The sequence below is a fragment of the Ahaetulla prasina genome, chromosome 13 (genome assembly GCF_028640845.1).
Source record: "Ahaetulla prasina isolate Xishuangbanna chromosome 13, ASM2864084v1, whole genome shotgun sequence".
Lineage (NCBI taxonomy): Eukaryota > Metazoa > Chordata > Lepidosauria > Squamata > Colubridae > Ahaetulla > Ahaetulla prasina.
Genome location: NC_080551.1, coordinates 23322335 through 23609021, shown reverse-complemented (window position 1 = coordinate 23609021; position 286687 = coordinate 23322335). Strand labels below are relative to the sequence as shown.

The 286687-nt window shown below is 43.8% G+C and overlaps 6 protein-coding genes and 1 long non-coding RNA gene across 25 annotated transcripts; 4 read left to right on the top strand and 3 right to left on the bottom strand.

Annotated features, from left to right (window-relative positions):
- Positions 1 to 23880: 23880 nt before the first annotated feature.
- On the bottom strand, positions 23881 to 76927 carry HMG20A (high mobility group 20A). Of its 13 annotated transcripts, none has more exons than XM_058156107.1 (11): positions 76802 to 76912; positions 68540 to 68679; positions 47689 to 47776; positions 46022 to 46172; positions 45038 to 45247; positions 39725 to 39896; positions 37640 to 37671; positions 32523 to 32598; positions 30276 to 30491; positions 29039 to 29182; positions 23881 to 24391 (listed from the first exon to the last, which is right to left on the bottom strand). In XM_058156107.1, exons 2-10 carry the CDS (start codon positions 68553 to 68555, stop codon positions 29046 to 29048), a joined length of 1098 nt encoding a protein of 365 aa, XP_058012090.1. In that variant the 5' UTR covers positions 68556 to 68679; positions 76802 to 76912; the 3' UTR covers positions 23881 to 24391; positions 29039 to 29045. The 13 variants fall into 13 exon arrangements, with proteins under 13 accessions (XP_058012090.1, XP_058012087.1, XP_058012085.1 ...); XM_058156104.1 differs by having other exon boundaries at positions 23881 to 24056; positions 45038 to 45250; positions 76802 to 76909; XM_058156102.1 differs by having other exon boundaries at positions 45038 to 45250; positions 76802 to 76908.
- Positions 76928 to 77489: 562 nt separating this feature from the next.
- On the top strand, positions 77490 to 104149 carry PEAK1 (pseudopodium enriched atypical kinase 1). Of its 3 annotated transcripts, XM_058156822.1 has the most exons (7): positions 77490 to 77649; positions 83113 to 83244; positions 89995 to 93211; positions 97294 to 97410; positions 98341 to 98531; positions 99993 to 100723; positions 101267 to 104149. In XM_058156822.1, exons 3-7 carry the CDS (start codon positions 90084 to 90086, stop codon positions 102395 to 102397), a joined length of 5298 nt encoding a protein of 1765 aa, XP_058012805.1. In that variant the 5' UTR covers positions 77490 to 77649; positions 83113 to 83244; positions 89995 to 90083; the 3' UTR covers positions 102398 to 104149. The 3 variants fall into 3 exon arrangements, with proteins under 3 accessions (XP_058012805.1, XP_058012807.1, XP_058012806.1); XM_058156824.1 differs by lacking the exon at positions 97294 to 97410; XM_058156823.1 differs by lacking the exon at positions 83113 to 83244 and having other exon boundaries at positions 77494 to 77649.
- An 11204-nt stretch (positions 104150 to 115353) lies between these two features.
- Positions 115354 to 131171, top strand: TSPAN3 (tetraspanin 3). Its single transcript, XM_058156829.1, has 7 exons — positions 115354 to 115511; positions 123727 to 123918; positions 125213 to 125287; positions 126378 to 126479; positions 127778 to 127930; positions 128908 to 128991; positions 130240 to 131171. The coding sequence occupies exons 1-7, from the start codon at positions 115449 to 115451 to the stop codon at positions 130330 to 130332; spliced, it is 762 nt and encodes a 253-aa protein (XP_058012812.1). The 5' UTR covers positions 115354 to 115448; the 3' UTR covers positions 130333 to 131171.
- Positions 131172 to 132217: 1046 nt separating this feature from the next.
- On the bottom strand, positions 132218 to 157654 carry PSTPIP1 (proline-serine-threonine phosphatase interacting protein 1). Of its 3 annotated transcripts, none has more exons than XM_058156825.1 (15): positions 157185 to 157598; positions 151281 to 151381; positions 149290 to 149364; positions 142121 to 142155; positions 141388 to 141494; positions 140219 to 140281; positions 140033 to 140131; positions 139665 to 139710; positions 139269 to 139348; positions 137643 to 137741; positions 137417 to 137513; positions 136900 to 136990; positions 136151 to 136221; positions 135494 to 135594; positions 132218 to 134772 (listed from the first exon to the last, which is right to left on the bottom strand). In XM_058156825.1, the coding sequence occupies exons 1-15, from the start codon at positions 157215 to 157217 to the stop codon at positions 134641 to 134643; spliced, it is 1230 nt and encodes a 409-aa protein (XP_058012808.1). In that variant the 5' UTR covers positions 157218 to 157598; the 3' UTR covers positions 132218 to 134640. The 3 variants fall into 3 exon arrangements, with proteins under 3 accessions (XP_058012808.1, XP_058012810.1, XP_058012811.1); XM_058156827.1 differs by lacking the exon at positions 157185 to 157598 and adding an exon at positions 151915 to 152718; XM_058156828.1 differs by lacking the exons at positions 136151 to 136221; positions 136900 to 136990 and having other exon boundaries at positions 137282 to 137513; positions 157185 to 157654.
- LOC131184926 (uncharacterized) lies at positions 157543 to 159116 on the top strand. Its single transcript, XR_009152057.1, has 2 exons — positions 157543 to 157681; positions 159012 to 159116. It is a non-coding gene; the product is annotated as an uncharacterized LOC131184926 (long non-coding RNA).
- A 3021-nt stretch (positions 159117 to 162137) lies between these two features.
- Positions 162138 to 173516, bottom strand: RCN2 (reticulocalbin 2). Its single transcript, XM_058156830.1, has 7 exons — positions 173341 to 173516; positions 172270 to 172375; positions 170019 to 170215; positions 167821 to 167991; positions 166742 to 166838; positions 164528 to 164670; positions 162138 to 162796 (listed from the first exon to the last, which is right to left on the bottom strand). The coding sequence occupies exons 1-7, from the start codon at positions 173455 to 173457 to the stop codon at positions 162644 to 162646; spliced, it is 984 nt and encodes a 327-aa protein (XP_058012813.1). The 5' UTR covers positions 173458 to 173516; the 3' UTR covers positions 162138 to 162643.
- Positions 173517 to 175112: 1596 nt separating this feature from the next.
- Positions 175113 to 284493, top strand: SCAPER (S-phase cyclin A associated protein in the ER). Of its 3 annotated transcripts, none has more exons than XM_058156370.1 (33): positions 175113 to 175267; positions 182407 to 182482; positions 185039 to 185156; positions 185498 to 185568; positions 187250 to 187444; positions 194943 to 195043; positions 195752 to 195868; positions 196243 to 196403; positions 199968 to 200230; positions 201469 to 201681; positions 202860 to 203030; positions 204591 to 204666; positions 204834 to 204951; positions 206080 to 206191; positions 206375 to 206515; positions 208350 to 208505; positions 209010 to 209152; positions 210115 to 210196; positions 210506 to 210658; positions 212006 to 212113; positions 214805 to 214941; positions 221265 to 221330; positions 225405 to 225516; positions 236292 to 236407; positions 244830 to 244953; positions 256830 to 257059; positions 258553 to 258708; positions 262553 to 262790; positions 267615 to 267764; positions 279027 to 279218; positions 281156 to 281207; positions 281523 to 281677; positions 282875 to 284493. In XM_058156370.1, exons 1-32 carry the CDS (start codon positions 175212 to 175214, stop codon positions 281627 to 281629), a joined length of 4311 nt encoding a protein of 1436 aa, XP_058012353.1. In that variant the 5' UTR covers positions 175113 to 175211; the 3' UTR covers positions 281630 to 281677; positions 282875 to 284493. The 3 variants fall into 3 exon arrangements, with proteins under 3 accessions (XP_058012353.1, XP_058012352.1, XP_058012354.1); XM_058156371.1 differs by lacking the exon at positions 282875 to 284493 and adding an exon at positions 178432 to 178491 and having other exon boundaries at positions 175178 to 175267; positions 281523 to 282805; XM_058156369.1 differs by lacking the exon at positions 282875 to 284493 and having other exon boundaries at positions 281523 to 282805.
- Positions 284494 to 286687: the final 2194 nt, after the last annotated feature.

Here is a 286687-nt window from a genome sequence, read left to right as displayed (position 1 = left end):
TTGGTGGTTTTTTTGCAATCGTTTCATTACCCAGCTAGGTCATATGATCAATGCTAGAAGGGGAATGGAGTCTGTGGAAAGGTGGTGGAAGAGGAGGAGGACGGCGACGACGACTTTGGGGTCCTTGGTGCTCTCTGAGCTTGATGGGTTTTTTGTAATCGTTTCATTACCCAGCTAGGTCATATGATCAATGCTAGAAGGGGAATGGAGTTTGTGGGGAGAGGAGGAGGTGGAGGAGGAGAAAGAGGAGGAGGGGGACTTGGGTCCGTAGGGCACTCTGAGGTTTGCTTTCTGTTTATATACCGTAGCTGCCCACAACCTTCCAGTACTGAGGATGTTCCCAAGTTGGATCGTGAGATGTCTACAAAAAACCAACCAAGCTCAGGGACCAACAGGGACGCCATAGTTCAACCTTGAGCTGCACGCATTCTCTTCTACTGGTACGGCAGAACAGACAGCAGTCACAGAATTGGAGAAGGTTCCGTTTGTATCTAGAATTATTGTAGGCAACAAAGATGAAAAGCAATGGTGTCCCTAGGAAGGAAGGCTAAAGGATGAAAATGAGCCAAACTTGGTGAAGCGAACCAGTTTCATCCGAGGGGAAGAAAACTGATAAGACTTTTTCTAAAAGACTGGAAACACCATGTAGACTTTTTTGATGAAAGAACAATAGATCAATTTTCTTTTCAAGCCAAGGGCACCTTTGGTTTTGGAGCGATAAGGGTTTGTTTGTTTTTTTGGTTTTTTTGGCGGGGGGAGGGGGGTATTCCTGCTCCGACAGTGAGCTAAAGTAGGCAGAGCCAAGGCAAAACCTAATTTCGTTTGAATGAAACATTGATTTAAATTTAATGTGCCTCATTAAATGCTGTTAATGTGGCCCCTCTTGGGTTCTTAATCATTTCTCTTTCAGTTCAACGGTGTAACTTGGTGACAACCTAGGACGGGGTTCTCCAACCTTGGTCCCTTTAAGACTTGTGGACTTCAACTCCCAGAGTTCCTCAGCCAGCAAAGCTGGCTGAGGGACTCTGGGAGTTGAAGTCCACAAGTCTTAAAGGGACCAAGGTTGGAGAACCCTGACCTAGGAAACTAACCGGAGGCATAGGGAGGCAAATTCAATCATGTAGGGTTACACAAGGCACCCCAACTTCAGTTTATGGCAGTGTTTCTCATCCTTGGCAAGTTGGAAGATGGGTGGACTTCAGCTCCCAGAATTCCCAAGCCAGCATGTTGCAACCAACATGGACATCAGTTAATCTGATTGGTTAAAGTTGTATAACAGCTAAGATAAGCATAAGATTAGACTCGCTGGCTTGTGCTTCGGTGTATCAGAGGAACCTAGCCATTGTCCTGACACGTAGATCATCGTGTTAAGCCAGCATTTTGGCAAAACCTGGGTTTAGCAGGTTATGTAACCACAGGTATTATATTTTGATTAACCTGCCTAGGTTTAGCTCAGTGTTTCTTAACCTAGGCTGGCTGGGGAATTCTGGGAGTTGAAGTCCACCCATCTTCAAGAATGGGAAACACTGGGTTTGTGGATTTCTGGAGAAAGAAAGGAAAGGAAAGGAAAGGAAAGGAAAGGAAAGGAAAGGAAAGGAAAGGAAAGAAGGAAGGAAGGAAGGAAGGAAGGAAGGAAGGAAGGAAGGAAGAAGAAGAAGAAGAAGAAAGAAAGAAGAGGCAGGGAGGAGGGAGGAAGGAAGGAAGGAAGGAAGGAAGGAAGGAAGGAAGGAAGGAGGGCGGGAAGGAAGGAAGGAAGGAAGGTAGGAAGGAAGGAAACGGGAAGGAAGGATTGATGGAAGGGAGGGAGGGAAGGAGAGATAGACAAAGAAAAAGAAAGAAAGAAAGAAAGAAAGAAAGAAAGAAAGAAAGAAAGAAAGAAAGAAAGAAAGAAAGAAAGAAAGAAAGAATACAATTTAGTATGCTCTGTGGTGAAAAATTGGCTTTTCACCCGGCATCCAGAAATCTCTGCTCAGCACTTCAAGCTCCTGTCGGCGGAGCCCTTGCCAAAGTGCCTGCACTTTAGCAAATTGGAAGAAAATTGGTTTTGATTTCACCAACTTATGAGCCTCTGAAAACGACATATTTAGCATGCACCAGAGTTAACGGCTGTTGTGCAGCCTCGCCACTCCATTAGCATATTCGTTTTCCATTTCATTAACGAAGTGTGGCAAACCGTGTTGTTGTTGTTTTTTCCTCCTCCTGTTAATTATTTCAGCTATGGACATTATTATTTTCCCTTTTGGAAAAACCGGCATTTTCCAGGGATTCATCATCCTGATAGCCATGGAATGGCCACCGGCGGGGTTTTGACTTTCTATTGTCTGCCCAAAGCATCGTGTTCAATCCTAAGTGGAAACATCCGATTGGAACAATTTTCCCAGAAGCAACGGATACGATCTTCCAGATGGAGAATGAATAACTCGGTGGCGTCTTTCCTCCATGGCCAATTTCACAAAAAGACCCGCTGACGGCTAGCATTGCACAGGGGACAAAATTCTTACTGTGGAGATGTGGCGAGACGTGTTTTAGAAAAAGCGGTACGGGAAGACTCCGAGGGATGGCTGCAGTTGAGCTCAAAAATTCTCTTGTTAAGCGAGACCCTTGTGAAGTGAGGTTTGCGCCATTTTACGACCTCTCTTGCCGCCGTTGGTAGGTGAATCCCCGCAGTCCTTAAATTAGCAACGCGGGTCGTTAAGTGAATCTAGCTTCCCCGTTAACTCCGCTGGTCAGAAGGTCACAAAACGGGATCATGTCGCGCCGGGACACTGGAACCGTCATAAATATGAACCGGTTGCCGAAGGTCTGAAATCTAAGCGTGTGACCATGAGAATGAAATTTATGTATTGGCTTGTTTAGAAAATTTATATTGCTCCCTGCTCTCTCACAAGGGACTCAAGGTGGCTTACAGAAAATAAAAACACAATATAAAAGAAATAAAAATAATAAAATAATAACCTCTCACCCACCCCCCATCCCGGCAATAACACACATTCATAACAGCCATTTACTGGGCTCCATCCCCACTCTGGGTTCCCCAGAAGCACGTCTTCAGGGCCTTCCAAAAGAATGGGGGCCAGAGGGATGACGTTCCAGAGGGAGGGAGCCCCCATGGAGAAGACCCTTCTTCTGGGTCCCGCCAGCTGTATCTCCTTAGGAAACGGGACCCACAACATTCCTTGCCTCCTCGCTCTAGTGAGTCAGGTGGATGTGATCGGCAAGAGACAGTCCCTCAGTGTTGTGGCCCACTGGCAGCCAGCAGAGCTGGCAGCAGAGTCGGACAATGAGGGGGTTGGGGAGGAACTTGGGCCAGTCCTGGGGGCTGGGGAAAACTCGGACAAGGGCTCTGCATCGGAGGCAGAGAGGGAGTTAGACAGCAGCGAGGCAGAGGAATAGCTGGAGCCTGTTCCCAATCTGCGCATGCGCAGAGCTGCCAGAAGACAGGAACAACTCAGAAAGCAGGGTCTACTCACGAGTAAGGTCCCACCTTGGAGATGATTGGCCCCTCCCATAGGACATAAAACAGGAGCGAACAGGAAGTGGGCTTTTGCAGGAAGCGATTAGCTCATCTCGTTTCAAGATTGGAAAATTCTATTCGTGACTCTAATAGACTCAGTGCCAAGTTTCTCTGCATTTGGAAATTGGTTCTCTGGCAGCATTCCAAAACAGGGGTCTCCAACCTTGGCAACTTTAAGACTAGTGGACTAGTGGAGTAGTGGACTTCAACTCCCAGAAGGTCTTAAAGTTGCCAAGGTTTGAGGCTCCTGCTCTGAAAGTCTGTTTGCCAAGGCCTTGTGGACTGTGAATGAACGGAATTCACAGTTGTGTTAATAAAAGAGGTTTTACCGGGATTAAGACTTTGCTTCATGCTTTCTAAGGAAGTCTAGGTCCAAACACTCAGATAACTGCAGTTATAATGGATGTAGGAGTGAAAAACAGTCATAAATCACATTCCTCAGTGCCGTCGTAATGTCAAATGGTCACTAAATAAAAAGCTGCAAGTCAAGGAACGCCTGCAGCTGTATGTTCTGAATCAGCCAGGGGGAAATTCTGACGTTTCCTTGAATGAGAAAGATCGGAGGACGTTCACGATTAGTTAATTCGCCGAGCAACTTCCTTTGTCCTGGGGCTGCTTATCAATCATGAATCTGCCCTTTGCTTATTATTTTGCCTGCCCTTTCGGGTCACCCCGAGACTCGGCAAGGAATACAGATTTCCAATTTCAGAGATCTGTTTATTAAACATCACCTCTGCCAACCTGGCACGGAGGATGAGACTCAGCCAGGCCTCTTCAGCGGCCGTAGCAAATCTGCCAGGAGATCTTGCGCCCCAAGGCTGGCACATCTTCTTAGAAACCCTGGACCCTGGAAAGGCCGAGTTGCACCCAAGGAGAAGGAGCATCCCCAATTCTTCTTTCCCGGAGCAGAAAACCGAAGTGTCTTGATTTGGGCGGTTTGAGTTTGGGGTTTTTCTTTTGGGGGATAAACCAGGGGTGAGCTTCAAAACTTTTAGCAAGGGGTTCTCTGCCCGGTTGCTTGGTGGGCGTGGCCATGGTGGACGTGGCCTAGTCGGCCTCCGCACCACAGTGGGGGTGGGTGCCCTCCCCGGGCTCCAGAGGCTTTTCTCGAGCCTCCGGGAGGGCAAAAACGGCCTCCCCAGGCTCTGGAGGCCTTCCCGAACTTCCAGTAGGCCTGCTTTTCACCTTCACTGAACCTCTGCGCACGCCCTGCACTTATGTGCAGCCAAAACGGGCCGTGTGGTGACTCCTGGGAGGGGCGGGGCAGAGTGGGCGGGGCCAGCCAAGAGTGGGATTTGGGGGTTCTCTGAACTGCACAAAATCTTAGCTAGAGGTTCTCCTGAACCCCTGCGAACCCCCAGTTGCCCACCCCTGGGGTAAGCTGATCGTGATGTCTCTTAATGGGGCGGCCTTGGGTTCAACAGGTGCTTAGAACCTGAATCTCAGACACGATACGACTCCAACCTCTCGTTGTGCATAAATAAATCCGAAAAGAAGGGCTAATTCCGAAGCTGCCCGAAGAGAGCAGAAAGGAAGGGGAAGAAGAGAGAAGTTAACACTTGGGATGGCTTATCTTTTTTTTCATCCACTTTTGGTATCCTAATTAAACCAGTTCCAGTTTGTCTGGCTTCCCATTCCAGGATCAATATTTTCCATTCATTTAAAAGCCTAACAAGGTTAGAGAGGTGAGCAAAGTAAATAATTAACTAAATTGCAGTTTTGGGAAGGGAAAAAAAAATCCAAGGAGTTGTTTTAATCTCTGGGGTAATTACCTATGTTGTTGACATCAATCACAGATGCAGCAATTATTTAAAGTATTTTCAGGAGAAGTTTAAAACACACACACACACACACACATACCACAAGTCGTTGAAGTGCCTTTTGCCAATCAGGCTACAAATATTTAGCATTGTGTAGCAATCTCAGATGAGAAAGCTGGCATTTTGTTTTTGTTTTTTTCTTCCCTGCATCTTGTCCGTCTTTTTATACAACACTGCACTAAAAAAAAACCTACCCAAAAATTACAGAAGGCCTGAACATTTTCTGGCTCACGAATGGGCGGGGAGGAGGGGGGGGGGACGCACGGTTCAGATCACAAACATTGTGTGAAGTCACGGTTTGTTGAATCAACCACAACGGCTGATTTACAAAACACACTTACCTCAAAATTAAACGGTATTACAACTTAGCATATGGTACGAATCAAGCTGCTGCGATGGTAAACATACAGCTTTGAGGAGCTAGGAAAGGCTAGCTGTTTCGGTTTCTTCACACAAGGGTGACTAAAATAAGCCATCCTTTAATGCAATGTCTGAATTCAACCCCAGTGGTGGTAGGAAGAGTTTGAAATGAGCAAAGATATTCACTCGTATGGTTGATTCCTTGACTTCACGGCTATCCGTTGTCGTTCAGACAAGTGTCACTTCTAGCAAAGGGTTCAGAAAGCTTGAAGACAGGATTTGAGGGGTGGGATTCATTCTTTTAATATGTGCTCAAGACCTTCATAAGAACAGAACAGAATTGAACATAGAATCGTAAGGCTGGGAGGGACTTTGGAGGTCTTCTGGTCCAACTCTTGTACTACTAACTAGAGCATACAAAACATTTGCTAGACCAGTTCTTGAATACAGCTCATCTGCATATCGGACATAATTACAATCGAGAGAGTCCAGAGATATTTCACAAGACGAGTCCTCCACTCCTCTGCTCTCAATAAAATACCTTATGCCACCAGATTCCATATTTTGGGCTTAGACAACTTAGAACTATGCCGACTTCAGTCTGACCTAAGCATAGTACATAAAATTATCTACCACAATGTCCTACTACTTCAGCTTCAACCACAACAATACACGAGCACACAATAGATACAAACTCAAGGTAAACCGCTCCAAACTTGATTGCAGAAAATACGACTTCAGCAACAAAGCTGGTCAATGCCTGGAACGCACTACCTGACTCTGTGGTTTCATCCCAAAACCCCCAAAAATTTGAGCTTAAACTGTCTATGGTTGACCTCACTCCATTCCTAAGAGGTCTGTAAGGGGCGTGCATAAGTGCACCTGGGTGCCTACCATCCCTGTCCTAATATTCCTTTTACTTACTCTTTTCATGTATCCAAATTATGTTTATACTTTTATCTGTTATCTTATATATGATTGACAAAAATTAATAAATAATAAATAAATATAAATAAACTCTCTGCTTTAGTGATAGGGCCGTGGATAGCTCAGGCTGTTAGGAGCCTGTTATTAGAACACAATAGCCTGCAATTACTGCAGGTTCAAGCCCGGCCCAAGGTTGACTCAGCCTTCCATCTTTATAAGGTAGGTAAAATGAGGACCCAGATTGTTGGGGGCAATAAAAGTTGACTTTGTAAATATACAAATAGAATGAGACTATTGCCTTATACACTATAAGCCGCCCTGAGTCTTTGGAAAAGGGCGGGATATAAATGTAAATAAAATAAATAAATAAATAAATAAATAGTGCAGGAGCCTTGTACCGTGCCCTGACAGTACATGGCTCCTGCACAATCAGTGGTGAAATCTAAATGTTTTAATTACCAGTTCTATGGGCGTGGCTTGGTGGGCGTGGTGTGGCTTGGTGGGCGTGGCAGGGGAAGGATACTGTAAAATCTCCATTCCCTCCCCACTCCAAGGGAAGCATACTGCAAAATCCCCATTCCCTCCCCACTCCTGAGGGAAGGATATTGCAAAATCCCCATTCCCTCCCCACTCCTGGGGGAAGGATATTGCAAAATCTCCATTCCCACCCCACTCCTGGGGGAAGGATATTGCAAAATCTCCATTCCCACCCCACTCTGGGGCCAGCCAGAGGTGATATTTGCCAGTTCTCCGAACTACTCAAAATTTCCACTACCGGTTCTCCGAACTGCTCAAAATTTCCTCTACCGGTTCTTCAGAACCTATCAGAACCTGCTGGATTTCACCCCTGCACACAACACAATGCAACACAACATGACCCCTCCCAATCGCACCCAACTCAATCTAATCAAAGGTCAACCCAACCCAATGTCTAAACCAATCCCATAATGGAGGCCATGGGTGCCTTAAACAATTTCAAATCAAAAAACAGCTGACCTCGAGATGAAGCAAATTCATGGTATTCAATTCTTCTTCTTGAGAATAACTCAAAGAAGCTTTTTATAGAACTGAAGAAGCTTCTTGGATGAGAGGCGAAACCTCTTCAAGGATAAAACAAAGCTCCGTTGCCTTTTGAAAAAGCATTTTGGGAACAATCATGACCTGGATGACTGAGAATCTGCATAGACGTTTCATAGAACATCATCCAAAGCTGGAGCTTCTTGCTCAAGAGAAGCTCATTTTATTTATCTCTTTATTTCCTGGATATTTATCACGATAAGAGTTCTTGCCGATAGACAGCCAGTGGTGACATTCTCAGACAATTCCTTTTGCAGGAACTTTCCTGCTGACAGCTCTTGTTCTCTCTTGCAGTTGATCGTGTTATGCTTCTAATAATATTTAATGGGAACCAAATGTTGACTAGCTGGCTTGCAATTTCTCGCCTTGGCTCAATATCTTTATTAAAAATGTAATAAATCATCATTATATTAGCTCCTTTCTACCCAGTCTGGAGTTTTATTGGCAGTTCAGAAACACTGCAGATTTCCTATCAGTTTTAAGGAATTCAACTTCTTCAGAAACCAAATGCTAACCAAGAATTGAGAAGAAGCTGTGGATAGTTACACTCTCCTGACAACTTTCTCACGGCTGCCAGGAGAACACGCTGGGAATGTGATGTCGTCACTTTCGTTTAATTGACTCAATTTCTTTTTCCACCAGCAATTGATAGAGAAATGTTTCTTTTCATAGATCGAAGAAGGTAGAAGGGGAAAGTACGTCTACACTAAAACCCATTTATTTTCTCCATTGCAATTTATTTATTTATCTATTTCCTCAAAGGGATTTTTGAGATCTTTACGCCGGCGTGCGAAGCGCTGGAAAATGGTTCTGTAGCGTTTCATTCACACAATACAATAATCCCACCGTAAGTCTGCGTAATAGCAACAGGAGCAATCTGTGTTTCCTCTCTGCCTTAGGAACAGCTCAGCTATGCTGCTTCAGAAGGAGGGCTCTTCTGTCCACCAGACCCACTGCAACCCTCTGAAAAGGATTCTCCAACCCCCCATCTGGCTCTAGGCAAGGTGTCAGTTCCAGCAAGTATTCAGAAAGCTGGAAGGCAGAATTTGGGGAAGGGGGTGGGATTTATTATTTTAGTAATTGCTCAAGACCATTGTAAGAACAGAACTGAATGCAATGCAACATAACGCAAGGCAAGGCCTTGCCTTGATTGATTGAGCTTGATTGATTGATTGCCTTGATTGATTGAACTTGATTGCAGAAAATATGACTTCTGCAACAGAGTTGTTAATGCTTGGAACTCATTACCTGACTCCATAGTCTCTACAAAAAATCCCAAAATCTTCAACCAAAAACTGTCTACTATTGACCTCACCCCATTCCTAAGAGGTCTGTAAGGGGCGTGCATAAGAGCACAAAAGTGCCTACCGTTCCTGTCCTATTGTTCTCTTTATTATATCTAATTAATATAGCTATGCATATCCTTTACTTATATATATATGTGTGTATGTGTGTGTGTGTGCGTGTGTGTGTATATATATATATATATATATATATATATATATATATATATATATATATATATATATATATATATAGGTCTTTGGTTGTTCGGTTTTCTCCGTAAAATTGGAAGTGTCTTGGCGGCGTTTGAAGTCTCATTCGTCATCTTCAGGCTTCAGCTTCGTGCTTCTGGGAGCAATGTGTGATTGCAGCTGTTTCTTCCTTTTAACTGCTAGTGGGGTTTGAACTGATTGGGTGGGAGCTTGGCTGTGCTCTGATTGGATGGGGTTTTTGTGCTCTGATTGGCTGGGGTGTGTCCTGTGTTGGTGGGGGCTTGGTTGTGCTCAGTCTAGTCTGTGCTGCAGGGGGATTTGAGCTGGTGAGCTGCATAGCTGTTGTTTGGCTTTGTGGTCGTGCTACATCTTCATAGTGGGTGTCAGTCTGCTGCATGTATGGATTGGAGGGGTTTGAAATGGCTAATGTTGCAGCTGCGGTCTGGCTTCTGGTCCTTGGTCGTGCTTCATGATCAGTGTGGGTTTGGGTCTGCTTTCTGGGTGGATGTGGTGGTGACATCCTGTGTGGACCTTGTGAGTGTGGGTCTGGTGTCATTCCTCGTGTTAGGGACTCGTTTGTCAATAAGGGCGGTTTCCAAATGGCTGGTAGGCGGAGGTGTCATCTCGCTTGTTCATGCTGTGTGGGCGTTTTTCTATCTCAATGGCTTCTCTGATTATTCTGTTGTTAAAGTGTTCAGTTTTGGCGATAGTTCTGGTCTTTTTAAAGTCAATATCATGTCCTGTGACTTTAAAGTGTTGGACCAGGGAAGAAGTTGGTTCCTCTTTTTTGAATGAGTTCTTGTGTTCTTCAATGCGTGCACTTATTCTTCTGTTGGTTTGTCCAATGTATGTGGTGGGGCAGGCGGTGCATGGGATTTCATATATCCTTGATTTTCTAACTCAATTTTGTCTTTGGGGTTTCTTAGGATGGTGGATATTTTTCTGTTTGTGCAGAATGCTGTCTTGATGTTGTGTTTGTGGAGGATCTTGCTGATTCTGTCTGTGGTGCCTTTTATATATGGGAGGAGGGCTGTGCCGTTTTCTTGTTCTCTGTCTTGGATTTTAGTGGGGGGTTCTTTTTGGATTAGCTTGGTAATCTTATTTGTTTGGAATCCATTGGATGTTAGTACGTTAGTGAGAGTGTCTAGTTCTGTTTATAGGTGTTGTTCATCAGCTAAGCATTTTGTTCTGGAGATGAGTGTCTTGGCTACGGAGTTGATCTGTGCTGGGTGGTGGTGTGAGAGTGCGTGCAGATAGCGGTTTGTGTGTGTTTTCTTCTGGTAGATGGTGTGTCCTAGGGAGCCATTGGGTTTTCTGTAGACTAAGACATCCAGGAAGGGAAGTTGGTTATTAACTTCTGTTTCCATGGTGAACTGTATTTTGGGGTGTAGGCTATTGAGGTGTGTGAGGAAGTTGTCAAGTTTTTCTTTCCCGTGTGGCCAGATTATGAAGGTGTCATCTACATATCTGAGCCAGAGTTTGGGTTTGTGATCAGATTTTTCTAGAGCTTGGGTTTCAAAGTGTTCCATGTAGAGATTGGCAATGACAGGTGAGAGGGGTGATCCCATGGGTGCTCCTTCTACTTGTTTGTATTTTTGTCCATTATAGATGAAGTATGTGTTGGAGAAAACCCGAACAACCAAAGACCTATATATATATATATATATATATTTCATGATATGTTTTTCTTTTTTTTACTATGACAATGTTTATATATACTGTTGTGACAAATTAAATAAAATACAACATAACCCAACCATACCTAGCCCAACCCAACCATACCCAACACAACACAACCCATCCCATCGCAACGCAACAAAACCACACCCAACTCAACCCAAGAAAACTTAACCCAATCCAACCCAACTCAACCAATCCAATCCAATCCTGTAATGGAGGCCTTATCGCAAGGCAAAACCTCCATGAATATTTTGGTCTGCAGTCAACTGAGGTCAGATCTAATGGTCACATCAATAGCAGAAGAAGCTGCGCGTTATTCTTCCTTCCTAAATTTGTATTCCGTCCTTGATCAGACAAAGCCACAAAGCTTTGAATCGGAATAACACCGCTAACCAAGCCTCTCCGGATTGCCCCCCTCCCCCCATTAATTGTGCAGAATTCTGGCCCATAAAATGCTCCCTCCAAAACAAGAGCAGTTTATGCAATTCTCTCGCCTGACCTCTCGATTCCTTGTAACCCAGACCTCAGATGCAAAACAGGAGGGCTGAGCTGCATAATTCATTCCAGGGGTTAAGTTCCGTAAAGCCTCTCAAAGAGGGATTTTAGATTTTGGGCACTTCATTTTTTTTAAAAAACAGAAAGAAAAGAAAAGAAATAAGCAATAGTCTTTTTTTTTTTAAAGCAGCGTCTACAGTATAATGGCTGTGATATTAAATATTTAAACTTCCATGAACATTAAAAGTTATTCGGTCGCCGTGAGCACCACAGACCAAGCCAAGGCTGCAAACAGCTGGAGCTGTCAGGAGGTCAGGATGTCCGAACAAGATTTGAAACCCAGGGACAGACTCGGTTTGCAGAGAAAACGATTTTATTTTATTATTTAATTTATTTGTCAAGAACGTATTAGGTAATAAGTATAAGCATGGATTGGATCAGGGGTGAAATCTAAATTTCTTTCCTACCGATTCTGTGGGTGTGGCTTGGGGGAGGTCATGCGACTGGGTGGGCGTAGCTATGTAACCATGTGACTGGGGGGATCAAAAGACAGAAACTCACTAACAATGTCCTGCTGGAGCAGGGTTGGACTAGATGATCTCCAGGTCCCTTCCAGCCCTGGATTATTCTCTGAAGCTGCGTCTAGTGCCAGGTTTGTAGTCCTTCCTTCCTCTCCTCTTTCCTCCCTCTCTCCTTCCCTCCCTCCCTCTCTCTCTCTCTCAAATGAACCCCCACCCCCACCCCCATTTTTTGCCTAGCAGGCTTCAGCTTTTTTACCTTTTAAAAAATGCTTTTAAAAGTAAAACAAAAAACAAAAAAAAAGCCTCTGACGATCAGGCACCTCAGCTGGGATTGTCAGAGCCTTGTTTTAACCCTTTAAAAGCGTTTTTAAATGCTTTTAAAGGCTGAAGAGGTTGTTAAAAAAATGCTTTTAAAAGTTTTTTTTTTAAAAAAAAGGCTCTGACAATTGCGTGGCTTAGCTGGGCATGGGGGGAGGGGCAGGGATTTTTGCTACCGGTTCTCCGAACCACCCGCCGCCATTGCTACCGGATTGGCCGATCCGGTCCGAACTGGGAGCATTTCACCCGGGATTGGATACATAAAATAGATACAAATAGAAGAAACATTAGGACAGGGACGGTAGGAATGCTGGTGGGCTTATGCACACCCCTTACAGACCTCTTAGGAATGGGGTGAGGTCAACCAACAGTAGCCAGTCTAAGGTTAAAATTTTGGGGGGTTTGGGGATGAGACCACAGAGTCTGGTAGTGCATTCCAGGCACTGACCACTCTGTTGCTGAAGACGTATTTTCTGCAATCGAGTTTGGTGCGGTTTACCTTGAGTTTGTATCTATTGTGTGCTTGTGTATTGTTGTGGTTGAAGCTGAAGTAGTCATTGACAGGTAGGACATTGTAGCAGATGATTTTATGAGCTGTTCTTAGGTCTAGACCGAAGGCGGCGCAGTTCTAAATTTTCTAAGCCCAGAATTTCAAGTCTGGCGGCAGAAGGTATTTTGTTGCTTGCAAAGGAGGAGTGGAGGACTCTTCTTGTGAAATATTACTGGATGCGTTCAATTGTATTAATGTCTGTTAGTTAGTTAATGTGTTAGTTCCCCACCCCATCCCTCCGCACACCCCCTTCCCCCAACCCACAATCTCTGGGCTGTGCAAAATGCCCACAATCTCACTTGGATACCAGAAATATTTTAAGCATCTTTTTTCATTGGCGTATTTGGCTCCACCCAAACTGACCTTTTTCTAAAACATCCAGAAAAGAAGCAACTTGGGTTTTAAGGCAAGGATCAAACAGCTGGATATAACGAGACCCAAATGAAACCTAATTGGGGGCGTGGTCTCCCGCTCGGGCAGTTTGTCAAACTTGATTTTAGAGTTTGCTTATTTATACACCTAATTAGCACTGACGACCAGAAAATCTCTCGACAGTTTGCAACCGTTTGTTTCACTTTTAAAGCCATTCCCGCCTTCCTGGAACATCTGGAAACCGAAGATACGCAGTTGAAATATTTTGCTTTCTCACACATTTTCCCCTCTGGCGGTTGCAAAAAAATTGTTGAAAGAGGGAAGGAGGGAGATCCTCCATCACAAACAATTCCCTTTTCGCAGAGCCATTTTTTAATATAAAACTCCACCGATTCCATCACACGGCTACAGGATTGTAAAGCAGAGCTTCGGAATTAATGACAAATATAATACGGAACGCATTTATGCAGGGAGACCTTACACTTACAGCTAATCCATAAAGCAATTACAGAAAGGCACTAAAAAAAAACAACGGCTTAACTCTTTCGGGAGCTGCTGTCTGGCAGAAGCAATGGGGCTGTTGATCCCGTGTTTGAAGAATGCCCTGTCTAGGTTCTCATTTTATACGGAGCTAGGATTTAACTGTGGGGGTTGTGGGGGCCTAGCAGTTAAGATACTGGGCTTGTTTATTTTATTTATTTAGTTAGTTAGTTTGTCATAACAGTATATATAAGCATTGACATGTAACAACTATATAATATATAAGCATATATATGAGCATAAGTATGTAATAACTATATTAATTAGATATAATGAAAGGGAATAATAGAATGGGGTGAGGTCAATGGTAGACAGTTTTTGGTTAAAGCTTTTGGGATTTTGAGAAGAGACCACAGAGTCAGGCAGTGTGTTTCAAGTGTTAATAACTCTGTAACAGAAGTCATATTTTCTGCAATCAAGATTTTTTGTTGTTGTTGACCAAAAGGTTGGCAGTTCGAGACCCAAGCACCATGTGATGGGGTGAGTTCCCACTCCTGCCAACCTAGCAGTTTGAAAGCATGCAAATGCAAGTAGATAAATAGGTACCACTTTGAATAGAATAGAAAATAGAGTTTTTTTATTGGCCAAGTGTGATTAGACACACAAGGAATTTGTCTTGGTGCATCTGCTCTCAGCATACATAAAAGAAAAGTTACTTTCATCAACAATTCTAAGGTACAACATTTAACGATAGTCATAGGGTACAAATAAGCAATCAAGACACAATATCAATATAAATCATAAGGATACAAGCAACAAAGTTACAGTCATACAGTCATAAGTGGGAGGAGATGGGTGATGGGAACTATGAGAAGATTAATAGTAGTGCAGATTTAGAAAGTAGTTTGACAGTGTTGAGGGAATTATTTGTTTAGCAGAGTGATGGCGTTCTGGAAAAAACGGTTCTTGTCACGCCCACAGAACCGATAGGGAAAATTTTTAGATTTCACCCCTGCACCAGACCCTAAGGAAATGGAGTCTCTGTTGAGCCTTCCTGACCCCCTGGAATGTGTTATTTTTCCAGATGAGATCTTGGCTAAGGTGGATTCCCAGGAATTTGAAAGAGGAGACCCTCCCCACACAGCCTTCCTCCCCCACTTGATGTGGAGTGGGGCAGGTTCCTCTCTCTGCTTCCGGAAGCTTAGCACCATCTCCTTTGTGGGGGTGAAGCGGACCCAAGGGCAACCTCTTTTAAGGATAACTAAATGGGGATACACTCGGAGGTGGCATTCAGCCGGTTCAGACCAGTTCACCTGAACCGGTAGCAGAAACTGCGGGTGGTCCTTGTTGTGACCTAGGCCCAAGTAGGTAGTAAGAAACTCAGTCCATGAAAAAAAAATGTATTCAAACAGCTGAGAATTACTTCATTCCCAGCATCGTTCAACTCAAATTAAAACAAATTCCTCCCAACACAAATTCCTCAGTCCTATCGCAAACCTTGCTCCAATTAGGCAAACTGCCAAAGGCCTTTCTTGGCAAACATTCAGAAGTCACAAAAATAAATACAAGACATAGACAAAGCAGAAGACGAAGCTACCAACCTTGTTTCTGGCAAAGAGCCCAAATGCCGTTGCTGGTCTGTTTTAAGCCTTATGGGAGGGGCCAATCATCTCTTGGCCCTACTCCCGAGTTGTCCTCTTTGCTTGAGCTGGTCTTGCCTTCTGGCAGCTCTTCTCATGCGTGCATCAGGAACAGGCTCCTCCTGTTCCTCTGCCTCACTACTATCAGTCTCTGGAGGCTCTGGAGTCCGCACATCACTCCCCAATGGCCCTGGCCTCACCTCAGCCTCATCGCTGTCCGACTTCGTTGCCAGCTCTGTAGGCTGCTGGCGGACCACAACAGGCCTGCCCACAGGCCCCGACTCTATGCCATCCTATTTAGGCACGTTTTTGAGGCCAGGCGCATGTGCAGAAGGCGCACGCACCAGCAAAGCACATGCGCAAAAGGGCGGGCACATGCATGGACGGAGCACATGCAAGCGAAGCGAGCAGTCACTTTTGTGAACCGGTAGGGAAAATAAGTGAATGCCACCCCTGGCACTCACTCACTCGGCAGGGTTTCCGTGGAGAAGGCACCGCCGTATAATTCACATCTCAAATTGAAATAACAATGTCTCTGCTTACCCCGTGTTTGGAGGTTAATAAATTGCACTTTGTGGTTGATGAGATGCTGACTTAGGCGGCCGCTGCTCACGAAAAGTCATCCATCATGGCTTCATTTGCTGGAGAAACGGAAACCGGGGTGTCTTTTATTTTTTTTACTGGTGGATTAAACGTATGAGGGGCTGAGGAACAAGGAACACAAGGAACATTTTCCCATCTCTCAAATACAGGTAGTCCTCGATTTACAACAGTCCATTTAGTGACCATTTCCAAGTCACAACGGCACTGGAAAAAACAACTGTTTTGCACACCATTGCAGCAATCCTTGTGGTTATGGTGATCAAAATTCAGATGCTTAGCAACTGACTCGTACTTTTGCAGTCTCCCGGGGTCATGTGATCCCCTTTTGCGATCTCCTGACAAGCCAGATTCACTCAACCACTGGCTTACCAACTTGTCAGCTGTGTTAAATCAGCAACGGCGTTTTTGGTGGTGCGCAAATCAAATTAACAACGTGGGCAAAAAAGATTGTGAAAGTGAGGGGAGGGGCAAAGCTCCTCAACCAGTGGTCGTATTCAGCCAGCTTGGACCGGTTTAGGCGAACCGGTAAGTGGCGGCTTGTGGGTGGGGTGGGTCTGCCCTGCCCACATGCCCCACCCACATGCCCCGATGCTATGCCTATTTAGCCACATTTTTTAAGCCGTGCACATGCGTGGAAGCCACATGCGCGAACGAAGTGCATTTTCAGTGCGCGGCGAACCAGTAGTAAAATTATGTGAAGGCCACCCCTTCCCTCAACCACTGTCTCGCTTAGCCACAGAAATTTTGGACCCAGTTGTGACCGTTAAGTCGAGGACCACCTGTACACAGATCCATGCAATCTTCCTTTCTGCGTATCGTCCCGTCCTTCAGAAGCGATTTAAGCGATGACTTCAAAGCAAGGATAGCGTTCTCTTCCAATTGCCTCCAGAGGTTTGCAAACCTCCATAATGCAGTAGGCTGAGATGGAGGTGACCTCCAGAGGAGAATCATATTTTTACAACCTTTATCGAGAGGGGTTGTTTTTAACATTTTGAGGCATTTACGTCAGCGGTCCTTCTGACCACTAAACCATGCAGTGTGATTGCACACCCATCTGATTTGCGCACCACCAAAAAACGCCGCTGCTGTTTTAATAGGGCAATATGTCCTGCCGCTTTTTGCCAGAGAACCAGCTTTGCTGAGGCAGAGGAGGAACTAATAAACTTTATATTTCCAAAGCTGGATAAGGCGATTTCCTTGATCCTTGAAAGCTAGAGGAAGCTGAACTATTGTAATAGCGCCTCCTTATTAACCAAAGCGTTTAATTGAACGAATCCATTAAGGCGGCGGACACTTAAAACATTATTGGAAGAAAATGCTTTGGGGGGTCTCAGGAGAGCTTAAGACCACCCTGCTAGTCAATAAAACTCCTTTCTTCTTTCAAGCTGCAGCAGAAGACTGGAAGACCGGTTGCTGTTGCTATTGAAGAATTGCGGTAACTTCACAGAGTGGCCTATGGCAGGGGTCTCCAACCTTGGCAACTTGTGGACTTCAACTCCCAGAATCCCAGAAGCTTTGCTGGCTGAGGAATTCTGGGAGTTGAAGTCCACAAGTCTTAAAGTTGCCAAGGTTGGAGGCCCCTGGCCTATGGAACTTCCTACCCCTTATCTACATGTCTTCCACCCAGAGCCAAAGTAGTGAAAAGCTTAAGGGGAATAGGACGAGATGATCACACAGGTAGTCTGTTGTGGTCTATCGGCCGCCGGCCCCTCCAGCAGCCAAATCAGAGAAGGAGGCGGCAATTTGAGAGATCCAAGAGGGAAGAGGGAATGGAGCTGTCAGAGAGAGAGGCGGAGCGTCAGCCCTCCGTCAGCCCTCAGATGGAGAGTCAACAGCCCACAGGTCTGGAAGTGGCTGATGAGGAAGAGGAGGAACAGCTGGGTCCAGTGCCTGACACGCGGATGCTCAGAAGGCAGAGGAGAGGAGAGCAGTGGAAATCTATGGGCCAGTCCTTGGGACAGAAGAACTACTGCTTGACTTGATTGACAGGTAGATTATAAGGCGAGTGAGGGTCTGAGGGAAGTCACAGGTCCCTTGGCCTCCAGAGCTGCTCCTGACATGAGTGACGTCAAGGTGGTCACACATCCCCGCCCCCCTCCCGCCTCCCCCCACACACACACCAGGTCGAACACAACCATGATGCGGCCTTCAATGAAATTGAGTTTGATATCCCTGTTGTAGAGGATGCAGAAAGAGAAATCCCATCAAAATCACCTTGAACTCTTAGAGGAAACGCAGGATATAAACGTAACCCACAAGATACAGATGAGCAATGATGGCAAAACTCCATTCACTCCCTTCTCCAGAATCATGCAAAGAGACCCGGCTGTTTCCACTAGGAAGGCCAAGTTTGTTTTCGCCACATGCACAGATTGGACCGGACACCCTCGGCCTCAGGAAATGTGTAAAGAATTGTCAAGTTATTTATTATCTTCCCCTTTTATCTGTGGACTTCTTTTCCCATTTCCTGCACGACAAAAGAGCCTAGTTTAAACACTGTCCGTCTCTGACTTCGTCAGGATTGCAGCCTCATCTAGAAATGGGTCTCCCAGCAAGCAGCATCGCTTCGGGGAAGTTTGGGGTGTTTAAAGGCCATTCCATTTTTCCCTTCCTTTTTATTCATTTGAGAGAAGAATTTAAGAGACATCTTTTCCCCACCCACCCCCTCTGGTTTTGCCTTTGTACCGTCTTCTTAAAGGGCCCGTCTTCTTACGCTGAGCTCCTTCAGTTAGCAAGCAGGAGACGCCAATGCAAACCTTGGTACAAAACATCCCTTTCATGTAGTCAAATCCAGCACTTAAAAAAAAGAAGACGATTGCAATGTAATGTAAAATTACTGATAAGGCAGACAGGAGGAAAAACACGACATGCTTGGAGGAATCCATTGACCTCCGATCAAGTTGCTGAAAGAGACCGATTTAACATTCTGACTATTTTTTTTAAGTTCAGGTAAGAGACGGTGCCAGTATTGCAGCCGAGCCGGAACTTCAACCATCTTCAGAGTCACCAACAAAAGCTGGACTCACCCAGGGGTGGGATTCAAATAATTTAACAACCGGTTCTCTGCCCTAATGACCGGCTGGGGGGGGCGTGGCTGGGGGGACGTGAAAGGCAGCACTCGGCCTCCTGCACCCTCTTGGGAGCAAAAACAGGCCGTGGGGGGGACACATTGCCCCTCCGCGCCCCATTTTTTGCCTAGTAGGCCTCCCTGCACTTACCTAGGAGCCAGCCAGTAATTTAACTACCGGTTCGCTCGAACCAGCTGAATCCCACCACTGGACTCACCTAACACGCTAAGGCAGGGGTCTGCAAACTTGGCTCTTTTAAGACTTGTGGACTTCAACTCCCAGAGTTCCTCAGCCAGAGTTAAAGTCCACAAGTCTTAAAAGAGCCAAGTTTGCAGACCCCTGCGCTAAGGCATCGTTCATTAATTTGTTAGAGTTATTTATATCCTACCTCTTGGAATAATAAGTCTCAGCCTCCAATCAATAAAAACAATTGTAGCTACATCCATCCAAAATATTAATTAGTAACCGAGGCATTTATAGTGTCCATTCTACCAGACCAGGAATGCCAACGGATTTGCAGTTTATCCTGTGCCTGGACCTTAAATGTGACTTTTATTCATTCACAAGCAACCTATCATTCATTCATATTAAAGCTTTCCAGAACCAGGGGAACATGAATATGTGTTTGGCTTTTCAAATCTGAGCTCTGGGTCAAAACTCAAGTTTTCTGGCTGAATTGAGTTCTACCACCAAATTCTGAGATCATTCTGAGATCTAACAAGGAGATTTTTTTTCCTTGTTCGTGCTTGGTGCTGTATTCTTTTGATCTGTTTTTCTAATCTGGGTTTGCTTAGATACGTTCTCTAAAAAGTTTTTTTTTTAAAAAAATTAAAAGGTTCAGTTACAGTGCTATTTTTCCCACTCCAAGATTACTCCGAATTTGAAGTACATACCCAAGACAGGCCACTAGATGGCAGTCCTTCTCCCCCATAAAATGTCAGATCCACCAGGGTTGTGTTTCAACATCTGGAAACAAGAGAGTCACCCTCCGTCAAATCCTTTGCATTGCGCAGAGGGTAAAGGGTTGGTTCCACTCCCTCCCATCTAGTAAGCATTTGGGGAATGTATGGAATTCACCCAGATATATATATATATATAGAGAGAGAGAGAGACATACACGAAATAAACGCACTGCGCATCTCGTACAATAGCAAACAAGCCGGATTAACCGCGTGAGCAGTTTCCAGCCTGCAAACAGATTAGGAATGCGGAGATCAGCCACGACAATGCTTAAAAATAAAATAGAGTAAAGTAATATTTAAAGGGGTTAGAGCTTCGTTTTCAACTTTGTGGTCTTTATAATTCGTGTGGACTTCAACTCCCAGAACTCCCAGAATTCCCCAGCCAGCGGTGTTCTCTTGAGGGATGCGCTCCAGAGGCGGGCATGCCCAAATGGTATATCCTGCTCTGGAACTTACCTACAGGTAGTCCTCGATTTACGACCGCAACAGAGCTCAACATTTCTGATGTTAAAAGTGAGACATTTGTTGTGTGAATTTGGCTCTATTTTATGAGCTCTCTTGCCACCGTCGTTAAGCTAGTAACCTGGCCGTTAAGTGAATCGGGCTTCCCAGTTGACTTTGCTTGTCAGAAGGTCGCAAAAGGGGATCATGTGACCCCGGGACACGGCAACCATCGTAAGTATGAACCAGATGCCAAGCGCCTAACTTTTGATCCCATGATCTTGGGTCATAACTGTGAAAAATGGTCATAAGTCTCCTCTTTCAGTGCTGTTGTAACTTGAAACGGTCACTAAATGAACTGTCCTAAGTCGAGGACTACCTGTACTGTCAACCAGCCAATTGCTGGGTCTTATCCCAAAGGAGAAGGTGGCTCAGGGGCTAGGACATTGAGCTTGTCGACTGAAGAGTCGGCAGCTCAGCGGTTCGAATCCCTAGTGCTGCCGTGTAACAGGGTGAGCTCCCGTTACTTGTCCCAGCTTCTGCCAACCTAGCAGTTTCGAAAGCACGTAAAAATGGAAGTAGAAAAAAATAGGGACCACCTTTGGTGGGAAGGTAACGGTGTTCCGTGCGCCTTTGGCGTTGAATCAGGCCGGCCACATGACCACGGAGACGTCTTCGGACAGCGCTGGCTCTTCAGCTTTGAAACGGAGATGAGCACCGCCCCCTAGAGTCAGGAACGACAAGCACGTACGTGCGAGGGGAACCTTTACCTTTATCCCAAAGGAACGACGGCTTTTCTCATTTTTTTTGCCCAAATGGGTGCGATTCCTTCACGATTTTCCCTGCTTCTGGAATCACAACTGCTGGTGTCAGCCCTGGAGGCCCATCTTTTGCGTTGGATCTTCAGGGCTGCCACACTTAGTGCTGTGGGAAACCGGGAGGGGGGATTGCATGGAGTTGCAGGGATATCTAGCCATAACAACGTTCTTTTCTCTGAGAGTCAAGGACATCCTGCCCTGCACCTGGAGTGGCATGACTGGAAGGTCTCTCCAGTTGGGACGGTGCATTGATTGGACCATGGGATGGACACGTGGGTGCAGGGAGAAGGGACTTGGACTTTCTTTTGGGTGGGGAAAACCTGAAAGCTTTCAGATTTGGGTTTTCCCAGATGTGCCAGTATGATATCTCTCATAAAATGGAACTTTCAGGAACTTCTAGTCTTGGAGTTTTCTTTCATTGGGAGTGTTACTTGAAACCCTGACAGCTGGAGAGAGATGCTTTTCTAAAAAAAAATAGGAGCAGAATAAAATATAATATCCCTGGACTGAACTCCCATTATTTTTAGTCCTCCATTTAGTCCTTCCAATCACAGTTGGGATTGGAATTAGATGAAATGGATGAGATGCAGTCTATGGCTACAATTTCCTGCAGATACAACTGTTATCCTATGAGCAGCTACAAAGATCCTGTCTTCCTGCGTTGTTGGGAACGTCTACGGAGATTCTCCATCATCCAGGTCTTAACTGTCTCAAAGGTGCTTTTCCAAAAAGCAACTGGACTTTTTTTTTCTCCCTTGAAAATGTTTTGGTTTTCATCCGCTAAAGGAAGCTTCTTGAAAAAGAAAATAAGTCCTGTTGCCTTTTGGGGGGGGGGGGAAAGGATCTTTGGGGCTTCGTTGGGAATCCATCATTCTCAAAAATCTGGCTGTTGGGTTAAGAAAATCGACCAACTCTTTCCCCCTTCCAGGGAGACCCACCTAAATTGCAAACGGGAACTAGTTGGCTGAAGAGGCTGTGACCTTGGGTGCGTTTTGACGCTGACCAATATCAAGCAAGGACTTGGCCCAGCAGCTGTGAGGCAAGGAGGACAAGTCTGGGAGATGTTTTCATGTCCAGCTTTCTGCTCTTCCTCATGAGGTCAACGCCGCTCACCATCTGCTGCTTGATGTCAAGGAGGTTAATCATGTTGGCCGAACCGGAAACGGGCCTCCTGCCCTTTGGGGTGAAAGCTTCAGGGCTGGCTTAGGGGTGCAGCTGGTTTTCTGCACCAACTTTGGGGAAAGGAAAAAGATGCTGGAAGGAGGAAGTGTCATTCTGCTTGTCGTTTGTCCAACTGGACGGTCCAACTCCAACCGGCTTTGAATCCCTGGCAGCTCTCCAAAGTCACAATTCAAATTCCCTAAAATCACTTTGAGGGTCCAAATTAGAAAGCTTTGCAAAGCGGAGTTTTATTAATAATGTGCAAATGAACTACAGCTGGCCCTCAATTTACGTTTGCCCCCCATTTTATCACCTTTCTTGCCTTGGTTGTTAAATAAATCTTAACAATCTTAATTAAGTGAATCTTAATCTTAATGCAGCTGGGAAGTTGCTAAGTCACTGGTTCAGTGAATCTGGCTTGTCAGTGTTGTGGTCCATCAGCAGCCTGCGGAGCTGGCAGCAGAGTTGGACAGTGAGGAGACTGGGGAGGTAATGGGTCAGTCCTGGAGTCAGGGGAAGGCCCGGACGAGGGCTCTGCGTCAGAGGCAGAGATGGGGCCAGGGCCATCTGGGAGCGATGCGCGGACTCCGGAGCCTCCAGAGGCGGACAGCAGAGAGGCAGAGGAACAGGAGGAGCCTGCAAAGAGCTGCCAGAAGGCAAGAGTAGCTGAAGCAAAAAGGACGACTTGGGAGTAAGGCCAGGAGATGATTGGCCCCTCCCATAAGGCTTAAAAGAGCAGCAAAGCAAAAGCAAAAGACAGACATTTATAAGGCCGAAGGACTTTTTCTGAAGGACTTTGTTTTGGAAGTAATTTGGACTAAGCTGAGAATGAAGTAATTCTCAGCTGTTCTAATAAAATATGTTTGTTTAGGACTGATTGTATCCGGTCTAGGTCACAAGTCAGGTGGTTGCAAACTGGGATCACATGACCCCGGGATACTGTCAACCATCGTAAATATGAAATGTGAAACATCTGAATTTTGATCAGGTGATCACGGGGATGCGGCAACGGTCGTAACTGTGAGAAAGTCAACTTTTTTTCAGGGCCGTTGTGAACTTTTGGATGGCCACTAAACGAATGGTTGTAAGTCGAAGACTATCTGTATTGGTCTGCCTAGCCCGGGAGGGATTTGCAGGCTGGCAGTAGACTTTCTACAAATCAAGAAGGAATTTCTCCTAGCGCTGATTGCCTGAATCTCGTGAGAAACGGGGAAACCTGAAATTACTTCTGGCCAAATATTTGTAAGAGGCCGTGCAAAGCCAGAGAACTCAGATTCCCCAACAACAAACAAGCAGAAGAATCGCATCTAGGCTTCCTCGAGGGAAGTCTCGCCATCTTGAGTACGGTTGGCCTTGAAAACTCATGATTATTGCTTTTAAAATCCACAAGGCACGTTGCTTCTCAAGCTGGCAGAACCCAATTCAAAAAGAGGAACAAGGAAATGATTGTATTGCGATTCGGAGCATCCGGGTGCCGATTAGTACTGAAAACAGACAGCAGGTTCCAAGTGGCAAAGCGATGCTGGTTAAAATTCCCACTCATTAAAATGCAATTAAAATTAAGGTCAGAACAAATCTGGTGTTAATCGTGTTTAATGAAGGCAATGTTAGGAAAGCACATCCGTTCTCTTTTTAAAAACACTTCTGGAGAAACCGCGGCGTTTTCTTAAAATCAAGTGTCATTAAGAGCCAGCAAGTGACTCTGGTTACGTTTGGTCTCCATGCTGCCAAAGATGGATCTTCTTTCTTCAGCCTGCAGATTAGGGAAATCCCGTGTGAATTATTGCCATAAAGAACATTTTAGCGTATCTGGATATATTCTGAATTGAAACCCAGAGAAGCCAAATTTGTAAACTAGAAGGGAAGGTTTACATTTTCAGACTGAGATTAAATTAAAGGGCCTTTGGGTTGTTGTTTTTTTTAAAAAAAATGTGCATTGTTTTTGGTTTTGTGGTGGGGATGGGGGTCAAGTGACTGTCTTCTTTATTTGGAAATAGATCACGAGTTCGAGTCCCGCCTTAGGCATGAAAGCCAGGACTGGGTGACTTTGGGCCAGTCCCTCTCTCTTCTCTCAGTCCAATCCAGAGTCTGTTGTGGGGAAAATAGGAGGAAGGAAGGAGTATTAAGTATGTTTGCCACTTTGAGTTACTCATAAAGTAATAAAAAATGGGATTAACATCTATGTAAAAATCTATAAATAAAAAACAACCAATTGGAAATGGGGATTTGAAATAAGTGTCGATAGCTGTTATCACTCAGAAGAAGCGAACTGAAACAGAACAATGCAATTTGTTAAGAGGCTTCTCCAATCTGGAGCCCTTTATATGTTTTGGAATTTAATTCTCAGCTTTTTCTCTTCAGCCTGGGAAATCTGAAAGCTTCTGTTCTAGAAAATCCAGAAGGCATCAGGCTGGCGTGGATAAAAGCAGGCTCAGTAAGTCACGAGCGCAAGGCAGAATCTCCACACAGCATAATCCCTTGGTTTACCTGTATATTATCCCTGGCTGTACCTGAGCAGCTTTCACTGCTGCAAAACTGCTTAACAGTTATAAAAGAAAAAAGTGAACTTTTCAGCTACCATGTTTCCCCCAAAATAAGACCGGGTCTTATATTAATTTTTGCTCCAAAAGATGCATTATTGCTTATTTCCCAGTTAGGTCTTATTTTGGGAGGGTGGGGAATACAGTACTAAACACATCTATCTGCTGACGATCTTAACTGGAGCTTATTTTTGAGGTAGGGTTTATATTACGAGCATCCTGAAAAATCATCCTAGGCCTTATTTTCTGGTTTGGACTTATTTTCGGGGAAACGGGGTATTCGGGAAATCAGCACCAAAGAAATGGACATCCCCTTTTTCACATCATTTATTTCTGAAGCATCATCACATTTTACCAGAAAAGGGGAAGAAATGTAACACACACACACACACACACACACATACGAGAGACCCTTTGCGTGTTTTCTGGTTTTCAGAGAGAAAGAGAGAGATTGGAGTAAGACTCCTGCATACACCAAACTAAGAAGCATGCTACAAAACAAAAATAAGTTGGACTACAATGGACGTGAAGATCTTGTGTTTTTAATGTCAGAAGACGGCTGGTCGGTCTTCTTCTCTCCAAGTTGGTCGGTCTTCTTCTCACCAAGGGAAGCCCAGGGATTTTTGTGTTGGGCAAGACAAGACTGACATGAAATTAAGGAGTAAAGAGGCAGCGAAATGCTCTCCTTTGGAGCGTTTGAAGAAGAACCACTTCGGAGGTGGATTAGCTTTTGTTGCAACTAAATGTTGACTCAAATGAGAACGGAGTGTAGCCACTGCGTTTGTTCAATGCAGTTTAGTCCATGGCTAGTGGATAAATGATAAGGAATGGAGGGCTGGGCAGAAAAACTGGGCCGTTATCTTACCGCGACTTCTCAAAAACATAGTCCTCAAGCTTTAAGGAAAGAACTGGAGCTTATCTCCAAATTTTTGCCTTTTTTTTTCTTGGCTTAGCTTCACACCATGGGTTTTGTTCCAGGCTTCTTTTCTCCCTTTTAAAAGAAAAAAAAAATCCTAGAAACTGCAGATAAAACAGAAGAGGAGGAGAAAGGTGGATTAGAAGATGAGCTGGGGTTTTGTGGAAGTATCTTTGAAGAGTTAAGCCCAACTCAACTCAGTTCCATGGAGAGATTGTGCCTTGAGAGATAAGTTGGCCCGAGCAGATATGAATTGTTAACCCGCGTGACCTGCTTTGAAATCAGCTGCACCATCTCCCAGATCAGAGGTGTCCAACCCTGACAACTTTAACAATTACTACCACAGTAACAATTACTACGAAAAAACAATGGCTACCAACCTGCCTTCCATTGAGGACCTGTATACTGCACGAATCAAGAAGAGGGCCGTGAAAATATTTACACACCCCTCACATCCTGGACATAAACTGTTTCAACTCCTACCCTCAAAACGATGCTAGAGCACTGCACACCAGAACAACTAGACACAAGGACAGTTTTTTCCCAAATGCCATCACTCTGCTAAACAACTAATTCCCACAACTCTGTAAAACTATTCACTAAGTCTGCATTACTATTACTATTAATTGTCTCCATCGTTCCCATCACCCATCTCCTCCCACTTATGACTGTAACTTTGTTGCTTGTATCCTTATGATTTATATTGATTGTTTCCCAGTATGATTCAATTGCTTATTTGTACCCTATGACTATCATTAGGTGTTGTGCCTTATGATTCTTAACGAATATATCTTTTCTTTTTATGTACACTGACAGCATATGCACCAAAGACAAATTCCTTGTGTGTCCAATCACACTTGGCCAATAAAGAATTCTAATCTAATCTAACTTTAAGAGTTGTGGACTTCAATTCCCAACTTTTAAGACTTGTGGACTTCAACTCCCAGAATGTCCATGCTGGCTGGGGAATTCTGGGAGCTAAAATCCACAACTCTTCAAAGTCGGCAGTTGAAGTCCACAACTCTTCAAAGCTGTCAAGGTGGGACGCCCCCTGCTCTCCCTACACATTCTCCTCCTTCCCTTTTACTATCACCTCCCACTGAAGGAAGCTGCTGAGATGAGGCCACCCGGCGTCTTTGTGAGTCCCACCCAGCACTCTTAACGGTCTTGTTTGGGTTGTTTTTAGGTAGTGAGAACATGTCATCAATGGGAGCAAAAAAACTAAATAAATAAGGAAGCAAGAGAAGAGTTTGCTTGGGGACTTTTTTGTGGTTGTCATTTCTAGAAGTAGTTGAAACCTTCTTTTTTTATTTTTCCCAAGAAGGACGTCGCGCTTGCCTTTGGATGCCCCAAGGAATGTTCTTAACTCTCCCAGGATTCCTCATCAGAAATGAAATGGGGACTAGGAGCCTTTGGTGCCTCGGTTGAAAAGGAGAAACCAGGAAGGAAAACATCTGGCCTCCAGCCTCGGCTGCCCTTCCAGAGCCCGTCTAAATGGAACTGCCAGGTTCTGTCACGGCACGAATCCCCCGAGTTTGCCTTGGCAGCTTCTGGGCAGAATAGCCACCGCTGCCACCATCCCCGAAAGAGAGGCTTTGTCAAAAGAAGAGGGCTGATCAGCTGTGGAAAAATCCCAGGCTCGCATCCACAAGCTGCTTCCCTTCAACGAAGGGCGGTAGAAGTGCGGCTGATGCCTCCCTGCGGGACGGAGCAGGCTTGGCTTAGAACTGTTGTCTGTTCCATCTGGCTGCTCGCTGGAAGGACGACGGGCTTTCCGCCGATGCCAAGGGAGAGTGGCGAGTGTGCAATTAACAGCACTTGGCAGCGATTATCGAAGGTCGGACACAGAAAGGTTGGGCTCCTCTGGCTTCTCCAGCGCAGATGGACCTCAACTGAAAGGGCATTTGGTGTTTTTGTTTTTTTCTTTTTTTCCGACTCGCAATTCACAATTGAGAAGACAGGAATTGAGCCTTATAGATTGACAGGGAAGTGGGAGAAGGGAAGGGAGGGGAGGGGGAGACAAGTGGAAAGGGAAAAGGGAAGGGAAGGGAAGGGAAGGGAAAGAGAGGAGAGGAGAGGACAGGAGAGGGGAGGGGAGGGGAGGGGAGGAAAAGGAAAGGAAAGGAAAGGAAAGGAAAGGAAAGGAAAGGAAAGGAAAGGAAAGGAAAGGAAAGGAAAGGAAAGGAAAGGGGGAGAGAAAGAAGGGAAGGAAAGGAAAGGAAAGGGGGAGAAAAAGAAGGGAAGGAAAGGAAACAAAAGGAAACGAAAGGAAAGGAAAGGGGAGAGAAAGAAGGGAAGGAAAGGAAAGGAAGGGAAGGAAGGGAAGGAAAGGAAAGGAAAGGAAAGGAAAGGAAAGGAAAGGGGAGAGAAAGAAGGAAGGAAAGGAAAGGAAGGGGAGAGAAGGAAGGAAAGGAAAGGAAAGGAAAGGAAAGGAAAGGAAAGGGAAGGAAAGGGGGAGAGAAAGAAGGGAAGGAAAGGAAAGGAAAGGGGGAGAGAAAGAAGGGAAGGAAAGGAAAGGAAAGGAAAGGAAAGGAAAGGAAAGGAAAGGAAAGGAAAGGAAAGGGGGAGAGAAAGAAGGGAAGGAAAGGAAAGGAAAGGGGGAGAGAAAGAAGGGAAGGAAAGGAAAGGAAAGGAAAGGAAAGGAAAGGAAAGGAAAGGAAAGGAAAGGAAAGGAAAGGAAAGGAAAGGGGTGAGGCAAGAAGGAAGGAAAGGAAAGGAAAGGGGAGAGAGAAGGAAGGAAAGGAAAGGAAAGGAAAGGAAAGGAAAGGAAAGGAAAGGAAAGGGGAGAGAAAGAAGGAAGGAAAGGAAAGGAAAGGGGAGAGAAAGAAGGAAAGGAAAGGAAAGGGGAGAGAAGAAGGAAGGAAAGGAAAGGAAAGGGGGAGAGAAAGAAGGGAAGGAAAGGAAAGGAAAGGAAAGGAAAGGAAAGGAAAGGAAAGGAAAGGAAAGGGGGAGAGAAAGAAGGGAAGGAAAGGAAAGGAAAGGAAAGGGGGAGAGAAAGAAGGGAAGGAAAGGAAAGGAAAGGGGGAGAGAAAGAAGGGAAGGAAAGGGAAGGAAAGGAAACAAAGCAACTAGGCTGGTGCTTTTGGTTGTTTTGAAGAATGTACATTCTTTGAAATATAGAAAGACAAAAACATTACTGAAAGGAAAGCACCGTGGGAGGATTGGTTGTCTGTGAACAAGAGTGCTAAGAGTTTGGGGTAGCTGCACAGGGTTTTGTACGGTCTGGGGCAAGAGTTCAATTGAATTTCCAGAGGTCCTGATCACGTACTAGAAACTCACCAAGCGATTAACGTTCAAGATGGTTTACCACCTCCCGGACTGTCGCTATAAGGGCCTCATTCTCCTGTGGATTGGCCAGGATAAGGCTGTGCAGCCGATTCATGTAGGAATCAATTGTGTCTAAGGTGGGGATCTCCCCGCTCCCTGGAAAACAGAAACAGAAGACCAGCCACTTGGCAACTGCCTTCCCAAGGAATGGAGGCTATCCGCAGGGTAGAGAAGCAGCAGAATGGGGCTCTTGTCGCGCAACCGCAATCCAACCCACACAAACCTGGATGCTCTAATCTTGGTTTTTTAGGCGACGTTCAACGCAACCAAACAGGATGGTAAGCGAGCGGGCTACAAAGGGAAAAATCGGCCTCAAGCGTGACCCGTGTTCCCAACGCTTCCTCGGAGCCCGACAGATTTCTAGAGCAGGAGCCTTGACAACTTTTAAGACGTGGGGACTTTTAAAACTCTCAGAATTCCCCAGCCAGCCATGGGAGTTGAAGTCCACAAGTCTTAAAAGTGACCAAGGTCGGACAGCCCTGGATGTAGAGGCAATCTCGGAAATGAAACGGCTGAGAGGGCTTCCTGCTTGCCACTTGATTTGCCTTTCTGGGGAAAAGGGTGCTCAGTTTTAGGGCAACTGCCTTGCGAGAGAGCCTACGGGAGCCTTATGGATTGCCAAGGACAAAGCCGGGGAGGGGAGGTGGCTTCATTCCGGCTGTTTAAAACTTGAATGTAGGCATGGAAGAAGAAACCTACCAGAGGCTCACTTTGTTCCAAAGCTGACCTTTTAGACATTTAGGACCCATCGTGCGTTGGGTGATAGCATCTAAGCTTCACCTGGCAGCACCATTCGGGGGGGGGGGGGAGAGAAAGAGGACGCGTCACCTGGAGAACTATTTCTAAACATTCTCAAAGGGTGGCTCCAAATTTGAAACATCAGAGATCGAAACCAAGCGTGAAAAGAAAGATGGTGGACGTAACCCCGCGAAGGAGGAGGTACTTCTACCAAAGGCCGATGTAAGAGCCGTGGTGGCGCAGTGGTTAGAATGCAGTACTGCAGGCTAATTCTGCCGACTGCCAGCAGTTCGATTCTCATGGCTCAAGACTGACTCAGCCTTCCGTCCGTCTGCGGTCGGTAAAATGAAGACCCAGATTGTTGGGGGCAAATATGCTGACTCTGTAAACCGCTTACAGAGGGCTGTAAAGCACTGTGAAGCGGTATATAAGTCTAAGGGCTATTGTTCACCTGGTAAGGGGACCCCGGCAAAGCTACTGGCTAGAGCTTGCCGTAAGGTTTCCAAGTGCTGTTGCAACACCGTGTTGCGACTGCGCTCGTGGATCACATCCACCTCCAGCTTCTCCACCGCTGTCCTCATGCTCTCCACGTGCTTCTGGAGGGCCGCGTTCCTCTCCTCAAACTCCATGTTGGACTTGCGAAGCTGGCGCAGCTCGGCTTCTCGTGCTGAGAACAAGAGAGAAGAGTGTGAGAACCACGTTATCTAAAATTCAGACGATTTGGCCTGAGTGGAGAAAGATTTGAGCCCATGGATCATTTCCCTCTTTTCTCATATTTTAATCGCCCAAGGACCCATCGGGTTGGTTGCATGCTTTTGAACAGAAGGTAATTTCTGCCTAATGTATTCTGCAGAGCGAGCGAGAAGTCCCAACAGTTTCAAATGAAGTAAGTACAGCAACTTCTTCTTAAACCAGGTTTCCCAACCTTGGCAACTTTTAAGGCGGGTGAACTTCAATTCCCAGAATTCCCTGGCCAACCAGTTGAAAAGTCCACTCATTTTAAAGTTGTCAACATTGGGGAACCCGGTCTTAAATTCTTCTAGCCATCAGGAACATTAACCGAGTTGCCTAGTTGCAACGATATCATCTAGAACAGGGGTGGGGAATGATGGGCCCTTTATGACTTGTGGGCTTCAACTTCCTGGCTCAGGAATTCTGGGAGCTGAAGTCCACAAGTCATAAACCGGACACCTTTCCCCACCCCTGATCTACAAGCTTTATATCAAATTCTTCCAAGAAGTTCTCTTTAAAGTCTTTAAAAGATAGAAGACGACAACTTGGTGTTTGTGGTCTGATGAGTCATTTTTGAAATTCTATTTAGGATAAAATTACTTTTAAATTAATTTTAGCAAGCAATCAAGAATTTATTATAAAAAATGTTCAGAGATGGTCCTATATGCCCTTAGCATTTCATTAGATTAAATGAAGTTGTGTGTTTTTTTCTTCTAAGCTGTGTTGGAGGAGTTCTAATCAAATAGTTACGTATTATCAACTCTGATCAAAGGGTTTCTAAGGAAACTGGAGGGGAGGGAATCACACAGTAGATTAATGCTGGTTTAATTTTGCTGCCCATCTTTTCTGGCAAAACAGCAAACATTAAGATAAAGGTAAAGGTTCCCCTCGCACATATGTGATAGTCGTTTCTTACTCTAGGGGGCGGTACTCATCTCCATTTCAAAGCCGAAGAGCCAGCGCTGTCCAAAGGCGTCTCTGTGATCATGTGGCCGGCATGACTCTACACCAAAGGTGCACGGAACGCTGTTATCTTCCCACCAAAGGTGGTCCCTATTTTTCTACTTGCATTTTTTACATGCTTTCGAACTGCTAGGTTGACAGAAGCTGGGACAAGTCATGGGAGCTCACCCCATTACGAGGCACTAGGGATTCGAACCGCTGAACTGCTGAGCTTTTGATCGACAAGCTCAGCATCTTAGCCACTGAGACACCGCATCCCATATGACAAACATTAAAGATACGCAATTCAGGACACCCTTATTTTATTCTGTCATTATTTCCACAAAGGAATTGCATGACTTCTGTAGATGCCTTATGTGAAATAAGTGAATAAATTCCACAAAGGAGCTTTTCCTGCAGTGAAGTGAAGAAAATCTGTGTTACCTGGATTTAAGAGTGTATTTTCCTAGGCCTGCACAACTATTGGGTGAGCTCAGAAATTGGCACAGCTCTTCTAGAGACACTATGAGGGTGCCAGGTGTGGTTCCAATTGTTGCAAGGCTTCTGACAAATGCATTATCTTAATTCAGCTGTTATTAGCTGCAAGATTTGTCTTCCTTTTTAAAAATGAAGTAAACTTATAGGTTTTAAACTGGGGGTGCCCAACCTTGGCAACTTTAAGACTTGTGGACTTTAATTCCCAGAATTCCCCAGGCTGGGGAATTGTGGGAATTAAAGTCCAGAAGTCTTAAAGTTGCCAAGGTTGGATACCCCCAGTTTAAACATTCATATGATCTTGACACAAATGCAGTATTTCCTGGGCAGCTAACCTGTCTTACTTCCACAGAACTGCAAAACCCAAACAAAATACACACACACACACACACCTGGGAAGCCCTACGGAATGCAATGGCAGTCCTGAATGGATATCGGTAGCATTGGTCCATCGCACGCCAAAACTTTTGAGAACAGGCAAAATGTGAAAGGAGAAAGAGAGTGAGAGTTTTTATTTCGTTCTGCTCACCTTTACTGTGGTTTAAAAACTCCTCGGTAAATATGGGAATATCGAACACTGACCTCTCCTTTGTATCCGGTTCCTTCTGCAATCAGACAAAGTTGTGTCTTGAAAATTCACAATATGAAACAACTTGGAAGGCCGTTAATCCCTTTCAGGCATTAATCAAAGGAAGGACCTTATGATAATTTACAGATTAATTGAGTTGGAAGGGACCATGTAGGTCATCTAGTCCAACCCCCCGGCCAAGCAGGAGACCCTACACCATTTCTGACAAATGGCTGTCCAATCTCTTCTTGAGAGCCTCCAGGGATGAAGCTCCACAACTTCCGAAGGCAACTTCTGTTCCACTGGTTGATTGTTCTCATTGTCAGAAAATTATTTCTTATTTCCAGGTTGAATCTCTCCTTGATCAGTTTCCATCCATTATTCCTTGTCTGGCCTTCAGGAGCCTTGGAAAATAGCTTGACACACACCCTTCTCTGGGGCAGCCCCTCAAATATTGGAAGATGATATCTTATCTCCCCTGGTCTTTCTCTTCACTAAACCAGCCATGCCCAGCTCCTGCAGCCATTCATTGTATATTTTACCTCCAGTCCCCTAATCATTTTGGTTGCTCTTCTCTGCACTTTTTCTAGAGTCCCAACATCTTTTTTAATAAGGAAACAAGTAGGGATCTCGGGCCTGTTCCACATGTTATGCCATCAGCATCGTTTTGCTCGCCATGTACATTTATACATCCGAACTAGACTGTGCCGTTTCTCTGTGTCATAAATATATGTGGGTATATGGGCATATGCATATCTTTTTATTTATGTTTTCATGTTTATGTAGTGTGTATTGGAGTGGCGACCCTTTGAGAGCTGTATGCAACGTAATTTCATTTTAATCTACGCCGATTAGTGTATATTCAAAGTGACAATAAATTCATTCTAAGTCTTAAGTCTTCCTTCTAACACGCAGGCACCAAACGCAGTCACCTGCAAAGAAAATCCTTCCCGCAAACTCTTCAGTTAGGTAGCCCACCTGTGAAGACACAAACAGCCCCCCCCCCACCAGGGGAGTTCCTATTCAAACAAACGCACCCAACACACAGATTGGAGGACGGTGGCCTAACGTTGAAAGGACTGAACAAGACTGAAAGGACAGCGTTCCTAGCTAAATCAGGGAGAAGGTTATAGACTGGATTGCAAGCCAAAATGTGCACAGGGTTCAGGAAAATAGCTTGACAAAACCCCACATATTTCTGTTTTTCCAATTCTCGGCTCTTCAGTCAGGAATCTTGGCTTTCAGAGCTGGCCCTGGCAATTCCTCTGTTACCTTTGCTGTAACAACCGCAGTCAAAACAGTTGTGCAAGAACGAAAGAGATTGGCAAGAAGTAGGGTTTCTAAACAGCTAAAAGCATCCCGGCTGCCAGCGAGGTCTATCAAGCAGGGGCTGAGTCTTTTGTTTGGTTAGGACTGTAACCTTTTTTCCTTTTTTTAAGACTGAACACCTCAGGTTTTGAACGAAGCGTCAAATGTAACTTGGAGCCAAGCTAAGGGCTTAAGACCCTACAAGGGAATTTTGGCAGTTCAATCTCGGCGCTTCGCACTCGAGGCGGCTCTTCACAAGTTTGGTGAAGCACCTGGCAGGTCTTTAAGAGGGAGACAACCTTCCATGCAACACTTGACAGCTCTTGTAGAGGAGGAGGAGGAGGAGGAGGAGGAGGGGGGGGACTGTGGGGTCCTTGTGGTCTCTGAGCTAGGTTGTTTTCTTGCAGTTGTTTACCCAGCTAGGTAATATCATCAGTGCTAGAAGGGAATGGAGTTGGAGGAGGAGGAGGAAGAGGAGGAGGAAGAGGAGAAGAAGAAGAAGAGGAAGAGGAAGAGAAGAAGAGGAGGAGGAGGAGGAGAAGAAAGAGAAGAAGGAGGAGGAGGAGGAAGAAGAAGAAGAGGAAGACGAGGAGGAAGAAGAAGAAGAAGAAGAAGAAGAAGAAGAAGAAGAAGAAGAAGAGAAGGGGGTGGGAGGAGGAGGAAGAAGAAGACGAGGAGGAGGAGGAGAAGAGGAGGAGGAGGAGAAGAAAGAGGAGAAAGAGAAGGAGGAGGAGGATGAAGAAGAAGAAGAGTAAGAGGAAGAGGAGGAGGAGGTGGAGGAGGAGGAGGAGGAGGAGGAGGAAGAAGAAGGAGGAGGAGAAGGAGAAGGAGAAGGAGAAGGAGAAGGAGGAGAAGGAGAAGAGAAGGAGAAGAAGAAGAAGAAGAAGAAGAAGAAGAAGAAGAAGAAGAAGAAGAAGAAGAAGAAGAAGAAGAAGAAGAAGAAGAAGAAGAAGAAGAAGAAGAAGAAGAAGAAGAAGAAGAAGAAGAAACAACAACATCTCCCTTTCCTGGGTCCTTGGGAATAGGTGGACAAAAATGCTAAATCTAACCTAGACATCTGGTTGACTGTGCAATGAATCATAATAATTAAATTTTAATATCAATACATATAAAACTGGATGCCATCTCCAAAGGGTATGTGAGAGCCCTCAGATATTGGGAACGCGGCTCTCGCTTCACCCCCGGCCCTTCTCTTCCTTCAGTGAGCCATACCCTACCCAATTCCTGGGATGGAGTGGAAGAACGTTGGGGTAGGGCTCATTTTGCAGTGGCTCACAACAACAATGGCTCAGCATCAAACCAAGGAATGAAACGAATGACTTAGTCCTCTAAACGCCATTCTCCCTCCCGTTCCTATTTAAGGAACCATCTCAGAAGCAGCGTCACAATAAAAATTCATTATAAAAGAACATATCAGGGACCGAAGGGGCAGGAGGGGAATGTTTGCCTAAGGCAACAACACGGTTTAAAACCAGCTTTCATTAGACCTCCAAAGGAAAGCGGCATTAAAAGCGGTGAAGAGGCCGAACTCTTTAAGAATTGATGAAAGGGGAGGGGGGTGTGAGCCCCAAGGACAAAATATTGCTTCTCCTAGGAGGTTTCCACATATGCAGCCTCCCCATTACAAGCAATTAAGTCCCAGAGATCAGGCAAAAACTTCCAGCTTTAATGGAAGCAGATTAATGAAAACCGTCAGCCCCTTTCCATTAGCGAGTACATTTCGCCAACATGTGAAGAATCTCCCAGGGGGAGGGGAGAGGGGGGGAAGGGGGTTTCTCCTACAATTTAAACCACTCGTGGGAATAACATCAACAGAGATCTCATTACCCTTTTATTGCAAAGGATCTTCCATTTGTTCGGGCTTAATGTCGGGGTGTCATGAAGACGAGAAACTCCAATGATGACGTCTGCTTTCCTGGTCCTTAAAAGAGGCGATTCGGGGACATGTCAACTGACTTGGCGGTGTGAGAAGAACTGCGTTGTGTTCCTAGGACAGGCCTCCATTCTGAGATTGCGGGAATTTACCCGAATCCTTGATAGAGGAGAATGTTTTTGTGGCTCAGGGTTGAAATTAGAGGTCCTTGATGCTCTCTGAGCATGGTGGTTTTCTTGCAGTTGTTTCATTACCCAGCTGGGTAATATCATCAGTGCTAGAAGGGGAATGGAGTTTGTGGGGAGAGGGGGAGGGGGAGGAGGAGAAGGACTATGGGGTCCTTGTGTGCTCTTAGCTCAGTTGTCTTCTTGCAGATATTTCATTACCAAATTAGGTTACTACAGCACTGATGATGTTATCTAGTTTGATAATGAAAGGTCCACAAGAAAACAACCAAGCTCACTAAGGACCTCTCAACCTGGACAGTATCAGTAGAGCTTTAAGAAAGCTCTTTTAAGAAAGAAAATAATGAGAAACGAAAATATTTTCTTTAGTTAAGTGTATTTTGATATGTTGGCGATGGAAACAGACCAATTTGCTTTTGGAGAATGGCTGTTAAGCCGTTAATGAATTCTAGCTAGATACAAGAACCACATCAACACTTGGTGTAATCGTTTAATATACTCGTTTGAAAAAAAAATTCTTTCCAAAAAATGGAATTAACAGAATGGAGAAGGCCAAACATGATTCTTAAATCTTAGGAATAATTGTTGAGTGCGTTGCCTAGAACCCTGTTTTTTCATTTTGCTTCGTGAAAATTATTATCTGGCCCAACAGCTGCAATGCTCCTGGGTTGATTTAGGACTCTTATGAGTGAAGCACTCCCAAATCAGGAATGTAAACCAGATTCTGTTTTAAATAGTTCTTCACGTGCCTCTAAGGGGCACCCAGCACTTTCAAGGCTGATCAAAAGGATTATAGTAATGGACCAGAAAATGCAACGCCAGTGTAAGATGGTGAACAGTAAGAAGCTTTTAAACACTTGGGCCAGGAGTTTGAAGATGATGGGCCCACCACTAAAAAGACCTTCTCTTTTGTGCTTGCTAGGCCACAGAATAAGATTTATAGTCAGTCAAGCATCAAGTGCTGGAAAATCAGAAACCCAGGCAGTTCAAATATATATGAGGGTTTATTGCAAGTTTAAGCTGTCTACAAGAATCCGAATTCCAACAATGAGGTTCTCGGTTTTTTTTTAAGGTTTGAGATTAGATTTTGCAGAATCTTAAGCAACTGGTCTAACAGATCTACCAGCGGACAGAATTGAGGTTATTGTAACTTTGGTCTATGGGATGATATTTCATTCTATTTTCAGCAGGCTGCTTGTTAAATATAGGGGGCCTCAAAGCCCTTCAATTAATTCCAGTAACACTGTCAACCCTGAAGTTGGCCCGACTGAGGCCATTTTGAGACTTCAGTGCTGACACACTGGAGCTGAGCGATAGGGAGGGAAGAATAGAGATAGTTGGGGTATTATAGTCAAAACAAAATACTTTCTCTTGGGAACCAAGGACATTCCTGCAGGTGTTCGGAAGGAGGGGAGAGATGTCACCTAGCAACTGGATTGTATCCTGATTGGGCCATGTGACGGGTTCTTTTGGAAAAGTGAAAAAAGTTTATTTTTAATTAGGTGAGAACCACAGGAATGTTCAGTCAGTTTTCACCAGCCTATGCCAATATGACATATCCAATAAACTTATTCTTTGAGGAATCTATCTGCCTTGGAGTTTTGTTTGCTATGGGTGTGTTACTTGGAACCCTGACAAATACTTAATGAGAAACGAATCAGCTCCAGATGTTATCATAAAAAATAATATCATATAAAATAATAATAATTTACCTGATGGTCGTGAGTAGCTGGGCGTGTTCCTTCTGAAACAGACAGACGAGGAGTAAATTTACAATGTGTTTACAATGATTGCAGCATCTAAAAGATCACAAGATCGCCATTTGAGACTTTCCTGGCTTCTTCTGACACGCAAAGTCAATGGGGGAAGTCGGAGTCACTAAACAACAGCACGATCTGCTTAACAACTGCAGTGATTCGTTTAACATCCATGTCAAAAAAGGGTCATAAAATCAGGGGTGACTTGCTTAACCACGCTACTCTCTGAAGTTCTGATCCCAATCCCAGTTTAAGTTAAGGAGGAGCTGTAATTGTTGCATGTATGCATGTGTAAAGGTAAAGGTTCCCCTCGCACACACGTGCTAGTCGTTCCCGACTCTAGGGGGCGGTGCTCATCTCCGTTTCAAAGCCGAAGAGCCAGCGCTGTCCGAAGACGTCTCCGTGGTCATGTGGCCGGCATGATTAAACGCCAAAGGCACACGGAATGCTGTTCCCTTCCCACCAAAGGTGATCCCTATTTTTCTACTTGCATTTTTTTATGTGCTTTTGAACTGCTAGGTTGGCAGAAGCTGGGACAAGGAACGGGAGCTCATCCTGTTATGCAGCACTAGGGATTCAAACCGCTGAACTGCTGACCTTTCGATCGACAAGCTCAGCATCTTAGCCACTACGTCCCTAATGTGTAGATTACATGTGTTTAATGTGTAGATTAATGTGCATGTGTAGATGTAGGTAAATGAAAGAATACAAGCAGAATGGACTCTCTGCAACTCTGATTGAAATACCATGCAAAAGGAAACCCAACTGCTTCTGCAGTCAAGGAAGGGGACACAATTCACCCAGACACCTAGGAAGCCTCCTGTCACCCAGCTTATCCTCTTAGTAGGTCAGCAAGTTACCGTATTTTTCGGAGTATAAGTCACACCTTTTCCCCCCCAAAAAAGAGGGTGAAATCTGGGTGCGTCTTATACTCTGAATGTAGCCCCGCCCAGCTTCTCAAATGGAGGTTTCAGAGGCTGAAAAAACCATCAGAAACAGAGCTTCAGAAAAAAAGCCCCAAACAGAGCTTCATGGAGCTTAGAAAAAAAGTCCCAAACGGAGCTTCAGAAAAAAAGCCCCCAAATAGAGCTTCAGAAAAGAAGCCCCCAAACAGAGCTTCAGAGGCTTTTTTTTCTGAAGTTCTGTTTTGGAGGCTTTCAGAGGCAGAAAAAAGTTTTTTCTGAAACAGAGTTTCAGAGGCAGGAAAAAAAAGCCAAAAAAAGCAAGGCTCAGAGCTCACAACCAAGGAACCTGTTGCTAAAATTTATCTCTGGGAACAGCTGATTGGGGGTATTCCGGGAGGCCGATCCACCTGCCAATCAGCTTTTTTCTTATTTTCCTCCCCAAAAACTAAGGTGTGTCTTTTACTCCAGTGCGTCTTAGACGCTGAAAAATACGGTATATCTTTTAGGAACTGCAACTGCAACCCAGAAACCTTCTGGCCTTCAATGCCCTTGCTCAGAAAGCACAGATCTTCTAAGGAGGTGCAGAGAAGTGAAACATTTGGGGTTTATTGTGTGCACGGTCCTGATAACCTGGACGGTTATCGTGGGCGATGTAATGTACAAAAAAAGAACATCTACAGACATTAGAGGAGCAGTTCCCGACTTACAACAGTTCACTGAAGGACCATTCAATGTTATAACGGCACTGAAAAAAGGGACTTACGACTGTTTTTCACACTTAATGACTGCGGCAGCATCCCTGTGGTCATGTGATCAAACCTCAGCTGCTTGGCAACTGACTCGTATTTACGACCATTGCAGCATCCTGGGGTCACTGGATCCCCTTTTGCACCCTCTACTCTACAAGCAGACTCCATGGGGAAGCCGAATTCACTGAACAACTGGGTTACTAAAGTGACAACGGCAGTGATTCCCTCGACACCGGTGACAAGAAAGGTCGTAAAATGGAACAACACCCAATGACTGTCTCGCTTAGCAACAACAACAGAAATTGCTGGGCTCTGTTGCGGTTGTAAGTCAAAGCCCACCTGTGCTACTATAAAACGAGCCCGCGTGTTATACCTAGAGATCATACCTTGCCGATGAGTTTTGCCTTTCTGTCTGTCCTGGGTTTTCCTGCTAAAAACTTTGTAAGCCTCCGTCTTCTGGTACTGCTCCAACTCCTTCATGTAGCGCTCCTTATCTCTGTCGGCTTCGTCAAGGTAGCGCTGCAACGACAGAACAATCACTCCTTTGTTCTTGGCCAACTGGGTGAGGAAGCCAGAGAGTTGAAATTCAGCCGCCGTCTCTGGTTCACCCAAGAATGTAAAGCGGAGCTGAATACCAAGAGCTGGCAGGGTTAAAAAGCAGCCGAGGTGCCTCTTGGGAGCGTCCGTACGTTAATGTCGAACTAGAATTTGGCATTTTGTTCATAGTTGGGTCAGTCGTGACCGTCTCAGCTTCAGGACGTGGGCTGCGCCTAACATTTCTCCGCATGCATAAAGCAATCCTACAAATTTTCCGGTGAATGTCCATGAGTAACTCAAGAGTAGATCCATCTGGGTATGGAGCGTCTGCATCTCTGGCTTTACTATGGGTTTCAATTACAGAAATCTTGGGAAAGGAGGAGAGGGAGGGAGATATAGAGGATGGATGGACAGAGTGGGATGGAGGGATGGATAGGGAAGAGGAAGATATAGGTCAGTGATGGTGAACCTTTTTGGTGTCAAGTGCCCGAAGTGCGTGTGCGCTCAAATGCACGTGTGCCTGTCCAAACCCCCAAAGTGCAATCCGAGCACATGTGCCCCCCCCCGCAGCCCATTTTGGCTTCCATGTTGGTGCAGGTTTCCAAGGCCAAAACGGGGCACAGTGACATGTAGAATGCAATGCGAGGGCCCCCCACACATGCACCCCTCCCTCTGCACATGCGTGGCAGAGACCGAAGGGAGGCGCTCGCGCACGCATGGTGGAGCTTGGCTGGGGCAACAGCTGGCGTGCCCACAAAGAGGGCCCTGCGTGCCACCTGTGGCATGGGTACCATAGGATCGCCATCACGGATATAGGTGATGGATGGAGGTGGGGGAGGGAGGGAGAGGAAGAGAGCTATGATGGATGAATGGTGAGAGAAAGGGAGGGAGATATAGGTGATGGATGGACAGAGTGGGATGGAGGGATGGATAGGGAAGAGGAAGATATAGGTCAGTGATGGTGAACCTTTTGGTGTCAAGTGCCCGAAGTGCGTGCGCTCAAATGCACGTGTGCCTGTCCAAACCCCAAAGTGCAATCCGAGCACATGTGCCCCCGCAGCCCATTTTGGCTTCCATGTTGGTGCAGGTTTCAAGGCCAAAACGGGCACAGTGACATGTAGAATGCAATGCGAGGCCCCCACATGCACCTCCTCTGCACATGCGTGGCAGAGACCGAAGGAGGCGCCGCGCACGCATGGTGGAGCTTGGCTGGGGCAACAGCTGGCGTGCCCACAAAGAGGGCCCTGCGTGCCACCTGTGGCATGGGTACCATAGGATCGCCATCACGGATATAGGTGATGGATGGAGGTGGGGAGGAGGAGAGGAAGAGAGCTATGATGGATGAATGGTGAGAGAAAGGAGGAGATATAGAGGATGGATGGACAGAGTGGGATGGAGGGATGGATAGGGAAGAGGAAGATATAGGTCAGTGATGGTGAACCTTTTGGTGTCAAGTGCCCGAAGTGCGTGTGCGCTCAAATGCACGTGTGCCTGTCCAAACCCCCAAAGTGCAATCCGAGCACATGTGCCCCCCCCCGCAGCCCATTTTGGCTTCCATGTTGGTGCAGGTTTCCAAGGCCAAAACGGGGCACAGTGACATGTAGAATGCAATGCGAGGGCCCCCCACACATGCACCCCTCCCTCTGCACATGCGTGGCAGAGACCGAAGGGAGGCGCTCGCGCACGCATGGTGGAGCTTGGCTGGGGCAACAGCTGGCGTGCCCACAAAGAGGGCCCTGCGTGCCACCTGTGGCATGGGTACCATAGGATCGCCATCACGGATATAGGTGATGGATGGAGGTGGGGGAGGGAGGGAGAGGAAGAGAGCTATGATGGATGAATGGTGAGAGAAAGGGAGGGAGATATAGGTGATGGATGGATAGGATAGGATAGGATAGGATAGGATAGGATAGGATAGGATAGGATAGGATAGGATAGGATAGGATAGGATAGGATAGGATAGGTCGTGTCCCACTCCTCCACTGACGGCCGGGTCAGGGAAATCCGAATCAGGCTTGCCTCTGCAGCTCTGCCCAAAATCCTAGCAAAGTCCTCAGAGCAGGCAGGAGACCAGTAAGTGACTTCAGCAAGATAAGTTCGACTTTTGCCTGACTCAGAGACTGCCAGAAAGCAGATCCTTTATATAGGCCATGGGGTGTGGCTCCATGACTCAGCACTCATTAAGGCCTGCCCCTCCCTTCCTTCTGTTGCCTCCGCCTATCCAGCCTTCTGATGTGAGGGTCACTCCAATCAGCAGCTGTTGGGAATAAACCCTCCTCAGGCTCACATGCTGTGGAGGAGGGGGAGGGGTCTAGCTGCTCCGTTTGCCTGGGCATGGAGCCAGGGCTGGGGCCGGGAGATGCTCCTCCTTCTGCAGTTTGTGTGGGCATGGAGCCAGGACTTGGGCCGGGAGGCATACATTCCTCAGTGTTCGGGAGCAGGTAAGAAGGCCCCGGCTGCTCTGAGAGCGGGCAAGACACAACAGGATAGGATAGGATAGGATAGGATAGGATAGGATAGGATAGATATAAAAAAGGTATTGATATAAATGGAGAACAGAAGACGCTTATCGCAGGTTTAATTGCACATCTGTCCTCCCACCTCTGGATGGGATGGATCAAGCATAAAAGTTTAGCTTTCCGATCAGCGATGTGTTTGAATCTGGTTCTAAAGAAATCATATCAAAGTTTGCCTGGAGCTGCCTGTCACTTTTCCTTAATGTATGGAGCTGGGCTGCAAAACTCTTCAAAGGGAGCTGTTAGCGGGCAAAGAACTTCAAAAAGAGACTTGAGCGTGCAGAGAGAGGATTAAAAGCCCCTCTCCCCTCCCCTTCCTCTTTCACTTGGTTTCCTGTTGCCCTCTGAGCCTCCCTGGATTAGAAACTGGTGAGGGATGAGGAAAATACGAGCAATGACAGCAGACTGTGTGCGTCAATGACCAGGCAAGGCTGTCCTTGATGCATGGAGGGAACTTTTTAGCGGAGGCAGCTGCGCCGCACCGAAAGTCCCCTATGATCCCCTGCATTTCTCGTCAACGTATTGCTACGGCGCGGCCTGAATATTAAATCGCTGCCAAAGTGTACTGAAAGGAGGCAAAACGGCAACAGGCATCCAGCACAGGTAGTCCTCAACTTGCAACAGTTCACTTAGTGACCGTCCGAAGTTACGACAACACGGGGGAGGGGACTCAGGATGTTTTTTCACACTTATGACCGTTGCAGCATCCCCACGGTCATGTGATTTGCATTCAGGTGCTTGACTGCTGACTCACACTTACGACGGTCTCAGCGGATCCCCCTTTTGTGACCTTCTGACCCGCAAAGTCTACAGGGAAGCCACATTCGCATCACAACCGTGCTACTGATTTGGGAACCGCAGCGATTTGCTTAAGAAACAGGGCGAGAAAAATCGTACAATGGGGCAAAAATTCGCTCAACCGATTTCTCACTCGGCGACATGTATGCTTGGGCTCAATCATGGTCGTAAATTGAGGACTACCTATATAAAGGGAAAAGCGAGGTATCAAGGTCCTCTGGCTCGTGAAAATCAAGGACCAGAGGGGGGCCTCGGTGCTCGCTGAACTTGGCTGTTATTTTGGGAGTTGTCATTTGTGGTGTGATATGCTTTGCATTTATCCTGCGGCTTCTCTTTGGTCCTTCTGTCAACCAGATTGATTTATTTCCTGAGTCTGCAAGGCACTCAGGAAGGCAAATTGCTAACAGGACATTGTCTCTCCCATAGACACAACAGAAAGGCCTTGGGAGGTCAAGGCCTTACTTCTGAGGAGACCCATTCGGGACCCCCCAGTGCCAGCAACGCTGCTGGAACCTGCTCGAAGGCGTAAGGCCGCAGCCAGCTTCAAACGGGCAACATTCATGAAATAAAGCACCTTAGCCTGTCGGCCAACCTCCTTTGGGTTTCACCCTTTGGACCAAAAGAAGAACAAGGCAAGGCTGCCCATTATACGCTGGATGTTTTCTCTACATCGCGAGCAGCCATTCTAAAAGGGGAGATGAATTACCCCTTTGTCCCCGCGTTTTCAATCCGCATCCTGTTCAATCTGTTCTTTCGGCTGTATCTGTTGGGCCCGAGATGACAGCTGCACTGAAGAATGGAAGGCGGCATCGTTCCATCAGCCTGGCCTTGCCATTTCCCACCCACCCACCCCCAACTCCCTGTGCACCAAGACACGTTCCTACCTGTCACACTCCGTAGCTGCCTCCTGAAGGCTAACGGGCTGCGTTAGATTACGGCAAAAACTACAGGTCCAAGAGGAAGGCGTCTTTTAGAAAACCTCCTACCCTAGAAGCCGGTATTTGTAGCTGGGGTTTCAACTGTGGGGTCCTTGGTGCTCTCTGAGCTTGGTGGTTTTCCTGCAGGCGTTTCATTACCCAGCTAGGTAACCTCATCAGTGGTAGAAGGGAGAGGGGTATGCTCTGTGTTTATATTCAGGGGCTTGCCCTGTCAGTGTGGCTGGGAATGGTTGGCTGTTGTGTACTATGGGAACTTGATGCTCTCTGAGCTTGGCTGTTTCCTTGCAGAGGCTTCATTACCCAATTAGGTAACTGCATCAGTGTTGGAAGGGAATGGAGTTTGTGGAGAGGAGGAGGAGGAGGAGGAGGGGGAGGAAGAAGAGGAGGAAGAGGACTGTGGGGTCTTTGATACTCTCTGACCTTGGTTGTTTTCTTGCAGACGTTCCATTACCCACCTAGGTAACTTCATCAGTGCTAGAAGGGAATGGAATTTGGGGAGGGAGGAGGAGGGAGGAGGAGGAGGACTACTGTGGGGTCCTTGATGCTCTCTGAGCTTGGCTGTTTTCTTGCAGACGTTCCATTACCCAACTAGGTAACTTCATCAGTACTAGGATGGAATGGAGTTTATGGAGAGGAGGAGGAGGAGGAGAACAACTGTGGGGTCCTTGATGCTCTCTGAGCTTGGTGGTTGCAAGTGAGGATGCAATCAAATGCCATAAAAAAAGGGCTCTCCAACCTTGGGCCCTTTAAAGACTTGTGGACTTCAACTCCCAGAATTCCCCAGCTGGCTGGGGAAACTCAGCCGGCTGGGGAATTCTGGGGGTCGAAGTCCACCAATCTTAAAGGGGCCAAGCTTGGCGAGCCCGGCCATAAAACATTCCCTAAGATGGACAGGCAAATACAGCGGTACCCGTTTCTCCTCCGGAGGGAGTTTGCTCCATTCGTTGCCCAACATCCGGGTGATTTCTGGAAACGGGACTTCGGGTCTCTTGGCGCGAAGCTGCTCCCGCCGCTCGTTCATAAACCTCACATAGCCCGTCAGGGGGGATTTGGGGGCATTGCTGTCCCTTAAAGGCTTCTTCCTCTTCCGCCCTTTAGACCAGTTTCCTCTCTTGGCTCTCTGCTGTTAAGAGGAGACAATGCAAAACCGATCGCTTGGTTGGTTGGTTTGCTTGTTTGTTTGTTTGTTTGTTTAAAAAAAGACATTATCATCTCCCATGTTTCGATAAACTGCAGGTAGTCCTCGACTTACGACCGCCAACAGAGCCCCAAATTTCCATCGCTAAGAAAAGACAGCTGTCAGGTGAGTTTCGCCCTATTTTACGACCTTCTGTGCCGCCGTGGTTAAGTGAACCGCTGCAGTTGTCGAGTTAGTAACCCGGTCATTAAGTGAATCTGGCTTCCCCGTTGACTTTGCCTGTCAAGGGTCATAAAAGGGGGGGGGGTCACGTGACCTGGGGATGCTGCAACCGTCATAAATACAAGACAGTTGCCAAGCATCTGAATTTCGATCACGGGACCCGGGGGGGGGGGAGGGGAATGCTAAGTTTGCAAAAACGGCCCTAAGTCCCTTTTGTCAGTGCCGTTGTAATTTTAAATGGTCACTAAACGGACCGTTGTAAGTCGAGGACTAGCTGCACAGAAGGCTTTCATTCCCCTGTGTCGAAAGAGGGCTTCCGTTCCAGCCCAATCCTCCGAACCTGCTGGGGGATGGAGGGGGGATTATATTGGTGGCCGACACCCCGTTACGCAACTCCTTGCAAGGGGCAGGATTGCTATAATTAAAATATAAATAATCGATTCCCCCTCTCTCCCCTCCCTTTAAGAAGAAAAGATGAATGGAGAGAACAGGCAGGTGGAGGAGGAAATCTTTTATAGATGCGTTTCCGCTCACCTCCTCCTCCGTCCTCAGCTCGCTATTTTCAGCCGCATTGAATGACTCGTTGCGCAACAATTGGCTTTGCAAGACGTCTTCGGCAAAATCTGGATGGTTGGCAGACTGGGAGGCGCTGCCACCGCAGCACGATCCTTCTGAATGATTTACCCTGAAAGAAAGGAAGAAACAGAAAAAGAGAGAGAGAGATTCAGATAATAATTGGGGATACTCCCACACTCGTTGCCCGCAAAACACAAGCTACTTAGGCGCAAATTTATCCCATCTGCTTGGCCTCCAAAATGCCATAACTAAGAATATGACGGGCATTGCAAAGGGCAGCTGATAAGGGCCCCTGAATTCTAAAAAGTTGCCCTTGCTTGTTGCAAAGGATAAGAAGGATTCCTGACCTCAACAGGGCTGCATTATCTGGGAGGGGGGGGGAGGGCGAGGAATGAATTTTGTTTGTAAGAAGAGCAGAAGCTCCTTGTCTCCTCCGTGTTGCAAAGGGCTGAAAGCTTCACAGGAGGACCGAAGGCACAAAAAATAATGTTTTATTATTCAGTAGGTTTCAGGCGACATTTCCAGCTCGGCTTGTGATGCTAACTTTGATCTATACTGCTCTCATTTTTTGCTTTCATTTATTGTCACACCACTGCTGGCTGGCTGTTGCACTGGGGAAGTGGGGGGGGGAGTAAGGATGTTTCTTTTAAAAACAAAACAACCTTGGAGTGATAGGAAACACCACAGTGTGTTCCACAGCGTTCGTTTGGAGCCCGTCGTAATAAATCGCTGGGCGCAGCACATTTGTCTGTCTGAAAACAGCTCACAGGGAAAAAACCGTATAGCACTGCAGCTGCCATGGCTTGGATGTTCTCTCCCTTTTTTTCTCCCCCTCAGGTCAGAGTTAGAAAAAGGTAGGTGACAAACACGCCAAGCAAATCCTTTTTTTTAATTCCTTCCCCACAAACCCAGAAAGAGGCCTGAGCCAAAACGAACCATTCAGAGAGAATAGCCAAACTCAGTTAATGTAATTCAGAATAACAGAGTTGGAAGGAACCTTGGAGATCTTCTAGTCCCACCCCCTGCTCAAGCAGGAGGCCCTATACCGTATCAGACAAAGGGCTGTCCAGCCTCTTCTTAAAAGCCTCCAGTGCTGGAGCAACTACAATTTCTGGAGGCAAATCGTTCCACTGGTTAATTGTTCTGTCAGGAGATTCCTCCTTAGTTCTAGGTGGCTCCTCTCCTTGATGAGTTTCCACCATTGCTTCTTGTCCTGTCCTCAGGTGCTTTGGAGAATAGCTTGACTCCCTCTTCTTTGTGGCAGCCCCTGAGATATTGGAACACTGCTATCCTGTCTCCTCTAGTCCTTCTTTTCATTAAACTAGACATACCCAATTCCAGCAAGCGTTTTTCATATGCTTTAGCCTCCAGCCCCCTAAATCATCTTTATTGCTCTTCTCTGCACTCTTTCAAATCCCACTATAGTTGAAATGCTTATTTTACTGCACATGAAAAACGTAAAGGCGGTGAGAACTGGAAGACATTTCTTATTTCGCATGCGATCTGCTCATCAAGTTGGGAAAAGAGACAAGAGGGGGAGAGAGAGAAAGAGAGAAAGAAAACGGTTTATGGTATAAACCATGTTAGGTATGCATCAGTCTAAAGTTAGATAATAAGTTGCTCACCCCGATGGAACATCAGTGTTCTCCTTTGAGCCATCGTCTTCTTGAATATGTGAAGGAGGAGAGGAGCTGCTCATTGGATTCTCCATTACTGTTACAAAAGGAGAAGGAGAGGCAATTTTCATATTAGCGTCTCTGGAGATTCTCCATCATCCAGGCCACGGTTGTTCCAAATGTGCTTTTCCAAAAGGCAGTTGGATTTCCTTGAAAATGTTTCCCTTCGCTTCCAAGAAGCTTCTTCAGTTTTGACCCCTCACATCCTGACATAAACTGTTTCAACTCCTACCCTCAAAACGACACTATAGAGAACTGCACACCAGAAATAGACACAAGAACAGTTTTTTCCCGAAGGCCATCACTCTGCTAAACAAATAATTCCCTCAACACTGTCAAACTATTTACTAAGTCTGCACTACTATTAATCTTCTCATCGTCCCCATCACCCATCTCCTCCCACTTATGACTGTAACTTTGTTGCTTGTATCCTTACGATTTATATTGATATTGTTTCCCGATTGCTTATTTGTACCCTAGGACTATTGTTAAGTGTTGTACCTTATGATTCTTGATGAACGTATCTTCTATTCTATTCTATTCTATTCTATTCTATTCTATTCTATTCTATTCTATTCTATTCCTCTGGAAAAGCACCTTTGGAATTTTCCTATCTGTATTTCTACCCACAGAACATGTTTGTAGAGTCAGGGGGAGACTTATATCCTGGTTGTAAGTGTTCACTCCTAATTTCAATGTCATTTACTTCTGGGAATGTTTAAGCTCAGGACTACAGTCATAGGCTGCACAACCTCGGCCACATTTCAATTTGAGTTAAATAGCATTTCCGAACAAGCTCTACGGAAACAATCACCAGTAGTGCAACATGAATGATGTGTATTAAGAGACTGCTTGAGTGCAAGCAACTGTTAACCTTGAACTGCCTATAGCTGCCTTAGTTAAACCTGCAGAAAAACACAAAATATGGAATATGGAATACTCTTAAAATACGGAAACAAGCATTGGCTAGTAGTAATTTTTGATTAAACGTTCTTACCAGTAGTTCTCAACCTTCTATTCACAATAGACTCCCTTTAAATACTGTTTTTGGCCATGGATGCCCAAGACTTAACTCAAGATTTAAACCATATCAGTTTTCACGGACTCCCTGCAATGCCATTATGCCCCCTCCCCCCCCTCCCCAGGGGTCTACGGACTACCAGTTGAGAACCACTGTCCTATACTAAGCGCAGGGCACAAATGCCCGAGTTTGGGGTCATGGCTGCATTCCAATGATCAGCTGGCAGTTTTCAGGAAATGAGTCAAAGTTTGTTATGGCAACCAGAGTACTTCCCAATATTACATGTAACTTGTGAGGATTGGGGGAAAAAATGGAGCTTTCTCAATTTCTATCCACTGATACCAATTTTCCCAAGTTAAATAGTACTCCGAGTCTTCCTTATTATTTAATTCTAAAGGAAGTTTGTCCATTTCTGCACATTTGAAAATTTTCCGAATTATTACCCAGTCTGTTGGTATAGTGGACATTTTCCAGGCTTGTGCAAAATAAGGAATGTATAGAATAAAATAAGATACAAAATGTGTTTAAATATGTTGATTAAGTAGGAATACTTGGGAACAGATGTACAAAGTTAAGAATTATGTACCATCAGAATGATGTTGAATTGTATAATCGTTACGGAATGTATTTTTGTTATAGATGTATTTTAACTTGTGTTTTAGGATTTTAAATGTTAATAAAGGTTTTTAAAAATGGAGCTATAAACACGTCTGAACACCCATGAGGCACCAATCCACATCAGTTAAGCCAGGAGGAAAATGGAGGTGACAACCAACCATCATCACCATTACAGTATAATATAGCTTGGCTGAACGCTTTGTTTCCCTGCTCCGCAGAGCTATCATTGCTGTTCTTCTAGAACAGGGGTCTCCAACCTTGGCCACTTTAACACTTGTGGACTTCAACTCCCAGAATCCCTCAAAAGCTGGCTGAGGAATTCTGGGAGTTGAAGTCCACAAGTCTTAAAGTGGCCAAGGTTGGAGACCCATTCTAGAAGACTCCTTGTTTGCTTTAAATAATATTTTTAAGGATGGTTTCAGAAATGTTGCTATCCCGAAACTGCAACATGCACGATTGTAATAAATAAGGTCCAGATTGATGCATAGGCTGTCAATCTTATCCTCCCTGGGTTGGATTTTACATTGCAAATTCCGCAGCCGTGGAGAGGGAAGGGGGGGGGGCTTGCTATTCTGTCTTGACGCCCACCCATGCTTTGATGCTTCGATAAGAATAATGAATGTGACACGAAAGCCAGAGCTTTTTATAGGGAACAATTAAATTCTATTTTATGGCAGTCAACTGAATAGCAGAGGGGGAAAAAGAGAAAGGAAAGGGCAATCAATGAAATAGAATATTCTATTTCAAAACAAATTTCCGTCAGTATGATTCTGAATGAATTCACCCGATGAATACAATGTAGGTAGTCCAAGAGTTACGACCACAATTGAACCCCAAAATCTATGTTGCTAAGTAAAGCACTGCGACCGTCATCAAGAGGAACCAGTTGCCAAGCATCCGAATGCAAGTCACGTGACCATGGGGTGGTACTGCAACGGTCATAAGTGTGAAAAACGGTCCTAGGTCATTTTTTTCAGTGCCGCTGTAACTTCAAATGGTCACTAAATGGTCACTTAACTGTTGTTAAGTGTGGTGGCACAGTGGTTAGAATGCAGCAGTGCGGGCTAATTCTGCTGACTGCCAGCAGTTTGATCCTGACCGGCTCAAAGTGGACTCAGCCTTCCATCCTTCCAAGGTGGGTAAAATGAGGACCCAGATTGTTGGGGGCAAGAGGCCGACTCTGTAAACTGCTTAGACAGGGCTGGAAAGCCCTGTGAAGTGGTATGTAAGTCTAAGTGCAATTGCTATTTTTGCTGCCCCAAATCCACCCATAGTCCCATATTTTAGAGCAGGGGTCTCCAACCTTGGCAACTTTTAAGACTTGTGGACTTCAATTCCTAGAGTTCCTCAGCCAGCAAAGCTGCTGAGCCCCCCAAAGCTGGCTGAGGAATTCTGGGAGTTGAAGTCCACAAGTCTTAAAGTTGCCAAGGTTGGAGACCCCTGTTTTAGAGTACTGTAATTGCCACGCTTATATATAATCATGTATATATGCATCCGAGCTACCCTCAAATGTCAATCCTCTGGATAGCATGAAACACGTTACAGGTGTAGAAAGGTTAACAAAAAATAATAATAATAATAATAATTGTGCAATGCGTAGCAATCGATAGCGAAAACAAAACAAAAACAAATGTCAATTTTACATCTGTGCAAAAGTAGTAGATGGAATTTGTCAGACATTTATTTGACCGCTTCCTATTTCTGTTCTGTTCAGAGTCTCGTGAAAATGACCTCTTCACGAGCCCGAATGAAAAGGGAGCAGGGTTGCTTTCAAGCATATTCTGAGCCAGGTGGGTTGAGGGCAAATGCTCTTTTAGAACAGAATAGAATTTTATTGGCCAAGTGTGATTGGACACACAAGGAATTTGTCTTGGTGCATATGCTCTCAGTGTACATAAAAGAAAAGATACGTTCATCAAGGTACAACATTTACAACACAATTGATGATCAATATATCAATATAAATCATAAGGATTGCCAGCAACAAAGTTATAGTCATACAGTCATAAGTAGAAAGAGATTGATGATGGGAACTATGAAACGATTAATAGTAGTGCAGATTCAGTAAATAGTCTGACAGTGTTGAGGGAATTATTTGTTTAGCAGAGTGATGGCCTTCGGGAAAAAACTGTTCTTGTGTCTAGTTGTTCTGATGTGCAGTGCTCTATAGCGTCGTTAGCCTGTGCTACTAAATGGCACTGGAGGCACAGCAGAGGCTCGAGTGGGGGGATAAAGGCATCGTTTTAGGGCAGGGGTCTCCAACCTTGGCAACTTAAAGACCTGTGGACTTCAACTCCCAGAATTCCTCAGCCAACAAAGCTTACAGTTGCCAAGGTTGGAGATCCCTGTTTTAGGGGTCCCCGTTCAATACAGATAGTCCTCGACATACAACCACAATCAATCCCTCAAGATTTCTGTTGCTAAGGGAAGCATTTGTCCAGTGAATTTTGCCCCATTTTACAACCTTCCTTGCCACAGCTGTTAAGTGAATCACTGCAGGGGTTAAATCAGTGACACGATTGTTAAGCGAATCGGGTTTTCCCCCCCCCCCGTTGTCTTCGCTGGTCAAAAGGTCACAAAAGGGGATCGCCTGAACTGTCGTAAATATGAACCGGTTGTCAAACGTCTGAATTCTGATCGTGTGTGATCATGGGGGGGAGGGGAGGGAAGGGTGCCACAACGGTCTTAAATGTGAAAATTGGTCCTGTGTCACTTTTTTCAATGCCGCCATAACTCCGAACGGTCACTAAACGAACTGTTGTAAGTCAAGGACCACCTGTATGTCCTTTTAAGGAAGCACTGACATAAAGAACTTACTTTACTTTTTATTTTTATTTTACTTTTTATTTTCACTTACGTGAAAGCCTACCCTGACTAGATGGCCCAGTGGCTAAGACGCTGAGCTCGTCGATCAGAAAGGTCGGCAGTTCAGCAGTTCGAATCACCAAAGGGGTTGGACTAGATGACCTCCAAGGTCTCTTCCCACTCTGTTACTGTTACCTAAAGCTGGGGTGGGGGGTTGCAGGAGAAAGAGAGACCACAATCCAGCAGGAAAGAGGGCCATCCCAGCCAAATTTTTATTTACTGTCCAAAGAAGGGAGTTGTGAGGCATTAAAACCAACAACAACAACAACAACAACAACAACAACAACAACATCTGCCTGGGATGCAAGGAAGCAATTTGGGCCTTTCCACCGCCACCTCCAAGAGAAGCAACCTCAAAGCTTCTAAGCTAGTTTCAGGCTTGGTTCCTGAGTGTCAGAAGGATGGAAAACAAGCATAATAGGGTCCTTATGGTTTTGTTTTGTTTCCTTGTTTTGTTTTCCGATTTTATGAATGCCGCTTTGAAAGAAATTTGGCAAAGGGTTCTTTTCTTTTTCCTTTTTTTTTCCCCCTTTCCTGAATACAATGCTAGGTTTGCAAATGAGCAGGACAGCCGAGTGCATTGATAGCTAAGTTGTCAAAATATACCAGCACTTTAGCTTTTAAAGTCAAATCTTCTAGTTTACACTATTTACATCTCCCGGCTGGTTTTAAGTCAGGCTGTTTTCTTACAGTCAGATTTATCGGTCTTTATTGAAGACGATGTCATTGTCTTGAGCCGTTCAGATCAATTACAGGTAGTTACAGAGGCACAGAATCAAGGTCATGTGAAGTATTAGTACTGCTTTATTAAAAAAAAAACCTAGTAAGACCACACCTGGAATGCTGCAATCAATTTTGGTCACCATACTGCAAAAAAAAGGACGTTGAGAAAAAAAGGACTTGGAAAACAAATTCAGAGAAGAGCAACTAAAACGATTAAAGGCCTGGAGATTAAACCATATGAAGAATGGCTGCAGGATCTGGGTTTTGCTAGTCCCATGATGGCGAATCTATGGCATGCGTGTCAGAGGTGGTACGCAGAGCCCTCTCTGTGGGCACGCGCGCCAGCCAGCTGGTCTTTGGGCTTCCGGTGCGCGCACATGCGCATGCATTCACACGCACATTCCGGTTTGGGCACTTGGTGCCAAAAAGGTTCGCCTTCACTGGGCTAGTTTAAAGAAAAGAATTAGGGGTGACATGATAGCAGAAGGTAGACCAGTGCCTGCCAAAAAAGGCACTTGGTAGACCGGTGCCTCTCAGTAAAACGCAATTGGTAGACTGGGGCCTCTATTTTTAGAGAAGGTGCCTCCCAAGTTTTGTATACTTTATTATTTTTATTATTTATTATTATTGACCATGCCCATTCAGTCACCTGACCACCAAGCCACAACCACCAATTAAGCCCACAGAACCGGTAGGGAAAATTTTTAGATTTCACCCCTGGGTCAACTTATTTTCCAAAGCACCTGCAGGCAGGACAAGAAACAATGGTTGGAAACTAACCAAAGAGAGAAGCAACCTGGAATTAAGGAGAAACTGCCTAACAGTGAGGACAATTAACCAGTGGAACACCTTGCCACCAGAAGTTTTGGGCACTCCACCACTGGAGGTTTTTAAGAAGAGACTAGACAGTCATTTATCTAAAATGGTACAGGTTCTCCTGCCTGAGCAGGTGGCTGGACTAGAAGACCTCTAAGGTCCCGTTCTGTCCTGTCCTGTCCTGTCCTCTACCCTGTATCCTCTATCCTTGACTTACAAAACCAGTCCCTGGTGCCAGAAAGATTAGGGACCAGTTATATAACAGGCATTCTCATTGAAGAGTGTATTTTTATTTATTTATTTATTTATAATTACATTTCTATACTGCACCATCTCCCGAAGGACTCAGGGCGGTGTACAGCCAATATTAAAATACACATAACACTATGATATAAATATAATAAATAAACACTATTTAAAAACAATTTAAAAACAAATATTTAGTGGCTGAATTACTAAAACGGTCGAAGACCGATTAAAAACCCATTAAAATTTCGCTAAAATACATTCTTAGGCTAGTCCTGCTCGGTGAAATAATAAAGTCTTTAGTTCACGTTTGAAGGCCCGGAGGTCGGGGAGTTGGCGTAACCCCGGAGGTAACTCGTTCCATAGGGCTGGTGCCGCCACAGAGAAGGCCCTCCCCCTTAAATACCTCAGGGCATATTTAGACTTTCTACCCTCAATAAAAAGGCATATATCCCTCACCCAGAATTCATACAGCCTTAGGAGCTAACGGGCATGTTGCCTTTTCCGTCCTATTCTATAGACCATATTCTACTATCCTATAGGTTATATATTCCATAGGCTGCTCTTCTTTTCCCCCCCCCCTTGGCCTTCAGGCTTCCTAAGCATCAATTTAAGGGTCAACCTGGCTTTCAGTCCAGCGTGGGAAGCAGCTGGACCCCAGGGTTACCACCGGGCAAAAGAGGCCGTTATAAACACAGGAAGTTGGAAGAATGCAAACTCCTTTCTTGCTTTAAAGGTTTGTTTTATTTAATCCATATGCCTGGACACTCAACATCGAGGTCAAATATTTCTGAACGGGGAGAAGTTATTCAACTCTTCCAGCAGGCAGGATAAGGGAGGGGAGGGGAGAGCTGGTTCCCACTGGAACAAACTGGGGGAAGGATTTTTTTTTTAAAGTGTGCATAGGATGTGCTGGGTCAGAGGTTGCTTTGCTGGCTTCAAAACTATTCCTGTCTTTACTGGGCCTCGCAGCTGTTCTCCCAAAACACGGGCTAGGTAGGTGGTGGTTTTAAAGACAGTCCGAGGCCTCTAAAACAATTCACAGAAACTCAAAAAGATGTTTATTCCTGCATCAATTCATTATCTCAGTTCCCCCCCACCCCCCCGTGCCTGGTGATGAGTTCCCCCTCTTAAATTTTGAGCCCTCTGGTGTCAAGTGGGCAAGTGATGGGACTGGTTTTAGCCAGATATTTCCTTCCGGTATATTTCGCCAGGATGAGAACAATCCTGGCCAGGATGTCAAAAGGAAATAGCCCCTTTGCCCTTCCTCACTAGAGTATGCTAGGAGACTGCCAGTCGAAAAGCAGTTCAACATTCCCTGAAAGTGTCAAGTCAGCAAAAAGTGGATGGTTTTTTTTGTTTACCTTAAAGACCCAGTATATTATAATCCATTTATTTCACTGTTATGGTCAGCGCTGATTAAATAACTGTTACGCTTGAAGTTCGGAACTTAGGTGCTATACAGCAGGGGTCTCCAAACTTGGTCCCTTTAAGACTTGTGGACTTCAACTCCCAGAGTTCCAGAGCTTTGCTGGCTGAGGGACTCTGGGAGTTGAAGTCCACCAGGCTTAAAGTTGCCAAGGTTGGAGACCCCTGCTCTAAATCATTTCTCATTTTAGAGAGTGGATTGTCCTTTAGTTGCAGGTAAATAGTGAAAAAATGCAATCATCTTTGATTACCTGGGTTCTGATCTTATTAACAGAGAGGAGGAGATGGCAGGAGCCACTTCTCTCTGCTCAAGACCTGACAGAGCTCAAAAATCCTGCTGGGGGGTGGAAAAAAAACATGAGAGAAGCTAAGACTGAATGGAGATAAACAGAGCTACCAATTGGGATCATGGCAAGAAATGACAAATGTTAAGAAGGAAGCAGAAATGCTTTAAAATGATAGCACTATAATTTGTAAAGGGATTATTAATAGGCGGAAACTGCCATGTCTTAAATTGTAGCTTACATAAGACTATACTAGGAACGTGTAACAGGTTCCATCAATCCACCTATAAATATTAAATCAGGCAATCCACAGCTACAGGCAAACAATGACATTCACTCCCAGACCCTCGGCCTATTATCTTTCCTCTTCTACGAAATCTTAGCCTTTGGCGGTTTCTAATCCAGGAGCTGAATTAAAAAGATCAGAATCCATGGCAATAATGAAAACCACCAGCTGTAATATGACAGAAATGGCCCGCAGAGCTGCTCCAGGTCCCAGAATAGATGCCACATTTCAGCACTTTTTAAAAATGCTGAACACCCTCTTGTTTTCTCAAAAGGTGTCCCCCCCCCCCAAAAAAAGTGTCCAAAATGTTTGAAAGACGCTCCGTATTAAAGAAAAGAATACCAAATGCAATTCAGATTTCTAACCAGGGAGGGAAGGGGTTAAAACGACATCACTCCAATTCACAGGTTGTCCTCTCTAAGGCAAAATGGCTGTATTTCAATTACATCTCAATGTTGGGATATCTCAAGAAAATAATACTAGATTAAAGAGCCCCTAGGTTAAAGAACTAGATTATAGGGACGTGGTGGCTCAGTGTCTAAGATGCTGAGCTTGTCAATCGAAAGATCGGAAGTTCAGGGTTCGAATCCCTAGTGCCACATAACGCATTACTTATCCCAGCTTCTGCCAACCTAGCAGTTCGAAAGCACGTTAAAAAAAAAATGCAAGTAGAAAAATAGGGACCACATTTGGTGGGAAGGTAACAGCATTCCATGCGCCTTTGGCGTTGAGTCATGCCGGCCAAATGACCACGGAGACGTCTTTGGACAGCGCTGGTTCTTCAGCTTTGAAACGGAGATGAGCACCGCCCCCTAGAGTCGGGAAGGACATATGCGCGAGGGGAACTTTTACCTTTACCTTTAAAGAGCCCCAGGGCAGTTTGGGTGCAGGCTGCAGAGAGATTGATCGAACTGGGGGGGTGGGGGTGGGACCCTGAATAATGGAATTACTAAAAAAAATAATTCAGCAGTGGGACACATCATTCTGCCTCTGTTTTTATCGGCAAAAGAGCAAGGACAACTAGGTTTGAATGGCTGAGAGAAGGGAGGCATATAAATTTAATAAACAAACAGTGCATGACATGGACTTTGAAGGCAACATTACCTAAGGCTAGAATTGTCATATTTTTTCTTAGTTTCTTCAGCTTCCACTAATGATCTGCCAGCCTTTTTAGAATCAGGACACCCGTGGAAGGTCTATTTTTATCTCCTGGCAAATATTTTCGAGTTGGAGAATAGAGAGCATCTTAAACCTTGTGAGTTGCCAGCGTTTAATGCTATTTGTGGTCTGTGGACATTATGCTTTACTGGAAAGGGATAACCCTGTACTCGCCCTTTTGGTTCCCCACCAAAAGTGCAAACAAAAGGATGTATTAAACAGAGTGTGCGTTTCAAACTCAGGACAATAAAAACACATTGGCACAAAAAGCCTGGCTGGTTGGATTATTTTCAATCCCTTTATCAGCCGAGTCCACCCCACAAAAAAAATGTCTTCACTTTTTCTGTGTAATGAACTATAGTAACAGGAGGAGAGGCACCTTCTTGGAAGAGGCTAAGATTGTAGGTTTATGTTGTTGAAGATGTAATCATGCACTGATGGATATGTGTTGATGGATGGATATATATCAGAGGTGGGTTTCAGCAGATTCTGACCAGTTCTGGAGAACCGGTAGTGGAAATTTTGAGTAGTTCGGAGAACCGGTAAATACCTCCTCTGACTGGCCCCACCCCCATCTATTCTCTGCCTCCCGAGTTCCAGCTGATGGGAAGGAAATGGGGATTTTGCAATAACCTTCCCCTGGAGTGGAGAGGGAATGGAGATTTTACAGTATCCTTCCCCTGCCACGCCCACCAAGCCACACCCTCAGAACCGGTAGTAAAAAAATTTGAAACCCACCACTGATATATATAGACAGAGGTGGCGCAGTGATTAGAGTACAGCACTGCAGGCTCCTTTCTGGGCTGGCCAGTCCCCAATATCCTAAGCAGCTTGCCCATTCTTTCTCCCACAGGAGTGCCATTGAGAGGAGGGGTTTTCACACCGCAGGCCAACCTAGCCCATTTCCAAATCCCATCTTGTCTTTTGCCAAGCTTCTCTCCACATTTCAATTTTGTTTTGTTGAGTTTTCCGAGAAGCAAACTGATGGACCAATGGACAGTCTCTTCCTTACGTGATTTTTTTTTGCCAAGATTCCAGGGCCAGAAGGAATAAACAATTATACTCAAGATGGATTAAGAATACAAAAATAGAAATCTGCCTGGAGGATTTATTTGATTTTACAAAGACGGGGGTGTTCCCAGTGGTCCCCCACTAAGATGTTAATAAGCCCCCAAACAGGACTCAATAGAAGCTTCATGTGTGATTTGAAACAGGAATTGGTTTGGTTTCGGCTTTGTACCCTTGGTAAAACCGGACATGATAGATTATAAACCATGGCTTAGCCGTATGAGATCATTATGATCTAATTAATGAATTATGACTTATGGCAACGCGGAGTCTTTCTTCAAAAGGGGTTCAGAGTTGCTTTAATTTTTGATGTACATGTGTCACATTTAAATAAAGCCTTAGAAGAGCTGACTGCAGACATCTAATTACGCTCAGTAAAACGTCTAAGGAAAAACTCTTGCCTTTTTTTTTTTTAATGCTGATCAAAAACATTGTTGTTGATTTTTATATTCCTTCAAAGAGCCCGAAATTCTTCTGTGAAGGCAGAAATATGCCCCACTGATTTGCTTGGGCTGCTTGCCATAAATGTTGTTCAGAATTCAAAAGCATTTCCTGTAACCTACTTTCCTCAACGGTTGGGCACTCCTCCCATCCACAAGGACAATCGCCCCCTCCCCTCCCTTTTCCCACCTATACACGTTGCCACCTTCCAACAAAAAACACAGCTCTGCAACTAGGCATGTTATAAATACCATGGGTAGTTCTTGACTTACGATCCATAACGGGGTCTGGAATTTCTGTCCTACGTCACGGCGGTTTTACGTTGAGGCATCCCACAGGCCCAATTGAATGGCTTTTAAAGTGGCAGTCCTTAAGTGAACGCTGCAGTTGTTAAATGAATGCTGTGGTCATTAAGTGAATCAATGTATTCCTGTGGTTGTTCGGGGGGGGAGGAATGGTGGTCACCTGACCACAGGGGGCTGCAACTGGTTGCAAAAGCGAGTTCGGTTGCCAAACATGCAAAATGCAGTCAAATGACCATGGGGGTGGGTGAAGTCATCAGAACTCCAGAATCAGGTCGTAAATAGCTTCTGGAGGGTCCATCGTAATTTCAAATGGTCTGTAAGTGATCGGTTATATGTTGAGGACTACCTGTATTATGCCAGGAATTTGCATCTATCTTTAGATAAAGGATCCCCTCGCACATATGTGCTAGTTGTTTCTGACTCTAGGGGGCTGTGCTCATCTCTGTTTCAAAGCCAAAGAGCCAGCACTGTCCGAAGATGTCTCCGTGGTCCTGTGGCTGGCATGACTCAACGCCAAAGGCTCACAGAACGCTGTGACCTTCCCACCAAAGGTGGTCCCTATTTTTCTACTTGTATTTTTTTTACATGCTTTCGAACTGCTAGGTTGGCAGAAGCTGGGACAAGTAATGGGAGCTCACCCCGTTATGTGGCACTAGGGATTCAAACTGCTGAACAGTTGGGACATAAATCTTTCAGATAGAATTCCCTTATTTAACTCCCTATTATTTTTTTGTTTCCCATCCATCCTTTTCTCCAATACCCATTCTTAACATCTTCAAAAAAGAACCATCTATCTCCCATTCTGAATCCATCATTTTATCCTTTTATCCTTCACTAATTCTTCCAAACTTGCATCATCTTGTATATAGGTAGCCCTTGACGTACAACAGTTCACTCAGTGACCATTCGAAGTTACAACGGCAATGAAAAAAGGGACTTAGGGACCATTTTTCACAGTTATGACCCTTGCGGTTTCCCCGCGGTCATGTGATTTGCATTCGGATGCTTGGCAACTGACTCACATTTATGACGACGCAGTGCCCCGGGGTCACGAGATTCCCTTTTGCGACCTTCTGACAAGCAAAGTCAATGAGGAAGCCAGATTCACTTAACAACCGTGTGACTAATTTAACAACTGTAGTGATTCACTTAACAAATCTGGCAAAAAAAAAAAAAGTTGTAAAAGTTGTGGAAAATTCACTTAACACATTTCTCGCTTAGCAACATAAATCTGGGGCTCAACTGCGGTCATAAGTTGAGGGCTATCTGTATTTATAAATATTTCTTCCCTTTGTACTGAATGGGATGCGTCCAGTCTAATGAAGGGCAGGAGGCAGATCTCTGGGGGCGGCAGGCCCAGTGATGCCAGCGAGGCTCACTGAAATGAGCCACATATCAACTCTGTATTAGCAATAATCGTCTGGCTCCCCTTCTGCCTGTACACACACATCGCTTTCTCTGAACAGGCTGCCCAATCCTGCTCAGCGGCATTCTTGCCAGAGGCCAGGGAAGCATGGCTGGGCTCCGGGCTTGTGAGTGAGGAAGCATGCCAAAAGGAGAGGCTTCAAAGCCCTTCGACTGTGAAGGTTGGCTTGGCTACTGACACCAGTCTATCATCCGATCTGCTTCTCAGTTTTGGATTTGCTGGGGAGAATTGGTGCCCAGGCTGACAACTCAGTTCATGGTCCCGAAATAGCTGACTGAGATAGACGGCTATACAGGATGGATGGATGGATGGATGGATGGATGGATGATAGATAGATAGATAGATAGATAGATAGATAGATAGATAGATAGATAGATAGATAGATAGATAGATAGATAGATAGACGGAGAGGAAGGAAGGAAGGAAGGAAGGAAGGAAGAATGGATGGATAGACAGACAGACAGACAGACAGACAGACAGACAGACAGACAGACAGACAGATAGATATGGATGGATAAGGAGGGAGGGAAAGAGAGAGAGAGAGAGAGGAGAGAAGGAGGAAAGAAGGATGGATGGATGGATGATAGATAGATAGACAGACAGACAGACGGATGGAGAGGAAGGAAGGAAGGAAGGAAGGAAGGAAGGAAGGAAGGAAGGAAGGAAGGAAGGAAGGAAGGACGGACAGACAGACAGACAGACAGACAGACAGACAGACAATGATAGATTTGCATTTTAATACTTTGATGGCTTAGCCATCCAAATCAAATTGTTGGTCAACACTTTTATACTCAGACTTCCTTTTTCCTGGCTGTTGAATCGTGCTGACCTATCTGACTCATAAACTGACACAGCCATCGCTGACCTGCCTCCAGAAGTTGTGTGTGCTCCAACACTGCAGGCATTTAAGAAGAGCTTGGACAACCCTTTGTCTGAAATGACCTAGGGTTTCCTGCTTGAGTATGGGGTTGGACTGGAAGACCTCCAAGGTCCCTTCCAACTCTGTTCTTCCGAAAAGCGAGCAAGTCAGTCTACCTCATGCAGCTGTAACGCAGGCCAGCTTGATTGCGTTGTCATGGTTTTTTGCAACCTTTTATTTTTAACCATCCTTTGAAGTCCTGCCTTCAAAATCCAGTTTCTAAGGAGCTCCACATGCTGGTACATCTGACAGGATTCTCTCCCAGAAAACGTGTGGAGATGCGGCTTTTTGCATTTTTGCCAGGAATGAATGTCGGAAAACCAACACCCAGAATATTCTGGTTTAAGGCTGCACTGTATGGGGAGGGAGGGAGGGAGGGAGGGAGAGGAGTGTGCAGAACACTAATAGTGCCTATGTTCACAACTAGGGCAACCACCGCAAACAACGATTTATTTGGCTGGGAGAAAGCAAGGGAACAGGAAGCTGCAGAAAGGCACAAAAGAATCCGATTATATTAAACAAAAGCTGGGCAGATGGAAATGTCTACCTTTCCACTGAATGAAAGCATTTGACGGTTCTTTCTCTTTTTTTTTCCTCCCCCAGTTAAATGGGCCAGCAAACTCAAACAATATGAAATTGGAACATTTCACTGGTTAATTACCGCACCGAAGGCGAGAGAAGAGTGACCTAACATTTAAGCTTAATTATATCCAAGTTAAATCGACTCGTGTATGAAGCTGACAACTTTGCAACGAAGCCATTGGGGTGACACAGGCTACCAAACAATGGGATAGGAATTGGTCAAGAAATCAATTTGCTACATTGTCCAAAATGATGGGGGCGTGGGGGTGTGGGAAGAAAGGCAAACTGTTGGTCTTTGTATTCCAAATATTCTGAAGGCAACTAAAATTGTTACTTCTGAGCGTGCATGTGGAAGAATTTAAAAGGTTTGCTTCTGGAAATGCCCAACCACTATCCCTTCTGGGTATTAACTGATCCTGAACTGTCCCTTTGGCTCAAATTTGAGAAGGAACGCACTGAGTCATGCAGTGGTAAGAAACAGGAAGCAGGCAGTGCGGGTCACCAAAAGGATCGTTCCTTTTGTCACAACTAATGAAGAAAAGATCTCGCCACATGAAACGCGTAATGGCAGAAGAATTACCGATTCACCAGCAGAGACTGGCACAGAACTAGGAAGAGCAAGGAGTCCTGCATTGAATCAAAGGGCTTTTTGCTATAGGCTAGGGATGGAGAACCTTTTTGGCACCGAGAACCGAAAAGGGATCGCACGGGTCTGGGCCGCAACCCAGAAGAGGAACTGCCCAGGGCACATGCACGCCCGCAAAAATGAACTTCCGGTTTCAGCTACTGAACTTCCGGTTTCAGCCAGGTACTCTTCCGGGTTTCTGGCGCGCACGCGCAGGCAACGATCAGCTGGCCGGCGCACATGCTCACGCAGGAAAACGGAAGACCAGCTCTTCTAGTTTCCGGCACAGCTGCGTGCAACAAGGCCAGCTGACTGTCGGGCGCGCATGCGCACCAGAAACACAGAAAAGGAACAGGCGATGCTGAGCGTGCCAGGCGACATGGCTCTGCGTGCCACTTCAGACACATGTGCCATAGGTTCATCATCACCGCTCTAGGCTGTTGGACCCCAAAGGGGGAATTTAACCTAAACGTGTATTTTCAAGAATTACTGCATTATGAATACCCAGCCAAGAGTACAGGCGGTCCTCCAATTACGGCCACTATTGAGCCCCAACATTTCTGCTGTTAAGTGAAACATTTGTTAAGTGAGGGGGGGATTGCCCCATTTTATGACTTTTCCGGCCACAGTGGTTAAGTGAACTACTGCAGCTGTTAAATTACACGCAGTTGTTAGGTGAATCTGGCTTCCCTATTGACTTTGCTTGACGGAAAGTCCCAAAAAGGGGGATCACATGGCACAGCAAAGGTCATGAACATGAACCAGTTGCCAAGCATCTGAATTTTGATCACGTGGCCGTGGGGAGGCTACAAAGGTTGTTATTTGAAACATGATCATAAGACACATTTTTTTCAGTGCCGTTGTAACTTTGAACGGTCACTAAATGAACTGTTGGAAGTCGAGGGTAACCTTCATTGCAAGCACCATTATCACCACAAACTGCTCCGATCTCTGAAGTGCTACTGGTAAGTAGCCCAAAATGGGTATTATTGAGATTCACAGGGGAGGTGGGCAAGATATGAAGATCGCCCTACTGAATAGAGCATGATCCTGCACTTGGCAGGATCCGTAGGGTGATAGATAGATAGATAGATAGATAGATAGATAGATAGATAGATAGATAGATAGATAGATAGATAGATAGATAGATAGATAGATAGAAGATAGATTAGATAGATAGATAGATAGACAGACAGACAGACAGACAGACAGATAGATAGATAGAAAGAAAGAAGATAAATAGACAGAGATAGATGATAGATGATGGATGGATGGATATAGACATATAGACATATATCTGAGACTCAGGAGGGGAAGGAATGTCAAATCTCGCCCTTCCACTCATTTTTTCCTCCCAGCTTCATTTTATTCTTCCCAGCCATGGGAACTCCCTTGCTTATCATCTACGTCTAGATCCTTTGCGTGAAGTTAAAAACAAAAAGAGACATCTCCATGAGAAAAATCAGCCAATGACACAACAAAGTCAACCTCAACATTCCAGCCATAGTATTTATTTTTCCATGAAGGAGAGATGGTTCTTTCAGCTATTCCTCTTCCCTGATGTTTTGTCTGCTGAAACAATCCTTCTCAGGGGTTTGCTCCCTGTTTAACATTCCCTGGGAGAAAATCTACTGTCTTTCCAGGTCTAGTCACCATAATGTCAAGTTCCTAGTTTAGGAGATTCAAACAGAAACTCACAATGTCAAGGGTTTAGACCAGCTGTTCCCTATGTGGGGCCCACGCCCCACACGGCGAGGGGGGATTTGATTTTTAATGGGGGCAATTGGAACCTGGTTTAAACCAAGTTTAAGGCCTTTTAAGTTTGTGAGTACGAGTTCACTTTTTGAATAGTAAGAATTATATGTCACGGGGGGGAGGGGAACACTAGGATTTTAGAGATACTTAGGTGGGGCATGGCCCCAAAAAAGGTTGGGAACCACTGGTTTAGACACCATCACTGGGAACATATGTCATTTCTACCCAGAAATTCCTAACCTTGAAAATATGATTATGTTTAAGTTAAGACGCAACATACGGTTTATCTGTCGTTTGGCAAGCGTTTTCATGGAAGTCAGGCAATCACATAAACACTTGAAGGATAAACACTGAACATAAATCAATCCTCCAAAATGAGCCCTCTTCTGCTGTAGCTCAACGTACGACCACAATGGAGCCAACAATTTCTGTGGCTAAGTGAGAAATGTGTTAAGTGAATTTTGGCCCATTTTATGACCTCTCTTGCCACAGTTGTTAAGTGAATCACTGCAGTTGTTAAATTAGTAACCCGGTTGTTAAGTGAATCTGGTTTCCCCGTTGACTTGGCTTGTCATAAGGCTGCAAAACCAGGGGTGAAATGCTCCTGGTTCTGACCGGATCTGGCGATCCGGTAGCGATCGTGGCTGGTGGTTCAGCAATACAGTAGTGATGGCGGAGCAAAGCTCTGCCCATCTACCCGGGTGTCATTACTTTCTGGTTTTAACCAGGAAGTCATGTGTTTTTCACCTTCTAAGGTGCACGCTTGAGCGAAGCTCGCAGGAGGACAGGGCATGTGCACTTCCGAAGCAGTAAGGAAAGTAAGTAGATTTCACCCCTGCCGCAAACGGGAATCACGGGACACTGCAACCATCATAAATGTGAGTCAGTTGCCAAGCATCCATATATAAATTGCGTGACCATGGGGATGCTGCAACGGTTATAAATGTGAAAAACGATCATAAATCACCATTTTCAATGCCATTGTAACCTCAAACAGTCACGAAACGAATTTTTGTTAAGTCCAGGACTACCTGCAGTGTCATTGCAACATCTTCTACAAAAAAATTTGGATGATGCTTTACAAACCTTCTGTGTAGGCTTTGATATATAGACTGTCCCTAATGCACAATATAATATATGCCATGTAACACTGAAAACCAGTGGAGAGAGGAAGTTCAGAGTTTAGCATACTCAGACTCTGGTCTCTTATGGAGGCATGTCACAAGGTTGTGGCAGGACAGACCAACGTGTGCTTAGAACTCCTGAGCAGAAAGTGAGATCTGAATAAATAAATATTGTATAAATCAAGGCCTGTGGGAAAAAAGAATGCTTTTTCATACCTGTGCCCTTTTTATCTTGGATTATACATCATGTTCAAGGATAGACATTCATAAAGAGATTTGGGGTGGTGGGGGAGACAAAAGCACGGTTAACATGGAATTTGGATGAAACAGGAAAACTTAACAATCTTTGGGTCCGTGACTCACCAAAGTCAATGTGAGCTCAAGTGGTTCTGCCTCCCACCATCTCTTGATCGTCACACTCCACATTCTGGCAAGATTAAAATCTGTTCTCTCCATTCATAAACAGAGCTTCTCGCATCTGAGTCACCCGAATTAAGAACTTCAAAAGGTTATTTCGTATACAATTCAGTTTGCGTTTCTTTTCGACGTTTCAGCAAAACTTTCAGGAAACAATCGTTTAGAACGGAGGTCTTCAAACTTGGCAGCTTTAAGACTTGTGGACTTCAACTCCCAGAGCTACGCTGGCTGGAGAATTCTGGGAGTTGAAGTCCACAAGTCTTAAAGCTGCCAAGTTTGGGGACCCCTGGTTTAGAATGTCAATCTTGTTTTCTCCGATAAATTGGAGACCCAAAGTTCCAAATGAAGCAAAGAGTTGCCAAGGTTCAAAGAACTCTTTAAACTTGAAAGGTAGAGCAAGGCAAAGTACAGGCAGTCCTCGGGTTAGGGCTCTAATTAAGACCGGAATTTCCGTCACTAAGCAAAACATCATGTGACTGTGTCACTTAGCAACAGCAGTTCTGGTTGTGTTGATTAGGAAAGGAAGTAAAGTACTGCCTGTAAAATACAGGTAATCCTTGACGTACTGCAGTTTGTTTAGTGACCAAAGTTAGAATGGCACTGAAAAAAGTGACTTATGACCGTTTTTCACACTTACGACCCTGTAGCATCCCCTTGGTCACGTGCTCAAAATTCAGATGCTTGGGAACTGACTCACATTTATGACGGTTGCAGGGTCCCGGAGTAATGTGATCCCCTTTGGCGACTTTCTTACAAGCAAAGTCAATGGAAAAACCTGATTCACTTAACAACCATGCTTCAACTGTAGTGATTCACTGGGAAGAAAGGTCGTAAAATTAGCAATGTTTCACTTAGCAACAAAAATGTTGGGCTCAAGTGTGATCGTAAGTTGAGGACTGCCTGTATACATCCAGGAAGGCTAACAGATCTGCCAGATTTCCTTCCTGCCTGCCTGCCTTCCTTCCTTCCTTCCTTCCTCCCTTCCCTTCCCTTCCCTTCCCTCCCTTCCCTTCCCTTCCCTGCACACACTGACCAGGTTCAGACATCACTCAAAGCTACTATGCAGTTTATCAACGTGAGACAGTGCTGGGTAAAACACCACTTGATGGTTATTATGTAGTTTGGTAGGGGCTTAACATAAGTGTACTCTCAATTATGTGGTTTGTAATCCATGCTGGATGGTTTAGCATGATGCAGGAATCCAGCCAATTGTGGTTTATTCAACAATTCAATAATTCATGGCTTAGTCTGGTGTTTATATGCAGACACTGTATTTAAACAAGCTCGGAATACTGGAAAGACAATGTTCCATTTATTCCTTATGTAATCAAGTCACTAAAAAAAATATAAAGCGTAGTCGCAAAATTATTAAGGTGAAACACAAGAAACCACAGGAATAAATGTTTTGAGTATTTGGGGAAGTGAGATAGTGAAGTATGCAACTGAGACTGAAGTGTTAAAGAGAATTCCCATTATTAGCACCCGTTCTGAAAGTTCAAAAGTAATAACTAAAACAGAGCTTACAATCTCTGAAAAAAAGAACACATTTCACAAGTTTTTATATAGTTCTAACAACAAATATCACCAGTCGGTTTCAGGACAGTTCCTTTTCAGACTGCAGCCAGACATCCATATGGTCAAGTGATCATCCATAACCCATAAAATAGTAAGAATTCCGAATAAACTTCTTGTTGCTATGCTGTAGCAGGTTTACAGTTTCCCAGAGTGGATGGATTACCAGACCATGGTTATGCATTGCTTGTAAATTAGCATTAAACAGCTATGCTTTTTTAAAACGGAAGTATGTCCGTCTGCAAACATAACTCATTTCCAAAATTACTGGAGAAAGACACATGATGGGATTTATTATTACAATATTCTATTGAATATCATCATATAGTAACATATATTACTCCTCCTCAATTATTCCTCAGCTCATTCTCACTCTCTCTTTCTCCTATTGACCTACAGAGACTATCAAACTTGCAATGAACAGTAATCCTCGAATATCTGTGTCTAGTTACTAGAGAATGGAATTTCCAGCTTCTTTGTGCTATATTAATCTTAATATTGCTAAAAATATCAAATATACTATAACATGCACACTAAAGCAATGTTTAAGCATTTGCAGTTTTGCACTTCTGCCACATTCTCTTTTTTTATAATATTTTATATTTATTCTTTATTTGCATATCAATACCCACAATGCTCTTCAGACTCACAGTAGTGTGTTTAAGCCCTGGGAACAAGCTGAAAGACGTTCATGTACTCAGTTACTCTCTGTATGCTTTGAAACCTTCATAAACATTTCCTCATAGAGTTCACTCAGTAATTGCTTCTCTGGAATAAGCCCTTAGAACAGAAATTCAGAAACTTAACAAGGGGTTATGAGAACCTGTTACATAAGCTCTGAGCAAAAAGGAATCTAATGCAGAACTTTAAAAACGCTCAGTGGCAAATTAAATAAGTGAAATTTAAATTCAGAAAGTCCCCTCTGCATCAAAGGTAAGTGCGGTAATATTTCCAAAATGTACTTTTGCACATAAAGAAGAACTTTTGAAGTATAAAAGGATTTTTGAAAAGAAAACCAGACTTCACCGACAAAGTTACCTGAAATAATTAAGACACATTTTGAACTACCTATTATTTTTATTTCTAAGCTTAGCCTGTGCACCAAACACTGCAAATCTCACCTTGACAGGTCTTCATCTCACAATTTTCTTTCTCGGAAAGAAGAGCAGACAGCAGTCTTTTCCTCAACGGTTGCCAAGGATTAACGGACAGGCATTAGCCCTTTGCAAATTAATTTCCAGTCACTGCTATTACATAAATTCTATGAAAAAACAAATCTTACATGTCATAGCATTAAAGCATCTCCCAGTAAAAGTAGACCTTGCTAAGGACTCTAATGTACATGTGGCCATTCACACATTTTCAGAAGTCGAAGGAATCGTCGTAATTTTTCACACACGTGAATTCTCCGTTTGTCCAGAATTTTTTAAGCAGAACGCACACTGGAATAGTTGGAAATATTATGCATACTTTTATTGCCTGCGTATATCATTATCATCATAAATAATTATAGTTGATTATTTGCATTTAGAAGGTTAGCAATGAGCTCATCTCAGAGAATGCCAGAAAGTTCCAGTCCAACACCCTTATGACACAGATTCCATTTCCTGCTTTTTCTTCAGAACAATGTTCTGAGATGGGATTGCATATCTGCCTCCACCCAAGCAGGTTTAAAATATCCCATCAAATCAGCTCACCATCTGCACCTTTCTCCTGAATAGCCTTGCAGGTAGTCCTCGACTTACAACAGTTCATTTAGTGACTAAAATGGCATTGAAAAAAGTTATTTATGAGCATTTTTCACACTTACGACTGTTGCAGCATCCCCTCAGTCACATGACTTACATTTGGACACCTGACAACTGGCTCACATTTACGGCAGCTGCAGTGTCCGGGGGTCAGGTGATCCCCTTTTCCGACCTGCTGACAAGCAAAGTCAATGGAGAATCCAGATTCACTTAACAACCGGGTTATTAATTCGAGAACTGCAGTGATTCACTTAATAACCGTGGTGAGAAAAGTTGTAAAATAGGGCAAAACTCCCTTAACAAATTTCTCACTTAGCAACGTAGATTTTGGGCTGAGTTGCGATCGTAGGTTGAGGACTAACTGTATCAGCTTTTTGCTTAAAGGGGCTCGATTCTGCTTGCATTATATTCTTTTAATCACCATATTTTTAATTCCATCACCACGTGAATAAAGAATAAACATTCGCCATATCAATGACCAAACAGACAGGCCCACTCAATGTTGGGGAAAAACAATGACAATCCCCCTCTCTCAAATGACTAATATATTTCAAAGTGGTAGTTGCAGAAATCAAAACTTTCTTATTTTTATCCATTGGCAGCAAAAGTGAAAAACTCCAGAGAAGTTACAGTTACAGCGAGATCCGTTTTCTTAACATGGGTTAGTTTTGACAACAACACATTTGCTTGTAAATAAAACACTGAATAATCACGTTACAATCCCAGATTCTTCTAAACGCTTACACATAAGAAGACCCTCTTTTCTAAAACTGGAAATTTTAACTGTTCAGCTCAGCTGAGTTTTTCTGGTAGGAGGAAAACCAGTTTATTGAAGGGAGGAAGAACGGCAGGAAATAGGATTCCACTCGTTTTGCCAGAACTTTTAAAAGACTTCCCAGGTGGCAGCGTTGTTCCAAATTGTACCAAGGTAGCTGCCAGAGGATGCTGACTAATAAGATGCTAAATAATGGAAAATGAGTAAAAACAAGCTGTAGGGCATTTTGAAGTTTCCAAGGTTGAGACTCAATGTTGTACTACAACAAGGCCATAGGCGGAACAGAATAAGGGGAATCTATGCCTCTAGACTCGAGTATTCAATAGCATGTACAAGTTCACATACCAGTAGCCCTGGACTTACAACTATTCATTTAGTGGCCATTCAAAGTTACAATGGCACTGAAAAAATGACTCACCATCCAACCACCGCAGCATCTCCATGGTCATGAGATCAAAATGTGTGCATTTGACAATTGTTTGTATATTGGAAGAGGGTTGCAGCTGGGTTGGGTCACCTGCATCCTTCCCAGCCTGCTTCCGACAAGCAAAGTCAATGAGAGAAGCCAAATTCGCTTAATGACCACATAATTCACTTAACGACTTCAATGATCCATGATCACTACTATGGAAAAAATGGTCGTAAAACTGGGCACGGCTCATTTAACAACCACCTCACGTTAATCACACAAATTCTGATTCCAATTTTGGTCATAGGTTGAGGATTGCCTGACTTGGGCTAAATCAAGCTTGATTTATTTAGTAAATAATCTAAACAGCTGCCTTGAATTCACCTAACTTACTCAGCAAAAACCAAGTCCACAATATTTATTATACACAGTGTGATGTGTGGAACATGTCAAAGGAATGCCAAGGTGCTTTCGCTCTAGGGAAACTCAATTATTTTTGCCAGTGTTAACTTATGTCAGAGTTGCTGGCTACATTATGCGGAATATGTCTTTGCTCAACAGTCTAACTCGGATTAATATTTACATAAGAAGTTCTAAAGTACTGTAAAGAATTCCTCAAATCGCTAAACAGATAATCAGCCTTCTGTTTGCAGAACCATGTTATTAAAATAATTCCTCCTGTGAAATTAAAATAAATTCATAGGAGGATTCTCATAATACAATATTAATCCCCGATTTGCTTTATGCAGGCCTGAAGCTTTCTCGTAAAACATTATGCATTTCAAGATCACCACTGTAGCCCAAAGTATAAATAGAAATCTTTTAAGACAGAAAAGGAAGATTTCCCACTGTTCTCATTATTTGTCCCTATATTACTGTACTCAAAGAAATAATAAAATTGACCATACCAATAACGCTAACTTTTATGAATGCTAAATGTACCTCAAATGCATGCTATATGAATCAAAACACTGATATACTAATCTAAAGAGCTGAATGCCAAAGGAATATCTGATGACAGCTCGTACTGGGACACCCAGATTTTGCTTCTTAGTCCCAGATGTTGGACGGTTCTGTGCAGGTTCCAAATTTGCCAGATTAGTGCTATTACGTAAATAAGATGATGCTTGAAAAGCAAATATAGTTTTGTACAGAGTGCACAGTTGATATACTGAAGGTCTTTGCCCCAGCGTCTTCAGAGAGAAAAGGGTAAAAATCTATATAAAACTCTGGAGAGCTAATGCCAAGTGACACAGAAAATTACATTTACAAAACTTAACTTTCTATAAGATACAAATGGCCTGGACCACACCGCCAGAGCAGCTACTTATTGTGTTATGTTTAGATGGCAAAACGCAGAGATTAACAAGAGATGGATCGGGCAGATCTGAGGGAGATTTGCAAGGATTTGCAAATCAACACAGATAAGGGCACATTACTGGGTCCGCAGGCTGCTGAACTGATGATGGAAGTTGAATAACTAGGAAGTGAGTTTGTTCACGTAGGACTGAGTTCAGCTCGGCCACGGTGCATAAAACAAACGCTTGTGCACAGAATTAGTAAAAGAGAAGTGTGTATGTGCCCTTGGTTCTAGTAGGTGGCACTCAGGAGTCTACTCAAAAGCAAGGTAGACCTTGGGAGCCTAAAACTTACCCACTTTTGACATGACTTACAACATTCCAGGGATAGAAAGTCAGCTAGAAAAAGTACGAAAATCAGCGTGGCAAGCATCTAATTTATTATCTTACAATATGCTGAAGATTAAATGCTACCATAAAAGGCATTTTATGCACATTGATGGTGGTTACTCTTGTCGTAATGCAAAACAGCCAGGGATTCAATGAGTAATAATGCCATATGCTCTGAAACAGGACAGAGGCTTTGCAGCTAGGTTACTTATTATTTTTATTTAAAATATACATGTCTCCTTCATGTAAAATCATATTAATCCGCTATTGAACTATGTATTCCTATGCATATTTCCTCCAAAGTAAGTCACATTACATTCAATAGTTTTACTCTCAAGCATTGGGTCATAGCCAAAAGCAGCATTTCCCTTCAAATTGTGTAAAGAACAAACCACTTGCAATGAAGATACTTGTCTAATGAGAAAATTTTAACATATGAGAGAATTTGGCCTTTCCAATATTTTCACAGAATTGCAAATTGGGCTCATGACACTGCAAGGAGCAAAAAAAAAATGCCATGTCTATCATTCTGGAAGGTTCTCCCTAAGTTATGGACTCTCCCATTCCTTAAAGATTGACCAAATCCAAGAGCTCTCAGGAGCGAGAGTACAAGCAGCTGCATATACTTGTTTTTCCATCAGACCATCTGGCAAAGAAATCACTCAGATAATGCAAAAAGTATGTTTAAGTGCTTTACCTTAGAAAAAACTACTGGCCGACAACAGAAGTCCTTTCCCAAGAATTCCTTTTCTAAGATTGGTAATAAAAATGAGAGAAGACTGCTTATTCAGCCTACAAAAACATGGTTTTTCTCTTGTTTGCTTCGTAAATCACAGCACTGAAGTGAACAGTAATGTCCAAATAGCTTACAATCATAAACATATGAACTGGTAAATTAAGTCCTGATCAGTATTATTAGAATTATAAATTGTAAGATACATTTCTCCTGTTCCTATTATTTCCTATTCAATGTTTAAGAATTTGCTTTATATAAAGCACTATACACATCTTTTAATCAATCATTAATATATTGCAAGCCACTTGGATGAAATGAATTCCAATTGTGTTCAACAAACAACTTACAACAAGCACAAATGCAAATATATTACATAACAGAATTCTGGAAAAAGTATTCGATAAGTGGCAAATGGCATGCAGAGAGCCACGCATTTAAGAAATACAGGTAGTCCTCAACATATGGCCCCGTGGTGAAATCTTCCTCGGATTGCCACCAGTTCACTGCATGTGCATGCACAATACACACCAAATGGACGCTGCATACGCACATGCACAGTGCACATCAAACGCACGCTTCGCATAGAAAAAAGTTTAACGAAGTAAATAGAACAGTGGGGGGGGGAGAAACAGCTGGGCTGCACGATTTAGATTGCTAGAAAGCAGGATTTTCTGCTTTCTAGCAAATATAAATCGCGCAGCACAGCTGATCGTTGGAAATACTGGTTCGGATGAACCGGTAGCTTTTTTTTATTACCAGTTCGCCCGAAACCGGTAGCTTTTATCATTACAGGTTTTCCCGAACCGGTGTGAACCGGTAGCATTTCACCCCTGATATGACCACAACTGAGCCAAAATTTAGGTCGCTAAAAGAATTTGTTAAGTGAATTTTGCCTCATGCCTTCCTGCCAGTTGCTAAGTAAATAATTGCAGTTTTTAAGTTACTAACATGTTTGTTAAATGAATCTGGCTTCCCCCTTGACTTTACTTGTCAGAAGGTTGGAAAGGGGGGTTCACATGACACTGCAACCGTCGTAAATATGAACCATTCTCCAAACATCCAAATTTTGATCAGGCGACCATGGGAATGCTGCAATGGTCATGTTAAAAAACAATGTCACTTTTTTCAGTGCTATGGTTAACTTTGAACAGTCACTAAATGAACTATTATAAATTGAGGACCACCTGTATTACAGGTAATATTGGGACGCTGATTAACAGACAATACAGATAGCAGTTTCACTCTCTAGAATTCTCCTCTCTAGAGCATACACAAATCAGCCAAACCATCTCTATAAAATGAGCAATACAGCTCAGCATCATATGTTTCCATTTCCCCCGTGCCCATTCCAAATAAATAATCTTCCAAAAAGCAGAGAGAAGCTACTTTAAGACATGCTCCTGTGTTGTCTGCAAGGATGTTCATATTTATAATGCAGGATGCTGCATCAGTCATTAAAAAGAATAGAAATGAGATGCCACATGACATGATTATTTTAAAAGTATCTGAACGTTATCTTTCTACTGTACCTTAGAGGAACATGGAATGCCTGCAAAGGACATTCTAACTTAACTAGGCCAAAACACAAATATCCAAACACGGAAGGCAACCTCAGGAAAACTCTACCCACAATTAAGGCAACAACAGTTTCACTCTACGGATTCATTAAATAGAAACACTGTGATTTAAAGCTGGGGAAACAGAGGTGATGGAACTTCATATTTCTTATTGTTTCTTGTTAATTTCACTGGTTAATGTCTTATATAATAACAAACATTTCATACATAATAATAAGACCAATTCCTCTTTCAAGGCAGGGCACCCACCCCCCCTTGATAGCTTTGTTACCAGGGCAGAGTGGCAACCACAGGATAGCATGCAACCCACAGCCTGTTTCCTGCGGCCTTCAGAAGCCTTTTTATTTTGTCATCTTCATACCTTCTCCAGTCACATCGAATTGTTAACTAGGGCATACAAAACCTTTGCCAGACCAATTCTCGAATACAGCTCATCTGCCTGGAATCCACACTGTATATTGGACATGAATACAATTGGTATTTCATGAGAAGAGTACTCCACTCCTCTGCTCACAATAGAATCTCTTAAGCCAGCCATCAGGCTTGAAATTTTGGGCTTGGACAACCTAGAACTACGCAACCTACAGTTTGACACAGTGGTAGGTTGTTTCCGGTTCGGTTCTTGCGAACTGGTAGTAACAGTGGCGGGGGCTCTACCCACCTGCCCAGATGTCACCATGAACAATCTGCGCATGCATAGAAGCTTCTGCACGCGAGCGCTTCCATTGCGAACCAGTAGCAGAGGTAAGTAGAACCCACCCCTGGTCTGACCTGAGCGTAGTACACAAAATTGTCTGCTACAATGTCCTACCTGTCAATGACTACTTCAGCTTCAACCGCAATAATACACAGGCAAACGATCGATACAAACTCAAGGTAAACCGCTCCAAATTCGATTGCAGAAAATATGACTTCAGCAACAGAGTGGTCAATGCCTGGAATGCACTACCTGACTCTGCTATTACATCCTCAAACCCCCAAAACTTTAACCTTAAAGTAGACCTCACCCCATTCCTAAGAGGTCTGTAACCAGGCATGCATAAGGGCACCAATGTGCCTACCATCCCTGTCCTACTGTCCCCATTTATTCATACTCATTTCCTGTGTTCATATCCATGTTAATACTTATACCTATTTTCTTGTACATCTTTGACAAACTAAAAAAATAAATACTTCCCTAACCTGTATCTTCTCTATCCCCCTTCCTTCTCTATCCATCCATCCAACCAACCGCCTCTACATATCTACTTAATCATTATATCTATCAATCCACCTACTTCCTAATCTTCTGTATCTTCTCTATCCACCTTTCTTTCTATCTATCTATCTATCTATCTATCTATCTATCTATCTATCTATCTATCTATCTATCTATCTCTCATCTCTCTCATCTATCTTCTGTCTCATATCTCTCTCTGTCATCTATCTTCTCTCTCTCTCATCTATCTTCTCTCTCTCTCATCTATCTATCTACCGTGTTTCCCCGAAAACAAGACCCTGACTTTTTCTTTTTGAACCCTGAAACAAGTGCTTGGCCTTATTTTAGAGGAGGTCTTATTATTTGGGGGGCGCGTGGAGCAAGGAGTCTTGCCATCTTACCTGATTTCCACCTCTGTCTCCCTAAACCCTAACCAGAGGAAATGGTGGGGACCGGCTGCGCATGCATTTAAATATTTTTTGGGAGGGCTTATTTTTGGGAGGGCTTATTTTAGTGCATGCGTTCAAAAGCCCGATTGGGCTTATTATCCAGGGAGGTCTTATTTTCAGGGAAACAGGGTATCTATCTACCTACTTACCTATCTATCTATATCTTATCTGTCTGTCTGTCTGTCTGTCTGTCTGTTTATCTCTATCATCTCTATCAGATTTATGTAGATTCCCCTCCCCCATCTCATGAAAGTGACTCTTTATTCCTTTCCTGGGCTTGTTCTAAACATAAAAACAGAGGAAGGGATATGAAAGGCACGGAACGAAACCAAGAGAAAAGGAAAATAAAGGAGAGGGGAATTCATAACAGGCACCCAGTTGCATTTTACATTATTACTTCAACCAAGGGAGAGCTTTGGCAGCACGTGGGGGGAGAGAGGGCATCCCACCTTATGATTCTGTATCCCCCCCCACTTCTGTATCCCCATTCAGGAGCAGCCTGGATGGAGAAGGGACGACCAGGCCCCTCATTCATTGGGGGAGGGGGGTGGTAAGAGAGAGAGAGAAACCAGAAAATAAATGATGGTACAAAAGGAAGCAGCGGGGTCGGGGGGGGGGGGCCGGCGGAAAGGCAACCCCCCCCCCGCATGGCTGTGCTTTGTTCAGAAGGCGGGAAACGGGGGGGAGGGGGCTAGTCTCCCCTTCGCCACTCAGGGGGAAGGAGCCCCCCCCTAGACAGGCCCCATTCCCCTCTCCTCGGGTGGAGGGGGGCCACACTGCTTCTCCCCCTCCCGGAAACTGACCTGTTGCAGAAGGGCGGGACGGGGAGGGGGCTCCCCTAGAGACTTCTGCCCCCTTCACCCCCACTCAGACACCTTCATCCTCTTTCTCTCTCTCTCTCTTTCTGCTCCCCACCCCCTCAGACATTCGGCCCTCTCACCGTCCCTTCTATCCCTCCGCCTCTCATCCCTTATTGTTTCCAGAGGGGGAGAAATAACCCAGCTCGCCCCGGCTTGACGGAACACGAGGTCCGAGAGGGTTATTATAAAACCAAAACCAAAACAAAAATAAAGGAATGCTGGCCCCAAGAATTATTTTCGGGATTATTTTTTCCGGGCCGAGGCGGAAGGATGCCTCGCGCGGACGCGCCAAGCCCCGCGGAGCATGCTGGGGGTCGTAGTTCTCCGGTTGGCGTGGTTGGATGCTTTTTTTTTTTTTCCCCTTTCTTTTCCTCCGCGCTTACCCGACTCCGAAGCAGGCAGGAGCTGATTGGATGGGAGGGGAAGGCCGCGCCCCTCTGCTCGTCTGGCGAATGAGAGAGATTGGGGACGCGTGCGCCGCTCGCCTTCACGCTCCCCCCCCCCCGGCTCTGTCTGCCTCCCTAAATCCCGCCCACCTCCATCCCACCCACCCTCCTCCGGGCGCGAGCTGAGGCGGTTGGCGGCGCGCGCAGCCGGCGCGAGTGGGCGTGGCCGCGCTCGAGCGCTGCCTCCTTGGCAGGCCGCCGGTTCTTCGCCCGCCAGCGAGCGAGCGAGGCAGCTAGCCAGCCAGCCAGCCAGCGGCCGCCGAGTCCCTCCGGCGGGGAAGGAACGGCGGCGGAGCGCTCGGCGCCCCGCGGAGAGCCGCCCTCCGCCTCCCCGGACCCGTGCAGGTCAGCCTGGGTGCTTTTCCCCTCACTTTCCGAAAAGTTTTACCTCAGGCGGGAGGGGAAAAACAGGCCCGTGAGGCGAGAGGAGCGGCGGGGAAGCCGCTTTGTTTCGCTCCGGGACGGATGGACCGGGATGGGGGGGGGGGAGGTTGTCGGACGGACGAAGGAAAGACGCCCCCCCTTTTTTTTTCTTTTTTTTTTGCCCCGCTCGGACCTTCCCACTCCCCGCCGGTGGTGTCTCCGTAGGCGGCTTGAGGGGAAAAGGGGGCAGCAAGCGCGACTTCCTGGCGGAGGGGAGGGGGCCAGGGGTGGGGGGGGGAAAGAAGCAGTTCCCCCCCCCATTGCCTTTTGGCACTTCTCCCCACAGACCTCTCCCCCCCCACACACACACACCCCGCTGGGGGCCTGAACTACTTCTACCCATCCCGTTTCTTTTGATGGAAAGTTTGGGTCTGGATGGGGGGGGGGGTGCAGAGATATGGTCGAAATGCGGTTCTTTTTCTTACTGTTTCCTTCTCTTTTAAAAAAATAAATAAATAAAAATTAGACGGGGGGTCGTGGTTAGGACGTGAGAAAAATCCCCCCTTCCCCGGCCAGGACCCTTTTTTGCAGAAGCGAACTTTTTAGGGCTGCTCCCTCCCCCCCCCCACCTCAGCCAAACTTCCCCACTCCGAAATATGAGGGGGAACCCGACTTTGCTTTCTTAAGGTCTCCCACCCCTGGGGTAAAAAGGGGTGTGTGTGTGTGTGTGTGTGTGTGTGTGTGTGTGTGTGTGTGTGTGTGTGTGTTTTTATTATTATTATTATTATTATTATTATTATGGTGTCTGGCTGTTGAGGGGGATGAAAGGGGAAAGAGGGTGAAAAATCGTGTCTCCTGTTTTATTCTTGAATGTAATTTGCCCTGTTTAAAAAAAAAAAAGCTGTGCAACTTTTTAAAACTTATCTTCTCTATAATTTTTATATCTGTATTTATTACTGTTAGGTTATAAGGTCCTTGGGTTGAATGGGTTTCATCCTCCTGCTATGAAGTTCTGGGACTGCCTCTTAATTGTTCTTTAAGAAGGTTTTTTTTGGGGGGGGGGAATCTGCTTTTGGCAGCAAAGGTTCTTCAGAGGATGCCTTGATTTCCCAGGGATGGAAGCTATTATGGTACCGATAAAGGAGATATATTTGTAGCTCAGAGTTGAACTGTGGGATCCTTGGTTCTCTCTGAACTTGGTAGTTTCCTTTGCAGATGTTTCTTTATCCAAACTAGGTAACATCATCAGCGTTAGTAAGGAAAAGAGTTTGCTCTCAGTTTAACACTGACAGGGCAAGCAACTAGAATATAAACTGAGAGCAAACCCTTCTCCCGTCTAGCACTGATAATATTACCTAGTTTGGGTAAAGAAACATCTCCAAACAACCAAGTTCAGAGAGCACCAAACACTCCTCAGCTGTTATGGTTCTGGAAACTGCAGCATACCCAAGGGACCAAAAAGGAAGCCAAGATTGTTTTAGAGCAGCAAGGATTTGGTGTGTTTTTTTACATTTTACTATTTTACAAGCAAGTTAGAGCTAGCCTTTGGAGAAACATTAGCTTCCTCTTGGATTTATCTGTATAATTTTTATTTGTATCCCACCTTTATTTGCTTTTACAAATAATTCAAGGCAGTGAACATATCCAACATATGTTCATTCTATTTCCCCACAAGAACAACCCTGTGGGGTGGAGTGGAGTGGGCTGAGAAACTGACTGGCCCAAGGTCACCCAACTGGCTTTCATGGCTAAAGTGGGATTAGAAGTCACGGGTCCTATTTTCTAGCCCACACCTTAACCACTACATCAATCTGGAATCTGGTGGAGATCTTATTTAGTTATGTATTTAATATACAGCAAACAACTATTTTTCTTAGTCCCCCTTTCAGTAAGATAACATCGATCTGATACAATTAATGAATATGCATTTTTGCCGATGTTTAAAGTGCTTCAAAGTTATGTAAATATTAAATATTTAATTTAATAGTGAATTAGAAGTCTATAATTCATAAGAGTTATATAAGAGATTCAAATATGAGTGCAAAATTTAGAATTTTTCTCCTCCAGAGATGATGTTTTTTAAGACCTTCCTTCCCCTAGTAGTTCCCATTATGCTTCCTAGGATCAAATCAGAGTACTCTTTATATTATTATTGAATATATGCATATAGCAATTGTGCTTTGTTTTTTAAGGCTTTCTTAATTACTTATAGAAAGCAGACTGGTTCTCACATGTTAAGAATGCGCTTTTTCTGCTTGTTTTGAATTATAGTGAAATGCATTGCATTATAAGAGCATAGGAGTCATAATTGATAGACAATGAGAACTAAAGAAACAAGCTTTTTATACAAGCCTTTATATCTGCATAACTCATTTTCATAGTTTTGACCATAGGAATTTTCAGAAAGTAATAGATGTTTCTATTGGCTTAAGGAAGCAAATGTTTTCCAAAACAAGCATAATTTAAATGCTCCACAAAGCTAAAGCAATTGTATTGAGCTAATTTTTATTTTGAAAATCTGACATCCCTTTCTTAAGTTATATGACAAATTACATTACATTTGACAGACTTAGAATAGTTCAGTATTAAATTTTGCACCAATAGATTGTTTCTGCTGAAAATATTAATTAAATAACTTTAAAACAGAAAACTACTAATGACTTAAACAGACAAAATAGTCCTGGTAAAAGTTTGATCCTCTTTTCAGTTCTCAAATATGTTAGAAAAGAGTGATCCACAAAGTTGTATTTTCTGTAATAATTTTCCATTCATTTTATGGTGAGTTTATTAGAGAAGTATCCAAATATGCTGTTTTCTCAAATTATTTATTAACTACTATAATTATTTTATTTTGAATCAGATAATTTACTGCTGACTTAGAATGATACTTTTTAAAAAAATATTAGGAGCTATACTTTAATTATATTTTGTTATTAAGATTTTCTCATATTAGTATTTTTATATATTGAGTACAGTACTATAAGTTTCTTGGTGTGTAACTTTTAAGAAAGCTTAAGTTCAGTGTAGGTTTAATTTAACTAGGTTAGCTTTATTTCAAAATTAATATGTAGAGGACTGAATTATACATCTTTATTCCAGTATCTAATGTAAAGTTAAAGGTACCTTTAGTAACCTAGAGTATAACCTGAATGCTGTTTTGAAAACTGAGTAATTCAGCACAAATAACTTTCTTTTCATGTTACTATTTAAAAATTACATTTTTAAGCATGCTTAACTCTTGGTATAATATAACCAGTTAAGCACAAAAAACAATTTATAGCCACTTTATTTCAATGGTGCATATTCTTGAGTTTCTTTAATTGAAATTAGTGCATCTTAAGCACATAATCCACTGTACTATACCAATGCATTTATACTTTCATAAAGATACATCATTTGCTTGCAGAATTAGGACAAAAGTATTAGATATGTTAAAAGCAGAGTATGCTACATTTTATCTAAAGTACAGTACTACCAAATAGTACTACCAAATAGAGAGAAAGCAATACGGTAGTTGCTTCTCTTCACAATCTTGGTTGGAAATGATGGCATAATAGAGCCCCCTTCTTGTGTCTTTAACATAAAATGTTAGTAAAAATTTCTCTTTAAAACTGTCAGGATAGGTTATTTGAAACAAAGCATTGTAATTACTTTTCCATGAATGTGTCTATATTTATAAATAATGTTCAAAATTTTAAGTACTGTTGCCCAATGTTCTATGCCGGTATTTGCAAAGAATTTCTAAGGTATCTCTGCTCAAAGAAATAAATAGGATACACTATAACAAGAAATGTTTTTCTGTAGCTTTTAAAGCATCCATTCTTACCATTAAACACTGTTAGTAACAGTTGCCATGCAAATGTTCTGTTGGAGCATTGCAGATTTAAGGTGAAAATACTGAATGGTTAGATGCAGTCTTCATCCTTAAGAGATGTGTGGTAAGTTAATGCCCCATCCTTTGTCACTAAAGCAATGTTTATGTAATGTGAGAAATAATTCAATGATTTCTTATCTCTACTCAGCTTTTAAAAAGGATACTTGCATGACATTCAGTATGCTGCAGTTCATGATGTAATGCTAAAGCTGTGGAATATTTATATGTAAACATTGTTTCTTGCATTCTGATAGGATTGCATTTTTCTTTACATTTTGTAAGAGAGACTAATTTGTTGGCCTTTACCATGAAAATAATACACAATGTCACTATGGAATAGAGAAAGTAATATACTGATACGTTCTTAATGATAACAGCATAAGATTTTTGTCACAATAGCTTCAATATTTGCTTATTATATATTAAAAGGGTAAGACTAAATGTTAATATGACTTCCCTGACTCAAATGTTTTAACCAGCTCAGAAATGCACAATTAATGCACAGGAGTAAAATGCTAAAATTCTAATAAGGGAAGAATGTATGGGAACTAAGAAGCACTTCCATTCAAAATGTTTTTTTTTTCAGTGCTGTATTTCCTGTAGACAGATTTTTATCCAGTCATTTCTAAATGCAAACTGAAATACAAGCTTATCATGCTGGCTTTTCATAAGGCCTGGGCCTACAAGCACTGAGTATATGTAGAGACCCACTTTGTAGTTAATTTGGCCATTATAATGGGTGCTTTATTCTTGGCTGCAATGGTTTTTAATGTTCATATTTTAAATCTTTACTTTTCAAAATTTTGTCTGCTGCCCATAGTGATTTGGTAAGACGGACAGCAATATTAAACATTTTTGCATTATGTATACTAGATACATCAGCCAAAGTTGAAAAAGCGAATGTGTAATAAATGTAAAATAATATTCTTTCAATAAAGACTACTTAGAGAATATTGCATTATAATTCACTTCAAGGTGTCATTGATAGTTGCTTTTTTTTTCATTTCAAGTGAACTAGCAAAAATTAATTGGAAATAACCTATTAAAATTTAAGAAATAGAGCTAGTACAGTCTCTTATAAGTCATAAAATCACAATGCTGCTACATTTTGGAGTATTCCAATTTCAAAATAGGATAGGTTATTAATGCAACAATTTGGCCTGACTTATTGGTGACTATATATACAAATGTTCCACATCCAAACTGTTCCCAATGACAGCCTGTGGCGCTTCTAGAGATATTTCAGTGATATCCTTGCTGCTCTTTCATCAGTTTTTTCCATTGTCATCTCCTTCTGTTCCCCTGAGCTAAGCTAAGCATAGTCATTGTTTTTAGACCATTATCATTCACACCTAAAACAAGTGAATGTCTTATTGATAGTCATGTTCTGAAAATTGCCTACCCCAAATGCCATTAAAATGTCATTTTAGACAGTTTGAAATTTTCTTCCAAAGTGAACTTAAAAGATTCAGTACTTAAGAATATATTATTTAACATTGAATAAGAAAATTACAGTTAATCATAATACATCTGTTTATTAATCAAATTTATTTATTGTTTTGTCTGCACAGGGGAGGAAAAGATCTTGGTAATCTATAAATAAGAAAGGCAAATGCTACAAAGGATTCATGATGATCCCTTAAATACAGAGGCCAACTAAAAACCAGTGCTAATATATGCACGCTTTTGTGCCACATATTCAGGTATAGTTAAGACTATTGTATATTTATTTGTCTAGAATGTCACTGTTCTATTGCATAATTTTAATCTTTGGCTCAAAATAGGGAAGCAATTCTGTATAATAACCACTGAATTTCCAGATATGTCGTTTATAAATATATTTAAAGCCTACTGGAAGCTTTTAGAGGGAAGTAGACTTCCCATCATGGTATTGCATGTAAATGCCAAAATATTGTTTTGTTGGAGAACCAGGTTTAGAGTTCCAGAGAGATGGATCAGGATTGCAGCTTCATTGAAAATCAGAATGGAGTAGTTTCAGTCCTACTTGCTTCATGCCAAAGAAATGAAAGCCTAATTCAGATTACTGCATTTATTATCTGGGTTGTCCAATAGAAAATCATAATGAATGGAAAGAGAAAAGGAACTGTAAAGATAGAAAATCCCTGGTGCTTCCTATAGTACTTACGTTACTGTTATGAGGCTGACACCCTTCTGTGCTTAGTGTTATTTTGCACCATTCATTAAACTGGGGATACAAATATTGCTACAAAATAGTATTAAAATGATGACACTGTATAAAAGAGTAGTCATGCTTACAGTGTTTTTTTTTCCCGGATCCTACACAGTGTTTCATTATTTTAAATAAATTATTCATGGGCAGCTAAATGCTCCTTCATAAACACAAACTTAACGTTAATGGAATAGAAAGTCCCACAGCATTTTATCCATTTCCAATAGAGCTAAGGCTAATGAGTCTCCTACTTCTTATAAGAAGTACTGATTTGTATGGTTGTTGTCGGAGTTGCTTAGTGGAAAGCTTCTGTTTTTGTCTTTTACTTGATATGGTTGCCCTTAGCGTTAGTACAGGTAGTCCTCACTTATCTAATGCAGTTGGGACTGGCTATGTGATGTGGTCATTAAGTTAAAACCATGTGACTTTCCAGCTGTGGTCATTATACGAATCACCGTGGGTCATGAAGCATATAATTTCATATAAAATTATATGAAATGCAATCAATATTTTACCTATGTTTTAGTAACTTTAAAACAAGCAGGATAAATTGTAGACAACTCTGGTAACAACTATATAATGCTTGTAAAAACGTTGTTGGATCATTTAATCCTATAAAGCTTTTAGAAAATATATGTTGAAGGGATGTAGCTTTTGCTGGCTGACATATTTGGATTTTGCCCAGACTAGGTACATTCTATTAAAACAAAGGAAATGATTTCAGACAATTCTCTTGGCTGAGCAAGGCTACTGTAAAAATAGTTGCTAGCTGTCATTTAAGTGCTAGATGATACTGCATGGGAAGACTTCCTCCTAGCATGGGAAGGGTCAGGAGTACCATTTGGGCAGCACTTTCTCAGATGATTAAAAACTCTACAATTTGGACAGGAAATGGTAAAAAGCCAATATTTTTTTTCTTCTTGAGAACTACTGTAGGGTATTGTATGGAAATACTTTGGTTTAGATGCATTTCACTAGGTGGGTTCTATGCTTGCAATAACATTTTTTCCATTTGACTCATAGGGAGAAGCTAAACTTCTAAATCTATATTTGGTAATATATACTTTTATCAGAATGGATAAAAGGATAAAAATTTTAAGAGTGTTGAATTTTGTCTATCATCAGATCCAGCTGTACTTAAATCCTTAGTAAGTAGGAAATAGAAAGACGTGCAAAGTAGGCTAGAGGAGAAAGAATTTCTCTATAGGCTGAAATTTGGTCTAGCTATTTTAAATATGAACGTTACATCACAGTATAATTTTTTTTAAAGTACATTGTTTTTTAAGATTACTGTTCTTAATTTGACAGTGCTGGAATGAGTGCACATACATAATTTACACATTCACTTTTATAAATCTTTTGTGCAAAGACGCTCCCAACCTCCCAACAAACTTTGATTGCATTATTTTATTTATATATTGATGAATTATAATAAATATTAAGATATACTTCAGAAATGTTTAAAATAGCATTAAGTATAGGAACACGTAACAGATAGTCTCCACTTACCAACTGCCTCCTCCAGTAACTGTTCAAAGTTACAACAGTGCTGAAAAGTTTTACAACAAATGCCCACATTTACACTCTTCACAATGCCCCTCAGTCACATGATTGCCATTGCAGTCAATATGCATTGTCCTGTGCTTGACCTGTTGTTCTTTTTTCTCCCCTGGCAGAGCAGAGAAATGGAGAGGAAGGGATTACAAGAGAGCAAGCAAGCACACCACAGGGAATACACCAGGCTGATGGCACTGGCATATTGCTTTCGTATTTCCCCACTGGGTGCCTGCTTACTCTCTTGTAATCCCTTCCTCTCCAATAAATGTAAATACAAATATTAATTCCCTCCTTGCTGATTATCCCAGCATGTGTGTGCATTCCAAAGGCAGAGTGTGGATGATTTCCCACTTAGCAATTGCTTTGCTTAATGACAGAACTGCAGTTTCCAAGTGTCACTAAATTGAGGACTACCTGTGTTAAAAAAAAGATGATGAACTATAGGAGTGCCTGAGAATGGTTCAGCATTATGAGAACAAGTGCAGTCTTCCAGTCTGGCTCCATCCTTCCCTGGCCCTTTCAGTCTATTTCCCTTTAAGTAGAATGTAAGCATTTAGATATGATTGACAACTAAATGCAATTTGACCGAAGAATAATAGCAGTTAAGAAATGTCTTAAGCCAATTATATCATATGATTAATATTTTTCCTGGGTTTTCTGACTGTTCAGAAAATCAGCAACAAAAATATCAACAAGTATGTGTGTTACAGCAAGTATTTGTTAGGCCTTGCATCTGCTAACTAGTGCACAGTTCTAGTTTTCCTTCATATCTATCCTCTGTCACTGAGACTTTTTTAACTTTCACTTTTAAGGCTCTGGAGTTTGCTCTCCAGTTAATTCATCTTCTGTTGATTTAATTCAGTTTCCAATAAAAAGGAAAAGATATTCTAGAGCTGACAAAAACACAGTATCCATTTCCAACTCTTCAGTAAACAATATAAAAAGTATAAATGGAAACAGTAAAAATTATGCTAACATAATTTGTATCTAGTTACTATAGCAACTAGACAGACAGGGAGCAACCCACAATATGTAGTCTATAATATAAATTAGGATTTATATTGACTCCTTTTTTAAATTATGAAATGTTTAATAGCACATTAAACATAGGTTAGGCATAAGTGGGTTCTAGGAGGAGAAAGTAAGGGAATTAAAATAACTGACGAAGCAAAGTTGCTGAAGTTTTGGAAGATATAGTAGGATCAGTGATCACAAGCAGAGGAATATCATAACTTTGGTGATCACAATTAGGATAATATCATAAAAGGAAAGAAGAATTGGATGAGGCAACGTAGAATGATTTAAACAGAACAATATTAAGCTGAATTTTAAACCTTAAATTCTACGACATGCAGCATGCTAGTTGCTATTAGAAACTGCCTTGTCCATCACCATTATTTCATATAGAGCAAATATTCTCTTGGGGAAAGCAATGAGAGCAATTGTGATATTTATAGAAATGTTGGTTTCTGGCTATGACTTTTGGAGTGTGACTGTGGCTTTCATGTCCTCAGCGTTCTGATGAGATTTTATTCCAGATTGAAATACCTTTTTCTAGCAGCAATATATAAAAATTGGGATGTATTGGACCCTGGAGCAAGGCAGAAATTTAAGATTCCCCTTATAAAATTATGAGAGATGTTGTCAGAAAAGTAATTGAAGATGATTCTGAATATGTATTTAATAGCCATCATAATAAACCTTAGATATGACTCCAGAAGAGCATGATGAGACTGCTAATCTATATAAGAAAAAAGCTTCCCAAACAAGGCAAATATACAAATGTACTAGAACAAAATAGCTGTGCAAACATGTTGGCCCATTGAGAGCTTTTGGAATGTTTAGCAACCATAGATTGCAAGACAAATTGCATTAAGATATGCTGTATGTATTTTAAATAGACTGATGTATGCCTTTCTAACTGAAATCAAATGTGTTTTCCTTTATATAATGAAATGTTCACATTGAACCAGGACTTCTATAATAACTTTGTACATGTAGCATTAGTTCTTGTCTCTTCCAATCTCTCACACATCTTTTCTGTTTCTGCCTGTGGGTAGCATCCTTTTATTGACTTCGTTCTAAAATGCATTTAAACGTTTTGTGATTTAACTTTATTTAATCAGAAGAAAAATAGCATTAATATCAATCCACAGTGGATAGAGTGAAAGTAATTGATTTCCAGATTCTTTTTAAACTGCATCTTAAACTAAACCTCTCTCAACTCCACCCAGTGAATCACATCTGCATATATGGGTAACTGGAATAATACTTTTATTATGCTGATGAAATGGGGTGTAGTTTATGAAATGTAATACTGAATTAAATGTGTTTTTAATAATCACAAAAGATTTTCTTTTTGTGAGCATGGAGTATATGCTAGTATAAGCTAAACTTGCATTAAAGTATACTTACGTGTTAAAAATAATCTGAATGTGTTAGAAAATATCTGACATCTATTCAGGCTACTATACAAGACCAAGGAGAAGGCAAAGTTCATATAAAATGGCTTATCCAGAATGTAGTATAGATGGTCCTCATGAGTGACTGCCTCGTTTAGTGGACATTCACATTTACAAAGATGATGAAAAAAACAATTATGCCCATCTTCGCATTTATAACCTTTGCAGGTTAAAAGCTGAACTAAGGTCATAAGTACAGTTGCAATTGGTTTTCATACAGCTCTGGGTAACACCACTGTTGCAAAAGCTTCATGTATTGCTAAGTAAGTCCATCATGTGGAGCTGAAATTAGAAATTAAGAAAAGATGTTTAAAGATATTTATTACACTGTGCCCTTTTTTTATTTGCATGTACTTATGCTATTTTTTCTAAAATGCAAGGTTTTTTCCTAGAGTCCAAATCTTAACTGATCATTCTGTAATTTTGCTCTGATAATGAACCATAGCTCTTTTTTTTTCTTCACTAGAAATGCTGATGAAAGGCCGGGTTCTTGTAAGAGCCTTTTATTACTCTGAATAGTGATTAGCTAGCTGTACCGAGAGCTGTCAGGGATGAAGTTTAATGCCTGCAGAGCATTCTGGAACATGCCAGTACTAGGAAACTCCTCCTAAACAGTGGAAGAAAAAAAGTATTCATTTTCTTCAGTTAAATAAAAACAAAATTTAGATACATATTGGCCTGAAATATCTATTGATAGAAATTGATGAGATGACTTTACACTGTTAGATGACTTCAGCACACACTTGTCTATATTGCTCACTAAATCAAGTGTTCCTTTAAAGGCAGGCTTTTGCAGCAGAGTGCATTAAAAACACATGTCTAATAGGTGCATTCACTTTAATAGGCTCATTCATTGAGCTAGCCTGATTAATTAGTGCATGTCACCATCTGGTATTTACTGAGACCATTCATTTTTAGAATACTGAAATTGCAGGGAATATTGCACACCAATTAAGTTCCTTTTAACTGGATTATGTTAGTATACAGTATTAGTGTAGGAGGTTTTCTTTGTGCTGCAGCCAGCACGCCTCTGAAGGAACCTGTCAGCCTGAAATTTAGAACAGAGAACTAGTCCTTTAAAATGCATAGTGGATAGAAGGAGGCACCGTGTATATTGCCTCTTGGACAAATGGACAATTCCAAGAGAACCAAACATAAGAAATTGTATAGAAACATACTGCCAAGCCTTTTTTCCTAGGTTTTCCTTGATGATATGATTATCAAAAGAGTAGCCTGATATGCTTTGCTTTGGCTTCATCTGTAACATAAAACAAGTCTCAGCCAGCCTTTCCCTGCACATTTGTTGTAATGCGATGCGTTACAGGTGTGATGGGCCGCATTGAAAATAACTTTGGGGAACATTGCAGTGAGACACTATAAAAGATCAAAGGGAAGTATTAAAAATAAGGGTAGCTTTATTTTGTTCTTGCATAACCTTTAGGTTATATAATCAGGTTTCAGAGTAATATTGCACCTGCCATACTACTCTCCGGACCTGCGTTTCAGGTGCTTGGTAATTGGCAATTCCATTTACAACTATTGCAGCAGCCTGCTGCCACATGATTGCATTTTGCAGATTTTTTGCTATTTTCCAGCAAAAAGCACCCATTGGATAAGCTTATGACCGCACAATTCACTTACCGTAACAACCACATATTTGCTTAATGACTTGTTAAGCAATGAGTTGCTTAACAAACATCAAAAACAGTTATAGAATTGAGTCCGGTCACATGATGACTCAACTTTTAATCAAAATTCCGGACTCAGTTGGATTGTAACTCAAGAACTACCTGTATCACTCTTTAAGCAAAGGCAGAAATTCATTAAGCAAAATTTTTAAAGATTATAAAATGCCCTGCAATGAAATATTATGCAAAACTCTTCTGGTTATGTTACAGCTCCACCTGGTGTTCAGTAAAAAAAATGCTTGCCTATCTTCTGTAATTAACTTGACATGTAGCATTTACACAAACTTATAGATCATTATTCCTATTGACTATGTATTAACGAGATGAAAATTCACTCTTGTACTTTTACTGTATTTGAAAACATAACTCACTACCTATTAAAACATTTAGCTGTTTTATCTCACAACATCATTATGGAATAGATTAAGCTTAAACTTAGTTCCTATTTTGTCAGTAAAAAGATCAACTAATGAAGTTGAGAAGATCAGCTCCTTGAGTGGCAGTTTGTACATTCACTTCTCACTGATTTTTAATATTTCTCTTTTATTTTCCTAGGATGAACCAGATTTGATTATGCAAGCAAGACAGCATTAAATAATAAGGAATGATCTTACCACGCACTGAACAATCTTTAACCTCAAAAAATGTCTGCTTGCAATGCCTTCACTGAACATGTGTGGAAACCTGGTGAATGTAAAAATTGCTTCAAGCCAAAAAACTTGCATCAGCCGCCTCCAGGCCCTGAAAAAGCTCCAGTCTCAAATTCAAATATAAAAACCAATGCAATTCACAGCAACCAGCATAATAAGAATACAGGAAATTTTCGGCCACCTGTGGCAAAGAAACCCACCATTGCTGTGAAACCCACCATGGTGACAATAGATGGACAGGGTATGTGTGGTGAAATCGACTCACAAGATCTTTGTGAGAACAAACCAGCTCTTGTAGGTTGGAATCAAAATATAACTGTTTTGAAGAAAAAGCCACTGAATAATAACAACAATAATGAAGAAGAGGAAGAAGAAGAGGTTGAAAATTACAGCCATATTCATAGGTCTTTTGGAAATAATGATGATACAGATAAAGCTCCAAGCAACAATAATGGTCTCACTGATGTATTGAAGGAAATTGCCGGTTTAGATCATTCAACTTTCCTAACAAGAAATGAAATTAATTCAAGAGAGGTATTCTTGGGACGAATAAACACTTGTTATAAGAAGTCATTAGAAAGAAAGATCCCTTCAAGTTGCCTGATGGGTGGAACAAAGTCACAAAATAAGCATGTTGTATTGAGTGGAACTACTGCTGTAATAAGCAGTGAAGGTGGCCGTTTCTGCTACCCTGAATTCTCCAGCGAAGATGAAAGTGAGGATGACCTGTTTTTTGGCAGCATCCATGATGATCATGAGAGCTGGGATGAAAGTGACGAAGAGTTGCTAGCAATGGAAATTCGCATGAGGGGACAGCCACGTTTTGCTAACTTTAGAGCAAACACGCTGTCACCTGTTCGATTTTTTGTTGACAAAAAATGGAATACAGTGCCTTTAAGGCATAAGTCTCTTCAGAGATTTTGTGCGGTAGACTACGATGACAGCTATGATGAAATTTTGAATGGCTACGGAGATGACCCTGTAATTCTTTTTGGACCAGAAGGCGTGCAGAGCATGGTTTCATCCGATTCTATGTCCCCTGATTCTTCTCTGACTGAAGAATCTCATTCCGGAACGGCCAGCAGTTCTTCCCAAAAGCTTTGCAATGGTAGAGTGTCTCCCAACAGTCCTAAAGGTAGCAGATTAATGGAAGGAGGAGGTGATAACAGGTTTTCTGATGACCAGCAAGTTAAAGTTTCAATTAAAAACACTGAAAACGCTACTCAGATTGTAGAGACCCACAAAGCTGTGCTTGCCGTTAGGCTAGAAGAAAAAGATAGCAAGACTGCTATCCCCAGTGATAAGCAAGAATGGAAAAGTTCTTTAAATATGCCAGTTCAGACAACAACTATAAATCTGATCCCCATGGAAGAACAAGCAAAGCCTTACAGAGTAGTAAATATGGAGCAACCAGTGTGCAAACCTTATACAATAGTGGATGTATCAGCAGCCATGACACATGAAAGTATAGAGAATCGGGCAAAAAAACTGGATACCAGATACATTTGGTCTAACCCAAATTCACCAGATGCCCTCAGTGCAAATGCTATGTCTCATTCTGTGTCATGTGGACAAGTAACTCCTAATCTTAAAAAATCCAACACTGCCAGATACCAGGAAGTTTGGACTTCCAGTACAAGTCCGCGACAAAAAATCCCCAAAGTGGAATTAACTGCCAATGTTCCAGGGCCTTCTGTTCCTGTAAGGAGAAATATCCATAAATCTGCTCCCACTTCGCCTACATCAACACACATTTCTACAAAAACAATCCCGGTCAAGTCTCCTAACTTGTCCGAAATAAAATTCAACAGCTATAATAATGCTGGCATGCCCCCCTTCCCAATAATTATTCATGATGAGCCAACATATGCTAGATGTTCCAAGAATGCCATCAAAGTTCCTATTGTAATAAATCCCAATGCATATGACAACTTGGCCATCTATAAAAGTTTTTTAGGCACTAATGGAGATCTTTCCTTTAAAAATAAAACCACTAGTATCATCAGCCATACGTACGAAGAAATAGAAACAGGAAGCACCGTATCTGAAAATATACCTAATAGGTCTGCAGAATTACCCCAAGCAAAAGGTTCAGGCAATAACACCGAGAGGAGACTGGGCTCTGTAGCTCAGAAGGTTCAGGAATTCAATAGCTGCCTTGGAAAAGGTCAGACTTCACCCAAAATGTCTTGCCGTGGCTCCCCAACAAAAATACAAAGAACTTTTCAGGATTCTTTGGCTGAAGTAGATGATAATCAGGAAATATCTAATGACAGTCGAGAAAATGCCTGTGCAGTACTGTCACAGATCGTAGCATCAATCCAACCTCCACAATCTCCTCCAGAAGCCCCTCAGGCTGGCCCTAAGTCTTGCAGCGTTGAAGAACTCTACTCTCTGCCTCCTGATGCAGACCCAGACAAGAGCACCCCAGTGCGACCAAAATCACTTTTTTCAATGCAACCTCATCCTAATGCTGAGGGAATCAAAGCCACAGATGTTACATCCAAGGAAATCGCTTCCAAATCTCCAGTCGTGCAGCCTTCAAGACTCATGGCAACTTCTCCAAGTCCCAAAACTGAGCAGGCTCCCCCTTTCCCACCTCCCCGGTCCACCTCTTCACCTTATCATGCCAGCAAAGTGTTGCAAAAACATTTCGGCAATCGGAGCAAACCCCTGAGCCCAGCTAGATCCACTGAGGCTGAATCTGTTTTGCATTCAGAAGGTAGGCGAGCGGTTGATGCCAAGCCAAAGCGATGGATATCCTTTAAGAGTTTCTTTCGCCGCAAAAAGACCGAAGAAGAGGAGGACAGAGAGAGAGAGAAAGGGAAACTTGTGGGTCTTGATGGGACTGTCATTCATATGCTTCCGCCGCCTCCTGTCGAACGTCACAATTGGTTCAGTGAATCCAGAACAGATGCCAATGAGAAACCGTCCGTGGTTTTTATGTTTAAATGTGATCAGGCAAAGTTGGAAACAAAAAACAATGAAACCAAAACTGAAGTGGAGCCCACCGTTGAAATCATGACAGCCGAGAGGGGAGAAGCCGAAAATCATCCAGAGTCACCAGAAGAAAACTTAAAGAGCCATCCCTCTTCACCTCAACTTCCAAAGGAAATTCTCAGGTAAAATTTAAACCATTAATTGGCCACTATATTTTTTTCTCTAGATACAAGCAGAAGATCATGCCATTCCTCAATTAGGAAAAAATAAGTTTGATGGACTTTAAAGAGCAAAACAATTATTGTGGGATAAGCTTTCATATATTAGGATATTTTATCTACTTGTGAAGTTCACTCAACACCCCCCACCCAAAAAAAAACCCATGCAAGATAATTTACCATGATATGCTTCAGTGGCCCATACCTTTTTTTAAATAGCTGATGTTTTTTCTCAGTTTATTCTCCTAATGGAAACAAATCGATTTAGGTGGCTAAATGCAGATCAGAAAGACAATTGTCCATAGATAGGGCTGTTTCCAATAAGGATTTTTGGAAATAGAGGAGAGAAAAGAAGGTTAGGTTTAAAATGTGTAACTTAACTAGGTTACTTTGCTACAAATATGGATGATGTTTCTGGCCTATATGCAGGTGTTAAAACAGAAGTCTGGAATTTCAAAAAAGAGGCTTGCTTTTTAAAATTGGCTTTCTTGCCTTCTTTACACATCCTTCTCAATTAGATTAGGAGTGTATTTCATATACCGGTATTCAATGATGGCTGATCTACCTGTAAATGCCGCTTCATTTAAAACATATTTTACAGACAAATTTCTCAAGGCTAGAAATATTAGATTGCCATTTAATGAAGTGGAGCCTTCCTGTGCCACATACGGATTTATTGCTTGTTATCCTCAGCATTATGAGTAGACAATGTATTGCTTTCTGAGAATGAAGACTTGACAAAACTCATACTTTATTTTTCATATCTTCCAGAACATTCCCACATTTTTTTTATTAAAAAATGCTGCAAACAGTTAATGTCTTAAGAGGAATAAAGGAGGAAAAACATAGATAACTAGGATTACATTTATATACAGCCATCATGACATATATTTATAGGGTAAAGCATTGTTTTTCTATGGTTTAATGTTGCAATTCCACAAGAGGCAAAGACAAAAAGGCATTAATGTAAATTAAAGCTGATACCTAGCAGCATCCCAGGTAGCTAACATTTACAGGTATTTTTTTTTCTCCTCAAGCAGCATTAATCAACTTTCATTCTTTCTAATACATCAGTGACACCCAATCTTAATAGGTGGCAGGATGGATTTTGAATCACTCAGAAAATCTTCACTGTTGGTACTTTTCAATACATCTATCAAAGATCTAGAATAGCACCTGAAATAGATACATGGCAGAATTGATTCTGTGTTGAAGCTACAGAGTAGTAATTGCCAAGCCAAGAAACCTAGATATGTCTATCACGCAAAGTCTGTGCATTGCAGTTAATTCGGGGGGGGGGGTGCACGGCACCAGTCTGGCTAAGGGCAAAAGATAAATTGCAGTTTTCCAGTTCCCTGTTATCTGATTTGTGTTAGACTATGAGGAGGGGAATGCTGGTTTATGGTAACAAGTAGGTCATATATTGATGTGGGTCATAAGATGTAATAAATGTGACTTCATTCGTCTAGTAGAAATGGAATACCTATATTGTCGAAAAAATAATTGGGTCTTGTTGAACAGATGAGGTTAGGCATCATTGTAATGGTGGCCCAAGAAGAGATAAATTCTAGAAGTGTATTGAGGAGTTAGTGAGGGGAGTCGTATGTAACATATTCTTTTTAACTGAAAAATAATCAAAATATTGATCCTGATAGCATCTCTGTCTGTGTGGTTGCTAGGAGTTGAAAACAACTTGAACACATAATCAGTCATCACCTAGAAGTTTCCCTGCATTGAAGGGAATATAAAGGAACTCCTGATGCTTCTTGAGCCCTGTTTCTTTAATTGCTGTGCCTAATACCAGTTCAAGGATATATATGTATGACTTCTCCAATCTCTGAATCTTTCAGTTGTTTATACTTCGTATTTACCACATTGTTTGTGAATTTAGTACATGCAACTTCTTGAAAATCTCTGTGCCATGTGCCAAATCATTTGGAGCATGGCATTTTTTCAGATAGCACCTGAAAGAAAGAAGAATAAGAAAGAAAGAAGCAGTTTGCTTATTGTTCTTTACAGGCACCTAGATTTCCATCAGGACACTTACTCTTGTGCTGTTCCTAAGGAGATGGTGTGATTTTGTTCTCTATGACCATCTCATCTCTCCGCTTTCTATCACTGCTTTCTCTTTCATTCCACTACTTCACTTTCCAAAGAATTACTGCTACCAAAAAAAAGACTGCGCAAATCTTGAGCTACTTGGTATAGTACCTAAAAATTTGAATGAAATTTAACTGCTTCCCCAAAATGCTGATGCAAACACAAGCTCAAACTAATAGATTTGATTTTATTCCAAAAGCTGATATGGTAAAGGTAAAGGTTCCCCTCGCACATACGTGCTAGTCGTTCCCGACTCTAGGGGGCGATGCTCATCTCCGTTTCAAAGCCGAAGAGCCAGCGCTGTCCGAAGATGTCTCCGTGGTCATGTGGCCGGCATGACTCTACACCAAAGGTGCACAGAACGCTGTTACCTTCCCACCAAGGTGGTCCCTATTTTTTCTACTTGCATTTTTACGTGCTTTCGAAACTGCTAGGTTGGCAGAAGCTGGGACAAGTAACGGGAGCTCACCCCGTTACACGGCAGCACCAGGGATTCGAACTGCTGAGCTGCCGACCTTTCGATCAAAAAGCTCAACGTCCTAGCTCCTTTAGCCACCGCGTCCCCGATATTGTAAAGGCTTAGGTCCAAATGACCCAAATATCCTTTATTTTACCTTTTGCATAACAGATGTCACCTCACTTGAATTCTCATAAATTCTAAGAGTGCTTTGCATAAAACTGGCACAATTCTGACTATGGTACCTCTGCATCCAGCAACAATTAGGGTGAAAACAAATGTTTTGTGATTTAAAGCTCCTTATCTATAGTTTCCTAGTTCCCTTACCTGATCAGCTGTTAATTCTGTTGATAGTCAAACCACCAATTTACTTCTTAAATCAGCCCACATCTTTCCTCAGCCACTGTGTTAACTATCTCAAACTATTTGTAATTTAAAAAATAATTTTTGGTGCTATAATCTACAAGCCTTTGTAGCATCTAGATATAAATCAGTAAAATCAACTTGGCCCGGTTGCACCCAGACCTTTATGGCTAAACAGGAATGTCGGAGATTGACATTCTGTCCATTCCATAACTTCAGAACATCCAGTTTCGGATTTTATTGTTTTGCATCTTGAGGTGTGATACAGAATTGGCTGCATTGTTTTAAAAAGAACCACACATGATGTTTCTTTTGTTGATGCTGCTTATTGAAGGGCAGTTTCTTTTTTTTATTCAGGAAAATAATAGCGACATTGTCTTATCAGTAGAAATTAAGAAATACAATTCCTTTTTATGTTCTTTCCTCTCCCGCCCTTATGCACCTAAGCAGTAAAATGTTTACAGTTAATTCAGATTTGTTTGGCCTGCACGTTGAAGCTGAGTAAAATACATTAGATCTTGAGGAAAACACAACTTTCCTTCAGTTTCCTTTATATAGTTGCACTGTAGAAGCAGGGAGCAGATTAATATGTCTTAGGTGTTCCTTTCTTTTCTCCTTTCCTTCCTTCAGAAGGATTCTGAAATGTAAGAAATACTTGGTAATAGCATTTTCCTACTTTAATTTATTTTATTTGAAATGAGATAATTCTGCCCTGTTGTGCAATAGGAACAGAGTAATTGCATACTTGTCTTACAACTGCGTTCTCAGAACCGCTCGTTGTTTTTAAATACCTGTGAACAACTAAAGTACTAGGTTTTTTCTTCCATTAGCCCAGCTCCTATATTGGTCCAATTCTAAAACAGGCCAATTACCACAATTTTAAATAAATTCATCTTTTTTCCAGCATTCTCCAAATGAAGAATAAAAATGTGTAAAGTGTGTATGGTATTCTGTAGTAAAGAAAGGGTTAATGAATCAAGCCTGCACTTTGCTTATGCTAGAGTTTCTAAGGTGTTTTGGCACATTCCCCAGACCTACCCCTGAAGGTAAACATCAAGGTGCAGGAGGTGATATCATTCTGTGCAGACTTCAGTCTTTGTTGCTCACTGCTTTGCACAACTTATAGCTCACCAGACCCCAGTGGAATAAATGCTTCACCAGAGTTTCGAGACATGATTAAAAGGCTCAAGAAGGCTCTGAGAGAATTTCCTTTAATGGGGAACTGTGTGAGTGAGTATAGTGGGTGAGTTTCTCCTTTTTGTTTACCTTCTCAGTTGATGAATTTACTTTGGTAGCACATTTCTCGAAAGAGCCCACAAAGAGATTCATGTCCATGGGAACGAGAAACGACTCTGTTCTGAAAGTATCAATCCAGACAAATTTGTTTATAGAGATTACTATTCCATAACAGGAATTCTTCCTTCAAATTAAGCAACTGTTAGGTGGGGTTGTTTTGAATGGAGCCACTATAGTGGAGTTAATGAGAGCAAAGAGCAAAGTTTGTTAAACAGAAAGCATTTTCCATATCTGCAGTTCCCAAAGTGAATTTACAACTACACAGTTTTTTAAGTTTTGAATGTGCAAAATTCCTTGGCCTAACCTTTTAATGGTTTCACTTTTTGTGTAATTTGTTATGTTTACACTGTTCTGCCGCATGTTAATATATCAACACTGATAATAAGATGAGACTTTTTAACTTCACCTTTTTATCAGTACTAATTCCTGTGGATGACTTTATGTCAGCATTATAAAATTCCTTGAATGTGGTAGTGTATATGTGTGTATTGATAATGTTACTGTGTTGGGCCGAAACTGCACAGGTACTAAGTATTTATTTTTAACATTGCAAGATGTTCAGCTGGAATCTGGGACTCTGATCAGTTGTGTTCAGTGATGGGATCTATATTCTTTGCTGTAAAATCCTGTGTAATGTTTAACTCTTCTAATTTAATTGACACTCCTTTGTCTTTGTTTCACGCTAAGTTTTTAAGTGTGGCATAAATAACTACAACTACTATCATTGTTTGTACAGTTTAGAATGCTTGCCTTATGTATTTTAAAGCATTCTAGAAACTCTTCTGGGTTTTGTTTCTTTTAAATTTCTTTTAACACAGTTCATTAAAAATAACTGATGTTTGCCCGGCAGGTGAACTATTCTTTGCTTTTGTTTCAGTCAAGTGCCTGATGAGAAAACAAAACCTGTGAAAAATGTGTCCCCTCCAATTCCAACTTCTGCGTTTGAAAAGCAGGACGTTGACATCCCTACATTCTCCACTCCAGAAATATTACAGTTGGAAGATGAGAGAGAAGAAATGTCTGATTCTTCTGACGTGAGTGCCTGCAGTGCTACCTATAGTAACTTGGGTAAGTATCTTCCCTCTGCACAGAATATAAATTGTGGCTTGGTTATTGGCTGAGTTCACAGACCTATACTAGGCCGACAGTATTAGGCAAAGGCTGTTGGATTTGTTTGTTAACGTTATATATATATATATTTATATTTATATTTATATTTATATATATATATATATATATATATATATATATATATATATATATATATATATATATATATTTGCTAGGTTTTAAATGTTTTAACTTGTATATATTTCGTGTTTTATCTTGGCTGTACACCGCCCTGAGTCCTTCGGGAGAAGGGCGGTATAAAAAATTTAATAAAATAAAATAAATAAATAAATATATACACTCATAGGTCGTGTTTTCTGACAGTTCACAACAATTATGCAGTATAGCAATACAACATTCACAGAAAAATTAAATTAAAAGCACATAAAGTTGTTGCTTTTTTACCAGACCTCCCAGTTTGTCACTTTTCCCTTTTAGAGCCACAGATATTTCGTTCTCCCCTATTCTAGCAAAACGAGTGTAATTGAAATAATTGCACATTCTCCCCTTCATTATCCAGTTTTTCTGCTTGCTTTATTGCTTTCCTTTTGTTGAGTTATCGGTAGTAAACTTTTTGGAGCAGGGATATTTTGTGTTCTGTAAAAGGGCTCTGCATGCAATATAAGCAAACGTAATTGTGGCCATAATTAGGTTGTGTGGAGTATCATCTTTAGTTTGAGAAGTGATTTGCTAAACCAGCTTGGCTTGCCATGTGGGATTGCAACTTCCCGAATCTCCAGTCAGCAAGGCAAACAGCTTTCTTTCAGTTAATCTCTGTTCAGCAAAATACATTCTTCAAAATAGTGTCATACAAAAAAGATGGGTCTTGGCAAAAAATACTGCTTTGGGGAAGACAGGATTACAAGGCATGAAAGGAATGTATAGGGGAAAAACACCCAGTACATGAGCGGCCGAGCTCAAGAGAAGGCTTTTTAGCTGAATAGAGAGTATAATTGGTGAGATGTAAAGAGAAAAGAGCTACATTATCCTGGCTGAAGACCACAACGCTTCCTTTTAATGCAGTACATATAGTTTTGAAAAAGGCAAAACAGGTTTAGGTGTGCGCTATTCACTTTTTGAACAATATTATAGGATTCAGTTCCAAATATTAGATTGTCATAGGGTATCTAATGTTTAGCTGCATACAGCTGTTCGAAGAAGGTGTCATAACTTATATGGTACATTTAAGCTACGTTCCAGGTAAAGCAAATATGGTTTGCATCTTCAAAGCAATAATGCACAATAGTATATGGTAATAATTGTAATCTTATTTGATTTTCTCCCATTTAGAGGAAAGCACAGGGGTTTGTTATAAAAAGTACTCTCATTTCCTGGCCAGCTACCTAACTAAAATGCTGGCTGACGCAACCCTTGTGCACACTATTGAGTCACCCCAAAAATTGTTTTGTTATTTCACAGGGCAATCCAGAGCAGCGATGATGCCTCCAAAGCATCCCCGGCAACTCAAGGGAGCTTTGGAGGATGCCATTGCATTTGGGGGAATATCCGATCCAGAAATATCAGCCGTCTTAAATCCCACTCCACCTCCACTGCCAAAGAAGACCATTTTGAGAGCACACACCGAACCACTCCCGAAAGACCTCCAGAAGCAGGTTGTTGAAAGTAGCCTCTGTGTGATGGCTAACCCTACCTATGACATCGACACTAACTGGGAAGGAAGCAGCATCTGCTCTTCCGTCAGCTCAGAATTCAAGGCAGTGGACAATGAATCTGGGGATTCTCTGGGCAGACCCCCAGAAAAGGCAGTTTCACCTAGCACCAACCTCGCTGCTATCCGTATGAAGAAGAGTGGTTCCACTAGCATGGAGTCTGGCTCCGTTAGGCCTGTTACCCACAGTAAGCAGGGTAAAGCTGGCCCAAAGCCCCATCAGCAAGCGCTTTACAGAGGAATTGAAAACAGAGAAGAGGTGGTGAGCAAGATCAGAAGCCTTCACGCAGATTCACTGAAGAAACTGTCCGTCAGATGTGAGGATCTTTTTATGGCCGGACAGAAAAATCAGCTTCGATTTGGGTTAGACAGTTGGTCAGACTTCAGATTAAGCAGTGACAGGCCGTGCTGCGAGGCAGGAGATGCTGTGTACTACCCTGCTTCTTATGCGAAAGATTCACTCAACAATTATGCAGTCAAGGTAATGAAGATCTTTCATTAAGAGCCATTCTGCTGCTAGATTTTATCGCTTTTGTTAGCATTCTATATATAAGTTCATGCAATAAAGCCCTTTTTATAACTTTTATATTCCATGTTTACAGGATGTTCCCAGGAAAAGTCTTCCAGAAGGCCTTCAAAGATCTATTCCTTCTTTTTAATGTGAATAATTTGACATTGAATCTCTAGCTGCTTGGTTTATTTCTATTACAAATTGTTTATTTGTAATAGAAATAGTTTTCTTGTTACTATTTGCTTTCTGCAAAATATGCCTGACAGAGGGATAGATTGTAGCAGATAAAGAAGATGTTGCCTTAGTACCGTCAGCTTCAGCAAATACAATACATTGCTGAATTAGGTCTCCTTTTCTGCTCATGCCTCTTCAGAATCCTTTATGGGTCATTTTTCAATAGCTGCTTTTCTTTGTTTGTAAAGAGGCACAGGTGGATGTGTTTTCAAATAACAGTTTTTCATTAACTTACTTGAAACCTAGCTTTCTTTTCATTCTTTTTTCCCCTGCCTTCAGATCTGTAAGAGCAGAGCTAAAGAATCCCAGCAGTATTATCACAGTTTGGCCATTCGCCAGAGCTTGGCTATTCATTTCAACATACAGCAGGATTGTGGCCACTTTCTGGCAGATGTACCTGTTCGTCTCCTTCCATGGGAAGATCCCAATTCACCTGAAGAAGAGGATGAGGCTGAACAGAAAAGCGGAGAGAGCCTCTCTTCGGTGGATGTTTCCCAGGACAGTCCAGGTCTCCAAAGCACCATCAGTAAGCAGCGCAGCAGAGTTGTTGTTATTACCCGGGAGGTTCCCTACCTATCAGTGGCCGATTTTGTGCGAAATTCTGTGGAGCACCACTCTAGATGTCCCGATTTGTATGAAAGACAAGTGTGCCTACTACTCTTACAGTTGTGTTCCGGTCTAGAGCACCTAAAACCCTATCACATCACCCACTGCGATCTGCGTTTGGAGAATCTTTTGCTAGTAGGCTGTCGGCCAAGCAAAAGCCTTCTGAACCCTGACTCGGCGGAGCTCAACTCCAGTGCTGCTTGCCCCACCCGGCTTTTGGTGAGCAATTTCTCCCAAGCCAAGCAAAAGAGTCATATGGTGGATCCGGAGATTCTGAAGGACCAGTCTCGCCTCGCCCCAGAAATCATCACCGCCATGCAGTATAAGAAATGTGACGAGTTCCAGACTGGCATCCTCATTTACGAAATGTTGCACCTGCCCAACCCTTTTGATGAGAATCCAGAGCTGAAAGAGAAAGAATACACTTGGGCTGACCTACCCCAAGTCCCTCGCCGGTCACTTTATTCCCTGGGGCTTCAGAAGCTGGCTGCTTGCCTGCTAAACCCCAACCCATCCGAAAGGATCCTGATCTCTGAAGCCAAGGGCGTCCTCCAGTGTTTGCTTTGGGGTCCTCGGGAGGATTTGTTTCAGAGTCTCAGGGCCTCTGCTAAACCTTCCCAAAGGGAGGCCGTGCTCCAAAACTGGCTGGACATCAAACGGACCCTGTTGATGATTAAGTTTGCCGAAAAGTCTTTGGACAAGGAATGTCAAGTCAGCCTTGAAGACTGGCTTTGTTGTCAGTATCTGGCTTTTGCCACTATAGACTCGCTCAGTTGCATAGTGAAAATTATGCGGCAGCATTAGTTTCCTAGGAGTGGTTGCTTCACTTGGATAAGCCCAAATCCTTTCCTTCGCACAAATTTCATGCTGGGTTAACATTCTTATCTAGGTCTTGAGGTCACCAGCACTGAGCAAACAGATTTGGACAGGAAGTTCCTTTTCCAGTCTTGCATGCATGGGAGAGGTCTGAAAACCATCACACCGCTGTGAGTGGGCGAGGAAGGTGAAAATGTAGTAAGGAAGCCATTATTTCTGATATGCTTGTTCTGAAGCAGAGTAGCTATAATGACTGCAAACAGAAATGAGTCATCCCCAATCGAGCACCAAAATCTAAAAAAAATACGACCTCCCGACCCTCTGATCTTTGTCAGTTTATTCATTTTTTAATCCAATTTACTAGACACATTTCCCGGATGCATAGCTTTTACAAGATTTGGGGAGAGAGTCACATTCTTGATCTAGGAGATTGACAGCAGTGATTTAATTGTACTCACTGCCTCCTGAATAATTATCTTTATAACAGAAAAAAAAACAGATTGTAGAATTGAGGGGTGGAAGAATAGGGGTGGTTTTCCCACTCAGATTTAGCCTCTGTCCACACCCTTTCCCTGAGTTCTCTGTAAATGTATTTTTCCTTTATTTTGTCATTTTTTAATCTGATTTTTTTCAGATTTAGTCATCACCTCAATATACTGCCAACTACTTCCTTTAATGCAGCGAGCAGGTTCAGTTAAGATTATTGATGAAGTGTTAACTCATAATGTTGCTAACGATGTGCAGCATAAGAACCTAAGGGCAACTGAAGCCCACACATATTTTTAAAAAATTGTCCTTGTATTCTTACCCAGTTGATGTGTATATTAAATCAAGGGTTGGTTGCTTTTTGAAAAGTATTCAGTATTGCACTGCCATTTTCCAAAGCAAAGTGAAAGCCAGCTACGCTGACAGCTGCAAATATTTCTTAAAGCTCAGCTTGGTGTGATAAAGTAAGCTGCACAGCTAGAGATAGGCTTTCCGCAGCCATGGTTCTGGGAAGGAAATGGTCACAGGAGCAAATACAGTGTGAGTTCTCTGAGAGCTGATTGTTTGGGCAGACACAATTAAATTGTGCCCTATTGCAGTTTCCTTTGGAATTGACTTCATAGCTGCTATCAGGATTTTTAAGTGATTACTTTTGAAATTCCAAAATTGTAGAGCTATCACTGATTCTTACTGATTCTGAAGATGTTTTTGCACATGAAGGTGACTTTAATAGAGAAATATAACTGCCTGAAGGTGTGTTTGGCCTTTAGACCTCTCTCCTGGCTTCCTTAAACCATCACCTGGCCTTTTCCTGCAGAGACCGTTTAATCCCACTGTATCTAATCTGTCTGCTCAGTATGGTTAGGGTTGCTTGAATTAGCTCTGAAACAGAGGAGCTGCTGACCAGTATTGAATTCCCAAATCTGGGGATGTTTGTTGGAACATGGATAGCTCTTGTGTTGAGCCTGTGCTTCTCTTCTGGATATATGTGCAATTTTTGGATATATTATATGAAAAACTGTTTATGTTTACGTTACATGACAGATGTAACCATATATTAGACCTGCCTTCCCTTTTTTTCTTACAAGGCACATAGATGCACAAAGTTGTGTGTTTTTCTATGGATTGGTGTTTCTGTTTCTTTGTTGTTAAACTGTGACTGATGTGTTTACTTCAGCCTTTGAGACAAATAGCCACTTTGAACAGAACATTGCAGGTTTGGACCAGAAATTAAAAGATAATCTGCAGAAACTACATCTGACTCTAGGCTCATGGAGTAGAATGTGGCCCCTCACTTAATGGAAACTGAGCCCAGCATAGAATATGTGGTGGCTTCTTAAAATGTTTGAAATCTTTCTCCTTCCATATCATATTGGAGAAAGTTCTACTAGAATTCAGGACAATGTGTGTGAATGTTATATTATTTTAAAACAAAAGTGGAAAAATTGTTTGCCTACGAATAGCCAGACACACTGGCCCCTAGAACGTGAGTTGTGGGTGTTTACAATTGACCACCAAAACAAGCATTTGCTATGAGTGCACTACAGAACTGTTCAGAGAGTCAAAAACATGAATTGTGGTCCTGCTTGAAATAGTGAAAAGTGACTATGTACACCTCTGTGAGTGTACTTTGCTCACAGCCTGCTCTTCACACTGGGCTTTTTCTCCAATTAGGTATGCTTCTAATTGATATCTGCATGTACATAAACATTCATTTACCTTACTTATTTACCACCATGGTAGGCTATATTCTGTAAGGCCACTTGACGTAATTTTGCGTGTAAGATAATTGCATTGTGTCCCTCTCATGTTGATATAACCTGTAAAATAGACTATTGAATGTTTTAAGATGGCCATGCATATTTTATGCAGCAGCTCCCCAATGTCATATGTTATCTTTCAGATATTATTAGCATTGTGCACTCCATTCAAGCAGAGGTATGTGGTCACTGCCATCTCCTTTTTATATAATACTAGCTGAACTTTGAAAATGAAGGATAATAATGTGATTGCTCTGTATCGGTGAGTATTTGGGGGTGTGAGTGTGAGGGGGGGAGAGTGGGAAATGCAGAGGGATACATAAAGATAGCCGATGCTTCCAGGTTTGGTGGACCCTGGGACTACTTTTGCAAACAATCCTATTGAAACCCAGTTGCCATATGGATATTCTGCCATTTAACAGATTAGCCAGCCCATAGACAAAAAATAAATTGGAATTATAAAATGTTGCAGTATCATTTCTGAACAAAATGAAATTCTTCCTTGTTTGTATAATTAGCTGCTGTTGTATAATTAGTGATCATAAAGCAATTAACTTAAATATAAACCTACTTGTACTACATTTTAAATACATGTGTTAATGGAGTGCAAAGGATTGTAATTTTCAAATAGCCATACTGACTGTAAATAGATACTTTTCTTACATAGATATATTTACAAATTGTAAATATATTTTTTGGAAAGCTGCTGCTAAATTTATATTAGCACAATATCTACAATTTTTTCCTAATGGCAAACAAAAATTATCTGAAATTCATTTTAAATTGGAACATTTAAATACATCTTTCCTGGAACATTTAGTATCATTAATCTTTTCTGGAGTGGCAGCCTGGATCAGTAATTAAGTGTGCTAAGAACATTGCCTCATCACAGATATAAAGCTATTAAGAGGAGAATTCTGTGATGAGAATTGCCCAGTGTCAGCTACAGATTTAATAATAAAGTCTATATTTTTAAAAAAGAGAATAAAATTACCTGTTCTGCATGAAACTAACCATCTCACCAAAAGAGCACTATTTGGTTATGTAAATCCAAGAGTTCTATTGACATTATTGAAAAAGAAAATGAAATAGTAACATCTTCCAAATCTGCAATTTCTACAGAATAAAGCAAGCCACGGTTTTAAAATTGTCTAGACAAAATAAAACTGGAGAAATTCTTACATTTTTCAGATGACAACCAATAGGGAAGACAAACTGCTGCTAATGCTGCTAAGATGGATCGGACCTGTATCTACCTTACACAGTGCTGTAAAACCTAAAATGTGGAGAGCAGCAAAGTTCAGAGAAGTGGCAAAATATTCAGAAGAAGCTGGAAACAGAAAACTTGGAGTCATTAACACCTTTTCAATATTAACAAGGCCTGACTGGGTCCCCTTCCCGAAATGTGTTAAATGAGGCTTACAGCCTGCCTCGAGTGATTAATTATGTAGCAATTTTTATGTCTCCCAACCTGTTGCCCTGTTCAAGCATAGCTTTCCCCATACTGATGCCAAATCCCAGAATCCGTGGCCAGCATGATATTAGTTTTAGAAAAACTGCTCTAGCCTGATCAAGAAATGGCTCTCAGGATAGGCCACACAAGAACATAATTGTTTCTAAATGGCTTTGTTCTTAGCTGCTGTCTAGCACTCTCCAGTGGTCCCCAAAACACCCACCTTATAAAGGAACAGATGTAGTCTTGGAAGTATGGAATTGGAGAACTGAACTTGGAAATAGTAGCATCTCTTCCATTTAGAATCCCCCTCCACCTCCACCCTATAAATACTCTGCCTTTAATAATAGCACACATTTTTGCAAGTAAGTTTACACATTTCAAGAACAGGTAGTCCTAGACCACAGTTGCGCCCAAAATTTCTATTGTTAAATGAGACCGTTGTTAAGTGAATCAATACAGTTGATAAGTTAGTAACCTGGTGGTTAAGTGAATCTGTTTTCCCTGTCGACATGCTTGTCAGAAGGTTGCAAAAGGGTGTCACATGACCTTGGGACAGAGTAACGTTCACAAGAAAACCAGTTGCCAAGCATCTAAATTTTGTCACATAATCATGGGGATGCTACAAAGGCAGTAACCGTGAAAAACACACATAAATCGCTTTTTTCAGCGATGTAACTTTGAACAGTCACTAAATGAACTGGCAAGTTGAAGACTACCTGTAAATGCAATAAGGGAACTTCTGATTAATATTCACTGTATATTCAAGATATTGCTATTGTTATATGGGCCTAATAAAACAGCCAGGTCTCTGTCCAGTTTTATTAAAGTAGCATAATGTTTGGTAAAAGGATGGGGAGAGCCAATTTGGCATCAGGCAAGAAACTGGGAGACTGTGAATTCTAGTCCCATTTTAGGCATAAAGTCAACTGAGTGACCTTGGGCCAGTCATTCTCAGCCCTAAGTCTGAAAAACCTTGCCAAGAAAACTGTGGGGACTTGTCCAGGCAAGTCTTTGAAACACAATTGAATGAAGGGGGGTGGGGAAGCATGGGAGGGAAATTGCCTTGCTTTGTCTCATTGTACAAATGAATGTACTTCGAAGTGCATTGTGAATCCTCTACTGATCTGAGCTACACTTAACTATTTGTATTGTAGGATTGCCATCCCTATACCCAGGAACTTTATTGAAAATTATTAATTCCTAATGACATTGTACCCTAACATTTCCCTTTCCCTCCAACTTTTTGTTGGACAGCTGTTTGCTTCAGTGCTTGAAGCAAGGTAGAACAACAGACGGAGGTTGGGAAAACTGTCGCTGAACTTGTTCCAGAGTGCTTCCTTTTGCTTTGCACTGATGCTGGCTTCCAGTTCCTTGACTGTTCCTCCAGTCCCGGAATTAAGAAAGTTTGATATATATTTTAATAATGGAAGGAAATTGTCAAGTGTCTATATTTTTATAAATGAATTCTACTGAACTACAAGCATAATCCAATTGGTTTTTATGCTAAGTGTATTATATATTTGAATATACGTTTCTTGAATTTTAAAAATTCACATAGTAGGCCTCTCTCTAACCAGGTGTTTGAAATAGGCACCTCCAGAATCCAGCTGAACCTTCCTTAACCTGATGCTGGAGTTGCCAGCTGGGGAATCTGCAATTTGTAGTCCCAGCCAAGCTGGAGGCTTCAGGCTGGGGAAGGTCTACTCTAGAGCAAATTCCTCTGCCAGCCTGCAGTTTGGTACATATTGTTACTGATGCAGATGGGCCTTTTCCAAAATGATGTTTCCAATGTACCATTTGTTGACTTGAATTCAGACTTGGGAAGGTTTTTATCCTGAGGTGGTTTTGTGTGTGTGATATTTTTTTTTACTCAATTACATTGAGCAGTATGTGGAAAGATCTGTTTTACTTTTATTTGGGAAGACAAAGTATTTTAAGCCAAAAATTCCTATTCGAATCCAGTTTTATATGGTATTTCTTTTCCAGTGCCTAAAGGATGGGGAAGTGGGGGCAGGTAAGGTTCTGTGCCCCTTCAGCAAATCATTGTATTTGGAGTTCACTGCATTGCTCTGTCGGGTGCTTCATCATAATTTATATTTATCCATTCTTATAGCTATCTTATACCATTTTTGTGTTCAGACGGCAGTTACACTTTGCTGTGGTACTTTGCAGTGTACTCTGTGACATACATGTTATTATGTAAATAAAACAGTTTTATTACACTGAAAAATCCAGGCATAGCATTCCTTTCATTTTCTTATCTTGATGATTTTAATATAAAGGAATTTAAACCCCTGTGCAAGGCTCTCTTCTTTTAAGGATTCCTCAGTAAAAAAACACAAAGGACTTTTCATATCCCATTTCCTCAATCCAGATGTTCTTTATGTGCTAGAACCCTGGCTGGCAAAAAGCCTCTTGCCTGCATATACAGGTGGTCCTCATTTAGCAGCTACAATTGGGGCCAGCAATTCAGTTATTAAGTGAAGCAGTCACTAAGTGAAACTGCAAGTGTATTTATAATCTTCATCTGCTTTACAGCCCTGTGAAGTTGTAAATGTGAGGATTGGTTGCAAAGTTACTTTATTGCTACTGTCATAACTGCAAACGGCTGCTAAAAGAAGACTACCTTACCTGTACATTATAGCTATTAATGGCTGGTGATTAATACGTTGCTCTAGGCCTGAGAGACCTCCCATCTTCCTGTGGGCATTCATTGCATATCTCACTCTTGACTCACATAGTTTAGAGGGGGGGCTTTTCCTGTGGGGAGGAAATAAGAAATCCCCATCAATGCTGCGTTTTAAGCCCCAAAGAAATGGCCAGATATAAGAACAACAACTATATTATGCTTAATTATTTCCCCAGCCAGAAAACATGCAGTGAAAGAAAGACTTAAATCATTTACTTTTTAAATCCTTTCTCAGTTATGCACCAGGTAGCATCTTTAGATCTTTCAACTTGGTAGGACAGGGAGGGGAGAGGCTGAGATAAATGCAAGACAACTGAGGAAATTCCAGGTTTGCAGGGAGTGGACAGCTAAATCTGACTTGCTGGGATCAAGGCAGAAGTTCACATTTTTATTCTAAGCTCTAGGTGGTTGTTTTTTTAAGGCATCTGGCTACCAGCTGAAGTTGCTGGAGGTGGGTTGTCTGTCTGTTGCAGTGATTTTTATTTTGAGCAAACAAAGTTTTGGGAAGAATTCTCAGCCCACTTTCAATCTGGCCCTTCAAAATGTAATGGACCCGAGTGGAAGGGTTTTCCTTGCAGAGAATTTCCTCCACCATCTCACAGCTATGAAACCTCCCTGGGAAATGCTAAAATCTGTGGAATAAGAAACTATTCAAGCACATCAGATTTTAAGGATGAAGCCTCCCTTGTTCCCCATAGCAATGCAGCATCTCTTCTCATTTTGACATATCTAGGTTGCACCCGTTTTTGATCCACTGGGTGAGATTTCAAACTTTGCTTTTTTGCTTCGTTTTTTTTTCTCCCCTGAGGGAAAGAAGAAAAATAACCCTGAAGCAAAAAGAAAGTAATCATGCTGGCTGGGGAATTCTGGGAGTGGAATCTTAAAAGTTGCCAAAATTTGAAAAATACTCGACCGCTATAAAATATTACCCCCATGCTGTAAAAAGCAAGAAAGGAAAGGCTTAATGACACTAGTGATTAAGCCAAGGATCATACGCTGCCCAAATTCAGGAGGGAACATAATTTTAACTTCATCTGCAATTAGTATGAATTGTTTTCCTGTTTTCTATTTCTACCTGTTGAAAAGGCAACTCATTCAAACCATAATCCAATAAGTAGTTAGGCAAGATTTGTGTGTTTAGCTGCTTTGAAATATAGTTGCTGTTGTGATTTGTTTTGCTTTTAAAATTCCTGTTCCTTCCAAATGTATCGATCGGGTGCCATCTAGGGGACGCAGAAGGAAAAATCTCGGCCCCACAACACACTTTTCCTTTTCCTATTTTGGTGTGAACTTTTATTTAACAGAAATATACTACCTTGTTAACTTGCTCAATTTATCTTTGTTCCTCTTGTTAACATTTATTGCAGACATTTGTTATGTTTCCCTGTTAGGAAGTTTGATTTTTGTTCTATATTTTTAACTGCAGCCTTCCGCCCTTCCCTACTGTTGGAAGAAATGTCCACCTGGGTTCAGTTCCAAGTGGGGAGAAAGACACTGGAAACATGGAAAGATGGTTTACTTTAAATGATGAAGCAGAACCACCAAGCATGTGTGATTCTGGGTAGCTGACCACCTGGTTTGATGAGCACCTGGATTTTTATACAGTTTGTTCTGCAGCATTTTGTAACTTAGAGGCTTGTTTTGTGTATTTTGTTATTTGATTTTAATGAGTTTGTCTCACGAAGGCCAGGCCAGCAATGAGTTGGGGTTTTTAATCTTGATTAACAAATATAATTAATCCTAGATGTTGGATTCCTTGGGGTTTTAATCCTGTCTTGAATGGATGACCAAACCTGCATTTCTAAAAGTTGGCCCCTTAGTTTCTACTTGGGGCAGAGGGCTGAGTTTCTGTCTTTAGAAACATGTTCCTCCTTTAGGGAGTATTTCATTCTTCTAAGAGGAGTGGGTGCTAACTTTCTTCACTACCCATTTCGGCACATATTGATGGAGTACTGAAACATGGCAAACAGCTTTGCAATCTTCGAAGGGTTCATTCCTACAGAAAGAACTATACCTTTTTCCCAACATAGGTAAAGCAGAGGTGGGTTTCAGCAGGTTCTGTCCAGTTCTGGAGAACCGGTAGCGCAAATTTTGAGTAATTTGGAGAACCGGTAGTAAAAATTCTGACCTCCATCTATTCTCTGCCTCCCAAGTCCCAGCTGATGGAGAGGTCTGCTTGTAATATGGTAAATAATATTAAGACAGCCTAAGATCCAAGCTTTAAATCAAACAAAACACATTTTGTAGTATTGACTCAGGACATATTTTTTCCCCCCCTTAGAAAAGTAGGTCAAGCAGCTAAAAGTATAACTAATGGGAAGACCCCCAACAGGACCTTTTCCTGTTTTTATTTCTTTTTAACTTGTCAACATCACGCACAGCAGTCAGAATCGCTTCATACAAGCCCTACTTCAAATTCTGCCTCTCCATTCTTGACAGAAGAGGACATCCTATTCCTCTTTTATTTAAATGTCAGCTTCCTCTTGGCATTAATCAGACTATCCCATAATCACTTGCTCAAATCTGTCAGAAGTAATTAAAACAGGCTCTATACTATATATCCCTCCCACACACGCACACCTTTCCTGTTTATAAACCATTTGATTCTTGAAGTTCAGATTGAAATAAACAGGAGTTAAAAATTATCCAGTGAATAAATTTAAATTTGGAAGTAGAATTTGTGGGAAGCAACATGCATCTCCGATGGAAGCTGAGAAGGTTAAATGTTCCCCCCCCCTTTTTTTTTTAAGCCCTGTTTTCCTAAAGAAAGAAAGAAAGAACCTATGGGTGGGTTTACACACGATTATTATTAGCTATAAATCCCATGAGTAAGTGGGAATCTGATCTAAAGCCAGGCTGTAGTTGGAAGGGTAGCAAACTAGCAGGTACCCCTTGGCTCGCTCTGCAGCTTTTGATACCATCGATCGGCTAACTTGCTGAACTGGTTTTGCAGGTTGGATAAAGCATTGCACTGGTTTCATTCTTACTGGGGGTGGGGGGGGGCAGTTTCAGCAAATTTGCACACGGTTCTGTTTAACCCCCTGACATTTGAGCTCAGCCATCCTAGCAGGAGGCCTCTCTCAATTCCACATCCCCACGTTCCAATGGCTCGACGGAAATCCAGAGGGAACTGCAAGAGTGAACACCAGTTAACGGAGCTAACCAGCCAGAAAAGCCTGTTTCCATGCCACTATTTGACCTCCGTGGCAAACCGGAAGATGGATTAGGACAGTGGTCACCAACTGGTGGTCCGTGAGAAAATTTTGGTGGTCCCCAGAAAAAGTATTTGCATTTTTTTATGTTGCACTAAATCAGGGGTCCTCAAACTACAGTCCCTGGGCCAGATACGTGCAATGAACATTTGTGTTGCTGCAAAGAGTCTCCCCCTTCAGGGTCTTTTTGTGTGGCTCGGAGGGGGGCAGAAATTCCAACTTGGGGTCTGCTTCAGCCTCCTAGTGCGGGGCTTTGACCGAAGGCTGGAGGGAAGCACCGCTGGTGGCAAAGAGCCGGAGGGCCTTGTTCCAATGGGACTGCATCATGGCCTGGAACTGGATGACCATCTCAGCCCACTGAGCCTCCAGGCGCCGGTACCTGGCCTTGCACTCTCTCAGGTCTTCCCTCTGCTTGGAAAGCCTATGAGGACCCAGATTGTTGGGGGCAATAAGTTGACTTTGTATATAATATACAAATGGATGAAGACTATTGCTAACATAGTGTAAGCCGCCCTGAGTCTTCGGAGAAGGGCGGGATATAAATGCAAATTAAAAAAAATTAAAAAAAATATGCTCCTAGTCCTCAGTGAGGTGCTTCTGCTGAGCCTCCTTCTCAATCAGATCCAATTTGAACTGAGCTGTTTTACTCACTCTTTCTCTTGGTGGTTGCTTAGCTCCAACAACTGCTTCCTGTTGGGACCCTAAAGAGCCCAGGTGGGCAGGCAAGAAGTGGCTGGGAGGGGAGGGGTGAGTAGAGGCCGGTGAGGCGCCCCTCAATGTGAGTGACATCGAGTTGGCTACGCCCACCCAGTCACATGATCACCTAGCCACGCCCACCCAGCCAGTCATTAGGCAGATCATATTAGTGGTCCGCGGGATTTAAAATGATGAATTTAGTGGTCCCTGAGATCCGAAAGGTTGGAGACCCCTGGATTAGGAGAATCTTTATTAGTTCCAACCGGGTGGACTTGTTTACTTTCCCCTTTACATCCCAAATCCATCTTAAATTGTGTTTTAATACCAAAGAAGACGATTTAAGCAACTCTTGGACACATTTTTTTAAAAAAGAAAACCTCATCCATTTGCCACCCAGAACATTTCAGTTGGCAAATCTGTTCTGTTGAGGTCTCTTGTGCCTTGGCTCCTTGCGATAAATGTTAATTACATGACTCGGTTGTTTAAAAATATATATATTCTTTCTCTCTGCTACGAGGCTTCTTTTCCTGTACAGCATTACATTTACACATTTTGTTGTGCTCAGGGAACAATCCATCAAAGTGCAGGAGTGGGATTATCCCCTCCGACATATTTTAGACGCAGTCGAGACCCTTGAAAAAAACGAAACGAAACGCGGAGGGAATCTTGGCATCCAATGCTGTGAACCTTGGCAGATCCAATTTAATGTAATGCCCCCTCCCCTGGGGGGGGGGAAATTTATTCTTCTTTTCCCAGTTTACCCCCCTCCTGGGATGACAACAGGTCAATTTGCAGCTAGCCTTCTCCAAGCAACCCTTCCCAATAGGGCCGAAGACAAAAAGAGTTCTCTCAAATTCTTAGCGAAAAGAAAATTTTGCCTCTTGTGCTTTATTCTTTTCATTACACAAAGATCGTTTCAGCAAGCAGCAACCCTCACAAATCTGTGTGCATCAGTCCAAAGGCCACTGTATTAAAAAAACTAACTTTTTTTTTTGACACCAAACATTTCATTCTGTGCTTCGAAAGGGGCAGTTTGAATAAAAAAGCTGTCATTTATATCCACAGCTATTGGAATACAAACTGAGGCATGAAAATATAGGATTTTGCCACCATGACTTTAGGTAAAATAAAATCTTTCTTTCTTTTATTTTTGGGGGAGGCCTTACATGAAAGCCATTTGTGTTCCATGAGGTGTCAGTTTACATTTCCAGACCAAATTGCAAGCCTATGGCATGGAAACCACCTGCTAAGTTTCCCCAAAGGTGCTTTTTCAAGAGGCAACTGGACTTTCTGGGTTGTTGTTTTTTCTTTGAGGACCTTTCGCTTTTCATCTAAGGACCTTCACCTTTCTTAACAAGGTTTGGGGGCTAAGATATCATTGCTGACTTGACATTTTATGCTTGGTTTGTGTGGCTACAAGCTTGGTTTATAAATCCGTCCGCGTCTTCTCGTGGCTTGTGATTTGGATAGCCAGCAAGCCAGCAGACTTTTATTTTCGCTTTCCAAGGAAAATAGTTGTTGCGTTTTCTGCTGGAGAAGATGGGCAGCCCTCATTCAGAGATCCTACAGCGGAGTATGGAAAACTACGATTACAAAACTGGCTTTCAATCTTAGGAGGGGTGAACTCCACCTCCCAGAATTCCCTAACCTGCTAGCTGAGGAATTCTGGGAGTTGGGAATCCATTGAAAGTACCCAAGGTTGAAAAAGTTATAAAATGATTCCTGACCTATTGTTCCCTTCATTATATAAAATTAACATAGTTGTTGCATACTTTTAGAATAGAATAGAATAGAATAGAAAATATTTGCAGATCCCTCGCATCCTGGACATAAACTGTTTCAACTCCTACCCTCAAAATGACGCTATAGAGCACTGCACACCAGAACAACTAGACACAAGAACAGTTTTTTCCCGAAGGCCATCACTCTGCTAAATAAATAATTCCATCAACACTGTCAGACTATTTACTGAATCTGCACTACTATTAATCGTTTCATAGTTCCCATCACCAATCTCTTTCCACTTATGACTGTATGACTATAACTTGTTGCTGGCAATCCTTATGATTTATATTGATATATTGATCATCAATTGTGTTGTAAATGTTGTACCTTGATGAACGTATCTTTTCTTTTATGTACACTGAGAGCAGATGCACCAAGAAAAATTCCTTGTGTGTCCAATCACACTTGGCCAATAAAATTCTATTCTATTCTACTTTTACTTATATATACTTTTTTTTCTCTCATGATGGGTTATTGTTTATGTTGATGATTGTATATACTGTTGTGACAAAATGAAATTTAAAAAAAAAAAAAAAGATGCTGCCCTTCGCAAAACTCCCCAGGGAATGACCAAAAACAAGAAAAAACCCTACCCCAAATCCTATTCCAGCTCGGAATGCTGGGCGTTGCAGTCCCAGCCTCTATGGGGCTCAAAAAGCCGCTTCTATTCCTCCGGACTACAATTCCCATCATTCCTCGCGCGGCCCGGCGGCATCTCGGCATCACGTGGGGGGAAGTGTAGGCGGGGCCGCCCTTCGCGTCTCAAAGCTGGGCCGCCGCCGCCGCCGTCACGTGACGCGCCCGTCGGCCATGTTTTTAAGTCCCCGGCCCGCCCTCCGAAGCGGCTCCGCCTCCATCCGGGTCCTTGGGCAGGGGTGGAGCTTGAGAGCGGCGGCGGGGGCTGAGGCGCTGAGGCGGCCCGAGCGGGGCGGGAGGCCGCGGGACGGCGGCGGCCATGGGGCAGTGCGGCATCACCTCCTCCAAGACCGTCCTCGTCTTCCTCAACCTCATTTTCTGGGTAGGCGGCCCGGGGAGCTCGCCAGCCTCCCCCCCCCACCCTTCCTTTCTTCCCGCCCTCACACCGCCCCCCCCCCCTTGTGGGGACTAGGCCTCGCTCGAGCCCGCGCCTCAGGTGGAGGAGGGTAGGGGGCGGCCTCGTCTCCCTTTCAACACCCCCCTTCCTTCCTTCCTTCTCGGGGGTTTCTCTTTCCCGCCGTCGGAGGGGATTGGAACCGGGGGCGACCCGTCGGGAGACCCCCGCCCCCCGCTTTTTCCTCACGGGAGGAGGGGGGGAGACCCGAGTCACCCGGGCCGGGGTCGACCTCTGGGGGATGGGAGGGGGATAAAGAAGGCCCGGGGTCCTCCCTCCCTTAAGGGAAGACGGAAGGGTCCCATAAGAGGGGGGGGCGGCTTAACCCTTCTTGATTCCCCCTTTCATCCCCCTCAGTTTCTTCCCCCCCCTCTCAGGAAAGTGGGGTGTTGCCAACCTTTTTATTTTCCTTTTTTGAGTTCATCATTGCTGGATTTATATGGTGGTGCTGGATGTGAACTGCCCAGAATTGGCTTTATTTAAAAGGCGGGGCGGGGGGACGGAGGGAGGGACTGTAGCCAGGTTTTAAGTAAATAAATGGGGGGGGGAGGAAAGAAGCCCCGAGTATTACCTTAAGAAGGGGGGGGGCTTCCCCCTGAGAGTCCCGTAGGAAGGGGTTTGAGTTTGACCCTTCTAAATGCCCTCTTTGGATCCCCTCCGACAGAAGAAAGTGTGTTTTTTCTTTTTCTTCCCCCCCCCCTTTTTTTTGGGGGGGGGAGTTCATAGTTGCTGGTTTTATATAATTTTGCCGGTTGTGAACCCGCGCAGAGTTGTATGACCGCCTATTTATAGACGAGATAAAGGATGGCTGCAGCCATGTCTTAAGCAAAGAAAATAAATACAAGTCCAGGCCATTCCTGCTTTTACAGCATTTGGGGGAGGGAGGGAGAGACAGACAGACGCCTGGACTGCAAGTTGGGCGACACATACATTTAATAAAAATTCTTATTTTTGTGATACGCGCCTTTCCCTAAGGCAGGCAGAAGCGAGATCGCACTGGGTCGCTTCCCCCCCACTTCAAAGTCAGGGATGGATAAATTATTGTGTCCTTTGACTGCTGTTTTGAATCTTGTTGGGGGGTGCCATAAAGAAAGAAAGGGAGCCCCCCCCTCCCCTCCTTGGGGAGGCAAGATGAGCATCTCTGGGAATTCCCCCATACTCAACTACCCTGTGGCTCTGGTCCACTTTGGGACACCCCCCAAAAAACACACAGGATGATGTCTCTGGAATGGGAGTCACAGAACCCAGAAAATGAGAGCAGGAAGGTCTGATGTGCAAACCTCAATTTATTACAGGAAGGACCCCAAAGGATCTGCCAGTTCCAAAATGGTGAGCTCAGATGTGATTTGAGAATTGGACCACGGACAAAAAAAAAAAGACAACACCTCTTTTCTTGGTTAGGTCACCCTCTCCTCAGACAAGATCCTTGTCTGCTTTTCAGAGAAAGGTTCCCACTGGGCTGAAAGCCTCTTTAAGGCTGCAGGGGTGCTTAGCCCTGCATTCAGTTCATCCTTAAATAGATCAGCCGGTCTCCAGCTTTTAATCTGGCCTCGACAGATCTGGGCATGCATGGCAAGGGGGTGGGGGTGGAAGGAGATGAAAGGGTTTGGAAAGAGAAAGGAAAGGCTCAAAAGGCTGTCTTTTCTTCTGGGGCTCCTTTCATTGTGGCAGCAAGACAGCCATCATTCAGGGTGGATTTAATTTAGAGTCCTGCAGCGTGGAGTTTGGGGTGCTGGCCGTCTCGATAGCCTAAATGGCTCTTTATTATTCTGGAAGGAAAATTCAGAAGTCTTCATAAGGGAGAATATTTGTAGCTCAGGTTTAAAATGAAGGGCCCTTGGTTTCTCTCTGAGCTTGATGGTTTTCTTGCAGAGGTTTCATGACCCACTCTAGGCAACATCATCTGTGCCTCAGAGCATTGATGATGTTCTCTAGTTTGGATCATGCAACCTCTGCAAGAAAACCACCAAGCTCAGGGAGCACCAAGGGCCCTTCATTCAGAAGTCTGGTAGCACATTTTGGGACCTTTTACTAAACGGTGTAAGTCTTTAAAAGCTGCCGCTGACTTCATTGGATGCAGAGACAAACAATGTGAGCTGCATATTGCAGAAGCTGATGCCTTTTAATAAAACGTGTTAGTCTGAAAAGGTGCTGCCAAGACTCCTGACTCTTTTGTGACCATAGGCTCACAGTGCTGTATGTAGAAGGTCGCAGAAATTGTTAAAGAGCAGCTAATTGAAAATTGCTATGTATGAGATCACAAGAGTAAATTTTCTCCTAGTTAGTGATGTCATTTGAACTTTACACTATGCCGGGGATACTGCTGTGATCCATACTATTTGTATGATTTTCATTTCCTCATTTCCTTGCCATTTTAAAGGAACCCTGTACTGTATAAGGAGGGGAGAAAAAACGGTTGAATAGTAAACAGTGCTATCAAAGCTGGCAAGGAAGGCGGATCCCCTTCTGTGAATCCATCTGGGCCTCTCCCATCGAGCTTTGTATCTTGGCTCCAGCTTTTCTTTCCTCAGTTTGGAGACCAGGAACCCACTGGTGGTTGCTTAGTAACAGATAACTTCTGGGGTTAATCCCAGCCTAGAGAAATATGAATGGATGAAGGGCCAGCACAGACCACATTTCTCAAGGATGGTCACCTCTGCCGCTTACACAAGTTCCTTCCAGTCAAATTTCGGTTTGTTCCTTGATATTTCAAAATAACTGTTGAAATCGAAATGTTCTGCATTTGTAGAGCATCTTAAAATAGTTTGTGCAGTTAAGTTGGAATAGTAGAGGAGAGGAAGAGCATCATGTTATGAACTTGGGAGTAGCAAGAGCTGATTGTGTGAGAGAACATGGCTCCAAACTGTGATAGTAAACACAGTGCAGACTTTTGAAGCTGATGAGTTGGAATTTAATTCCTGTCATTCCAGATTCATTCTCCCAGCTATTTTAAAAATAGACCTTAGAAAGGGGGAAAGAGTGCCTTAATACTATACAAACAAAAATATTGCTATGAGTAATGCTTATTTGTTGATTATAAAAACAGTTGTTGCTAGTGTCCAGCTTTTTCAGTGATAAATGATTATTCCCATAGATAGACCCCTTATTTGTATTGATAATTAAATATCAAATAAAGACCTAATTGGTCTTCTAATTTCTTTGCACTTTTGAAATGCCATAAAAGAACTGGGAAGGAGCTCTGATGACAACTTACTTTTACCTTCATGAGGCTCTTAATTATATTCATTTGTTGGGTTTCTATTCCATCTTATCTTCAGGACTTCATGGTGACCTACAGCTCACCTCTTCCTCCAATTTTTCCCTGTAACAGCCCTGTAGGTTGGGCTGAGTGAAAGTGACTGGTCTAAAGTTAGCCAGGACCTTCCATGATTGAAGGGGACATTGAAACCGTGAGCCCTTCTAATTCAACATCATCGCTGTTACATCACACTGATTCTTAACAGTGCCCTTATGTAAGATTAGTCTGAACAGATTTTTAAAAAATTCCCTTTAAACGTAATGTGGTTTGTCAGATAAAGGCAATTAAACCTGGTTTGTGACCGAACATACATATTTGAGATTCAAGCTACATTCTCTAGAACGGGGATCTCTAACCTTGGCAATTTTACGACTTTCAACTTCCAGAATTCCCCAGCCAGCCATAATGTTGAGATGTTAAGGTAGTATTATGAACACCCAAACATTTCTTTTGTATGATTGTGTAATTTTGGCCGCCTTGGTAAGGCCTATGAATAAGATTTGTGTGCTTTGCAAAAATGAAAAAATAACTGCACCTTCAGCAATTACTCTTTTAAGTGGAAACGCATGTGATTTTTCTGATTTGTTCTGGTTTTTGTTTTTAGACCACGAAGGCAGTTTTAGACAGAATTGTCATAAGCTAAATGAAATTTCATATGCTGAACAAATGTTTAATGCTATAAAAACAAGGCTAGCTGTGCTTTAAAGAACTAAATAAGGCAGTGAGCAGAAAGTACTTTTAGATGTTCTTAAATCATTCTGAAAGTGCTAAATAGTACATTTTTGTGAGGATAGTTACCGAGGGTGGCCTATAGTATAGATTTTCCTTCACAGAGTATTTTATTTACTAGAAAAACAATGACCGGGGCATTTTTCTAAGTTCATTTTCTGTGACTCTAGTATTCTTGAAGTGAATTATATGGTATAATTCCCAGGGAAATTCAGAAATGCTTGAAGGCTTGAAGGCACATATCACCAATATCAGTTAAGAATTTATTTTTTAAAAATACTGCATTAAAACCTAATTACTGCTGCTAATTTTTCACATTGCTTGCCAAAATGTGTGAAAACTAGACTTTTGAATGAAAATATAGTAATATTAGAATCATTGAGCCATTACAATTACAGTTCAAGTGCTTCTAAGTGGAAGAAATAATAGGACTAAGAGATAGTGAAATTGATTGCTAAAGATTGGAAACATAAAGATTCAGATCACTTAGTTTATAGATGTCACTGTGGTAAAATGTGATAAAAGGAAATGAACAATAAATGTTCATTTATACAAATTCTTTCTCATTTTTCCTTGTATCTAATGAAGTGGACTGGGACCTGCGGAAACTTCTGTAAAAATAAATTGTTAAGACTTTAAGATGCCACAAGATTTACAGTGCTTCCCTGCGGGAATCTTTTAATTCTTCTGAGTAATGATGGCCTGGTTGTACAATTCTGTAAAAGTAATAGAAACATGTAACAGTTGTAGAAGGAGATTAATGAAATGGAGCACAGATAGGCCTGTTAGCAGCTGTAAGTCACAAGAGCCCCTATGATATTGAATTATCAGGTGCTGGGAGGGCTAGTCGTGCTTTTGGGGGTTAGGAACTGCTGTGGAAAAACTCACTTGTCTTGATAGTCTCCAATAGGACTCCTCTTTATATTAACAAATGTATTAATATAAAGGAAGCACGTTCCCTCCTAGCCTTTTATCGGTCAATGTGCCAAACTGTTGGGGGCAATATGCTGGCTCTATAAACCGCTTAAAGGGGGCTGTAAAGCTCTGTAAAGTGGTGTATAAGTCTAAGTGCTATTGCTATTTTATTTCATTTTATTGTTTCATAAAAGAAGCATGTTCCCACCTAGACTTTCATCGATCAGCATGCCTAAGGTCTTATTTTATTTGTGTTGTTAACATTTTTATTGAGGTCTTATTTTATTTGAACATAGGTTCAACAACATGGCCAAGTTACTTCTCATAGAGCATGCATTGTGCCTGAGCCACTTTGAGTTGCCGTTCTCTAGAAAAAAAATACATTTTTATAAATATAAATATATGTGTGTGTGTGTGTGTGTATATATATATATATATTTGTTTTCTGAGGTTTTCGCGGGTGTTTGTATGTAGGTCTTTGGTTATTCGGGTTTTCTCCCGCGTAAAATTGGAAGTGTCTTGGCGACGTTTCGACGAAGTCTCATTCGTCATCTTCAGGCTTCAGCTTCGTGCTTCTGGGAGCAAATTGCTCCCAGAAGCACGAAGCTGAAGCCTGAAGATGACGAATGAGACTTCGTCGAAACGTCGCCAAGACACTTCCAATTTTACGCGGGAGAAAACCCGAATAACCAAAGACCTACACACACACACACACTGTCACATGTATGTACCTCAACTTGCCACGAGACTAAAGTCTGCATCAATACACAGGTTTCATTGGGCTCCGAACCCATGAATTATTACTAGATAGGAACTTGAGAACCGCTACTAATGTTCTTGCCGAAGGTAATTTGAACCCAGTTTTGGAGAGTTCTTAATTGGGAACAATGGGCCATAGTTGCTTGAAATGCATCAGTAAATGTGTCGATCTAAGCATTTCTCCAGATACTTTTTCATGGCCGTTTCGAATTGCATAACCGTCTTGGAAGGTACCAGGGACTTGGCAGCACTGAAGATTCAGCACTCAGGTTACAAAGCCACATGACGGGGCATAGCAGAGAATAAGGGCATTGTTAAGGCCTCTTCACTCTTCACTGCATACCTTTCTCTCTTATTTTGCTCCACATCTCCTCTGCCACACATTGGGGCACTTTATCTCGGCCTTCAACAAAGTGGGCCTTTCTTGAGAGAAATACCTTTGTAACTGATAACTCTTCAGACCGATGTTGATGATTTCAACCCTCTTTTCCAGTCCTGGTGTTCAAAAACGTTGTATTTTGGAGTGCCAGTTGCTGAGAAAGACGGTGAAAGACTGTTTTGTGCGTTGGCTTTCCCGAAACTGGTCGGCCACGTAAGGAAAACCAAATATTGACCTGGCTAGGTCTTTGGTCATGTCCAGAAGAATTCATCTTCAGGAACATTTTATTTTTATTTTTTTTATTTTCAAATAACACCCTTCAAGACACAGCTATAGGAGGGTTCGTGAGTAGGATACATTATGCCCAGTTGTAAAATAGTCAAACAAATGTGTATGTGTTTGTTAGAAACAAATGAAAGCTTTTCCATACGATGCTTTGATTAAAGTACTGCCTTAATGCAAAGTCACCGATTCTGCATCTTTTTCTGATGACCTGCTGTTAAACTGAGAATGTTTTGTTAAATGTGCATTATTTATATAATGTTACACAATGAATTGGTTATTTTTTTTCTAATGAATTCTAATAAATTAGGACTTGATAAATGAGACTTTCTCTGTGATAGTAAAAAAAAAAAAATACAGGTATGTCATTAAAGTACAGAAGGAAGAGAGGAGATTGCTCCAGAATCTTTCTAGGCTTTCCTTTTTCTTTTTTTTCCTTTCACCAACTTGCATCTCTAATGATCGAGATGAGATCATTAACAAGCTATTTTTGTGCTCCGTTGCTAGGCAACCGTTAATAATTATAGTATTCCCCATCCCTTGGCTGGTTCTCGACTCCCAAAAAATCTTAAAATGCTGCACTCTAAAAATTTGAATTGACTCCATAGAAAAGCCATTGGCTGCACTAATTTGTACTCATGGGAATGGGTCCATTCCATTTATGTCACTCTCACGATACTATAAATAAAAAGAGAGATTAAAAGCCTCATCAACTGATTCATGACTGATGAATCATTGCTGAGTTAATCTTTGATCCTCACTTAGCCACCGTACATCGGAAGCCACTGCACCTTAGTTGACTCACACACAACGCACAGGCTTGGCTTGGCTTTTGAGTCTGGTTTTACTCTATTGTGTTGTGCGAATTTAATGATTGTAGCTCATAAAGAGCACTTGACGATTATTTGTGCCAGTCACTGTTGATTTATTCAATAAACAAGTTGTGGCATAACGTGTCTGAGCACAGCCTAAGTTGGAGAACGGCTTCCTCCATCTGAATAACATCTGGAGTCACTGGCAACTGATCTAAGGCTTAACTGGCGGATTTTTCCCAACCTTCCTTGGTCCAGGATCTGATTCTGGAACTATATACATGCAAGTTTATACAAGTCTACGCACCCTGATTGTTGATAAGCATTTGGACAAAGTTGGTGGGATTATTTAACTCCTAATATTGAAAGTTCTCTACCACGGGGGTCTCCAATCTTGGCAACTTTAAGCTTGGTGGACTTCAACTCCCAGAATTCCAGGAATTGAAGTCTTCCAGGCTTAAAGTTGCCAAGGGTGGAGATCTTTGCTCTACCATATAGGGAAATGAAATGTTGTTGCTTTAATATGTTTTTCTGCAAATAGAGCCCCGTGTGCTTTTGATTCCTTCCCAGGACAGAAGAGGGTGGTTTCCCTTCAAACATACTTTGAAATTAGTGGTGTGAATTTTAAGTCTACTCCTATCCTGGCTGCAGTAAAAGACAAAGGGAGCCCATTTATTGTTCTTAGGTTGTGTGTCCTTGTTTCTACAAATATTGAATGAAAAATGAAACGTAGGATTATCTGTTCATGGGATCTTCATGCAAATTCAAACAACAGGCCATAGTCACTGTCACATTTAACCTCGAGCTTGTAACTTTAAGCAGGCTGTACTTGCCACTGTGGATATAATGTGAATTACAAGGCATGGAACAACAAGAAAACTCTCCTCCCCACCCACCCACCCCCACCCCCATCCCAAACTTTAGCTTACAAAACCAAGGCCAGCCCTTGTGGTAGACGAAGGGACGTCTTGCGAGTGGCTCTTATTTTTCTTACGCTTTGTCTTCTAGGCTGCCGCTGGCATCCTCTGCTATGTGGGGGCTTACGTCTTCATCACCTACGACGACTACGACCACTTCTTTGAAGATGTTTATACGCTCATCCCTGCAGTGGTCATCATAGCGGTGGGGACCCTTTTATTTATCATCGGTCTGATCGGCTGCTGTGCCACAATCCGGGAAAGCCGCTGTGGCCTGGCCACGGTAAGTTTAGTATCGGGAAGCCAATTTCCTCTTTTTATGGGCTTAGCTGCATTTTCTGGATACGGTCACAGCCCAGCTTGACTTAGTAACTTGTAACTTGGCCTGTGTGAAATACACCACGTCGGCTCCTGCAGCTGACTGTAACTTGGTTAAAGAATTGAATTGAATTGAATTGAATTGAATTTTATTGGCCAAGTGTGATAGGACACACAAGGAATTTGTTTTGGTGCATATGCTCTCAGTGTACATAAAAGAAAAAGGAAAAAAAATACATCAAAGGTGCAACATTTACAACACAAATGATGGTCATTGGTTGCAGTTTAACCCTTAATGATAGCAACAAAAAGTTACAGTCATACAGTCATAAGTGGAAGGAGATGGGTGATGGGGACGATGAGAAGATTAATAGTAGTGCAGATTCAGTAAATAGTTTGACAGTGTTGAGGGAATTATTTGTTTAGCAGAGTGATGGCCTTCGGGGAAAAACTGTTCTTGTGTCTAGTTGTTCTGGTGTGCAATACTCTGTAGCGTCGTTTTGAAGGTAGGAGTTGAAACAGTTTATGCCCAAGATGTGAGCAACAGAATGGTGCCTCTGACACCAAAGATCTTATTCATGGGCAAAGCATCAGGCTGCCTGCAAGGCATATCTGATTCCATTCAGGTATCTCTAGTTCAAGGGGGAGGGGGGAAAAAACTCTGTTTGAAATGCTAGAAAGCCATTATAGATTAATGTAGGCAGTCCTGCATTGTTCTGCGCCCCCCCCCAAACAAGTTAGTCTTTTATGTTGTCCTTGCAATATGAATAATAAAACAGCCCCCCCTTTTTTTAAAAAAAAGCAAAGCAAAATCAAGAAGCAAAGCTGTTTTTATCAGTTCTTTAGATGATTAATACATAAACGCTTTCAAATACCTTTTGGTCCTATAAAAGAGGTTTGTAGACAGAGGTTCCTTTCATGATAAAATCACAGAAATAAGAACATGCGAGGAATTGGGCAGACGATTGACGATTAGGAACCCGGTGAGCAGCTTAGCTGCTTTTGTTGTCACGCTGGCTTCCTGATCAGTGGAAGCAGCCTGATAAATCCCTGCTCCTTATTCCCCATCCCGTTGGCTTCCTAGGTATTACTACAGGCTGCTCTCGCTGTGTTATTTTTAAGTTGAAAGATACGGTTCAGCTAGAGAGCCTGTCTGCCTTTGTCCCTCACTTGAAGGGAACGGACCGACAGTCAAAATAGCAAAGTGTCTGTTTTGTGTATCCTAGTGAACTAACATAAACTTTATTTCTGTCTTCCAGTTTGTGATCATCCTTCTGTTGGTTTTTATCACAGAGGTGGTGGTAGTGGTTCTGGGCTACATCTACAGAGCAAAGGTAATAACCTCTCTTCTGAAAGTGCTGATCCATAATTAGCTCCGGGGCACTTTATTCATGGGTTGATACCGGCTGCGGTTCTGCGAAGCAAAATTGTGAAAAGTTATTGGATGAAATTGAAAGCGGGGCACGCCTCTTCAGAAGTCATCCAAATCCTCAAGAGTGAAATAATGTTGTAAACCAAGGGGTTGAATGCTTGGCACGAGGGTTAAAAATATGGATTTTCCTTCCCCCTTTTTTAAAGGCCTTAAAAGTCCTGCAGAAAATGTTTGTTAAAGCTCTGAAATAAATCCTTGTGGACTTTGCCACTTGTAAGGGTGTGTGGGAACATAGAGACTTTGACCAGCTCCAGAAATTTAGCATCCTGGACAGGAGCAAATACACAGGGTTCAGCGTTTAAATTAGATTTTTAAACTTGGTATTGTATTTTTAAAAAAATTGGATTATTGTTGTTTTATCTGCTGTACACCGCCCTGAGTCTTCGGAGAAGGGCGGTATAAAAATGTGAATAAATAAATAAATAAATTCATTTCTCCCTCTAGACCAGGGGTGTCAAACTCAATGGCCACATCAGGGTTCTGTTTGACCTTGGGGCGGGGTCAACTCGACCTCACTCGTGTTGGGGGCACCTGAGATGCCCAAGCACTCTGCCAGTGAAAACGGGCTCCCAAGCTCCATTTTCACTGACAGAGGCACCATCACTGTTTCCAGGGTGGCACTGTGGGCCAGATCTAAGCACCCCGCAGTCCGGATCCCCCCCCCCCCGCCTTGAGTTTGATACCCCTGCTCAAATAACAAATAGCAGTAGCCCTTAGACTTATATACCACTTCACAGTGCTTTACAGCCCTGTCTAAGCGGTTTACAGAGTCAGCATCTCGCCTCCAACAATCTGGCTCTTCATTTGACCCACCTCGGAAGGAAGGGAGGCTGAGTCAACCAGCTACAAATGATAGCATTCCAGGGGCCCTATAGAGCCAGCCACGCTCAAAGCATTTCTGCAAAGCTCAGTTTGGTTGAGCGGCTTGCTGGGTTATCAGGCTCCTCCTGTCAACAGAGGCAAATTTTAAGCTGGTTTTTTTTTTCTACCAGGTGGAGGCCGAAGTGGATCACAGCATCAAGAAAGTGTACGACACGTACAATGGCACAAACCCGGATGCTGCCAGTCGGGCGATTGATTATGTGCAGAGGCAGGTGAGAGCCAATACAAACACAGCTGTTGGTGTGCCAAATGTACACAAATTGTTTTCCACCAGCACAGCACCTTCTGCTGACACCACAGTTACTTAGATGATGTAAGAAAGGTTCCTTCCTTCCTTCCTTTTCTGCCCTCAGGAAACCTGACCTTTTCTCTTTCCACTTCTTGCTGGTTCTTTGCGTTTCACCCCATAAAAACACTCTTCCCTGCTGTAGTCCAGAGCAGCATGGGCCGAGGCCAGATCTTAGTGAGAATTGGGTATAGATTTTGGGGCTGGAAGCCAGCTTAGGCTGCAGGTACTGAAACAAGTAGTCCCTGTTGTCTCATTTAAGAACCATTTGAAGTTGGGATGGTGTTAGAAACAACAGTTTTGCCACGAGCCCTTGCATTTACAGCCATCACAATATCCTGTGGTCACCATTCTCATGGTTCCTAACCTGCTTGCAACAAGCCATTAATGGAGAAAGCAGAAGTAAATCCCAAATTGTGGCCCCGTGGTATCTCACTTTGACCACAGGTGATTAGCTTAACAACCAAATGAAAAATTAGGTTGTAACACCCAACTTCCATATAGCCACCATGATGCTCAGAAACAGAGTTGCCCATCCCAATTGTTGTCTCTAAGTGAGGATAAATTTATGAAGCAATGCATGTATTAAGGTGTTATTATTAATCTTATTTCTGGTTTAATTTGATTTTAATGCGTTTTTAAAAAATCCCCTTCCAAAAGACTTAACTGCTGGGGAGTTAAGAGTATACGCTGCTCTTCCCCTGGAGCAAGATCTTGCTTGGTTGTAGGTTATCCAAAGAGGCTCACGAGAACCTCCCGGGGGGGATGGGCGAGAGGGGAGATAAAACAAACCTTGCCACGTGTGGATTCCTCAAATGGATTGGAGGGCAACATCTGTGAAAATGGCAGACTCTGCAGAAATGCTGCTGGGGGGAGAAAACTGATGTTTTCCAGATGTGATGGCAACGTGTGGTTTGGAACCAGCCTTTGTTAATGTCCTGAGTCGTTTTGAAAAGAGAGAAGACGTGTAGTTTGGGCAGAATTAGATGATAACTGAAAATAAGAGATATGCAGTCCTCCTTCCCCCCCCCCCCAAACATTGAGAGGGGGAGTTGTGTTTATTTATTTATTTGGCTGGCTGGGGAATTCTGGGAGTTGACGTCCACGGGTCTTAAAAAGTTACAAAGGTTAGGTATCCGTGCGTTAGTTAATGTTGTGCCCGAAAGCATCGCACAACTTTCTAAAGAGCTGCTCTTGATTTTCTGCATGCGTTCTCTGTTGCAGCTGCACTGCTGTGGGATCCACAACTACACAGACTGGGAATCCACCGCCTGGTTCAAAGAAGCGAAAAACCACAGCGTGCCCCTCAGCTGTTGCAAAGCCACCGTCAGCAATTGCACGGGAAGCTTAGCTCGTCCTGCAGACCTTTATTCTGAGGTGATTGCCTTCTCTCTTCATTTTGCCGGGTTTTCAATAAAAGCTTACGTTGGATGGAGACAAAGGGTTTTGGGCAAGATCAGCCCACTCCAAGTCCAAATCTCCATTTAAATCTAGAACAATAACCCATACCATCCAAGCTTGTTGTTAATGAAGGTCCTGTGGTTTAATTAGAAATGAAGTCCTTTGTATATAGGTTGAGCGTGCCCTCTCTCTCTGGTCTGATGAGCTTCATTCTTTTAGAGGACTTACTTTTGAAAATATTTTTGTGCCACCCTGGGAGAATTCAGACATTTATAAACTCTTTATAAGAGGCAGCGTTCAGTGCTATTTTCCACTGTTGTCCATGCTATTCTGCTACTATTTTGGCCCTTTTATAGCATACTGCAAATAAAACTCCTTTTTCTGACCATGTAATCCCTTAATTTGGGGTAGAGTCGGAACAACTGAATGAAGCTCAGCATTTACTGGCCAGATGCCCTTCCTCATGCCTATGAGGAGTTCACAGCAGATATTTTTTTCATTGCAACCTAGGAGAGAAAGCTACCTAGGATTTCAACTCTTAACCTTTTGAGTGGGAGGCAAGCATCTTCACCACTAGGCCACCATGCCGCCCTTAACAATATACTGCACATAATATAATTCCTACATGTTGGGTTGGGGCATGAGGGCAGTAATTAAATTTGCTTTCTATTGTTACATTATAATAGGAAATGTCTTGCCTCAATTATTGTATTTTACTAGTACCTCTTTATGTTACGTGTGTGTGTTTCCCTTTATATTATTTACATTGTATTTTTTTCCTACTTAGAAACGACTGCCACTACTGCCCTCACGCATGCAAAAAATACAATAGAATGTACATTTTATAAATTACGTGGCTATCAAAGTGTCTGGAGATTGTAGCTGTTCCAGGATGCGGCATTACTAAGGTTGAACATTTGTTTCCTCAACTGATGGACTCCTTTGTGTTTCAGGGATGTAAAGTCTTGGTGGTAAAAAAGCTACAGGAGATCATGATGTACGTGATCTGGGCTGCCTTGGCATTTGCTGCTATTCAGGTAGGATTCAAGCCATTCTGGTTCCTTCTCCTGAGGCTTAAAAATAAAACCCTTTTAATTTTCTCCACTTGGATGCATCACTGGCTCTTGAAAAGTCGCAAATAGTTAAGGCCGTTCCACCTATTGGGACAGCTAATATTTGATGACACTTTAAACTTTTTGAGTACAAAAAAATGTAATTGCATCCTTGTAAAAATACAAAATGAGGTCATTTCCAGGATTCACAGCTCACGTACGTTTCCTCAAAGTCTGTGTAAATAGTGTGTTGGACCCAAAGCACACAAATGTCAGGACATTACAACAGTTGTAAAAAAAAAAAAAACAACCCAGCCCATCACCCTCTTTTCAATAAAACCACAGGATAAACTCAGGATTATTTTTAAGAGGGCCTGTCTTGCAGGGACAGAAGTATCTCTAGGCTGCAGAACCAACCAAGGGTAGAGCCAATGTCTTGAAGCAAAGTACGTTGGAATCTACCTTAGATAGATTAACTGAGTTGGAGGGGACCTTGTAGTCATCTAGTCCAATCCCCCGCTCAAGCAGGAGACCCTACCTACACCATCCCCGACAAATGGCAGTCCAGTCTCTTCTTGAAAGCCTTCAGTGATGAAGCTCCCACAACTTCCGAAGGCAACTTCTGTTCCACCGTTTGATTGTTCCCACTGTCAGGAAATTTCTCCTTATTTCTAAGTTGAATCTCTCCTTGTTCAGTTTCCGTCCATTACTCCTTGTCTGGCCATTACTCCTTGTCTGGCTCAAGCAGGAGACCCTACCTACACCATCCCCGACAAATGGCAGTCCAGTCTCTTCTTGAAAGCCTCCAGTGATGAAGCTCCCACAACTTGGATTTGGAAAATAGCTTGACCCCCTCCTCTCTGTGGCAGCCCCTCTAATATTAGAAGACTGCTATCTTGTCTCCTCTGGTCCTTCTCTTCTACCAGACTAGCCATGCCCAGTTCCTGCAATCATTCATTGTATGTTTTGGCCTCCAGTCCCCTAATCATCCTGCTTGCTCTTCTCTGCACTTTTTCTAGAGTCTCAACATCTTTTTTTCTAATGTGGTGACCAAAACTGGAGGCAGTATTCTAGGTGTGGTCTTACTAAGGATTTACAGAGTGGTATTAGTACCTCACTTGATCTTGATTGTATCGCCCGGTGTTGTGCCAGTCAGCTTTCCCCAAAGCCAATTCTTAAAAAGTTTAAATCATACCAGTCCGCACTCAAGTTTCCTTCTCTTCCTCCTCGTAGCTGCTGGGCATGCTCTGTGCCTGCATTGTGCTCTGCAGAAGGAGTCGGGATCCTGCCTACGAGCTGCTCATCACCGGGGGGACTTACGCCTAGAAGAAGGTCCACAGGCGAAGCTCGAAGTCTCGTTTTCTCCGCTCAGAAGCCAGCTTGGCAGCGTCACCTGCCGCAGTAGTTCCCACTGACTCTGACTTGGCAGCCACGACCTCTTTCCTGAACCTGAACGATTAGCCCCTACACCGGTGATGGGCAAAGCTTAGCTTTCAGTCCCTTCCCTATTACCCATTCCCTCTCCTTTGGCCAGCTTCCCACTTATCTATCCATGGTAGCCACACTAGTTTTTTTTCTTTAAAAAAAATCCATTTTATTTTAAATGGCATGAAAGCTGCGGGTGACCTAACTATGGCTTCAAAGGGTGCAGTGATTATTTCTTATGTCCTTCAGCGTTTGTTGGGTGGCATCGCCAGTCAGAGTTGTACGAGAGAAGTCACTTATCTTAATTTTGTGAAGTTTAATTCTGCTGCTGCTTGCCTCTCACCAGTGTTTTCTGTCTTGTTTTTTTTTATATATATATATATAAAGCAAAGCATTAAGTCCAGTCCAGAACACTACGAAACGACTACTAATCAGAATTTTAGAATCCTACTAGTGCATCTCTTGATTTCCTTAAATTCAAATGAACAAACCTTCCGAACTTTTAGCGTGTTTTAAAAAAAAGTACGAGCTGGCTTTTTCAGGAGTGTAATATCTTGCACTACCGTTCTATAAGGAAATTTTCATTTTTTACTATAATGGGTCTGTTTCTGTATCGAGTGACTTGTTTTCCTAGAGTAGCGAAGTAGAATGTGATACAGTGAAATGTAAATAGGAAATAGGAAACCAAATTAAATAAATCTTCTGTACATCTCCCCCAAACTAAACCATGGTTAACCTTTTTAATCGTTTTTGAGAGTTTTCTCCTGTGCCGCACTGTTTTTCATACACCGTAGAATGACTCACACGGATGAATTTTAAGTCTGGGCTTGTCCTAGCTGCACTAAAAGACCAAGGGGGGGGGGAAAGAAGTCAATTGAGATTGGTTTTTCTTAGTTTAAAAATATTCTCATTAATTAAGGCGGTCGTGCTTAGATAGTGTGTCCTCCTTTCCACCAATATTGCATGAAAAATGAGGGGAGTGGTGTTTAGCAGACTGCAGATTATCAGAGCTGATCGTCCTTGGTCATTAACCCTCTTAAGTTCCCTGTCATTTGATCTATATAAGGGTGCTGTGTGGAGGCCAGTATCCGTTAGCCCAGGGGTCAGCACCCTGCAGCTCTGGAGCCACATGTGGCTCTTTCATCCCTCTGCCGCGGCTCCCTGTCGCCGCCACAATTTTGAGAGGAGTTTCCAGTTATGGGGAGGAAAAGCACAATGCACCAGGAAGAGACTCTATGGCAAGGGGTGGGTTTTCTGGTCAGCTCCATAATTGACCTTTCAGTTAGGACTGGTAGAAGACAAAGGATGCCACACTAGGAGGAGACTCTATGGTGGGGGGAACCTGACTTCAGATCAGCTCCAGAATTGAGTGGGGGGGCTTCTGGTTAAGACCTTTGTGGCTCTTTGAGTGTTTAAGGTTGCTGACCCCTGCGTTAACCTCACCTGGAGCATTAAATCAGGGATGTCCAACCTGGGCAACTTTAAGACTTGTGGACTTCAACTCCCGACCATACATGGCTGGCTCGGGGATTCTGGGAGTTGAAGTCCACAAGTCTTAAAAAGTTGCCCAGGTGGGACATCCCTCCATTAAATATTCTCCATCCTATCCAAGGAGATGGAAGACATTGAGACCTCTTAACTATAAAGTCAGATCATAGAGAAGACGAAGAGCAGCTTTTCTTCCCTAACTTCTGCGGACGGGTCTCTCTGCCAGCAGAGAAAACCCGGGAAACACCCCCCCCCCTTTTAAAATTCTTTCAATTTATTGGGCTAAAGCATGGCCGCCTCCAAATCCTCCTGACGCCCAGGAAGACTTTTCCCCGCTGGGCGTAGGTGTTGTCACGTTTAACGTCCCTTCGGTGGCTGTTTCCTCACTCGCATACTTTTTTTTTTTTTAACTCCATAGAAATGCGAGAAGACGGCCCTGGTTGGTGTCCTTGTCAAAAGATAAGCAGCTGGCTAGGACCTTGATCGAGCTGGAGTTGCAGAATTTTAAAAGGTTTTGCGTAGGTAGTGTTCTCCCCTTGGGTTTTGCATCACAAAGTCAAGGACATTTGCTGCAAAAAGCAACACGCTGCAGTGAGAAATCTGCAGTTTGTAAGAAAGAGAGCGAAGGAGGTATTTTACGCATCAAAAACATCCTCCTTGGGTTTCCCCGACTTAGCTGAGCGCTAGGATTTTGCAAATCCCTCTCGCATTTGACAATGAGATGTGAAGTGTCGGCTCTTTTCTCTTGAAAGGCACCAGTTTTATTCCCACACCTCTGAGCCCACATGACCAGACAAAGCCACTAACGGAAAAGGGGGGGGGGTTGTTAAGGTTGCAGCTTTCCCACGAGGTCCAGCCTAGAGGTCCGCCGGCCCCCCCTTCAGCACAATCCTTCCTTGGTTGAATGCAGCTGCTCCAGACAGATTCCCCAAAGTAAAGGTCTCCTTTTCAGGCAGCCTCCACTCCTCCCACCATCCATCAAGTCAGTTACAACCACCACCACCCCGCACAAGCCATCCCACTTACTGGTTTCTGGCGGTAAAGGATCTCTTGCTAGCATCTCTCTCGGCGCAAAGGAATCGAGTGGTACAGATGGGATCGATGTGAGCTGGTTGCCTAATCAACTCTTTGTGGTATTTAGAAAGCAAGAAATGTCATTGTTAAGCTCAGTTACTAGAGGGGAAATTGCAAGGGAAGCCAAATAGCATTTGCTCAAGAAAGAAGACGAGACTGGTGGTCTCTGCTATTTCCTGCATGGCACTCATACAGATAGTCCTTGATTAAGACGGGCTGCATAATGACCATTTAAAGTTAGAACTGACCTGAAAGCAGGTACTGTGTTTCCCTGAAAATAAGACCGGGTCTTATATTAATTTTTGCTCCAAAAGACACAGTAGGGCTTATTTTCTGGTTAGCTCTTATTTGGGGGGAAATACAGTACTCAATGCACCCATCTGGCTGACAGTCTTAACGGGGGCTTATTTTGTGGGTAGGGCTTATATTACGAGCATCCTGGAAAAATCATGCTAGGGCTTCTTTTCCGGTTGGGTCTTATTTTCAGGGAAACAGGGTACTTATCACTAGAATTTAAAGTTGTGACAGTTGGGCCCCCTCCACAATCACATGATCAAATTGGGTGGGGGGAGCAGGGGTCATTTACAACTATTTGCACCATGCCCAGGTCCCATGACAGTTTCCGTGAAAACCAGCACTTTGGGAACTGCCGTCATTAGGCAAGGGGTATCCAATCTTGGCTGGCTGGGGAATTCTAGGAGTTGGAGTCCACAAGTTTTAAAAGTTGCCAACTTTAGACACACACACACACACACCAATGTAGACAATTAGGAACTGGATGATTTTGGAGTGATAGATGGCCACTGCAGTTATAAGTTGCAGCGGGTAAATAATAGGTATAATACTGAATATTAACTCCTGCCGTCATTTCTGCCCACCACTGTGTTCAAACTGAAACATCATAAAAGGCTGACAATATTTAATGCAATGAAAGGACACTCTGGAGAGAGCCTGTGGTTTGGTTTTGGTTTTTTTTTTTGAACTTCCTTTTCTCCATTTGAGGTCAGATTCTCAGCTGCTAAAACTTTAGATGTTGGTGTCTTGTTTGCACTACAAGAACAATTGCAAGTGCATTGTTAGTGAACAGCTGAGAGAAGCTGAGATGGTAGCATTTCGGACAGATCCACCCACCCTCTGCTCCACCCTGAATCAAAAATTGCAGCGCTAGGGAAAGGATGTTTGTGGTTTCACCCAGAGCGAGAAAGAAATGAAATCATCGTTTCTGGAATTGAGATCTAACCATTTCAAAAATGCACTTTAATCAATGGCTTATTATAAAGTCCACTGTGTTTCTGTCTCCGCCAACGTCAGCGTGGAGAATGGCAAAGACGGTTTTTGCAGAATTTGCCGTGTGGAAAACCGATCGAGGTGTTCTACCAAAACATTGATGGGATCGGAGGGGTACCTGGATTTAAGCAAGGCAAAACTGAACCTTTGGGAATCATACATTTCTAGGGTGAGAAAATCAGCGTGAGTTTGGATGTCTTTTCTTTGATAAGTGTCTTTCAAAAAAAAACAAAAAACCGGTGGCATTTATGTTAAAGAGTATAATTGTAGCTCTTTGCCATCTGCAAAGAGTAAAATCTGATTTTTTAAAAAAGAGATTTCTAGCTGGTAAAAATGCAGCGCTCAGAAGTGTTCCTCCCATCAAAGTCTCTCCAGATAGGAGCCGGGCACAAATCCTTGCTGCCCGTCCAGTTCTACAGTCCACCAGCCGTCTTCACCAGCTTCAATGATGTTGACCACATCGCCTGCTCGGATGTCCAACTCATCCTCGTTCTGGAAAAGGAACAATGGAAAGGAATGGAACAATCTCTTCAGGTAAGATGCAAAGGTTTAAGGTGGAATAAGCATGCAGATAGTCCTTGACTTAGGACCACAGTTGAGGCCAAAATTTCCGTTGCTAAGCGAGACAGTTCAGTTAGTTTTGCCCCATTTTATGACCTTTCTAGTCACCATTGTTAAGCTTGCGATACGGTTGTTAAGTTAATCTGGCTTCCCCACTGACTGCTTGTCAGAAGGTCACAAGAGGATTGCAGGATCCTGGGACACTGCAACCGTCATAAATATGAGTCAGTTGTCACATGTCTGAATTTTGATCACATGACGACGGGGATGCTGCAACGGTCATAAGTGTGAAAAACAGTCCTAAGTCATTTTTTTCAGGACCGTTACAACTAAGAACAGCCATTAAATGAATGGTTGTAAATTTAGGGCTACCTTTAAAAATCGAGCTAAATTGGAGTCCTCAGAGTAACTTAGAAATATTTCTCTCTCTGGGCACAGTGATAATATATCTGCTGAACAAAACTCCACACTGGCGACAGGAAGGGCATCCGGCCAGTAAACACTCGGCTCCATTCAGTTGCCCAGACTCCAGGGATTATGGGGTCATTAAAAGAAGAAGAGTAACTTAGAATGAGGATCCCTGAGAGTTACTCCAGAGTAACAAATGCTCTCTTGTTTAAGGACGCCGCCTAAACAAGGGTTTGATGCTTACCTGGGCTGTGTAGTCATAGAGAGCCCTGTAATCATGGTCCATGGCAGCGTTGACCTCGGCCACACGAATTGCTGCATAGACACCGTCCGCCCTTTGCTCAGCTTCGGGGAGGAAAATAATTGGAATTGAAACTCCTGGCAGAGGCAAAAGATTTTACCCAAGTTCTAAAGTTCTATATCTTTTCCGGCTGGGCTTGCAGAAGTCCAGAGAATGTATTACCACGGCACCACCATTCCTATTTCTAAAATCCAAAATTACCGTCAAGGTGATGACGCCCTACATTCCTAACACAAATGAACTATTTCTGTTTCTAAACATTTCACCAGCTGCTGCTTTGGGAGGGGGGGGAAAAATCAGGTATTTAAATAAAATTTTAAAAAAGCCCATTCGAAAGGCTACAGGCCTTGTTTCAGGCGAATTGAATTCTTCCTTTCTTTTCCCAAAATCAGGTTGATAGTTTCCATCCTAAGAAGTTTCTGCACTGTGTTTCCTAAAATGTGTAGTTTCCAGAAATTTGTGAGTTTGGGGAGATGGGATTAGTCCAACTTGAAAGCCAAACAAAAAAAAAAGAAGAAGAATTTTTGGATGTTCCCACAGCAACACTCAAACCCTTGATAGCAGAACCTGACTTAAAACGAGAAAGCCATCATTACATACCAGTTGGGGGTATTGTGGAAATAATGTTATCCGGAGCATTCCGTGTGCTGCCATGTAGCAAGTCGGAAAACCTGTGGATCAATAGGAAATATACCATGAGCTTTTCAATGACGCTCCTTCCTCTCCCTCTCTCTCTCTCTCTCTCTCCCTCTTTTTAACAAAGAGTGAAACTTTGAAGGACAAGATTTGGGACAAGGGAGACAAAACCAGGCAAGGTGGCAGCCCTAAACAGGTGATCAAATCCCTGCCTTTTTTTTTTTTATGTGCATTGCAACACACACACACAGCAGCAGCATTTTGAGACCACCTTTTTAACTCCTTCCTATTGTAACAGACATTCTCAGTGTTTGGATAGTTTAATTTCTGGTATGTGCCCCTCAGGGCTATTTTAGAGACCAGCAGCCATAAATAAATAAATAATACATTTTCAGGCAGACATTCTTCACAAGCAGCTGGCCAAACACCACTTCAGAAAGTCACAATGCATGTCCCCACTTTGCCCTTCTCTCCTTAATTTAGCTCATGCGTTGGAAATCTTTCTTGGTTCTCGTTCAAGGAAGGGAAACCGCTACTCCAAGGCAGCCTCTGACAATTGGTGGAAAATTCAGATAGAATTGGCCAAGTGTGATTGGACACACAAGGAATTTGTCTTGGTGCATATGCTCTCAGTGTACATAAAAGAAAAGAAATGGTAGAAGTGCCAAAGTTCTACCCGTTAATGGAAAACGGCCATCGTAATGAAGATTCACCTTTTCATCATTCCGCAACTCTGGGTTGTTGGGCTGTTGGAGTTTTTCGCAGGTCCGGTTCTCTCGTAATAATTCTCGTAGCCAATGGCAGCTGTTTCAGAAACAGAAGAAGGATAGGAAAATGTGACCGGGTGCTTTCTGCGCTTGGTGATTTTCTTGCAGGCGCCTCATGACCCAGCTAGGGAACACCATCAGTGATTTTTCACCCCCAGAAATCTTGTGCCAGCCAAGAATGAGTGACTCCTGTGATAAGCCCATGGTCAACCTTATTTTCTTCAAAATCTCCCCGTTTAATCAGGGTAATCACTATCTAAAACAGGGGTCGGCAACCTTAAACACTCAGAGAGCCATTTGGACCCATTTCCCACAGAAAAGAAAACACCAGGAGCCACAAAACCCTTCCCGTGCCTGACTGTTTCTTGAGCAGCCACAAAACTAGCATATGTAGTTGAATTAAACGTTCTGTTTTCTTCTGAAACTTCTCTTTTCTTGGATTTATCCTTCTGTGCAAACAGACCTGGTCCTTCTGTTCCCGTCATCTTATTCTGAACGAAGGCGTTCATATCGGACTCCACGTTACAGTTTTCCAGGCTTACCCGAACCTCTTCATAAAGCTAGGAAAAGAAAAAAGGGGGGGAAAGTCAATTTATTCGAAAGCAGCTCTTGCTTATTGCTTTCAAAGCAAATTCTCTAGTTGAATTGTTCGCAAGCCGAAGGACTACCTCCACTGGTCTTTCTCTTACCTCATCGTCTTTCACGCACTGCATAGAGAGTTGATTGCAATGAACCCAGAGGGAATTCCGTAGGATAGTGATCCGGTCACATTCTTGAAGCTGGAAAGCCTAGTTTAATAATAATAACAATAAAAGTAAAGATCAATTATGAATCCTGTCACAAAATGTAAAACAAAGCTGGGCCGATACACTGAACTAAACCAAAAAAACCATGGTTTATAGACCAAAATTGGCCAGATTTGTGCAACAGGCCAAAGCTACAAACTATAGTGATGGTGGTTGACAATTATTATTATTATTATTATTATTATTATTTGATTGAACTAACATATTCGCCGAGTGAAATAAATAAATGTTCTATCAATCACAAGTCTTCGAATCTGTTGTGACCAAGGCCCAAGTAGTGATTACCAAACACAATTCAGTCCTGAACAAAGTTATTTTATTAGAACAGCTGAGAATTAATTCATTCTCAGCTTAGTCCAAAACAAATTCTTCATAAACAGTCCTTCGGCCTTATCACCAACCTTTGTTGTCTTTGGCAACCTGCCAAAGGCTTTTCTTGGCAAAACCCACAAAGTTCAAGAGACACTGACAAGAAGCAATGGAATCAACGTTGCCTTTCTACAAAGAACTCAATCGCTCGTTGCTGCTCTTTTAAGCCTTATGGGAGGGGCCAATCATATTCTGGCCTTACTCCCGAGTCGTCCCTTTTGCTTCAGCTGCTGTTGCCTTCTGGCAGCTCTTCGCATGCGTGCACTAGGAACAGACTCCTGTTCCTCTGCCTCTCCACTATCTGCCTCTGGAGGCTCCGGAGTCCGCGCATTGCTCCCAAATGGGCCTGGCCCCATCTCTGCCTCTGACGCAGAGCCCGCATCTGGGCCTTCCCCTGATTCCAAGACCGGCCCATTGTCCTCAACAGCCTCTTCACTGTCCGACTCCGCTGCCAGCTCCGCAGGCTGCTGGCAGACCACAACAGAATCACACATTGTCCCAAAGGTGCTTTTTCATAAGGCAGCTGGACTTCCTTTGTTTTTCCTTGAAGATGTTTCTTTTTTCATCCAAAAAGCTTCTTCATGTCTTAAGAAGAAGCTTCTTTGATGAAAAGCGAAACATCTTCAAGGGGAGGAAAAAAGAAAGCTCCAGTTGCCTTTTGAAAAAGCGCCTTTGGGACAACCAAGATCTGGATGACTCAGGATCTCCATAGACCCAAAGCTAGAAGTTTCCAAACTTTCTCAGTTCTTGACACACTTGGTATCCTTTTAACTTTTAGTGGTGCCTCCAAGCTTTGTAATTTGCACGGTGTCCAACAGATGTCACGTATTGCTGTACCATCTCGCAGGATTTGGGAACCACAGCCCTAAAGCCAACCTCCATAAAAAATTCCATAGCTTACTTTGATGGCTGATCCTTAGCAAGGAAAAGGATTGGGATGCAAGCCAACTATGATTGTATCTGAGAAGCAAATACTTGGTTGAACAAGCTGGTCATCCTTTGGATGTTTGAGAGAAACCATGTTGAGTGTGCCTGATTACCTACCTTTGAGGGAGAGGAAAGAGGCCTCCAGTAGCATCTCACCATGATCAAGATCAAACCTTATCAATTCTCTCTTGATGGAACACAACAGCTTCTTACCTCGCAAGTACTAATGTGTTCTTGTTCCCACATGGTCCTTGTCTGATCTAGTATCTCGATGTTCTGTTTATACACTCTTTCTGCGTGAGAAAAAGCAAAGCGGTGCAATCAAGAAGTGTTGGTGTTTTGCGGTTCATGGATAAAACAAACCTATTCTGCAGTTCATTGATAAAAAAAAATACATTCTGAAGTAAGAAGAGCTTATCTGGAGATAAGTCAGCCTTTTATTTTACTCTTGTTTTTAATGAAGGGCACAATTCCATCTTTGGTTTATTCAACTGTAGTTCTTGGAGCTTTACAGATTAAAATGGAAGCCTGGAAGATCCCATCAAAGAGATTCATAAGGCATGTCTCTCTTAGAGTAGATCTTGTTTTCGTAGGTTCTTAAAACATTACCTGCTTCATTGGCAGAATCTCTGGACTGTTTTGCTTTGGTTTGGCTCTGAAAGGTGAAAAAACAAACATTGGTATGGGAAGGGAGGGAGGAAGGAGAGGAGGAAAGGAGCGGAACGGAGGGAAGGAAGGAAGACAGGAAGGGAGGGAGGAAGGAGAGGGAGGGGGGAAGGAAGGAAAAGAAAGAAAAAATGGAAGGAGAAGGAGGAAAGGAGCGGAACGGAGGGAAGGAAGGAAGACAGGAGAGGGAGGGAGGGAAGGAAAAGAAAAAAACAAAGAAATGGAAGAAAGGAGAGGAAGGAAAGAAGGAGCGGAAAGGAAGGAAGGAAGGAGAGAAAAAGGAAGGAAGGAAGAAAAAAAATTGGAGTTGCCTTCTCTGTTTGTTTCTGGTTTCCAATAGCATTTATCCTCTCAAAAGCCTGTTCCGCCTCGTCAGCATCTTTACATTTCTGGTCGTAGGCCTTCTTGGACTGCATGCAGAAAAATGTGCACAATTAAGGTCATAAGTCAAGGACTGCCCGTATAAACATCTTACCCTCCCAGAGCGAGTTCCTTACCTCCATGGTTTTCTTGAACATTAAGAGTTTGTTCTTGTGTATCCGTTCCATCGTACTCTCATACTGCAAGAAAGATGGCATTAATGATCATCGTTTTTATTTATTTTTTGCCTTCCACAAGAACCCAGTTGCCCAACAATTCATCAAAGTCCTATTCCCAAGGCAGATTTTCCAGGCTGGGGCTCTGCCATTTTTGGGCACCACTCAAGAAGTTTGGGTTCCAGGGAAGTTGAAGGGCCTCTGGTGTCATGTCCCACTCCTCCGCTGACAGCCGGGTCAGGGAAATCCGAATCAGGTGTGCCTCTGCAGCTCTGCCAAAGTCCTAGCAAAGTCCTCAGGGCAGGCAGGAGACCAGAAAGTGACTTCAGCAAGATACGTTTAGACTTTGCCTGACTCAGAGAATGCCAGAAAGCAGATCCTTTATATAGGCCATGGGGTGTGGCTCCATGACTCAGCACTTATCCAGGCCTACCCCTCCCTTCCTTCTGTTGTCTCCGCCTATCAAGTCTTCTGACGCGAGGGTCACTCCAGTCTGCAGCTGTTGGCAACTGACCTCCCTCAGGCTCACATGCTGTGGAGGAGGGGGAGGGGTCTAGTTGCTCCGTTTGTCTGGGCATGGAGCCAGAGCTGGGGGCTGGAGGTATTTCCTCCTCTTCAGCCTGTCTGGGCATGGAGCCAGGGCTGGGGCCGGGAGGCATACTAGAACATTCCTCCGTGTTCGGAAGCAGATAAGAAGACCCCGGCTGAGGTGAGATTGGACGAGACACAACATCTGGTGGCTCAACAGACTAAGCAGTCTGTTATTAACAGCAGTTGCTTGCAATTACTGCAGGTTCGAGTCCCACCAGGCCCAAGGTTGACTCAGCCTTCCATCCTTTATAAGGTAGGTAAAATGAGGATCCAGATTGTTGGGGGCAATAAAACCTGACTTTGTATATAATATACAAATGGATGAAGACTATTATGTAAGCCGCCCTGAGTCTTCGGAGAAGGGCAGGATATAAATGCAAATTTTTTTTAAAAAAGTTCTTTACTGAAAATAAGGCAGGATAAACGAGTCTTTGAAAGCCTTTGGACCTGCACCAAATGGCCATCGTAAATTTGTTTAATAAATAAAAATAGACCGTATTGACTTGTTTCGCCTCCGGAAGCTCCGGCTTCTACCTCACCTTTTTCCGTTGTTCCTTCTGCCTTTCTCGGAATTCTTCTAAGGCTTTTAGTTCCTCTTTCAACATGAGAGCCAGCTGGATGTGAGAGTTGCCCACGCTTTCAATTTCTGTGGATGAAATGCAGAAATCTTGCCTCTTGCTGTGGAACATCGCTTACCTGGGTTAGGGGGAGTTCTGGGAGGGCAACAGCATCAAAACACAGGAGCATACAGATAATGGAAGCCCTCTCCCCTTTTTGTAGGCATGCTATGCACATCTTACAGGAATTGATGGTCTGGACTTTCTTCAGAGGTTCAGGAAAGCTAAGGGAGGACTCCAAAATTTGGTTGCCACAACACTGAGGCTTTATATCCTATATATACACAACAAAGTCCCATTTTCCTCTCATTCATTTCTGGGCGTCCCCTTTGCTGTTGATAGCATTCTCCCATTCAGCCACTAGAGGACATTAAAAGAGTACAGAAAACTCACTCTCTTCCACCATCTAGTGGCTAGCCTGAGTTCTGCAGTTCAAAGTGAATATGTAGTGAAAATAGCCACTCCTTACTCAATCTTAAAGCCCATCGGCATGAGTAGGAAGTATAATGTCTTTTTCCAAACGCTGTATGAATTTGTCAGGATTCTTTGCAAAGAAAGAAAAACTCTAAAAAAATTTAATTATATCAATTATTAATTTTGCTGCCAAATATTCCAGGTAGAACTTGCTAATATATAGTTAATATAATATACTTACGTAGCTTTAGGATTTCAAATGAAGCCTTTAAAGTGCTGAGGAGAAAGAACAAAACTCATCAATTTCCTTCCTGTCCAAAGACTTTCATCAAACTTGAAGTTCTCTATTACATTTCCAAGAACAGGAATATGTCAACAGTTCTTCCCACAGCCAGGTCTGGGGAAGACCGCAGTCCCACCAGCCAGAAAAGCAATTCCAGAAAATATTCAAAGCCAGATTTCAAATGTCCACCACCACAAGTATATGGTTGATCTCTATCTCCCTATCTTATCTGTCTGTCTATCTGCCTGTTTGTCTGTCTGTCTGTCTGTCTATTTGTCTATCTATCTATCGTCTCTATCTATCAATCATCTCTAGATCGATCTATCTATCATCTCTCTATATATCTATCGATCATCTTTTTTAAGAAAAAAGAAAACATTTTTAAGAAAATGTTGGATAGCCATTTGTCTGAAATGGTGTAGGGTTTCCTGCCTGGGCAGGGGATTGGACTAGAAGACCTCCAAGGTCCCTTCCAACTCTGTTATTATGTTATGTTATCTCTATATCTATCAATCATTTCTATATCTATCTATCTATCTATCTATCTATCTTTGGGCAACATCAAACGTCTCCAATACGTAGGACAAGTGTGCAAATAAAAAAAAAATCCAAGAGAAGCCTTCAATCTTTCTTCTAATAGTCCAGCTGAAAGGTTAAATATTGGTAGGAGAAGAACCTACTAATAGGTGGGGGCAGAGTTAGGAGAGAAATCAGTTTAGAATCCCTACGTAGCCACAAGCAAATTAAGTCCAACCCCCTTCCTTGAATTCCATTGATCCTCATCTTAACTTCCAAGCAGGTTCTGACCATGAATTCAGAAGACTCCTGCAGCATACGCTTTGAGCAATGAATCCGTTTCACTGGACCTTCACCCTGGTCTTTCACACACAACGGTATTAATCAGTTGCATTTCTTTCCTATTCCTAGTCGTATTCATTCAGTGCTCGATGAAGCTGCGAGTTGACTAAACCTCAGGCCGTAGGTGCGTTTTCCATCCCTATCAACCGACATTATTTCCATTCGGAGCTTTTTTTTCCCCCTCCTGATGAAAATGAGTATAAAATAAGTTTCTTGTGTTTCTTTAATGCCCCCTTGTGGTATCTTTTGAACTTTTTTTTTTTTAATTATTATTAAATTCACATTCCAACTAACTCTGCATGTAACCACTAGACTCATCCTGCAGGTGTCAGGTGAGTGATCAACTAAGATTCCTTTAACTCTAGATCAGGGGTCTCCAACCTTGGTCCCTTTTTAAGACTTGTGGACTTCAACTCTGGGAGTTGAAGTCCACAAGTCTTAAAAAGGGACCAAGGTTGGAGACCCCTGATCTAGATACAGCGCATTATCATTAAAGAGAAAATAAGTCCATTGTGGATTTTTGGGGAAGAAGTGATTATTTTTTCCCCATCAACTATAGCACTAAAAAAAAATTGTACGGCAAGTAAGAATCTTACACCATCACGTCCCCTTACAATCTTTTGCTAGAAGCTGCCTCAGCTTAGATCTGAATTCTTTTAATACCTTAAACTTTGAGGGTTTTCTAGCATTTTGGCCTGGGTGTTTAAATTTATTTCTCTTTCACAGCAAGTGATTATAGATATTGTATCACGGGTAACAGACTAACAGAGTTGGAAGGGACTTTGGAGGTCTTCTAGTCCAACCCCCTGCTCAAGCAGGAAACCCTCCACCCGTGATGGCAAACCTATGGAATGCGTGCCACAGGTGCCGCGTGGAGCCATATCGGTGGGCACGTGAGTGTTGCCCTAGCTCAGCTCCAGCACGCCTGCGTGTGCTGGCCAGCTCATTTTCAGACCTTCCAGGCCCACCAGAAATTGGCAAACGGGCCGTTTCCAGCCTCCAGAGGCCCTCCAGGGTGGGAGGGTGGGGAAGGCCGTTTTGGCCCTCCCCAGGTTCCAAGAAAGGCTCTGGAGCCTGGGGAGGGCGAAAAACAGGCCTACCTGGCCCACCGTGCCATCGCGTGCCAAAAGTGGGAGAAGCGCAGGGGGGATCATGCACGCATGTGTAGGGAGGGGCACATTGGATTATGGGTGTGGGCACACGCACGTGTGACTCCCCTCCCCTCCCCCGCTCCCCACGCTTTTGGCACACGACAACAAAAAGGTTAGCCATCCCTGCCCTACAGCATTTCAGTCAAGTGGTTGTCCAATCTCCTCTTAAAAACCTCCAGTGTTGGAGCATTCACAACTTCTGGTGGCAAGCTGTTCCACTGATTAATTGTTCTGTCAGGAAATTCCTCCTTAGTTCTAAGTTGCTTCTCTCTTTGATTAGTTTCCATCCATTTCTTCTCCATCCTTCAGGCGCTTTGAAGAATAGGTTCTCACACACACACACACACACACACACACACCCTTCTCTGCAACAATTATAGAACAACTTTGTGACTAAAGAACTTTGAAAATCAAATCAAATTTATTTTTTTATTTTTTGTTTTGTCATATCAGTATATATAGGCATTAACATGAAATAAAATAGCTATATAATATATAAGCATATATATGAGCATAAGTATGTAATAACTATATTAATTGGATATAATGAAAAGAAACATTAGGACAGGAACGTTAGGCACTTTTGTGCACTTATGCATGCCCCTTACAGTCCTCTTAGGAATGGGGTGAGGTCAATAGTCCCCCCGGCTTACGTCAAGTGCCTGATCTTCGGACCTTTCGTCGTGAGCTAAAAACATATTTATTCATTCAAGCAGGACTGGCATAAATAGTGGATTTTAAATTGGGGTTTTAGTAATATTTTAAATTTTTTAATTTTTTAATTACCGGCCATTTAGTAATAGTTTATTTTAATCTCTTTTAATTGTATATACTCTGTATTTTATTTCGGCTGTGCACCGCCCTGAGTCCTTCGGGAGAAGGGCGGTATAAAAATTTAATAAAATAAAAAATAAATAAATAGTAGATAGTTTTTGGTTAAAGATTTTGGGATTTTGAGAAGAGACCACAGAGTCAGGTAGTGTGTTCCAAGTGTTAATGACTCTGTTACAGAAATCATATTTTCTGCAATCAAGTTTGAAGCAGTTAACATTAAGTTTAAATCTATTGTTTGCTCTTGTATTGTTGCCATTGAAGCTGAAGTAGTTTTCAACAGGAAGGACGTTGCAATAGATGATTCTATGAGTTAAACACAGGTCCTGTCGAAGGCGGCGGAGTTCTAAATTTTCTAAACCTAGGATTTCAAGTCTGGTGGCATAAGCCTAAATTTTGAAAAAACACGTAGTCCCTTGCAGGGGAAACCCCAAGCAAAATGCGTCTCGGCCCTGCAATGCCAGTTCGGTCCCTTGTGCCTTTTCATGCAACCCGGAGTCACAAAAACATTGTGGTTGCATAGTTGACATCACAAGAAGTTCCATCCTCTCGGTGTCACCCTCGTTGGGAACAGATTGTGATGGACTTTGTGTTGCATGAAAGGGACAGCAGATCCCATTAAAATATTGCCCAAGCCTTATATTGCTTCAAGGTTTACACAATCCTTTCCCTCAAAGAGGAAACGCACAGCTAAAAAATTACACTTTGCATAATATTTGCTCTGGCGAATTTATCTGCGGAGAAGCCGATCGTTCTTCTCGGCCAAAAAGAAATTCCATCCGTCTCTTATTCTGCTTGCCTCTTTTGCATTCTGCAAGCCACTTTTTCAGGAGTCGAAGTGAAGCTTTCTAATTTTTTCAAAAGGCAGCCGAGAACATGACGTACAAGTATGCTAACCTTATGTAAAATATAGGAAGTCGATTTGTCTACAATTGGAGATGCAAAACTCGCCATTTACAGTAAACGTGGGACTATTTGTTCCTTGTTGCCAAGGAAGCATTAATAACTTCTCGTTTAATGCCCCAAACCCAAGCAGGAATTGATATTATTTTGTGAATTGAGTCTTTGTCTTTAAAAAAAAAAATCAAGAGCACTAGAGCCTCAACTGTTGCCTTGAGAAGCAGATTCCTCATTCATTCATTCATTCATTCATTCATTCATTCATTCATTCATTCATTCAAAACATTTACAGAGCCAGCCATCTTAAAATGAAGCTCTGGGCAGCTTACAGTTCAAAAATAAGATAATAGAAGAATAAAAATGCAAGAAATAAAAGCACAGTAAAGCCAAAACAGAAAAAACTGGGGCCACAATGACAGATCCCTGCTGCCATCCTATCCCAGTGTTTATCAACCTTGGCAACTTTTAAGATATGGGGCGTCAACTGCCAAATTCAATTACTTCACATAGTACTGAATTATTATTATTTTTGCACTCTCAAGAAACTTTACGATTCCTGATTGTGGCACTGCAACACTATTTTGCTGCTTGCGCTGGCTAAGTGAGACACTACCAAGAATGCAGCCAGGTTCTCTTCAGAGAAAGAGGAAAAGGTTTTCAAAAAAAAAAAAAAGCTTCAAAATAATCCTCAGTATCAATTTATAGAGGAAGAAGAAAGCCTCTGTTTAAGAAAAACGAATCCTGTTGACCACACAATGTGGGTTGTGCGATGGAAAGGAGAAACTCCTCGCCTTCCATTAAAAACTGTCTTAGGAAGCCAAGTCATTTAGATACTTTCCAAGCCACTTAGATATTTTGCTTCTACCATATCTAACTTGCAAAACCCCACACGACCACTAGAAGGTGCTAAAAGAATAGAGAAAACGCTCCTGCTTCCACCATCTGGTGGCTAGCTGGAGTTTTGCAGTCCAAATCGGTTTGATCCTGAACCTCGACTTACAACCATTTGTGTAATGACTGCACAAGGTTGAAACAGCGCTGAGAAAAGTAACTTACGACTGGTCCTCGCTTAAGAACCATGGCAAAAATACTCATAAAATCAGATGTGTCTCACTTAACAACTGCCTTGGTTAGCAATGGAAATTCTGGCCCCAGATGTGTCCGTTAGTCCAGGGCTACTTGTAGTATTGAGATGACTGGAAATACGACCCCCAGTTGTGGTCATAAGGGAAGGACTACCTGTCCTCTTCAAGTTTGCTTTTAAGGAACATCTTGAATACACTTTTGGTACATGGTAGCAAACTGTTTAGAATAGAATAACAGAGTTGGAAGGGACCTTAGAGGTCTTCTAGTCCAACCCCCTGCTTAGGCAGGAAACCCTGCACCACTTCAAACAAATGGTTGTCCAATCTCTTCTTTAAATCTTCCAGTGTTGGAGCATTCACAGCTTCTGGAGGCAAATTGTTCCACAGATTAATTGTTCTCACTGTCAGGAAATTCCTCCTTAGTTCTAAGTTGCTTCTCTCCTTGATTAGTTTCCACCCATTGCTTCTTGTCCTGCTTTCAGGTGCTTTGGAGAATAGCTTGACTCCCTCTTCTTTGTGGCAGCCCCTGAGATATTGGAAGACTGCTATCATGTCTCCCCTAGTCCTTCTTTTCATTAAACTAGACATACCCAGTTCCTGCAACCGTTCTTCATATGTTTTAGCCTCCGGTTTGACTTCAACTCTCAAATGACATTCCACTGGGGTGTATAACGGTTGGTTTTAAGAACTCATTCCATCATTTACTGGATCTAAACCGAAATCAGTTTCTTGCAGGGATGAATCTTGCAAAGAATAGGAAACTGGTCAGCCCCCCTCCCCTTTGCAGCTATGATTCTATATAAAGCACATTGGCACAGGAAGTATATACAGTAGACCAGCAGATCTATTTTTCCTGTTATTATGAGTCAGAATTCGTATCGCTTTGGCTGCCTTAGAAACCCTGAAGAAATGAAGCTCTAATGGCATCTGCTAGCCCCATTTTTTTGCCCGACGGTGAGATTCTTCCTGTTTGTTTGTGGTTTTTTTTAATTTGAATTTATATCCCGCCCTTCTCTGAAGACTCAGGGCGGCTTACACTGTGTTAAGCAATAGTCTTCATCCATTTGTATATTATATACAAAGTCAACTTTTAAGGAACATCTTGAATACATGTGTTGAAAGAAACTTGTGTGTCCTTTCTATAGAAGCTAAGCTTTGGAAGAATTCGCCTCCTGAGACCTATTTAGCCATTCTATTTCTATAGCTGTCCATCTCAAACAAGTGATTCTGGACACTGAATGGTCATAACTATCCCTCACCCTGTGGAGTTTGAGGAGAGCCGGAAAAACAGAGCCTGTGCTGGGCAGAAGGTTGGACCAGAAGACCTCCAAGGGGCCTTCCAAACCTATATAGTTCTAGGGTCCTCCTATTATAGCCATCATAATTTCCATACACCACCCAGGATTGGGTCTCCTAGAGGAGATGGGCACCATGACGGCCATAATAGATGGGTCATAGAATCATGGACCCCTGCGAGTCCCTTGGACTGCAAGGCAATCCAACTGGTCAGTCCTAGAGGAGATCAACCCTGACTGCTCTTTAGAAGGCCAGATCCTGAAGATAAAACTCAAATACTTTGGCCACCTAATGAGAAGGAAGGACTCCCCGGAGAAGAGCCTAATGCTGGGAATGATTGAGGGCAAAAGAAGAAGGGGACGGCAGAGAACGAGGTGGCTGGATGGAGTCACTGAAGCAGTAGGTGTGAGCTTCAATGGACTCCTGAGGATGGTAGAGGACAGGAAGGCCTGGAGGAACGTTGTCCATGGGGTCGCGATGGGTCAGACACGACTTTGCGACTAACAACAACAACAACAACAACAGAATCATGTAATGCACCTAGGAGGTCTTCTGGTCCAACCTTCAACCCAGTGCAGGAATAGACAAATGACTACTTCTCAACCGTGGCAACTTTGAGATAGGTGGACTCCTAAAATTCCCCAGCCAGCATGGGCCATAAAAACATCCATAGGAATACACTGTTTCACTTAATAACTGCCTCATTCACTTAACAATTGTGATATTCACTTAAGAACCTCCACAAAACCGTCATAAAATCAGGTCCTGTCACATAAGTGCCTCAAATTACGATCATCATGACTTACGATGGAAATTCAACCACTGGTAACTGAAAGTCACCCAAAGAATCTTATCAAGAGTTAGATCAATAGTACTAGCTCTTCCTGGTTCTTATGTTCTATCAACCCTTAGATACAAGTCCTAACCATCAGTTCGTAACGTAACATTGACTTTTAATATAAGCAAAGAAATAATGGGTTTTTACGTGACATCGAAATGGACTTACTTGATTTCGCTTTGGCCTCCCGCTTTCCGGGCGATCTGAATCAGCTCCTTCCCGTAACGTTCTTCAGCCTGGGCCCTGTTAAATAAAAATCCCATCTTTATTTGCCACTCAAACCGTGCTGGGCTTCCATCTCCATCCTTCCCATGATGTGTAATGAACAAATTGAACAGAGCTGACTAGGCAAGGTCTCAGAACCGTAGAAGATGGCAAGGGAAGAACTGTGATGGTGGCCTTCTTGACGAGAGGGGTCACCTTCTTTGGAGGCCATGGTGGGATGGAAGAGAAGATGACGTGAACCTTCTCTGATGCCTTCTGCTTGGTCCACATTATGTGCTCATGTGAGCTTCATACTCAGTGTTGCTAACGGGAAAGGTCTTTGCGGCCTTTCCCATCATCTATCTTGAGAGGAAGGTTTGCAGGAAATACAGCTCCACAGTTGTAGCTCAGTAGCTGCTGAAGCCACCTCAGATGTTTCTCTTCTAGGAAAACAGGTGACACCAGGTAGCAGGGGTCTCCAACTTTGGTCCCTTTAAGACTTTTGGACTTCAACTCCCAGAGTCCCTCAGCCAGCAAAGTTGGCTGAGGAACTCTGGGAGTTGAAGTCCACAAGTCTTAAAGGGACCAAGGTTGGAGACCCCTGACCTGGAAGGTTGATTTTTTTCCCCCCATCCAACTAGATTGGATTCCCCATCCAATTACATTTTTTCCCATCCAACTAGTTCTCAAGAAGTTCCAAAGTTTGTGATCTCAACAGTGGGCTAAAAAAAAAATCTAACCATCATCATCTCTAGAGATCTGAAGGGTGTGAGATGGAAGAAAGGAGACAGCTTACATTTTTTTTCACCTTATCTTCATCTTCTAGGGGAGATCCTTTGGTCTGGATCGAAAGCAATCTTCTGCTTGCAAAGAGTGTCCTCCACCCTGATCTTCTTCCTTTAAAGGAGCCACTGGATCCAAAGCTCTTCAAATTGCTCTGAGATGCCTCCTCTTCCTCCTCCTCCCCCCCCTCCTCCTTTCCACAACATTTTCAGCCCACTAAAGGCAGCTTTTCCATTGAGCGTCAGAAATCTTTACTCACAACTTCTAAAATAGCTCTTATGAGGGGCAAATCCCAGGTCGCTTTAGACTCTGAGGTGAGTCAGGGTTTTCCATACACCCTGAATATGTGATAATTTAGAAATAGACTTCTCCAAATCTGAAGACGTCTGATAAACGTCTTCAAATTTGGGCCTTAAGCAGACATAACAGATTAACTGAGCTGGAAGGGACCTTGGAGGTCATCTAGTCCAATCCACCACCCAAGCAGGAGACCCTACACCATTTCTGACAGAGGGCAGTCCAGTCTCTTCTTGAAAGTCTCCAGGGATGAAGCTCCCATAACTTCCGAAGGCAGCTTCTGTTCCATCAGTTGATTGTTCTCACTGTCAGGAAATCTCCTTAATTCTAGGTTGAATCTCTCCTTGATCAGTTTCCATCCATTATTCCTCGTCTGGCCTTCAGGTGCATTGGAAAATAGCTTGACCCCCTCCCCCTCTTCTCTGTGGCAACCCCTCAGATATTGGAAGACTTCTATCCTGTCTCCCCTAGTCCTGCTTTTATATAGACGGTCCTCGACTTACAACCACAATTGGGAGGACAGAATTTCTTAACAGTGCTTTGCTTAACAATGATGACCAACCAAGTAAAAAACCAGGCAGGACTCACTTAAAAAAAACCCTACTTGCTTAGAAACGGAAATTCTGGTCCCCGTTGTGTAAATCATGGACTATATTGTAATATCGAGACGATTGGGGAAATGCCTGCCAGGATATGACAGCTGGCATCCAGTGTCCATATGGGTGAGGATCCTTGAAAGTTTAAATCCCACTGAGCGAGAAGAAACCAACTGGGGAATGAGATCCGTATGAGCAAAACTCAAGAGCACTTTCAAAGCCTTCGTGCAACTCCAACTCCCATCGTTCCCCTCCCTCCTTCCTACGCTTCGTATTTACCTTTGCTTGATCAAATCTTCCACGTCTTTGCACATTTTCCTTCCATCCAGCAAACGCTGCAGGAGTGCTTCGTATCCCGAGTGAAGGGTGAATTCTTTGCACTAGAAGCAAAAAAAAACCAACGGAAGATCCATCAGCTCTCACCATTCTACCGCCTTCTCTTCCCTGCATTTCCAAGCTCCGTTTGAGACGGGAAGAATCATCCCTCAAAGACCCTCTTAGTCACTGCTGACCCCTCTGATCAATGCCAAGGGTCAGAAGACCCCGGCTGTGTCCCCTTATTTTCTTCCGAACCCAGATCATCCAAGCACAATTTCCCCAACTACCAAGTTTCCATCTTCGGATCTAAACAGATCGACAGTGCAAGTGATTCAATTCAATTCCAAATCGATTAAAGCTCAGGAGCCCAGATCCAGAGAATTCCATTAAGACAATCTTCTTCGGTTCACGATGGCTCCAGAGTCTCAACCTTGGCACCTTTAAGATGGGTGGACTACAACTTCTAGGATTCCCCATCCAAATATTTTCTAGCCACCATTCCAAGAGAAACACTGGATCAGTGAAAATAAGAATCAGCCTGATTTTGCCAAGAAGCACGAAAAGAAGAAGACCCCCCCCCCAAAAAAAAACCTACAGGTGTTTTTGCCATCCGTACGTTGGCCTTCAGAAAAGCTGGAGCCTTCACCACGCGGAGGGTTGCAGGAGATTGTTGCCCATGTACGATACCAGCCAGGCTGGAGAACTTGCCGTTCAGACGTGGGTCAGAGAAATGTGACTTCTCCACCCAACGGTCGTCAAGGCTGTTTTGGGCTGGTTGAGTCACCAGCGTCAAGTCAAGGGTTGAACTAGCAGCCTTTTTCCGGGGGAAGAATGATCATCACCTTTGGGAATTCAGGAACGTGCAAAGCTGCCCTCTTCTGAGTCAGGCACGTCCTTCGCCTAGACCAGAGGTCTTCAAACTTGGCAGCTTTAAAACTTGGGGACTTCAACTCCCAGAATTCTCCACTTCTTCTTCTGGATCAGAGGTCTTCCAACTTGGCAGCTTTAAGACTTGGAGACTTCAACTCCCAGAATTCTCCACTTCTTCTTCTTGATCAGAGGTCTTCCAACCTGGCAGCTTTAAGACTTGGAGACTTCAACTCCCAGAATTCTCCACTTCTTCTTCTGGATCAGAGGTCTTCCAACCTGGCAGCTTTAAGACTTGGAGACTTCAACTCCCAGAATTCTCCACTTCTTCTTCTTGATCAGAGGTCTTCCAACCTGGCAGCTTTAAGACTTGGAGACTTCAACTCCCAGAATTCTCCACTTCTTCTTCTGGATCAGAGGTCTTCCAACTTGGCAGCTTTAAGACTTGGGGACTTCAACTCCCAGAATTCTCCACTTCTTCTTCTGGATCAGAGGTCTTCCAACTTGGCAGCTTTAAGACTTGGAGACTTCAACTCCCAGAATTCTCCACTTCTTCTTCTTGATCAGAGGTCTTCCAACCTGGCAGCTTTAAGACTTGGGGACTTCAACTCCCAGAATTCTCCACTTCTTCTTCTGGATCAGAGGTCTTCCAACCTGGCAGCTTTAAGACTTGGGGACTTCAACTCCCAGAATTCTCCACTTCTTCTGGATCAGAGATCTTCAAACTTGGCAGCTTTAAGACTTGGGGATTTCAACTCCCAGAATTCTAGGTGTTGAAGTCCCCAAGTTTTAAAGCTGCCAAGTTTGAAGACCTCTGGCCGAGACCCTTTTGGATCTCTGGACTTGATCTCTAGGGGGAGAGGTCTAGCCGAGAGGTTTTCTCAGCACCTTCAGGAGGTCAATGACTAAATGTGGAGTCGTCTCTACCAGCCTCCTTCTCCAACTATACCTACAAACCGCTCCACTGGAAACTCTTAACTGTAAGACCTTTTGCATCCAAACGGGGAGAAATGAATCATCTTGAATCTGGTGGAGCCGCGCAGGGAGATTTGCACTGCAGTTTCATGTTTTATCATACTTTTTCATATATTTCAATATACAGACGCCCAACAGGATGAAGGTACAACGTCTGACCCCTGAGGTGAGTTTTTTTTATACCCCCGGAGTCTCCCTTTACCGATGATTATGTCTATGTAGGTATCAGATGTCAGATGTTCAACTCAGATTCATCTTCTCTATGGCCAGGGGTGAAATGCTCCCAGTTCAGACCGGATCGCTCAATCCGGTAGTGATGGTGGCGGGTGGTTTGGAGAACTGGTAGCAAAAATCCCTGCCCACCCCACCCCCCATGCCCAGCTGAGCAGCGAGATCATCAGAGGTTTTTTTAAAAAAACTTTTAAAAGCATTTTTTCTTCGGCTGAAAAAATGCTTTTAAAAGTAAAAAAAAAAGCCTTTGATGATCATGCGGCTCAGCTGAGATCATCAGAGGCTATTAAAAGCATTTTTTACAACCTCTTCGGCTGAAGAGGTTGTAGAAAAAATGCTTTTTAAAAGGCTTTGGCGATCCCAGCTGACTTGCCTGATCGTTAGAGGCTTTTTTTGTCTTTTAAAGGCAAAATAAAATGATGATGATGATGAAAAGCCGCTGATGATCAGGCAACTCAGCTGGATCGTCAGAGGTGCCTTTTAAAAGCATTTTTTAACAACCTCTTCGGCTGAAGTGGTTATAGAAAAAATGCTTTTAAAAGTAAAAAAAAAGTTGGCAACACCCACCCAGTCACATGACACACACCACCAAGCCACACCCACAGAACTGGTAATAACAAATTTTACATTTCACCACTGTCTATGGCTTTGGGCTTCCAAAGATAGATAGATAGATAGTGCTGTAGAGAGATAGAGGAAGAGAGGGAAGAGAGGGAAGATGGATGGATGGATTGATGGATGGATGGATGGATGGATAGGTGGATGGATGGATGGATGGATGGATAGGTGGATGGATGGATGGATGGATAGGTGGATGGGTGGTGGGTGGGTGAATGGATGGATGGACAGATGGATGGATGAGTGGGCAGGCAGGCCGGCAGGTTGATAGGTGATAGGTAATTAATAGATACATGATAGATGAAAATGGACCGACAGATGGACTTAATAAATAGACCAGTGTTTCTAAACCTTAGGAACTTTTGAACTTCAACTTCTAAAAATGGCTGGCTGGGGAATTCTGGGAGTTGAAGTCCACAGATCTTAAAAGTTCTCAAGGTTGAGAGAAAGACTCAGATAGACCATCCAATAGGTAGGAAGAGACAAGAGGACAGAGAGATGAAAAGGAGGAGAGAGAGAGAGAAAGAAAAAGATCACAGACAGAAAAACTAACCCACCAACCACCCAAAAGTCAGCCTCCCCAATGAACGCGCTCTTCTTTGGGCTTAAGTCCTCCGGACCCATCCAACGGTCCAAATTCAGTGCTTCTCCTTTTCACGAACCCTTCCCACCCACCTCAAGAGCAGCACCACCCCTCTCCTTCTCGCAGCCCTTCATTATTAAACCGAGGCAGACACCGCCCCCCCAGCCTCTTCCACGCAAACCACAAGGGCTGCCTTGAACTGCAACTGCTAAGCATCGATGGGGGGGCCGTTTCCTGCCGTTCTACGCTAGAAAGGTTGCATCCTTAAATAGGCACAGGTTTGATGTCAAGGAGGGCCTCAACTCCCGGGGGGGGGGAATGTGTGGGAAAAAAATAATATGGAAGTGTGCCTTCTCCTGGGTCCTTTGCAAAAAAAAAAATTTTGTCGTGTCTCCATCCCTCAAACTTTGCCTGCCCTGTTGCTCGTTCCGGTTTTTTGGGTTGTTGTTTTTTTGCAATTCTCCAAATGTTGCAATACTCCGCTTCAAACGTAGAGCAAAATGCATATTTTAACACACAAACCGGACCTAAGGTGTTTGTTTCAGCTGGGGATGAATGCCTCGGCTGATCTCACTTTCTCTCACCATCTCGTTTTCCTGGGTTTTTTTCCTCCCATTTCTGTATCAGTTTGATCGAGATAGACACACCCATATGCACCCTGATCTATTGAAAAATATGCATGCAGTATATATGGAGAGGGGCTCTGCGAAATTCAGGCCCCGTAAACCAATCACAGTATCTTTTCTTAATTTTTTTTTTCCCAGAGAAAATGCTGATGTCCTTAGGAATGTTTAAAGGCCATGCAAAGGAAGATTGTGAAAGGAAAAGGCAGCCATTGATGTAAACATTTAATATAATTTATCTAACAAATTGTCCACGGGGCCTGACTTTGGTAAAACTGGTGCATGTAAAACTGGTGTATGTATCTTCATCTGTATGTAGGTGTGTGTGTATTTGTTTGTATCAGAGGAGGAAGGAGTATTGAGTATATTTGCCGCCTTAAGTTATTTATAAAAATAATAAAGTCGGGTTAAAAACCAACATACATAAAGATACAAGTATGTTCACTTGTATCTCTGTCTATGGATACAGGCTTTTGCAAAATTCTGCATGCTTTTGAGTAAACATGGCCTAATGCAATGAGCTGTGCATCCCACTTTGGCATATCACAAAACTCTCGTTTTTTTAAATGGAAATCCTATCCCGCAAAATTCATTAAAAAGGCAAATAATTCTCCTCCCGTTGCCCGTTTTAGAAACCCTTAAGCACAGCGAAAGGTGGACATGCTACAATGGGATAAGGATAAAACCACACCCTTTGCACGTTTAGAAACGGCTGACGGATGCAGAAATGGAACAGACAGGTGAGCAAAAACGGGTAGAACTCACATCGACCTTTCACTGGAAGAAAAAAAAAAGCATAGCCCCATTTTTTAAAATCTAGAATTAAGTGGAAGGCTCAAGAACCAGCTGACGCCCGGCCAGCTAGTTTTAACAAAACCATCAAGTCAGCAAAAAAATGAACTAAAAAGATGGCCATCAGCAATTCATAAAGTCTTACTCAGATAACTGCTTCTGCCTTTGGAGTGCTCCATTTATGGGAAAGCTACAGGCCGCCCAACAACCAGTTCCTGTAAGGCCGACGCTGCTAACAACCACCTCTGAGCTTGCTTCCACCAAAACTAAACTCAACATGGTGGATATAGACTTGTCTTAAACTGGCAGAAGCAAGGAGACACGGGTCAAGAAAGGTCTTCTCTCTCAACAAACAACCAAGGAACCTCCAAGATGTGAAGGTGAGTCTCTGCAGGTTGATGTAGACCAGAAAGATCCTGAGATCCAACAGCCAAGGGTTCAACATTGCTTCATCCACACCTCCTCCATCTCCTTTGCATCTTGCACCATCTAGGTATGGTCAACGTTCAAGCGTAGACCGACTCCCCTGTGAAAAATCCAGCGGCGGGGCACAAGGACGCATCAATGCACTTTGAAGGATTTCTCCAGAAATTAGATGGTGCCCAGCGCCCAACAGCTGGAGAAGAACCCCTTTCCAGAGACATCATCTTAAGTCTTGCAACCACCCAGAGGTTTTGCAACCTCCAGGGGTGAGGCCCGAGCGCCAGGGTGTGGGGCAACGATTTGCATCATACCTTTTTATTTTTGCATAAACCACCAGCCCCGTGGTTGAGCTAAACCTCTGGGGCTGCCCTAGTGCTTTACTGGAGATAGACAGAATTCCAGTTGTGCTGTAAACAAAACTTAAATAAATCCAGCTCCGCTTTGGGAGGGATATTAAACCAGCCTTTTGCCTTGGAGAAATTAAGCAATAGCTGGCATTAAAAAGGAAGCCACCCAATGAGTGGGGGGAGAGGGGGGGGAAAGGATTTTTCAGGGCTTAACGCCCTCTTCCATTCTTTAAGCATGGCGATTGGAGGTTTTGAGTGGTTGTTTAGAGTCCCTCAACCAGCTTTTTTCAATTTGCCTCCCACAAATAACCATAACATCCCCTAAAATCTCCCATACAAAGAACTGGGCCAGCTGTTTGCAAAGTTACCACCTCTGGAAGTCAGAACGCAATTCGTTGGCACTCACCCAGAAGGCATCTTTAAACTGCAGGTGCGTCATCTCTGACCGGTTGGATCTGTAGGGCGAAGCTGTGTAAAAGAGGCACCCTGCTGGAGTCGGCTGCTCTATTTGTGTGCGGGTGTGCGGGTGCGTGTATGCACACGCTCTGGAGAGAAATCTCCTTTAGAACTCGGCTTGTCTGGGATGGTTTAAGGAAGCTGAGCCGGGCCACTCACTACTGAAAGTGAAAAGCACACCCCAAACCTCAAAGCTCTCCCTTCCTCTTGCCCCACCTCTCTGGGGCCCGATGTCAAACTCCTTTCGCTTCTGGCCGAGAAGTGTGCCTTTCACAAATGTGTGGAAGCACAGACGCTGTCGCCATCCTCTGGGTGCAAACAAGGCACTTCCTTCCAACCAGTCGGAGTTACGCTCCAGAAGGCGAAAGGGAGATAATTTGGACGGCAGGTGGAGGAACTCCTTAAGGGTTGGATGTGCCTTGTGAACCACAGAAAGAAGCACAACAGGTGTGTTAAGGGGTGTGGAAACCTTTTGCATTTTTTTCGCATTTGTGTCCAAGGGAAAGAGGCGCAGGAAAGTAGAGCAACCAGCTCAGAATTGGTGCAAGAGCAGAATAATTTTTTTTACCCTTTCCATCGAGCGAAGGAAACATGCAGCTCACATCTGAGTCAGGCTGAGCGTGCAGCTTTCAGTTGTGTGCTGCATCTGTGCCACGCGAGTGGCATCGTTTTGGGGCAAGGGCGAATAGTGCACGAAGGACAGCATAGCTCCCCTTCATTTCGGCTCATCCGTTGGGTCTCAAATCATTTGCGGGTCGCCAAAAAGGGAGGGGAGACAGTTTGCTTAGGAGAACAAAGTGTGGAAGTAAAACGGTTGCATTTCCTCTGCGACAGGAAGTAAAGGGAGAAGTTACGGAGCGAGTTGCTAGCACACGTAAAGGCATTTATCCACATGACGACTCAGGGTGGCCCTTACTCTGCCAGGAAATTGAGGTAGAACAAGAAGCAGTGGGTGGAAACTGATCAAGGAGAGAAGCAACTTAGAACTAAGGAGAAATTTCCTGACAGTGAGAACAATTAATAAGTGGAACAATTTGCCTCCAGAAATTGTGAATGCGCCAACACTGGAAATTTTTAAGAATATGTTGGATAACCATCTGTCTGAGATGGTGTAGGGTTTCCTGCCTGGGCAGGGGGTTGGACTAGAAGGCCTCCAAGGTCCCTTCCAACTCTGTTGTTGTTACTTGTTACCTCCTTTGTGGACTCCATCCACGCTGCCCCAGCTGCCGAGATTTTCACGTCGTAGATTCAAACCCCAAAAAAAGGATTATTTGGAGCCCCGAGTGTTCTTCCGAACAAGGTTTCTGGGTGGTCCTTGACTTGCGACCGCTTCGAGTTGCGACATGGTACGTAGGAAAGGCCGGCGGGTTGGGTTGCCAAGGGCCTGAATTCGCCTCACATGACGGTGGGGAGGCTATGACGGTTGTAAGTGCGAGAACCGACGGTTGTTAAGTCCCTTTTTCCCAGTCCTGTCGTAACTTTGAACACTAAACGAACGATTGCTAAGCCGAGGAAACCGTGTGGAGAGATAAAAAGGAATGGCTTTGTTGGGATGGAAAAACTATTTTTTTTAAACGAAAAACGCAGGGCTGAGGACAAGATAAGGCCAGCATCAAACGGGAAACAACCCCAAAATTGCCGGAGGGGGGGTGGGCTATTGGAGATGTGAACTGCCCATCCTGCCCTTGGGGGGGGGGTCATTTACTTACATAATAAGATGGACGGTGTACAAATGTGACTAATAAAATATATTTATGACATTTGATCCTTGCCAAAGATGCTGAAGACCTTCGCAGGACGAGGAAAAAAAGAGCTAAAAGATTCCAGCTGGAAAAGCCCATCAAGGCATCGCTGGATTCGCATCGTCAGCAAGCAGCACAGGTAGTCAACTTGCGACCACAATTCAGCCCGAAATGTCAGCCGTTCAGTGAGTTTTGCTCCCTTTTATGACCTTTCCTGCCACCGTTGTTAAGCGAATCGCCGGAGCGGTTAAATTGGCAGCACGGTGGATAAGCAAATCCGGTTTCCCCATCAACTTGGCTGGTCAGGTGGTCGCAAGAGGGGATCGCGGGACATTGCAACCCGTCGTAAATACGAGTCAGTTGCCAAACTGTCTTGAATTTTGGATTGCGTGGCCGTGGAGATGCTGCACCGGTCGTTAAGTGCGGGGGGGGAGGGGGGGAAAGGGTCGTAAGTCACTTTTTTCTCGGATGCTGCAACTTCGAACTAAACGAGCTGTTGTTGTAAGTCAAGAACTACCTTATGTAAGTCAAGATGCCTTATGCACGGTCACTCACGCTCTGGTTATGTCTAGGCTGGATTATTGCAATGCTCTCTACATGGGGCTGCCCTTGAGGTGCACCCGGAGGCTGCAGTTAGTCCAGAATGCGGCTGCGCGAGTAGTAACGGGAGCCGCTCGTGGCCCCCACGTGACATCGCTGCTCCGTAGCTTGCACTGGCTTCCTGTGGTCTTTCGGGTGCGCTTCAAGATTTTGGTAACTATCTTTAAAGCGCTCCATGGCTTAGGACCCGGGTACTTACGAGACCGCCTGCTGTTACCTTTTGCCTCCCACCAACCCGTACGCTCGCACAGAGAGGGTCTCCTCAGGGTGCCGTCCGCCAAAGAGTGTCGGCTGGCGGCCCCCAGGAGTAGGGCCTTCTCTGTGGGGGCAGTGACGCTCTGGAATGAACTTCCCCCCGGTCTGCGTCAAGTGCCCGATCTTCGGACCTTCCGTCGTGAGCTCAAAACATATTTATTCATTAAAGCGGGACTGGCATAATTAGTGATGTATTTTAATTGGGTTTTTTAATATTTTTAACTTTTTAACTTAAATTTTAATAATCAGCCTTTAAAATTTGCTCTTTTTAAATGTTGTTTTAAATTGTATATATCTTTGTTTTTATTCTGGCTGTACACCGCCCTGAGTCCTTTGGGAGAAGGGCGGTATAAAAATTTAATAAATAAAATAAATAAAAATAAACTACCCGTACAACATTTCAAATGTAAAACCCATTTTTTTAAAAAAAAGCAGAAGGGGGAAACTTTCAATTGCACCTGCCAGGAAAGTGGGAAAAAAGGCAGGGTGTTTTTAAAGAGAGCGGGAAAGGGACGCCAGCCGGACTATGGAAACTCGGATGCTCGGGGGATTCCAGGCAAAATCAATGGCTCTATTCAGCCGTGAACCAAGACGGGGTGGGGGTGGGGGTCTTTTCTGCCAGCGTCCCCTGGAATGAGGAACTGGGCTGGGTTTTGTTTTGTTTTTCCCCCACACTACAGCTGTATGCAAATAGAAGGAGAGGGATTTGTTCACCCACAGATAAAAAGCGTTTCTTTTCATAAAGAATTTGCTTGCCAATTACCGGTAAGATTAAACTATGGAAAAGATAAAAAGTGCAAGAAGGGGAAGGGGAAGGGGGAGTGGGGGATGGGAGAAGGGAGGCAGGGTGGGGAGGGAGGGGAAGGAAGGGGAGATGAGAAACAGGGAGGGAGAGAAGGGAGGGAGGGAGGGAGGAAGGAAGGGGAAGGAATAAGAGATGAGAAACAGGGAGGGGGAGGGAGGGAGGGAAGAAGGAAGGAAGGAAGGGGAAGGGGGAGTGGGGGATGGGAGAAGGGAGGCAGGGCGGAGGGAGGAGGAAGGAAGGAGATGAGAAACAGGGAGGAGAGAAGGGAGGGAGGAAGGAAGGGGAAGGAATAAGAGATGAGAAACAGGGAGGGGGAGGGAGGGAAGAAAGAAGGAAGGAAGGAAGGAAGGGGAAGGAAAGAGAGATGAGAAAGGGAGAGGGAGGGAGCTATTCAACTTTCAGGATTTCAATCGATCAGAATAGAGCTGGAGGGGACCTTGGAGGTCTTCTAGTCCAGCCCCCTGCTTAGGCAGGAAACCCTACGCCACTTCAAACAAATGGTTATCCAGAATCTCCTTAAAAACTTCCAGGGTTGGAGCATTCACAACTTCTGGAGGCAAGTCGTTCCACTGATTAATTGTTCTCATTGTCAGGAAATTCCTCCTTAGTTCTAAGTTGATTCTCTCCTTGATTAGTTTCCACCCGTTGCTTCTTGTCCTGCCTTCTGGGGCTTTGGAGAATAGCTTCACTCCCTCTTCTTTGTGGCAGCCCCTCAAATATTGGAACACTGCTATCATGTCTCCCCTAGTCCTTCTTTTCATTAAACTTGACGTACCCAATTCCAGCAACCAGACATATCCAATTCCAGCAACAGAACAACAGAAACAGAGCTGGAAGGGACCTTGGAGGTCTTCTAGTCCAACCCCCTGCTTAGGCAGGAAACCCGACACCACTTCAGACAAATGGTTATCCAACATCTTCTTAAAAACTTCCAGTGTTGAAGCATTCACAACTTCTGGAGGCAAGTTGTTCCACTGATTAATTGTTCTAACTGTCAGGAATTTTCTCTCCTTGATTAGTTTCCACCCATTGCTTCTTGCTCTACCCTCAGGTGCTTTGGAGAATAGCTTGACTTCCTCTTTTTTGTGGCAGCCCCTGAGAGATTGGAACACTGCTATCCTGTCACCCCAGTCGGTCTTTTCTCTGGTTCAGCTTATATCAATAAAGCAGAGCTCCATTATTCCAAGTGCTGCCTGTTCTCTGACCTGGCCTACCTCCAAAGGCTGGCGGGCTTTTCTCCTAGGAATCACCATCCCGCCCCCTCCCCCCCGCCCCCAGCAAAGAGATCCCTAGAATGCTGGCAGAATCCAGGACTTGGCTTCCCCCTGCGGCTTGATTTTGACTTGGTTTGATAAAGCCGTATTTTTAAATTCTTCCCCCTTATATATCCTGATTTGAAGCACGCTTCCTTTTTAAGAAGCCGAGTTAGATGGAATGCGGTTTTTAAGAGATTCATACAAAGAAACAGCACAAAAGCGAGGAGGAAAAAAAAAGGGGGGGGGGCATTTGAACATTTTAATCCAAGTAAATAGAATACTTTCCAAATGCGAAAATATTTCCCTATCGTCTACCATCAAAACAAGTGAATGCACAGAAACCTCGTAGGTAACACTTCATCCTCCTGAATTTTGTAATATACAAAATAGGATAGAAAAACTATTAACAACACGGGACCGGACAGCTAGAACTGCGTTTTCCCTTTCCTAAAATAATAAAAGTCGAATAACCGAAACGAGGGCTTCCTTTGCAGTCATACCCTGGTATTTTCAAGTACGTTTCAAAAAGCAGTATTGAAATCTGAGCATTAAAGATCTCTCTTCTTTTTCCTCCTCCATCTTTTTTTTTTTTAAATTAGACCACCAAAGGAATGCTGGCAACGTACAGGGAAGGTTAGCAACGTAAAATCGCTGCCCAACTGGCATTATTTTTTTTTAAAGCTGAACAACAGAGTGGGGGAAGGAAAAAAAAATCTCAATTTTGAAAGAAAGGCAAAGCATCTTTTGGAAATTAAAGCTCTTCGTGGTAGAAACTTTTGTCGTGGAGCTGTCGGCCGTAATCGGTGGCTTCGCTGTTGAGAAACAGGTCTTGATTTTCAAGGATTTCACTGGCTGACAGTCTCCGGTCTCCATCCAAGTCCATTTCGTCAAGAAGATGAACAGCCTAGAGGATAAATTAAGAAGCAACGATTGGGCTGAATATGGAACTTAGCCTGCGGTGGGCTGCTACCGGTTCGGGCGAACCAGGAGTTCCCACAATCAGCTGGCCCCACCTACCCACCCCTGCTCTATCCTGTTTTATATTTCCATCTTTCTGGCTCAGCCGATTCACGTGGCACAGCTGATTTCCACACCGCCGCTGCTCTACTTACTGGGGCCGCCTTAGTAGGTAAGCCTCTGGTGGCTCAGACTGGTAAGACAGTCTGTTATGAACAGCAGCTGCTTGCAATTACTGCAGGTTCTAGTCCCACCAGGCCCAAGGTTGACTCAGCCTTCCATCCTTTATAAGGTAGGTAAAATGAGGACCCAGATTGTTGGGGGCAATAAGTTGACTTTGTATATAATATACAAATGGATGAAGACTATTGCTTGACATAGTGTAAGCCGCCCTGAGTCTTCGGAGAAGGGCGGGATATAAATGAAAAAAAAAACAAAAAACAGCTGAGCTTCAGATTGCTGTATTTTGAACACTGTGCACAACGCTAAACACACATGCTAAACCCGTGCACACGCACAAAGCACGCGCTCACAGAACCGGTTGTTAAATTCTGGGAGCTGAAGTCCACAAGTCTTAAAGCTGTCATGGTTGGAGACCCCTGACTTATGACGGATCACTCTGGTTGACTGACTCAACTCGGAGCAACTAAGTTCAGCAACCAAGGCAGGTGGACTTCAATTCCCAGAATTCCCCAGACGGCATACATTATACAGGTAGGCGCTGGCTTACCACCTCTATAGGGACGGGGGGCTTTGGTTGCTAAGCAAGGCAGTTGTGAAGTGAGTCATGGCTGATTTTACGACCTCTTTTGCCTCGGTTGTTAAATGAGTCACAGAGTCGTCAAACAGATCCAAGTCTCCCCTTTGCCTTTGCGTGTCAGGAGCCACCTGGGTAGGCCACCAACGGCGATCGAACGAACCCCCCGGGGACAACGAGATTCTCATAAATACATGTCACGTACTAAATAACCAAATTTTGATCATGGGACCGCAGGGATTTTAAGTGTGAAGGACCGGCCGTTACGTCACTTTTTTCAGTGCCTCTAAGACTTTGAATGGTCACTAATGAATGAACGGCTGTAAGTTACGGCAGGATTAGATGAGAAATCTTGCCTTGACTATTCAGCCATCTTTTAAATTCCTCGACTCTTTTGAGTGGATAATGTGTGCCAGGAATTAAAGACAGATCGGAAAACTGTTGTGGGCTTTGCCGTTCAGTGTGGTACCATCTAAAATAACGCAACTCTGTCATGGAATTTGGAAATACTGCTAGTCCTTGACTCATGGCCCACAATAACCATCGTCATTTAACAACCCCATAATCCCTTGCCGGGTGCAGTCTGGGCAAGTGAAGGAAGCTAGCAGAGTGTTTTAATGGCCGGATGCCCTTCCTGTCGCCAATGCGGAGTTTTGTTCAGAAGATATATTCTCACTGCGCCCAGAGAGAGAGAAATATCTGCCTCTACCTAGGATCGAACTCATAGCTTCCTGATTGCGAGGTGGGAGCTCCACCTCCTAGGCCACTGCACCACTCTGCTTGACTTACAACCACAATGGATCCCCAAAATTTCTGTTCTTAAGGGAGACACTGGTTAAGTGAGTTCAGTGCCCTTGAACAGTCACTGAATGAAGTATCGTAAGTTGAAGGACTAACCGAAATATTCTTCCACCCTCTTACCTCTTCCTGGGCAAGGCCTTCGTTGTTGGGCATCACCCAAGTCAGCAGCTCTTTGGGGTTCAGCTTCCCATCCTTATCCTTGTCATAATCATTTTTGAAGCGGTCTTCTTCCACCACAATCCATTCCGGATCTTGTTTGGCGGCTGAAAAGAAAGGTCACAATTTTTTTTTTTTACAAACACACCCTTGATTCGCTGCCTTTTTTTCCTTTGAAGCAAAATCCCGTTAAAATGTGCACTTTGCCTTCGGTGCAGGCTGGGAAACTTTTATGTCCTGACCCAGTTCCCCAAATATGACAAATCCTCTGACGTGAACTCAAAGATTCCTTTAATTAGGAGTGCCAGCAGCCCCCAGGCGAAAAGTTAACAAAAAGCTAACATGTCCATCCGTCTGGAAGATGAGTAGTTGTCTGTCATATCTATTCATCTCCGCCCCCTGCCTTTTATCCCCAGAGCTAGGGTGGGGCTTCACTAGCAGCAGCCGCTCTTCCTTCCCAAGGACCGGCCCATAGATTTCCACTGCTCTCCTCTCCTCTGCCTTCTGTGCATCCACACATCAGACACTGGACCCAGCTGTTCATCCTCTTCCTCATCAGCCACCTCCAGACCTGGGGAATGTTGACTCTCTATCTGGGGGCTGACGGACGGCCCAAGCTCTGCCTCTGCCTCTCTCTCTCTCTCTCTCTGCCAGCTCCATTCCCTCTTCCCCTTCGGAGCTCTCAGGTTGCCTTGATGCTGACCCCCACGTCGCCTCCTCCTCCTCCGATTTGGCTGCTGGAGGGGCCGGTGACTGATAGACCACAACACCTTACGGGCAGTGAAAGATTTATTTAATTTCTTTCGGGGTGCTTTCAAATTGAACTTCTATCAATGTCACTTACAACAATGGAAGGTATTACGTGGAATTAGCAAAAAGAAAACAAACCTGCAAATACGTTGGGATGTAAACAACTGGCTCTTTCTTACAGTATTTGTCTTAAAAACCCACCATCACTGCACACCATCACAAAGAAACGATTCTTCTAACTCAGGGGTCTGCAAACTTGGCTCTTTTAAGACTTGTGGACTTCAACTCCCAGAGCTTTGCTGGCTGAGGAACTCTGGGAGTTGAAGTCCACAAGTCTTCAAAAGAGCCAAGTTTGCAGACCCCTGGTCTAACTGATCTGTTACCCGAATCGTGGAAGTCTTCCTTCATGAGAACCAAAATGGCAAAGGTACAGGCAATCCTTGGCTTACAGGAGTTTGTTTAGTGACCGTTCGAAGTTACGATAGCACTAAAAAAAAAGGGGGACTCAGGACCATTTCTCACACTTACGACGGTTGCAGCATCCCTGCGGTCACATGATCAAAATTCGGCCACTTGGCACCTGGCATGTAATTATGGCTGTTGTTGTGTCCCAGGATCATGTGAACCTCATGTGATCCAACCAAAGTCGGTGGAACAGCCAGATTCACTTAACCACCGTATTGCTAATTTAACCACTTCTGTGCCTCGCTTAACAACTGTGTCAAGAAGAGTCGTAAAAATGGGACAAAACTCACTTAACAAGGGTCTCATTTAGAAATTTGGGGCTCTGTTGTGGCTGTTAAGTCGAGGAGTACCTGTATCAAGTTATATGAAGAGAGGAGACTCAACATTTGGAATGATTTCTTAAGAACTTGAGAAGAAGGGGAGATATGCTACTGGTTCAGACCGGTTCGGGTGAACCGGTAGTAAAAAAATGCTACCTGTTCAGGCGAACCAGTATTTCCGACAATCAGCTGGGCAATGATCAGCTGTGACACGCGATTTATATTAGCTAGAATCGTCGGATTTCCTGCTTTCTAGCTAATCTAAATTGTGTGGCACAGCGGATTCCCCCCCCCTCGCTGTTCTACTTACCTTTGCAAACTCGGAAGGCTTCAAAACGTTCCTTTTTTAGCACTGCGCAGGCGCACCTCATGCACACATGCGCACTCAGTAGCACACTCACAGAACCAGTAGCAGACTTCAGAGGATTTCACCCCTGATGAGAAGCCTTATTGATAGGCAGCATTAGTGGAGGATGTCAATGCACAACAATATTTTGAAATGCTTGAACTTTCTGGACATCCCTGCCTTTCCCTGACCTCCAGCGCTCTCTAGCTGGGACCTCCAGGTATCCTTAGGAGAACTTTCAGACTTCCTAACCATTCGTGGTTCTTGAAGGCTGAACAGGAATGGCCTGCCACTCACTTGGATCCCTTCGATAGTCGCCAAGGAACTCTTCAAGGCTAACAAATCCATCCCCGTCTTTGTCATGTTCCTCCAAAGCTTCCTGGATGACGAAATCCTGGTGGGAAGGAAAAGCCATCAAAAGGTCAGAAGTGGCCTGTCTTACCAGCTCTGCTCACAAAGCACGCAACTATAAGCCAGGAGGCTCCAAACTTGGCGACGTTTAAGGCTTGTGGACTTCAACTCCCAGAATTCCCCTGCCAGCCGTAAGTCCACGAATATTAAAGTTTCCAGGTTTTGGAGATTCCCTGTGCTAGGAACTAACCAGCCTCAGGTTGTGCGTTGTGCAATTAGCTTACAGATCGTTGCTTCTAGGAGCAATGCCATTCAATGTCATTCAAGACAGAGTGGCTGTGGATGCCGGCACCCCGGTACAGTCAGCTGCAGCCGCGGCTGACTGTTGGGGGCGAGTCATTGGCCCCAATGGAAAGGGTGCGCAACTTGGGCGTTCTCCTGGATGGTCGGCTGTCTTTTGAAGACCATTTGACGGCCGTCTCCAGGAGAGCTTTTTACCAGGTTCGCCTGGTTCACCCCTTCCTAGGAGTTGAAGTCCACAAGTCTTAAAGGGACCAAGGTTGGAGACCCCTGTCCTAGAAAGCCTCTGGAGCCTGGGGAGGACAAAAAATGGCCCTACCGGGCCCACCGGGCCATCACGTGCCAAAAGCGGGGGGGGGGGCATGCGCATGGTGCATTGAATTATGGGTGTGGGCGCATGCATGTACGACCCCCTGTGCTTCTCCCACTTTTGGCACCTGACGGCAAAAAGGTTAGCCATCACTGGTATATAATATAAAAGTAAAAAGATGAGCTCTTAAGTTACTACCATGTCTTTTCCCCTCTTCCCTGCCTTTTTTTTGGGGGGTTTCTCTTCCCTTTCCCCACCCCCCGCCTCCTTATTTTTTCCATTATCGTTTCTCTTGGTATGTTTTGTACTTTATATTTTGATAAGACCAAGAAAAGCGAAACCGAGGGTGTGACTTGCCAAAAGCGGCCACTCCTGGAAGCCTTGTTTTTAAAAGCCGTTCTCTCCCGAGACTTGCCTTCATGTAGTCGGCCTCCTCCGGATGTTCAAACGCCACAAATTCCTCAAAATCCAACACCAAATCGCCTTCCTTATTAGCCTTTTCGAACCTCTTCTTGTCCCTTAAATGGAGCTTTGGGAAGAAAAAGGGGAGAAAACATGAACTGCAGGCCAGCGTGTCTCTTTCCGCCTCTCCAAAGATCCTTGGACCCAACGGGCTCCTTGACCTTCAACTAAGCAGATTCCCAGGTTCACCCGGCCCGCCTACCAAGGGTACAATCCAGGGGTGAAATCCAGCAGGTTCTGGAGAACCGGTAGCGGAAATTTTGAGTAGTTCGGAGAACCAGCAAATATTACCTCTGGCTGGCCGGCCCCAGAGTGGGGTGGGAATGGAGATTTTGCAATATCCTTCCCCTGCCACTCCCACCAAGCCACGCCCCCAGAACTGGTAGTAAAAAAAATTGGATTTCACCACTGCTGCAATCCCTAAGCAGGCTACAAAAATGCGAATAAATAAAATAAATAAATACTAGTTTCTTACTTTTTCCATGTTTCGCAGAACAGGAAGGTATTTCTTGATAAAGAAGCCAAGATTCTCTTAAAATTTACAGTCTGCTGTTAAGAGTCCCCTTTCTAAAGATCATCGCCAACTTTTCAGACCCTGTCTCATAAATAGAACTAACCGAACATCAGAGTTGAAAGGGACCTTGGAGATCTTCTAGTCCAACCCCCTGCTCAAGCAGGAAACCCGACACCATTATAGACAAATGCTTGTGCCATCTCCTCTTGAAAACCTCCAGTGATGGGGAAGGAAGGAAGGAAGGAAGGAAGGAAGGAAGGAAGGAAGGAAGGAAGGAAGGAAGGAAGGAAGGAAGGAAGGAAGGAAGGAAGGAAGATGAGAAGGAAAGGACAGTAAGGGGAAGGAAGGGAACAAGGGCAAGAAGGAAGGAAGGAAGGAAGGAAGGAAAACCAAATAACAGAATTGGAAGGGACCTTGGAAGTCTTCTAGTTCACACCCTTACTGAAGCAGGAGACCCTGGCCTATATCAGGTCAGACTGTCCAGACTCTTCTTAAAAGCCTCCAGTGAGGGAGCTAGTTTTTTGGAGGCAAGTTGTTCCACTGCTTAATCGTTCTCACTGTCAGGAAGTTTTCTTCTCTCCTTGATTAGTTTTCACCCATTGCTTCTTCTCCTGCCTTCTGGTGCTTTGGAGAATAGCTTGACTCCCTCTCTTCCACGTGGCAGCCCCTCAAATATTGCAACGCTGCTATGGTGTCATCCTAACTGAATTAAACTGAAAGTAAACAGAACTAGACCGGTTAAGCTTTTTTAAAAAATAAAAATTGAAGGCAGGAGAATATCCCCTTCCATCCTGTTTAGTACCCTTATGGCATTAGCTGCAAGTCAATCGTGTTACAAATGATGCTTGATTTTGATTCAAAATCAAATCTAGGAAACTGATTGGCGAGTCAAAAAGAGCCCCCCCAAGTCCTTCTAACCCAATGAACAGAGGGTGCTTCCCTCCCCCTCCCCAGTTTTTATGTTTCCCCAGGAAGAAGAGTAAATCTCATAAGCGCAAACATTAACTTTTCAACCCATTTCCCTCACACCCTCGGCTCCAGGAAAGAATAAAAGGATCAACATAAAATGGGAGACACTCCATGTGTTTTGGAGCTCCTCTGAGATCATTCACCTGCCGGAAGGATTCCTCTTCAGCATCGTCCAGCGTGGTGTCCTCTTCAAAGTCGATGACCCGGTCGTACATCTGGATGTTGTACTCCTCCCAAGAGACTCTCCCGTCGCCATCTTTGTCGTAGTGTTGGAACTGTTGCTTGGCGTCTTCGATGACGTAATCCTTGAAGGAGTGCTGGATCCAGGAACTCAGCTCGGCTGGGGAGATTTCCCAGTTAGCCTGGTGAACGGGACCCCTTCCCTGGTGGGTGACCTTCAACCCCTTGGGGGTCTGCAAGCTTTCCCCATTTTCCTATGAGGCGTTGCAGGATTGAGCCCCAAGTCTTTCTAACCCAATAAACAGAGGGTGCTTCCCTCCCCCTCCCCAGTTTTTATGTTTCCCCAGGAAGAAGAGTAAATCTCATAAGCGCAAACATTAACTTTTTAACCCATTTCCCTCACACCCTCGGCTCCAGGAAAGAATAAAAGGATCAAAATAAAATGGGAGACACTCCATGTGTTTTGGAGCTCCTCTGAGATCATTCACCTGCCGGAAGGATTCCTCTTCAGCATCGTCCAGCGTGGTGTCCTCTTCAAAGTCGATGACCCGGTCGTACATCTGGATGTTGTACTCCTCCCAAGAGACCCTCCCGTCGCCATCTTTGTCGTAGTGTTGGAACTGTTGCTTGGCGTCTTCGATGACGTAATCCTTGAAGGAGTGCTGGATCCAGGAACTCAGCTCGGCTGGGGAGATTTCCCAGTTAGCCTGGTGAACGGGACCCCTCCCCTGGTGGGTGACCTTCAACCCCTTGGGGGTCTGCAAGCTTTCCCCATTTTCCTATGAGGCGTTGCAGGGTTGAGCCCCCACGTCGGATCTAGGACAACTCGGCCCAGCCAACTCGCCAGGGGACAAGAGTCCAACTAATATTGGAAAAAGCCCAGTATTAGTTGGACTATTAGTGGGGACACGGTGGCACAGTGGCTAAGATGCTGAGCTTGTCGATCGAAAGATCGGCAGTTCAGCGGTTCGAATCCCTAGTGCTGCCGTGTAACGGGGTGAGGTCCCGTGACTTGTCCCAGCTTCTGCCAACCTAGCAGTTTGAAAGTAGATAAAAAATGCAAGTAGAAAAATAGGGACCATCTTTGGTGGGAAGGTGATAGTGTTCCGTGTGCCTTTGGCATTTAGTCATGCCAGCCACATGACCATGGAACGTCTTCGGACAGCGCTGGCTCTTCGGCTTTGAAATGGAGATGTGCACCGCCCCCTAGAGTCGGGAACGACTAGCACGTATGTGCGAGGGGAACCTTTACCTTTTTAGTTGGACTATTTCAAAGAAACAGTCTAACAGAATCATTAAAGAAAAGATGTCGAAGGAGGGACAAAATAAAGTGACCAAAACTTTAAATAATTTTGAAAATTAAAAGGGCCTCTGTGGCTCAGACTGCTAAGACAGTCTGTTATTAACAGCAGCTGCCTGCAATTACTGCAGGTTCAAGTCCCACCAGGCCCAAGGTTGACTCAGCCTTCCATCCTTTATAAGGTAGGTAAAATGAGGACCCAGATTGTTGGGGGCAATAAGTTGACTTTGTATATAATATACAAATGGATGAAGACTATTGCTAACATAGTGTAAGCCACCCTGAGTCTTCGGAGAAGGGCGGGATATAAATGCAAATAAAAAAAAAACCTTAAGATAATTACATTTGAATTGTTGAATTGTCCTGCCACCGAGTTGGCCATGGCGAGTTGACCAGAGTTGTCCCATTCCGCCCCAAGTCCCGCCCCTTGGGCTGCCACTACAAGGTGTGTAAAGGGGCGGAGCTTGTAACGCCACACTGTTTATCATCCTGACCTTTGGATACAACCCCCCACCCACCCAAGACACCAGGTGCTATTTCTTCCCCCCGACTTGCCTCTTGGATGTTGTGCCTCCCACCAGCCATGTTTGTTTATTTATTTTTGGTATTTTATTTATTTATTTATATCCTTATTATTTTTACAAATAGCTCGAAGTGGCGAATTTATCCAACACACTTTCTTTCTCCGATTTTCTTCACCACAACTCTGTGAGGTGGGCTCGGCTGGCCCAAAGTCACCCAGCCGCCTTTCATGCCTAAGGCGGGACTAGAACTCTCTATCTCCTGGTGATTGATCCAAAGTCACCCAGCTGGCTTTCCTGCCTAAGCTGGGACTAGAACTCTCTGTCTCCTGGTGATGAGTCACCCAGTCGGCTTTCATGCCTAAGGCGGGACTAGAACTCTCCGTCTCCTGGTGATGAGTCACCCAGCCGGCTTTCATGCCTAAGGCGGGACTAGAACTCTCCTGGTGATTGGTCCAAAGTCACCCAGCTGGCTTTCCTGCCTAAGGTGGGACTAGAACTCTCCGTCTCCTGGTGATTGGTCCAAATTCACCCAGCCGGCTTTCATGCTTAAGGTGGGACTAGAACTCCCCATCTCCCAGCCTTCACCACTAGACCAAACTGGCTCTTGACAATTTATATCACTACTGTTAGTCCTCAACGCACGACCATCGTTGAGCCCGGATTTACGATAAGCCATGGCAGTTATTAAACGGGTCATCACGTGACCGCCCCCACCCCCAATTTCAAACCATTTTTGCAGTAGTTGTTAAGTGGACATGGCAGTCGTTAAAGGAATCAATTACACTCAATAGGTGTTTTCCCCCCTGAAACCCAGGGCCTCCGTTTGTGGCGGGGTCTCGTTCACACGACGCCCTAAGCCCAGCCAGAGAAAGCAGGCCGTGGCTGGGCTTAGCCGGAGGGTCGCAACAGAGGTACCTTCGGTAAGGAAGCCATCCAGGTCTCTGTCAATCTTATTTATAATCACTTTCAGGCGCTTCTGCTGCTCTTCGGGGCTCAGTTTGGAAAATTCCTCCACTTCATCCTTTTTTTGTGGGGAGTGGGGGAGAAACAGCATTAAAATGACTCCTAATTTAGGAAGATCTCCCTCTTTTTCTCTTCCCCCCTCTCTCCCTCTCTTTTTCTGCCTCTCTCTTCCTCTCTCTCTCTTTCTTTCTGTTACTCTCTCTCTTCCTCTAACTCTCTTTTTCTTTCTTCCTCTTTTCTTCTTTCTCTCCCTTTTTCTTTCTGCCGTGCTCTCTTTTTTTTCTCTGGCTCCCTCTCCTTCTCTTTCTTTCTCCCTCTCTTTTTCTTCTCTTTCTTCCTCTCTTTCCTTCTCTATTTTTCTTTCTGATGCTCTCTTGCTTTTTCTTTCTCCCTCTCTCTCTCTCTTTTGGTCTCTCTGTTACCGTCCCTTCCTCTCTCTCTTCCCTTTTTCTTTCTGACGCTCTCTTTTTCTCTCCCTCTCTGTCTCTCTCTCTCTTCCCCTCTTTTCCTCCGTTGTCTCTCTCTCTCTTCCTCTTTCTCTCCCTCTCTTTCCTCCTCTCTCCCCCTCTTTTTCTTTCTGTCCCTCTCCCTCTCTTTCCTTCTCTCACTCTTTTCTTTCTGTCCCTCTCCTCTCTCTTTCTTTCTCCTTCCCCCACCCCTCTCTCTCCCCACCCCTCTGCCCACCCACTTTTTTTTAGTAGGAAAGCCAGGATGGGCCCTCCTACCACCAGCCTCTCCCCACCCCCACCCCCAAAAGGAGCTCAAGAAGCCCGGCTGCACACTTAGGGGGTCACCCCTGGCCTTAACCTGCAGAGGGGTTGCTTCTCTCCCCCAGACCCTCCCTCCACCCCAATTGCAGGTGGGCTGCCTTAAGAGCCCACCCACTCCGACGGGGGGGGGTTCTCCCTTTCTGCAACCCACCCCCTCCCCTCTCCTCTCCTGGCTCCTTGCGGCCCCTTCTCTCTTCCCCTCCCAGCCCAGGCACCCCTGCCCGGCGGTGGAGGATGGGCTCGGGGGTCCCACCTGGCTGCCCAGCAGCGCCTCGCGGTCGAAGTCGGCCCGGTGCTCAGCCAAGCCGGGGCCGAGGCCGGCCAGCAGCGGCAAAAGCAGCAGCAGCCCGAGCGGCGGCGGAGGCTCCATGGCTGCTGCAGCCGGGCGGGCCGGAGCGGAGGAGGCGGGCGCAGAAGCCGGGCCGGCCGTTCCCCGAGTCTCCTCCTCCTCCTCCTCCCCGAACGGTCCCGGCAGCTGCAGCGGCTCCGCACGAGAGACGCCCCGCGGACGGTTGCAACGCCCCGGCCGCGCGGGGGCTCCGCTGGGCTTGGGGAGGGGACGACGCGCCCCCCCGCCCCCCCCCGGCCTTTAGGGGGTGCAGGAGCCTTGGAAGCTTTTCTGCCCCCCCTCCCCCCTCCCCATGTTCTGCATCCAGGCAGGTGGGTGGGGGTTTTTAGGGGGAGGGGGTCCCGGGTACAACCTGCTCGTTGCAAAAAAAAGAGGGGGCATTGCAAGAAGGAGGACGAGACACACACACACACACACTTAACGCAGGGGGTGCAGGAGCCTTGGGAAAACGCCTCCTCCCTAGTGCCTGGGGTGGCCCGCATCCCGGTGGGTGGGTGGGTGGGTGGCTTCCAGAGTCCGGGTGGAATCGCAATTGCAAAAAAAAGGAGCGACTGCTAGAAGTAGAATCAGCCCCCCCCCGCACCCCTCCCAAAGTAGGGGGTGCAGGAGCCTTGGAAAAAGACCCTGCCTGGGGTGCCCCGCATGCCAGTGGGTGGGTGGGTTCCAGAGTCCCGGTGGAATTGCAAAGGAGGGACTGCAAGTAGAATCAGCCCCCCCCCGTCCCCCAAGTAGGGGGTGCAGGAGCCTTGGAAGCGTCTCTTCCCCCCCCCACCTCCACTCCCCATGTTCTGCATCCAGGCAGGTGGGTGGGTGGGTGGGTTTTTTGGGGGGTGGGGGTCCCGCCTGGTGGTCTTGGGAAGAAAAAGTCCAGGTGGGATCTGCCCATGGCAAAAGGGGCGAATGCAAGAAGGACCAGGGTTGCAGGAGTTTTGGAGAAAACCGTCCCACTCCCCCAGTGCCATGCATCCCGGTGGGTGGGTGGGTTTTCTTAGGGGTCCCTCCCGGTGGTCCTGAAGGGGCGTTGGGGGGAAGGATCTGGTCCTCCTTTTTGCAACGGGCAGATTTCCGGATCGCAGGTCCAGCCCAATTATACCGCGTTGGATTTCAGCCTCGGCCACTTCAAATGTGCAGACCAACTCCCAGAATTCCTCAGTTCGGTATGTGCAGGCTGGGGAATTCTGGGAGTTGAAGTCCACCCGTCTCAAAAGTTGTTAAAACTTTTCTTTGTCCAGACCAGTGAAGCATCCTTTGGGGAGAATTGCAATTTCCTACCAAACTCATCAAACAGGGATTGACTTGCGGGGGGGCGGGGGCGGGGGCGGCTTATGGTCTTTGGAAATTTTGGACTACAACCCCCATAGTCCCTAGCTATTGACGATGCTGATTGGGGCCGACGGGGAATGAAGTCCACAACTCTTTGGGGAAGAGACATCCCACTGAGTCCCGCCCCCCTCCAGCCTGTCTGGGAAAGACAGGCGCTTATCCCTCCCCCGAGTGGGCACAATTAAGGGCAGTCGGCTTCAGCCTCTGCGACTGAGCATCCTCGGGACGAGGTTGCGCATGCGCACCCGCGGCTCGGCGCCAGGGAGGGCAAACCCTCAGGGCCCGCGGGCTTCGTTAGGCGCTGGCGAGCACGCGCGGAAGGTAACCGCGCATGCTCGGTGACGGCCGCTTTTTTTTTTGAGGCCCCCCCCCAAGCCGGGCTACCGCCTCTTCCGAGAGGCTTTTTTTTTTTTTTCCTTTTCGTCGCGGCACCGGGCTACCGGCGGGGCGAGATGACGTCACAGCGGCGGGACGCACGCAGGCGGAACGGCGCTGCGCGGCGGCGAGTGTAAGTCGGGAGGCGGCGGCTGCGGCGGCGGGCCCGGCTGGCAAGATGGCGGCCGCCCTTCCAGCCGCTTCTCCAGGGCAACCAAGCCGGGCCTCCTCCTCCTCCGCCCGCGGGGCTCCCTCTCTCTGGCCGCCTCTCGCCCGCAGCCCATTCGCACGGCCCCGCACACGCGTGTCCGCCTGCACGTGTGAAAGGACCCGGAGGGCTCCCGCCTCCCTCTGAGGGACGAAGCGGCCCAAAAAGGGGAGGGGGTCCCTCGGGTGGGGGTCTGCCCCTCATCCCCAGGAGGGGGCTCAGATATATATATGTATGTATGTATATATGTATATATATATATATATATGTGTGTGTATATGTGTATATACATGTGTGTTTGTATGTATATATATATATATATGTTTTCTGAGGTTTTTGCGGGTGTTTGTAGGTAGGTCTTTGGTTATTCGGGTTTTCTCCCGCGTAAAATTGTGCTTCTAGAAGCACAAAGCTGTAAACACCAGCCTGAAGATGATGAATGAGACTTCGTCGAAACATCGTCAAGACACTTCCAATTTTACGTGGGAGAAAACCCAAATAACCAAAGACCTATATATACATATACATATACATATACATACATACATACATACATACATACATACCTATATATATGTAGGTAGATGTATATGTATTTGTGTGTGTGTATAATAGAGCAGGGGTCTCCAGCCTTGGTCCCTTTAAGACTTGTGGACTTCAACTCCCAGCTTTGCTGGCTGAGGGACTCTGGGAATTGAAGTCCACAAGTCTTAAAGGGACCAAGGTTGGAGACCCCCTGCTATACAGGAGTCAGATATAGATAAGAATGGTGGGGTGGCCTGGAGGTGGAGCTCTCGCCCCACAGTCAGGAGGCTGTGAGTTCAATCCCCCATAGAGGCAGATATTATTCGCTCTCTTTGGGCACAATGAGAATCTGCTGAACAAAACTCCGCATTGGCGACAGGAAGGGCATCCGGCCAGTAAACGTTCTGCTAGCTTCATATACACACACATACACTAAGTGGGGTTTTTTTCTATCGAACCAACCTGGTCTACCCAAATATGGGAGGGAGCATACTGCTTCCCTTTCGCCTTTCAGCCCCGATCCAGGAGCCCTCCAGGCAGTCGCTTTCACGACAAACTATTTTGTGTTAAAATTTATATTGGAGAGTAATACTTCTGCCTAATATGCAAGCAAGGCCAGGTTCGAATCCCAGAAGGGTATGGCTAGCTGATGAGAACTAAATAGCTTGAAATAGATCTAAATAAATAATAAAATAATAAATAATAAAATAAATAATAAAATTGGAAGTGTCTTGGCGACGTTTCGACGAAGTCTCATTCGTCATCTTCAGGCTTCAGCTTCGTGCTTCTGGGAGCAATGTGTGCTCGCAGCTGTTTCTTCCTTTTAACTGCTAGTGGGGGTTTGAACTGATTGGGTGGGAGCTTGGCTGTGCTTTGATTGGATGGGGTTTTTTTGTGCTCTGATTGGCTGGGGGTGTGTTGAAACGTCGCCAAGACACTTCCAATTTTACGTGGGAGAAAACCCGAATAACCAAAGACCTACATACAAACACCCGCGAAAACCTCAGAAAACAAATAGATAGATAGATAGATATACACGCATACGCGCACACACACATATATACATACATGTGTGTGTGTATATGTGTGTGTGTATGTGTGTATGTACGTATATATATATATATAAAACGAATAAAGGAGTCAGATATAGATATAGATAGGGCCCTGAGTCTCCAGGGAGGGAGGAGGGTCAGGCAGGAGCAATGGACCCATGGAGGAGTTTATGGGCTCTTTCTGGGTGTGGGGACCCCACTTTCTGCATCCATTGCAGGCTGCACCAAGGACGGCAGCTTTAGTGCTCCCATCTCTTCTCCCCCTCCCCCCCCCTCTGGACATTTGTCCTGTTTTTAAGCCAGAGAAGCTTAAAATGCAACTTTGGACCTTGGAGAGCTTCCAGTCCAAACCTTGGAGACAAACTTGGCCAGCATTTCTCCAGCCTGGCTGCAGCCACAGGATGAAATTGACAAGAATGTTGGTTTCTTTCCCGCCCCGAATGAAATTGGGGAATGGTTTCCCCCCCAGCTCTGCCAGTCCTTCCTGCAGGAAAAAGATGCGGGAGAATGGTGGAGGTTTTACATGCTTTTCCATACGTGAATCCCCAGCCTGTTATGGGATGGCACTTCATTCTAACTACCAAGCTCAGCTCCAAAAAACGCCTCACTTTATTCTAATTCTGAGATAGCCTGGACCAGCGGTCTCCAACCTTGGCAACTTTAAGCCTGGCTGGGGAATTCTGGGAGTTGAAGTCCACCAGGCTTAAAGGTGCCAAGGTTGGAGACCCCTGGCCTGGACCATATTTCCTTGCAATGTTGTTACAGGTAGTCCTCAGGTTACGACCGCAACTGAGCCCAAACTTTCTTTTGCTCAGTGAGACAGCCGTTACGTAAATTGTGCCTCATTTGCGCCCCCCTATTTTTAGTGACGGCTGTTAAGTGAACCACCGCAGCTGTTAACATGGCCATTAAGTGAATCTGGCTCCCCCATTGACTTTGCTTGTCGGAAGCCAGCTGGGAAGGTTAGAGACGGCGGTCACATGACCCCACATGACAGCGCAACCGTCATAAATATGAACCCGTTGCCAAATGCCTGGATTTTGATCACGTGACCGTGGGGTATTGGCAACGGTCTTAAGTGTGAAGAAGAGCCCTGAGTCGCTTTTTTCAATGCCGTTGTAAGTTTCAAATGGTCGCTAAATCAACAGTTGTAAGTTGAGGACTACCTGTACTTTCCTGTGTTACCTTTCCCAATGACGTGGAAATCAAAGGCAAGTTTTGAGCAATTAAAAATTGTGGGACACGGTTGCCTAGGGATTGCTATAAACCTTCAGGCACGGCGATGTTTGAAGCCTTGGTCGACTCTGGTAAGCCTTGAAAGTCGACAGCCGAGGTACGGTGGATGGATCCCGAGGGATCGAGGGATCCTATTTGTCATCGTCCAGCCCCGAAGCTCTGCTTTCCGAACTCGGCACGGGAGGACCGGTTCTTCCCCGAGGGGGGTGTGTGTCTCTCTTAACTGCTGAACGTTTTCACCCTGTGTAATGTTCTCTTTTCTTTTCCCCCCCAAAGTGGCTGCACAGTTTATCAGGATTAAAAGTCCAATAACAGGACATAACTTTGCCCGTCATGGTACGAAGAGCACTTCTCCTCTTTTTCTCCTAAATAACTGGACATCGGTGTAGCGCTCTCAGAGTCTGTGCGCTTCTTGTGGTGGCGTCACTCGGGCAGAATCGGCCATTCCGCTGCACGGCGTTCTCCCCTTTAGCTAGCTTTGCTCTGCCCCCCCCACCCTTCCAGCTTCTCTCTCCCCCCCCCCCGGCTCCCTGCATGTTTTTGGCCACTGCCACAGGTGCCTTTCCCCAGCCTTCTGCCATCTTCCACAGCTCTTCCACGTCATGCTCCTGCATGGTTGTCTCTCTATGGTCATGCCTCACCTGGTAGTTGGGCGGGGGGGGGCATTCCTAGAAGGTCATCTTGTGGCCACTTCTCTTTAAAAACCAGGACCGTTTTGGCTGTCAAAGCTGCTGTGCAGGTACTCCTCAACTTAACGACCACCGTTGAGCCCTAGGTTTCCGTTGCTAAGCGAGACAGTTGCTAGCTTTGCCCCCGTTTTACGACCTTCCTTGTCGTCAAGGTTGTGGAGCTAGTACCACGACGTCCTCGACTTACAAGCACAATTGATAAGCCCAACATTTCTGTCACTCAGCGAAACATTTGTTCGGTGAGTTTTGCCCATTTTACGACCTTTCTCGCCACGGTCGTTAAGCGAATCAATTCAGTTGTTAAGTTAGGAACACAGTTGTGAAGTGAATCTGGCTCCTCCTATTGACTTGGTTTGTCAGAAGGTCGCCAAAGCAGATCACGTGACCCCGGGACACTGCGGCCGTCATAATTATGAACAGAATAGAATAGAATAACAGAGTTGGAAGGGACCTTGGTGGTCTTCTAGTCCAACCCCCTGCCTAGGCAGGAAACCCTACACTACTTCAGACAGATCACATGACCATGGGGATGTTGCAACGGTGGTCTGTGGAAAACGGTTGCAAGTCCCTTTTTTCAGTGCTGTTGTAACTTCGAACAATCACTAAACGAACGGTTGTAAGTTAAGGACTACCTGTTTGGTGATATTTCTCTCATCCGGTGCCTTTGGGTTTAGTCCTCTTTGACCCAAGGAGAAATTATAACAATAAAGCAATGGATCTCCATCCTTGTTCTTCCCTCTTTAGGAGGGTCTTTGGGCCTAATTTGCGGCGTGCATTTTATAAACAAAGGTCCATCTAAACTCCAAAAAAAGAGAAATTCCGCAGGTCAGGGTTGAGCTGTGGAAGCCTTGCCCCTCAAGGGAGAACCAGAGGCTCCACGGATTGTAAACTGGGTTATGTCGCATCCTTTCCTAAGACCCAGATGTGTTCAGCGGTGAGGGATCTGGCATGCCCTCGCTCAAATTTGATATGCCTGATGCCCGCTTTGCAGTCGGCTTGACGCTTGGGCTAAGATGCTTCCATTTAATTCTGCTTTTCCGTCTAGTCTACGCAACGTCTTGAGCTGCCCTCAAAATTGGCGATTGCTTGTCCAACTTTCCATTTTTTTTGCTCTTAGCGTATCCGGTTTTAAAAGGCTTCAAGTCTCGTGGCCCTTTGTATCCGAGTTAAAAATAATCTTCTCTGACATTGGATGTCATCTTGTCATCTGATTGGATGCGAGGTAGCATAGACATGTTTCCCGCGAGAGAGAAAGCGTCTGAGCTAAAGGGAAACAGAGGTTTAAGGGTAGCATTTCAGCTTGGTTGCCACACCAGTAGAAACATATTTGCAAGCAAATAAACAAACGTGAATTGGGCAAACGTGAATTGATTTTGTTTTGGCATCGAAAAAGAGGAAAGTTAAGCAAACTCATGTTTTAGAAGGCAGAAAGGAAACGGTGGTAACCCAAACAAATCAGCCACTCATACATAGATTTGTTATTGCATAGCCTCATTTTTGTTGCAGTTAAGAGTTTCGAAAATTTTTCTTATGCTGACATAAAACAGTTATAGATTGTTGCGTTTTATAGAGGGTTTCCCCCCCCCCCAGAATGTAAACCAGTATAAATAAAACTCAGTCTCAACAATGTATTGCCTTGTTGTATTATATTACTACAAAATTCGGGAATAAACAATAAACAGTCTTAGAATATGGTGAATTCCATTTGTGGAATGGACAATCCCGCTGAGGTCATTGAAATGGCAAAATAAAAGCAAGATTAAATACAAATAAAAAGAGTGTGATTCCATTCAGAATATCATTAAGGGTCTTGAGTTAAAAATTCTCCGATGTCATTTCTGCCCAGAAGTCAAATAATGTACTTAGTGGTTAAAAAAACCCCAACAGGATATTCACCTCTTCCTACACATTGAAAGTTTTCTTTTGAAACCATACTCTGCAAGAAAGGAAAATATTGTTTTAAACTCATCTGGAATCAAAACAATGGGAAATTTATGTTATTCCACCATTAACTAGAATAATAAATATAAATCCGCCTTTGGTATAATGTGCCTTTTAAACCCATCCGTTGTGGAATCTATTCCCAAACACCATCTGGTTCTTTGCCAAGAGGCAGACGCAATCAAAGAGAAAGGTGTATTTTTCTCTTCTTGTTAAGAATGACAGTTTCCCCTGTGGGTTTGTGTTTTTTGTCTTGGGCCGAGGACTTTGTGTCGGAGAAAATCCCTCTAGCAGAAAGATAGCCACTAGATCCGACTGCCCTTCCTAGAGATGGACCCTTGAGTAGCCCAACTTCCTTCTCTCTTAAGGCTGGCAAGGAAATAAACAGATTTAAATCATTCCAACTTTGGAAGAGCTTAAAGTAGACTTAAGTAGACAGTTCCTTTGGCACATCCTAAGGAGACATCTTTAAAATCCCATGGGGAGAAGGGGCCGTTGAACAGCTCCTGTTTTTTCACTCCTTTTATAAACACGCTTAATTATAAACCCAATTCAAGAACTCTTTCCAGGCCATTCATATTTTGTTGTGTACGGTTGCTTCTGTCTGACCAATAGGATTGTGCATTTTTTAAACGTGGCACAATTTTGCTTTATGGTTTGTAGAACTTGCCCACGATCCAGATATGGTGACTGTATGGCTTCCCTACTTTTATTTGCGTTAACGTTCATTCGGTTGTTGATTCTCGGGATTCGTGAAGTTTTGTCATGAAAGTGATCTTTTTTTGTTGTTGTTGTTGCTGCTTTTTATTAAGACGCAGCAGAAACTATTTTAAACGGTCAGTGGCCATTGCCACATGCAAAAGGAAATAAGGAGCGTGTTATTTCTGTAAGAATGAACGATATAGCGATCCGCTGCTCGCCGCTAAATGTTTTCCAAAGGTTCCCCGTGAAATTACTTTGGGTTTCCCACAAGATAGTCTGCAAAGTCTTTCAAGGAATGAAATGACCATTCAGCTGTGCTTGTCTCGACAACATCGGCTTCCAAGTCCCCAATAATGCTAGCTTAAAAGTCATGTGGTGTTAGTATGGTGGTGCCTGAAGGAATTATCTGCTCCCCAGCAAAGCAGAATAATTGAATTCACTGCATGGTGGGCACCAAAGGCTCGGAACCCTTTGCTAGCCGAGGGTTAGACTATGCGCTGGACTTCTGATCAATCCAAAACGTAGGAAGGTCACAGCAAGAGCCTCGTTTTTGAATCGTCGATATTTCAATGAATTCGGCGTGATTAAAATGCAGTGACTGAGTCCAACCAAAACTTAAGAGCGGCCATTTATAGGTTGCTGCCGAGCAGTGGTGGGATTCAAGTAATTTAACAACCGGTTCTCTGCCCTAATGATTTTTTGTAACAAACCAGTTTGCCAAACCGCTCAGAAAATTAACAACCAGTTCTCCCGAAGTGGTGCGAACTGGCTGAATCCCACCACTGCTGCCGAGGCTTCGGAGAGGTTCTGTGCCTTTGGTGTAAATGTTCTGTGATAGCTCCGTGTCCCAGCAAAAAAAATACTCTGGCGGCTGTTTCACTGTTGTTAAAAATGCCTGTCTTTTTGTATGTTAACACAGCTATGATGACTTCATGGGTTCAGCCAAAAATGTGATCAACGAATCTGTGGACGCAGAGGAGAAATATAACATGATGGTAAGTCCTCCCACCTGACAGCTGTCAGCCTCTTCACGTTTTGACGGTTGGGCGATGTGTAAAGGCTTCGCTCCCGCTGTGACCATATTGCAGGGAGTCCTCAAGTTACAGCCGTTTGTCTAGCGGCCGTTCAAAGTTAACAACTGAAAAAAGCGACGTGCCTGATCCTCGCAGGTACGACCGTTGTGGCAGCCCCACAGTTAAGCGATCGAACTTCGTGCGCTGGGCGACTGGCGTGCACTTGATGACAGTCACTATTTGAGACTTTCCCAGCCGGCTTCCGATAAAGTCAGCGGGGGAAGCTGGATCCGCTTAAGAGCCAGTGATTCAGTGAACAGCCATGGCAAAAATGGTCATAAAATCAGGCACAACTTGCTTAACAGCCACTTTACTTAGCAATGGAAATTCAAATCCTCAGGTCCTAAGTCGAGGACTACCTGCAATGAAAAATTTGGTCCAGTGCAGTTATCATAACTGAAATAGTTATATTTGCAAGGGATGTGCTAAAATGTTGAGAATGATTTGTCTTGATCAATCAATGCACATTTTTAAAAGGTTCCGATATGTGGTTGTGGCTGCTGTTTGAACCTCTCTTTTTTTTTTTTAACTGCTCCACTCTTGGTTTCCCCAAGTTCATAGAAAAGGATCCAGTTTCCTACAGATGGAGGCGGCTATGAAATAACAGTAAAAATATTTTTCTTTATGCTTTTTACTAGAGATGTCTCCCCATGCAGTGGTGTGCACTGAATTAACTTAAGAGATGAACCTCAACCGTTTCCCTGATGCCACAGAAGAGTGGAAATGTTTAATAGCAAATTTGGAAATAGCATTTCCTCAGAAAATACAACATTTGATGGAAATGCCCTTGGGGGTCACTTCTTTAAATAATTTTGTTTTTCCATAATCAGAGAAGAGAAGAGAATATAGAATATGGAAGGAGAAGAGAGGAGAATTGAATTGAATGAGAAGAGAAGAAGAGAAGAGAATATAGAAGAGAAGAATGGAGAAGAGAAGGAGAAGAGAAGAATAGAATATAGAAGAGAAGAGAATTCTTTATTAGCCAAGTGTGATTGGACACACGAGGAATTTGTCTTTGGTGCAGATGCTCTCGGTGCACAGTGTACATCATGAAGAGCAACATGAATTATTGCCTCTGATAACTGGGCTTTTAAGTTTTACTTTTTTCCTCTGACATTACAAACAGATATCTGAAAATTGTCATCTGCAAAAGGATCTGTTCTGGATTTGCCCCGGGGCCTGCTGCAAGGGTTTTAATGCATCTTTCAGAATCTGCCACACCACTTTGCCAGAGATTTACAAACCACAGGACCTCGCACTGTTTACATTTGCCATGCTTTTCCCCCCTGCCCCCGAAAACTTCTTTTAAAAAGATCAGCCGCTTGTAGATCTGGGTCGTTTCACCCTAACGATGGGGAAACCGAGGCTTTTAAGCACTGAAGCCCTTGCACTTGAGGTTCACCAGCCATCCAGGAGCTGGTAGAGCTGCCCCAAAGAAGAGAGGGTCAGCCTCTTCCCCAGAGCACCCGAAGGCAGGACAAGAAGCAACGGACGGAAGCTAACCAAGGAGAGAAGCAACCTAGAACTAAGGAGAAATTTCCTAACAGTTGAGAACAATTAATTAGTGGAACGGCCTGACTACAGAAGTTGTGAATGCTCCAACACTGGAAGTTTTTAAGAAGATGTTGGACAACCATTTGCCTGAAATGGTATAGGATCGTGATGGCGAACCTATGGCACACGTACCAGAGGTGGCACGCAGCGCCCTCTCTGTGGGCACACGAGCCGTCGCCCCAGTTCAGCTCCGACAGGCATGCGCACACGCCTCCTGCCAGCCAGCTGGTCTTCAGGTCTCTGCCGCACATGCATGAGGAGCAGGGGGTGTATGGGCTGGCACACGCACACTGCATTTTAGGGGTTCAGGCGCGCTTTGGGCACTCGGTCCAGAAAAAGTTAGCCATCAATGGTATAGGGCAGGGATCTGCACACTTGGCTCTTTTAAGACTTGTGGACTTCAACTCCACTTCAAAGCTGGCTGAGGAACTCTGGGAATTGAAGTCCACAAGTCTTAAAGTTGCTAAGATTGGAGACCCCTGGACTAGAAGACCTCCAAGGTCCCTTCCAACTCCATTACTCTGCATTTTGTAAGGAAAGCCTGACCACAAGTGGTTGAAAAACTAAACATATTTGGGTACTCCGTCCAAGAAGATTCTCTTTCAGGTGAGGGTGAATTCTTCCCAAGTTTGCCATTTGCGACATCCGGTCACACCGAGAGGGGATGTAAGTTCTCTGCTCCTGTGATCCCAGGACATCATTAGCTGGTTGTAGGTCTAGGCCTGGGTGTCATTTTCAGTGATAGGTCTCAGGTTTCTGTTCCTGGCTCCTTTTTGGGGGGTTCCAGGGCCTCTAAGACAGAAGCGGCCCAACCCTTTAATTCAGTGGTGGGCATTTATAGCCGGTTTACAACCTGTGGACTTCAACTCTCAGAATCAATGAAGGTCGGGTGCAATTATCTGAAACCTTTGCTCCCTTCTGCAGGCTTCTTTCCAACGCTCTAACAGTCACGACAAAGTCAGGAAGATTGTAGCCGAGGAGGGTCGCACTGCAAGGAACTTGATTGCTTGGAGCGTGCCACTGGAGAACAAGGAGGAGGAGGGTACGTGCTTGACGTTGTACCAAATCAGCGTTTTTCAAACTTTTGAAGATTGAGAAATTTGAGAAACTGTGTGCTAATTCATCTCTGCTGGTCTTTGCTGTTATTGTTTTGGTTTGGTGCAAGGTAACCCTGAGTTCTAAGCTGTGGTTAATGGCTTCTGTGTTATGTATGTCAGGCCATCATGGCCTGTTCAACAAGCCACAGTTAAAAGAAAAGACACGCAACACCTCTGAACCCTGGTGTTCTGATCGCCTGGCAGAGATAAGGGCACTAATCTTCACTCCCGAGTCCTTAAAAAGAAATAAAATTCTTTCTGTTAAGAGAAGTTCATCTTTTTACAGGAAAACCGAAGTGGCAGGTGGGGGCAAAATCTAAGAGGATAAACCAAGGAACACACAAAATTAGCAAACAGGTATTGTGCTGTTTTTATTTTGTTTTAACGTTCAAGCATCTGAAACGATGCCAATTTCCGGAAAGCTGCCAACAGGTCAAATAAATCCACGTCGTCGCATTTTACTTCTTTCTATCAAACCTCTAAAGCAGGGGCGTCAAACTCGATTACACCGAGGGCCGCATCAGGGTTGTGTTTGACCTCGGGGAGCCAGGGTCAGCGTGGACAGCTCGACATCACCCGTGTTGGGGGTGCCTGTGGTGGCCCGAGCGCTCTGCCAGCAAAACTGGGCTCCCAAGCTCCGTTTTCGGCTGCAACAACCTCCTGTAACTCTCTGCCAGCAAAAACAGAGCCACATGCAGCTCCCCCCGCCCCCCCAAAGCTCCATTTTCACTGGCAGGGGCCCTGCAGGCCAGTCCTTCACTATTTCCAGGGCGGCCCCACCGGCCAGATCCAGCCCCAGGCCTTGAGTTTGACACCCCTGCTCTAAAGTTTTAGATTGCCCGGGCAGCTAACGGGTGGGAGGGGTAGATTTTAAATGAACAGCCAAAAAGAAAGAAAGAAAAGACATCTTTCAAAAGTGCATCCACAGGTGCTGAGCTTAGTTTTACACTCTCTTGGGGAAAAGGGAGCCAGTGATAACTAGCGTTTTGAATTACCCCAGAAGAGAAAACGGCCCATCGTAACACAAACGCCCAACTGCTCAGTGTCAATAATTGGACTATATTAAATACAAAACAAAAGTGCCCCACAGTAAAATGATCACTAAATGCCTCTAATGGGAACTGCACACCCATCCTCTGGAGACCAGCTGATCTTGTAACAGCAGGCCTGGCCAGCTGATGGGAGATTAATTTCCATATGTTAAGACCATGCAGGGAGCCAGCTCTTAAATAATCTTAAATAAGTAATCTGAAAGCCGTTTGACAAAACAAACCTCTCTGCACTTAAGCCAAAATAAGCCCTGATGTGCTGAAACGTAGGGCTGGGATCGTGCAGTGTGATGGTTTGATTATGGACTATTAATTCATTCAAGGATGTCCCAACCTTGGCAACTTTTTTAAGCCTTCTGGATTTCAACTCCCAGAATTCCTCAGCTGGGGAATTCTGGGAATTGAAGTTCACAGGTTGCCAAGGTTGGATGTCCCTGAATTAAACCAAGGAAGCTAGATTCATACGTTGTGCTAAACCATGATGGGACTTATTTACTTGGATTAGGGCTAAGAAGGAGTAGGAGAGGAGGAATGAAGAAAGTAGGATGGATAAAAAAAGGGAAGAAGGGGAAAGACAAGAGAGGGAGAAGGACGATTGCTGTAAAACAAAAAAGATGAAATGGAAGAAAGGCAACCCCGAACATGTTTAAACTTATTGGGATGAAGAATGAATTATTATAAAAGTCAAAAGAATATATATGATTATATGAATGGAAAAATTAAAATTTGAGGGTGGAAAAAGATGTTGTTTATATAATAAGCGTAGAAGTATTAAGATAAGATAAAAAAAGTAGGGAAAAAGAACATTTTGGCAGAAATTGTAACTATGTAAAATGTATTTGGATATGACAAGTTGTATAAGACATGATATGGTCAAGACTCTGTTCATAAAATATGTGGGTCTGTGTGAAAGAAAAAAAATCAATAAAACTTGATTCAAAAAAACAAAGACTGGAAACTTTGTTTAGCTTTTCAAATCTCCTTTGCAGAGCACAGCATCCGATTGCAAAATCACGCCAGCCTCCGGGGAAAAGACCTTCTATAAAAGCCCCACTAAGACAAGGCAGCCACGGAAAGTGGACCTCCGGGCACGATATTGGGCGTTCCTTTTCGACAACCTAAGGCGCGCAGTGGATGAGATCTACGTCACTTGCGAATCGGATCAGAGCGTGGTAGAATGCAAAGTAAGGCTTTCCTGATTGGTCCGCGGGGGGTGGGTGGGTTGGGGAGATGAATACTTGAGCATCATGGATGGTCTTTGGATGCTAGGAGAGAGAAGATCTTTGATCTTTGGTTCTTAGGACTCCATTTTGCTTTTAAAAATGCTTATTGAAAGCATTACAGTGAGTCTCACTTCCTCCCCCACCTCCCATCTGTGGCGTGAGTTTGGTTAAAAGTAAGAAACTTAAAGGAAAGAAAAACGGTAATTTAGCTGCTCTGTAACTCACCAAACAGATTTACATTTTTAGTTTTATTTTTTTTTATTTTATTTACATTTATATCCCGCCCTTCTCCGAAGACTCAGGGCGGCTTACAGTGTATAAGGCAACAGTCTCATTCTATTTGTATATTTACAAAGTCAACTTATTGCCCCCCCAACAATCTGGGTCCTCATTTTACCTACCTTATAAAGGATGGAAGGCTGAGTCAACCTTGGACCTGGTGGGACTAGAACCTGCAGTAATTGCAGGCAGCTGTGTTTTAATAACAGGCTTCTTACAGCCCTTGTTTAGCGACCACAATAGGGACTGGCAACCTGGTCACTAAGCAAAGCAGAGTAAAAGCGCAGTTGTGCTTACGATCTTACTTCATCTTTGCTTTACAGACTCACAAAGGTCAGGACGCGAGGATTGGTTGCAAAGTTACCTTTTCATCATCATAACTATGAACAGTCGTTGTAGGGGTCCGTCACTAAGCGGGGACTGTCTATACTGTCCTTTAAGGTTTCATTATCTGGGTTTACGTAAGATACAGTATGCCATGTTTGCTTCATCACAATGCACTTAGTAAGTCAAAACTCAGAAGCTGAAATGTGGTTCATTTGATCTTAGTGTTTTTCCAACCAGAGATTAAATCTATGTTCCTTAATGTGCCACTGGTCCTGCACAGACTGAATCATTCTCTCCTTTGGAAATTAAAGAGGGGCGGTGCTCATCTCCATTTCAAAGCCGAAGAGCCAGCGCTGTCCGAAGACGTCTCCGTGGTCATATGGCCGGCATGACTCAACGCCAATGGCACACGGAATGCTGTTCCCTTCCCACCAAAGCTGGTCCCTATTTTTCTACTTGCATTTTTTATGTGCTTTCGAACTGCTAGGTTGGCAGAAGCTGGGACAAGTGACAGGAGCTCACCCCGTTACGCAGCACTAGGGATTTGAACCGCTGAACTACCTACCTTTCCATCGACAAGCTCAGCGTCTTAGCACTGAGCCACTGCGTCCCCTTTAAAATAATGTAATAATCTGTAAATAATAATAATAATGATAATAATAAAAAGTGTGGATAGTCGACTTTGCTGTACCTGGTGACAGCAGAATCGATGAGAAACAACTTGAAAAAGTCACCAGATGTCAAGATTTGAGAATCGAATTGCAGAGACTCTGGCATAAACCAGTGCAGGTGGTTCCAGTGGTACTCGGCACACTGGGAGCTGTGCCTAAAGACCTAGGCAAGCACTTAAAAGCAATTGGCGCTGACAAGATCACCATTGGTCAGCTGCAGAAGGCCACCTTACTGGGATCTGCTCGCATAATTCGCCGATACATCACGCAGTCCTAAACGCTTGGGAAGTGTTCGACTAGTGATCTGTGATACGAAATCCAGCATAGTTATCTCGTTTGCTGTGTATACTGTCATTTTGTGTAAATAAAATAATAATAATAATTCTCCCCTGAAGAGGTTATCTACTTGGGTCACGAAACCTCTGCAAGGCAACAGCCCAGCTTAGAGACCCACCCATCCCGTTTCTAACCCTTGAGCTACGAATCTTCTCTCCTCTTGCTTCTAAAATGTCCACACGATAGTTTTTCTGTGTCCTTGTGACATAAAGGGAGACTTTGGGTACAGTGGTGGGTTTCAAATTTTTTTACTACTGGTTCTGTGGGTGTGGCTTGGTGGGTGTAGTATGGCTTGATGGGTGTGGCAGGGGAAGGATACTGTAAAATCTCCATTCCCACCCCACCCCAGGGGAAGGTTACTACAAAATCCCCATTTCCTCCCAATCATCTGGGACTCAGGAGGCAGAGAATAGATGAGGGCGGGGCCAGTCAGAATGTTTAGTTCTCAGAACTACTCAGAACTACTCAAAATTTCCGCTACCAGTTCTCCAGAATTGGTCAGAACCTGCTGAAACCCACCTCTGTTTGGGTACTCCTGGATTTACCAATCCACGGATTTCCTCCTCTGATATCCCATCGTTCCTGTAGGGGGCACTGTTGAGATTCTGCTGGGACCCCCATCCGCTGGACTTCCTGCTCGCTCTCTTAATTCCCCCGCATGGTCCCTTGCCTGCCTGCAGAGATAGTTATCGTCCTTCTTGGTAAGCGAGGGAGTTTGATTGATGGCCTGGTATAAACAACGTCTGGGTGGGTCTAGTCATACCTTAGTTCTCTTCATCTGACTTTTGATGGGAAACAGACATCGCCCCCCCCCCCTTCCTCCCCCCCCCCCTTTTCCTCCCAACTCAACTGGAAGCTGTTTTGGCTTCTGGGTAACAAGAGATTGATTCTTTCAAGTGAAGCCATTGCAAATTGTTCGATAAGAGCGGGGGGGGGGGGGAGTCAGGCGGGCAGGTGGTCCTCGACTTAACGACCAAAATGGAGCCCAACTTTTCTGTGGCTAAGTGGGAAACTGGTTAAGTGAGTTTTGCCCCCTTTTGTGACCTTTCTTTGCCCCGGTTGTTAAGTGAATCATCGCGGTCATTAGGAACACGGTTGTTAAGTGAATCACAGTTGTTAAGTTAATTACAAGTTTGTTAAGTGAATCATTGCAGTTGTTAGGAAGACGGTTGTTAAGCGAATCACTGCGGTTGTTAAGTTAGTAAGACGGTTGTTAAGTGAATCGTTGCAGTTGTTAAATCACACGGTTGTTAAGTGAATCTGGCTTCCCCATTGACTGCTTGTCAGATGGTCACAAAAGGGGATCACGTGACTCCCGGAGACACTGCGACTGTCATAAATGTGAGTCAGTTGCCGAGCATCCCAATATAAACCACACAACCCAGGGGATGCTGCAACAGTCTAATAATAATAATAATAATAATAATAATAATAATAATAATAATAATAATAATAATAATAATAATAATAATAATAATAATAATAATAATGATGTTTTAATTTATATACTGCCCTTCTCCTGAAGGACTCAGGGCAATGAACAGGCCAATAAAATACAAACAGAAACATACACCATAATTAAAACAACCCTTAAAAAACTGATTCGATATGCCAGAGAATTTAAAATACCATTACACCCCATATAAATGACAGGAATTTAAAACCCACAATTAAAATATTTAAAATTTAAAATCAGGCCAGTCCAGCCATATGAAATAAATAAGTTTTAAGTTCGCAGCGAAAGGTCCTAAGGTCAGGTAATTGTCGAAGTCCGAGGGGAAGTTCGTTCCACAGGGTCGGAGCCCCCACAGAGAAGGCCCTTCCCCTGGGGGCCGCCAGTCGACATTGTTTGGCTGACGGCACCCTGAGGAGTCCCTCTCTGTGGGAACGCACCGGACGTTGGGAGATAGAGGCCGGCAATAGGCGGTCCCGTAAATAGCCCGGTCCTAAGCCATGGAGCGCTTTAAAGGTGGTAACCAATACCTTGAAGCGCACCCGGAAAACGACAGGTAGCCAGTGCAGTCTGCGCAGGATAGGTGTTACGTGGGAGCTCCGAACCGCTCCCTCAATAACCCGCGCAGCCGCATTCTGGACTAGCTGAAGTCTCCGGGTGCTCTTCAAGGGGAGCCCCATGTAGAGAGCATTGCAGTAGTCCAGACGAGAGGTAACGAGAGCATGAGTGACCGTGCATAGGGCATCCCGGTCCAGGAAGGGACGCAACTGGCGGATCAGGCGAACCTGATAGAAAGCTCTCATATGTGTGAAAAATGGAAATAAGTTGCTTTTTTTCAAGGCCGTTGTGACCTCAGACCGTCACTGAACAAACAGTTGTAAGTCGAGGACTACTTGTCATCTAAATTTAGAAACTGATGGTAGTTTGCCTCTTTTGACTGAGGTTTTTTTTTTCTCCCCCTTCTCCTGGTTCTGGAAGCCGTTTAGCAAAACTTTTGTGCATAAAACAGGATTTTTGTTAGCTCATGAATATGTAGTTTTTCTCCTGCCACAGGAGACTGCCAAGTCGGCAGCAAGATTAGTGTAGAAATCAAAATCCTAAGTGAATTTGGAAAACAAACAGCGCTTTGTGGCTTCCAAGCCAGCTGTCGGTTTAATACAATTTAATTCACATTAAAAAAAAGAAAAAAGAAACTCCGACCATGGTTTTCTCACTCAAGAAATTTCCCCAATGATTTTTTTTTCCCTTACAAAAAACAAGAAAAAAAGACAGAGTCTGATTGCCTGGCTGGATAATCGGATTACGATTTTCTAAATATTTATGGCTGAAAGAATTAGTACGTTATTTGTACGACGTCTTTGCAGATCCAAGACCTCATCCAAAAATTCCAGTGATTTCACTCCTGTTATGCTGGGAAGGAAACACTACGCGGCCAAGACCTCTTTATAACATAAGCATGAAAACTAAACCTTGTTTTCTGAAAAGAGTTGGCAGGGCATAGCGGCAGGATTATCCGACCGTTGCTTTGTTTACGAAATTTAGGGTTTTTTAGGGGGGAAAAAACCGCGTGGAATTTCCTACTGCACAAAAGATGCGTTTTGGAAAGGTTAAATTGTACCGGGATGCATGGTTTGGTGAGAATCCATAACTTCTCTGCTTCCCGCGAACCCACGACGCAATCATACCGATTTAATTTTAACCATTGTTTTCAATTAAAAAATACTCCCCAGCTTTTAAAAGCGGTCGGTTAGTCAAGCTGTGTCTGGCGGGAAAATAGAGTTAAGATGTATGGGTTGACTGTAGTGTGGGTTTTAAATAATTTTCTGTGCCTGCAGAACAACATGTTTTCCGAAGTCAAATGTTGACTTCTTGCCTTAGCATTAAGCTAAAAGAAAAGAAAAACTTATGACCATTTCTCACACTTTTTCTCTCCTTCTTTGCTTCTCCTTTTTTCTCCTTCCTTCCTTCCTTCTTCCCCCATTCTCCTCCCTCCCTCCCTCCCTTCCTGGGGTCTGCAGTTGTTGTTAGTCACATGGTCATTAAGTGAATCTGGCTTCCCCATTGACTTTGCTTGTCAGAAGGTCACAAAAGGGGATCACGTGATCCCAGGACATTGCGACCGTCATAAATATGGGCCAGTTGTCAAGCATCCATGACCATGGGGATGCTGCAATGGTCATAAGTGTGCAAAATTGTCATGAGTCACTTTTTTAGTGGTGTTGTAACTTCGGTCACTAAATGAACTGTTGTAAGTTGAGGACTACCTGTAGTACCAAAGCAAGTTGCCCCCTGAAGGGAGTGTGGGTGAGAGAGACAGAGAGAACGAGAGAGAGAGAGAAAAAACAAGAGAGAGACAGAGAGAAAATGAGTGAGTTAGAGACAGAGAGAGAGAGAAAAAAACAAGACAGAGAGACAGACAGAGAAAACACAGAGAGAGGGAGAGATAAAGAGAGAAAACGAGAGAGTCAGAGAGAGAATAAGAGAGAGAGAGAGAACACAAGAGAGAGTTAGAGACAGAGAGAGAGAGAAAAAAGACAGAGAGACAGAGAAAACGAGAGAGAGAAAACGAGAGAGACAGAGAGAAAACGAGAGAAAGAGAAAAAAGAGAGGGATAAAGAGAGAGAAAACAAGAGAAAGAGAGAAAATTAGCAAGACAGAGAGAGAGAAAACGAGAGACAGAGACAGAGAGAAAAAACGAGAGAGCGCAAAAACAGAGAGACAGAGAGAGAGAAAAAAACGAGAGAGAGAGAGAGAAAAAACGAGAGAGAGAGAGAGAGAAAACAAGACCAAAAGAGAGAGCAACCTTTCTCAAGTGGTCCAGCGTTTCTACCGCTTCAGCATCTCAGATGATACCTGTGGATAAAAAGGAGACTCGTATTGACGGTCAGGACACAAGAGCCCCACGCATAGGGATTGTGTGTCGTCCCCACACAAGGGATGGCGCCAACCCTCCGGCAGGGCCCGCCGGTCACGAGCCTGAATTACAAACCAATCGAATCCGTCGCAGCCAATTGGTAAAGTAATTGGTAATTTTAGCTGGACATCCATACGCCGTTATCGGGATGCTGGCCACGGGGGTTTTTCAGAGGCACTTTTGTTTCCACAAAATGGCCCTGGTCGCTTCAGGGAGGAAGAGAGCAGCTCCAGCCCCTCCTCTTGAGTTTTCACACAACCTGCGCTGATGCGTCGTGGATAAAGCTTTTTCTGAAATAAGTTCCTTTCGGCCATTAAGTGTAATTTGGGTGCGCTGTCAGTCCTGGTAAAATAATTGCGTCTTGTTTGGACGAGCTCAGGGCTAGGAAGCTGCACGTTGTTAGGCTGGGACTTTTAAAAACTTGGGGGTTTTTTTGCAGTTCCTGACTCAGTTGCATTTCTTAGTGATGCACTTTGGGGCTACGAGGTGTTTCTTTTGGGGTGCCTTGATCTAAAGAGGATGCCCACCCAGAGACCCTCTGTGAGGGAGATAGGCAGTTAAAAAGTCTGATGTAAAAATAATAAACAAACAAATAAGAAAAAAGGGAAGGAAGGAAGGAAGGTTACCTGCTTCATTGACAGGGTTTCTGGACTGTTTGGTTTGGTCTGGGTCTGAAAAAGTGAAAAAGAGAACATTGGTATGGGAAGGAAGGAAGGAAGAAGGAGAGAAAGAATGAAAGAAAGAGAAAGAAAAGAAAGAGAGAAAGCAAAGAAAGAAAGAATTGCTTTTTTGTTAATCAGCTACTTCGTTTTGTCCAAATAAATGATGCTCATTTTGTTTTGCTTGCATTCAGTATTAAAATCTGCCCTCCCCCCAAAGAGCCCTGTTCTTCTGAGGCCACCCCACCTCCTTTGATGGCTGAACGTAGCTTCCAAGGACTGCACCTGCAGAGCGTGTCCTGCACACAGCCGAGCAAATAATACTAGCGCAGAGATGAGGAAGTTAAGAGGAGGCCCAATAGAAGTTCCCCCACCCTTGAAGGATGCAGAAAGGGGTACAGGAAGGAGGTGTGGATCGATGCTTGAGGGCAGGACAAGAACCAGCAATGGAAACTTAATAGAGAGAAAGATCTAAACTCAAAATAAGGGAGTTTTCTGACTGAGACAGCCATTGAGCGGTGGAACAGCCCGGCCTTTGAAATTGTGAAGGCGCCGTCATACTCCATACTCAATTTTTCCAGCAGCTGAGAGGAGGGGCTCCTAGCTCGACTTGAACAATTGGGGCCACCAGGAACTGGATGAGTTTGGTGCCAGTTTGCGAAGAGGGACTTCTCAGCCCTTGCCTCTTACAGGATTATTTATTTTTATTGTCCTTCCACCACCACCATCACCCCCAGTTATCCCTTTATTATTTTGTTTTGTTGCCGGTTAAAATAACACGCCAAGCTCCTCTTTTGGTAACGTTTCTTCTTCTTTCTAGGAGGTGCTGATGATGTTAGACAATTACGTGCGGGATTTCAAGGCCTTGATAGATTGGATTCAGTTGCAGGAGAAGTTGGAGAAGGCTGATGCTCAAAGCAGGTGAATGGGAAAGATCCTTCCTTCCTTCCTTCCTTCCTTCCTTCCTTCCTTCCTTCCTTCCTTCCTTCCTTCCTTCCTTCCTCCCTCCCTCCCTCCCTCCCTGCCTGCCTGCCTTCTTCCTTCCTTCCTCCTTCTCTCCCTCTTTCCCTCCCTCCCTGTTTTCCTCCCTGCCTGTCTGCTTTCCTCCCTCTGTTTCCTCCCTTCCTCCCTCCCTCCCTCCTTTCCTTTCCTTTCCTTTCCTTCCTTCCTCCCTCCCTCCTCCCTCCATCTCTCCTCCTTTTCTTTCCTTCCTTCTTTCCTCCCTCCCTCCCTTCCTTCTCCTTCCATCTTTCCTCCTTTCCCTTCCTTTCCTTCTATCTTCCCTTCCCTTCTATCTTTCCTTCCTTTCCCTTCCCTTCTATCTTTCCTTTCCTTTCCTGTCCTTCCCTTCCCTTCCCTTTCTCTCTCTTCTTCTTTCCTTCCCTTCCTCCCTTCCTCCCTCCCTCCATCTTTCCTCCTTTCCTTTCCTTCTAGCTTTCTTGTCTTGTCCTGTCCTGTCCTGTCTTTCCCTTCCCTTCCTTCCCTTTCTTATAAAAGGGCAAGACAGCTTTGTACTAGTGGCGGGTCCTCCAGGGCTCCCCATTGCATTGCAGCATCCAAGGCGTGATGTTGTTAATCGCAAGGGAAAGGAAGCCGGTTTCTTTGTTGAGCATTCTGCATAATTTGCAGGCCAACCTCGCTAGCATGGGAAGTCAAGAAGATGTCTCCAGGGCGCCACGTGATTCCCAGCCCATCGACCGACAGAATCAGCGTGACATCCAACGCCCGAAGAAGTCTCAATTTCGGGTAGGCAAATTATACAGCTTTTACTATTTCAAGGGTAAAATGGGTGGGCTGCAAACGGCCAAACGGAAGCAATTTGTAGCTCAGCAAGCAAGGAAATAGTCATTTTGTTCACTGCTTCCCAGCTGCTGGTTCATCACCTGGTTGGGTGGGAAAACTAGTGGAGCTTCCACAGCCACAGAGTGACCGACTGAGGGTTCCCTCGGCACCTGCGTGGGGTGACCAGCCTTGGCAACTTTGAGACCCGTGGACTTCAACTCCCAGAATTCCCAAGCCAGCATGACAAGGCTAAGCACCAGCAGTTAGAACATGCACAACAGGGTAGAACATGGCAGATGGTTTTAATGGCCGGAGATCATGAGTTTTTCTTCTCTTAGAGGACCTCCTGCGACCGTTACCTCGAACCGCCTGGCTCCTTCTGGGGTCAGCTGGGCAGACAAAGTCAAGGCCAGCCACCCAGGAGCAGCTCCCCATTCGGAGGAGGCGGCAGCCCAGGGCCGGGCCCCCTCTGCAGTGCAGAAGCCCTCCCGCCGAACGGGCAAGTATTTTCCCCCTTTCTAGTTTGGCCAGCCGTGTTTGGGTGCCCCAGTCCTTTCCAAGCCAGGTGTGCCATTTGACAGAGGCTGCGTTTTAGACATCAGGCCTAAAAAGAGAACCTTCTGGCCATACAAAGGGACCGTTGGCTCTCAGTGGCTAAGATGCTGAGCTTGTCGATCAGAAGGTCGGCAGTTCAGCGGTTCGAATCCCTAGTGCTGCCGTGTAATGGGGTGAGCTCCTGTTCCTTGTCCCAGCTTCTGCCAACCTTTTATGTCGAAAGCACATAAAAAAATGCAAGTAGAAAAACAGGGACCGCCTTTGGTGGGAAGGGAACAGCGTTCTGTGCGCCTTCGGCGTTGAGTCATGCAATTTTGGGCTCAACCTGCACCTTTTACGCGTGCTATATTTCTATCATCTATTTTATGCCTATTTTTCTTGCTCAGTGTCGAGTGTTATATGTTTATAATTTGAAATTGCTTCTGACGTGAATGAAGAACTTTGGGCTGCTCTCTAATCTTTCTGTGCCTCCTCCCTGGCCTTCTCGTCTTCTACTTTTATTCTGTTTCTTTGCTTGCTTTAACCAGTAACGTAACTTTGAAGAAGAAAAACCGTAGATTTAATTTGGGGAAATGAAAGAGAGAGAGAGAGAGAGATAGGAAGGGAAAAAACAAAAGAAATCTTTGCTTTTTAAATATCACCGCCTGGAACCCTCCCCAGTTTAAAAGCATCTGAGGGAGGTTTGAATTTCAGAATATGGGAGGCTTACAAGCGGCCCCACTCGAGGCCTGCTTAGCTAACGTCTTCCAGACAAAACCAATAGGTAGACCGGGTGTGTAGCAACTGAAGGGAGTAGAAGTATGTTAAAAGCGATAATGGACGGCTTGCTTTTGGCGGTAGAGGTGACCCCCCCCCCTCTTAATCCTGCTGCTGTTTCTTCTGCTCAAAATACGTCTCTGCTTGAAAGCCCGTGATAGATAAGGGAAGACCAGAGCGGCTTTTGCAGGTGGTAGCCACGTATCCACGTATCCACCTCCATGCGGGACCTCATCTTCACTCGGTTCGAAGGACGAGTCCTCTGCTTCTCCGTCCCCTTCCAGCCCATTTTACTCGAGCATCTCAAAGCCTGGATAACACCAGAGGTGGCGAAGGGCCCCTTCCCACTTCTTTCTCCATGCCTTCCTTCCCTGGCTGCCTCTATTTTTTTTAAAAAAATAAAATAAAATAAATCGGAGTGTTCTGGCATCTTTCCAACCTCATCGCCTTCCAGCGATTGAGCCTTTCATCGAGGGGACCGGCTGGGTCTTGGGAAGGTTGGGTGCCGTTTCCGGTATCTTTTTGAAATGTTTAATTCTGGTTTTGAGGCGGTGTGGTAATTGTAGAGTGGAAGTATATGAAGCTTTTTTGTGGTGGGGGGGTTGATATGACATGACAGCGGTTAGTAAGTTGCTTAGCAGATTAAGAGTTGCCTAAATCCAGGTCAGTTTAACTCATTATTATGAAAGTTCAAGAAAGCTCTTATTTTGATTCCCTTCTATTTCTCCTTCCTCCCTCCCTCTCCTTCTTCCCTTCCCTTCCCTCCCTCCCTTCCTTCCTTTGTCCCTTCCCTTCCCCTCTCCTCCTTCCATCTTTCTCTCCTCTCTCCCTCCCTCCCTTCCTTCCTTCCTACCTACCTCCTTGCCTCCCTCTCCTCCTTTCTTTTTCTTCCTTTCTTTCCTTCTTCCCTCCCCTCCCTCCTCTTTCCCTCTCTCTCTCCTTCCTTCCCTCCCTCCCTCCCTCCTTCTTTCCTTCCCTTCCCTCCCTTGCCTTCCTTCCTCCCTCCTTCCATCTCCTTCCTTCCTTCCTTCCTCCTTCCTTCCTTCCTCCCTCCTTCCTTCCTCCTCCTCCTTTCTTTTCTTCCTTTCTTTCCTTCCTTCCTCCCTCCTCTTTCCCTCTCTCTCTCCTTCCTTCCCTCCCTCCCTCCCTCCTTCTTTCCTTCCCTTCCCTCCCTCCCTTGCCTTCCTTCCCTCCCTCCTTCCATCTCCTTCCTTCCTTCCTTCCTCCTTCCTTCCCTCCTTCCCTCCCTCCCTCCTTGCATCTCCCCGCTTCCTTCCTTCCCTCCCTCCTTCCGTCTCTCTCCCTTCCATCCCTCCTTTCCTCCCTCTCTTCCTTTCCTTCCTTTCCTTCTTCCCTCCCCTCCCTCCTCTCTTCCTCTCTCTCCTTCCTTCCCTCCCTCCTTCCTTCTTTACTTCCCTTCCCTTCCCTCCCTTGCCTTCCTTCCTTCCTTCATCCATCCTTCCATCTCTCTTTCCTTCCTTCCATCCCTCCTCCCTTCCATCCCTCCCTGATACATGCACACTGAATGGAAGGAGGCTGTTTCAGGGAGAAGGGTAGAAGCCCACCTTCCACCCGCAGGAGAAAGGCACCCTTTTAAATAGATGCTTTAATTGAAGAAAAAAACCCCGCCCCACCCCAAAAGCTCAGCAGGTCTCCTGTGACTTGGTCCTGCTGTGTCACTAACAAGGTTAACCGGACAGTCCTTCCAGATGGAGTCCTCTGAAAGGCAGCCCAACTAAATGGCTTTTAGGTGGGGGTGGGGTGGGGAGAGGGCTCAGCCCAACAGATGGTCTGTCCCTCCCGTGTAATACAAGAGGAAGCAGAGAGGGGGGAGCTCGAGTGTGGTTAAGAGAGTTGGCAAAATAATCCAGTGAAATATTCACGGACAAAACGGGACAAGTAACTAAATCCAGCTTGCGATATATTTGGGGGGGGGGTGTTATGTGTGTTGCCTTCCTTTTTTTTTTTTTTTTCTGAACCCTGGTTTCTGCGTTGCAGTAGGTAGCCATATGGTAGACATCCCATTTCTCCTGGTCTGCCAGGACACCTTAGAGCAGGGGTCTCCGACCTTGGCAACTTTAAGCCTGGAGGATTTCAACTCCCAGAATTCCCCAGCCAGCTTTGCTTTGCTTTCTGGCACATCTGGGAAAACCCGAATCTGAGAGATCCAGGTTTTCCCTCAGTAAATCAAACCCCCCAAAACCATCTCCTCAGTCCTCAGTCAATCACATGCTCCAATCACCATCTGTCCCATCTCAAGACAGCACTCCGGCCACTCCTTCTCCAGATGCAGGATCGGCCTGACCTTGACCAACAAGGAGAATGCTATTAGGTCTAAAGACAAACCCTCTACTAAATCTCCCCCCCCCCATTTTCCCACACATGAGAAAGTGGAAGCACGGAAGCTTCCGGCCTAATATGGCTTCCAAAGCTGACACTCCGGTGCGTCTTATACTCTGAAAAATACGGTAATTTTAGCACTTGCTGACTGCCTAATTTTATTTTTACCCCTACGTCTAACACAGGGGTCTGCAAACTTGGCTCTTTTAAGACTTGTGGACTTCAATTCCCAGAGCAAAGCTGGCTGAGGAACTCTGGGAGTTGAAGTCCACAAGTCTTAAAAGAGCCAAGTTTGCAGACCCTTTCGTCTAACAGACAGCGAAGGCAACATGTTACTGAGAGTTTCCTTCACCCAACGCTGCTTCCGCTGCTAAGTTTCCCTCCCGATTTCTTGGTTGGCTTTTCCATGTAGAGAGGAGAGATGCTGAAGGCTGGGAGACCGTCCAGCGAGGAAGGCCTGTTCGATCCAAATCCTCTGCTTTGGTCCCCAAAACCACTTCGTTGGCGGAATCATCGCACTTTAAGGATGACAGCGACAAAGAAAACGTCCTTCTCCCTCCACCGGTCAACAAACGAAAGGGTTCATTGACCGAGGACAGCATTTCGAAAAATGTGGATCCCATCCTGAAAGACCCTTGCCATCAATGTGAACATCCGCTCACCGAGAGGACTCAGGTGAGCATAAACTCAATCTGCAGGGGTTTTTATTTTTTTATTGATTTTCTACTAAATACATTTCTTAGTGCTTAATAAACATCGTCTGGTCTGGGTATTTAATTTGCTTAACAATACAAAATTTACATTCTTCGTCTCCACCCTTTTTTCCCAACCATTGGTAAAATAAAGTCCATGTTTGATAATACCGTGTTTCCCTGAAATAAGACATCCCCTGATAATAAAGCCCAATCGGGCTTTTGAGCGCATGCACTAAATATTTAACCGCATGCGCAGCCGGTCCCCGCCATTTCCTCTGGTTAGGGTTAGGGAGACAGAGCTGGAAATCAGGTAAGACGGCAAGAGGAGCCCCGTCTTGCTCCACGCGCCCCAAAATAATAAGCCCTCCCCGAAAATAAGGCCAAGCACTTATTTCAGGGTTCAAAAAAATATAAGACAGGGTCTTATTTTCAGGAAAACACAGTATTCTACATCTTCTTTCTGTTTAATTTTCAATGTCCATCTATCCATTTGTGCACAATTAGTATCTTCTAATCTCTTCATTATATCTTCATGTTTCCCGTATTGTGTGAATATAATCCTCGCTGCTGTTAAAGAAATGTAATATTAAATACATACTTCTCTTATCAATTTTTTCTGATATTATACCTAATAAAAAAGTTCAGGTTTAAAATCTACATGTTTAAAGTCTTCAGGTGTTGTTGTTTTTTTTACAGCACCTGATTGGCTATAAGATGGGCTGTGAGAATGAGTGAAGGAAGAAAAGTGAGATTTGGAGGGAGAGGAAAAAAAATAAAAGGATTAAATTGCCTTGAGTAATTTACCCACAGCAAACAAAACTCCGAGGCCAGTAGATTCCTCAAAGAATAATAGCTTTACTGGGTATATCATATTGGCACAGATCTGGTGAAAACCGACTCTGAAGGTTCCCGCAGTTTTCACCCAATTAAAAGTAAAAGTTTTCCCTCAACTCCAAAGAATCAGTCACATGGCCCAATCAAGGCACAGTCTGGTTGCCTGGTAACATCACTCCTCCTTCCTCGGGCCAGGTGTGAGAATGTCCTTGGTTCCCAAGAGAAAGCATTTTGTTTTGGCTACAAAATCCCAGCTATCTCTAATCTCCCCTCCCTATCCCTCAGCCCTAAGCTCCAAGATGGCTCCGGTCAGGTCAGCTTCAGGGTTAACAAATACTCCTCGGAATATCTCGGTTGCTCATCTGTCCATCTATCCCACATTAGTTCACAGGCCGGGTGTTGGAAGACCTCAAGGTCTCCGAGAAGATAATTGGACCTTTGCTACCTGTTTCCGAAGTACCGCTCGTTCTCATAGACGTCGAATGCAACTCTGAGAGTCCACAGGGAGACGGCCCCGTCACCTCCATTGCTCCAAAAAGTGATGAAGCAGAAAATGTCAAGAGCGAAAGCGAAATGGACCCTGCAGATATTTCAAACGTAAGCACCTTCATCTATACCAAGGGTCTCCAACCTTGGCAACTTTAAGCCTGGCGGACTTCAACTCCCAGAACCCCCCTGGGCTGGGGGGTTCTGGGAGTTGAAGTCCGCCAGGCTTAAAGTTGCCAAGGTTGAAGACCCCTGATCTATACCAAGAGGTCCTAAATATGAGACCACCAAAAAAAAAAAAGCAGCCAGCTGTTTGCAGTAAATTCACTCACTCCTTCATTTGTTCAGTCATATTTCTATGGCTGCCCATCCAAGTCAATGATTCTGACTGAGTCAGATTAAATTACTATAAGTTCCTATTTATACATACTTGTTTATTACAGAAAAAGACTCTGGTTCTCAAGTAAATAAGATTGGAGTATCCATAGAAGAATTGATGAAGGAGTCTAGAAGGTAGAGCTAGAAAAATTCCTTAGCCTTTTTTTTTTTTTTTTAGCAAACGCCTAGATTTTGGTCACATGACCCTGGGGATGCTGCAGTGGTCATAATAGCAATAGCACTTAGACTTACATACCGCTTCAGAGTGCTTTACAGTACTCTCTGAGCAGTTTACAGAGTCAGCATATTTGCCCCCAACAATCTGGGCCCTCATTTTACTGACCTCTGAAGGATGAAAGGCTGAGTCAACCTTGAGCCGGTCAGGATCGAACTGCTGGCAGTTGGCAGAGTTAGCCTACAATACTGCATTCTTAACCACTGGGAGGGAGGGAAGGAGGGAGGACTAACTAGCAATAGCACTTAGATTTATATACTGCTTCACAGTGCTTTTACAGCCCTCTCTAAGTGGTTTACAGAGTCTTGCCCCCAACAATCTGGGTCCTCCTTTTACCGACCTTGGAGGGATGGAAGGCTGAGCCAACCTTAAGCCGGTCAGGATCAAACTGCAGGCAGCCGGCAGGCAGCAGAATTAGCTGCAATACTGCATTCTAACCACTGCGCCACCATGGCACTTAAAACATAAGTGTAACATCCAGTTGTAAGTCACTTTTCTCGGTGTCGTCTTAACTTTCAACGGTCGCTAAATGAACAGTTGTAAGTGGAGAACTATTTGTATCTTTCACTGAGCCACCAATCCATTAACATTTAGGAGATTTAACCGTGATCCTTACCTGGACAGTATTGTTCCGATTTCCCAGTCTGCTTTTCTGACCTCCGTTTCCCTTTTGCAGTCCATGGCCGAGGTGCTCGCTAAAAAAGAGGAGTTAGCGGACCGCCTGGAAAAAGCCAACGAGGAGGCCATCGCGAGCGCCATCGCCGAAGAGGAGCAGCTGACGAGAGAGATCGAAGCCGAGGAGAACACCGACATCAACTTAGAAACGGACAACGACAGCGACTTCTCTGTGAGTTTGCTGCTCATGGGTGTGGGGGGAGGATGACATTGATGGAATGGCTCTTTTTCCAGAGCCCTGGTCGGCCTCGAAAAATACAAGGCTGGTCTTTTATATACTATTTGACATTGAAGAATAGCTGAGCCCTCACTCTGTAATAAGGGAGCCAGGAAAAATATACAAAGTATTCTGAATTGTGAGGTTTCCTTTTCTGAACCATGTAGAAATTAACTGCTTGTTTCCCGAAGTCTGTAGAGATTCTCAGTCCTCCAGGTCATGGTTGTCCCAAAAGTGCTTTTTCAGGAGACGACTGGACTTTCTTTGTTTTTTTTCTTTTGAAGACGTTTTTCTTTCGAAGAGCTGAAGAAGCTTCTTGGATGAGAAGCGAAATGTCTTCAAAAAAAACAACAACAAGAAAGTCTACTTGCCTCCTGAAAAATAAGCACCTTTAGGACAACCAAGACCTGGAGGACTGAGAATCTCTACAGACTTTTAGCTATACAATTTGGGATGGACACCCTTGGAATGGGTGTGGGAGGAGGAATGGATTTCCAGAGGGGAAAAAATTGCAGACTACAGGAACCATTTGCACCACTCAGGTGACTCTGAGGACACAGATAAACCTCCAAGGGCTTCAAAGACCCTCTAAAAGGATGCAAATGACCAGCTGTCTGCAAGGAATATAAATCCTTCCATTCCCCACCATCCAAGTCAGAGCTGAAGAAGCTTCTTGGATGAGAAGCGAAACGTCTTACAAAAGAAAAAACAAGAAAGTCCACTTGCCTCCTGAAAAAGCACCTTTGGGACATGCTTGTTTCCCAGTTACAGAATTCATGTGGTGTTCTGGGATTTTCAGGGAACCGGGAACTTTTGGGAGAAGAACAAGGAACATCAGAAACTGGAGATTGATTTGCGGACAAACCCTGGTTGTTCTCGGAGAAAGAGTCCCTTTTGCCCAATTCCCTACCATTTCAAAAATAGGGTTTAATTGTGATTAGTTAAAACAAGCCAGAACACGGGTTAAGATCCTCTTCGGCCAAAAAAATGCTTTTAAAAGTAAAAAAAAAAGCCTCTGATGATCGTGCTGGGATCGTCAGAACCCTTCAAAAGCATTTTTTCTACAACCTCTTCGGCTGAACAGGTTGTAAAAAAAAATGCTTTTAGAAGGTTCTGGCGATCAGGCAACTCAGCTGGGATTGTCAGAACCCTTTAAAAGCTTTTTTTCCTCTGGCGATCCCAGCTGAGTTGCCTGATCATCACAGGCTTTTAAAAGCATTTTTTCAGCAGAAGAGGTTGTAGAAAAAATGCTTTCAAAAGTTAAAAAAAAAATTGGCCATGCCCACCCAGTCACATTACCCACCACCACCAAGCCACGCCCACAGAACTGGTAGTAACGAATTTTATATATGCAGCAACTTAGGGCAGAAATCCCAGTCTCAGTTCTGGTCATAAACTGAGGACTTTCTGTCACGGCTGCTGTTCTGATTTGCAGAAAGTGGAAAGGGACGAGTTGACGGGGAATTCCTCTTTAACAGAACACCTGAAATTCTCTTTTGCCTTCTGGATTTTCAGGCCAGCCTGGGCAATGGCAGCATATCCTTCTGCGGCATTTCCATGGACTGGAATGATGTCCTGGCAGATTATGAAGGTACAGATTCTTTTCTCGAACCGACTTCTGTATAAAAGAGCCCAACATTTACAGTCAATTTGAGAGCCCTGTTCTCATCGCCACCGTTGTGCAATCATGGCCAGGTTACCCTGGATAACTGGATCAGCTTCGGCTTCGAAAACCGATTCTCTGGGTTTTTTTCGCAGCTCGTGAATCGTGGCGCCAAAATAATTCCTGGGGAGACATTGTGGAAGAAGAACCAGCTCGCCCACCGGGCCACGGAATCCACATGCACGAGAAACTCTCTTCTCCGTCTCGCAAGAGGTCTTCACTTTTTAAACTTTTTGATTCCACCGTTCGGGGAAGACTGTGAATCAGAATCTGTATGAGTTTCACCGAAAATAAGACCTCCCTAATAATAAGCCCAATCAGGCTTTTGAGCACATGCGCTAAAATAAGCCCCCCCCCCAAAAAAAATAAGCCTTCCCCAAAAATATTTAACCGCATGCGTAGCCGGTCCCCGCCATTTCCTCTGGTTTCCTCCACGCACCCCAAAATAATAAGACCTCCCCGAAAATAAGGCCAAGCGCTTATTTCGGGGTTCAAGAAAATATAAGAGTCTTATTTTGGGGGGAAACACGGTAAATACTGATAATTTAAAGATAGGAAACTTTGTGCATTCTGAATGCATTTGGGAACTGAATGCACTTGGGTGCATTCAGAATTTCGCACTAGGAAATTCCAAGCCTGGATTTAGTTTTTGATTTAGGCTAGATGAAAGCCCTCCCAAAAAATATCCCAGAAGACGACACTTTTGTATCACTGCCTAGAAAAGGACGTGGGCTACACCTCTAGCCAGCAGAGTTGTATTGTCTCAGGGGTAGGCAGCGCCTGACCATCCTTGATCGAAGTTGAAGCTGATCAGGATTTTTCCTGATTAGTCCTAGACTGGGAAATCATAAGGAAATCCTTTATTATAGCTTAAACTGAGATGGTGAAGTAGAATTCCAGCATAAGGAAGTGGGAAGCCTCTTTGATATTACTGCCAAGAAAACCCCATGGATGTCTGATGTCCCTAGGAGTTGAGCTTGACTTGACTTTATTTGAATGACCTCAAATATTTTGGACTGCATATTGATTGAGCTGCTAAAACTTGATAATCCAAAATGTCTGGAGGGAACTCTAGTCTACTTGAATAACAGAAGATTTTCCATGGCCTATACCTGAACAGTCTTAGCAGTGATTACTATTATTATCACAATCGTGTACAACTATAGAGGTACCCTATATCGTACCCTGCAAATGAAGTTTGAACTGGGGATCTTCTACAACCCTCCAAGTTGTAACTCTGTTTTTAAATCTTCTGTGCTGTTGATGCAGCGTACTGTAGGTTTCAGCTGCTCCCACCTTATTCCTTTGGTGCTCAGTTTTCCGTGTCTTTTGTGTCCCAAGGACAATTGCAGAATCGAAGAAGAAGCACGAAGAGAAGCAGATGAAGGCTCAGCAACTGAGAGAGAAGCTCCGCGAAGAGAAAACGCTAAAGCTTCAAAAATTAATGGAAAGGGTAAATTTGCCATGTCCCTCTTTTTAATGCCCCAATCCTGAAATTAGGACCCAAAAGTTGTGTTTCCTCCAACCGTGTTTGTATTATGTTCGATACGACCACGATCAATATTAGTGGCAAGTTGCACAACGAAAGATACCAAAGACGTTGAGGGCTTCTTTGACTCTTCATTCTCCCCTGCAGGAAAAAGATGTGAAAAAATGGAAAGAAGAACTGTTGGACCAGAGGCGAAGGATGATGGAGGAAAAATTGCTCCATGCAGAATTTAAACGTGAAGTGCAGTTGCAAGCGATTGTCAAAAAAGCCCAAGAGGAAGAAGCTAAGGTAAGATCAGGATCTTGTTGCATTTTATGGACATGATCCTAATTACAAGTTAGTCTAGAGCCCAGCAGTAGAAATCATAATATATCTTTGGTCCGAATTTGTGTACCCCTGATCTACTAATATTGCATTAGACCAGGGGTCTCCAACCTTGGTCCCTTTAAGACTTGTGGACTTCAACACCCAGAGTCCCTCAGCCAGCAAAGCTGGCTGAGGAACTCTGGGAGTTGAAGTCCACAAGTCTTAAAGGGGCCAAGGTTGGAGACCCCTGCATTAGATGTCTCCCTTTCAGGCCAGTCACTTGGGCACATTCTCTATTTCCGAATCACAATAACAGCGGTCCTCGCCATAAAGGCCTGTTCATCTTCTTGAAGTTATTTGTCTTCAATCTCAAAACAGTGTGATAGAAGCATCAAGGTCTTTCTTCTGAAGCTTTCGAGACGACTCTGAAGGCCAAGTGTGGTTTTCAGCGGCTGGATGTTGATGCCTGACTTTCTGCCGATGAACTGTTTCCACCAAAGGACACGGTTTTCTCTCTGTCCTTTTCATCACTTAGGTTCAGTTCCTTGAAGAGAACCTATCGACATTATTTTTAAGCGAAATAAACTGAAATAAGCGCAGCCACTTAGATTTGATGGAAAAGCCCTTCCGTTAAGAGAGAGCGATGAACTTTTGCTCCGAGGTTTCTGTTTGCTTGGTTTGGCATCTTAACTCAGAACTGCTTTTTATTTTTATTTTTTAAATGTGCTGCCCTTGTCTCAGTTTGATGACTAGAAGGCAGAGCTGTCCTATAAATTTGATGTTCACTACCGTGATGTGGAGAGTTGATTTGTAGGCAAGGTTTTGTGCTACGGTGAGAGCTGGTTTTCATTTCCACAGAGGATGGAGAATTTCAAGGGTCTGTGCGTGTGTCTACACACCGGGTGCTATTTTTGAAAAGTCATGTTTTTAATGCTTTGCGAGCCCTTAAGAAGACACAGTTGGATAAGTCCATTAGCCTGCTGGCTGCTCCTGCCCTTCCCTTAGAACTGCTGTCATTTCTTTTACCTGCGGGCCCTGGTTTCCTTAATCCCGGGTGACCCCGACAATCAGATTAACAACCCAACCTGTCATAATTCCCACTTGAGCAGATGTGCTAAAGCATTGCATCAGTTCAGCTGGGCGCGAGATCCCCGGCCCTTTGCACCCCAAGATCGCGGCTAATTGGGTCAGAGCTACCGGGGGGGGGGGCATAGGAAGAGAAGGCTGGGACTTTCACAGCTGTTCCTCTTCCCTTGCCGCCCCCCCCCTCCCACCGCCGCCCGCTCAATGAGCTGCAAAAAAATCCGTCCTGCAAATGTGTTCCACTCGGCAAACAAAGCGGAAAGTGGAACCCTGTCTGGGGATGTTTGACACGGCTGTAAATGGTGGGAGAGAAAGTAGGAAAATCAGAGGAGTCAAAAGAGGCCGTTTAGCCTCAACTCAGGAGAGAAATAGCCAATGTCTTTCTCTTGCCTTGCGCTTTCCTTCTGCAGATTTGGGAACGAGAGGGCGAGAGCCAAGAGGGAAAGCAAGAGGAAGTGGGAATGGAGTATGGTACAACGGAAGATGCTTTTCAAAGAGGGAGAGAGACCATTGCTTAGGGCAGCGATAGCTAATCTTTTCAGCACCGAGTGCTGAAACCGGAACATGTGTGTGTGTGTGTGTGCACACATGCATTTGAGCACGGACACGTGTGCTTTGGGCACTCAATCTGGAAAAGGTTAGCCATCACTGGTCTAAAGGGTTTGCCGTTTTATTTTGCTCCAATCCAATTTTTCATCGTGGTTATCGGAGTTCCCAATTCCCTCTTTGGCAGGTGAATGAAATTGCATTCATAAATACGTTGGAAGCCCAGAATAAGCGCCACGATGTTCTGTCCAAACTGAAAGAATACGAACAAAGACTGAATGAATTACAGGAAGAGCGCCAACGAAGGCAGGAAGAGAAGCAAGCCCGCGACGAAGCTGTCCAGGTAGACCTTGACTTCACAAAGGCTAGAAGGAGTTGTAGAAGTCAGTAACAAAGAAGAGGAGAGTTTTTAATGGTTTATTGCTTTGCCTCACTAGTGTCCTACTTTGGAACATTATTGTGGTAATCTGTCTTCCCTCCCTCCCTTCTCTTCCTTTTCCTTCACTTCCTTGTCTTCTCCTCACTCTAAAGTGCTACTGAGCTCTGAATCAGCTAGTTAGCCTACATGGAACTAACTCAACATGATGATATGATCCATCTTTTTTTCTGTCTGTCTCTCTGTCTGTCTATCTGTCTTGTCTGTCTATCTATCTACCTTTCTTCTATCTGACCAGCCATCCATCCATCGTCTATCTATCTCTATCCCCCCATTTTCTAACTATCTGCATCCAACCATCAATCAATCATCTACCCATCCATCCATGCATCCCAAAGCTTCTGTCCTTTCTATCATTGTGCAAACCGTTTAAGATTTCCATATTTAACAAGCGAAATGTTTGCTCTCTAGGAGCGGAAGAGAGTTTTGGAAGCGGAGCGCCAGGCCCGGGTGGAAGAGTTGCTAATGAAGAGGAAAGAACAAGAAGCTCGGATTGAGCAGCAGAGGCAGGAGAAGGAAAAAGCCAGGGAAGATGCAGCTCGGGAACGGGCCAGGTAGCCATTGTGAAACCACTTCCAGTTTTTTTTTAATTTTTTTAATTTTTTTTTTATTTTTATTTGCATTTATATCCCGCCCTTCTCCGAAGACTCAGGGCGGCTTACACTATGTTAGCAATAGTCTTCATCCTATTTGTATATTTATATACAAAGTCAACTTATTGCCCCCCAACAATCTGGGTCCTCATTTTACCTACCTTATAAAGGATGGAAGGCTGAGTCAACCTTGGGCCTGGTGGGACTAGAACCTGCAGTAATTGCAAGCAGCTGTGTTAATAACAGACTGTCTTAGCAGTCTGAGCCACAGAGGCCCTCTCCAATTCTAACCCAAGAGTTTCGGTCAAGTGTTTTTCAATCTCGCCAACTTTAAGATGCATAGACTTCGATTCCCGGAGGCTGGGGGATTCTGGGAGTCAAAGTCCACCCATCTTAAATTTGCCATGAATTGAGAAATGTTTGCAAATAGAATGTGCAAATGCTAAATTCATTTATTGGGGGTCTAACCCTAGAAAATAGAGACACACATAAAAGCATTGGAGTATGTTGGATCTACTGGATGAATGGAGGGAAGGAGGCACAAACAAGATGAGTTTCTGGATTTTGCTACTCTTGATAAGATGAGAAGAGAAGATAAAATGAGATAAGATAAATTCCATTTTTTTACTGTGAGCATACTGGCCCACATTAAAAATGAATGTAGATGTTCTGCTTTGGATACCACGAAGCCCCCTCCCAAAAGGTAAAGAAAACAGGTCATGAAGAGGATGTGTAAGGTCCCAGACATTGTGCAGACCCTGCTCAAGCATCGCTTATATGCCATGTCCTGGATAGAAGGAAGTGAACTTCCAATAATCTTTTCTGCCGTCCTCACCACTCTCTGCACCACCTTCCTGTCCGAACCAGGAAAGATGTTGCTCCGTTCCAGTGCCTTAATTTTTCCATGTCTCCTCTTTGCGTAGAGATCGGGAAGAGAGATTAGCTGCTCTGACCGCAGCCCAGCAAGAAGCCATGGAGGAGCTCCAGAAAAAGATCCAGTTGAAGGTATGGACTAGAAAGACATTTCCATAAAGTCACAGAGCAGTGGGTTCTCAACCTGTGGTCTCTGAACCCCGGGGGCAGGATGGGGGTGACACAGTGTCACAAGGGGGTCTACGAAGGCTTGAAGCAAAGTTACGCTTTAAATCTTGGGTTAAGTCTTGAGGGTGCATGGCCATGGTTTGCAACCACAAAAGGTATTTAAAGGGGGTGAAGTCAAGGTTGAGAGCCATCGGCCTAGAGATCTCTGTCAGGCCTGCTGTTAAGCTTTCAATCAATGGGGGCATGCACCTCTTCTCTTTCGGTCACACACAGCACGATGAGAGCATCCGGAGGCACATGGAGCAGATCGAACAGAGGAAAGAAAAAGCCGCCGAATTAAGCAGTGGAAGACATGCCAACACGGACTACGCACCCAAACTCACCCCCTATGAGCGAAAGAAGCAGTGTTCCCTCTGCAATGTTGTGGTAGGACTCTCCCTTTTACTAGCCTCTTGAGACAAAAGTGTGGCTCAGTCATCAAAGCCTTCTTAGCTGTGTCCGGATAGCAATAGCACTCAGATTTATATAGTGCTTCACAGTGGTTTTCAGCCCTCTGTAAGCGGTTTATAGAGTCAGCCTCTTTCCCCCAACAATCTGGGTCCTCATTTTACCCACCTCGGAAGGATGGAAGGCTGAGTCAACCTTGAGCCATTCAGGATTGAACTGATGGCAGTGGGCAGAGTCAGTTTGCAATTCTGCATTCTAACCACTGGAGAAGGAAGGAATAGCACTTAGACCTATATAATGCTTCACAGTGCTTTCCAGCCCTCTCTAAGTGGTTACAGAGTCAGCCTCTTGCCCCCAACAATTCTGGGTTCTCCTTTTACCAACCTTGGAAGGTTGGAAGGCTGAGTTAACCTTGAGCTGGTCAGAATCGAACTGCTGGCAGTGTGCAGAATCAGCTTGCAATACTGCATTCTAACCACTGTAACACCAAGGAAGGAAGGGGGGAAGGGAAGGGAAGGAAAGGAAAGGAAAGGAAAGGAAAGGAAAGGAAAGGAAAGGAAAGGAAAGGAAAGGAAAGGAAAGGAAGCAATAGCGCTTAGACTTATATCCCACTTCACAGTGCTTTTACAGCCCTCTCTAAGCGGTTTACAGAGTCAGCATTTTGCCCCCAACAATGTGGTTCCTCATTTTACCCACCTCGGAAGGACGGAAAGCTGAGTCAACCTTGAGCCGGTGAGACCCGAACTGCCAAACTGCTGGCAGCTGGTGATCAGCAGAAGTAGCCTGCACTATTGCATTCTAACCACTGTGCCATTGTGGCTCCCTCACGATGAGGATCACTCAAAGGGGAGAGTAGACCTTCCCTGCCATTTCTTCCTTGCAGAGATCCTCCAAGTCGAGGCGTTTCTGCAGAGCAGAAGAAACTTCCCACTGTTTTTCTCTGGGCCAGATGTTGAGGCATCCCTTCCCAGTTGACACCCTCCTCCAGATGTGTCAGGCCTTGAGCTTTGCCGGTTGGGCTGGGTTGACTCAATATCGATGGAGATCCTCCATCAACCAGGGTGTCATGGTTGTCCCAAATGTTGAAAAACATTTCGCTTCTCATCCAAGAATCTTCTTCAGTTCCGAAGGGTGCAAATTGGGAAGGGACACCAAAACATCTGGCCTGGAGAAAAGCAGTGAAGGAGAGTGGAGAACCATCTCCTCTTTGCCCAGCCAGGTCCATCAAACTTCTCCCCTGTAGCAGCTGGACTAGCCATGACATGTCAGGTGGGCTTTCTCAAATTTTGGCATGAATGAACAGAGCAAATGTCACGCCTTTTCCAGATTTCCTCGGAGGTGTATCTCTTTAGCCACATTAAGGGGAAGAAGCATCAACAAGCCGTGAGAGAAAACAGCAGCATCCAAGGCCGAGAACTCTCCGATGAAGAAGTGGTAAGTCTTTTCTCTATTCCCCCCCCCCAATTTTTATTATCCAACAGGAAATGGTTGTTACATTGGCACAGCCTTGATCCAATTGCTGGACGATCTGAAGGATTTGTAATCCAGCACAGTGTTAACAGACAGCAGATTAAAGCAGTTGTTTCCCAACCTGGACAACTTTAAGATACGTGGACTTCAACTCCCACAATTCCTTAGCCAATTCTGGGAGTTGAAATCCACACATCTTAAAGGTGTCCAGGTTGAGAAACAATTGGGTTAGAGCCTGGATCTTTAACACAGCCCATAAATGAATCTTGAGGATTCAGATATAGATTGCTGACCATAAGTCTAAATAACCAGCCAGAAGAGTAGAAGCGTTTGTGGGAGACACGTTCACTACATTGGCCTACTCAGAGCAAGAAGATGGAAAGATACTCAGCTGCAGTGGTGGGTTTCAAAAATTTTTACTAGTGGTTCTGTGGGTGTGGCTTGGTAGGCGTGGCAGGGGAAGGATACTGCAAAATCCCCATTCCCTCCCGATCATCTGGGACTCAGGAAGCAGAGAATAGATGGGGGTGGGTCCAGTCAGAATTTTTACTACCGGTTCTCCAAACTACTCAAAATTTCCACTACCGGTCCTCCAGAACTGGTCAGAACCTGCTGAAACCCACCTCTGACCCAGCTGCAGTGGGACTTAAACCTTTCAAAAAAACTGGAGCTGGCATTTGTGAGCTTTTTGGAACTACCACTTTTTATGCAACACTCTGGCTGGGTTAACACGTGATGGCAAGCTATACTGTTTCTTTGGGGTGGGCTTGATGGATTCCATTGATGTCCTGGAAGTTCAGTCGTCATCAGTGGTTGCTTTGGTCAGTGGGTCTTTTGATATGATCCATTAATGCTTGGGTATTCCTGAGGAAGTCCTGAAAAAAACTCTTCCAATCCTGTGTTCAAGATAAACGTTTTCCTGCAGGACTTATTGAACAGAAGAAGTCTTTCTTTAAACTCTATTTTTCCTGAGAGCTTGGTACCTTTTTTGAATTCTTCCCCATTTTGCTTGGAATCTGGAAGTACCCTGTTGTTTGTTGAGTTAATTCATTTTAATCGGGTTCTACGATGAAAACAGTCAGCAAAGTATTACGATAAAGTCTAATATAATTTGGTCTTTCTTACTACATACAGCTCTGGGCAAAATTTATATCTGTCTAGAATAACAACATTTATGATTTGCGTACTTAAGAGTAAAATTTGAAAATACAGGAATAAATAATGTGGTTGAGTCAGCTTAGTTTTACTTCTCTCTGTTCCCCATTTTATTTTTAATCAATGGAGGCACCTCTAGGTGAATGCACTATTCCTACTTAAAGTTATTGCTTTTCACCTCTGATGCCTTCATATTAAATGACCCTTCTTCTCTGATGTATAAGATTTTTATTTATACTACCTCTGACCTAATGAAATTTCACCTTTAGCCTCCTGCACTTGACACTTCGGATAACATACACTTGATCTTTGACACATTTTTGTTTTAAGCCCAGAATGGGTAAGAGCTGCCTGCCACACAACCGAAATAACTCCATCGGAGAAGTCAATCCCAGGCAAGGTTTCCATACTGAACCACAAAACTTGTCTTTATCGTTAGAAAATTCTATTGAGAAAGATTACAGCATAGAATCCAAATCCTAGTAGTGGTTTTTATTATTTTTTGTATTATTTTTATTCATTAAACACGAAACTCAGTCAACTGAACATTCAAAAATGCATGACAAATACCATTGACTGGTGCTGGTGGTTGATACAGGTTGCTGTCAGCGTTCTAGGTATCAACCAAGGACCTTCTTAAGATGTACGATATTCCAAGTAGCGCATTTTTTTGCAGTTCCGCTGGTGTTATTGCAGGAAGCTGCAAGTGTTTTGTAAAATTCTTGAACACGGTACTAAGTGCCCCGATGACAATGGGTATCACTGTTACAGTTTCATCCATAGCCATGTAGTTTTGATGGCCAGGTCGCGATATTTCATTATTTTTTCCAGTTCTTTTTCTTCGACTCTGTGTTCCAAATGATAATCCGTCTGTATTCAAATTATTATTATTATTATTATTATTATTATTATTATTATTATTATTATTATTATTCATCGCACAGTCAAACAGATGTTCAGACTGGGTTTGGCTTTTTTATATACCTATCAAATCCTTACTAAAGACCTGGGATAGGCAGATGTGCATGTTTCGTGATGTTATATCCAGATCTGCTATCTCAGGTCCTTTGTAAGGATTTTACATAGCATTTCACAGCCCTCTCTAAGCGGTTTACAGAGTCAACAGCTTGATCCCCAACAATCTTGGTCCTCATTTTACTGACCTTGTAAGGATGGAAGGCTGAGTCAACCTTCAGCTAGTCAGGATTGAACTCCAGACTGTGGGCAAAGTTAGCCTGCAATGTTGCATTCTAGGGAGGGAGGGAGGAAGGAAGGAAGGAAGGAAGGAAGGAAGGAAGGAAGGAAGGAAGGAAGGAAGGACACTTAGACTTATATACCGCTTCACAGTGCTCTTGTAAAGAAAAATATATTCCGACATCTACTAGGTTTAATACTCTCTGGCTTTTGAATGGTAGTTTTCTCATTTTTAGGGTGCAGGAAGAGAAGCCAGAGTGGGGTGCAATCTTTTCAGCGTTCCCGTTGCTCTCTCCTTTCTTCTAGGAACACCTGTCCTTAAAGAAATACATTGTGGACATTGTGGTAGAAAACACGGTTCCCTCCGAGCCTGGAAAAGACGGTGAAGAGAGGCAGAGGACAAAAAAGAAAGCCAAGAAATTGAAGGCACGGATGAACTCAAGGTATCGGCTTTGGAAATGCACACATACACACACACACACACACAGAGTCTTCCAGTTACAACAGTTCATTTAGTGACCATTCAAAGTTACGACGGCACTGAAAAATACTGACTTACGACCATTTTTCACACTTATGACCGTTGCAGCGTCACGTGATCAAAATTCAGACGCTTGGGAACTGTCTCAAATTTATGACGATTGCAGTGTCCCTGGGTCATGGGAATCCAGATTCACTTAACAACCAGGTTACTTGCTTAACACGTAATTCACAAGTGATTCACTTAACTATTGCGGCAAGAAAGGTCGTAAAATGGGACGAAATTCACTTTACAAATGCTTAGTTTAGCAACAGAAATTTGGGATTCAGTTGGGGTCATAAGCTGAAGACTACTTGCATATACATAGATATATATGCTATATAATATATGTAGGTCTTTGGTTATTCGGGTTTTCTCCCGCGTAAAATTGGAAGTGTCTTGGCGACGTTTCGACGAAGTCTCATTCGTCATCTTCAGGCTTCAGCTTCGTGCTGAAGCCTGAAGATGATGAATGAGACTTCACGAAACGCCGCCAAGACACTTCCAATTTTACGGAGAAAACCCAGAAAACATATATAATATATATATATTATTTATCATTTAAGCCTTTTCATGCAAACAAGAGAGAGAGAGACAGACAGACAGACAGATAGAAAGAGAGGAGAGATAGACAGATAGAGAGAGAGACAGACAGATAGATAGATAGATAGATAGATAGATAGATAGATAGATAGATAGATAGATAGATATAGATAGATACAGATAGATAGATAGATAGATAGATAGATAGATAGATAGATAGATACAGAGATAGATAGATATATATATATATAATATATGTAGGTCTTTGGTTATTGGGTTTTCTCCGCGTAAAATTGGAAGTGTCTTGGCGGCGTTTGACGAAGTCTCATTCGTCATCTTCAGGCTTCAGCTTCGCTGAAGCCTGAAGATGATGAATGAGACTTCACGAAACGCCGCCAAGACACTTCCAATTTTACGCAAACCCAGAAAACATATAATATATATATATATATTATTTATCATTTAAGCCTTTTCATGCAAACAAAGAGAGAGAGAGAGACAGACAGACAGACAGATAGAAAGAGAGGGAGAGATAGACAGATAGAGAGAGAGAGACAGACAGATAGATAAAGATAGATAGATAGATAGATAGATAGATAGATAGATAGATAGATAGATAGATAGATAGATATAGATAGATACAGAGATAGATAGATAGATAGATAGATAGATAGATAGATAGATAGATAGATAGATAGAGATATAGATATAGATATATTATTTATCATTTAAGCCTTTTCATGCAAACAAAGAGAGAGAGACAGACAGACAGACAGATAGAAAGAGAGGGAGAGATAGACAGACAGATAGAAAGAGAGAGAGAGACAGACAGATAGATAAAGATAGATAGATAGATAGATAGATAGATAGATAGATAGATAGATAGATAGATATAGATAGATACAGAGATAGATAGATAGATAGATAGAGATATAGATATAGATATATTATTTATCATTTAAGCCTTTTCATGCAAACAAAGAGAGAGAGAGAGACAGACAGACAGATAGAAAGAGAGAGAGAGAGACAGACAGATAGATAAAGAAAGAAAGATAGATAGATAGATAGATAGATAGATAGATAGATAGATAGATAGATAGATAGATAGATAGATGAGAGAGAGAGGGATTTTTTTCATTTGTTCTTTTGCATGAAAAGGCTTAAATTTATTTATTCGTGCCCTTCAGAAAAGCTGCTGTGAAAGTCTGGGAAAAATGCAAAACCCTTTTGAAGTTATTTGCTCTAGGAACATCTTGAAAATAGCACTGATGAGTCTAATTTATGGCCACTTTCTCTGATTGAGGAAGAAAACTGCGTATTGATCCAGCCCCTGCCTTCCACCTGTTAAGAGCTTTCTTCCTAATTGGACGCCAGAGCCCTGCCAAAAACTCTGCCCTCTCCCAGCGCACAAGAGCAGGTTTAAGTACGTCTAAACCAGGCCTATTTTTCTTCCCGGCTATTGATTTTTAAAATGAAGTATCAAAGAAAATCAATAGTAATCAACAAATAGAAGCTCGGCGGCCGGAGTGTCAAATCCCCGGGCTGGGTTAAATCAATTTTGTTGCCTGCCACGACCAAGAAAGTTAGAAATATCTTAAAAGGGAAAGTGAGTTGTCAGACCTGCCATTTGTCATCGGGCTAAAAAAAAAATGTGACAGTCGGGGGGATTGTCGTACTTTGAGAGTTTGGAGGTTTCCGATGCAGACGTTCCATGCTTCAGCCTAGACTTTATAAACCGTTTCCTAGATTCCTTCCACTTAGTCGAAATCCAGAGTCAGCGATAAAATTCTGGCATGGTGAAATTGGATACTGTTGAATCATCACTTTGCTTTTTGGGGGGGTGTTTTTTGTATTTTAAATTTAGGCTATTGGAATAAGTTTTTTTAAATATTGTTTTTATTGAAATGTATCGTTTTTATTTTATCTGCCTGTTCACCGCCCTGAGTCCTTCGGGAGAAGGGCGGTATACAAATTAAATTATTATTATTATTATTATTATTATTATTATTATTATTATTATTATTATTATTATTATTATTATTATTATTTTTAGTTGAAGTTTATTATACAGGTAGTCCTGAATTTACAACAATTCATTTAGTGACTATTTGAAGTTACAACGGCACTGAAAACGGGACCGTCTTTCACACTTAACGACCGTTACGGCATCCCCCATGGGGTCACCAAGCTCAAAATTCGGAGGTTTGGCAACTGGCTCGTATTTATGATAGTCACGGTGCCTCGAGGTCACGCGATCCCCTTTTGTGGCCTTCTGACAGTCAAGTCAATGGGCAAGGCAGATTCACAATTGTGTTACTAACTCAACAACTGCAGTGAGTCAAATTAACAACTGTGGCAAGAAAGCTTGTAAAACAGGGCCAAACTCACGTAACAAAATGTCTCGCTTAGCAACAGAAATTTGGGGCTCAATTATGGTCATAAGTCGAGGATTACCTGTAATATAAAATACAAATAGAAACAAAAGATAAAAAGGGAAAATGGGGAGGAAGAAGAAGCGAAGTGGAGTGCAAAGGAAAAAAGAAAGAAAAAAAAGGACTTCTAGTTATTTTCAGTGCAAATACCTCAACTTTTTACTTTACACGTTTAGTAAGTGCTAGCCATTTCTATAACAAACCTAATCTAATCATCAAAACCTAACCAGTCAATTATATTACAGTCACATGCCAGCATTACCAATAAAAGAACTTAAACAATAATAATAGTAAAAAAATTAAAATAGAAGACAGAGTATTGTATAGCAATTGGTGCTGGATTATCAATTGGGCAGTTAAAGTTTGCTTAATGTTGCATACAGCTTAACAGAATTTGGCCAAATTTTTTGGTGCAGTCAAACACAAAATACAGTTATAACCTCAACTTTTTATTTTACATAGTTAGTAAGTAATAGCCATTTCTATAATAAACGTAATTTAATCATCAAAATCGAAAATCAAAGTTTTCCTTTGTTTGTTTGTTCGTAGCATAAAGTCCAGAAGCTGTTTCTAAGTAGAAGCAAAAGTGGATGCATTCTTTTCTTTAATTAAAACAGTTAATTTTGCCATATTTGCCAGCTCCACCAGTTTTTCCGTCCGTTCTTCCATCGTGGGAATTAACGTATCTTTCTATTTTTGCACATATAGAATTCTCTCCTCAGTCAACATATATAATAACCGAGTTCCAATTTTTTCCCCCCCAAGATCTTTCTTGGGTATTTTTTTTTTTTTTTTGGTGGAGTTTAGCCCTTCCGTTGTACTGCTGTGGATCGAGATAGCAGATGTTCCCCCGTTTTGAATGGCATCTTTACGGCATGGACAATTTTGCATTAAGATTTATTTTCCAGATAGTTTCATGTACTGAGCTTTAATTTTTTTATTTTTATTTTTTTTTTCCTCTCCAGCAAACTGAACCTGATGGAGCTTTGTTTACCACATTCAGTAAGACTTTGTAATATAAAGGGAAATGATTCATAGCATAACCCATTTTTCTCCCAACCTCAAGTTTTCAAAAAATATTCGATTTCAGCTCTTGCTACCCCAGGAGAGTGAAGCAGGAACATCTTGGTGTGTTGCTTTTTTTCAAAAAAAAAAAAAAGTCAAAATCCAACTTACAAATGCTTGTGCTTTTTAACAAAATGTGTTAGCTGGAAACTGTGCTACTAACTACTTCAGATTTTACGCACTGAAGTTAAACTGCCTTCCCCCTACAATGTCTGTCACTCAGTGTGATTGGGTTAATCAAAACGCTGTTATCAGGAAAGGTATGGAAAACATAAGCCGGTGAGAAAACAACCCCAGGGCATGTATTTAGGGAGATAAATATTTGCCAAACTGCAGAGAAGTGAACTCCTTCTTGCTGTCTTGAGACAAACTTGAAAATCAACTTTCCTGCTTGTTTGGCTGAGCCCCTCATGTCTGCTTCAGAATTCTTCCTTTCTCCTCTTAGGAAAAGCCCCAATCTTTTTATCCCGGCCTTAAAAGCTTTTCGTATCCGGAGCGTCTCCCTGCTTAGCCGCCCACGTCAGTCTGTCTCGCGCACCCCATCGGTTTAGGGACTCTTAACTGACATTCGAAATGTCGAAGAGGAACACATAAGAGGGGCAATTCACTTCTATTTTCCACCCACCTCCTCCTACAACATCAAAGGAAGAGGACCAGGAGACCTGGGTAGTCCTTGATTTACGGATTAAAGCCTTACCTGCGACTCCCCTGAGTTGGATCAAGAAACCTGACGAATATCGTTTGAAAGGGGCTGTTTAACAAGTCAGTTCTAGTTAGAGGTAGCACAACTTAATGACCACAATTGAGCCCCGAACTTCGGTGGCTAAGTGAGATGTCAAGGGAATTTTCCCCCCTATTTTAACAACCTTTCTGGCCACCGTTGTTAAGGGAAGCCCTGCAACCGTTCAGTTCGTCACGTGGTCGGTAAGTTGAATCTGGCTTCCCCGTTGACTTTGCTCATCAGAAGGTCGCAAAGGGGATCGTGACCCCGGGACAACTTTATGCGACCGTCACAAATATGAGGTCAGTTGCCAGGCCTCTGAATTTTGATCGGGTGACCATGGGCAGGCTGGACAGTCGTAAGGGTGAGAAAAACAGCCAAAGTCACTTTTTTCAGTGCCGTTTTAACTTCGAACGGTCACTAAATGAACCGTTGTAAGTTGAGGACAACCTGTATTGGAGCCAACAGGTAATTCTGATGAGCCGATATTCTTTTGTCAAGGAATCTTAGATCTGCAATGGCAAAGAAGAAACAGAAAAGAGCGGTTGATGGCCAACCTCCGTTTAAGCCAGGGATATCCAATTTTGGCAACTTTTAAGGCCTTTGGACTTCAACTCCCAGAATTCCCCAGAATTTACTTTCGCTAGGGCTGTTTTTTTAAGTTGCTGATGGGATGGTGAGTTTTATAGCCATTTTGGCTGAAGCAAAATTAAGCGCTGTCTAAGGCAGGGGTCTCCAACCTTGGCAACTTTTAAGTCTGGAGGACTTCAACTCCCAGAATTCCCCAGCCAGCTCTGCTGTTGAAGTCCTCCAGGCTTAAAGTTGCCAAGGTTGGAGACCTCTGGTCTAAGGAACATTTGCCCCCCCTCTCAGACACTGTGGCAAGTCTCCAAGATAAACCCAAATTCTTTTTCCCATTTGGTTCTAATTCTGATTTAAATTTCCCCAAAGTGAACCAGCCATTCATAGAACTCTTTTCTGTTTGCAGGGAAACTCTTGTGTGGTTGCCTCAATGGCTATTAACAAACTGTTAATGAGATGCAAATCATTCACTTGGGTTTGCTTTTTTAAAGCATTATTTTCTTTTTTCACCATGAGCAAATTGCCATCCAGTATTAGAGAGTAAATCCAGTTCTGTAATTTACAGTTGTTTATGAATTGATATATTCTTTAGTCTCTGAAGTGCCCTAAGCTTGTCATTTTCATATTTAAAGATGTTTTAAATCTCTCCGGTAGCACCTATGATGGCTGCAGCTTATAAAAACTTCAAACATTTTGCCACGTGATGAATGAAACCTAAAGCAGGATTGGGAATAGCAAACACAGTTTGGGAGGATAGAATTATTTTCAAATTAACCAAGGTTTTCAAGAAGCCCACTAATTTCTACTCCCTCGTTAATATGAAGAAAAAAAAAGGTAAAGTGGTAAATGGTAAAACGGTGTGCTTTAAAGACGGATGTTTTCCCTTGTTCCTTTTCATTTTAGGGCAAAGGAGTACGAGAACGGAGTGGAGTCCAAAAATGTCTCCTGTGAGTCGCTTTACAAAGCAAAGTAAGTCCTTCATCCAGATGGAAGCTTTTGTCTGTCAGATTTGCACCCAGAACATCAGAACAGAGTCCTCTTGTGGATAGGATAGCCTGTCCCGTTCTGGTACCTTTAGCTTTTGAGGTCTGCAGCTCCTAGAACGGTAGAAATTAACCGTTTTGATGAATCAGTGACAGGAATGTGAGAGGCTCCATTTAAAAGCTGTAGAACATAAATTCCCAGGGATGGAAGGGGCCTTTGGAGGTCTTCTAGTCCAACCCCCTACTCAAGGCAGGAGACCTTATACAATCCCAATCAAATGATTGTCCCTTCCGTTCTTGGAAACCTCCAGGGATGGAGCACTCATAACTTCAGGAGGCAAGAAGTTCCATTGATTAATTTCTCCTTTATTCAAGGCTTTGATTAGTTTTCATCTCCTACTTCTTGTCCTGCCCTCTGGTGCTTTGGAGAATAGGTTGTCTTCCTTTGTGGCAGCCCTGCCCAAATTTTGAAGGACTGCTGTCATGTCCCCTCAATCCTTTCCTTGGGTAGAATAGACCTGTGATGGCAAACCTATGGCATGCAGCGCCCTCTCTGTGGGCACACGAGCCGTCGCCTTAGTTCCGTCACGCGTGCGTGCGTGCCTCCCGCTAGGTAGGTCCCGCTAGGTCTTCTGGTCTCTGCTGCACATGTGCAGGGGGTGGGCTGGGGTCTGTGCACCATGCGTGGGGGCGGGGCACATCCAAGGGTCTACTTGTGCATGCACAGGGGTGCATGGGGCCGCACGCACAAATGTGTGGAAGCCACATGGGCGTGCGCAGCAGGCGGGCCACACACGCATTGCATTTTGGGGGTTTGGGCATCCGCGAGCGCATCCAAACGCATGTGCGTGCACTTCTAGCGCTTGGTCCAGAAAAGATTAGCCGTCACTTAACTAGACATACCTAGTTCCCTCAACTGTTCATCCTACGATTTAGGGAGAACAGATAAATAAACAGATGACCTGAAGGGAAAGAAATGGAGCTGAGCTAATATAATTACGTATCGGTAGTCCTCAACTTACATTAAGGTTGTAAGTCTCAATCGTCTTAACTGAGTCATTGCACCAGTTTCATGACATTTTTTGCAGCAGTTGTTCAGCAAATCAGACATGTCGGTCGTAAAGTGAACCCTTTGTTCGCTATGGTCCAGTTTTGCCTATAAAAATTTCCCCCATTAGTTTCACCATTGGCCTTAGAATTCTTGATGGATATATCTTTCCTTTTACGTACACTGAGACCATATGCACCAAGACAAATTCCTTGTGTGTCTAATCACACTTGGCCAATAAAAAATTCTATTCTATTCTATTCTATTCTATTCTATTTCTATGACTATCATGAAGTGTTGTACCTTATGATTCTTGATGAACGTATCTTTTCTTTTATGTACACTGAGAGCATATGCACCAAGACAAATTCCTTGTGTGTCCAATCACACTTGGCCAATAAAGTTCTATTCTATTCTATTCTTCTTGTTATCCCTCCATCCTGCATCCATCAAACCTGCTTCATCTTCTTTGGCCCTAAATCTGAAGGTTTTGCTTTCTTTCTTGCTTGTTTTTGATCCGATATGCAACCTCTTCATTGCCTTTCTTTAAACTTTGGTGCAGAATTCCTCCTTCGATATTTAAAGCTCCTTCTTATTCCTCAGCGGGCCTGTTTTGGCTGCTGTCCTGGGGACACTCCTAATCGGAGTTTCTTCTTAAAAGGGAAGCTGGTTTCCTATTTTAGTTATGGGGACGGAAAAGGTTTAGGATTTGCTGCGGGCCATTGGATGATTTTTTTAAAAAAAGAGAGAGAGAGACAGAAAAAACTTGCCGCCCATTCTTTTGTGGAGAGACGTAATAAGAGAACCGTTGCCAGTAGGATAAGAAGCTAAATTGCCTTTATGGAACAAAACAAGAAAGAAAATAAACTTTGCATCTAGCTTTACCATTTCCAATGTACACAGTGATTGTAGTGCTGATTAAAGGCAATGTTGCAACCAATTGTAAATGTAAATACTCTTACACAGCTTGTTGTTGCCACTATAAATATTGACAAATCTAAAGATGGTAGGCGTAGCAAAAGAGAGAGAGAGAGAGAGAGGCTCGCATACTCAAAAGTCATGAGCTAGTATAAAATTGCCTCTTTTAGATGTCAGCATTACATAAATTACATTTATGCTAGGTGGTTTTGCCCATCTGACTAGAAGATTTGCTTAAGAAGAATGGAGCCAAATCTTAAGCTGTCCTTCTCTTGGTGCCCGCTTACCCCCAGAACAGGAATATGATCTTCTGTCTGGCAGTTGCCCACATCCAACTGAAGTATAGTTCCTGGAGGGTCCATAATCATGAAAGACAGGTGACTAGAGTCATCTTCCACCCAATTCTCTTTTCTTCCCTTGGCTTGACTTCTTAGAGATAGATTAGAACTCTCTTTCAGATCTCATGATGGATGTGTCACTGGTGGCTTCTTCCAGATCTGAAGGTGGAAACATTTGTTTCCACCTTCAGCTTATGACTTCTTCAGGAGTGCAGGTCCACTCTTAGTTTCTTTTAAAATTTGGCATCTACCTGCATTTCCAAATTATGGAAAGAGGTGGAAAACCTTGTAGAACATCCTGGAAGTCTCATTTTGGTTTCAACCTTCTAAAAAAAAGATATTTAAAACTTTAAAAGAACCCTCCGTTGCCATCAAATCAGAGAGTAAGGTCAGATATCAATCAAATAAATACACGCAAAATAAACTTCTCACACATCCTGAAACTTGACAGAGGTTCTGAGTTCCCATCAATTGTCACCAAAGAAGAGCCTGGAAGCAGGAAATAAGATTCACTTCTCTGAGCCAACAAACAGCTCAGTCCAAAAGTTCACCTCAATCTGGGCCAAGAACTTAAGCAATATGGTCAGAAATGAAGTAATCAAAAGGAAAGGTAATTTTATATTCTGTACCGAGCCAGGAAAAGGAGGAAGAAGACGGTTTTACGAGGAGTCTTAAAAAGAAATGAATGGGAGGAAAATGTAAAAACACAGAATTCCATTTGACTTGATTAGAGCTGGAAATACGTTTCTGAAGCCAGAACGTACAGTTGTCTCTTGAAAACTAAACGATCTGCCTTACGAAATGCCTTCCTAGTGACAGGAAGGTATGTTTTCTTTTAAAACAAAACCAAAAAAAAAAACCCCTCGTTTTTGAATAAAACTTTTTTAGAAAGTAAACATTGCTTCCAAGCTCGTTTATAGTTGTTACGATAGAATTTGTGGTCCTAAATGCATTAAAACCATTAGAATGCATTAGAACCGCGCGATCATCAGAGGTTTTTTTTTTTAACTTTTAAAAGCATTTTTTCTTCGGCTGAAAAAATGCTTTTAAAAGTAAAAAAAAAGCCTCTGATGATCGTGCGGCTCAGCTGGGATCGTCAGAGGCTTTTAAAAGCATTTTTTCTACAACCTCTACAGCCAAAGAGGTGGTAGAAAAAATGCTTTTAAAAAGCTCCTCTGACGATCCCAGCTGAGCCACATGATCGTCAGAGGCTTTTTTTTTTTACTTTTAAAAGCATTTTTTCAGCCGAAGAAAAAATGCTTTTAAAAGTTAAAAAAAAACCTCTGATGATCACACAGTTCGGCTGGGCATGGGGTGGGCAGGGATTTTTGCTACCGGTTCTCCGAACCACCCGCCACCATCGCTACCAGATCAAGTGATCCGGTCCGAACCGGGAGCATTTCACCCTTGGTCTAATGCCTGTCTGGCTTTCCTCTGCTTTGAGGGTTAATGTTAAAAAGTGTTCAAGAATATGGTAGAATCTTCCAAAGGTGAACCTAGGAATAGCCGAAGGCCTCTGCGGAGAGTCATTTGTGCTGTGGCCCATCCTCTCCCGTGCCCATTTTCCTAGGAGAAGCCCCATGGAAGCCCTTCACCGTAAATGTACCCAAGACGTGGTACTGAGCGTCTCTTTTAATCATCCTACGGTGAAAATGGTCTCATTGAAATATTACTGGAATGTCACTTTCCCAGTTCTGAACGCTATTTCCTCCTCCCTCCCTCCTTTTCCTCCTTTTTTCCTTCAATAATCCGAAAGGCTACAACGACTGGTGAAAGATTTGCTGAAGCAGCTTCAGGTTCAAGATGGTAGCAAAATCTCCGCTCTGGATAGGATTTTGGGAGAGGTCTCGCGGATCCTGGAAAAAGAGGTAAGGGCCCTTTTCTTCTTGCTCCACGCCAAATTAGCTCGGGCCCCTGTGATGCAAGTGTAAATCCTGATTCTTTCCGTATGTATACAATCTTCGCTGAAGATTCCTAAATCCGTTGCGCTTCTTAGATCCTCGTGGTGGCTCGGCTCACAGATCCCATAGGCCAGTGATGGTGAACCTTTTAGAGACCGAGTGTCCAAACTGCAACCCAAAACCCACTTATTTATCACAAAGTGCCAACACGGCAATTTAACCTGAATACTGAGGTTTTGCTACCTAAAATAATGATAAACAAGGCAGAATTCTGCTAATTGTGCTAAGAAAAATGTGATAAATGCATTTTTATGACCCTTCATTTTTTTTCTGCTTTTGAAATATTACACTTAGCAACAATAAAAAAGAAAAACTTTTGTAGTATCATTTCTCTTTCCTTCCCTCTCTCTCTCTCTCTCTCTCTCTCATTCTTTCTTTCCCTCCCTCCCTCTTTTTCCCTCCCTTTCCCTCTCTCTCTCTCCCCCTCCCCCCGGGGGGGGGGGAAAGGAACCCCTGAACTGGTGCTGGGTGGTGGGAATCTGAGATCCGTAGGCCGATGAGCCCAGGAGCAGGGTGCCGAAGCTCAGCTGGCCAGTGTGGAAGCAGGGCAACCCAACAGAGGCAGCTCTGCAGGAAAAGCAACTTACATCCTGGAGGCCAGAATGAGCCGAGATGAAGCAGAGAATGGCATTGTGGCTCCACATTGTAATGTAATGTTGTAATGGGCTTCAGGAGGAGGGGATCCCATCTCCCCCATTTTGAAGCGCACGAGTGAAAAAGTTCACTCAAACAATTCCAACTTCGCGAGATCTTTTTCTTTCGCGAAAAGTTGGAATTGATTGAGTGCATTTTTTTTTTTTAGTCCCACAAACTTTTGTTTCCCTGCAAACGATGGCAAGAAATGCAACGGAGAAACGCGATGAAGATGGGCTGGGGCGACAGCGTGCCACCTCTGGCACGCATGCCATAGGTTCGCCACCACGGATATAGGCCGTGAGCCATAGTTTGCAAGCCGCAGTGGCTGGATTTCCATTTTGCCGTAAGCCGCAAACAAGCCAACATTCAGGAGAAAAAGCACAATCAGATTCTGAATAATCGTTATTAAGCTGAAGGTATTGGAAGTGCTGAGCTTAATGAATGGAAAAGATTAGAAAGCTAAAGCAGGCTGATGTGCCATTCTGTATTTCTTCCCCAGTGTTGCTTTAAAATAGACTCTTGGCTATAAATATAGGGGAAAATGCTATTTTTATCCAGTTAATGTTAATTAGATTAATGTGATAAAATTAATTTCTCCATTAAATGCATTGTTCTAAAAACATCAATTGTAACACTCTTATAGCTGTTTCTGATGTTGGGAAGGTTTTCACTATTAGATCAACACCGCAAACCCTTTAATGCCACATAGGGAGATGAGTTCCATTATTCCATTTCCACCCCACCCCCCCCAAATAATTAAATTAATTGCCTTTCCAAAATCAAAATATCAAGCTCTGGACAGCGTTTGCCGAGTCTGACACTCAAGTGCCAGAAAATTACATGTTCTCTATCAGCGTTTCCATTTTATTATTTTCTGATTTTCGTTTTACATCTGAGAGACAGTTCTTTTATCTTTTTCCACAGTCAGTTTTTATTTTATGAAATTGCATTAAAGCAAATTACCAGCATGCTAAAACTGATGAACCAATAAAAGGTTGCTTCTATCGCTTGACATAAAATGTGCGGTACAATTACATTTAAAAGGAGATCTGATTTTTAAGACAGCCAGCTCTTTTATCTAAAAATGTCTACCTGCAATGATCCTGCCAGCAGGGCCATTGCTAGTTTGAGATCGTCCCTGGAATGAGAATTTTCCATAATTAAAATCGCAGTCCAGGAGGTGCCGCAGCTCTTCATAACTTTCAGAATGATGGATTTGGAAAGAGAAGGAATAATCGAACTGGAGAACATGTTCCCTTCAACATTTTCCCATCCAATTTTAATTTTTTGCCCCTAAAGTCTTCGCGATCTTTCACAACACCTTTGTGAGAATCCTTAACACCTTAAAACCATGCCCTCCTCCATTAAAACCAACTTCACATTGATTGAGTTGAAGAGTTCCTCTGTCTATTGATTGAAAGCGAATTTAAAATTGGGTTTTGAGTATCAGGCAAACAAGATCAACTTTGTGCAGCTTATCAGCAACTTATCCTGACATGTGTATGCCATTACTGCAAGTAAACAGAATTTAAACAAGATAGATTTGACCAGGAATTCCTCTGCCCTCCTTCTAATTACGCAGCCTCTTTTTAAAAAAAAAATATCGAGCCAGGTCTGCTGCTCCGAACTGGCAGGATGTCACACGCAACCCCTTCCTAAGTGAGTTCAAATCTGCCAAAGTTTATAAGCTGGTGGAAGTTAGAAGGCAAAATGTTTCCTGACCCGTGCCGCCGAGTGTAATGTGGTACAATATCAGATTCTGGCAAAGCCAGCCTCCGTTTGGGTTCATTGAAATGCGAATACCAGAAGCGGTGGAAGAAAAATAAATAAGGAACAATCTGGCTGAAAGATTTGGGTTAGGCGACATCCATCGCGAGGTCCTTCTCTGGAAAAGGAGCGTGTGATGCGTCTCGTTGGAAGATCTCTGTGGGGGAAAAAAATCTGTTTGGAGTTTATCATACACAGCGTTATGAGTGTCCAGCCCGTCTGTGGCTTTCTACATGAAGTTAAATCCATCTTCTAGGGACGAGGAAGAGGAAGAGAAAGAAAAGAGGAGGAGGAAGAGGAGGTGGAGGAAAGAAGAAGAGGAGGACAAGAAAATAGAATAACAAGAAGAGGAAGGGTGGAGGAGGAGGAAGAGAAAGAAGAGAGCAGGAGGAAGGAGGAGGAGGAGAAGAAGAAGAAAGGAGGAAGAGGAGATGGAGGAAAGAAGAAGAGGAAGAGGAGGAGGAGGAAATAGAAGAAAAAGAGAAAGGAGAGAAAGAATTCCCCATCTTGATATTTTTACACACGGATCCTTGACAACTGACTCATGTTTATGACGGTCGCAGTGTCCCTGGGTCATGTGATCTCCTTTTGAGACCTTCTGACAAGCAAAGTCCATGGGGAAACCAGATTCACTTAACAACCGGATTACTAATTTATCAACTGCAGTGATTCAGTTAACAACTGTAGCAAGAAATGTCATAAAATGACATTTTATGAAATGAGATGAACAAGCCATCTTTCCCACAGCATCTGACGAAAGAAACTGGCTTTAAAAACACCGTTTCCCTTCTTCTGAAGGTTCTCTTCAATTTTTTTTTATCATTGATGAAATTTCTTCTTCCCATTCTCTATAATCCTTGCAATATTTTTATGCCATCTGCCCAGAATAGCCATTGGAATAAAACGGTTTAAAGTGGATTAAATTATATCGCCGATTAAAAAGCTACCATTGGGTTCGATCTGGGAAGGGTTTGTGTGTGTTTTTATTTTTTTTTTAAAGCAAACAAAACCCAAATTCTATGCAGCTTGCAACACTTCTGTAACTCAAAGGTTTATTGGGATAGAGCTGACCCTGTAATAGGACCGTGGCTTTAGTATAAATAATTTAAATCTTATACAGAAGACAAACTGTTCTTTAGGCCTCAGGGTAGATTAGGATAAGCAAACATATGTACAATATTACAAATACCTGTTCTTAATTGGCCCCTGTAAGGCGAGGGTGTGTATATATTTTAACAGGAAAACATAGATTCTTGTTACTAGCATTGATATCCATCAGCTAATAGAAAAATAGATACAGATTTTCCCAGGGATTGCTATAAACATGAACTTTCAATGTTTTTTCAAACAACCCTGTGGTTTAATCAAACCTGTATTTTCCCCCTTATCGCCAGTAGGTATCTGTCTTTCAGTCTTACAGTTGGAAGTAGCATAGATTGTATTTCTGATTCTTTCGGTAATTACACCATTGCTAATTGTGTCGTAATACAGTAACCTAAACAAATGCTTATTGAATTTTCTTCGCAAATTCGCCGCAAGTTGTACTATTACAGGGAGACATTGGGGAGCGAATGCATAGAGCAAACAGCCTCAGTGAATAATGCTATTGACTTTCTATTGGGAAAAAAAAATACAGCCTTTTTTCAGTCTAAATAGGTTGAACAAATTAGCAACTGGGACGAGGGGGGAAAAAAACTATCGGGTGTTACACACAGTAAAAAATAAATAAATCACAAGTTCAAAAGCAAAATCCTTATATCCAGTAACAAAAATAAATTCACCAAAAGTTTCATCCTTGCGAGAGAAATAAATAAATAAATAATGCTGGGGAGCAAAATACCTTTCTGAAAATAATCCCATCAATTTGATATCCTGCAGTTGCATTGTGGCACCCGCTCCCATCATGCCCCTATTTATGACCTTCTGATCTGGAAGATGGAATGTGTAGTCCAACACATGGCTCTCTTAGACTCTGAATTCTTTTTTTCCCCCAAGACTTGTTTTTACTCAACGTCAAAAAGGCTAGATGGTCTTCACTTCATTGAAGACTAAAACGAAGGTCTCTGCACCACAAACTCCATATGATTCTTAGGTTTTGTACGATAGGGTTTTTTTTTGTGTTCTTCTAAGTCAGGGGTGTCAAACTCTGTTTCATTGAGGGCCGCATCAGGGTTGTGTTTGACCTTGGGATGGGGGTGAGGCCAGGTGGGCATAGCCAGCTTGACATCACTCATGTTGGGGGCGCCTGTGATGGCCCAAGCTCTCTGTCAGTGAAAATGGGCTCCCGAGCTCCGTTTTCGGCTGCGATGGCTTCCTGCAACCCTCTGTCAGCAAAACGGAGCTCGGGAGGGCCGTGTGCGATCCTCCCCAGCTCTGTTTCCGCTGGCAGAGGCACCGCGGGCCAATCTTTCGCTGTTTCCAGGGCCAGATCTAAACACCTGGAGGGCCGGATCTGGCCCCTGGGCCTTGAGTTTGACACCCCTGTCCTAAGTCAACGATTACTTGACCCTAGAGAGATCCTTCAAAACCATGGGAGATAGCTGGCCTACGTTGACCCAACAGTCTTCTTAAGGCTGGTTGTTATCTCACCAGTTTCATATCTCTTCCTCCTCCTTTTCCTCCTCCTCCTCCCCATCTCTTCCTCCTCCTCCTTCTCTTCTTCCTCCTCTTCCTCCTTCTCCTCCTCTTTCCGTCCTTTTTCTCCTCCTCCTCCCTCCCTCCTTCTCCCTCATTTGTCTGCCAGCCCTGAGATATCATTATTCCTGTCTGTCCAAATCAATAGGGTCAGGGGAGATGGATTTCCGCAGCTGCCATGCTGTTTCTGACACATAGCATCCATAGTCATTTCCAGAAGCCGCCTGTAATTCTCTTGTTAAATCACGAGTCGAAAAATCCCGTAGACACGGCTTGCTTGTCCAGGGAGGGGCGGGCGGGCGGTGAAAAGGATCTTGATAGTGTCACTTTTCCTGACGGAGAGGAGGAGAGGGAGACTGTTAATTGAATTTCCCCCGGGAGCATAAAAAAAAAGAGAGAGAGAGAAATAAACCCCAGACCCCCAACGTTACAACAAAGCCAGGAAGGTGGGGGGGGAGCTGTCATTGCAGAAAAGCTCCTTACATTGATTTAACTTTGCTAATGGCCGGGGTTGGACAAGGAATTGCCCCTGGGGAAAAGAGGATTTCTCTCTCTCTCTCTCTCTCTCTCTTAGATACTCAAAACCTGTCCCTCTTAGCTTTTTCTTTTTAAAAAAAAAAAGAGAGGAAAAAAGACAATTGGTACAAGCCCAGGAGCGCTTGCTTAAAAACTCTCTTGGCGTGGGTGTTTTCCACGAGAGAAATAAAAAGATGTTGGAGTAAATGAGAAAAGCCAGTTTGGTCTTAGCGGTGAAGGCATCAGGCCAGCAACCAGGAGACGATGAATTCTAGCGTCGCCTCAGCAGTGAAAGCCAACTGGGTGACTTTGGGCCAGTCCCCTTCTCTCTCAGCCCAACTCGCCTCCGAGAAACCAGCCCACTTCTGGTCCTTCATCATTTTTCATGTGTGAGTCGGGGAATCGAGTCAATTCCCGCGCGCCTGCCTGCCTGCCTGCCTTTGCAAAAGCCATGAAGCCGCTCAGTTTGCGTTGCTTTGCAAAGTTTTACTTCGTTCAATTTTGACAGCCGCCCAGCTCAACCCAATGACTCTCGATATTTTCCCTCCAAAATATGAGCATGAAGCTTGCAGCTGAAAGATCCACATTTCTGTATCCATTTTAACCCAAAAGCCCTTGTTTCGTACGCTTTCAGTCAAGGGCCGAGGCTGCAAAATGTGGCGAAGTGCTAAAATAACAATCCCTTCGAGTAATTCTTTTTAATTTAAAAAGAAGTGTAGGATATGCGTGGAGGAGTTAGTTGCAGATAGATTTACAAGTGACGGTCGGTGCCTCCGAAAGTAGAAAAAGTCACTTCACATATCCCTTCCCAGCACAACTTTTTTCCAAAAGTTGCCTTGACTTCAGAAAAAAAAAGGGGGGGAGGGGAAAACTCCCTTAAAATTCCCACTTCTTTGGCCGTTGTTTTAATCTCCACTCAGTGACCAAACTCCGTGGCCTTCTCTGCGAATTTTTGCATCGCTCTCTTCCTTCCTTGACTGCTAATACTGGGGAATTTTTACACATCAAGCAACAATTTATTTTGGGGGGGGGAATTCCATTTTATTTGTTTTCTCCCCCCCCCCCAAAAAAAAAGACACACACACACACACAGGTCTTGAGGTCCGGTATTTACATTTCAGCCCAGTGTTTGTCGTAACTGTGAAATGGGGGAGGGTCCTGGGGGGTGACTGCCGGCAGGCAGACAGTGTTTATCGCAGTGCAGAGACAGTCGGGAATGTTGGCTTGGCGGGTTGCAGAGTCCGGCTGGGTTATTTACATTAGAATCTGCACATTGTCAGATCTTCAGCGAGTGGCTTTTGGTGGGTCGGTCGTTTTCCCGGGGTGGGTTTTTCATTTTGCAAAGCAACTCGGGTTTCCATCATCGAAGTCTAAAGCTTGAACCACAATTCAGAGTAACAAGATCCGGAAGGGACCTTGGAGGTCTTTTAGTCCGACCCCCTGCTCAAGCAGGAGACTCTATATCTCTTCAGATCGATTGTCATCCAGTGTCTTGAAAACCTCCAATGATGAAGCACCCACTGAAGGCAAACCCTTCCACTGGTTTAATTGTCGTAACCGTCAGGAAATTTCTCCTTGGTTCCGAGTTCTGAAATTTTAAGAGATTTTAATACACGCTTGTGCAAAGTGTGCCTCTGTAGGTCTCCCAAAGGTGTGTTTTTTTCCAAGAGACAACTGGACTTTCTGGTTTTTCTTGGAAGACATTTCGAATCTCATCCAAGAAGCTTCTTCAGCTCTGACTGGATAGAGGGGAATAGCAATAGCAATAGCACTTAGACTTATATACCACTTCACAGGCCTTTACAGCCCTCTCTAAGCGGTTTACAGAGTCATCCTATGGCCCTCAGCAATATGGGTCCTCGTTTTACCCACCTTGGAAGGACGGAAGTCTGAGCCAACCTTGAGCCAGTCAGGATCAAACTCCAGACTGTGGACACAGTTAGCCTGCAATACTGCATTCTGACCACTGGAAAGGAAGGAAGGAAGGAACCAAGGAAGGAACCAATAGAACTTATATATTGCTTCAAAGTGCTTTACAGCCCTCTCTAAGCAGTTTACAGAGTCAGCCTCTTGCCCCCCAACAATCTGGGTCCTCATTTTACCCACCTCGGAAGGAGGGAAGGCTGAGTCAACCTTGAGCTAGTTAGTATCGAACTGCTGGTAGTGGGCAGAGTAAGCCTGTAATGCTGCATTGTAACCACTGGGAGGGAAGGAGGGAGGGAAGGAAGGAAAGAAGATAGCAATAGCACTTAGACTTATATACTGCTTCACAGTGCTTTACAGAAGTTTACGGAGTTAGCCTCTGGCCCCCACCAATCTGGGTTCTCATTTTACGGACCTCCGAAGGATGCAAGGCTGAGTCAACCTTGAGTGGTGAGATTCGATCTGCCAAACTGCTGGCAGCCGGTGATCAGCAGAAGTGGCCTGCAGTACTGCACTCTAACCACTGCGCCACCACAGCTCTACTAAGTGAGCTTTGCCCCGTTTTACAACCTTTTTGCCATGGTGGTTAAGCAGATCATTGCAGTTGTTAGGTGAGCCACACGTTTATTAAGTGAATCTGGCTTCCCCGTGGACTTTGTGGCTAGAAGGTCGCAAGGTGGATCACGTGACCCCGGGACACGGCAAACCGTCATAATATGAGTTCAGTTGCCGAGCGTCCGAATTTTGATCATGGGGAGGCTGCAACGGTCGTAAGTGTGAAAAACAGCCATAAGTCAGTGCTGTTGTAACTTCGAACAGTCACTAAATGAACTATTGTAAATCAAGGACTTCTTTTAATAATAACTCTGGACCGGTCAGGCTGATCAATTAAAAACCTGTATTTTCCTGCAAAATATTTGCAGCTGCCTCCTGCCGGCGTCCAGCTTATATCTTGGGGTTGGCCAGGTTGAAGGAGAGGAATCCAAATTTTGCTCCATTGTTTTTTTTTCTTCTTCTTTTTTAAACTTGCTTATTTATCCTTTGGGGAAGACTTAATATCCATCCGTCTCCTTGCTTATTTTAAGCATCGAGTTAGGGAGGTTTTTTTTTTCTTGGCACAGAAGCCAGATAATTAGTTTTGTGTGTATGTGAGGATGTGTGTGTGTGTGTGTGTGTGTGTGTGTGTGTGTGTGTGTGTGTGTGTGTGTGGCAGGGTTGTCTCTGGTTTTATTTACAACATTGCTAGTCTAGGATCCTTGCCAAGAATAATCTGAGTACCTTTTAGTCCTGGGAGGGTGTCTTAAGAAAGAGGATGTGTTTTTCATTTAAAAAAACAAAACAAAAAAACCAAGTTTCTGAAAACGGAGAGATGATTTTAAAGGAGGGGTCTCCAACCTTGGTAATTTTTAAGACTTGTGGACTTCACCTCCCAGAATTCCCCAGCCAGCATAGCCAGGAGCTGAAGCCCACAAATCTTAAAAGTTGTCAGGTTTGTGCACCTCTGCTTTAAAACCTTCCTTTGGATTCGTGTCGTTTGTCTAACGTTCTTCCGTTCCGCCCTTTGGCTTTCAGTCTGCCTCTGTAAGTCCTTGGTTACACAGTTTAGGATACTGTCGTGTCCCACTCTCCCTCCGACGACTGGGTCTGGGAAGTCTGTATCAAGCGTGGCCACGAAGCCTCTGCAGCTTTGCCAAATTCCTTTCAGATTTCTCAGGGCAGGCAGGAATCCAAGGTGTGACTTCAGCAAACTAAATGAGACTTTGCTTGACTCAAAGTTGCTTGACTCAAGCTGGTCCTTTATATAGGCTGTGGGGTGTGGCTCCATGACTCAGCACTTATCCAGGCCTGCCCCTCCCTTCCTTCTGTTGACGTTGCCTCTCAGATCTCCGGAAGCGGGGATGCTCCCACTGTGAATTCTCTTCCTCTGGATCTGCTGCCGGTAATTCCAGCACGTAGCTGGCTCCCTGCTCACACGCTGTAGGAGTGAGGTTTGTTTGTTCATTCCTGGCATCCTGTCCGGCCATGGGGCCAGGGCTGGGGGCTGGAGGCATGACAGGCCGTTCATCTTCTTTATCAGACTCCGAAACTGATAGCAGGCCCGGGTGGAGACGGGAGGGGCCCAGCTGGGGAGAGGAGGGAGGACGAGGCACAACAGATACACTCCTAAGACACTTCCCCATTCAGTTCTTTAGAGTCATTTCCAAGTAAGACCAACACAGAGTTATTTCAAGCTGTGTCCCTGAACAATCCCAGCTAACAAGTCAAGGTGTGTTGGAGCAAGGCAGAAAAGTTGATGGAGGGCGGGGGGGGGGGTTCTGGTTACTGCCTATTTTCTTTAGATTTCCTACTGGGACCTGTGAGGCCCTTGTTGCTCTCGGAGCTTGGTTGTTTTCTTGCAGACGTTTCGTGACCCAACTAGGTAACATTATCAGTGCTCTGATGATGTGGATGGTGCTCTAACGGTGATGGTGATCATCGGGTACTGATGCTCAGAGAACATCAAGGAAGCATCAAGAAACGCCTGCAAGAAAACCACCAAGCTTAGAGAGCAACAAGGACCCCACAGTTCAACCCGGAGCTACAAATATTATCTTCTTTTAACTTCAGAGATGTTTTGGAAATTGAGTTTGCTCATAAACTTGCTTCTCCCCCCCCTACCCCCCCCCCCACACACACCAAATTCCACAAAACGGCAGTGGTGAATTTCAACCTGGCACGTTGCTCTTTGAGTCCCTCGCTTTGAAATCATGTCCAACACTAAGGCTTTTCCTGCTGTCGGGGATGCTGACCTCTGCTGACCGATCTCCGCATTAAACCAGGGATTTTTTTTTTTCTTAATGTGAGACCTTGACCGGTTGAATTAGAAGGGTCATTGGAGACACATGCGCGCTCCAGAAACTGGAAGTTTATCTTCCCAGGGCGCGCATGCGCATTACCAGGGTGGCTGTTCTTCTAGTTCCCGCACTCCCGTGCCGAAAAGGTTCACCTTTAGGGTGTGAACCTCTCCTGAGTCCTACGCCGGTTACAATCCATTTGCAATTAGTCCTGCAAATGCTAATGATCCAGGGGTGAAGATGCACCAATTTCCCTCTCGCTCTGTTCCAGGGGATGTGAGAATGGCGGCCTTCAACCATGAATTGATGCCTTGCTTCAAAGCAAGACTCCCATTAATGTACCCACTCTTCCTTTTGCGTCTTCCCCTCCAGAATGGGCCAGATCAGGTCGCCTTCCACGTGGCTGGTGGGTTTTCCGCTCTGGAGCAAGTCCTCCAAGTTGCAACGACGTCCATCAACCTGAACCCCGTTTCGAGAATCCCTTTGAAGTAAGTCTGACGCTGCTTTGCCAGTTACAGGCCGCTCAATAAATTAAATGTCATTTGTAATCAGGATGACTTTTCTGGCTCCTTTTCTACTTAGCTGTAATTTTCATTGCTGTCCATCTGTCGGATGGTTTATAGAGATTTTTTTATGGCCTTGTCCTCCTTCAGAAGTTCTACCTGGCTCAAAATAACATGCCCAAAAGTCTGGGCTCGCATCTCTTCTTCTCTAAAGAGATAAAAAAGATTAGATTGGATAAGTCAGTATTTTTTTACCCTAACGAACTTGGCAACACACAAGAACAAATCTTGAACCATCTCTTTTATGGTAGAACCAGGGGTGAAATCCAGCAGGTTCTGGAGAACCGGTAATGGAAAATTTGAGTAGTTTGGAGAACCGGCAAATACCACCTCTGGCTGGCTGGCCCCAGAGTGGGGTGGGAATGGGGATTTTGCAGTATCCTTCCCCTGCGACGCCCACCAAGCCACACCACTCCTATCAAGCCACGCCCACAGAACCAGTAGTAAGAAAAATTTCGATTTCACCACTGGTTAGAACTCAAGGGATCAGTTGCTCCCTTGCAGGAACAATGGATACTTTCTCTAAGTCAAATCCATCCATGGATCTCTGCAGCCGCTTGGATTGTCATGTGTAAAAATAGACTGGGTGTGAGCAATCCACCTCCAGAATCCTTGTGAAATCCTCCTCCAGGAGTTTTGCTGCTGTTTCTGTAGATCCCCCATCCTCCTGACTTGGTGACAAAACCCAGAAATTAAGTGGAATTAAAACTGCAAAACAACTGCGAGCGAAACGAGTTTCCAGAACTTCAGCAGTGATCTTGACAAGAGTCCCTTTGTGTACATGCATATGCAAGTTCAGGAGACCAGGTAACGGCCCCTGAGCAGCCCCCCGACCTCCATGCCTTCCAGACGAACACCAGCCTTTCCAAAACGGTTACTATTATGTCTGTCCTTTGAAATCAGATAAGGCAGGTCCTCCTGTTAACTGCTTGATTTTACAACCTTTACAGCTGAAGAAGCTTCTTGGATAAGAAGCGAACCTGTTTTCAAGGGTGGGGGGGAACCGAAGGAAGTCCAGTTGCTTTTTTGGAAAAGCACCTTTTGGATTTCAAAGGACAGGCATGAGAAGAGAAGAGAAAAGAAGAGAATTTAGAAGAGAAGAATTTAGAATGGAATGGAATGGAATGGAATGGAATAGAATAGAATTCTTAATAGAATAGAAATAGAAATAGAAATAGAATAGAATAGAATAGAATAGAATTCTTAATAGAATAGAAATAGAAATAGAATAGAATAGAATTCTGAATAGAATAGAATAGAATAGAATAGAATTTTGAATAGAATAGAATAGAATAGAATAGAATAGAATAGAATAGAATAGAATAGAATAGAATAGAATTTTTTATTGGCCAAGTGTGATTAGACACACAAGGAATTTGTCTTTGGTGCATAGGCTCTCCATGTACATAAAAGAAAAGATACATTCATCAAGGATTCTAAGGTACAACACTTAGTAATAGTCAAGGTTAGTAATAAGCTATCAAATCATACTAGGAAACAATAAAAACGATATAATTGAAAATACAAGAAACATGGTTATAGTAATAAGGGGGAAGAGATAGATACTAGTAAGGAAGAGAAGAATAATAGTAATACAGTCCTAGTAAATAGTTTGACAGTGTTGAGGGAATTATTTGTTTAGCAGAGTGATGGCCTTCGGGAAAAAACTGTCCTTGTGTCTAGTTGTTCTGGTGTGCAGTGCTCTATAGCGTCGTTTTGAGGATAGGAGTTGGAACAGTTTATGTCCAGGATGTGAGGGGTCTGTAAATATTTTCCCAGCCCTCTTTTTGATTCGAGCAGGTCCTCAATGGAAGGCAGGTTGGTAGCCATGGTTTTTTCTGCAGTTCTAATTATCCTTTGAAGTCTGTGTCTGTCTTGTTGGGCTGCAGAACCAAACCAGGCAGTTATGGAGGTGCAGATGACAGAATTAATAATTCCTTTGTAGAACTGGATCAGCAGCTCCTTGGGCAGTTTGAGCTTTCTGAGTTGGACTTTTCTCTAAGCTTGGTGTGTCCAGTGTGTCTATAACACTCAACCCAGCTGAACCCATCCTAACTTTCTGTTTAACCTTAACCAGCTACAAGGCTTCCCTGCAAAGTCTCCACAAAGCATCTCTCTCGCTCGGCCTTTTCAGTTGCTAAAACCCAAATTGGAACCAGGGTAACAAAAATTTAATTCCCGCCACACAGTCTGCAGACAGTTCCCTGTAGCTGTTCGTTCTTTCTTTTTAACTCCACCAGAAGAAACACAGGTATCCTGAGATATTATCTGGAGTGTTTCGAATAAAGTCAGGAGCAAGTGACGAAAGACAAAAAACAAGGAAGTGAAAAAAGGAAGCTGCTAACACACATACACACACACACACACACACACACACACACACACAAATACACACGCTGCGGATTGTGCAAATAGAGAGCTCTTTGTGTGAGCTCAGAATCTCCGCACAGCCTTTTGGCGTGGATCCTTGACTGCAGGTTTAGGACAAGCAGGCAATTAATCATAGCTAAACATTGGCAGGGCCCCGTTTTGGGACTTTTAAAAAGCTCATCGGCACTTTAACCCTAAAATGAAGCCTTCCGATACAACCCTGCTCAGGTTTGGTTTTGTGTGTGTTGTTGTTGTTTTTTTGCAGCAAATTTTTAAATCACCAAAGTTATTGCAACCGCAGAGAGTGATCGATTTTCAGGTGAATCGCGGCTGGTTCATAATGTGGGATCTGGTCCTCTGTAGAAATCAATGACTATCAGAAACAGATTATTGGGGAAGAACAAACTCTGTGTGCCGCTAAAAATCGCAAGCTTTTCTCTCCGCTTGTTCCCTTCCATTGGTTTTACGTTTTCCGATAAATAAGTATTTTGCAATTGATTTGTTTAAGGAAAAACCAGAAGTGATTCAGTATAGGGATCAAACAATTGTGTTTGTTTTTAGTTCATATCAAATGTTTCCTTCAGGAGCTGAACGTTACTCCCCCAAAACAACCTTCAAACCCTAAAAAAAAAAAAAAGTTTTAGAGCTGAGCAAATATTTGAACTTAGTTTCTCTAAATGCAACCAAATAATCTAAAGTCTATGTCCTTTGTAACTCTGTCGGATCAAAGCATCTTCTTTCCATACTGCCATTCAGTGGAGAGATTGTTTCTTTCATTGGGTAATGAAAAACAAAACAGAATTATTATTATTTTTTTTGAAAAATGCTTTGCAAATACTTAACGTCTCACCTTTTATAGTTACATAACGGAAGATAAGAATTTATCTGTGCAGTATAACAAAAACAGCAGATTTATAAATCTCTGTCCAGCAAGTGTCTTAGAATAAAAGCTGAGCAGAGACTGTGCAAATTAAGGCACAAATTAGATTTGGCATCAGGGGTGTCTATAGTCAAAAAAATGAAAATGTTCCTTCAGTGACTCTAGGTTTTTATTCGTGAGATCATTTTTATTTGCTAAATAGTGCGATAACGTATAATCTCGCTGTGTTTCATTCTTCCAGTTAATTTCAATGCAGCCCCTCTTAAAGAAAATTAAGCAGTTTTATTGGGATTTACGATCAACGCAAAACTGCCCAGTTAAATGCGGTGGCATCAGCTCTTAAAACTGATTTAGTGATGCTCAAGCTTGGTTTAATTCAGTAGCAATCCTCAGGCAATTCGTGTTAGGTTTTGGTACCATCATCATCTTTTCTTTTTTCTTCTGGGGCCATTTGGGTGAGGTGAAGTTGGGAGGAAATTTTAAAGTAATAACACTAATAAGAATAATAAAAGTAATAATAGTTCCCCTTAACCAGCCAAACTGCAAAAGGACTTATTGTTAAGTGGGTATATCACAAGTTAAAACAATAAACCCGCTTGAAAACATCAACCATTGGATGCTTGTCTGGGAGCCTTTGAGAAAAAAAGTGGTGACAGTTGACAGCTGTTGTTTTTTTTTAATAAGATTAAAATAAAGAAATTAGTTTTACTGACTTAAATCTCCCATTTAACACATCCACCCTCCTGGGGCTTGCTCCCTCCTGACATTTGCACATCTGAATTTTCAAAAGCAGCAGCATAACTGAACTTGTGCCAGGAATCTTTCTAAATTCTTTCTAATTATAGCCATTAACAAGCTTATGTCACCCCGGCTCCCTTGTGAAGCCAGCACCCCACCCCACGCCAGATTCTCAAGTCCCACCACGTTGCTGTGAAAAATAAATGGCATCAGTTTATTCGTTTGTTTACATCGAACCATTTTCTGTTTGCAGGATCTTCAAATGTTGGAAATCTCCCCAACTCCTCACATTATAATCCCAGAGGGGGGGGAAATCCCTGGGAAAAATGACAACTTCAGGAATGTGGTTTTGTCAAATTTGGGATAATAATTTTGAAAGCCTTAAGTATCCTCTGCTTTCTGGAATAAACACTTAGATCAGCTGATGTTTTAAACGAACATGATAAAACATCAGATATTATATAGCGGGGGGCTCAATTCTTGATTTTAAAAAAGATAGACATAATTAATTTTAAATGGCATTTGTCTGATTTAAATGTATATGTATGTTTGGTCGAGAGAATGTTTCTTTATTATCAAATTCTGTAGCTTGATTGATAGTTTTGACTAATTGGTTAAAAATAAAATGACTGATTATATGCAGGATATATTGATGTCAATTCAGATCCAGGACATCAAAGAGAATGCTTACTTAATTATTATATTGAATTATTACCACCACCACAACTTAATACTCTCTGAACATTTTTAATAACTATTTTACATATTTCTTAACTTCCAAGTTTAAACTCTCTAATGTTATATTCAAATCAAACTATAGTGTGTATGTGTGTGTTTATTTTTATGTATTTATAAATCCAAGTCAACCTATTGATAAATTTGGGGGGGGGGACCATTATAAAACCAACAGGACAGAATATTTGTAGCTTAGGGTTGGAGTCCTTGGTGCTCTCTGAGCTTGGTCGTTTTCTTAAAGACATTTCATTACCCAAGTAGGCAACATCATCAGTGCTAGCTGTTGTACAGCTGTATATATGCAGAGCCATTATAAAAAAAAACATCCCATATTAAACATCTTGGAGCTGATCGGGTTCCAACCCTAACGGGTAAAATCTGAACCCTCTCGGAGGGCTAACAGCTGGCCCAGATGTAAGGTGATAGCACAGTTTTTATCAAGAGCAACCAGACCAGTTAAAACAGAATGGGGAGAATGGGGGCCAACACTTAAAAGGCAATACCCAATAGTTAAACCATGATTTGGTGAAATAAAGGTTAGTCTTCCTACAAAAATCTTGGATGGATTATTCTCTTAAGGCTGGGTTAATGCTTGTTGCAAGTTGTCATAGAGGCAGAATTTTATTTAACCATTCCTCTTGCCAATTGTTGTGACCCAGGCCCAAGTAGGTAGTAGGAAACTCAGTGTAAAAACAAACAAACTTTATTAAAACAGCTGAGAATTACTTCATTCTCAGCATAGTCCAACTAAATTAAAGCAAATTCCTCTCAACACAATTCCTCAGTCCTATCACCAACCTTGGTCCAATTAGGCAAACTGCCAAAGGCCTTTCTTGGCAAAATTCAGAAGACACCGATATAAAATAAATGCAACAAGATGAAGCTATCAACATTGTTTTCCAGCAAAGAGCCCAAATGCCGTTGTTGGTCTTTTAAACCTTAAGGGAGGGGCCAATCATCTCTTGGCCCTACTCCCGAGTTGTCCTTTTTGCTTGAGCTGCTCTTGCCTTCTGGCAGCTCTTCTCATGCGTGCATTAGGAACAGGCTCCTCCTGTTCCTCTGCCTCACTACTGTCAGCCTCTGGAGGCTCCGGAGTCCACACATCACTCCACAATGGCCTTGCCCCACCTCTGCCTCCGATGCAGAGCCCTCCCCAGTCTCCAGGACTGGCCCATGCTCTTCCTCAGCCTCATCACTGTCTGACTCCGTTGCCAGCTCCGCAGGATGCTGGCGGACCAAAACACCGATTCACAAATTCCAAATAAACTAAGATATCCTATAATCCCATAAACAAACAGACAAGTCTCCTTAATCCCAGTGAGATTAAAATAGAGAGCCTCCTGGACCCCTTTTGTCTGGCTGCAAAAAGTCATCAGGTGATATATATATAGTCCTTGCATTTATTTTTTTGAATCAAAGGCAGTCCTTAAATTTACCTGTCCCTAGGCCTATAGTGTATGAATGGTGGACAAGAATTATGCTTGACAATAAATGAACTTGGAGTTGGCATGGAGTCCCAAGTAAACTATGTGATGCTATGTAGCATAAGAAAATTAAGGCTAAAGGATGAAGATGTTGGGGTAAGCCTCCCCTTCCCCTTCCTTTCTTCTATGTTTAATCCTCTCAATCTCCAGGATTAGGAATTTCAAAAGATTGAGAGAGGAGCTGGAAAACTACAGATCACCAATTCAATATATTAGATTCACCTTTTCAGCCAAAAAAAAAAACCTGATGGCCCTTTTTGCAAGTTGCCAATCTGAAAATTTGGGGATAAAAGAGAGCCAAGTTATTCTCCAGTGGCAAGAAAATAGATCAAGAATCTTGTAGCCCCTTTCCCAACTGATAAATGTTATTAAAAGGCGTAAGTTTCATGAGCCGAAAGCATACGGCTTTTAATAAAGCATGCTCGTCAGAAAAGGTGCTGCAGGATTCCTGATTTTTCTGAGAATTACGGGCACTCTCAACTACCCCATTTGGAGAAAGCAAGTTAGAATGTCTTTCCTAAAACATACCTAAAATCAAATTTACAGAAGGACTGCATGGTTGACCAGTAATAAGCCAATTTCATTGTGCTCGACTGCCATCTGACACCTGGTGAAGTCCTGTGGAAGAGCCTCCTACAAATAGCTTTCTTTTGTTTTCTTTCCATGCTCTTTAAGAAGCGTAAATGGATCCCCAGAGATTTCAGGGGAAGGAATCCCTCTTGGTTTGGCTCTTAAGGAGCTCTGCTTCCCCGGGTTTCCTCACATTTAGGCCTTCTCAAACCAGGTTTGCAAATGCGGTTTTCTCTCCTAAACTACTCCCAACTGGGCATCATCGATTGGAGAGAAAAGATATTTTCTTTATCTCTTTGATTCCCTCCTGATCTTGAAAGGAGGTTGCCCAGCGATCAGTTCCGTCTCTAAAATTAGAGGTCTCCTGAACATTCTTAAACATGAATGGGAAATAATTAACTTCGACAGTTTGTTTTTTGTTTTTTTGGTTTGAATTTATACCCCGCCCTTCTCCGAAGACTCAGGGCAGCTTACAATGTGTTAAGCAATAGTCTTCATCCATTTTTGTATCTTATATACAAAGTCAACTTATTGCCCCTAACAATCCGGGTCCTCATTTTACCTACCTTATAAAGGATGGAAGGCTGAGTCAACCTTGGGCCTGGTGGGACTTGAACTTGCAGTAATTACAAGCAGCTGTGTTAATAACAGACAGACTTAGTCTGTTGAGCCACCAGAGGCCCCTAATTTGTTTGCTAACAAATTAGCAAATATTGTTCAACGGGTGGCCATATCTACTTCATACTTTGTCCTATTTCCTACACAGAAAAGTTTGTTTGAGAATCTTCAGCCTTTAAACTTCACATTTTGTGTATTGGATATGTTCACTGCCTCAAGTTATTTGTAAAAAAAACCAATAATTCAACCACAGCATAAGTGTCATAGCAACAAAGCATTTTTATATTACAGATATATTGTCTTGCCTTAGTCTTGCCTTGCACGAGTCAGAGAGCTGTGAAAATATCTACAGACCCCTTGCATCCTGGACATAAATTGTTTCAACTCCTACCCTCAAAACGATGCTATAGAGCACTGCACACCAGAACAACCAGACACAAGAACAGTTTTTTCCCCGAACATCATCACTCTGCTAAACAAATAATTCCTTCAATACTGTCAAACTATTTACTAAGTCTGCACTACTATTACTATTAGTCTTCTCATCGTTCCTATCACCCATCTCCTCCCACTTATGACTGTGTGACTGCAACTTGTTGCTGTATCCTTACGATTTATATTGTTTGTTTCCTAGTATGGTTTGATTGCTTATTTATACCTTATGATTATCATTAAGTGTTGTTTGATTCTTGATGAACGTATGTTTTCTTTTATGTACACTGAGAGCCTATGCACCAAAGACAAATTCCTTGTGTGTCCAATCACACTTGGCCAATAAAGAATTCCTTTCTTTCTTTCTTTCTTTCTTTCTTTCTTTCTTTCTTTCTTTCTTTCTTTCTTTCTTTCTTTCTTTCTTTCTTCTATCTATCTATCTATCTATCTATCTATCTATCTATCTATCTATCTTATTTTTTTCCTTTAATGTGATTAAAATTTCACTTTTATCTCCTAGATCACTCTGTAGTACAATCAGCGCTTATTATCTGGCCTGCAATAACTGTCTGGAAAACTGTTCCTATGTTCTCTTCAGCAACAGGATTACTTTTTTAACGGATCTGTTGATGCACCAATTAATGGTAGGTAAAAATTTCAAGTTCGGATGAATGCTATTAGCATCCCAACGCTGGAAAAATCAGCTGGTGGAACAAAACAATTTTTTTTAACAAAATCTGGGTTTAAACTGTGGGTTTAATCTGTCTTGGAAGGGGATTATTTCCCTAAAAACTAGGTCTCCAACTTTGAATGTTCTACTTCAGGGATGTTCCTGGTTAAAAAAAATCCTATTTTTGCGATATGCATTTACTGCAATGATGGTAGAACTTGACAAATTGTCCCTTAGGCTTGTAGTCCAAATTAAAATATGCCAGTCCAGGAAAAAAAATTAAGAGAGAAGGACGTTTTCCTCTAACGTTGCTACCCATTCCCTTTCTCTTCTCCCACCTCCAACATTTACCATCTTTTATTTCTTCACTTCCGGATGACAAGGGTTCAAAGAAGACTCAAATAGATAATATATTGAAGGTATCAAAAATGGCAAATGTTAAACGGGGCTGCAAAATCAACCCTCCTGATTTTTTTTTCTACGATTCACACCGATTCTAGGTTAGCACAGTCTCTGGCCTTCTTCTATGAGGTGCCGTTTTCAAAAAGCTAAAATTACATACCTTAATGCACCTCGGAGCAAGGTTTTGCAAATCAAATTTACCGAACAGATAGGCTTTAATGGAAGGAGGAGGGGGGGGGGAAACCGTTGACTTCCCCCTTCATTTTAGCTGTCATTAAATATTTCATCAGGAGTTCATTTTTAATTCATAGTGACCCGCTCATCATGAGATATTTAGTCTGGAATTGCTACTTATAAATGGTGGTGGGGAGCGGTGTTTTCGAGAGGCAAGTGGTTGGTTAATTGAAAAGTTGTGTACGCGCCGTAAATAATTCACGTTGCTCTGTTCGAGCCCCAGAACCATCGGGCGATTGATAAACACTTAAGTGTGGGTCCTGGGGGGTGGAGGGGGGAGGTGGCCCACCATGTAGTTAGACAAATGGAATCTGAACACGGCTTGTACATTCGGCTGCTCAGTGGTCTCGTGTCCTCTTGTTCCTTTTCCAATTTGTCCCCCTAAGGAATTGGCGTGTACAAAATACCCCCTAGGACTCTGGTTTGAAGGAAACCACAAGGCAGGTAGTCCATGACTTAACAACAGTTCAATTATTGACCGAGGAAAGGTTACGACGGCACAAGTTTTCTTTAATATTATTTATTGTTTTATCAGGAAAACAATAAAATAAAATGCAAAACACAAAAACGAGCAAAATGAAAGAAAACGAAAGCATACATTCAGCCCTAACAACAATAAAAAAAAAAAGAGGAAAAAAAGTTACGACCTTTGTAGCATTCACGGGGTCAAAATTCGGATTCTTGGGCAACTGGTTCATACTTACGACCGTTGCTGTGTCCCGGGGTCAAATTTTGTGACTTTCTGACAAGCAAAAAGTCAAGGGGGGGGATTCACTTTTTAACAACCAGTTAATCAACCACAGTGATTTGTTTAACAACTGCGGCAAGAAAGGTCGCGAGATGGAGGGGGGGGAACTCACTTAATGAATGTCTCACTTAACGGCAGAAATTTGGGGCTCCATTGTGGTCGTAAGTCGAGGACCACCTGTAGAGTTGAGAACCTCCATTTTGTAGTATCCTAGCTTGTACAATTAACCTTCAAGGAAGAGGCTCTGATCATTCTCTAAAATCTGATGACCAACCCTGAAAAAGGGTGTAGAGGTAATCCTCTACCTACCCCCATTCATTTAGCGACCGTACGAAGTCACAACGGCACTGAAAATAGTGACTTACGACCGTTAAAAGAATCCTTGAATTTTGGATGCCAACGCTTTGCCGTTCTCTCTCGGCGGTGTTGCTCAACCCACTCCTAACCAACAGTGCATTCTCTTTGTTGGCTCCTTCTTCAAACAAAAAATCGATGTATTCATTTATTTTAAATCTTGGCACAGCCAGGAGGAGGCAGAATTATTCCAAGCGAGGGTCTCCGGCCAAATTCTCTTGCCTTTGTCTGCATCCTGCGAAAGGAAGATCCCGTTGATGACAAGTTCCCTTTCTAGTTGTAGTGAAATATTCCTGAAGCGGAGCCAGGCACAAAAATCTGTCTCGAAAATGAGGTTAACCCAGTTCAGAGATGGCCAGCTGGCAGTCAATTGGGCAGCTCAAAACCCACCCATCAATTTTACGTTGGCTGTGAGCCCCTTTCCCTCCTGATACGTTACCCTCTTTAGCAGGCCGCGGAGTGAAACCAGCATTCAAGACGGGCTCAAAACAATTCCAACGTGTTGTCTTTTCTCCGTCCTACCTTCTGTGCGAAATGTCTTGCTGAATTTATGTGTGCGCGCGTTGGTATTTGATGGACAGGTCCAAGAAGACACGTACAGGAGTTAAAGCTTTTGCTGCTCAAATGATGGCGGGGGGGGGAAATAATAAATAAATTCTCCCTCCAGCCTTTCCTTAGAAAGCATCCCGGCACGCCTGCCAAGACTTTTTTTTTTTCAGAACGGCCGTTCCCGCTTGAAACCGATCCGTGAAAACCCAGTTGTTCCTTTTTTTTTTTTTTTTTTTGCGCTAGATATTATTACCGAGACAATTCAAATAGGTGTGTGTGGTTTATTTTTCCCCCTCCCAAATTGCACGGAACAATCCTACCGTTGCAGGAATGCTTCTGCTTGGAAGCGGCAATTGCCGCCCGCCCCCTCCCCCCCCGCCCCGGCATTTGCCGGCCATCAATTTTTGCAATGGGGGGGTGTGTCTTAAAACTTGGCCATTTTTCTGCTTTTTTGCAAAGAGTTTTCTTGCTTCCCACCTCCAAACATCTCCTAAAGACGTCCCTATAAAATTGTGTTGGGCAAAGAACCTTGGCGAAAAAAAATCCATTATTTGTCTGGGGGGTTTGCCTTAAGTTGGCGGTCGAAAGAACAGGCGGCGTAGGAAGACTCGTTCTTTTGTGTGCTAAAATAACCTGGGTGCTCCACACACACACACACACACACACGTGAGATTAATTTCTTAATCGGGCCCTCTCGAATAGATCAAAGGAGGATTTCTAAATGGGTTGGAAAAATAAGAAGGAAAGGAACCTGAGCTGCTTCTGAAGCCCAGTCGGAGGTGTTTGCACCTACTTAGGAGTTTCTTCCCCTCTCCCCACCCCCCCCTGACCCCCATCCCCCAACCAGTTTTCCTGCCTGCTTGGAGTCTGTTGCTTCCATTCCAGGCAGTCCTCAGTTTATGACCGCAGTTCAGGGGTGAAATATTCCCGGTTCGGACCGGATCGGTAGCGATGGCGATGGGTGGTTCAGAGAACCGGTAGCAAAAATCCTTGCTCGCCCCCCCCACCCGCCATGCCCACCCAATGCCCAGTCGCCCGCTTCCCCGCTTCCCGCTTCTTTTAAAAAAATGCTTTTAAAAGTTGAAAAAAAAGATTGCACGCCACAGCTGATCGCACTCCTCAGTGCGCTGTTCTACTTACCCCATGCCTCCTTTCCGCGTGCAGTGCGCTCGTGCGCTCACGCCTTGCATTCGGGTTAGGGTTAACCCTAATCCTAACCGGTTCAGATTTCCCCACTGCCGCAGTTGAGCCCGAAGTTTCTCTTCCTGAGTGAAACTTTTGCTAAGGGACTTCCCCATTTTACGACCTTGCTTGCCAGAGTTGTTAAGCGAATCACTGCAGCTCTTAAGTTAATCACACGGGTTGTTAAGTGAATCCGGGTTCCCCATCGACTTCGTTTGCAAAAGGGGATCCCGTGACCCTGGGACACTGCAACCGTCATATAGACGAGTCAGTTGCAAGCATCTGAATTTTGATCGTGTCTCCATGAGAATGCTGCAAGGGCCATAATGTGAGAAACGGTCATAATTCGCTTCGCCTACCTCCAGTGCCATCACTACATGAACTGCTGTTAAGTCGAGAACTACCTGTAATCAGTTGCCCATCGATTCATCTCTTCCTTCGCTTATTCTGACAAGGAGCTTTGCCCACCGTCACTACTTTCATCCTCACAACCAGGCTGTGAGGTAGGCCGGGTGAAAAAGAAAAGCTAGAGGTGCTAAAACTTCTGGCATAAATCCATTAGGGCAATTTTGCTTTATAATCAGAGTTGTGCTTAAGTGTTTTGAGATGCCTTGCTTGCTTTAATAGTCATTAGCCCAGCCCTTTGCTCCCCCAACAAACACACACACACACACACACACGCGTGTGTGTGTGTGTTCCAATATCTCAGGGGCTGCCACAAAGAAGAGGGGGTCAATCTATTCTCCAAAGCACCTGAAGGCAGGACAAGAAGCAACGGGTGGAAACCAATCAAGGAGAGAAGCAACTTAGACCTAAGGAGAAATTCCCTGACCGTGAGAACAATTAACCAGTGGGACAACCTGCCTCCAGAAGTTGTGGATGCTCCATCACTGGAGGTCCCAAAGGAGCTTTTTCAAGTGGCAACTGGACTTTCTGGTTATTCTTTGAAGACGTTTCACTTCTCATCCTAGAAGCTTCTTCAGCTCTGAAGAAGAGCTGAAGAAGCTTCTTGGAGGAGAAGCGAAACGTCTTCAGAGAAAAACCCGAAAGTCCAGTTGCCTCTTGAAAAAGCACCTTTGGGACAACCAGGACCTGAAGGACTGAGAATCTCATAGACATCCATCATTGGAGGTTTTTAAGAAGAGATTGGACAACCATTTGTTTGAAGTGGTCTAAGGTTTCCTGCCTAAGCAGGGGGTTGGACTAGATCACCTCCAAGGTCCCTTCCAACTCTGTAATTCTATTCTATATACACATACACGCACCACATTTTAATTCTGCAGAGCCAGGAGCTAAAAGTTTTTAAGTCCTCCCTGCCACCACCCAGCCAGGTAAAGACCCGACTCTTTATCTTCCCTTCCACCACTGAGGGTCTCTTGGCCTCAACCCTGACCTCAAGAAGACCACCCACCTGCCAGGAGCGCCTCTCCCACCTCCCTCTTTTAATAGTTCCCCTTTGTGCAAAGAAAGGAGCACATTCTCCTCTTCCAAAGTGCCCATTTTCCACAAATAGGTTTCTGTTCAGACAAGCCTGGGGCCTTTGTGTCTGCAGACACCGTAGGAGTCCCTCTGATTATGACAATTGGGATGGGGAGGGGAGGGGAGGGGGTCAGGCACACAGACAGGGATGGGAGATAACAGCCTAAGGTGTACAAGACATCCCCTGGGGGCATCTGACTTAGACGCCCCAGATTGGGCTTTTCAAGAAGAAAAATACTCACAAAATATTACCTGTGGCAGCAGCCTTAAGTATAAAGCTGGAGATTTATTTAATTAAAAAAGAAAGAAAGAAACCTTCCTTGGCGCTTCCATCTGTCATAAATTCCCCCCGCAAGGCTTAAGCGTTGGGATACATATGCTTATTCCAGATGTTGTAAGCTCAGGATACTCGTTTGTTTCCAGATCTTGCTTTTTTTAAAAAAAAAAAAAAAAGGAAAAGGAAAGAAAAAACAACTTTTGGATCCTGGAACTTCTTCCTCGCGGATTTGAGGCTGAGTCGCATCTGGAAAAGGCGAGCATCTCATCTTAGCCACACTTTCCTAAGCCAGCCTTCCTCGCATCTGTCGTTTTCCAGATGTGTCGGCGCTCCCTTCGGCTGGGGACGAATGGGCGTTACAGTGCAATAGATTTGGGACGGTTCGTAAGGAAGGGTGGCTACTTCAGAGTCTGCCCTTTTTTTTTTAAGGGCCTTCAGAAGAATCAGTCTTTAAAAGCAGGACATGAAATAGTGGGTGAGGATTTTTCTTCTGCTCGCGGTTTTCTTCTTTCAACAGATTGTTTCACGCTAATGCCAAAAGAATGCACTTCTCCCCTGCGCAAAAGCCCCGTTCAAAATAAGTCATTGTTTACTACTTTCCTACTTCCTGAAAGAAGGAGCCTCTGAAGGCTACAGGGAAAGAAAGGAGGGCCATAATACAAAATTAATATTAAAGCCGCTGAAACTTTCTCCTCCTAATTCCTGTAAGAGGCTCTTCCTGTTTACCGTCAAGATCAAAGAACTTGCACGTTCTGTACAAAACTGGTCTCAAGACGGTATCTGCTTCCCCAAAACAAGGACCACCGCTTTCCTTCCAGCCTCCAGGGACCCTCCATCTTTCCCAAAGGTGCTTTTTCCAAGAGGCAGCTGGACTTCAGAAACAAGGAGGTGATGAGCCGCCTGAGAAAGCCCAGGGAAATCATCAAAACCACAAAAAAGCGAAAGTTAGAATGTTTTTGACATGCGATGCGACACCTGGAAAAATACGGCACCCTTCACTTAATCCTCCAAGGAAAGGTTGAAGGCAAACGAGGTCCAGGCAGAAGAAGAACATAATGGCTTCAAAATCTAAGGGATTTTGTTACGACAAAACCACTGTTTTGCGTGGCTGTTGATAAAAATTGGATTGCCAACACGATCGCCAACGTTCAATGACAGATATGGCAAAAGAAGACGAAGAAGAACTGGACTTCCTTGTTTTTTTTTTTTTCCTTGAAGACGTTTCGCTTCTCAGGCAAGAAGCATCTTCAGTTCTGAACTGAACTGAAGCACCTTCTGAAATGAACTGACAAAACTTCTTGGATGAGAAGCGAAACATTTTCAATGGGGGGAAAAAACTAAGGAAGTTCAGTTGCCTTTTGGAAAAACACCTTGGAGACAACGATGACCTGGATGATGGAGAACCTCCAAAGACATTTAACCCTCCAACCGTGGTCCTTTGCTCCCTTCTTCACTTTCTGAAACATTTTCTCCTTGGGCCTGGCTTGCAGAGATGGAGTGGCCTTCATCGATCAATAACAGTCACATCCTTCAATGTTGATTTTAGCTAGCTATGTCCTGGTTTTGTGAAAGGTAGGCCTCGACTTACGACCACAGCTGAGCCCAAAACTTCTGTTCATAAGTGAGACATTTGCCAAGTGAGTTTTGCCCTGTTTTACGACCTTTCTTGCCACCGTTGTTAAGTGAATCACTGCAGTTGATAAGTGAGTAACCCGGTTGTTAAGTGAATCTGGCTTTCCCCTCGACTTTGCTTGTCGGAAGGTCACAAAAGGGGATTGCATGACCCTGAGACGCTCCAGTCGTCATAAATATAAAACAATTGCCCAGTGTCCGAATTTCAATCACACGAGGATGCCACAAGGGTCATAAGTGTGGAAAATGGTCGTAAGTCACTTTTTTCAGTGCTGTGGTAACTTCAAATCGTCACTGAGCAGACAGTTGTAAGTTGAAGACTATATCTATTCAGAAGTTGCACAGAAGAACTGTTGACCTGTTAAGGAAATAGCTCAAGCGGCTTCCAAATTCTAGCATCTGACTTGTCTGTTGAAGGGGTGTTTGTCTTGGAAGAACTACCACATCCATGCAACTAGACAATCCAAGTCACTCGGCCAGAATTACTCCGCTTTGTCTGAAATTACCTGGAGTAACCTGATCTTTTTCTAAGTTTTCAGGGAGTTTCAGCTTGCCTCCTCTGCCGTTCGGCATCCCTTGTACGCCAGGAGCATATTAATTCTCCCTGCGAGGTGCCAAAGTCGTCTTCTCACTTCCTAACTTGGCTCGTCCCCAAGAACGGACAATGACAATGAATTTTAAGTACCAACTCCGGGCACAGAGCTAATCAATAATGTAAAAAAAAGCAGTTGTTGTTTTTTTGTCTCCGAGTGTTACCCGGTTCCCTCGAGAGGGGATACGATGCTAACTGTGCAACAGCTGCATTTTACGATCTAGCTCACTCTTGTGCGGTTAAAACGGAGAAGGTTTTATTGATGAAATCATTGTGAAATTGGCGCTTCCATCTGTCATAAATTCCCCCCGCAAGGCTTAAGCGTTGGGATACATATGTTTATTCCAGATGTTGTAAGCTCAGGATACTCGTTTGTTTCCAGATCTTGCTTTTTTTAAAAAAGAAAAGAAAAGAAAAGAAAAGAAAAGAAAAAACAACTTTTGGATCCTGGAACTTCTTCCTCGCGGATTTGAGGCTGAGTCGCATCTGGAAAAGGCGAGCATCTCATCTTAGCCACACTTTCCTAAGCCAGCCTTCCTCGCATCTGTCGTTTTCCAGATGTGTCGGCGCTCCCTTCGGCTGGGGACAAATGGGCGTTACAGTGCAATAGATTTGGGACGGTTCGTAAGGAAGGGTGGCTACTTCAGAGTCTGCCCTTTTTTTTTTTAAGGGCCTTCAGAAGAATCAGTCTTTAAAAGCAGGACATGAAATAGTGGGTGAGGATTTTTCTTCTGCTCGCGGTTTTCTTCTTTCAACAGATTGCTTCACGCTAATGCCGAAAGAATGCACTTCTCCCCTGCGCAAAAGCCCCGTTCAAAATAAGTCATTGTTTACTACTTTCCTACTTCCTGAAAGAAGGAGCCTCTGAAGGCTACGGGGAAAGAAAGGAGGGCCATAATACAAAATTAATATTAAAGCCGCTGAAACTTTCTCCTCCTAATTCCTGTAAGAGGCTCTTCCTGTTTACCGTCAAGATCAAAGAACTTGCACGTTCTGTACAAAACTGGTCTCAAGACGGTATCTGCTTCCCCAAAACAAGGACCACCGCTTTCCTTCCAGCCTCCAGGGACCCTCCAGCTTTCCCAAAGGTGCTTTTTCCAAGAGGCAGCTGGACTTCAGAAACAAGGTGGTGATGAGCCGCCTGAGAAAGCCCAGGGAAATCATCAAAACCACAAAAAAGCGAAAGTTAGAATATTTTTGACATGCGATGCGACACCTGGAAAAATACGGCAGCCTTCACTTAATCCTCCAAGGAAAGCTTGAAGGCAAACGAGGTCCAGGCAGAAGAAGAACATCATCGTGGTTTCAAAATCTAAGGGATTTTGTTTGGACAAAACCACAGTTTTGCGTGGCTGTTGATAAAAATTGGATTGCCAACACGATCTCCAACGTTCAATGACGGATATGGCACAAGAAGACGAAGAAGAACTGGACTTCCTTGGGGTTTTTTTTTTCCTTGAAGACGTTTCGCTTCTCAGGCAAGAAGCATCTTCAGTTCTGAACTGAACTGAAGCACCTTCTGAAATGAACTGACAAAACTTCTTGGATGAGAAGCGAAACGTTTTCAATGGGGGGGAAAAACTAAGGAAGTTCAGTTGCCTTTTGGAAAAACACCTTGGAGACAACGATGCCCTGGAAGATGGAGAACCTCCAAAGACATTTAACCCTCCAACCGTGGTCCTTTGCTCCCTTCTTCACTTTCTGAAACATTTTCTCCTTGGGCCTGGCTTGCAGAGATGGAGTGGCCTTCATCGATCAATAACAGTCACATCCTTCAATGTTGATTTTAGCTAGCTATGTCCTGGTTTTGTGAAAGGTAGGCCTCGACTTACGACCACAACTGAGCCCAAAACTTCTGTTCATAAGTGAGACATTTGCCGAGTGAGTTTTGCCCCGTTTTACGACCTTTCTTGCCACCGTTGTTAAGTGAATCACTGCAGTTGATAAGTGAGTAACCCGGTTGTTAAGTGAATCTGGCTTTCCCCTCGACTTTGCTTGTCGGAAGGTCACAAAAGGGGATCGCATGACCCTGAGACGCTCCAGTCGTCATAAATATAAAACAATTGCCCAGTGTCCGAATTTCAATCACACGAGGATGCCACAAGGGTCATAAGTGTGGAAAATGGTCGTAAGTCACTTTTTTCAGTGCTGTGGTAACTTCAAATCGTCACTGAGCAGACAGTTGTAAGTTGAAGACTATATCTATTCAGAAGTTGCACAGAAGAACTGTTGACCTGTTAAGGAAATAGCTCAAGCGGCTTCCAGATTCTAGCATCTGACTTGTCTGTTGAAGGGGTGTTTGTCTTGGAAGAACTACCACATCCATGCAACTAGACAATCCAAGTCACTCGGCCGGAATTACTCCGCTTTGTCTGAAATTACCTGGAGTAACCTGATCTTTTTCTAAGTTTTCAGGGAGTTTCAGCTTGCCTCCTCTGCCGTTCGGCATCCCTTGTACGCCAGGAGCATATTAATTCTCCCTGCGAGGTGCCAAAGTCGTCTTCTCACTTCCTAACTTGGCTCGTCCCCAAGAACGGACAATGACAATGAATTTTAAGTACCAACTCCAGGCACAGAGCTAATCAATAATGTAAAAAAAAGCAGTTGTTGTTTTTTTGTCTCCGAGTGTTACCCGGTTCCCTCGAGAGGGATACGATGCTAACTGTGCAACAGCTGCATTTTACGATCTAGCTCACTCTTGTGCGGTTAAAACGGAGAAGGTTTTATTGATGAAATCATTGTGAAATTGGCTCCCCCCCCCCCCCCCGGGTCAGGTCTTGAGCTGAGAATCTAGAATAGCGTGTTTTAGATTCTCCTGCTTAGGTTCCGTTGCATCCTTCCTGGTTGGACCCCCTTACTTTAGATCAGAGGTCTGCAACCTTAAACACTCAAAGAGCCATTTGGACCCGTTTCCCACAGAAAAGAAAACACCAGGAGCCACAAAACCCTTTGGGTGCCTGACTGTTTCTTGAGCGGCCACAAAATTAGGATATTTAGTTGAATTAAACGTTCTGTTTTCTTCTGAAACTTTTCTTTTCTTGGATTTATCCATGGTTGGCCTACTGGGGGTTGAAAAGCTCAATAAATTGCATGCCGGCAGGTGTCGCACATTGGCGGTTGTGATGCATATTTTGAGTGACAGGGAGCCGCAGCAGAGGGGTGAAAGAGCCACATGCAACTCTAGAGCCGCAGGTTGCAGACCCCTGCTGTAGATTAATGGAAAACCTACTGCTGAGACATTATTCTTTTATCCCGATTAGTGTTATCACTGTTTTAATATATCAGACTGTCCGGAAATGGTATTAAAGCAACCATTGCAAGAGCTGTAAGGACATCCCTTCATATTAGAGACCCCAAGGGGTATGTGATTTTCAGAGGGAGATCTCCGGGTTCTAAAAGACATACGGGAGGTCACATTCCCAAAAACAGGCAGGCAGGTCAAAATTATAAAGTGAGTGAAGCTAGGACAAAAAAATAATAAGCATTCAGTGGCGCACAATTTCAGCTTAGTGGTCACATTTGCCTAATTAGACCAAGGTTGGTAATAAGACTGAAGAATTGTGTTATGAAGAATTTGTTTTGATTTAGTTTGGACTAAGCTGAGAATGAGTTAATTTTCAGCTGTTCTAATAAAGTCTGTTTGTTTTTGAACTAAGTGTGTCTACTACTACCTACTTGGGCCTGAGTCACAACAGTAAGTCAAGGACTCCCTGTAAAAGGGAAGGCCAACCGACCTGAAGAAGAAAAAAAATTAATCCTGATTTTAATCCTGATTTTTTTTTCTTGGATTGCTTTAATCCTTGAACATCTTCAGAGGTTGGCCAATAAGATGCATTTCGGTGCATTTAATTGAATGCAGACATTGAGTAGGAACTGTTAAAATAAAGTGCGTGAAAATAGAAGACAATTCCCATCTTAATCATCAAAGAAGATTATTAGTTCGAACAGACCCTATTCCATGAGATCAACTTAAAGAAAAATTATGTATGGAAGTTTGTAGCTCTCTCCTTGATCTTCTGTGAGCTGAATTGTTTCCAGGTAGAATCAAGTCAGACTAATATAGCTTAAACACAGAAAACTGGACAAACAAAAAGTCTACGAAAGAACAGATAAGTTGAGATAACCTTGATTGTCACTTTTTTTCTGTGAACACACTGGCACGCATTTTTAAAAAATAAAATTCTGATGCCCTTAGTTGGCATTGAGCAAAGGAAGTTGCGCAATGCTCTTAAGTATCAGAAGCTGAAAATTAATAGTGGGGAACAAAATGGTTTGTTGTTTTGAAAGTTATAATTTAAGGATGAGGTCGGATTTGCTGGCAAAACAATGGAGGGGAACATTCTGAGCACGATATCTATTTTGAGGCAGGTTTATTCTGCGTTGCATTGTGTTTGTGTGCAGGTATATCTCCCAGATGATCACAACGCTACTTCAGGAAGAGCAATTAACAAGCAAGTCTTTGAAGGCCTAATAACTGGAGTGCTCCGGACCCTGGCTGTAGTGTTTGGGTCTCTGTTGTCCAACCTGCCGAATGCTAATGACCAAATTTGTGCCCCAAAATTGATTCAAGATATGAAAAACAAGACCTCCCAAGCTGAAATTTTTAACAATAGGATACAAGACCTCATCAGGTAAGATCAGATCAGAGGTTCCTGTTTTGTCTTTTCATTCCAATCTTGATTGTGCCTTCCGGAGGGGTTGGGACTACAGTGCCCATAATTCCATTGGTCAAGCTGTTTTGGCATACTTGAGTTATTGTCCCAACTCTTTTGGAAAGCGCTACTATTTTAAAGATATTTTAATCTTGCCTTTATGATTTTGATAAGTAACTCAAGGTGGTGAATATACCTAATGCTCCTTTCTCTTCCTAGTTTCCCCCCTCAACGACAACCCTCTGAGGTGGGTTGGGCTGAGAGAGAGGGACTGACCCAAAGACACCCAGCCAGACATTGTTCCTAAGGCAGAACTAGAACTCCCAGGCTCCGGGTTCCTAGCCTGGTGCCTTCACCACTACAGCACACTGGTTTTCTAAACTAAATTACTGTGACTGTGTTTGTATGCATACATGGGAATGAATGAAAAGCCCAATGTATGTGTGAGTGAGTGAGTGAATGAGAGCCAGTGATAGTGATTAAAATGCTAGACTGGGGAGTTCTAGTCCTCCCTAAGTCAGAGAAACTTCAGGGCCAGTTGCCTTTTTTCATTGGAAATTTGAAAAGCTTCTATCTGACAATGTTCTCTGGATCATCATAGGAGGTTATAGTCTACTGCAGTGGTGGAGAACCTATAGCGCGCATGCCAGAGGTGGCCCTCGGAGCCTTCTCTGTGGGCATGCGCACCTTCGGCCCAGCCCAGCTCCATCGCGTTTCTCGCACAGTGGGGAGAGAGGGAGGGAGGGAAAGAGAGAGAGAAAGAGAGGGAGGGAGGAAAAGAGAGAAAGAGAAAGAGAGAGAGACAGGGAGGGAAAGAGAGGATTTTACAAATATTAATAAAAGTTTTGTTTTTTATTCTTGCTAAACACAATATTTCAAAAGCAGGGGGGGAAATGAAGGGCCATAAAAGTGCATTTATCACGTTTTCCTTAGAACAAGGAACCAAGGAACAATCTGAGGACCCAGATTGTTGGGGGGGGCAATAAGTTGACTTTGTATATAAATATACAAATAGGATGAAACTATTGCCTTACACAATGTAAGCCGCCCTGAGTCTTCGGAGAAGGGCGGGATATAAATGTAAAAAACAAAAAACAATTAGCTGAACTCGGCCTTGATTATCATTATTTTAGGTAGTAAAACTTCATTATTCAGGTTAAATTGTTGTGTTGGCACTTGGTGATAAATAAGTGGGTTTTGGGTTGCAGTTTGGACACTCGGTCTCTAAAAGGTTCGCCATCACTGGTCTACTGCCTCAAATAAAACGGTCTTCATCTTGCAATGGATTGATTTGGGAGGAGATGGAGGAGGAGGAAGGAGGAGAAGGAGGAAGAAGAAGGGGGTGATGGTGATGATGATGTTGTCGTCGGTGATGGTGGCGATGATGATACATGAACAGGGCAAGACTGATCCGTAGAACAAGAATGCAACCTGCATTGAGAGCATTTCTTTCTCCTCTCTCCCTCCGCTAGCTACATGGTCAACATTGGCTTAATAGAGAAGCTGAGCTGCTGCTTCCTCTCTATCCAAGGCCCAATTGACGAAACCCCCAAAACGGCGGCTTTCTTGCAGAACTGCACCGCGGCCCTGCACGGGATGTGTCAGCTGTGCTTCGCTGTCAATGGCAGGCAAGTGTTGCGGCTGTAGTTTTCACGGTCCCTTTATCCGGCGATGATGCACCTTTGCCAGGGTCCTGAATCCTAACCCCAAAACTCGCCCCCCCCTAAGCCACCACAAAAATATCTGCCTTGAAAAATATGTCTGGAATCTATACACAAGAAAAATATATTTTGGAATGGAGAAAGTGGATCAATAATATTCAAAATAAGTATCAGATTAAAAAATACCAATTAGTTTTTGAGTGAAGTTAGGACTTGCTATGTATTAGAGTTTAAGAAAGAAGAGAATTGATAGTGTGATGGTGTGAAATGGAATATGTTTTATGTTATATTTTAGATTATGTTTGTTAGTTACTGTACCCTGTATTCTGTTCTGGGAAGTCTCGGGCGGGGGGGAGGAGGGAGGGAAATGGGGGGGGAAGGGGAAGATTATAAATTGATTGATTGTCATTGTACAGGAATAATGGTAGAATTAAATAAGTTGGAATGGAGTAAAGTCGGGGCTGCTCGGTAGCCACTCCGGAAGGGAAAGGGTAAGGAAAGAGGAGTAAAGAAGGAAGAAAGTAGGTAGGCAGGTAGGTAGGAGAGAAGGGAAGGGAAAGAAAGGATAGGAGGAGAAGGAGGAGGGGAAGATAGAAGGTTAGAAAGGATGGAAGTGAGAAGTGGGAAGGAGGAGGGGAAGTAGGAAAGTGAGGAGGAGGATGGTGGGGAAAGTAGAAGAAGGATGAGAAGGGTAGAAAGGATTAAGGAAGGTCGTGGCGACCGAGCAAGCCCGATTGAGCATAATTTGAGTATAGGATCGATTGTTGGATAAGTGATTGTAATGTACATTGGTCAAATTGTGGGAATTATTATGGAAAATAAAAAACCTTTTTTAAACTATATATATATATATATATATATTTGTTTTCTGAGGTTTTCACGGGTGTTTGTACATAGGTCTTTGGTTGTTCGGGTTTTCTCCCGTGTAAAATTGGAAGTGTCTTGGCGACGTTTCGACGAAGTCTCATTCGTCATCTTCAGGCTTCAGCTTCGTGCTTCTGGGAGCAATTGCTCCCAGAAGCCGCAAGCTAACCTGAATGACGAATGGTTTCGTCATATATATATATATATATATATATATATATATATATATATATATATATATATATATATATATGTCTGGAATGACAGGTTGGAAGAGACTGAGGCCTCCTGGGCGGGTACAGGAGGCCAACTAGGCCTTGGCCCACCCCACGCCCACCCAGCAACCGGGCAGAAAACCCCTTGCTAAAATTTTGGAAGCGCACCCCTGCACTTACCTACACACACACACACACACACACACTGTCAGTAACAATCCAGAGGTGGAACGATGGTGGCTCTCCTTCGATGGGATCCGGAATGGGGTGTTTTTCCCCCCCTTCCCCTTGCATCAAAAAGAGAGAACGAAAGGTCAGGTCAAAAGGATAGAGAGGGATATAGACTTCTCTGCCTTCTATTTTATTGCCCTAATTAAGTTAATGTCTGGTTTGGCTGCTTGGTGGCCCATAAAAGAGAAGGCGCGGCTGGGGATTGGAAGAGTCGCATTCAGCCGATGCGGGAATCTACGGGCGAAAATTCAGGTAGCCCTCAACTTACGACCGGTCACTTAGTAACCGTTCAAAGTGAAAACAAATTGCCCAAAAGATGCTCAGGACCTCGTTCTGTAGTTCTGACCGATGGCCCCTCCCCTGAGGTCACAAGACTGCATACACAAGCCACATAACACACACACACAATTTTGCTTATGTACTAAAATCGCCTTTTATGGAGAGGTGCAGAAAGCCATCGTTTTCCATTGTTTTCAAGTCCAGACATTTTGTTTTGGCAGATCATCTCAAGCCATGTTGAACTACAACTCCCAGCAACACACACACACACACACACACACACTGTCAGTAACAATCCAGAGGTGGAACGGTGGTGGCTCTCCTTCGATGGGATCCGGAATGGGGTGTTTTTTTCCCCCCCTTCCCCTTGCATCAAAAAGAGAGAACGAAAGGTCAGGTCAAAGGGATAGAGAGGGATATAGACTTCTCTGCCTTCTATTTTATTGCCCTAATTAAGTTAATGTCTGGTTTGGCTGCTTGGTGGCCCATAAAAGAGAAGGCGTGGCTGCTGCCCAAGAGTCGCATTCAGCCGATGCGGGAATCTACGGGCGAAAATTCAGGTAGCCCTCAACTTTTACAACAGTTCATTTAGTGACCATTCAAAGTTACAACGGCGCTGAAAAAGGGGCCTTAGGATCATCTTTCGCACTTGCAGCAACCCCTTGGGCTCATGATTTACAGTTGGATGCTTGATACCTGACTCACATTTATGACGGTTTGCGGTATCCCAGGGTCGCGCGATCCCCCTTTTGCGACCTTCTTACAATTAAATTTAACGGGGAAGCCAGTTAACAACCGGGTTACCAACTTAACGGCTGCAGCGATTCACACTGCAACCGTCATAAGTATGAGTCAGTTGCCAAGTGCCTGGATTTTGATCACGTGACTGGGGATAATGCAGCGGTCGTCTTAAGTGTGAAAAAGTTATGTTATTGATTAATAATAATAATAATTTAAGTTTTATACCGCCCTTCTCCCGAAGGACTCAGGGCGGTGAACAGGCAGATAAAATAATACAATACATTACAATAAAAAACACTATTTAAAAAACTTATTCCAATAGCCTAAATTTAAAATACAATACAAAATATAAAATTAACCCCAATAAAATCCATGTTTAAAAACCCTATTAAGCCAGTCCTGCTCGGAAGAATAGATACGTCTTCAGCTCGCGGCGAAAGGTCTGGAGGTCAGGAAGTTGTCGAAATCCTGGGGGAAGCTCGTTCCAGAGGGTAGGTGCCCCCACAGAGAAGGCTCTCCTCCTGGGGGCCGCCAGTCGACACTGTTTGGCTGTTTTGGTTTAAAAACTCCTATTAAGCCAGTCCTGCTCGGAAGAATAGATACGTCTTCAGCTTGCGGCGAAAGGTCCGGAGGACAGGAAGTTGTCGAAATCCTGGGGGAAGCTCGTTCCAGAGGGTAGGTGCCCCCACAGAGAAGGCTCTCCCCCTGGGGGTCGCCAGCCTACACTGTTTGGCTGACGGCACCCTGAGGAGGCCCTCTCTATGGGAGCGTACCGGCCGGTGGGAGGCATGTGGTAACAGAAGGCGGTCCCAAAGATATCCCGGTCCTATGCTCTGTGCCTGGAGTTAGTACTTGAAAAATGCTCATATGTCCCTTTTTTCAGTGCTGTTGTAACTTTGAACAATCACTAAATGAACTGTTGTAAGTCGAGAACTACCTATAGCTGACTTATAGGCAGCCCTCCACTTACGACCGGTCGCTTAGCAACCGTTCAAAGTGAAAACAAATTTCCCAAAAGATGCTCAGGACCTCGTTCTGTAGTTCTGACCGATGGCCCCTCCCCCCTGAGGTCACAAGACTGCATACACAAGCCACATAACACACACACACACAATTTTGCTTATGTACTAAAATCGCCTTTTGCGGAGAGGTGCAGAAAGCCATCGTTTTTCCATTGTTTTCGAAGTCCAGACATTTTGTTTTGGCAGATCATCTCCAAGCCATGTTGAACTACAACTCCCAGCGACTTCCTTGCTCTTGGAAGCAGTCTGGTTGCAACAGCTGGAAATTCTAGCGCAGGAATATCCAGAAACGTTTTCGTTCAGGGTTGGGATTCTTCTCTTCGATCTTGCTTCTCTGCTGTATTTATTTCACATGTTAAACCTGAACGCCAGCAGCAACAGTGCTTGGACGGTGAGACGGAGCGGTGTATAAATTTAATAAATAAATACAAATGAATCGTGTGCTCTTTTCTTCGACAGATCCGGGAGCATCTTCGCTGAGACCCACCAGGATCCCACCGGGCTGGCGGTGGCTTTCAAGGCCACGGATCTGGTGGGCGTTTTGCACATGCTCTACTGCATTCTCTTCCACGGCACCTTGGTGGAGCCGAGTGCGGCCAACCCCAGGGAAAGCTTCACGGCAAACACTTTGCAAGTCGCTCTCCAAAGTTTGCGCTTCTTCAATAGTTTCGCTCTGCTAGATCTCTCCGCTTTCCAGGTAAGGTTTGTCCCAAATGCACCAACTGGGGGTTTGGTGCTCTTCTCTGTTTTTTGTGCGTGTGACAATTCTCTCTCCGGAGGCGCCGATCCAGTTGGACGTTCCTCGCCCATTTCGCAAAAGATGCTAGTTTTTATTTTCACTAACTAAAAGAGCATCTGCATTTCTTCTAATTCTGCCATCGGTCGCTTTACCCCTCTTCGTTATTTTACCCTGTTTCCCCAAAAATAAGACCCAACCAGAAAATAATCCCTAGCATGATTTTTCAGGATGCTCGTAATATAAGACTTACCCCAAAATAAGCCCCTATTAAGATTGTCAGCCAGATGGAAGCATTTAGTACTATATTTCCCCCAAAATAAGACCTAACCAGAAAATAAGTCCTAATGCAGTTAATATAAGACCCGGTCTTATTTTTGGGGAAATGACAGTATTTAAAAAGTCTTGGTTGCGCATTTACAGTCCAAAATACTCAAGCACCAAAAAAAAAAAAGTTCAACGGGAAAACAAAATTTCAGTGGCAACGTTTCTCAGGATAGCATCGGTGGTGGGTTGCTCCCGGTTCTGTCCAGTTCTTTAGAATCGGTAGTAAAAGCGGCGGGGAGGCTCCGCCCACCTGCCCGGACGTCATAATTGATGATCTGCGCATGCGCAGAAGCGCGAGCAAAGCAAGGGTGCACACGCGCTCCCATTGTGAACTGGTAGTAAAGGTACGTAGAACCCACCCCTGGATAGCATCCATTTATCTTGAGCATCTCTGGAGCCACATGTGGCTCTTTCACCCCTCTGCTGCGCCTCTCTGTCACTCAAAATATGCATCACAACCACCAATGTGCGACACCCGCCGGCACATGATTTATTGAACTTTTCAGCCCACCATGGATAAATGCAAGAAAAGAAAAGTTTCAGAAGAAAACAGAACGTTTAATTCAACTACATATCCTAGTTTTGTGACCACTCAAGAAATAGTCAGGCACGGGAAGGGTTTTGTGGCTCCCGGTGTTTTCTTTTCTGTGGGAAACGGGTCCAAATGGCTCTTTTGAGTGTTTAAGGTTGCAGACCCCTGGTCTAAACAGTGGGAAGGCGTCAGGGAGAATCAGGGCAGGATACTGAAACTGCCATTAAAAGTGGTTGCGGAGCGAATGTGTAGTTCCTCAGAGAAGAAGAAGAAAAAAAATTAAAGAATGTTAATGTTTATATACAAGCTTTGGTGCTCTGGGCCACTTGTTATCGGAGGAGGCTATAAACACAGAGCCCGTTGTCGATTGGAGCCTCTGTTGGGAAAAAGGAACTCTGTCCAAGGAAATGTGAACACATCCATCTCCAGTAGTATATGATCAGGAAGGGGAAGAGGGCACAGCGTTCCCTCCCTCCCTCCCTCCCCCTCCCCTTTAGGGGCATCATGGCACGGATGCGCCCAGCCTTTCCGTAGATTTCAGTTGGGCCTGGGCAGCTTCGTGGCATCTTGGAGGCGTCTGGCCAAAAATGAGTCTAAACGATTAAGAGACACTTTCTCCTTGCCTGGCTTGTAAGCTAAACAGATGACATAAAAGGTTAAAAGAAAAAAAGAGGAGGAGGAGGAGGGAAGAGAAAAACAATGCCAACTTAGACACCCACACTAGGAAGAAAAGTCAGACCGAGAGGAGAGTTTGGGAATTTCCACCATCTCCTCCTTCTCCTGTTTCTCCTTTTCCTCCTCTTCCTCCTCCTCCTTTTCCTCCTCCTCCTCCTCCTTCTCCTCCTCCTTCCTCCTCCTCCTCCTTCTCCTCTTCCTCTTCCTTCTGCTCCTTCTCCTTTCCCTCCTCCTCCTCTTCATCCTCCTTCTCCTCCTCCTCTTCCTTCTCCTTCCTCCTTGTCCTGTTGCTTCTCCTCCTGGTCCTTCTCTTCCTCTTCCTCCTCCTTCTCCTCTTACTCCTCTTCCTCCTCCTTCTCCTTCTCCTCTTCCTCTTCCTTCTGCTCCTTCTCCTTTTCCTCCTCCTCCCTCCCCTCCCTTTAGGGGCATCATGGCACAGATGCGCCCAGCCTTTCCGTAGATTTCAGTTGGGCCTGGGCAGCTTCGTGGCATCTTGGAGGCGTCTGGCCAAAAATGAATCTAAACGATTAAGAGACACTTTCTCCTTGCCTGGCTTGTAAGCTAAACAGATGACATAAAAGGTTAAAAGAAAAAAAGAGGAGGAGGAGGAGGGAAGAGAAAAACAATGCCAACTTAGACACCCACACTAGGAAGAAAAGTCAGACCGAGAGGAGAGTTTGGGAATTTCCACCATCTCCTCCTTCTCCTGTTTCTCCTTTTCCTCCTCTTCCTCCTCCTCCTTTTCCTCCTCCTCCTCCTCCTTCTCCTCTTACTCCTTTTCCTCCTCCTCCTCCTTCTCCTCTTCCTCTTCCTTCTGCTCCTTCTCCTTTTCCTCCTCCTCCTCTTCATCCTCCTTCTCCTCCTCCTCTTCCTTCTCCTTCCTCCTTCTCCTGTTCCTTCTCCTCCTGCTCCTTCTCTTCCTCTTCCTCCTCCTTCCTCCTTCTCCTCCTCCTCCTCCTCCTTCTCCTCTTCCTCTTCCTTCTGCTCCTTCTCCTTTTCCTCCTCCTCCTCTTCCTCCTCCTTCTCCTCCTCCTCTTCCTTCTCCTTCCTCCTTCTCGTTCCTTCTCCTCCTGCTCCTTCTCTTCCTCTTCCTCCTCCTTCTCCTCCTCCTCTTCCTTCTCCTCCTGCTCCTTCTCCTCCTCCTCCTCTTCCTCCTCCTTCTCTTCCTTCTCCTCTTCCTTCTTCTCCTCCTCCTCTTCCTCCCCCTCCCATCCGTTCCTGCCAGTAAGTATAGTAGGAATCAAATGACTTGCTATCCCCAGCTTGGAGGATCCAGTGAGATGATGAATTTGGGGCTAGCCAGATTCCGCTCTTCTCCATACATTTGTTACCCATCGTCCACCAAACTAAAACAACCCCAGGCAACCACGTGCCCCCCACCCACCCACCCAGTGGCGCTTTTCCCACCGAGAGGCTGGTCCCTCCAAGTGGGCAGGCTTTGATGTCCCTGCCTCCTGCCTCTCTTCTCCCCTCTGACCCCGCATCGCTTTTTCTGGCTGACATGTTTATTAAATAGAGCCTCCGGGCTGCACCGATAAAGCGGCCTTATCCCGAATCCCTCTGCCGTATAACCTGCCTGCCCGTTTTTCCCCCCCCTCCTCCTCCCACGTCCAATGCACATTAAACTCCTCAGCTAGCCAGGATTCTCTGCCTTTGCTTATATCTTGCCAAACAATGACATTTTAAAGGGTTGCTCTTTGCAAGTCGGTGATCGAGGCGGCGGTGGGGGGGGGGGGAGGAATACATTTGGAGTTGTGCAAATGGGGGAAGAACCAGCATGCATTCCCGGTCCTTGCAAACTTCTGTGGAGAGAAAACACGGTCCAGGCGAGTTCACAGAGGCAGCTGCAGCCCATCCATCAAGCTGCGTTCAACCCATGGTGGCTGAGAGCTTGTGTCAGGGTGCACACTTGATTCGATTGGGCGTTGAAAAGCAGCCAGGCCAATAACCCGTGTCTACAGAGACACGGCCGGGTCTAAAAGGCCAAGAGAGGGACCAATTGCACCAAGTGTCAAAAGCTATAAAGTAGTGGGAACCCAGCTTCGGTGTTAGAGCCTATCGTTGTAACGAGCTGATAGGAATTGCAAGCAACAATAATGCACTATCTGTATAGATACAGCTTCACGGAGGTCACTCCTTGCCACCAAGGCAGGGGTGAAATCCAGCAGGTTCTGACAGGTTCCGGAGAACCGGTAGCAGAAACTTTGAGTAGCTCGGAAAACCGGCAAATAGCACCTCTGGCTGGCCCCCGAGTGGGGAGGGAATGGGGATTTTGCAGTATCCTTCCCCTGCCACGCCCACCAAGCCACGCCCACAGAACCGGTAGTAAAATAATTTGGATTTCACCACTGCACCAAAGGATTTGAACTTCCTCCTAGCAGGACCGTCCAAAGAAGAGGGAATTAAAAAACAAAGGCAGGAGTAAAACCCCAGTGTATTTGACTCGCATATATTTGGGCTTCATGAAAACAAGCCAGATGAGAACATCAGTCGATCTTGGCTTCTGTTCAGTGCACACATGCACATTGGGCCTGTCTGTTGAGTAGGCCGTTGCTGAAATTCAACTTGCTTTTGTCCTCAATTAATACTTTTTTCCCCCACACCCTACTAGAAAATAGCTTTGGGAAGGAAGCCTCTTCCAACAGCAATAAATGAGTCTGCTGAGTTGGAAGCTCTTTGTAAAATACGAAGGTAGATTTTCACTCAACCCGTTTAAGAAATGTTGGGATGAAAGGGGAATATGTATACTGAAAGGAGCCTGTGCTGGTCTACAGCATAATAAAGATCTGGACTTGACTTAATTTGACTTGACTTGACATGAATTGCTTTGGCTTGGACTTGGACTTGGACAGGATTCTCTCTTTTTCTTAATTTTATGGATTCTTGATTTGGGAATCCAATGCCACCTGAGATACCTCTTGCTATTGGCAAGATCCTCCCCAATTTCCCACTTTTTCTAGAGCAAGGGTCTCCAACCTTGGCAACTTTAAGACTTGTGGACTTCAACTCCCAGGATTCCTCAGCCTGCTTTGCTTTAAGTCCACAAGTCTTAAAGTTGCCAAGGTTGGAGACCCCTCCTCTAGAGCACATTAGGTGGAAATCCGCCCCGCCCCACCTAAAAAAATGGAGAGTAAGCATCAAATAGGCTCAAACTATTTTTTTAAAAGGAACAAAAACTTCACATCAGCCCTTGGATTCCATTGGATATTCGTAGAAGAGTCATCTGACATTTCTCTACTTTTTTCCTCCAGTCGGTGGTTGGCGCCGAAGGCCTCTCCCTGGCATTCCGGCACATCATCAGCTCCTTGCTATGGCACTGCTCCCATCACACCTGCGAGGTGCTGCTTCACGAAGTCATTGTCTGCGTGGGCTACTTCACTGTCAACCATCCAGACAACCAGGTACGGAGGCCCGTTTAGAAGTTTTCAGCTCAATGTTTCTCCATCTTAAACATGTGTGGACTTAAGCTCCCAGAATTCCTCAGCCAGCATGCAGTTTTACCGAAACTGGTAGTCAAACTTACAACACTTAATGATAGTCATAGGCTACAAATAAGCAATCAGGAAACAATCAATATCAGAATAGAATAGAATAGAATAGAATAGAATAGAATAGAATAGAATAGAATAGAATAGAATAGAATAGAATAGAATAGAATAGAATAGAATAGAATAGAATTTTATTGGCCAAGTGTGATGGGACACACAAGGAATTTGTCTTGGTGCATATGCTCTCAGTGTACATAGAGGAAAGATACCTTCATCAAGGTACAACACTTACAACACTTAATGATAGTCATAGGGTACAAATTTAACACTTAATGATACGACATTTAATGATAGTCATAGGGTACAGATAAGCAATCAGGAAACAATATCAATATAAATCGGAAGGATACAAGCAACAAAATTACAGTCCTATAGTCCTAAGTGGGAGGAGATGGGTGATGGGAATGATGAGAAGATTAACAGTAGTGCAGACTTAGTAAATAGTTTGACAGTGTTGAGGGGATTATTTGTTTAACAGAGTGATGGTGTTCGGGGAAAAACTGTCCTTGTGTCTAGTTGTTCTGGTGTGTAATGCTCTATAGCATCGTTTTGAGGGTAGGAGTTGAAAGAGTTTATGTCCAGGATGTGAGGGGTCTGTAAATATTTTCACAGCCCTCTTTTTGACTCGTACAGTATACAGGTCCTCCATGGAAGGCAGATTGGTAGCAATTATTTTTTCTGCAGTTCTAATGATCCTCTGAATAGAGATAGGCAGAAATTGCAAATGTTCTCCATCCCAAAGCGATGTCACCTCTCCACAGCTCCTGGCAAGGGACTTTCCAGTTGGTGGGAACTTCATGATCTAAGCTCTCATTTATATAGTTGTTTGTATTTGGGTTTTTTTTAGGGGGGGACAAAAAATATTTGGTCTCCTTTTATTCCCTAACTCACAACTGGGGCGGGGGGAAACCCTAACCCTATCCCTCCCTCTCTATTCGTTAGCACATTTCATCATTCACAGCTACGCCTGTCGGCTTAAGAGGTCCCAGGACGCTACGGATGGGCCCCAAAGGGAATCCTGGGTAACAAGAACAAACCCCACTTATCAACGATAAAGCCAATTGGGGGCTTTGCGAAAGAGGGACGGTTTCTTAATTAAAAACATTGCTCTTAATTAACAGCCTCCTTGCATCTCATCAGGCTTTGGGGGGAGTTGGGGGGGGGGCTTCTCTTGCTCTCTGATCTAATTAGTAAAGACCTTGGTGGCTGGCTACTGTTGAGCTCATTTGCATTTTATATTGGACAGTTGAATGGGGTCTGATAATTAAATTAACATGAATGACAAACGAGTTTGTTCCCTCCGTATCGCCGCACTGGGAATTTCTAAAAAGAGCGAAGAAAGAGAGAAAAACCTTTTGCATATTCATTTCTGGCCACTCCATGCAAATGGAACTAATGTGACTTCTGTTGGGGGCGGAGGAAGGGGGCACAGATGTTCGGCACCAGGGAATTTGTCTCCCAGAACCCCAAATTAGAACCTCCGATACCAGGACTGCTTATATTCTGTAACAGCTTTGCTCCTTATGCCAGGGGTGAAACGTAAAATTTGTTAACTACCGGTTCTGTGGGCGTAGCTTGGTGGGGATGAGGGTAATGTGACTGGATGGGCTTGGCCAACTTTTTTTTAAAAACTTTTAAAAGCATTTTTTCTACAACCTCTTTGACCGAAGAGGTTGTAGAAAAAATGCTTTTAAAAGGCTCCTCTGGCGATCCCAGCTGAGTTGCCTGATGGTCAGAGGCTTTTCTTTTCTTTTAAAAGCATTCTTTTTTTTGCCTTGGAAAGAAAAAAAGAGCCTCTGACCATCAGGCAACTCAGCTGAGATCGTCAGAGGAGCCTTTTAAAAGCATTTTTTCTGAAACCTCTTCGGCCGAAGAGATTTTAAAAGCCTCTGACGATCCCAGCTAAACCGCGCGATCATCGGAGGCTTTTTTTTTTTACTTTTAAAAGCATTTTTTCTTTGGCTGAAAAAATGCTTTTAAAAATTAAAGAAAAAAAACTCTGATGATCGCACGGCTCAGCTGGGCATGTGGTGGGGGGGGAGGCAGCAATTTTTACTACCGGTTCTCCGAACCACCTGCCACCATCGCTACTGGATCGTGCGATCCGGTCCAAACCGGGAGCATTTCACCCCTGCCTTATGCCATCCATCTTGTCAACTCGCAGGATTCTTGTTCTTTTTCCTGCCACATATATGTTTCGGCGTGACTCCGCTTTCAGCAGCAAGGGCTTTAATCCAGTGTCTAGAGGAAGATTGCATCCCTCCAGGCTCCGGTCCTCTTTGCAAAAAAAGTCTTTGCCGGCAAGAACGGAGCCTGCGAGGGGCATGTTGGTACCTTCCCTGGCTCTGCTCTTGCCAGCAACGGCTTTTTCCAAAGATAACCAGAGCCTGGAGGGACGCAATCTTTCGCCCCTGCAGGCTTCGGCAAGGAAACGGCACACAGAGGGGAAGGCCTGAAGAATTGAAGTCTTCCTTCCGTTGGCAAAGCCTTTTGCCGAATTTGCCCAACCCGGTGACCAGCCGTGACTCGGTGCCCTCCGCGGAGCGGTTCACCGAAACAGAACTGAGCTGAGCATCCAAGGACAGCCTGTTGCTCTTGGCTTCCTGCTAGGATGTCAGCTGTAATTTAAAACGCAGCCAGCGGGATGGGATGCCCAGCGAGCCAGCGAGCGGAGCACCCGCACTCAGCTCTGACCTCTGCCTGGGCTTTATGGGCGGTAAATCTGCAGCTTTAGCAGGCTTGAGTCAGGAGAGGACAAAAGGCGTTTGCTCTGGCTATCCGACAAGGCTTTTTTCCTTGGCACCTTTCAGGGAGTTTTTCAAGCGATTTCGACATTCTCAAACTTGGGGACCGAAGATTTTGAGATTGGTTGCAGGTAGTCTTTGATTTGTGACCAAAGTGATGAAGTACTTGAAAAAGGGCGCTTGCTAATCTCAGGCAGTCTATCCAGTTGTGGTCAGGGATGTACCTGACTTGAAGAAGGCAGAATAGAGGAGTCCTCATCCCTGTGATTAGGGGCACAGTCTCAGCGAGCCTCCATTGGAAGGAGAAGAGCACGCTCAAGAATGCAAAGGTGGAATCCGTTTAACTGTGGGGTCCTTGGAGCTCTTTGATCCGGGTTGGTTTCTTGCAGATGTTTCATGGCCCAACTAGGTAACATCCTCAGTTCTCTGATGGTGCTGTGATGGTGATCATCAGGTTCTGATGATGTTCCTTAGTCAGGTCGTGAAACATCTGCAAGGAAACAACCAAACTCAGAGAGCACTGGGGATCCCACAGTCCTCCTCTTCTCCACATCTCCCTCCCTCCTTGTACTGATGATGTTACCTAGTTGGGTCATGAAATGTCTGCAAGAAAACTACCAAGCTGAGAAAGCACCAAAGACCACACAGTCCGTCTCCTCTTCCTCCTCCTCATCCAAACCCTTCTAGTGCTGATGATGTTACCTAGTTGGGTCACGAAATGTCCGGAAGAAAACCGCCAAGCTCAGAAAGCACCAAGGACCACACAGTCCATCTCCTCCTCCTCCTCCAAACCCCTGTAGCGCTGATGATGTTACCTACTTGGGTCACAAAATGTCTGCAAGAAAACAACCCAGCTCAGAGAGCCCCACGGACCTTGGTGGGCCTCATGGTTCAACCCTGAGCCACAAATACTCTCTTCCGTCGCAATCTCCCTTGTCTTGGGGAATCCATTCGGGTGCTGAGAAGGGTGTCTGATGTTTTGCAGCCCTGGCAGAGCTTAATAGCTTCTGGTGGTTCACCACCGTATAACACCACATACATCAATGCCAAAAAAATAATAATTCACCCTAATCTCTTGAATGGCATCGGCCCATTCAACTCAGAACGAATAATCTGTAGAATAATCTATGCAGGAAAGGAATCTCTCTGCATTTATGGCAAGAAGACCTATGGACACAGCCAAGGGAAGTGAGCCTTTTGCATTTTTTCTCTTCTTCCCATGTCTCCAACCCAAACTTCGACACACACCCTCCTCCCCTCCCGCTCTAGATGTACTTACATCTGTTAGTCATACACCCCTTTGGCTTAAAGCTTGTTTATCTGTTTCCAATGTAGGCTTGTTTATCCTTTTTTTAATTGGATTAAGATGGCAATCTAGGCAACGGTTGAAAAGGTGTCACCATTTTGTCGTTTTGACATTCCCTGGGCCAGCTGGGTCGAGGGCCGAGCGTCAGCCGTGGATGCGGCCCACGAAAGTTTACGCCAGGATACATTCGATCCGGGTCTTGTTTTGCGCAAATGCATCTTTCGTAAACATGCGAGAAGTAGATCAGTCAACATCATTTAAGGGTAGACCTGATGTGGGAACGATGGCCTTCCATCCTTCCGAGGTGGGTAAAATGAGGACCCAGATTGTTAGAAGCAACATGCTGATTCTGTAAACCACTTAGAGAGGGCTGCAAAGCACTGTGAAGTGGTATATAAGTCTAAGTGCTATTCCTACCTTCCTTTTCCCTTCCCTTCCCTTACTTGATGTTACAATGGTTAGAGTGCAGAATTGCAGGCTAATTCTGCACACTGCCAGCAGTTCGATCCTGACCACCTCAAGGTTGACTCAGCCTTCCATCCTTCCGAGGCGGGTAAAATGAGGACCCAGATTGTTAGAAGCAACATGCTGATTCTGTAAACCACTTAGAGAGGGCTGCAAAGCACTGTGAAGTGGTATATAAGTCTAAGTGCTATTCCTACCTTCCTTTTCCCTTCCCTTCCCTTACTTGATGTTACAATGGTTAGAGTGCAGAATTGCAGGCTAATTCTGCACACTGCCAGCAGTTCGATCCTGACCACCTCAAGGTTGACTCAGCCTTCCATCCTTCCGAGGCGGGTAAAATGAGGACCCAGATTGTTGGGGGCAAGAGGCTGACTCTGTAAACCACTCTGTAAACCACTTAGAGAGGGCTGGAAAGCCCTATGAAGCGGCAGATTAGTCTAAGTGCTATTGCTATCTTCCTTCCTTCCTTCCCTCCCAGTGGTTAGAATGCAGAGTTGCAAGCTAACTCTGCCCACTGTCTGGAGTTCGATCCTGACTGGCTTAAGGTTGACTCAGCCTTCCGTCCTTCTGAGGCGGTAAAAGGAGAACCCAGATTGTTGGGGGCAAGAGGCTGACTCTGTAAACCTCTTAGAGAGAGCTGTAAAACATAATAAATAGCCTTCGACTTACAACGGTTCATTTAGTGACCACTCGAAGTGACAACGGCAGTGAAAAAAAGCGATCTAAGACCGTTTCTCACATTTACGGCCACTGCTCCATCTTCATGGCCACATAATAAAAATTGAGACACTTGGTAACTGACTCCTATTTATGACGGTTGCTGTGTCCTGGGGGGGGGAGTCATGTGATCCTCTTTTGCGACCTTCTGACAAGCAAAGCCAACGGGGGAAAAGCCAGGTTCAATTAACAACCGGCTTACTAACTTAACACCTGCAGGGATTCGCTGAACAGCGGTAGCAAGAAGAGTCATAAAATGGGGCAAAACTCAATAAATGTTTCACTTAGTGACAGAAACAGCTGAATTGCGGTTGTAAGTAGAGGACTATGTGTATGAAGTGGTATATAAGTGCTGTTGCTATTCTGATTTCACACAGGTCAGTTTACCGCAGGGGAGAACTGAGTCTTCTTTTATCACAATTTTTTAAAACACTGAGATCCCGAACTCCGTTGGTTAGTGATGGAGGCCCCGCTTAGGAATGAAATTGGGACCAGGACCTCTGTCACTAACCAACAAGGTCATTAAGTGAGTCATCACATGACTGCACTCAAATTTACAGCAGGGGAGAGAGGAGCTAAAGCCAGGAATAAATATTCAACTCATCAATTGATGTATATACATCGAAGAAGAAAATGGACATCCATTTCTCCAGAATGACATAAGTTCTCCTGCTTGACCAGAAAGCTGGACTAGTCAGTCCCTTCCAACTCTCTCTGTTCTGTATTCACCTTTAGCTTTTAAATTTTCATTTTAAAATCGAATTGAATATCTTCCAACACTTCTAGACCTTGCAGTGGAAGAGTTAGCCTTAAAAAAATCTAGCTGACTTCATGTCCACCCTATAATAAGGGGGGGCGGGGAATGATAAATATTCCTAGAAAAAAATAAAAGCTTTACCTCTCCATAAACTCCCCCCCCCCAAAAAAAAACATAAAACCTTTCTAACGTTAAACCTGGAAGAAACAGATGGGTAAAGAGTTTGACACCCCCCCCCCCTTTCCGAGATGACATCTCCTTCTGATTAAACGGTTACAGCCCCGGATTTGTTTATAGAGTAGCAAAGAAATAATGCAGATCTAATTTGAGAGCTGGAGAAGGTGCATTCCAGAGCTCCACACACACAGGAGGAGGAAGGGTCTCTTTTATGGAGTTATAAATAACCTCACCTAAAAGCATTTAAACGGTTAAAAACGGCCCATGGTGCTCTCAGGAAAACCACCATCCGACACCGCCCCGCCCCACGCCCCCCCACGCCGCCAGGAACTCAGCTCCTTTTGCTTGGGAAGGATGGGCTCCTGTAATTGTCAGTCAGTGGAAGTTATCACCCCACGGCCCACCTTATCAGATTTTGAGTGTGGTCCTTCGGGGTCTCCTAGAACGTTTTAACCTGAGCATTCCTAAGGCGGTTGACCCTGTGGGGGGAGCGGGGAGAGGCTGACCTGGGAGAGAACACAAATCCGATACAAAGCAGCCTCTTCCTACTTTTATTTTTATTTTATTTTCTTATTTTATATTTATTATTTTATTTTGTTTATTATTTTTATTAATTTATTATTTTTTATTACTTTATATTTTATTTTATTTTATTAACCACTTAGAGAGGGCTCTAAAGCTCTATGAAGTGGTATATAAGTCTAAGTGCTATTGCTATTACTTTACTTTACTTTTTACTTTACTTTAATTTTTACTTTACTTTACTCTTTACTTTACTGATAATCCTCGACTTGTGACCTCAGTTGAGCCCCAAATTTCTGTTGTTAAGTGAGACATTTGTGAAGTGAGCTATGTCCCCATTTTATGACTTTCCTTGCCACAGGTGTTAAGGGAATCACTAGCGGTTGTTAAGTGAAACTTGGCTTCCCCCTTGACTGTGCTTGCCAGAAGGTCACAAAAGGTGATCACGTGGTACCAGGACAATGCGACCGTCACGAATATGAGACAGTTGCCAAGTGTCTGAATTTTGATTACGTGACTCTGGGGATGCTGGAATGGTCATAAGTGGGAAAAACGGTCATAAGTCACTTTTTTCAGTGCTGTTATAACTTCAAACGGTCACTAAATGAACTGTTGAAAGTTGAAGGCTATCTATATTATTGTATTCTATTTTGTTTTTTTATTTTTATTTCATTTTATTAACGTGCTGCTACCCATCTCACTGTCTGAGACTCTACAACATCATAAAGCAATCTACATGAAACAATCAAAGCATTAAAAGCATTAAACACAAAAAATGAAAACCTTCAAGAGTTAACAAAAAGTAGATAAGAACTTTGCTTAAAAAAACTTTGGTCCATTTCAAGGGCCAACAATATACTTTCATAGCCGGTAATTTAATCCTCACTCTCTCCATCGTATAAACCAGGAGATTCAGTAGCGTAAGTTCCATAAAACATCTCAGGAGCTTTCTACAAGTTAGTGCTTTGCCTGCTCATAGAGCTGAGAAAAAAAAACCCTAAAACTCAAGTAAGCCTTCTAAGAAAGAAGGAGAAAGTGAAAGCGGAGAAGAAGAAGAAGAAATACTATAAAAACAACAGGTGGGAGGTGCCATCAAGGCCGATCAATCAAAACTTGTGGATAAGATTCATTCTTCCAGAAGATGGCATATTCAGAGGTCCAGAAGAAGCTGCCTTCAGTGGCAGCAGATCATGGCCGAGTTCCTCACAAGAGTTGCCTTGTTGGACCTACTTCCTTTTTTCCTGGCCCTTGATGGAGTCACCCTCTTCACGTATGACTGTTCCTACTTTTGCGACGTTTAAATGTTGGCGATCAAAGATTTCATTGTTGTACCTTTGGTGAGCGAGCTAGCGAGATTTTAGAGATAACCAACAAGCAGGAGCTTGAACGTATCTCTCCGAAGTGCCAACTTAACGTTGCATTCTTTTAGCCCCTGGGCCCGGCACCAAAAGGGCATGTAAGCCACCAACCAGAAGCCCCCTAATCCGAGCACAACTCTCACACCAGCACTGCGTTCAAGGAACGACAAGAGAATGCTTAGATCAGCTCCACCAAGTCTCTGCAGGTTGTTCAGCCAACCAGGTGAGAAACACGGAAATAAACCTTCCATATTCTTAAAAACAGGTAGAGGGGTCAACCACAGAGCCTGCTTTTCATTCAGGAATATATAAAGCATAAAATAGGAGTCCCCCTCTCTCAAAATCTGCATCTACCATGAAGGAACTGAATTTGACCTTTTCGTTGACTTTTCCATTAAGTTGGAAGTAGACCTTTTCAAGGGGCCTTCATTTGTTAAGGAATGTAAAATCAACCAAAGATCAGATCTCTTTGAAACCCCTCAAGTCAGCTGGTTTAACTAAGCAAAAATCAAAATGCCTTTCAGAACAGCCATTTTCCAAATTGTTCTCCGCTGCTTCTTAGCATGCAAGATTTAGAATATAATATAGAATAACGGAATTGGAAGGGACCTTGGAGGTCTTCTAGTCCAACCCCCTGCTTAGGCAGAAAACCCTATAGTACCATTTCAGACAGGTGACTGTTCAATCTCTTCTTAAAAACTTTCAGTGTTGGAGCATTCACAACTTCTGGAGGCAAGTTGTTCCACTGATTAATTGTTCTAACTGTCAGGAATTTTCTCCTTAGTTCTAGGTTGCTTCTTGATTAGTTTCCACCCATTTGGAAAAGTTCTTCCAATGATAGGATAGGATAGGATAGGATAGGATAGGATAGGATAGGATAGGATAGGATAGGATAGGATAGGATAGGATAGGATAGGATAGGATAGGATTTTTTATTGGCCAAGTGTGATTGGACAAACAAGGGATTTGTCTTGGTACATAAGCTCTCAGTGTACATAAAAGAAAAGATACGTTCATCAATAATCATGATTCCGAAAGGATTCTATGGGAACCCAACATGTGGCCTTATTTTTATTTCAAGAAATGTTGGACATATTTCACCTGCGGTTGTGAGGCCAAATAGGCAGTGTTCCACATCAGCGAAATCTGCCAGCGAAATCGTTTTTCAACAATTTTTCCTCCCCCCAAAATAAGGAGCCACAGGCAACAGTTTCTAGAACAAATCTTATTTTTCACCCACTCTCAGCCGTGTGCCAAGGAAGCATCCTTGCTCTCTTTTGCTTTGCTTGTTTGTTTGTTATAAAATTGAAGATTTGCGGTCTTCGAACAAGCCCATTAATTTTTTTACAAAAAAACATTTTTAAATGGCTATTTTAAATTCCACTTCCTCGAGTCAGACAAAAGACAATTATTGCACGCTTACAGAAATCAACGTAGCTGCAGATCCCTGGGTTAATGATAATCTTCTCTATCCCAAGGTTAGATGGGACTTTGTAAAGGATAAAATAGAAATGAGAATTTTCCTTGTATGTGGCTTTGTTTTTTGGAAGACCCTCAAAAGGTTGGGTTTTCAGAATTAAAATTTGTGAACGTTGCAAAGTGGACGGTCACATAGGTAGCTTGTTTTGAACGTTTGTTGGGCGTAATTTTTACCGTTGAAAAATCTGTAAAAGAAATGCTTTTTTTTTTTAAACCCTCAACTTTTGTGTACTTTTTTTTTTTCATGAAAATAAGGAACGCACACCTCAGCAACAACGAACACGTCGAATAAAACCATGCCATATTGATTAAAATGTCATTTCAAGACTATTAGGACTTTAATTGCAATCCTACTTTTTTTTTTCCATTTTGGAGGGAGGGGTGTCATTCAAAGCCACAACGCCTGGCACGGAGGGCAGACCCTCCCACAGCCGGTGTCTTTAAAATTCCATTTGGATTTAGAAGACTTAAGGGGTCCCTCTTTGTATTCACTGGAAGGTTTTCAATTTCATTTTCGCTATTGAACTAAAAAATGTGAACTATTGCGTTGTCACTCCCGTGCTTGACCTGAACTGCATTATGAACCGAGAATGTGTTCTTAGTGAATTGTTAAAAGTTCTTTGAAACTTGTAAATCCCTATAATTTATGTTCCTTTGGCCTCTTAACCATTTCTTTCTCTTTCTCTCTCTTTTCCTTTTTGACCTTCTGGTTTCAATTTGGAGAGCACCTTGGTCCTCCTGCCCCAGATACTTGTAAAACACGCAGCTATTGTTTTTCTGTATCGCAACCTTAGAAAAAGCTACCACCATCCTCAAATCGGAGGAATTTCCTTGGAGGCGAGAAAGTCATATGTGGGTCAAACAGTTCTTTTGTCATTGAGTATCGTCCTCCTCCTCCTCCTCATTATTATTATTATTATTATTAATTTTATGGCCGTTATCTTCTTGAATGTCCCCTGACCCTAAGCTGATATCATCCCCGTTTCTTTTTATTATCAAGATTTTGTGGAATTAAATAACTGAAGAATTTTTCTCCGGAAGAAACCAGCAAGAGCTTAACATAACTTCTGTTGTAAAGTTTGCCTGCTTGACAGCCGCTCCATTTAGCTAAACAATCCCGTCAAAGGCATTAATAAAAATCCAGATTTTTCCCCCCCCCTGAAAGAGACCTAATGGGGAGGATCTTATTCAGCTGCTGCTCAGAATCCAACTACATGCAACATGCAGTCTTTTTTTTTTTTCCATTCTAGGTGGTTCACTTTTTTCCTAGTTGTCCCAAAAACCACGTTATTAGGAGCAGAGATGTCCTAAGATCTTTGCCATTATTTTGCCTTTTTGTGTGGTTACTGAAGAATTACGAAGTTTGTGTTTTCTGTAAGATTCTTACTGTGTAGTGTTGTAAGTACCAGACATAGGAAGAAGTAGCTGGATGAAAGCTTAAAATAAAACAATGTGGTTTCTTATTGTTGTTTTTCTAAATTAATACAAACCCTTCTTGACTTTGTAACTTGTTTTTAACTCCTTTTCCAGGTGAGCGGGGAAATTTATCAGCACGGCTGACTCTAACATGGTGCTCTCTGCATTTTTCAGGTTATTGTGCAGTCCGGCCGCCATCCCACCGTGTTGCAGAAGTTGTGTCAGTTGCCTTTCCAGTATTTCAGTGACCCTCGGCTAATCAAAATCCTCTTTCCGACACTAATTGCCGCTTGTTACAATAACCCACAAAACAAGATGATTCTGGAGCAAGAAATGAGTTGTGTGTTGTTGGCCACTTTCATTCAGGTAAATGTCTGTTCGTGTGAGGTCATCACACAGAGATTTCTGTCTAAAAAAAAAAACCTAGTAATTTTTAATTTGAAAGAGGAAAGTTGAAAAGAAAGAAGGGAAGGGAAGCCAAGGGAAGGGGAAGGAAGGAGGGAAGGAAGGAAGGAAGGAAGGAAGGAAGGAAGGAAGGAAGGAAGGAAGGAAGGAAGGAAGGAAGGACAATTTTTCCAAATGAAAAGCTTCTTTATTTGCTAAGTATTTTGGAAGTTACTCTAACTATTGGCTGATGTTTTTGCTTAAAACATCCATTCTTCTAAAAGTTGGAACAGTTGATACTTCCTAAGATACAGGAAAGCTCCTGAAATAGATACCATGATCCCATTCCGCAGACAAATCTAGTTTTAATATAATGCAACTGATACCAAAATGTAAATGTTGTCACGTATTTAAATAGATTGGAGGGTTTATTTTTTTTAATTACAGATATGAACTTTAGATCCTGTTGCCAGTGGCAGTAAATATCGGCTGTGCTAAATGTTTAGATCGGAAACTCCGGTTTACATAAACAATAGTTCTTTTTTATGCGTGCAAGGATGCCCATTTTCTTGGCATACCAGCAGTCTACTTTAATAACCAGCTTGCACAAAGCAATGTTTATTTATGTGCACATGTCCATGCATAGACAGTTAATTGCTCCTATCAACCTTCAGACACGTTCCAAATTTGTAGTGCTTAACCTGTTGCAAATCTGTAAAATTGTTGAAAGATTGAAGCATTTTTTTCCCATCCAGTTAAAGCAGTTTGTGCAAGAGTTGCTTAGCAATATTTATACTCGAGAGTGAAATTGTAAATAAATACATAAAAATATACCGCGATAAAAGCAAATAATGAAAAACAAGGCCTCAGATTGTAAAACCAAGAGATCAGATCCATTAAATGAAGAACAGAAAGATAAAATGCAATTTTATGGAGGAAGGGGATTTTTTTGGTAACTTTTGAAAAACATAAACTGCGAATGATTTTGGCTACCACAAGTTATAAGAAAACAAAAGTGTTGACTGCTTACATGAAAAATGAACTATTGTTTTAACCGTTAAAGCAATCAATATATAGTTACATAATCCAAAACCCGGGACTATCTAGCCACAGTCAAATCCAATTTAATTTTAATTAGCATTAATATCTTTTTAAAACGTTTGTTCACATAAAACCTATCCAGTTCTGCAACCTGAAAACAACTTAGCTTCCTTTGGCCTCTAGAAATTGTTGTTTAGTAATCTGATTTTCCTTTTTTTAAAAAAAAAAAATTCTAATAGAACAGTATTAAGCAAATAAACAAACAATTAGGCCACATAAAAAAGCCGAGGTTGTTTTCTTCTCCCAGATATTTGCAAAATGAAAAACAGATTTACATGGATACTTGGATTTCCAGTTGCGTGCTCTAGCGGGGAGACACAATGAGGCCAGCATCCTATTTCATTTGGGGGTGGGGGGGAGGGATTTTCAATGTGAGAATCTAACCCCTTAGATTGGAAAATAAATGTTTACCATATGGGGAATTGGGCTAAGCAGAGAGAACTCGGTCAGGTCGCATGTCCAGGGATGCGATCCAAATGCACAAAAATAGAAAATAACATTGATCCCTTCCCAAAAAAAAAAAAATACAAAGAAGAATTGTCATATCATTCTTTTTTTTTTAGAAATCGGTGGGGAGACGACAATTTATTTATTTTTTTATTAAAAGCCAAGTTTGCTTGTACTTCAGAGTTTTCCTCCTGCTAAAATCTATCACAACCGTGGCTGTTTTGACAACTTTTAAGGGAGGGAAGCATTGTGTTAAAGGATGAAGCATTTTCCGAGTCTTCTCGCATAGGTTTTTGGCTCTCGCTAGGAAATACAGCCAGTATTGTGTTTCGGAGAATAAACTGGACAATATCTGACTTTTATTTCTGCAGGATTCTACACAAGGCTCGGGCCAAACAGACAACCAGCCTTCGCAACAAAGGGGTAAGTAATCTCAGGGCACACAAATTAGCCGTGGTTTTGGGTTCCGAACTCAAAACAGTTGCGTTTTAGGAGACGGCCCACGGGGAAAACTGGAAGTTCCTGCTGGATCTTCGAAACCCGCAGAAAATTGACCTAATGCTAAAAACACTTATTTTTTTTTTAAAAAAACTTCAGCTTCCTTTTAAAAAGCAGGAAATAGATCCCAAGGGAAGGCAAATCGGGAGGGGGTGCATGGGGGGGGCGGCGGGTGAGACCTCTACCCCACAAGCAGTAAAGGATTAGCCTGACGTAAATTCTGTGTTCTTCATTTGACAGAAACATTCTTCAGTTCTCAAGATTATTTGGAGCTGTCAAACAGGTTCCCTCAAAAAACCTGGGAAGACGCCCGGCAGTTTTTCTTGAAGAAAGAAAAAAAGGGATAACTTAAAGAATTGTTTGTTTTGTTTCGTTCGGTTTTGGCCAAGACGACGGTTTGTTTTCGTTTTGCTTTTTTCCCTTGTTGAGCAATTTTGGTTGTCTTGAAGATGACATTGGAAAGATTCTGTGATCTTGGCAACGCCTATAATGTAGATAAATATACATAGAGAGAGGTATATATATATATATAGATAGATATATTTAAAAAAAGGTATAATTTGCACTACTTCGGTCGGAAGACTTGTACATATTTTGAAATCCTGTTTCATGGTTTTGAAAAACGAACGAGTTACTTTTATTGTGAGCGCATATCTTTTTCTGCAATCTGCCATCTCCGGCTGGCATCACAACTCCCAGCGTTCCCTAACTAGCATGGGTGTGGTAGTTGAACATACCAGCCAAGCGATGAGATTGAAGAAAGACCTGCTTTCCCGCAGGAGGTCAAAAAAAGTCAGAAAACGGTAACCACGGCCACATAATTAAAACCCCACCCTCTTTTATATCTGTGTCTGTGGCCCCATCTGGACTTTTTTTTAACCATATCCTGCAAGATCTCTTTCTCACTGACTCTTGTGTCCTGTGTTTTCTATACAGTAAAATATTTGGCATTCCTAATGCTGCTAAAACGATGTTCTAAATCGGTGGTGGTGTTGTTTTTCAACTTGGCAACTTTAAATGGCGTTTGACTTCAATTCACAGCCGGCTGGGGAATTCTGGGAGTTGAAGTCCACACCTCTTCAAGTTTGTTTGTTTTTTTAAAAAACAACAACAACACTGCTCTCAATAGAAGCCAACCAATGATTTTTTTCTACCTTTGTTCCTTTCATTTCAGAAAATAATTCCCCGGTCTCCTGTTCTTAAAGACCTTGTCTTAAAGCAATTTTATGTTGTTTGATTGTCTAGGGTTTGGGTTTTTTTGTACAACTTTTGGTATCCAAGCTTCCAATGTTTTGGAGTTTTTTTAGGAAGCACAGCGTTCTCGATATAGATAATAAGCTACGGGAATTTCAACCCCCAACTATTTGGGGCACAGGTTCCGGTTTACTTTCAATTTTGTGGGCATGTTGCAAATGTCGGACATTTTGATAATGGCCGTTTTCAGTCTCTGTAAAGTGATGGTTTTCACTAAGTTCATTAAAAGGAATATTGGAACACTTGAGGTTGGATTGTTATTTGCATTAACATCATTAATCTTGATTCTAGGCAACCAGTGCCGAAAGTTATGACCGTGATTCTGTTTTGTTTTTCAGATGAAAGTCCTCTCTAGGAGATGTTGCTGTTTTAACAAACAGAAGCAGAAATCTTTGAGACCTTTCTTAAGGTTGCAAGTTCATGCAGAAGCCTAAAGAAACAGAATAAGAGAGTTAGAAGGGACCTTGGAGGTCTTCTAGTCCAACCCCTCACTCAAGCAGGAGACCCTATACCATTTCAGACAAACGGTTGTCCAATCTCTTCTTAAAAACCTCCAGTGTTGGAGCATCCACAACATCTGGAGGCAAGCCATTCTGCTGATTAATTGTTCTTACTGTCAGGAAATAACAGAATAACAGAGTTGGAAGGGACCTTGGAGGTCTTCTAGTCCAACCCCCTGCCTAGGCAGGAAACCCTACACCACTTCAGACAAGTGGTTATCCAACATCTTCTTAAAAACTTCCAGTGTTGGAGCATTGTCAGCTTCTGGAGGCAAGTTGTTCCACTGATTAATTGTTCTAACTGTCAGGAAATTTCTCCTTAGTTCTAGGTTGTTTCTCTCCTTGATGAGTTTCCACCTGTTGCTTCTTGTCCTTCCTTCAGGTGCTTTGGAGAACAGCTTGACTCCCTCTTTGTGGTGGCCCCTGAGATATTGGAACACTGCTATCACGAACAGCCCAAATGTGGCATGTGTATGCGAGGTTCAAAGCACAAATTCTGAAACGCTTTCACGGTAGGGGTTAAAGCAGGGAACTCTCACCAGTAAGACACACACACCCCTCTTTTTTTTTTCATCCCACCCTCAGCATTTCCTGTTCTTATAGGGGGGAAAAAATGAATGCCACCTTGAGCTCTTAGACAAAAAGACAGGATCTCAGCGGAATAAATAAATACGCCTCTCAGGAAGTATTTCCAAGGATTAAGAGATTGTGTCGCAGGTCTTCTTACTCCTGATTTATCTTATTCCTCACCGTGATAAATCCAGGAATAGATTCTTTTCTGCCATTGTGAATTCTGCAGCTGGCCTCTGTGTGCCTCTTCCATACATCTATCTCTTCCCATGAACTGCTTCTTCTGGTTGACATTTGTGAAGGATCGAAATACCTGCCAAAAATGGAGCCATGAAATTGAAAGAGCTGGGTTTCCACACCTAATGTTTATCCAGAAGGCTCTCTTGGACAAATAAATATGGATTTTCCTCCTGCTGATAGTCAGCCTACAAGCCCCCCTTTCCAGTCTGCTCCCTCCTCAAGTGTTGGACATGAGTTCCTATAATAATCTTGATAGCTAGGGGGTGAAAGGTGTTGAAGATCAAACATCTGGAAGCATCAGGCTGGAAGACATTGTCTAGAAGTAGCTTTGCGGTGCAGGTGACCCATCCTTCACAGTCGGGAACCAAACCCAAGGAGATGTTTCTCCTGTTAAGTTCTTCTGCAAGATGTACCTTATGAACGTCCTCTACAGGTTGCTCTCCTGCTCCTCAGAATGCAAAGGTGACCTTGTAGGACACAAAATGGAAGGGCTGCTCCCTTGGGGATCATTCTCGAATGATTTTTCACCTTCCTTCTCTACTTCATCCCTGGCGTTACTGTTCTTCCAAGTTTGATTTCACACTGACTTAACTCTTCCCTAAGGTCAGGCCAGTCAGCGCATTGGAGGGGACCGAGACCCATATATTCTTTTCAGAAAGGCTTCCTCTGCATCTTAAGACAGGTGGTTGGGAGGGGCCAGTCCCAAACTGGAAAAAACCCCATTGCAAGTGCCTCCCCCTTTTGCATGGGAGTCCCCAGACTCAGCCTCGCGGGCACTGTGCCCCTGGAGCAGGGTGGGGGTCCTGAGACCCCGGGGCTATCCCTGTCTGAGACCCCCATTCCAACGCGAGCCCCCCCCCAGATCACCCCGAGCCCCCTGGCCAGGTTGAGGCTGCGGGAAAGCGCCTTCTCTTCCTCCTCCGGTGGGAATCGAGTCAATCCCCGGATCCGGGGGGGGGGGGCGGGGAGGGACACCCCCGTCCTCCCCCGCCGCGGTCTGGCCGGGAGAGGCGATGCCAGAGCCGATAAGCCGCCGCCGCCGCCGCTGTCTAGACGGGCGAATTAATCAAGGATCGCGCTCCCCGGGGATTGCGCTCCGCCTGTCCGCCCGCCCGGCTTGCGCTGCCTTTGCTCCCGGCCGGCGCCAATGCTCCTTTTTCTCCTGCGGAACTCCCGGCTACAAGGGGAAAGGAGGGGATGTGGGCGTCCTTTGGCTCTGTGGAGCCCCCCCCCAGCCAGACCCAGTCTATCCGGAGACCCCTTCCCCTGGAGCAGGAAGAGAAGGCGCTGCGTTGGGGGCATACTAGAAACGCGCGCGTGTATTTATGGGGAGGGGGGACAGCCGGGGGTGCTGGGGAGGGGGCCGCAGATCGCGACACCTGCCCGGGGGGCGTGGGGGGGGGAGGAAGAGGGGGTCGCCGTCCTGCAGAGGCATCCCTCGAGAGCCATCAATATCTGCATTGTTCTCGCCATCAGTTTTGCCTCCGGCTTAAACATCTCCCGTGAAACCAGATCCCCCGGGGGGGGCGATGTGGGGGAGAGGAGAGGGGGGGTCTCAGGGGGGGGGGGGGGCAGTTGGGTTCACTTCAGCTACTAATTGAGAGCAATTTGCTCCGCCGACTCCGTGCGAGGTGATTGGGGGAGGGATGAGCTGATGAAATCCATCCGTCCTGCTGCCCCCCCCCCACCCCACCCAAGACAAAGCTGCCGTGCGTGGTTGTCGGAATGCACGTGAGCTTCGCTGGGGGAGGGTCCTGAACAGGAGTGCTTACCTTTCGGGGCCTTTCCCCCCCAGCCCCCCAACGTTTCTCTGTCTGCAAGCAGACCCCCAACCAGGGATGAGGCTGCAACGCCCATCATCCAATTCCCCAAAACTCTGCCTCTTTTAAATGCGTTTAAACGCGGGGAGGGGAGTTTCTGCGCCCCTGCTGAACCTTAAACCTTGTCTTGTGGGGAAGGCAAGCGGCCCAGGAGGGGGGGATGGCTCATCATTTCCAGGCTGCTGCCCTGAAACTAACCATCTGAAACCCTGAAGAGTCTACAAGCTTGGGAAAGGGCACCACGAGGAAATCCCAGGTCTGTAAGGGAGAAGAGAAAGTTGGAACTGGCCTGCCTGAAGCACTTCTTGGGGGAGCCTATCTGAGAGGTTACAAGTGTCAAACAAGGCACCTGACAGTCAGATGCATGGAGGAAGAAAGGAAGGAAGGAAGGAAGGAAGGAAGGAAGGAAGGAAGGAAGGAAGGAAGGAAGGAAGGAAGGGGCCTCTGGTGGCTCAACAGACTAAGCAGTCTGTTATTAACACAGCTGCCTGCAATTACTGCAGGTTCAAGTCCCACCAGGCCCAAGGTTGACTCAGCCTTCCATCCTTTATAAGGTAGGTAAAATGAGGACCCAGATTGTTGGGGGCAATAAAGTTCACTTTGTATATAATATACAAAATGGATGGAGACTATTGCTTAACACAGTGTAAGCCGCCCTGAGTCTTCGGAGAAGGGCGGGATATAAATTCAAATTAAAAAAAAAAGGAAGGAGATGGGAGGGAGGGAGGAAGGAATGAAGGACTGATGGACTTCGGGAAAAAATGACAAAAGTCCCAAAGCAGAAGTTTAAAAATGCATAACTGACTAAAGCATTCCCCCACCTCAATGAAAACATGATTCAAGGATCGGGCGTTTGATTTGCAAATAAATGAATAAATTGCGATGAACAGACAGTTTGGCCTCCTAACCTGACTGGCAAATGCATGAACAACTGGTAACCAATAAGCAGGTGCGCAATTCAGGCTCACAAATTGGGGTTGACGATGACAAAGAGACGCTATCGTAGTCACAGTACCCGCTA

Bases quoted from the DNA above. Each gene is read 5' to 3' on its own strand.
- TSPAN3 (XM_058156829.1), top strand. From the start codon at position 115,449: ATGGGGCAGTGCGGCATCACCTCCTCCAAGACCGTCCTCGTCTTCCTC. The intron at 123,919-125,212 runs GTAAGTTTAGTA...TCTGTCTTCCAG, and splicing joins GCCGCTGTGGCCTGGCCACG to TTTGTGATCATCCTTCTGTT. The intron at 126,480-127,777 runs GTGAGAGCCAAT...TCTCTGTTGCAG, and splicing joins TTGATTATGTGCAGAGGCAG to CTGCACTGCTGTGGGATCCA.
- HMG20A (XM_058156104.1), bottom strand. The intron at 32,599-37,639 runs GTAAATTATTAT...GTCTGATTGCAG, and splicing joins CAGCTACTCACGACCATCAG to AAGGAACCGGATACAAAGGA. The intron at 30,492-32,522 runs GTGAGCAGAACG...TCTTGTTCTCAG, and splicing joins GTTTTTAAACCACAGTAAAG to CACGAGAAGCCGAGCTGCGC.
- PSTPIP1 (XM_058156825.1), bottom strand. From the start codon at position 157,217: ATGACGCACCTGCAGTTTAAAGATGCCTTCTGG. The intron at 140,282-141,387 runs GTGAGGTAGAAG...TCTTTCTTGCAG, and splicing joins AGAAGGAACAACGGAAAAAG to TATGAGAGTACGATGGAACG. The intron at 136,222-136,899 runs GTGAATCTTCAT...ATTGATCCACAG, and splicing joins AGTTGCGGAATGATGAAAAG to GTTTTCCGACTTGCTACATG.
- SCAPER (XM_058156370.1), top strand. From the start codon at position 175,212: ATGACGTCACAGCGGCGGGACGCACGCAGGCGGAACGGCGCTGCGCGG. The intron at 206,516-208,349 runs GTAAGATCAGGA...CCTCTTTGGCAG, and splicing joins CCCAAGAGGAAGAAGCTAAG to GTGAATGAAATTGCATTCAT. The intron at 267,765-279,026 runs GTACGGAGGCCC...TGCATTTTTCAG, and splicing joins TCAACCATCCAGACAACCAG to GTTATTGTGCAGTCCGGCCG.
- RCN2 (XM_058156830.1), bottom strand. From the start codon at position 173,457: ATGGAGCCTCCGCCGCCGCTCGGGCTGCTGCTGCTTTTGCCGCTGCTG. The intron at 170,216-172,269 runs GTACCTCTGTTG...AAATCTCCCCAG, and splicing joins GGATGGCTTCCTTACCGAAG to CCGAGCTGAGTTCCTGGATC. The intron at 167,992-170,018 runs GTGAATGATCTC...ATCTTTGGAGAG, and splicing joins AAGAGGAATCCTTCCGGCAG to GCGGAAAGAGACACGCTGGC.
- PEAK1 (XM_058156822.1), top strand. From the start codon at position 90,084: ATGTCTGCTTGCAATGCCTTCACTGAACATGTGTGGAAACCTGGTGAA. The intron at 93,212-97,293 runs GTAAAATTTAAA...CACAACTTATAG, and splicing joins CTTCCAAAGGAAATTCTCAG to CTCACCAGACCCCAGTGGAA. The intron at 97,411-98,340 runs GTGAGTTTCTCC...CTTTTGTTTCAG, and splicing joins TGTGTGAGTGAGTATAGTGG to TCAAGTGCCTGATGAGAAAA.